The sequence below is a fragment of the Lissotriton helveticus genome, chromosome 3_1 (assembly GCF_964261635.1).
Source record: "Lissotriton helveticus chromosome 3_1, aLisHel1.1, whole genome shotgun sequence".
NCBI classification, from domain to species: Eukaryota; Metazoa; Chordata; class Amphibia; order Caudata; family Salamandridae; genus Lissotriton; species Lissotriton helveticus.
In genome coordinates, this window is record NC_136061.1 from 394,187,707 (window position 1) to 394,476,064 (window position 288,358).

The window sequence follows — 288,358 nt, forward strand, 5'->3', positions numbered from 1 at the left end:
ATTTTCTTTTGCACATTCGCCCCATCACTTTCCGCATATTTGATAAGTATCCTTAATAGACGACTTGAGCTATCGAGATTACACTGCGTCCATTCCTGTAGCATATTCGGGTCGGGATTCTCGAAGCCAGGGGCCAGCATTATACGCAAGCCGCGTGGGATACGACCCACCTCCAAGTAGCGGGAGAGAGACTTCTGCTCCCACCACTTGGCTTGTTCTGTCCTCATGGCCTTCTCCAGCTGTTTAAATAAATCCCGTATTTTGCTGCCCCCTACTTTGGTTTGTGGTATGCAGCCTGGGAGTTGAGCATCACTTATTGGTGAGCCGTCGAACATGCCGACTACTGCCTCCTCTCTGTTCCTGACCACGTCTGTGGCGTACATTGTGATGCACTGGTTTTATTTCCAAACCTACAGCACCCGGTCTGCCGAGCCCCCTTGCCCAACGTGGCACCGCTCGTCAGAACCGGCCTTACTTCAGCACCGGCGCGTTGTTTTTTGCAATCACTCCTTGAAGCCGGTTGTCCCTCCTGGTGTACACTCAATCACAGCCGTGAGAGCGTTTTACCTTCGGTCTCCGACTCCGGGTGGATGTTGCTTGCCGGGGGTTGAAGCGGCTGCTCCTACCGGAGCTGTAGATGCTTCCGGGTCACCAGTCGCTTTGCTTCCTTCCGCTTCCCCCTGTCGCTGGAGGGGTCCGTTAATAGACCTAGAAGCTCACCGGTGTACATTACAGGAACTCCGTTTTTTCTGACAGCTTGCTGCAAAATAACGAACCGGACCCAGTTAGGTAAATTTGCTTGCTTTATTCAGTCAAGTGCATCACTCCGTCCGCTACGACTCGTTTCGGGCCCTGAAGCCCTTGATCACATGCCATGGTCAGCCAATCCTTGTGTATTTAACGTGCATACAGGTGTCATCTGACCACTGGGCCTGTAGAGATAAACAACAGACTTCAGCCTAATCCTGTGTCACATCGGCTTCATGATGTTTTCTTACATAATGTAAACAGTTTTCAAATAATGCAAATGTACAACATTATCTCCATTCTTTCTCACCCTCTGACACCCTACCATTAAAATGAAGTTATAACATACAGCATTCTAATTTTCAGTGCAAATTATCTCATTGTGTGCAAATCTCGCAAATAAAATAAATAAATATCAATAAAACCAACACTTTTTATCATACAATAATTGTAAACAAATCATGTTCTGATAATACAAAAAGCAAGATATGTGCAAAATTCGCATCGAGATTTGCGCAAAAAACCCAAATGTTTTTAGGGGGATATGGAGAGAGTGGTGGGTGGGGAGTAAATTAATATATATATATATATATATATATATATATATATATATATATATATATATATATATATATATATATATATATATATATATATATATATATATATATATATATATATATATTTCAAACACACAGAGTTTCCCATTTAGGAGAGCCACATCAGCAGGTAGGTTCAATTCTGTTTTATTCAAGAAGCTGCAGCAGAGCGGGTGAACAAACGCCATAGTTCATAGCGGCCTGACGCGTTTCATGCTATCAAAGCATTTCTTCAGAGGCACAAAGTCCATTACCAGCGTGCAGCGTCAGCACTCATTTGTATTCCTACCACCTGCCCCAGTGGGCGTCGGCTCTCGCTGAGCCCGATGGTCCTTGTAGTGCTGTTGGTATTGCTCCAGTGAGTTGCTGGCATGCTGTAACAATTGAGACAAAAATTAAATCCACAGTGGGTCTGGAGAGAGTTCATAGCACGCTGTGTTGCACCATACTACTTCAAGACAACAACCTCGCTGCCAAATGTGCCGTCAGTCGGGTGACTGCAGCACTTACCACAGACTGTATGGCAGGGCTTCTCCCACGACCGGGACCGGCCGTTTTAAATTTCAAACACACAGAGTTTCCCATTTAGGAGAGCCACATCAGCAGGTAGGTTCAATTCTGTTTTATTCAAGAAGCAGCAGCAGAGCGGGTGAACAAACGCCATAGTTCATAGCGGCCTGACGCGTTTCATGCTATCAAAGCATTTCTTCAGAGGCACAAAGTCCATTACCAGCGTGCAGCGTCAGCACTCATTTGTATTCCTACCACCTGCCCCAGTGGGCGTCGGCTCTCGCTGAGCCCGATGGTCCTTGTAGTGCTGTTGGTATTGCTCCAGTGAGTTGCTGGCATGCTGTAACAATTGAGACAAAAATTAAATCCACAGTGGGTCTGGAGAGAGTTCATAGCACGCTGTGTTGCACCATACTACTTCAAGACAACAACCTCGCTGCCAAATGTGCCTTCAGTCGGGTGACTGCAGCACTTACCACAGACTGTATGGCAGGGCTTCTCCCACGACCGGGACCGGCCGTTTTAAATTTCAAACACACAGAGTTTCCCATTTAGGAGAGCCACATCAGCAGGTAGGTTCAATTCTGTTTTATTCAAGAAGCTGCAGCAGAGCGGGTGAACAAACGCCATAGTTCATAGCGGCCTGACGCGTTTCATGCTATCAAAGCATTTCTTCAGAGGCACAAAGTCCATTACCAGCGTGCAGCGTCAGCACTCATTTGTATTCCTACCACCTGCCCCAGTGGGCGTCGGCTCTCGCTGAGCCCGATGGTCCTTGTAGTGCTGTTGGTATTGCTCCAGTGAGTTGCTGGCATGCTGTAACAATTGAGACAAAAATTAAATCCACAGTGGGTCTGGAGAGAGTTCATAGCACGCTGTGTTGCACCATACTACTTCAAGACAACAACCTCGCTGCCAAATGTGCCGTCAGTCGGGTGACTGCAGCACTTACCACAGACTGTATGGCAGGGCTTCTCCCACGACCGGGACCGGCCGTTTTAAATTTCAAACACACAGAGTTTCCCATTTAGGAGAGCCACATCAGCAGGTAGGTTCAATTCTGTTTTATTCAAGAAGCTGCAGCAGAGCGGGTGAACAAACGCCATAGTTCATAGCGGCCTGACGCGTTTCATGCTATCAAAGCATTTCTTCAGAGGCACAAAGTCCATTACCAGCGTGCAGCGTCAGCACTCATTTGTATTCCTACCACCTGCCCCGGTCGTGGGAGAAGCCCTGCCATACAGTCTGTGGTAAGTGCTGCAGTCACCCGACTGACGGCACATTTGGCAGCGAGGTTGTTGTCTTGAAGTAGTATGGTGCAACACAGCGTGCTATGAACTCTCTCCAGACCCACTGTGGATTTATTTTTTGTCTCAATTGTTACAGCATGCCAGCAACTCACTGGAGCAATACCAACAGCACTACAAGGACCATCGGGCTCAGCGAGAGCCGACGCCCACTGGGGCAGGTGGTAGGAATTCAAATGAGTGCTGACGCTGCACGCTGGTAATGGACTTTGTGCCTCTGAAGAAATGCTTTGATAGCATGAAACGCGTCAGGCCGCTATGAACTATGGCGTTTGTTCACCCGCTCTGCTGCAGCTTCTTGAATAAAACAGAATTGAACCTACCTGCTGATGTGGCTCTCCTAAATGGGAAACTCTGTGTGTTTGAAATTTAAAACGGCCGGTCCCGGTCGTGGGAGAAGCCCTGCCATACAGTCTGTGGTAAGTGCTGCAGTCACCCGACTGACGGCACATTTGGCAGCGAGGTTGTTGTCTTGAAGTAGTATGGTGCAACACAGCGTGCTATGAACTCTCTCCAGACCCACTGTGGATTTATTTTTTGTCTCAATTGTTACAGCATGCCAGCAACTCACTGGAGCAATACCAACAGCACTACAAGGACCATCGGGCTCAGCGAGAGCCGACGCCCACTGGGGCAGGTGGTAGGAATTCAAATGAGTGCTGACGCTGCACGCTGGTAATGGACTTTGTGCCTCTGAAGAAATGCTTTGATAGCATGAAACGCGTCAGGCCGCTATGAACTATGGCGTTTGTTCACCCGCTCTGCTGCAGCTTCTTGAATAAAACAGAATTGAACCTACCTGCTGATGTGGCTCTCCTAAATGGGAAACTCTGTGTGTTTGAAATTTAAAACGGCCGGTCCCGGTCGTGGGAGAAGCCCTGCCATACAGTCTGTGGTAAGTGCTGCAGTCACCCGACTGACGGCACATTTGGCAGCGAGGTTGTTGTCTTGAAGTAGTATGGTGCAACACAGCGTGCTATGAACTCTCTCCAGACCCACTGTGGATTTATTTTTTGTCTCAATTGTTACAGCATGCCAGCAACTCACTGGAGCAATACCAACAGCACTACAAGGACCATCGGGCTCACAGAGAGCCGACGCCCACTGGGGCAGGTGGTAGGAATTCAAATGAGTGCTGACGCTGCACGCTGGTAATGGACTTTGTGCCTCTGAAGAAATGCTTTGATAGCATGAAACGCGTCAGGCCGCTAAGAACTATGGCGTTTGTTCACCCGCTCTGCTGCAGCTTCTTGAATAAAACAGAATTGAACCTACCTGCTGATGTGGCTCTCCTAAATGGGAAACTCTGTGTGTTTGAAATTTAAAACGGCCGGTCCCGGTCGTGGGAGAAGCCCTGCCATACAGTCTGTGGTAAGTGCTGCAGTCACCCGACTGACGGCACATTTGGCAGCGAGGTTGTTGTCTTGAAGTAGTATGGTGCAACACAGAGTGCTATGAACTCTCTCCAGACCCACTGTGGATTTATTTTTTGTCTCAATTGTTACAGCATGCCAGCAACTCACTGGAGCAATACCAACAGCACTACAAGGACCATCGGGCTCAGCGAGAGCCGACGCCCACTGGGGCAGGTGGTAGGAATTCAAATGAGTGCTGACGCTGCACGCTGGTAATGGACTTTGTGCCTCTGAAGAAATGCTTTGATAGCATGAAACGCGTCAGGCCGCTATGAACTATGGCGTTTGTTCACCCGCTCTGCTGCAGCTTCTTGAATAAAACAGAATTGAACCTACCTGCTGATGTGGCTCTCCTAAATGGGAAACTCTGTGTGTTTGAAATTTAAAACGGCCGGTCCCGGTCGTGGGAGAAGCCCTGCCATACAGTCTGTGGTAAGTGCTGCAGTCACCCGACTGACGGCACATTTGGCAGCGAGGTTGTTGTCTTGAAGTAGTATGGTGCAACACAGCGTGCTATGAACTCTCTCCAGACCCACTGTGGATTTATTTTTTGTCTCAATTGTTACAGCATGCCAGCAACTCACTGGAGCAATACCAACAGCACTACAAGGACCATCGGGCTCAGCGAGAGCCGACGCCCACTGGGGCAGGTGGTAGGAATTCAAATGAGTGCTGACGCTGCACGCTGGTAATGGACTTTGTGCCTCTGAAGAAATGCTTTGATAGCATGAAACGCGTCAGGCCGCTATGAACTATGGCGTTTGTTCACCCGCTCTGCTGCAGCTTCTTGAATAAAGCAGAATTGAACCTACCTGCTGATGTGGCTCTCCTAAATGGAAAACTCTGTGTGTTTGAAATTTAAAATGGCCGGTCCCGGTCGTGGGAGAAGCCCTGCCATACAGTCTGTGGTAAGTGCTGCAGTCACCCGACTGACGGCACATTTGGCAGCGAGGTTGTTGTCTTGAAGTAGTATGGTGCAACACAGCGTGCTATGAACTCTCTCCAGACCCACTGTGGATTTATTTTTTGTCTCAATTGTTACAGCATGCCAGCAACTCACTGGAGCAATACCAACAGCACTACAAGGACCATCGGGCTCAGCGAGAGCCGACGCCCACTGGGGCAGGTGGTAGGAATTCAAATGAGTGCTGACGCTGCACGCTGGTAATGGACTTTGTGCCTCTGAAGAAATGCTTTGATAGCATGAAACGCGTCAGGCCGCTATGAACTATGGCGTTTGTTCACCCGCTCTGCTGCAGCTTCTTGAATAAAACAGAGTTGAACCTACCTGCTGATGTGGCTCTCCTAAATGGGAAACTCTGTGTGTTTGAAATTTAAAACGGCCGGTCCTGGTCGTGGGAGAAGCCCTGCCATACAGTCTGTGGTAAGTGCTGCAGTCACCCGACTGACGGCACATTTGGCAGCGAGGTTGTTGTCTTGAAGTAGTATGGTGCAACACAGCGTGCTATGAACTCTCTCCAGACCCACTGTGGATTTATTTTTTGTCTCAATTGTTACAGCATGCCAGCAACTCACTGGAGCAATACCAACAGCACTACAAGGACCATCGGGCTCAGCGAGAGCCGACGCCCACTGGGGCAGGTGGTAGGAATTCAAATGAGTGCTGACGCTGCACGCTGGTAATGGACTTTGTGCCTCTGAAGAAATGCTTTGATAGCATGAAACGCGTCAGGCCGCTATGAACTATGGCGTTTGTTCACCCGCTCTGCTGCAGCTTCTTGAATAAAACAGAATTGAACCTACCTGCTGATGTGGCTCTCCTAAATGGGAAACTCTGTGTGTTTGAAATTTAAAACGGCCGGTCCCGGTCGTGGGAGAAGCCCTGCCAAACAGTCTGTGGTAAGTGCTGCAGTCACCCGACTGACGGCACATTTGGCAGCGAGGTTGTTGTCTTGAAGTAGTATGGTGCAACACAGCGTGCTATGAACTCTCTCCAGACCCACTGTGGATTTATTTTTTGTCTCAATTGTTACAGCATGCCAGCAACTCACTGGAGCAATACCAACAGCACTACAAGGACCATCGGGCTCAGCGAGAGCCGACGCCCACTGGGGCAGGTGGTAGGAATTCAAATGAGTGCTGACGCTGCACGCTGGTAATGGACTTTGTGCCTCTGAAGAAATGCTTTGATAGCATGAAACGCGTCAGGCCGCTATGAACTATGGCGTTTGTTCACCCGCTCTGCTGCAGCTTCTTGAATAAAACAGAATTGAACCTACCTGCTGATATGGCTCTCCTAAATGGGAAACTCTGTGTGTTTGAAATTTAAAACGGCCGGTCCCGGTCGTGGGAGAAGCCCTGCCATACAGTCTGTGGTAAGTGCTGCAGTCACCCGACTGACGGCACATTTGGCAGCGAGGTTGTTGTCTTGAAGTAGTATGGTGCAACACAGCGTGCTATGAACTCTCTCCAGAACCACTGTGGATTTATTTTTTGTCTCAATTGTTACAGCATGCCAGCAACTCACTGGAGCAATACCAACAGCACTACAAAGACCATCGGGCTCAGCGAGAGCCGACGCCCACTGGGGCAGGTGGTAGGAATTCAAATGAGTGCTGACGCTGCACGCTGGTAATGGACTTTGTGCCTCTGAAGAAATGCTTTGATAGCATGAAACGCGTCAGGCCGCTATGAACTATGGCGTTTGTTCACCCGCTCTGCTGCAGCTTCTTGAATAAAACAGAATTGAACCTACCTGCTGATGTGGCTCTCCTAAATGGGAAACTCTGTGTGTTTGAAATTTAAAACGGCCGGTCCCGGTCATGGGAGAAGCCCTGCCATACAGTCTGTGGTAAGTGCTGCAGTCACCCGACTGACGGCACATTTGGCAGCGAGGTTGTTGTCTTGAAGTAGTATGGTGCAACACAGCGTGCTATGAACTCTCTCCAGACCCACTGTGGATTTATTTTTTGTCTCAATTGTTACAGCATGCCAGCAACTCACTGGAGCAATACCAACAGCACTACAAGGAACATCGGGCTCAGCGAGAGCCGACGCCCACTGGGGCAGGTGGTAGGAATTCAAATGAGTGCTGACGCTGCACGCTGGTAATGGACTTTGTGCCTCTGAAGAAATGCTTTGATAGCATGAAACGCGTCAGGCCGCTATGAACTATGGCGTTTGTTCACCCGCTCTGCTGCAGCTTCTTGAATAAAACAGAATTGAACCTACCTGCTGATGTGGCTCTCCTAAATGGGAAACTCTGTGTGTTTGAAATTTAAAACGGCCGGTCCCGGTCGTTGGAGAAGCCCTGCCATACAGTCTGTGGTAAGTGCTGCAGTCACCCGACTGACGGCACATTTGGCAGCGAGGTTGTTGTCTTGAAGTAGTATGGTGCAACACAGCGTGCTATGAACTCTCTCCAGACCCACTGTGGATTTATTTTTTGTCTCAATTGTTACAGCATGCCAGCAACTCACTGGAGCAATACCAACAGCACTACAAGGACCATCGGGCTCAGCGAGAGCCGACGCCCACTGGGGCAGGTGGTAGGAATTCAAATGAGTGCTGACGCTGCACGCTGGTAATGGACTTTGTGCCTCTGAAGAAATGCTTTGATAGCATGAAACGCGTCAGGCCGCTATGAACTATGGCGTTTGTTCACCCGCTCTGCTGCAGCTTCTTGAATAAAACAGAATTGAACCTACCTGCTGATATGGCTCTCCTAAATGGGAAACTCTGTGTGTTTGAAATTTAAAACGGCCGGTCCCGGTCGTGGGAGAAGCCCTGCCATACAGTCTGTGGTAAGTGCTGCAGTCACCCGACTGACGGCACATTTGGCAGCGAGGTTGTTGTCTTGAAGTAGTATGGTGCAACACAGCGTGCTATGAACTCTCTCCAGAACCACTGTGGATTTATTTTTTGTCTCAATTGTTACAGCATGCCAGCAACTCACTGGAGCAATACCAACAGCACTACAAGGACCATCGGGCTCAGCGAGAGCCGACGCCCACTGGGGCAGGTGGTAGGAATTCAAATGAGTGCTGACGCTGCACGCTGGTAATGGACTTTGTGCCTCTGAAGAAATGCTTTGATAGCATGAAACGTGTCAGGCCGCTATGAACTATGGCGTTTGTTCACCCGCTCTGCTGCAGCTTCTTGAATAAAACAGAATTGAACCTACCTGCTGATGTGGCTCTCCTAAATGGGAAACTCTGTGTGTTTGAAATTTAAAACGGCCGGTCCCGGTCATGGGAGAAGCCCTGCCATACAGTCTGTGGTAAGTGCTGCAGTCACCCGACTGACGGCACATTTGGCAGCGAGGTTGTTGTCTTGAAGTAGTATGGTGCAACACAGCGTGCTATGAACTCTCTCCAGACCCACTGTGGATTTATTTTTTGTCTCAATTGTTACAGCATGCCAGCAACTCACTGGAGCAATACCAACAGCACTACAAGGACCATCGGGCTCAGCGAGAGCCGACGCCCACTGGGGCAGGTGGTAGGAATTCAAATGAGTGCTGACGCTGCACGCTGGTAATGGACTTTGTGCCTCTGAAGAAATGCTTTGATAGCATGAAACGCGTCAGGCCGCTATGAACTATGGCGTTTGTTCACCCGCTCCGCTGCAGCTTCTTGAATAAAACAGAATTGAACCTACCTGCTGATGTGGCTCTCCTAAATGGGAAACTCTGTGTGTTTGAAATTTAAAACGGCCGGTCCCGGTCGTTGGAGAAGCCCTGCCATACAGTCTGTGGTAAGTGCTGCAGTCACCCGACTGACGGCACATTTGGCAGCGAGGTTGTTGTCTTGAAGTAGTATGGTGCAACACAGCGTGCTATGAACTCTCTCCAGACCCACTGTGGATTTATTTTTTGTCTCAATTGTTACAGCATGCCAGCAACTCACTGGAGCAATACCAACAGCACTACAAGGACCATCGGGCTCAGCGAGAGCCGACGCCCACTGGGGCAGGTGGTAGGAATTCAAATGAGTGCTGACGCTGCACGCTGGTAATGGACTTTGTGCCTCTGAAGAAATGCTTTGATAGCATGAAACGCGTCAGGCCGCTATGAACTATGGAGTTTGTTCACCCGCTCTGCTGCAGCTTCTTGAATAAAACAGAATTGAACCTACCTGCTGATGTGGCTCTCCTAAATGGGAAACTCTGTGTGTTTGAAATATATATATATATCAATACTGCCGTGGCGTGCTAAGAAATAAAGTAACTCACTGCATCTGGGTCTTCCGTTTTTCCTTTGGTGTGATGGCTCTGGACTACGGGCGTCGTCTGGAGGATAACGAATATGCAATATATATATATATATATATATATCCCAGTGGCAGTCACCATTGGGAAGTTAGAGTTCGGTCCGCATTCACACAGAAAATGACTTTTTTGTTTTGCTCATAACTTTGATGCCATTTGACAAATCCTCATGAACCTTTACAAAAACTGCTACTTTTTCCCCAATTTGTACATGGAGAGTTTTGGCGTAATCTGCCAAGTGGGGGTTGAGAATAAAGTGGGGTCGAGAAAAAAGTGGGGTCCCAAAACGCAAAATCCACATGCATTTTCCATGGACTTTTTTTAAAGCACTACCGCAAAAACGACTGAAAGGAATTACACCAAATTTGGCATAAAACTAGACTGTGGTCCCGAAAGTGTGCTTTTTGTAATTTGGTGTAAAACCATTCAGTAATTTTTAAATATTGAGTAAAAAACATATTTGTAAATCTGGAAGGTTGGGTTCAAGATACTCTCACAAAAGTCCTTCGAACCCAATTTTAAAAAATAGAGCTTTCAAATTGACCCAGGGTGTTTTTTTTAATCCTTGTGTCAACTTACTAGCAAGGTTCTGATCGGCTGCCAGCAACATGAAGAAAAATGTTGTTGCCAGCCATTAGAGGACCTAGGAACTTAAACCCTTGCCCTAAAATACAAAAAATTAACATAAGGGAGCAGGGTAGGGATACTTTGCCCCCCTAGGTCTTGAGACCAATTTTTTTTAAGTGGCCATTTTTGCTGCAGTCCCATGGGACTCCTGCTGGTTTGATGAAAACGAAGAAAATGGCTGACTGACATTTTGGGTCAATTAATTGGGGACCCCATCCCAGGGGGTGCGTTCCTTAATTAAGGGAAGGGGGCACGCTGCCACTGTCCCCAAGCCAATGGCAGGTCTTGGGATCCCTGTGGGTCCCCCTCCCTGAGCCCCAATAGGCCCCAAGGACCACATCCTCGGAGGCCAAACTCAACGTTAAAGGGAAAGAGGCTGTGCACAGCCACTCCCTGAGCATGTTATGGCCCGAGGGACCCCATTCCCCAAGACCGGCTCAATTCCTGTGCCCTGGGGAGCCCTGACTTCAAATATTACACCACTCATGACATGTTAAAATAACATCATCACTGACATCCCTAATGGCATCTCAAATGACATCACTAATCAAATCACTGAAAGGGCAGAAGGCATGGCACTCATGATGCTGCTCTGCCTTCTTGGCTCTTGGTTAGATCCTCTCCACTGGTTGCTGCAGCACAGATATTTTTGTCACTCAAAGCGCCAGCAGTGTAGGTGCAATTGGGATTTCACACACTTACACTACACTACACCTGCACCAGTCAGTCTACCTGCAGGCCACATTGGGCAGTTGTTTTTAGCAACCACCTCGAGAGTCTACATGAGGGTGACCGAGTGCAATAAATTGACTCAAAAATGGCATTGTTGATATGGGAGGGTGAGTACCCACATGACAAACTGACATTTTGGCCTGACCTGCACTCCAAAAATCCCTGGACCAGACGTAGCATCATTTGTTTCTGACTTACAGGAGAGTGAAGCAAATGTCATAATTCGAGAATGAAGCGAAGCTTCGTTCCCCCAAATAAAACTCACATTTTTAATTTTATAAGTCCAAAATATTGGCACCCGCAACTCCTTTTTTTTCATGCACTGTTGGTAAAATTACTCACACAGAATTGTGCGTGATCAAGCCCCAAGTAGGAACGCTGATCAGTGCTCGCACAACGCGTGAGGCCTTCAGCATCACACATTATTACGTACTTTGGGGTAAGATAAATGTCAGCTGTGGCCTAAAAATCATAATCACCTAAAGTTCTGCTCCGAATGATGTGGTCTATGTAAAAAAAATGAGCAGCCTAACTGACATGAAACGGTGGGTCTATGTTTGACATCTTCTAATTAAATATAACCATCTGGTACAGAAAGTAAAGCTGACATAAAAACTCAACGAGCTATTTATTTTGCATATATATAGCATGATTAACCAGCAATAATATATTAGACAAGTTAAATGCAGAATCCACAGCTCTTGAGAAGCAAATATATCCAAGCAGACAGAACAACTACCTCCTCCCTGTCCCGGGGCAGTCCTCCCACCTGTACCAAGGAAGCACCTCCTCAGGTCAATGAATCTGGACTATAGCAGCACCTTACTGGTCTCCTCGGACCCGTCTTCTCGTCTCTCCGCATATTGCATAGCTCGCAACCTGTCAATGCTCTTTATGACTGAATTGTTCATTTGGGTGCAAAATTTTAGACCTGGTGCCTAATTTAGAGTTTGGCGGATGGGATACTCTGCTACCCAACTGGACTTGCCCAGAACTATCTTCCCATCTTCAGTACTCTTCACACAGCAGAGTGTTGCAGAACAAAGTTGAACTTACTACAGTTTTGATAACAGACCCCATATGTGACTACCCAAGAATGGGTCTGAATACTGATTTTTGGTTACGAGGTAACAGCCATAAGACACTTCTACTTTACACTGGAGAAAGAAAAGTTCTATTTCAGAGACTGCACAATTCTTTGTGAAAACGTTCCGGAAGAACCTAAGACCTGGTTGTTCAACCAATAGCACCGGGCAGCGCGATCCTGCAGCATGATCCCACATCGCCTCGAGACCCATCACGGGTGAAGCAGCCGTGCTTTATTAATCCTGATTGATAGATTGATTCCCAAGATGGGTATGTCAATGAAATAGATTTGGTGATCTGGTGGAATGTGCAAACACAAGGAGATGATGGACGGTGTGCTTTAACTTTTCAGACACTCACCACCAGTCACAGATCTGGGTTGAATCCATCACCGTTCTTTAGCTCACTTTGCCACCCCAGTTCCCACCCAGCTCTAAGCCAATTAGTCTTGACCCTGTTCTTCATAGGAACAGTTCAGCCCAACTGGCAACCCACATTTTCCCTCGATGGGAAACAAGCATCCTGGGACTGGTTTCAGGGTAACACCCTTAACCAGCCAGGCTAGCTTGAATCCAGAGGCAAAGTGGTCAAGGGACCCACGTCTGGGCATACACTGCCAATTTAGGGTGAACAAAGCAAACACAAAGATATAATGGGTGGAGCGCTGACATTTTTCAGACACTCACCCCTAGTCACAGATCTGGGTTGAATCCATCATCATCCTTTAGCTACCTTTGCCACCCCAGTTCAGACCCAGCCATATGGAAACCAGTCCTGACCCTGGTCCTCATGAAAACAGTCCAACCCGAACTGCCAAGCCCGTTTTTTCCTGGACTGGAAACAAGCATCCTGGGACTGGTTTCGAGTTAACACCCCTCATCAGCCAGGCTAGTTTGAATCCAGTGGCAAAGTGAGCAAGGGACCCACGTCTGGGCATACCCTGCCAATTTAGGATTAACAAAGCAAACACAAGGAGATGATGGACAGAGCACTGAAACTTTTCACTCACCCCCATCATTCTTTAGCTCATTTTGCCACCTCAGTTTAGACCTGGCCATATGCAAATCAGTCTTGACCCTGTTCCTCATAGGAACAGTCCAGCCCGAACTGCCAAGCCAGATCTTCCCTGGACTGGAAACAAGCATCCTGGGATCGATTTCGGGGTCTGCTGGAATGTGGCCAATTGTTTGCTAAAAAAAGTAAATTTACAGAATAGAATGGCTCTGGACTTTGTAATGGCTGTAAAGTGTGGAATCTATCCCACAGTAGGAAGTGAATCCTGAGTTTCTCTCCCCGTTAACTCCTTGGAGATCCACATGCAGATCATTAGCATTTCAAATATGGCTAAAGGCTTACCTACAGTCAGGGCCACTGGATTATGTGATTGTATGGCTACTGAGTTTGTGCATGATTATAGATTTGCCACATAATCCACCATCTGCTGTATAATCTGCAGATTTAACAAAACAAATATTCCTAGCTCAAACTGTTCAAACGTTACTAGAAGCGCAGTGATACCTGTTGCTGAACAGTGGAAGGCCCTTTGCCCAGCTTGACTGGTTACCTTTCTGTTGCTTATTGCTATATTTGAGTGTTAAACTGGAACGAATGAGGTGCAACCAAGACCAGAAAAATGTTAACATGTGTAAAAATGACAAACTAATGATCTAATACTATCATAAAATGTGCTGCATTACCCTGCATAATTTGCCTTTTATTGACGAATAATTTACTCAACTCTGCTGTATAATTTGGTCGTCCCCTGCTGCATTATTCCAGCGGCCCTGCCTACAGCTGAAAAACAAATTTAAATGCCAAAACCGCTGATCCAGATTACAATGTGTACTTGGGGCTGGGGCTTGAAGATTTTGTAATTAGATTCGCCATTATTTTTTAACTTTTCTTCTCATCTGTCCAGTTTGGGGAGACATTGCCTCAATAAAGAGTTTCACTAGAGGCAAGGGAACTTCCGTTACTTTCAAATTACCACCTTCTGATGAAGAAGTTTGATGTGATTATATTCAGGATAGAGAGGACGATGTTTCTTCTAATGGATATTGAATTATGTCTTGGATTGTGCTTTAGAAAATGCAATGGAACAGCCATGTTTTCTCCCTTATGATAAACCCTGTTAACTGGATAGGTCAGTTTCTGATCCGAGATATGAAGGACCCCGGGTACGCTACACAAAGTTTGAAAATTATACCACTTCTGTACAAAATCTGTTTTAACATTCCTACTTTTAGAGGCCCTCTGCTCCCGCTGCAATGCTGAAACCCATGAAAAAGGGACACATTCTTAAAAGTCTCTGTATTAGGGTATAAGCAGGATTTTAAGTGGGCCGGGTCTCACGGGGTCCGAGCACTGGCAGTTTTTTAAGGAGGCCTCGAAACGGGTCTCTATCTGGCTCTGTTTTGTGCCTTGGCATAGGCGGTCCTGTTTTTTCGAGCGTTATAGGGGAAGGGAAATTCTTTAATGAGAGTCATTTTCTCTCTGGATTTCCCTTCTCTTTTTGAAACTCAGGAGCAGCAACATTGTCGTGGTGTTACCAGGGCTTTAAGTGGAAGCGTTTTCAATATTAATAAAAGACATAGTTGCTGCTCATTTATCCTATGCAACTAACAACCATTGACAAAGCCAATAGTCCTGACTTGTAGGTATGATGTTACTTGTTGTATCATATATCTGGATGCAATGACAGAAACAGCAAAATACCAGTCGAGCGGCACACTATGCTAAGCACAAATTTCTAGCTTATGTGTTTTTAAGCCACACCCTTATTTACATTGGCCACGCCCCCTTGAGAGACCCCCACCCCCGTTTTTTCATCCTATTTAAAACCCTGGGTATAAGCGTGTGCTTCTCCTCGGCTGGGGGATCTTGGTTCCTATCCAGGTGCTGGGAGATACCCAACGTTCCTGTGTTGACAGTTCCTTTGTTTTAAAATCACATTTTCAGACTTAACCGAAACATGAAGCGGACGTTTTCTCACTATCTGAGAACCAGTGAAGCTGTTTGTGTTTGTTAAATTGTTACACATTTGCTTTTTGTCTCTCTTACACTTTGTCGCTATGCATCTGTGACAATCATGAAAACTTCAGTTCATAAATTGGTACTTATGCATTGTGCTCAACGATTCTTGTCAGTTCCCATTGGCTCTGGGCCCTTTTCTGGGCCAGGAGGCCATTGTGTGGGTGTGTGCATATGGCCATGTCTGAACTGGGGTGGTGTGGAGTGCAAAAAAACGATGGATTTGGGCCCAGATCTGTACTGGGGTGAATGTATGACATTGTTCTGCATTCTGTCCATCAACTGTTGTTTTGCAATTGTGTGGGTGTGTGGCACAGACAGTTTGGCCACTGATCATGACAAAACCCTATCCCCAGCTGCAGACGGTGGGGACAGAGCTTCCTTGTCCATCCCGCAGGCTTGGACTGGCCTACTGTGAAATCAGGCAGTGACAGAAGGGCTGGTGTGACAGGTCGCTTTTTTTTCTTCGATTTCGCTGATACTACCACAAACATTGCCTGCAGTAAACACAAAATCCATGCACCCTCGCAAACCTTGCAAAACACCCATACATCGTCTTTACAAGTTCAAAACTGCATCGATTTTCAGAACGTGGGCCTCTTTTTTCCAGCTATCTGATCTGCCAACGGTGCCCACTTTTGTTCTGGTGCCAGAGCATAATTCCACATCAAGCCCTTACACGTTGTAGGTGTTGCCCCCTCCCCTCCATACAGCCTTTGGACTCTGACAAAGCCCTCAAACCCCTTTGTTGAAATTGTCTGGCCCTAGCCAAACCCATGACCCCGCTTCCCTCGCCGTTGAGCTGTGACGCACACCGAGAGAAGGCGCACTGTACGTGATTTAAACGTCACCTCACGTCGCAATGAAGCAAGACTCAGGAGGAGGAGGGCGGGAACTTAGGGTGATTGAAGTCATTCAAAGAACAGGTGGGTGAGCCTGAGGATAGGTCAAACTAACACAGGCCCCCGCAGCCCCCGCGGTGCGGGAGGCTACCCAAATACCCTTACTCTGGAGGGGGCCCCCATCCACTTCCGAAGCCTTGTCAAAAAGGCTGTAGGAAAAAACATGGTAGCTGCAGCGTGGCTGAAGCCTGCCGAACAGGATGGGATGTCCCAGCACAGTGACAAACTTTCAAAATCAATTGTTGGCAGAGGAGGCCCCAGGGAAAACGAGCCTCCATGTCTCTTTATATCAGTGAAGAAGGAAACACCTGCAGAGCCCAGGGTGAAAGAGGGGAAAGACACACGGAAGGAGAAAGGCAAACGAGAAATAGCAGACACTTAAAAGGCACAGGTGAGAGGGAGAAAGAGAGAGAAGGGGAGAATTAGTGTGAGGTAATAAAGAACAGGTTACAGAGAGAGATGGATACGTGGGAGAGGTGAGAAAAAGGCAGATGAGAGAAGAGACAGGTGTGAGACAGAAATAGGCGAGAGACAGCTGCCAGAGAATTAGAATAGAGAGTTGATAAAGAAGCAGGCAGGTACAGGGTAGATAGAGAAGAGACAGGTGAAACACCATGGTGAGTGATAGAGGGGAGGCCACTGGCGTAACAAAGACCCCCCTGGAGGCCCCAAGCTCCAGGGGGGCCCCAGCACAGTACACTTACTGGGCCTGACTCTGGGACCAGTTAGTTTGATGCGGTCGTACACCGTGCATGCATGATGGCACTATGCACTCTGGGGCTCGGTTCGCACGGCCGCAGCCTCTGCATGTGTTCACATTTGGTGCTTGCTGCGTCGCTGACTTTGTGGTCTGCAGGATAGGGGAAGGGTGCGTTAGTCATGCGCCGTGTAAACTGCACGTGCAATGGCGCCAGCGGTCTGCGCCTGCCACCGAAACTGCAAGGTTGGGTGAGTACTGCTACATCCAGTTGAAAAGGCACTATATATATATCACCCTTTGTGCAATGCTACACCCACTGAATGTGCAGGTATATGCAAGTGTACTTTGAAGAGGGCGGTTTATTATTACACTGTATGGGCATGCATGTGCTAGCTATGTGTATAGGTCACAGTGTGATTTTGTACTTCTGAGAGGAGTCAGTTTTCACTTTGCGAGCATGCTCTTCCGGGTGCGGCGAGAGGACCCTCTGGCATCTAATCCTGGTACCTAGTGCTGAGCGATGGTGAGTGACACCCTTTATGGACAGTGGAAAACTCAATGAGCTGCATTGGCTCTAGAGCCCCTCATATCTTGCTGTATTACACAGACCCAAGACAGAGGACCCTCCAAGGCCATCCTTAGAACCGAGCATTCCTCGTGAATAAAGACACAAGTAAGCGTCGTGTCAAAAGAGTGCATCCTCCAGCTAGGGCTCCCTGGTTAAAAGTTCACACTGGGCCACTGTATTTGGTATTGAAGTAAATGCCAAACCGATAAAAAAACAATGCTTCTGGTGAGTTAAACGATCGCACATGACGTCCACAGTAATGTGCAGGGCACCGATTGGAATCTTAACGAGGCCAATTTGATGACCATCATTCTAAGGTTGGTCGTTTGATGAATACTAATCCTTGTTTTGAACAGAGCTTAGAAACGTCAGGAGGGAATTTGAAATCCGTAAATATAAAATATGGTATTAGTGCTGTAACATTCCATCCATATTCATTCAAATGTATGTTTACCCTCTCTTTTCAGGGTTTATGCATATTTATTTTGTGCTCTGACAAAGTTAAAGTTGCAACTTCTATATTTCTACATGCTTGTTAACGTGCACACATACGCGTGCAAGTGGGTGACTGTCGGGTTGTTGCAATACTCTAAAATAAAAACATTCAGTTTGTTGCATAGACACATGCACAAATAAACATCTATTTAAAGAAATCTCATCCCTTTTTAAGTTACTGTTGCTTCTAGCCTGCCTAGACATTGCTCTGATAGTCTTTTTTCAAAAATGAAAGATCACTCAAAAGAAGTCATAGTTTTGGCATATTTTTAGTTCCTCAAAGAAAATCTAGGTAAGGAAACACTTTGTTTCCCATTTGTATTTCTATGTAAACATCAGTAAAAGAGGAAAAGTGGGAACGTTAGCTATAGTTACTAAATGTAATGTTAACCAGTGTATTGACTTCAGAAGAATGAAGGGTAGAGTTAGCCCTGCTGGGGTTTGAATTCATAGTTTGCAGGTCATGCCAGTGTAACTAGTGGGATAGTACTGTGATCGCCTACTAGGTTGCTACTCTATTGGAAGTTTTCTCTGGCTAATGCTCCAGACTTTGGCCTCTGTACTCACAAAATATGACGTAAAACAGTACAGAAAATGTCTACTGTCATCCAACGACGTGTAGCCAGGTAAACGACTACTTGCATTTGCGTAGCAAGAATGCCTGGGGCCCTGGTGCAAGCAAGGAAAATGTCACACTTGACTGCTGTTTTGGTAGTAAATACAGCAATAATCAGGGTTCAATGGACCCCTAAATACACTGAGCCTGGTGCCACTGCTCCTGCTGCACAAATGGTAGCTATGCCCCTGGCTACTTGGTGAGGAACTACAAAGTATACTCACTGTGCAAGCAGCACCCAGGGGCCAGGGACAGCAGCCACTGAGCATGCTCACTCTGTGCAGCAGAAAGGGAGAGCTGCAGCCTTGGAGGGGAGCTGCTGGGTGCATTCAGTGTGTGAGCAGCTCCCCAGCAGCAGTTGAGAGGAGCTGCTGGCACCACCCCGTAGAGAGGAGAGATGCAATAGGATAATGACTTAATGGCACTAACTGGGCACGATGACCTGACTGCAAGATGGCCACCTACCAAACTCTTGCAAATCCTGGTGGGAGAATTTGCACCCTTTTTTTGGAGTGCTCCCGTGCTTGTCTCTTCAGACTGGACTGCTCTTACTGTGACTCTACACATTGAAAAATCACAAGTGGGTGCTCAGTGCATGTGTTTGTGTGTGTAATTGCATGCAAGTCACTGTATTGAATTTATCAGCCACAGGCATGCAGTTTGTCAGTTCCCTGTATTATGGAGCTGCAGAAAAGCCAGGCCTGATTCTCTTTGCAAGAACTCTCAGAGGCCTGTAGCCTGAAGTTCAAGGAAGAGGTCAACATTTCCTTCCTAAATGAATATGTGTGGTGGGCTGCACACAGTAGAGCTTTAAAGACCAAGCCGAGGAATATGGTTCAGGCCTGCTTTCTTTCTTTCTGGACTTAGGATAATGGGCCACCAAACCAGTTTGGGTGCGACCAGCATTATTTCTATGGGGGTGGGGGGAGAATATAAATGAGCTTCACAAGGATTATCACATTTTCTCTTAACTTTTGCAATATTTTAAAGCTTCGAACTGACCACTCTCTTTATAGTGCTTTAGCTATAAGTAAGAACTGCATAGTAAATGGTGAGTGGCTCAGTGGAGGATATGAGTATGAACATCTCCATCACCCTTCAAGGTTTGCTATATCTGAGCATGTTTGAGGTGGAAGCTGCGGGTTTACACTGGCATACTTCAAAGGATGAAGTCTACTGCCAGCCACATTCGGGACAAGACCTGGACATAGACCCGCACTAGAAGAAAACAGTAAAGGTCGTGTGTGCTTTCATCCATCAGAGTCTAAACTTCTGAGGGCTGTCCAGAGACAGAGCAGAGCTGGAAGTGCAGACACATCGGGAATACAGACATCCCACAAACGTATATTATGCAGAACATGAAAGCAAAGGCAAGGGCGTGACAAGCATGTCCTTCAGGAGACCCCCATCCACTCCGAGGCCAATTAATATCTGTATGATATGGGAGACTCAGGTGGCCGGGCCCTCATTACATTCTGCAGGGGGGCACCATTTTGCGTTACGCCACTGTTGCAAGTATGCACTTACCGGTGTATGACCAGGTTGGGCAGTCTCCGGTTTGTGAACATACACGTGACGGGTGAAGAAATATAGGCTTGGGAGCCGAGGGATGGTTTATGACTACATTCGTGTACTCAGATACACAGGCGTAGAGGTGGTGCGCGAGCACACATACCAGGACTAGGGGGCATATGTATGAAAATCCCTGTTTGCGATTCTCAAATAGCGATTTTTTGAGAATCGCTATTGGAGAATTGCAGAACGAGATGTATGTAAAAAAAATCACAATTGTTTTGAGATTTCTTAGTATTCCTTAATTGCGATTAGCAAATTGCGAAATCGCAATTAAGGAATATTTTCCCATTCATTTCTATGGGACAGAGCCCATAGGAATGAATGGGAAGTAATTCTCAATTTGCGATTCGCAATTAGAGAACCGCAAATTGAGAATAATTTCAAGGGTGCAACGGTGTCATAAGGACACTCTGATGCACCCCTGAAATGAGCATGTGTGCGCATATGGCGCACATACAGGCCCTAAGGGCATGTATTTGGCCACATGGCACCTTTATAAATGCCAAAAAGTGCATTTGTGAAATAAATTGCAAATTACCACCAACTTGAAGTTTGTGGTAATTTGCGATTTCTTAAGGAGAAATCGCAAATCGTGAGTGCTTGTTACATAGCATTAAAGGAATCGCAATAAATTAAGGAATCACAAATTTTGCGATTCTTTAATTTTGCGGTGCGATTTTCCTAATACATCCAGTTTCGCGAATTTTTAGTCTCAAACGCTGCTTTTTGGCGATTCGCAACGTTTGCGACTAAAAATTCCGTTCATACATATGCCCCTAGGTAAGGCACTGTCGCCTATGTACATATAGGCTCACATTACCCAGAGATACTAGTTGCGTCTGCACACGTGCACCGATTACAGGGATCACGCTCCAACACGTGCCGGTCCTGCCCGCCTCGCATACAGGTGCACACATAAGGGGGCTGCGCGCGCGCGTCTTCGGCGCATCCCTTCGTCTTGACATTTCCTAGCTCGCCTCGCAGAGCAGCCGCTTTCCCCGCACAGAGACAGATGCCGGCCCCCCACAAAATCTGTTCCCTGTGGTCGCGGCATTACTCATCCCCGGAGCGAGCGAAGACTGCCTGCGAGCGGCCCGAGCGCATCCTGCCTGCCCCCCGCTCCCCACGCTGCCTGCGTGCCCCCTCCCAGGCCTCCAGGAGAGGAGGGGGGCTGCGTCCTCGGGATGGATCAGTCATGGTTCGTGTTTGTTTGGACCGCAGCCCGGTGTGCTCCCCCACGCACAACTCAGCCGTGACGCGGACAGCCCTGAAGTTTCCAATGTTTTACTTTGATAAACTCATTGATGTTACGTACAGTGCCGCGAAACCGCGACAACTGCTCTATAATAAACAATATTATTCCCATCATTATACATGCAACACGCAGTGACGCGTTTTTCCTTCTGCTGATTTGTTTTTCTTAAATTAACAGTGATCAGCAGAAAGGAGACATTTGTGGCAACAATTTTATTTTTGCATGTGGCAAGTCTTTACAGGAAAGATATCTTTCGGTATATTTCTGCGTATTCTGCGCTACAGCATTTTTTTTTTAATTTGACTTGCATTACACTGATTCTAATGTCTTTTTTGCAACAAATTACTGAATGCTTTTAAGAGTGTTTAGTTTCACACTAGCATCTGCTTTTATTGTTCATGTCTGCAACATTGCTGTTTAATATGAAAGTGAACGACATTAATGATTTAAGTGACTTGGAAAGGGTGTTGTTGTGACAAGGACATCGTAAGGAATAAAGTACCCTCTTCCGTACGTTCAAAGTATATTGCAAGACATCTTGGAATCTACCTCCTTATGCAGGCCTCGTTATTGCATCTAGGCACAGAAATCCTTGTGATGTGCAATATCCTTGTAACGCACGGCAGGGGATACTTTATCCTATACAAAGTGCAGCTTTGAAGGCACACTGTTTGCTGGTGTTAAAGGCAGGTAGGTCGCTGTGTAAAATTACAACTGCTATTTCAGCAACGAAAAGGGTATTAGCTCTTTCTTCAGAATTATTTCCCTCCTGAGAAAACACGGTAACCAGCTTTTAAGGAGACATTTTTGGCAGTATATTTATTGATGGTACGGCGCAGTTTTATCACAGGAACCCTGGAATCTAGCTGCTTGTTTGACGTTGCCACAGGTTATGAATTAAATCCACTTTGACAGACACATAATAAGAAGTACAACCCATGTACCATCCAGTGTGACTCAGTTTCCTGCACGTCCGAGCTGGTGTCTGAAAGGGAATGATGATGTCATAGAATTTAGGATGCTAAGGGCCTAACACATAAATAAAGAAGATGTCCTATCCTTAAGCACTCCTGTCTAATCATTGAAGAACGTTCCTCAGGACATAACAACACACCTTTTACTAGGTGATAAGGATATTGCAAGTCACCACAGCATTTACTATATCATGCATTAAAATGTATTATAACACTATATCTTTACAATACGTGAGAGCCCCGCAAGCCCTGTATAAAAGCCTGTCTGTAATGTCCTTATTACAGGAGGCATGTGATGCACCCTGCTGCCTGTAATAAAGAAATGACTAGCTGCTCAGCTGAATTACCGTATTACAGTTCTGACGTCACAACGCATTCTGCCAGAACCACCAGTCAGGGAAACAGCAATTACAGATCATAATTAAAACTGCAGTTTCAAAAACGAAAACAGAACATGGCTGTCATCTGCTCTGATGAACGGTGACAATCAGAAAGGAAGTACTTATGGTGACATGTTGATTTTTCCATGTTTTAAGTTATTATAGGGAAGACAGAATCTCTTTGCCTGTTTGCACACATTCAGAGCTACTTTTAAAATTTGACTTGCATTAAACCGATTCTAATAATTTTTTTGCAACAAATATCTAATGCTTTTGGTGTGTTTTCTTTTGCTTTAGAGTTTCTAATTTTATTCTATGTGTTTCGAAACATTCTAATTCTTTCACCTGGAAGTTTAACACACAACGCTTTTAAGCATTCTGTGGGAAGGGTGATGGTGTGGCCAGATATTATAAGGAATAGAGTACCCCCAGCCATACATTATAAGGATATTGCAAGCCACTCTGGCTTTCACTGACCTAATAATGGAACTCAGTCTTCGGTCTCATTCCTGTATATGGTCACAGAACTCTTATGTGACATGCAACATCTTTGTATTGTATGGCAGGAATTACTTCATTGCATTTAGTATGCCAATATTTTCCTTGTGCCTCTTTATTTTCTCAGAACTCCCCCTTGACCGTCAGTGTCCTTGTGATGCAAAGGAAGCTTTATCCAATGTAGTGATATTATTTTGCATCTCACTCTGTGCTTGCCTGGCACTTAGGGAGCTTCCTGTGTACCTGAGCAGTAGTTGGCTCCTGGGAGATCTACCTTGCAGTATGCTACATTAACATCACCTACAGTGGCCTTCTTCCATCCCTGCTCTGTGCTGTGCTCTGGATGTCTATTGTGCAGTGCTCCCTCAACAGTTGACCTGCATTGTGCTCCCTCTATGCCTGCTCTACATTACACTTACTGAGGGCCAGACGCACTTTACGCGTCAGAAATCTTAGTCTTTCTATACCTTGCCAGCAATCAGTTCCTTCTATGCTTTCCTTGCAATGTGCTCAATGATACTGTGCCACAGAACCTATAGCAAAGATGCAAAGTGTTCCTTGCATCATGGACATGTAGTGTGCTTCCTGAATGTTCGCTGCCAGCTTATACTCCAGGGTCTGGGTTGGTGTGTGGCTCTGGAACTGGACAGTGTTGGTGTGTGTCAATACTGTCTTTACCCCTACTCCTTCAATATTGTTGCTTATAAAGGTTATCAAAGACCCCCTAGTTTCCTCGACTCTCCATTGGTAGCTGTGGTCAAGGGAGTGGTGTGAAAAGTGCTCTCAGATGCAACACAACATACTTTACCGCTCTCATTAAACCTCACTGTCCGGTCAGATGCATCACTTTGACGATTAATTTGTTCTTTATGAACAAGAAAGACAGACCAATTAAAAATAGCAAATAACAGAAGTTCCCAGCCAGAAAGGTTGCTGAGTTATGATCCCAAATATGTGTTACAAATTAGAGTGAAGCACAACAAAAAGACCAATGACTTCCTGTTCTTCATTGCTGTACTATGACACCAATGTTTGTGTACCGGGGCATTCTTCAATGCCCTTGGATCCTGGGGTCTCTATGAGGCCAGTAGCTTACGGTTAGGGCTACCAGGGAATCTGTCAGGGCCAAAATACTGGGCAGCGGGGACAAGGACGTTTTTAGGTCAAGATCTCTTGTGTCCACCAATGTTGTGCTATTAACACCTATGCAAGTCCCTGGCTCAGGCATTTCTTGTATCCTTACTTTCTACCCAGAGTAGTTCAAACTCAAACTTACTATTCAGCTGAACGAAGACAGAAGGAGTCTGTGGTGCTGAGTGCCTCACTCCTAGCTTTAGTAAAAGTTCTCACCTTTGTGCCAGAGAGTAATCTCATTCTCCATCCCATGTCCATCACTCTTAAGGGAGTTTCCACAATCCGTGGAGCAGGGTGAGTAGTCAGTCTTGAATTGGTAACTTGCTCCTCATGCTGGGCCAATTCTGGTTCTTCAGGCAACTCTTCAGCAGGCGGACGGACCCTTGAGTCAGAAGTTTGTCTCAGCTAGGGTGGTGCAAAGTATGTGGGCATCATGCAGCCCGTAATGCCTTGGTGTCACCACAACTGATGCTGAAAGTCATAGTTTGAGGTGTTGCTCTTTGAGGTACAGGACCACTGCCCTTTTCTTTCAATCTGACTCCAGGTTTAACCCCAATGGGCCAACACGTGTTCTGTGGTGTAAGCTAGCTCACTCTACGTGAGGAGCAATAAAAAACGGAGGGCAGAGGGGTGTGAAAAAGAGGAAGAGGAAGGGGGGCCTCTCTAGTGAAAAGTTGTACCTAACTCAACCATGAATGTGGGGGAGAGACACTTTTTGTTTTAATTAACCTCACACACACTAGTGGTGTCATGCTTCATCATTGGGTCACCCCGACTCCTAAAAGTCGGGGTGGGCTCAACCACAGTGTTGGGAGCTCTTTAGATAAATGAAGATCAAGGGGGTTAAAGATTAAAAAACCTCAGGCAGACCCCTGGTTTCCCTTTATTTTTGGATCTGGTCCATTGGGGTACTTTTTTGTGACAGTTATACTACCCAGGGAGGACGTACTCAGATGAGACACCTCTCAAACCCTTGAGGTACGGGATACTTCCCAATACCTTGTTTTGCTGATATCCAGGTTTAACCCATCTCCTTGCAGTCAGCATTGAGGCCTAAACACCAGGTATTTCTTGGCCTTCCGCTTTCCCTTTTTTCTTGAGGGTTTCAGGTGAGGGCTGGCCTGGTGGCATTTAATACTGGCTTGTGGAGGATGTGACCTATCCACCCCCAGCATCATTTAGGATTTCTTCATGAGCAGGGAGTTGGAAAGTCTGCTGCCATAGGTTGTTGTTGCTGATGGTGTCTGGCTAGTGGTTTGAAGGATTTTCCTCAAACAGGTGTTGATGAAGAGCTGGACTTTGTCTGTGGTGGTCACTGCTGTCCTCCAAGTTTCTGCTCCATACAGAAGGTCCGATGTTATGTTGGTGTTAAAAAACCTGATCTTGGTTTGCATTGTTGGTCCTTGGAGCTCTAGATCTACTTTAGCTAAATGAAGTCAGTTCTTGCTTTGCAGAATGTTGCCTTGACGTTGGCGTCTGTGCCACCCTGCGTGTCTATGAAACTGCCCAGGTAGGTAAAGGCTTCAACCTCGTCCAGTGCATTGCCTGCAAGAGGAACTACAGTTGTGCTGGTTATTTTAGCCTTGAGGATCTTGGTTTTTCCCCTGTAGATGTTAAAGCCAAGTTGTACTAAAGTGGCTGCCACCTTTTTGGTCTTCTCATGCATATGCAGATGGATATGGCAGAGTAGAGCCAAGTTGTCTGCACAGTCCTGGACATTGAGCTGTGCCCAAGGTGTCCACTGCATCACACTTCTTCTCCTTGCTGTGGATGTCTTCATGAGCCAGCAGGAATAGAACAGGCAAGAGCAAACAACCCTGGTGGACTCCGGTCCTCAGTTCAAAGTCTTCCGTGAGATGTACTCCATGGACTGTCTTGCAGGTCATTCCCTTGTAGGGGTTCCTAATGATTCCTATGATTTTATCTGCACACCGTAGTTGCAGAGGAGTTTCCAAAGGGTCTCTCTGTCCATGCTGTCGAATGCCTTCTCATAGTCGATGAAGTTGACAGAGAGGGGGAGTTGCATTCCATCGACTGCTCAATGATGATGTGCAGGGTTGAAATCTGGTCTGTGTAGGATCTATCTTTGTGGAAGCTGGCTTGCTGGTCTCGCAACTGAGTGTTGACTTGTTCCTTCGTTCAGTTCAGGATGTCCCTGTTGTACACTTTGCTTGGGGTTGATAGAAGAGTTATCCTTCAGTAGTTTACACAGGTCACCTTTCTTGGGGATCTTGATCAGATATCCCTCCTTCCAGTCTGACGGCTCCTTTTCTTCTTTCCAGATACTTCCAAACATGGGGTAGGGCATGCATGTCTACTGATGTTTCAATGTTTGCCTTTAGTGCCTCCTCAGGAGTGCTGTCAGGTCCTGCTGCCTTCCCATTTCTCGGATATTTGATGCCTTGCCGTATTTCTTCCTTGGTTGGTCTGCTGCAGTCAATTGGCAAGTCCTTGTCAGCTGGCTGTATGTCTTGTGGCAGCTGCGGCTCGGCTAATTCAGCAGTTCTTCAAAGTGCTCCACCCCTCTTCGTTGTTGGCCTATGTTGTCCATGATTATCTTGCCAGCTTTGTCTTTAACCCGTCTTCTGGCTTGCAGTATCTGCTGGAGAGATTCCTTGTACGGTTGTAGAGTTCTTTCAAATTTCCATAGCTTGCAGCTTAGTGGGCTTCTATGGCAAGACCGTAGATGAATGTTTGCTTATCTGCCAAGCTTCTCTTTGCTTCCGTATTGGTTTGGTGCATTTGCCTTAAGCTTTTGGTTTATTTGCTCTTGTCTAGCTGGTGTTGACTGCAGCTTTGTTTTACTCTCCCGCTTGGATTTTGCAGAGCGTCTCGGTGGAGATCCATTCTTTATGCTGGTGTTTCTTGGGGCCCAGTACCTCCTGGCAGGTCAATGTCTCAGTTCCTTTGATCTTCTTCCACTGGGTTTCTACTGGGTCTCTGTCATTCTCTGGTTCTAGCAGGGCTTAAAACTAGTTACTGAGGGTGAGTGAGTATTCACTCAGTTTTATGCATTTTTGAGGAGGGTTGTTTGGCTTGTCAGTTCCATCCATGCTTTCTTCAGCTTTACCCTGACTATGACAATGTGATGGTCTGATGCCATGTCTCCGCCTCTCATCATTATCACATCCTGCAGGGACCTTCGGAACATCTTGCCAGTACAGACATGATTGATCTGATTCCCTGTTGAATAGTCTGGTGATACCCACATTGCCCTGTGCATTCTTTTTTGTGGGAATACACTACCACCTATCACCAGACTTTTCAGGGCCCAGAGATCTGCGAGCCTTTCACCATTTAGTATCAGGAAAGGGTTAGTTCAATCTCACCACACTGAAGTGGTGTAGGAAAAGGTGGGGCCAGGGCGTGATTATGTGAGTTTTTACCAGGGGTCGGTAGATCTCACCTTCAGGCGTACATAAAAAGACACAGCCTTTACCAAAATCCAAACTGGACAAGGCATGTTTTTTGAGTAGGGGGGGGGGGGCTGTTTGGCACCATTTCGAATGTTTTAACCCGATTTGTACTAATTCAAGCCTGCATGATCCCAAGTGAACTTTCAGAAATGGGGGACACTGAAAAACATGGGGATACTTCCAAACATGGGGTAGAGCATGCGTGTCTACTGATGTTTCAATGTTTGCCTTTACTGCCTCCTCAGGAGTGCTGTCAGGTCCTCCTGACTTCCCATTTCTCAGATATTTGATGGCTTGCTGTATTTCTTCCTTGGTTGGTCTGCTGCAGTCAATTGGCAAGTCCTTGTCAGCTCGCTGTATGTTTGGGGAAGGCTGCGGCTCGGCAAATTCAGCAGTTCTTCAAAGTGCTCCACCCCTCTTCGTTTTTGGCCTTTGTTGTCCATGATTATCTTGCCAGCTTTGTCTTTAACAGGTCTTCTGGCTTACAGTATTTGCTGGAGAGATTCCTTGTAAGGTTGTAGAGTTCTTTCAAATTTCCATAGCTTGCAGCTTCGTGGGCTTCTGTGGCAAGACCGTAGATTAATCGTTGCTTGTCTGCTGCCAAGCTTCTCTTTGCTTCTGTATTGGTTTGGTGTGTTTGCCTTAAGCTTTTGCTTTATTTGCTCTTGTCTAGCTGGTGTTGACTGCAGCATTGTTTTACTCTCCCACTTGGAGTTTGCAGAGCGTCTCGGTGGAGATCCATTCTTTATGCTGGTGTTTCTTGGGGCCCAGTACCTCCTGGCAGGTCAATGTCTCTGTTCCTTTGATCTTCTTCCACTGGGTTTCTACTGGGTCTCTGTCATCCTCTGGTTCTAGCAGGGCTTGAAACTAGTTACTGGGGGTGAGTGAGTATTCACTCAGCTTTTATGCATTTTTGAGGAGGGTTGTTTGGCTTGTCAGTTCCATCCATGCTTGCTCCAGCTTTAGTCTGGCCATGACAAGGTGATGGTCTGATGCCATGTCTCCGCCTCTCATCATACTCACATCCTGCAGGGACCTTCAGAACATCTTGTATATGCAGACATGGTTGATCTGATTCCCTTTTGAGTAGTCTGGTGACACCCACTTTGCCCTGTGCATTCTTTTGTGTGGTAATACACTACCACCTATCACCAGACTTTTCAAGGCCCAGAGATCTGCGAGCCTTTCACCATTCTGAAGTGGTGTAGGAAAAGGTGGGGCTAGGGGGTGATTACATGAGTTTTTACCAGGGGTCGGTAGATCTCACCTCCAGGCGTACATAAAAAGACACAGCCTTTACCAAAATCCAAACTGGACAAGGCATATTTTTGGGGAAGGGTGGGCTGTTTGGCATTATTTTGAATGTTTTAACCCAATTTGTACTAATTCAAGCCTGCATGATCCCAAGTGCACTTTCAGAAATGGGGGTCACTGAAAAATACTTGGAATGTGGCTAGCCTGAGGACTCAAGAAATCATAAGATCATCCTGTGCAAATAGAGTCCAAGTGAGAGGTAGAGGTAGGCAGAGAGAATGAGAGATGATGAAATACAGAAATAGGCAGGTGTGAAATAGAAACTTCATTTTTTCCAGGTGTCCCCTAGGAGAATTGAGTCCCTTGGCAATTGCCAACTTATCTATGCCTTAAACTGTATCTGGGTGAGTCATCACATTCTGCAGGTGGGGGCATCATTTTGAGTTAAATTACTGAAGAAAGCAGAGAAAAGATGTGAAATTGAAAAAAGGAAAGTGGGGTGTGTGTAAAACGAAAGACGTGTAAAAGGTTTGAGAAGGTTGGAGTCAGGTACGGGGCTAGGCATGGGAAGTGTGGGCTGCTGCCCAGGGCACCGCACTCAATCCTCCAACATGGGGCCAGCACCAGTGCAACACAACTAGACCTAGGTGGCACACTGGTCCTCTTGTGACCCTTGATGATTCATTTGAAAGAAAGGTGTCTTGTTGCAATTCAGCCCTCGGGAGGGGCGCCCCGTTCCCTGGGATTCCCAGCCATGGTGTAGCACAGCGAGGCCCTGGCAAGGGAGCCCCTTCATGGTCCCAGTTGTAAGGAGTCACATTCTGCAGGTTTACCCTGCAGTCAGGCCTCCTGCACTACTGCCCAATCAGATAGTCCTGCCAAGTATCACGCATCAGGTGTTAGACTAAAGCATTTCAGTGTGGTACTCCGCATTACCGCCGAGCTCTTTGCTGGGGCCGGTTTTCGGCCGATTTTGGTACAGGGCCGATTTTGCACCTATGCTGCAAAAACGGCCCCCAGGGGCCCAAAACCGTCCCCCACCTGTGCGGCGCACTGGGGGATTGCCCGGTGCCCGCTATGGCCAGTCCGGCCCTGAAGTCACCTAAAGAGATGCAAACAGCCCTGGGTGTGTCATATTGTGTACACATTAGAGGAGCCTCGCACATTCCCTTATGCCAGGCACGAAAAACCCTACAACAATCCTTGGTTGGAGTGCGTGACGAAAAACCCTACAACCATCCTTGGTTGGAGTGCGTGACGAAAAACCCTACAACCATCCTTGGTTGGAGTGCGTGATGTGTGGGCAAAGTCAGTTGTCTGAGCAGGGAGAGGGCAGGAGATGTGGAGAGAGAGGTGCATGGAAGAAGTAGGCGAGAATCCTCCGGAAGGCATAAGCAGCAAGGCTTAGCTTCGGCCCCGTTGTCATGATATTCCTCTTACTGTGGTGCAATTAGTTCCGCCGTGACAGAGAGACACACACAGCGTGCCCTGGCACAGCCTGCCTGCCCTGCAGGCGCCGGGTCACTCTTGGTTCATCTCCCCGGGCACCCCAGTCGCTGCCAGTCTCAGCGTGCCGCGGTGACAGCAGGCAGCGTGCCACGCTTCTCACGGAGGGGCCTGAGGCTCTCGGCTGGTGGAGAGGCCTCATTTGACGTGGCATGCATTATACACAGGTAGTGCCCGCGGCCTCATCAAGCTGAAGGCCCGGAGCGTAGCATAGGTTGGTATAGACGTGAGAGGAGGGCACACTCTTGCGAGGGTGGCAGTTTACCATCTGATCTAGACGAATTGATCCATCTATTCCTGCCCCCCATAAGTGTTCTTTGTCACTGCAGCGTCCCTCATCTTGGGTGCATTTTTAGGCACTGATGTACCTGTTTGTTTTATGTAAGAAAGAACTTTTGAAGGCGAGTTAGTGTGAATGATATGAATTTGGTCTGAATCTAGTATGGTACGGTGTGTGCGGGACTGTGTATTTTTCTATGAATTGTCTTTGAAATTGTACGTTAGACAAATACATGTTATGTCTTTTTTATGGTAAAAGGAAAAAACTTTTTTATAAAAATGAATCAGAAAAAATAATTGATAAATAAAAGAACCTAAAGGTTTCCTTGTGTGTCTGGCTCCTATCCTAATGTGTCACACTCTTTATAAAGTGTTGGATCCTCGTGAAGGACCTGTGTATATTAACTGGGCAGGGTTCGTGTTTCTTTTTTGTTGCCGGCACACTCTTCGCTTATGCGGGTGACGTCACGTGCCAGTAGACCCGATTCAGACGGGAGACTCCGGATTTTCAAAGTGCAAAATGGATTTATTTAAACTGCCACCCGCATGAAAGTGCCTCTGCGTCAGTAGGGGAAAATCCATTCTCCCAATTTATTTTTCAAATTCTCCCACTTACCTGTTGTAAAATGTTGGCATGTATGTAGGGGGTGTGTGGTTTAGGCTGCTTGAGGGGGTCGTTAGGCCCAAACCAGTGCTCTTGTGAGCTGCCATGCGAACTAACAAGCATTTGCAATGCAATAGGTCTCGCATTATTTAACTTTGAGCTATTATTATTGTAAATGGCAATGTTTTTTGCTTTATGCTATAGTTTTCTTATGTACATAAAAAGCTACATATAAAGTATTTGTTGTTAAAATTATTTATGCAGTATTTAAAGGCAAGCATTACCGCCTTCGGGTAAAGTCCGTGCTATATAAAAATGCATAAATACATGAATAAAGAAATACCGCCTTCGGGTAAAGTCCGCGCTATATAAAAATGCATAAATACATAAAAAAATAAATACCGCCTTCGGGTAAAGTCTGCGCTATATAAAAATGCATAATTAAATAAATAAATACATACCGCAAAACATCCTCGTTACTCTGCCGGCCTGCGACCAGGAAGTCAGGCAGGCCGGCGCGACACCCGGAAACAGGAAGTAGGAGGGCGGGAGCCTACCCCGCCTCCCACGGAAGAGCCGCGATTGGAGCCGTGTTGGGAGCAGGGAGCACCGGAGCAGGCAGGAGCCTACCCTGCGCCCCGGTGCCGAAGGAGAAAGGAAGAGTCCTGCTGCCGGGCCTTGCAGCTGAGGAGAGGAAGCCGGTGAGTGCGTTGCTGAGCGGCGGGCGGGCGGAGGGAGAGGAGCATGTAGGCGCGGGGGGGAGGCGGGCTGTGTATGTGTGTGTATGTGTGTGCGTGCGTGTGTGTATGTGTCTTGGAGTGCGTGTGTGTGACTGTGAGGGAGGGGGTGTGTGTGTGAGCGAGTGTCTGTCTGCGACGTGTGTGTGTGTGTGTGTGTGTGTTATGCGCGGTAGGCTGGGAGGGCGGCGCATGCGCAGTAGGATGGGAGGGCGGCGCAGGACGGAACGTGCGCGTTCACGCAGCCAAATCCGACTGCTAAAAATAGTGCCAGTTTTGTGTCCCTCATTCCCCGGCATCCGACGGCTATAGAGTCTCTGTCCCTGTTCCAGGGCGAGACCTAAAAATGCAAGAGGTGAAAAATACAAGGCCTCTATTTCTCAATCTTTTACAAAGAGTGAATGAGAGGGTCGGAGGTACCTTGTAATAAGCAGGCAAAAAAAGAGTCTGTTTCATAAGTGTACTGGCATTAACCTTTGGGAGGTGTATAGTTAAAACAGCGAGCACATAGCGCCTATGAAAGGTACTGGCGCTAAACAAGCTTATAGTCCCCCAAAGCTTACTTATAATAATAGGAGTTCGAAAAGACACCGTTGAGTGGGGCCCTATGGGTTGATACCAGGTGTAGCACTACAATGAGTTAGTTATGAAAAATGACACATACATTTCTAAAAATGTATACAAAGCATACAAAATCCCATTGGTGTGCACAATGAAGGAGTGTGAATTGAAGTCCTTGGCAGAAATGGGTACAGAAGTTCCAGAAAGATATGTAAGCGGATTCTGGGCAGTAGTAATCAAGGTATTCTAAAAGGCAATCAATGTTGTGGAATTGAGAGCCTGCACTAGAACTTTTTTGTCTCCATAGGCAAAAATTCCTCAGTGCATGTGTGTGCGTGCGCGCGCGTGCGCACTGACACGACCCTCCTCCCCAGCTTTCCTTCTTCAAGAGCAACTTTGATCCCATAAACGAATCTGCACCAAATTTGGTAGTCGCTGGGCTTATCCAGTTTAGGCCTGCCCGGCAAATTTTCATGCACTTTGTGCAGGGAAAAAAGTTAAGGTAGCAGGCAGGAGGTGAAAAAAAGATGTATTTTAGCCCTCATAGGAACTACTGCTTGCTCCTACTGCAAAAACCACTATAGGGATTTACACCCAAGTTGCCATGAAAGCAGACCTTAATTAAGAAAGCGGTCTTTTGTTAGTTTTCTGGAAATCCGACCAGCAGTTTTTGAGAAATAAGCGTTTGAAAAAGGTGCCCGTTGGGCTTAAAAGGTTTAACACTTGTAAATATCTGCTGATTAAAGTTGCGATCAGTGATTCGTGATTTTTGTCAGTTGAGGCAGGTTCTGATTATCAAAAAGAAGAACACAATCGCATTTGATTTTTTTTCTCACAAATGTGGTTTGCTGGTGAAAGACTGTAGATTATTGCTTCACCACCGTGAACATCAGCAATCAATCTCAAAGGCCAACTTTCTTGTGGGAAATAAATTCACAATAAAGGGGAAGCACCACTGTCAGAATCCAGGGCAGGGAAGCGGGGCTCGTAGGCTTGGATAACGTGAGCAACAGACCAGTAAAAAATATAGAAAGCTGCACATGATTTTCAACTCAAATACGTTTACAACCACGAGGCTTGGCGTTGTAGGTAGTGGATGTGTCTGCCAATTTGAAAACAAATTGTGACTTTGATTTGAAACTTTCACAAAGTCTTAAAAAACATAAAAATACAAAATGGAGGTGAAGCAGTACGAGAGAAAGACAGAGGCAGAGGAAAAATGGCAGCGATGGGGAGGGCCAAAGGCCGTCCACACTGTGGGGTACAGTGCAGCAGGAACACGGCTCTCGAGGGGAGCTGGATGAAGGCCTTCGAGCAAAGACAACGTATAGTAAATGTGGGGTGCCCATGGCGGATTGAGAGCAGGGTCTGGCCACCGGGCAGACCATGCTGCTAAACCCCTCTGTGCTTGGCCAAAGGCCATTCACAGTGAGTATTAGCCATCTGCAGAGGTTTGGGCTCTGGACTAGGCTGTAGGCCAGGCCCTGCAAGAAACCCCCGCTGTGCATGGGACTTAGGCATAACGTGTAATATAAACAAGCATTGGCATAGCCAATAGGTCTCACTTTTGGGACCTTATAAGTATTTAGTTATGCAGCACAATATCCTTGGTGCAACAACATCAACTGTTGCTTGGATAAACACTTATAAGGTCCCAAAGGCGAGACCTATTGTCTATGCCAATGCTTGTTGGCTATACTGTGTGTTTGACTGAGTTTACAGGCAGCGATTATTGCCATTAATAGATGTTTGACTGCATTTCCTCCTTGTAGTGATTGGTATAGAGATATAGCTCTTATGGATTGTTTTTGCTCTGATGGGATTGATCTAGGTGGTTATTGTACCACTGCCTTTGTTAAATATTGTGTAGATATACAGAGTCAGACAGACAGACAGAGTTCGACAGAGTCAGACAGACAGAGTTAGACAGAGTCAGACAGACAGACAGTGTCAGACAGTGTCAGACAGAGACAGACAGTGTCAGACAGACAGTGTCAGACAGACATACAGAGTTAGACAGAGTCAGACCGACAGAGTTAGACAGAGTCAGACAGACAGACAGTGTCAGACAGACAGACAGAGACAGATAGTGTCAGACAGACAGTGTCAGACAGACAGACAGAGTCAGACAGTGTCAGACAGACAGAGTCAGACAGATAGAGTCAGACAGATAGACAGAGTCAGACAGATAGACAGAGTCAGACAGATAGACAGACAGAGGCATACAGACAGAGAGTCAGACAGATAGACAGACAGATAGACAGACAGAGGCATACAGACAGAGTCAGACAGAGTCAGTCAGACAGACAGAGTCAGTCAGACAGACAGAGTCAGTCAGACAGAGTGACAGGCAGAGTCAGTCAGACAAAGTGACAGGGAGAGTCAGTCAGACAGAGTGACAGAGTCAGACAGAGTGACAGAGCCAGTCAGACAGAGTGACAGAGTCAGTCAGACAGAGTGACAGTCAGTCAGAGTGACAGAGTCAGTCAGACAGAGTGACAGAGTCAGTCAGACAGAGTGACAGTCAGTCAGAGTGACAGAGTCAGTCAGACAGAGTGACAGTCAGTCAGAGTGACAGAGTCAGTCAGACAGAGTGACAGAGTCAGTCAGACAGAGTGACAGTGTCAGTCAGACAAAGTGACAGAGTCAGTCAGACAGAGTGACAAACAGAGTCCGTCAGACAGAGTGACAGACAGAGTCAGTCAGACAGAGTGACAGACAGAGTCAGTCAGACAGAGTGACAAACAGAGTCAGTCAGACATAGTGACAGACAGAGTCAGTCAGACAGTCACAGAGTCAGTCAGACAAAGTGACAGAGTCAGTCAGTCAGACAGATTGACAGACAGAGTCAGTCAGAGTGACAGACAGTCAGTCAGACAGAGTCAGACAGAGACAGAGTCAGACAGACAGAGTCGGACAGACAGAGTCAGTCAGACAGAGTCAGACAGACAGAGTCAGTCAGACAGAGTCAGACAGACAGAGTCAGACAGATAGACAGAGTCAGACAGAGTCAGACAGACATACAGAGTCGGACAGAGACAACAGACATGAATGGAGTCAGACAGAGACAGACAGACATAGACAGAGTCAGACAGACAAAGTCAGACATACAGTGTCAAACAGACAGTGTCAGACAGAGTCAGACAGACTGTGTCAGATAGACAGACAGTGTCAGACAGACAGACAGAGTCAGACAGATAGACAGAGTCAGACAGAGACAGAGTCAGACAGACAGACAGAGTCAGACAGAGTCAGACAGATAGGCAGAGTCAGACAGATAGACAGAGACAGACAGAGTCAGACAGATAGACAGACAGAGTCATAGAGACAGACAGACAGAGTCAGACAGACAGAGTCAGACAGATACAGACAGAGTCATACAAACAGACAGAGACAGACAGAGTCAGACAGACAGAGTCAGGCAGACATTCATGTTCCCTCTACAAAGTGTGCTCACCACTCATCCTGCTCCTGTGTCACAGCAGCCCTCCGTGCAAAGCTGTGGCATTAGGACAAAATAAAATTATAATAACCTCGACTTATTATCATTTAATTTTTCCTTTATTTCACTACTGTACAGGAGTGGAGAAACGCCCCTTCACCTTAGCGGAGGAGCCACCACTGGATTTAAGTGTGATATGAAGAGCTATAAATAAAAATACATAATATTATTTACTGCTGCTGTCTACATAACAGTCCAAAAGAATAGTTCATGTGAAGAAAACTGACACACCATGGCTCCAAGCGGCCTTTATATGCTTCACTGAGCATGCATTTTAATAGCTACAACACAACAAATATTTAACAATACATTAGCAGAGTCCTTTACTTTATAGCAGCAACTGATGCACAGTGCAGAACAATTGGGAAGCTTGGGCTGTTAGGTATATGCACATAGAAATAACCTGTCAGTGATTTTGACAGTCAGTATATTTCTCTCTATACTTATCTCTCTAACACTATCTAGTAGCAAAATGCAATTAGTAGGGTAAGGTAACCTACTTACATGGCTGGTATACAGAGTGCTTAAAGCAAGTAATGTTTATGAAACATGCGGACTGGTCAAACACCCGCTGTGTTTTTCCCTTGCTGGCTACTGACCGAAGTATGTTACCCGATTATCAGAAAAGTAGTCAATGGCAGCAAAAAGATATTAGGATTTTCCAATCTGAATCAGAATATCTGGTTGTCACTGCAGACCAAGTATTACTCAATATTTAAATGCAAGGACAAAAGGAATACTGCACGCGTGGCAGAAATATCACTGCATCTTAACACATCTGTACAACTGGAAAATCAGAATTCCATTAAATGAGTGTCTCAGCCACTAGTTCAAGCCTGAATTTGAGGTGGACCTGCACTTATTTTTCCCACTTAAAGAGCTGAATACAAAATAGTGTAATAGCCAATAGTCAGTTCTCTTAAAATGAGAAGTAGTTATGGTTTGTTATTGCAGGTCATGCAAAATCACTAGACCCAAAGAACTCTTGGCTACCTTTCAACAAACGGTTCCAGGGTTCTTATAGAGTCACCGAGTCATGTGCTGATTTAAAATACAAAAAATAAAGCTCCGGATGGCCGTGGTAACTTTTAGATGTTCTTAAGACTCTAGAAAGTTGGACTGGATGCCTTAAAGGCGGTGGCAAGTGTCCACATACAAGGCTTGGCGTACTCAGTGAGCAGGCAGGCTTGGTCTGAAATACCTGGTGCACAGATGTGTCATCAGGGAACAACGGAGTGCCTGCTTGCAATAACAAAACCGCCCTGAACCAGTGAGTCGAGCAGGTGAGTCAGGAAGGTGCGGGGCTCGGGTTGCGCAGGCGTGGTAGCACCGCAGGCAAACCAGCTCTGAGCGAAACCCCGGGCCCGTCTGCAACGGGGGCCTAGTGTGTCAGAAGTAAAACAAAACTGAGGAAAGTAACATAAACCCATGCAGAATCAAGGCTCTCATAGTAAAGAGGCGAGGAGTTTGGCTGAGGCCTTATGCAAACGTACGTAGTGCCCGAGTTGTGAGATGTGTGTCACCTCTAGGGAAGCACTCGAGTTCCTGCTTCCAGGATTAAACACAAGGACGAGAGCGTCTGGCTGAGCCGAGACTGCCGCCAGGCTGAAGAGATGGTGACAGGATTCATGCGCCCGGGAACATGACGCAGGTCTGTGAATGGGAAATCAATCTGTGAGCACTGCGTGGTTCCCGTCTGGGCAAGTCTTCAGCAGTAACGCAGTAAGGACTCCAATCATGGGCCAACGCGACAAGCGGCGGGGGAGGGGCGGAGGACAGGGAGGGGGGATTGCGAGCAAACCCGCATGAGTCCCAGCAATTAAAAAAAAAAAGCTGACGAGAAGGGCGGGGGGCCAAAGGAGGAGGTAATGTAAGCAGAGGTTACGTGAAAAGCGGGGCGATAAGGGAGGGGGAAGTGCAAGCAAAGGAGCCTCAATAAAGCTAACGAGAAGGGAGGGGTAATGCTAACAAAGGAGCCTGATTAAAGCTCACGAGAAGTGTGGGGGAAAAGGGAGGGGGTTATGCGAGCAAACGAACCATCAGAAAAACCCATATGGCAGCTGTGCTCGTACACGCCATCGTGAACGCAAGCATTAGGCCAGCAAAATCCTGTGGGTAGCAGCACTTTCAAAAACCCACTTACTAAATGTCTCGCAGAGTAGCGCATGTGCTGGCTCAGGCGAGACCTAAATTTAATGACATCAACACAGTTAAACCATGCCATAACTTACATTGCCTGCCATTTACAAAATATCTGTTGGTTACTGGCACTAGAAAAACAGGGCCTGACTGGGAACCCAAAGCAGCCCTGGCAAATTTTATCAGACCAGTCCCTGTACAGTGCATAGTGAGTGCAGCAAATGTATCTGACCACTACAAGGAGGGGTTTGTAGGATTTCTCCCCCCAAAAGATTTTGGCAAAAATTACGCATTCTACAGTAAATTTGTTTATTATATATTCAATTGCATTAGTACAAATCTGACACTACTCTGACTGGCCCCGCTGTACGTATTCCTAACATGCAATATTGAAATCTTATATTTCAAACTGTATTATGTTTTGAGATGATCAAAAGACATAAATCCTAATGGCTAGAGCTGCAGACTTTGGATCTGGGGAGTCTGGTTTGAATTACGGCCTCGGCTTAACATCGTGTTATTCTGGGTAAATTACTTAATCTCTCTCTGCCTGAAAAAAATTAATAAAATATGTACAGTCTGCCAAGTTTGAGCTATATAAAAATTGCAAAAACCAAAAGTTGATGCCTAGGATATTTAAAACATCCATGTAATGGGTGTGAGGTGTTATAATTTTATTATAGTTATGAAGCAGCCTCCTTACTGCTTAAATTCAAACACTACCTAAAAGTAACAAATACAATGAATGCTATCACACATACAAATGCGGAAAAAGAACTCTAATGTAATTTTCACTTTTGTAAATTACATGCATTTCTTTCACAAATCAAGAGCTAATTAAATTTAGAAGCACCAAAAGCGAAAACATTTTAAACAAATAGGAAGTTACCTAGTTTCATGCATTTTAAATGTGTACTTTTCTCTGGCACAAAGTTAAAATGTTCTACTTGTATTTCTTAAATAATTTTTTTTGTGTTAAGCATGAAAGATGGCAACCAGTCTGTGATGATAGGCTTTCCTTGGAATAAAGCCCACCCATGCTGCCAGACACATCCCAGACCCCATCTTAATATGTTTCAACAACATTCTGATTAACACCCCCAAGACCTATCATCCATCACCCATCAACCCCACAGTGGGTCAAGCATGCCGATACTGGAACAGTCTAACAGAAGATGACTAGGTGATCACCCTACACGAGAGCAAAGGAGAACCCACAGACATCCTGGCATGGAACATCAAGAGTTTCAACAAGTGGATCTCCAACTGAGTCGACACTCTGGTCCCCATGAAATGAAGCTACACAGCAAAAACCAGAACACAAAGCAGCTTGCACACAGAAGACCACAAAATGATCAAGCAGCACAGCAAACAACTGGAATGGAAATGGAGTACCAGCCGTAGTCAATTGGAAAAAGAAACCTTCACAACTACCCAGAAGAGGTACCAACAGCTACTCTAAGATACCAAGAAGAAGGACTTAGTCAAACGAATAAACACCAGCTCCAACAGCAGTAAACAAATATTCAAAATCATCAAAATTTCACCACAGTTCTCACCAGAAACATCAACCCTTCACAAGATCTATACAACAACCTCTCAAACGACTTTTGCAGGAAAATCACAACCATATACAGCAACTTCCCTCCACCCCGGACCCACAGTTCTCTCCAGAAGTCTGGACTGGTCCCAGGATGCTTGTTTCCGGTCCAGGGAGGACCTGGCCTGGTATTTCGGGCTGGACTATTCCCATGGGGAACAGCGCCGAGACTGATTTGCATATGGCTGTGTCAAAAATTGAATGGCATGGTCAGCAAAAAAATGATGGATTTAAGTTTAGATCTCTGTACTGTGGGTGAATATTTGACATTGTTCAGCATTCCATCCATCAATTGTTCTTTTGCAATTGTCAACCCGAGTGGGACGGGAATGCCCAGATGTGGTCCAGTGCTCACCAGGCCACTGAAGTCAAGCTATCCTGGCTGATGAGGGGTGATACCCTGAAACCAGTCCCAGGATGCTTGTTTCAGTCCAGGGACGGCCTGGCCTGGCTTTTTGGACAGGAATGTTCCCAGGGGGAGCGGCCGAAAGACTCATTTGCATATGGCTGGATCCAAATTGGAATGGAGTGGTGAGCAACAAAACAATGGATTTAGCCCCAGATCTATGTACTGGAGGTAAATGTTTGATATTGTTCAGCATTCCATCCATCAATTGTTCTTTTTGCATTTGTCACCCGGAGTGGAAAGAGTATGCCCAGACATGGGTCCCGTGCTCACCATACCACTGAAGTCAAGCTAGCCTGGTTGATGAGGGATGATACTCTGAAACAGGTCCCAGGATGCTTGTTTCTGGTCCGGGGACGACCTGGCCTGGTGTTTCAGGGGTAGTGTCAAGACTGGTTTGTATATGGCTGGGTCCAAACTGGAATGGCGTGGTGAGCAAAAAAACCAATGGGTTTGGGCCCAGATCTCTGTACTGGGGGTGAATGTTTGACATCAGTTCGTGCTCACCGTGCCACTGGAGACAAGCTAGCCTGGCTGATGAGGGGTGATACCCCAAAACCGGTTCTAGGATGCTTGTTTCAAGTCCAGGGAGGACCTGGCCTGGCATTTCAGGCTTGACTGTTCACATGGGGAGCAGGATCAAGACTGATTTACATATAGCTGGTTCCAAACTGGAATGGTGTGATGAGCAAAAAAATATGTATTTAGGATTATATCTCTTTACTGGGGATGAATATTTGCTCATGTTCAGCATTCCATCCACCAATTGTTCATTTTGCCTCTCCAGCAGTCTACCAGTGATGAAAGAAGTCAGCACAATCACAACATGCAGCACCATTAGCACAGCGGGAACCACAACAATCATGAAGACCATTTACTCCGGGACCTCGGCAGACCTCCACCATGCCTTTGATGAGGAGTAATTTCCATAACTGAGGCCATCGCCTCTATCCTCAACACCTCCATCAGTTACAGCCACATTCCTGGAACCATGGAAACACGTAGTCTTCAATGCCCTCCTAAAGAAACGCTTACCTAACCTGACCAAACCAGGATATAGGCTGGTAGACCATGAATTTTGGGGCAGACATGTGGTCCCCGCTGCAAAGTGTTAACCTGGTTCTGGGGCAGACTCACTCCCTTTGTCCATGAGTTGTCTCTGACCAGGAACATGCATATTCTCTACCCTTAGCTGAGCATTCCTCTCATCCTCAATGCTAGAGGATCCTTCATCAAATGCTTAAGCCTGGGGAGTAAACCATGGATTACATCATTGTCGGTCGGGCGCTGTCAGTGGCTACATTGATGGCGCTGTCAGTGGCTACATTGATGGCGCTGTCAGTGGTTACAGGGATGGCACTGTCAGTGGCTACTGGGATGTCCTGGATCCAGCCTTGTACAATTATCCATGAGTGCTTTTAGGGGGAGAGGCCGTGTCTCAACGCATAGGACAACATCTGTCTAAACTAGCTAAGTTAGGTAAGAAGAAGATGGAACAATGGTGACTATAAGACGGCCAATGTCCTCTCTGAAGATGGTGGGCAGGTACAGTTAGCATCAACAACATTGGAAGAAAACAATAATTAATGTCCGTCAATGTTATCAAATCACAAAGGAAAAACATAAAAAATAAAAAAACTCCATGCAGGGACCCATAGAAATCACCCTCTCACTGTAATGTAGCACATTTGTCTTATTTTTTCATTTAGGCTTACAAAGCGCTGAACAAAGGCCATCTCAGACCACTGAACAGAAAAAAAAACAAGCCAATGAGAAGATCTGACAACATGAGAGATGGGGGTTTTAGAGGATACAAATGATGAACCAGGAATCTGACACTTCAATGACAATATTGAACTTGATTGAAATGCAGTTTTCGGAATTTCATAGTTTAATTGAGTTTTTATTATAAATGATAAAGCGAGTGCTGTAGTGATCCTGTGCATGACAAGAGATGGAGCAGGTCGACTACGAGGAAAACATCAGAAAAGTAAACAAGTCTAATCATTAAGGTGGGTTGGTGCCACACCAACATGGAGGCTAATGTTGGCCAAGTCAAGTCAGCACATGGGAGAGATTGAGGGAGCTGGTGCGCCTCTTACAGAATCCTACATACCGGCTGGAGCACAGGAAGACTCAGGAACCTGAGGACCTGCGACAAGGCCAGACAACGCTGGGTTCAAGAGCACTGCAACTGTGCAGAGATGCCAGTTGCTCCTGCTAAAGTCCTTGTACATTCGTTCTTGTACTCTGGGACAGACATTTCCCCCTCACGAATCTAAGAATTGCTCATTCGATTCTTGCAATTATTTTCTCGATTCAAATGTTATTTTGAGGCACATGACTAACTCTGTGTTTCATTGTGTTCTTCTCTTCTGCTGAAGCTCACTTCCTCACAATGGAATTCTGGTTGAAACTGTTCGACGAGTGTCTTCTTTCAGTGGATGTCTCCAGGTGCCCTTTTTAATCAGGAAGATAGGACTCAAGAAAAGTAGAAGGACCTCTCTCTATAGCTCAGCGACCACTCCACTGCAGTTTGAGGTGCACTTTGAGAAGGAGGTGGACAGCAGATCTGCCCAACAATACCTCTACCTTAAACTGGAAAAGCCAAAACTAATGCGATAGCCACACCGAGGGAGAAATAAACATTCCTAATAGAATGTGCAGCCCTATTCCCAGCAAAAGCTGGAGTGGAGAAATATTATCTGTTTCTATCAAGTTTACTTGGTTGATTTCAATACTTATCGAGGGCTCTCTTACCCAGATGTCCTGGTGCTGAAGTCACTGACAGGTCTGCGTTGGGTCACCAGAGTAATCTGACTAAGAGAAAAGTTTACACTTATATCTGAAAGTTTATGTGATTAGCGTCTGAATGATGATTCAAAGGGTGGCTGCGTGATGGTGAAGGAGCCCCTAGTCTGTAGAGTGACAAGGTTACGTTTTAATAGATCTATGCATCACTAGTGCCAGACGCCCAAGGCCAGAGCTTCATTTGAAGAAAAAAAAGATAAGTGCAGCGGCCCAAAGTTTTTCATAGGACTTCCCACACTGCTGAATGCTGAATCCAAACTGCCCAATGGCGGCTGGTAGGGAACGGGGGTGGCGGGACAGAAGGGGGGGTTGAAAAATACAAAATATACGGGAAAAAACGTACCTTTTCCGCATTCTCTCGTCATCGTCTCTTCTCTTCTCTTCCTGCCTCCGAATCCTGAAGAAGCAGGAAGCACGCAGTCTCCCTTAAGCCAATCACAACGCTGATGTTAACAGCAGCATTGTGATTGATCTGAGCACCATAGTTGGCGCTCAGATGGAGACCGGGAGCCTGTGCATGTTCTCCTTCCAGGCTGTGTATTACATTAACATGCAAAGTGCGCATGACATTTTGGCCAGGCCGAGACGGGTGGCCAAATTGTCATGCGCACTTACTGTGAACTTCTCCTCCATCCTGGGCCACCAGCCCATCCCTGTACCTAAGAAAAATATAAGAAAGAAAATAATAATAACGTTGTTATTATGATTTTATTTTTCTCTTTTTCACCGCTCCTCCGCCTTAGCGGAGGAGCTGCCCCTGAAACTGCCCCGTCTTCATTTTAAGTCATGTCTTTTTCTTCCACCACCCTACACTTCCTGTCTCTTTATCGAACTCTTGTAGATGTTTTTTCATCACAACTTTATTATTCCTTTGTCACTCTTTTCCTATTTTTCTGTTCATCATCGTTCTTCCTTTTCTGCGTCTCACTCTGTCTCTCTCTCTCGCTCTGGGTCAAAGTCTGATGATGAATAATACGTGCTTGCCCCCAAAAATGATTGACTGTGCCCACCACCTGCAACTATTGGCACAAATTAAGCACTGCCCAAGATTGAACCTCCTAAACCAAATCGATCAGATTTTTCCCAAATCACTGAATATTCACTAAGCAATCAAATAATTGAAAGTGCCCTAGATTTTTAATGTAACTTTTTTATCAGCAGTCAATAGCCTTCGGGGAACGACATCTAGTAAGAATTTAAAGAAAGTAAACATGAACAGACACAATATTCTCATTTATATGTATTACTTTTACTGATGCATGAGTTAGATTTATGGGTACACATTGCAGAACAACCTGGAGGAAGGGAACAGAGGCCTAGGCTGCTCCACAGCAGTGTGTTACCTTGGGTAGAAAAGGAAGCGGCATGGGCTGAGGGCTGGTTGGGAGGGGGCAGAATGAGTCTTAGCCGGTGGGAGGAATTGTATGGCTTACGCTGTTGGAAGGAAGCGAGCAGCCCAGGTTTTTAGAGGAAGGGTGGGTGGTCCAGGAAGGGATCGAGATGTGTATCTAAGCCTGACACACTTCCCATGCATACATAGAACCAGACCAGGATGATTGGCATTTTCTCATATAACTCCTAGAGTGTGGAACGACCTCCCACCCCACGTCAGAACCTCCGCCTCTCTTCGTGAATTCCGCAAGAAGCTCAAGACTTGGCTTTTCAATTAATGAACCCACCATAGGCAGAGTTAGGCACACACACCCGCTCAGCGACAGGATACCCTTGCAGGTACTTCACAAGTACACATAACATAACACAACACATAACATAATTTAAGGACTAGACGTTTAAAACAGGTGAGCAGCCAAGCTTGTCCAAGTAAGACCTGCTACCAAGTGGGAAACTATGGTATGTGGCCTCGGCTGACAGAGCTGTGTGTTGAAATACTCCAGAGGAGTGTGCTGCCTAGGGTGACATACTTTGCAGCCTGGGCAGGGTAATGGAGACATGCAGCCTTGCTCTGGTAAGTGATGCGTGCTTCCCATGCTTGCAATAAAGGGTGTGCGAACTGAACGGAAGTGTGATGCAGCCTAGGTTTGTGGCGGGTAACTTGGCATCAAGGGGAGGGTCATATGGCCCAAGCACGTGGGAAAGGGGTTGTAAGGCCTATGATGGTGGGCTGTGAGATCCAAGGTGTTGTAGGCCAGCTGATGGAAGGATGGAGGAATTTGCTCATCAGCTGGGACTTCTGGGAATGTTTTCCTCAATCTAAGACAATTATGAGCTGTGACAGTCAGGGGAGAAATTGTAATTACACCAGAGTAATTAGAGTAATTTTGGTAATTTTGCATTTCCTTTGTGATACAAAATGACTGAGAATTATGCAATTATCTCCTGCTTACATACTTTTGAGTAATGTAGGGGAAAATGCCTACCACAAGAGCACAGGAATAGAGCACAATGGGTTGCGGACTGCTTCCGTTCATGCTCGATTGCATTTAGCGCTATTTTCATATTGCAAAATGCATCTGTGGGTGCATTTGGATGCCAGGGTGCATTTTGTGTCACTAAAATAGCTCATAAATGCAGGATTACATTCCTCGTGTAATTCCACATGATCTTGTGTAATTTTGCTGTAGTTTCACGTAAGTACGTTAGAACAAATTATACAGGTTACGCCCACCCCAACCCCAACCCCAACCCCTGACCTTTTGGCCTGCTACTGTGCCCTTAATGGCACCCAGTTGTCCTCAGACTTATAAATATGTACTACCACTACTGGCAACCCTAGGCTGTTAGACATAAGAATAATACAAAATGTGTTTCCCATTTCACCAGAAATAAGCTACCTGGTGTGAAACATTGAATTAATAGTGGTTTGTAAGATTTCTGTCTAGAGATAAGAAGTCTCCCCGGGATCATGGATTGTCACCTACCCCTACCTGGGCAATCCTATAACCAGCCCTTTTATTAAATTCTTCAGAGGTTCCCCTCTGGTGTCAAAGCCTTCATGCAAGAGGGATCATCTTGTGAGAGTTGAAGACACCCTTGTGGAACTGATGACTTTAAACATCTCCTAATAGGACACATAATGTTTCTCTTCTAAAAAATGACACAAGCAATGGCCTGGTGGATTCGTGGCTTTGCAGGTCAGCTCTTGCCTAAAAGTATGGGTTTCTCACTATTTGTTGGTGCTAGGATCTCAGCGCCATTCAAAACTCTCAGTTGCTGGCCTGCTGTAAACTTTTCCAGTGAGAGAGACCTCTGATCAGCACGGGCACCCAGCTGCTTTACTTACCCGAGGCAGACCTGTGAGGAACTGACTTACTGTCCTCAAATTCCATTGCTAGTGACCCTAAGTGGTATATTCTGAGAAGTATCAAAAATAGTAACAATAAAGTCAGAGAGTGGAGGGTCCAAGGGACTGGATTTCAAGACCTGCAAGGAGGGTGTCACTTGCTTACAACATTATATAACACAAGAACTCCTTGGGTCTAAATCAGTGTTGTGTGTTTGAAGTGACTGATTATGTTGAAGTATCAGCTCTCACTAAGGGAGAGAAATCCCTTTAGGACGATTACCCTCACTCACCAAAGGTGACATGCTTCATCATTTGGGAATCTCCTCTCAGTGGAAAACCCTAGTTCCACTGAGGGCTACAACCCCCTCACTGTGAGGGAGGAGCTCAGGGATGTTTTGAAGTAGAAGCTGCTACACTCTCTGGGATCCTAAAGTCCTGCGGTGAATGAGGTAAAGTGCAAAAATCGCAGCGCATAGTAAAAAAAAAATTTGATTTAAAACTACCTAGTGAATAGCAATTAGATCTAATTTTTTTGGCTTGCTCCCACTGGTAGGAATAAAAAGCAGTGCAACAGCAGTATGGAAATTAGACTGTTGATTGTGACCGTGTGTCAACAATCAGCAGTCTAATTTTACCTCATTACCTCATTCACCACGTCACTTTAGGATCCCAGAGAGTGTAGCAGCTTCTACTTCAAAACATCCCTGAGCTCCTCCCTCACAGCGAGGGGGTTGTAGCCCTCAGTGGAACTAGGTTTTTGCACTGAGAGGAGATTCCCAAATGATGAAGCATGTCACCTTTGGTGAGTGAGGGTAATCGTACTAAAGGGATTTCTCTCCCTTAGTGAGAGCTGTCACTTCAAACACACATCACTAATTCATACCCAAGGAGTTCTTGTGTTATATAAAGTATCAAAAATACCCTGTATGGCCACCGCTCATGGACACATCATGTACACTCTTGAGATGAGCATTTAACCGAAGGAGGGACCAACAGTAAAGTTTTATGCCAAAAGTGGCGTAAGATCATTTGCTTGTCCTCAAGACCTAACGACTATTAGCCTTGTTTGTGGTCAAAGAAGAATCCTGTTGGGTCCCTATTTATAATGTCCAATAACCAATGAGAAGAACAAAGGTGCGACAAAAGTAGGTCATTTTCATTCACCTGCACAGTCGTACCCGGTGAACCTCAGGCAAGTCTCATATTCATTCCTTGTACCCCAATTCATAATAAATTCTACGTTTACGAGTAAATCGTAAAGTGCATGTAGCTGGATAATAGTGCATTTGAGTGATTGATTGCTTCTCTGTCTTTTATATTTTTTGATTTTAACATATATATGTCTTGAAGAGGGTAGTTTGAACCAATCTAATGTCGACTGAAGCGCTGCGTCAACAGATTTTTTAAAACATATTTTTACATAGCAGTGTAACGAAATGAGTTATGCATTTGAGCATTGTGTTAATGTATGTGATTTTTGATCAATATGTTTTTAACATAAATATGTGGTTTACATAATGTTTTAATAAATGTTAATCCCTGTAAGGGATAGTAAGACTGAGACTGTGTTTTAAAAAAAAATCAGTTTGCTTTTTAATTTTGATGCATTCTACCCCAAATATGTACCCCCTTACATTTCGAACAGCTGTGTCTAAAGGAAAGATAAAGATACAAACAAGTACAAAAGGGAAATCAACTCAGTTTCCCTGTCCCTTTTGGTTAAAGGGGTGACTCTCCCATCTGTTTGGAGTGAAATGTACTATTCCCACTCCAATCCGTGTAACAGTAGGGAAAGTGTTGGACTTCAGAGGGATAAAATGTACTATTCCCACTCCAGTCTATGCAATAGTAGGGAAAGTATTTGACTTCAGATACATTACATATAGGAAACATAACGCCATTTGCCTCTTTGATGCGTCGGACGCCCCCCCGCTGTCCGATGTCACGGTGCGCGTGGGCGGAGGACGGCCAGGAGCCGTCCGTTCCTCGCATGCGTGGAATTCTTCTCCACCGTGGGGGAATTCCAGCCTCGTCGAAGCGGTTATTGTAGTAAAAAATATAAAAATCTCTATATAACCTTTATTAATTGACAAATAAAAAGATATATAAAAAACAATTAATTAATTAACATAATTATTAACTAATGTAATATTGAAATATCAATTAAAACACATTGGCCATTATTTATTACTTTATTAACTTACCCCACTGTACCCACACAAACCTAGCAGCCCACAATTAAAATATAACTAAATTCAATAAATGTAGCATAATTAATAACACATTAGATAATAATTAACAATTAAACATTTACTAGTTAGTTAAGTATTTATTAATTAATACCTATGTATTAATTAATGTGTTAATTAATAACAAACACTCCACCCAATACCCCTAAAAACCCACCAACCCACACCTAACAAATGACTTAAAAAATATAATTATTACAACATTTACATAATGAATTCATTAAATAATTAATAATACATTAATTAGACCTAATTAACTTTCCACCCTTCGCACCTACAAACCCAGCAACCCACTACATCACTATAATTACGATTATAATTAAATTACAAATTATAAATCACTTAACATTACAACCTATTTTAAAAAATATTCTTAGCAATTACACAAACAATCATAACCCAAAAAATGAATATATAAACTAACACATGAAAAGAAGATTAAAAGCCAATCTTTTTTACAAATATGTTGACAATTATATTTACAGCAACGATATTCTTGAAAACAATATTACATACTTAAAAAATTGATACTCTTGACAACGATATTTCTGCATCACAATATTGTTTGTTGTGTCACAATATTTTTTGACAATATTTCTGCTGCTGAAATTTCCAGCTCGTAATTTTCTCCAAACGCCCCTGTCGGAGGTTCTGGAGATATTACGGTCAGAGGTTCCTGGGTTTTTTGTATCTTGGGATTTGCCACGGATTTTCAGATTTCCTTGCTTGCTCTGAAATCCTGGCCTAGGACATTTCCCACCATCGTTGCCCCCCTGGTGGTAGCATGACACCACAGGGGGCTCATGGACTACCATCAATTGGATGATTGGCTGATACAAGGATCTGAATTAAAAAGGTGAGTTGGCAACCACAGACTGAGTCTGCAATTTTCTATAAGACATTCTTATGAATCCTTGTACAGTCCTTATCCCATCACAGGATCAGTGGGATTTTATGACTCGGGAGGATGAAGTCATCCTATTGGCCATGAGGACCACCAAGTTGGGAAATCGAATGACATCTCTCATCCAGAGGAATGCGATGTCAACCACAGATTACCATCAGGTAAAGGGGAGCATTGTGAGTAGACTAACGAATGCTTCAGGCCAACAAGTCTAAAACCGGTGCGTCTCTCTGCTTTCACAGTGCAAGTCCAGACCACTGGATGTGAGGATTACAGTGGGCGGATTCACTGCCATTCGCATGGCAGCTTCAAGTGCCGCATGCCTTCCCCTCTTTCTAAGGGAGTTCCTGCCTCCTGTATCAGATCCAAAGAGACGGGAATCAACAATTGGGCCAGTAACCTTCTGGGTTCCAAATAGGCTGGCTTAGCGCTACTTCACCCATTGCAGTGGATGGCGCCCTATGTTGCCTATGCTCTGGCTACTCCATTGCTGCCACGCTGGCAGCTAGGGTTGCTGGTGTGGAAGGTGAAAGCCAGGACTTTACTTTTGTTAAGTCGAGGTAGTTAGTTTATACATACCACAGTGTTTGGTACTCCCACCGGTCTTGTATTCCCATAGTGAGATGCATTGGTTCTGGGCTGCCCTACATGAGGTGTCCTGTAAAGGGCCTGAGGTTTGTTGCCCCTATCCAGCCGCTGTGTCAATGAATTCAGTGGGAAATCAGCAGAGATATTTTGGGGTTCCCTATAGTGAGGTAGTCCCAGAATGGCAGGTTATCAACATTTTGTCACTAAAGTTAGAAGAATAACTTGTTTTTGTATAGTACTATACCGGGTTCGTAGCACTGTATTGTATTTCAGCAACAAACGTTCACCTAGCATGTGTCATTTCCTATACTTAGTAAGTGCTTTTATGTTAATGGAACTGTTGACATTTACAATATTTGCTTTTTACAATTGGGCAACTTTACGTGCTAGTGATTAGGTAAAGTGCTTCTTTGTCAAGTGTAAAATATTTTCTGTCTGACTTCTCTCCATTATCGTGGGTAACTTATTGATATGTAAAGTAACTGCCATTTTTCAGGGAAGTGGAATTCTGGAAAGAAAATGTAACCAATCTCTTAATGAAATTGTTTCATGAATCACTCACATTGAATGCTAAGTGATTTATTAGTTCTCACACTCACACAAACATCGGCCTACACATAAAAAATGGCCAATTCACAGCCGAGATGCTATGACCTGTCTACAGTGCCATTTTTTAGGTTAGCTTAACATTACGGTTTCCTGAGCGACTATTGTTACCAACTATTTAAAATATACAGATGAGCCTATTATGATTGTCAGTTTCAATTCCGACCACCTGGTCACAATATAGGCGGTCAGAAATTAAACCGGCGGGTCATTCCAGCTGGATTTTGAGGGACTCAAGGAGCCCATCTGCCAGTCGGAGGCCGGCCAGTTATCACAATGGACGGCGTTTACGCCGTTGAGATTACAATGCTTTGTGTCCCACAGGTTTTCCATGCCGGGCTTTCCGGCATGGAAAGTCTGTTGGAAAGCGAGTTTGGGGGTTCCTATCAGGGCCCCCTTCTTTTTGCAGTCTCTGGTTGAGGTACATGGATGAACACAATCTCCCATTTCCCTAAGGGAGCTTGTGCTACAGCCGGTTTATGGCCATAGCACGAGCTCCCATAGGGAAATGGGAGTATGCGACAGCACCATATGCAGTCGCATCGTAGTTTAGTGGTCGAGACCACCAACCTTAGGACAGTCGGACCCGATTCCGTTATGATGTTGGTCGGAGGCAACTCCAACCGACATCATAATCGGGCCCATAGAGTTAACTTTGACCCCCACTCAGAGAATTAATTCTCTGTTACCCAATGCTATTGGTTGTTTGCTGTATCTCTTTGCCTTCTATGATGTGCTTGAATTGCAATGCATGAGGGACTATTTTACATCCCAAAGGCTTTTTTTAAAGTTTTACTCAAGACTCAAAATGCATGCTAGCCATATTGGTTTCGCCAATGTTTTTTTGTTTATTGGTATTTCAGGCAGGTAAGACCAATTAAGTTAAAGGCCACTGTCGCATTGTCAATACGAGAATGCACCCCGATCACCTGAACTCCAAGGGTCACCAAAAATAGGCATCTCTAACAACTAGTACAGAGTGCGAGCAGCAGAAGCAAAAAATAAAAATACATTCAGAAACATGCACATGCAGAAAAACTCATGAGCTTCAGCTTCAGCAGTGCTTAATTTGTAGAAGAGAAAGCGTTTGGGCTCAATGTGCAGAAGCCCACAGTGGGAGCTACTGAATGTTGGCAGGCCGAACACCAAGGCCATAGTCTTGATTCCACCACATGCCTCTTACATGCACCACCACTCACACAAACATCGGCCTGCACATAAAAAATGGTCAATTCACAGCCGAGATGCTATGACCTGTCTACAGTGCCACTTTTAGGTTAGCTTAACAATACAGTTTCCTGAGCGTCTATTGTTACCAATTATATTCACCTGAAGCTCATGTGTTTTACTGCATGTGCATGTTTCTGAATCAATTCTGACCGCCTATTTTGTGACCAGGCAGTTGGAATTGAAACTGACGATCGTAATAGGCTCCTCTGTATATTTAAAATAATTGGTAACAATAGTCGCTCAGGAAACTGTATTGTTAAGCTAACCTAAAAGTGGCACTGTAGACAGGTAATAGCATCTCGGCTGTGAATTGACCATGTGCAGGCCGATGTTTTTTATTACCAGTCGTCTAACGTGTAATCTAATTATTGGCCAAGCTATAGTTTTCATAGTTTGTCTAATTTTTTTGACGTACTCTCCTACATACTTTTCCCACGCAAACTGGAAACAGTTTCTCACATTTGCTTTTTGGAGCTGAGTATGGATGTGCCATTTTCTCGCAGGTTAACTTTAAGCTTCTTTCCTGGCAAATGTGAAAGTGGATTGAGCAGGGTATCTTTTTTTAAACCATCTTAAAAAGGTGCTGAAGGTTCCAAGTTGCAATATTTAAATAGCGCTTGCTACCCCTGACGAGGCGTTGGTGTGAAATCCCACATGCAGAAAACGTCAAGAACTATCGGTAGCAAACATAATGCTTGTGAGAATTATGTTTAGGTTTGCAAAAGAAATACTTTGCAAATTCTCACACCTTTCATGACAAGACTGCAGGAGCACTGAGGTGTAGAACGAGAAATGGTCTCAGCATAGTATCCTACGCCGACGACGTCCAGCTCATCCTCTCCCTCACAAAGAATCCCAAAGACACCAGACTCTGCTTCCAGCAAATAATGAAGGACGTCGCAGCCTGGATGAACAACAACTGCCTGAAACTCAACTTGGAGAAGACAGAAGTCCTTGTCCTCGGGCCCTCCTCCACCACCTTTTGGCCTTCGGTCCTCAGAAACCCACCCACTCCATCAGATCACGCCGAAATCTTGGCATCATCCTAGACTCCTCACTCACCGTGACCTGCCGTCGCGTCCACGTGCTTCAACTCCCCCCGCATCCTTCGCAAGACCTTCAAGTAGATCACCCCAAATGCAGGAAGACCGTCGCCCACGCACTCATAACCAGCAGACTTGATTATGGTAGCGCCCTCTATGCCGGAATCAGCAGATCCCTGCTACACAGGCTCCAAACCATCCAGAACACTGCAGCCAGGCTCGTCCTCAGAACACCACAACATGAGCACATGACCCAGCACCTGCGAAACCTACACTGGCTCCCCGTCGAGAAGAGAGTTACCTTCGAGCTACTCACTCATGCCTACAAATCCCTCCATAACATGGGACCGAAATACCTCAATGAGAGAGTCTCCTTCCACGTACCCTGAAGGAACCTCGGCTCTGCCGACCTCGCCCTGGCAGTGACCCCACACATCCGCAGAACCAGAGCAGGCGGAAGAGCCTTCTCCTACGTCGCTGCAAACACCTGGACCGAGCTCCCAGTCAACATCAGGTGCTCCCCCACCCTGCACGCCTTCAAACGGAGCCTCAAGACCTGGCTCTTCGACTGATTCGGAGCTGCACCCCCCCAGCACCTTGAGTCCCTCACGGGAGAGTAGCGCGCTTTACAAACTCCTGATTGATTGATGGATTGAGTAGCGTGTTACTAATTCCGAGATATCCACATTTATCGGCGCACTTGATTCTGGCCCTGGGTGCTGTTTTGAAAGTAGCCCTTTGTTTAGGGATTGGCCGCGCTCCATCTAGGTAAACTCATCTATGAGTGTCTCTTACTGTCCCTGGTCTAATTTCTTTGCAACAGGAAGAGAAGAAGGAGAGACGTACAGAGTAGGGAAAAGGGCAGGTGGTGAGGGAGCCAGAAACATCACAGCAGGGACTCTGGAGCTAGGAACTGGGAACAGACTGGCAGAGGCAGCTATATAAACAGGAAAGGTCAAAGGTCCTTTGCTTGGATCAAATCAATATAAGGGAGATAGAAGCAGAGATTCATTCAGCTTCCAGTATTAATAATTGGTCCACTGCACCTAGTGAGGGGTCGACATGTTTCGGCCTTAAGTTTACTCTTATGAATCAGGTGGCCTTCGTCAGGACCGTAGAGTGTAAGGTGGTCTTCAAATTTTGGATCACCTTTATTACAGAGGGGGTGAACACATTCGCTTACCCTTCTTCGTGAGTGAGCGCAATGGCTCACGGTTTACATTGTCATAGGTGCAGTCTTTACCTATGACTTATTAAGGAGGCTTCAGTCCTCCTAGGATGCGAGGGAAGTTGGCAATCCTTACTTGAGGCCAACCTCATCAGACAGTGCTGCGGTTTCCCCTGATCCCGAATTGACTATTCGGGATCAGGAATGTGCTCACCCCGTCTGTAATAAAGGTGTTCTAAAGTTTGAAGACCACCTTACTCTTCACGGTCCTGAAGAAAGCCACCTGACTCATAAGAGCAGGCCGAAACATGTCGACCCCTCACTAGGTGCAGTGGACCAATTACCAATTCACTTAGGCACTTCTTTTTCTTTTAATAATATCCCTGTCTGACCTAATAAAGTTTCCTTATACAGGATAGGAGACATTCTTAATCACTAATCAGACTTCACGACTGCGAACCACACAGACAGTCTCCTTCTTGGTGGAGGTTGGTAAATCACTTAGAGAACTGAACACTCAAGTGATTACGACGCGATGATGACACTATCCACCTGACCACACGAGCTGAGAAAACATATACTGCACACTGTGTTAGTGTGGTCGAGGGACTCCGTTACAGCACATGTGAGACTCTGGTTCTTCACCACTAGTGATTCAATCCCCTATGATTATTCGCTCTTTTCTTAGTTTACCACGTCTCTCCTCTTACTGAGCCCAAGATGGTTTATCATCTCCTGCCACCTATGTCCCCACTAAACCCCAAAGCTCAGGATCACTGTCCATTCACGCTGCAGAGGGGATGGTAGCACCCACTGACTCTATGCACCACCAGGAGTTGCACAATAAAGCACACTGCGGAGGAAGAGCCTTCTCTGTCTTGGGGCCCAGACTCTGAAAAGTCCACGACCCACATGCGATAGACCAGTGACAGCATTATTTCAAAGGAAGCTACAGATGGGTGTTTTCCCAACCCCTTTAGTATGTTGTCTTTCCGTTCTTTTGCAGTGCTCGTGTTTCCTGTTGTCTCTGCTCTAGCGCCCTGATGCCCTTGGGTGAGGGTCTGTGCTTTATAAATACACAAAAGGCAATAAAATGGTATATAATGGACAAGGAGGGAAATGGGGCAGGCAGAGATGGTAAAGGGACAGCAGTGAATGGCAGGTGGTACTGATGGGCGCAGTTGTGAGGGGAATTTGGGGGCACTGAGGGTTGCACGTCAGTATATCATAACAAATGTATAGCCTGACATAAATATTGTGATCTGAATATCCTCAGTAGAGTTCCGATTATTAAATCAGCTGAGGTTAGATTTCTATTATTTTTTGTATTAACTCTAATTAGGCAAAATTGTTGTAAATAATATGTAGGACACCATTTTTTTGCCAGGCGTTATTTAATCCATGATTTTGTGATGCCATATCAGACTGAGGAGGTAGAAAGGAGGAAAGCATAGGGAAGAGTGATAGCGTGTGATGGAGGAGAACAGGAGAAAGGAGCATAGATTAGTGAAAGGGAGATGGTGAGCAGTGCTTAATTTGTAAACAATAAGTGCCGGGGCCCTCGTCAGTAGGCCACCGCAGTTTGCGCCACTCATTTCCACAGTATTTAAACAACTACTAACCATCACACTCCTACAAGTGTGACAATTCAGACAGTCTGAGGCCGCCAAAGCTTTAAGGATGGCTTTGGCGGCTGGTATTAGTTGTTTTTAATGAACATTGAATGAACAAGCAACTGGTTTTTTGCTCATCTTTGAATTGCACAAACAGCTCCACCATGTAGCAGGTGTCATAAGTGCAGGTTCTGGCAAATAGGTGCCTGCAATTAAGTGCCGATGCCAAGCAACAGAAACCACTGGCTCAAATTAAGCACTGATGGTGAGCAATGAGAAGCACAGAGGAGGACTGCAAGACAGTGAAATTAAATGGAGGGTGGCCACCTCACTCCTCATCATCACTGACAGTGTATGCAATCCTTGGCTTCCCTATGACAGTCAATTGCATTTTGAGAAGTGTAGTTTGTCTGTGTTTACTTTATTGAGCTAATTAGACTAACACCTGAAACACTAATTTATAGGTCGAAAGAAGAGGGCTAGAAAAGTATACATGATACAACGGACTGAAGTGGCCACTGTATGTTGTCCCCCAAGCTAGGAAAAGGATTCCAGAACTGGAAGCAATGTGACTAAAGTGGCCCAGACCTGAGGACAATATTCTAGGTGTGGGTCTGTGACTTCCACAAGTGGATACAATACAGGGGAGGTGACCTCAGACCTGACCAGAAAACTTAGGTTGGGGACATTAGAGCTGGACACAATAGAGTAGAGGCTTCTTAAACCAGACACAACATGCCAATGAAACCTTCAGAAACTAAACAGCACATCAGATGAACCCCACGAAAATAGACACAATAACTCAGGAGAAAGTTTGAGGCCTGGATACAGCACTTCTAAAGTAGCACCATGGTCCTGGGGATTGCTTGCTTGCATGTACAATGAGATGTCCTTCCCATCATCCCTTCCGAGGACACCTGTTGAGTGATCCTGGGCCCACCTACTGAGTTTGATACACACAAACACACAACCCACCTTCTGTAAAGGGTAGAAACGCAAGAATTTAGCCGGGATTGTGACTCATCTGAGTGCAAAACATTAGTACATTATCGGAAAATGAGTATACCTTCACAAGATGTCTATCTCCAGTGACCGCCGCAGGTGGCACAAGGGCTAGCTACGCCACGGCGGAGCACAGATGTCCATAAGGGTAAGCCGCCATGGACCACATGTGCCCAGAACAGAGAAGCTCCCACATAGACATGGGGCCAGATTCACTAGGTATAGTCCCTAGGGTTGGCTAGAGGGTGTCATATATTGCTTTGGTTTGAAGACAATTATAAATGTCCTACTTATTTTACATAGGCTGAATCCAGCACAAGCCCTCTTCATCCATGCGGCTGTTCACATTTTACTTTTGCTCAATACGCCACAAGGCCTAGGTAGTGGGTCAGACCACTTCCTCCATTAGCTCTCCTGCACTGTGAGATCTGGCATTTTCCTTGATCACATATGCGCATCCACCTACAAAAAAGTGAACTTCAGTGCTTGGGTTGGTCAGCCAATATTTTACTTTACTTTGCCTATGCTTTTTTTCTTTCCATTTTTTATCCTTTTTATGCATTTAGTAATCCTTTAAATTATGCCTTCGGGTTACATTTATTCAGAACCAATAAGGATCATATTGTTTTCTAATGTGCATTAAAACAAACAAGAGGTACTATTCCCATTCTAACCGCTATACTGGTATTTTAAATCATATGCAACGGATATTTTATGCATTTCAAATTAATCTTGCAAACACATGGCATCCGCGTTTAGTAAGTGACAATTTTAAAATTCTTTACATTTAAAAAAAGTATTTTTGCCATATATGGTTACAAAAAATGGATAAAAACGGACCATATTGCGAAGGCCTCGCCTGTTGGCTTGCCAATTCTTGTAACCGGTTGATGACCTTTACGTCATTGTGCAGTGAGAGATATTTTGTAAATTATGCCCTGGAAGTGGACCTCAGGGGATTGAAACCTGATTTTCTTTCAGTTACAAGAAAAGAGTAACTAAGGGACAACTTCTGCCTATCTCAAACTTTCGTTAGTAACCACCACTATTGGCATCAGAGGCCCATATAGCAGAGAGACGAGTTTTTCTTGGCTTTCTGAACTGAGGGGACAGAATTATAATTGCGAAATCTAATACTAGCGTCCCCTCTTTTGACCCTATCAGATTATCTCCAAACGGAAAGTGGCGAGTGTAAAAAGAACGATTATGCGTTTGTGCGCCCCCCTGTGGCCATGGAGAGTTCTGGCCCTACAGTAAATCCTACCTGACCGCCCAGTTTGTGAAAAGTCAGACCACAGACTGTCTTTGTTTGAAACGGCTCTAAGGAGACCCCGGTAAACCCACCAGGAAAATGGGAATTTCAATAACAGACACATTTAACAGTTTTCCATGCCAGGGCGAACCTTGATAAGATGATCAAGGACGTGGTTCCAGTCACCGTCTCCAAATAACAAATATTATAACGCATTCACTGATGTTTTCAGAACAAATCCGGAGGAATTGAAACATTGACCAGTGCAGACATTGTGTCATTTTTGATTCCACGTCCTGTACTACAATTTCAGATTCATATACTACGAAACTCAAAACCTGTACTCAATATACACAATATGACGACATTAACAGGTTTTCTTTCAGAAATCAAAATGAAATCTAAACATCTTTCTCAATAATTTCCAAAAGATTCCAATGATGCATCTATTATCAATATTGTTCCTCCGTTTGTTATAATCATTTTTTTAGAGAAACCCATGATGTTTTGCTTTCTGAAATCATGATGGGGTTGTTCCGGTATTTTATTGTGTAATTAGAGCTTGAATTTTGTAATATCCTAATATAGAATTGTTATAACGGATCAGGAATTACTACATGGCTCAGTGTCTGCACTGGCCATGTGGTATGTTATTGGATTTGTTGATGGACGGAGTGTTGAACATTGCAAGCACTCACCCCCAGTCAACTGATCTGGGTTTAATCCATCGTCATTCTTTAGCTCACTCCACCATCCCAGTTCAGACATGGCCATATGCAAATTAATATGACCCTGTTGGTCATATTATCTCATGGGATCAGTCCAGCCCAAACTGTCAAGCCATGCCTTTCCTGGACCGGAAACAAGCATCCTGGGACCGGTTTCGGGATCATAACCCTCATCAGCCAGGTTATCTTGAATCCAGTGGCAAAGTGAGCAAGGGACCCATGTCTGGACATACCCTGCCAACTTAGGGCGAACGTAGCAAAACCAAAGGAGATGATGGACATTGCAAGCACTCACCCCAAGTGAACTGATCTGGGTTTAATCCATTATCATTTTGTAGCTCACTCCGCCACCCCAGTTCAGACATGGCCATATGCAAATCAGTATGACCCAGTGCCTCATGGAAGCAGTCCGGCCTGACCTGCCAAGCCATGTCTTCCAAGGACCGGAAACAAGCATCCTGGGACCGGTTTCGGGATCATAACCCTCATCAGCCAGGTTATCTTGAATCCAGTGGCAAAGTTAGCAAGGGACCCATGTCTGGGCATACCCTGCCAACTTAGGGCGAACTTAGCAAACCAATTATTTGCGCCAACTGGGATAGATGGGAAATCGGCACATCACTTATCATTCCGGAGTGCGTGTCTGCCCAAATAGGAAAGATTATGTTAGATATTCTTGTATGCTGTAACTTCATGAATAAAACGTTGACCGGAATACATTAAAGGATCCTCGTTTCTCACTCCTCATCCATATTTCTCATCCCTGCTTCTCATCCATCATCCATACGAGCATGTTCGATAATGGATGCTGTACAATAAGTCGGTCTTATTAACACATCCACCACTTTCTTCTGAAACTGGGCAACCGGAGTTAAATGGAGCCAAATTTTCAGCTCTTTCTCCACTATTTCCGCACCTTGCTTGAAGAACATACACAAATATTCTTGTTCTGTTTCAATTATGTGATGTAGTGCTAGCTTAGCTCCAATCTGCAGTGGAGCACTTTACGGAGAACGCCGTGTTATTTCAGGCTGAGCATCTGAAACACAAGGTGTTTTACTTGGTACATTATTGTGTCTCCAGGGGCCAATTGAAGCCAGATTACAGGCACCAGTATGCGGTGGGTGTGGGGAAGGGAACGTGTAATTGGAACAGTAACAGACAGCACAGCTATTTTTACATCACAAATATTTACACATTATGCAAAATTACAGTGTTTCTCATGTATTTACAGTTTCAGGTATATTACGATAAAAGTCCTAATTTACAGGGCGTTTTCTCGTTCGAAGGTGGAATGCACTCATGGAATTCAGGGGTAAGTCACTCCTACTTTCCTATTCGCAGAAAAACTGTGTGAATTGAGTCCAAAGTCATTAAACCGAAAGCACATTATTTTTGATGCAGTGCAGAAGTCTGGCCTGCCAATCCTGCTCTAGGATTAAATATAGGTAACTAAGGCGGACATTTAGGCCCTGGAAGTTGACCCGCAGTCTGCCTGTGGCGTGGGGGACCGTCCACATTGTTTAGAGATTCCCCCCTATCTGGCACAGATTTGTGCCTTCTTCACAGCACTGAAGGTTGGCAGAGTTTTGCCGAGTGGGCGCTGTGTTTCAGACACCAGCTCAGCAACGTTTTTGGCATTGAAAAAACAAATTCCCAGAGTGGGATTTTGTGTTCTTATTACAGGCCAAATAGCCCCGAGGCCCAGGAAATGCGCTCTCTGTACATGGGGCCACTCTACATTTCACTTGTCCGTGGTGCCATGTCCCGCATGGCACGCGTGGGCAGGGGAAATGAGCGATCAACAACAGAGCAGGGCGACTGTCACCCTGCCCTGAATCTGCCACCATGGATGACGATTCACCAAAATGCCAAAGGTAGCGGAAATGACATCACATGAACCTTTGACCTCTGATTACATCACAGGCAGACTGCCTCATCAGAAGTTTGCACAGGTGGGGCAGAGTAGACTCCACGCGTGTAAAGACAACGCTTCCCCCAACTCTAAATGGAGTAGGCCACTAAGACTTGGCCGGGGCAGGAGTGTCACTGAATGACGGCCCTGCTCCTATTCACCTAATCCACTGCACCAGGGGTGTCCAACCAAGGGTCACGAGGGCTGGATCACTGTCAGATTTTCAGGAAATTACTGAATACGTAATTTGAACTTCTTTTATATTAATTGCATATAAATGTATTATATGTGGATATTCTGAAGATGCGTCTTGGGACCACCCTACGCAGACGCTCCTGAATTATACTGTGTTCATTTCCTAGTTTATAAACTGCCTGTGTGTGGTTTCTTTTGAGTATAATTAATATTGGGTATTGAGTATAAAAGGATTTAGCATGCGCACAGCAAGCACTTTGCAAAATTTGAGACTTTTTGGACTGCAAACCCCAAAGTCCCTTTAGGAAAAAAAGAACATTGTGAATGCAGGGACTGAGGTCTGCTGCCCCTTCAGGCCTCTTCCCTGTGCTACTTTCAGTAGGATCCGCAAACCGCCTCTTTGGTATTAATTGGGCTATATTCTGGGAATACAACCAAATAATCATTTTGCTCTGTGATGCATTACTAAAGTAAACATTCAAAAGAAAACTAAAGATGTAATAAAACGAAATATTAGAAAGGAATACAATTGTAATCAGTTCATACATTTATTGTCGAGGGATATCCTAATATTAAGTAAAGTCCAAAAAGTTTTTAAAAGCTCATTTGGGCGTAAGAATGTTAGTGAACCTACCAGGAAAATAAAAACCCCAACTGGGACTGTTAGATGCTAAGTTTGGGAGATAAAGTTACGATTAGGAGATTGAAAATGGTCATCGTATAACCGCTCCAGCGGTCTCAAAGGGCACAGAGAACATGCACACGTACACCAGTGTCCACTTGTGCGAGGTACTCAGCGTTGGAAAAAGCTAGATAGGTGGAAGGCCTGCAGGGCAGCACCTTGAAGCTTTACTCTGATGGCTACTTGACCCTCTGGAGGGTAAGATTACTACTGGTAACCAGTTCCCGCATCAGTCCTAATCAGGCACTCTGCCCTGGATGGATGCTACTCTGATTCAGGTACAATCTCAAACGTGTTGGCATCCCAACCCCTCGGTATTTGATCACGAGGTCTTCGCCAGATAAGACTGGGCAATCATATTACTGGTAAGTTGCACACACTCCAATTATGTGCATCACGGAACATGGGAAACGCATGTAATTTGTGCGTAATCCCCATTCTGATTTCTGGAATGTGGAAAGGTGTGGTAATTGTGCAGCGACTAATTGCCACAACCCGGTGTATCTCAAAAGGCCAGTGCACAATTATAGGCCCTGAAGTATCAACACATTTCCTCATAGACACAGAATGGGTAAAGCCCTTTGGTGCATCATGGCCTTCATCTACCCTGTACCAGACCAGATAGTAGTATGATGAGAGCCTGTTCCTTCACCGTGCTCTAAGGCACCTTGAAGAAAGCTTCCAGACTCTAGAACGGCTGACATGTCACGTCATCAGGAAGCCACACCCACTGAGGGACCCGTTCCATTACCAGGATCTAGAACCGGCTGAAGGACAACTTCTCAATCAGATTCAAGTACAGGCCAAGGAAACTGAGGGACCATCTGATTTCCAGATGTTGGAAAAATTCTCAAGTGGACGCTAAGGGAGAGACTCAGGGGCCCATTTCAATGCCGGCATCTAGTACTGACTGAAGGACCCATCTCATCACCAGGCTCTGGAATGGGCTCTTTATCTTATTCGAAAAAGAACTAAAGGAAGGGAACATCAAATGATCAGATTCTAAAATAGACCCAAGAAACAATCTAATGGCTAGAGTTCAAGGGAACAAAAATCTCGAAACAAGGTCTGGGCGTGAGTGGACCATTGTACAGATACACAGACACTTCGCATCACCAGACTGCAGTGCAAATGGACAGAAAAGGACTTAACACATAAGTGCGGGTGTGATTCGTAGGTGTCCAATGCTAGGGTTGCTGAATACCAAGGCTGCCTAGTCGTGATTCCTCCTCATGTGTCTTTTTCACACCCTGCTACACTTCTTTTCTCTTTGTGTCACTCTTGCAGGCTATTGTTCATCCCTGATTTCTAACTTTGGCAATATTTTCCCATCTCTCTCTTCCTTCCAAATCATCCCTTTTCTCTATTTCTCCCTCTCTTTTGCTCTGGGACAAAATCGAATGATTAAAAAAAAAATCCTGCCCCCCAAAAGGAGCGGGGGATCCCACTGTCGGTAACCACCGGCACAAATTATGCACTGGGAGGGTCTCATCTTATTACGAGGCTCTTTGCAGACTGAATAGCTACTACCAAGAGTCAGTGTAGGCCGAGGGATCCATCTCTCTTCCGTGATTTGTAACAGAATGAGTAAACAAATGTCATTACTGGGTTTCAGTGTAGAATGAGAGCCCCATCTCATATCCAAGATTCCATGTCCGACTGAGTAACCCAACTCATTCCCAAGATTCAGAGTGGATCGAGGGGCCACTACCCTTCCAAACTGTAATGTAAAGTGAGGGAAACTCTCTCTGAATGGCCTCAGTGTGCCCAGCACTGACCCAGATCGAGAGAGTCCTACAGAAATGGCGGAAAGCATTAAAAGAGCGAAAAGAACCTGCGGAAAATGAGAAAAGTGAATGATTGCTCTCCGTCCTCCCACGGTCCCTCCTCTCCATGTTACAGACACACACATCTTGGCTCAACAACTCGGTTTGTCGTGAAAAGTGAGATATGACTCTTTGGTTTGGCACCGAGACATGGATCACATTAGCTCCTGAACAGGATTGCTCAGGAGGATTGGCACAAGATTTCAGAGCCGCGCATTCCTAGAACTGGGTGGGCTCAGTGGTGGCACGGACATGCAGAGGATGCCACCTGCAGCGATGGAGGATGTTGGGGAGAGGACCCTGCTTTGTTCTGGGGCGCGTGTGCCCAGGACCACATTTCCACAGAGGGTTTTTGCTGCTTTTTAATTTTCATCTCAGCGCACACAACAGTCATACGTGTGCGTTGAGAGTCCCTTGTGACATGGAATGAGATGGAGTGGGGTCTGTGGTCTGGAGGGGCACTCTTAAGGGGCCCCCTGTTTCCGAGTGTGACTGCTGTCAGCTTGCCAGGCTGTAGTAGACTGACAGTGTTGGCAGTCATAGATGCTAGTGGTGGGGCAGACCTTTTTTCCTATCCCCTGCCAGGGAGAGATGCCTACTAGCCTTTCTGTGTTTTAAATTAGTCTATCTGTCCCTTGCAACGGGTCCGGCTCTCCATGTGTGCAGAATATGGCTGATTTGCATGGATGTATTATTATTCATGTCCAGCAGAGTGTGCCTGAAGCAGGCATGCTTCCTCTGACCGTGGAAACCCAGGAATCCAGCTTGATTTGTTGAATTAAAGTGGTACATAAAATGAGGCTCGAGAGAGCCCCAGAAGCAATATGATTTTCAGGGCTGCTCCAAAGCATACCTGAGGTCCTTGCAGTGGTACAGATGTTAGGGTATGGAGGAGAGGAGACAGAGGCTCCTTTTCAAGTGTGGGTAAACTGACCTGCCCTTTCTTGCTCCACAGTTCCCTACAGATGTCAGCCCCAACAGCAGTCATCAAATGTGGAAGCCTCTCCTTCTTTTGTGCCTTTGTTTTGGGTCTCTCCTGATAGGGGGACTCCAATTCTGCCCCACCATCCTGCTAACACTCAGAGACAAAGTTTGTGTCTGAACCAGTCTGGGGGGAATATGCGAAAATCAGAAACTGCCTGAAACTGGTCCCTCAGTGGACTTGTGGATTACATAAGCAAGTGTAGTATGGGGCAGAAACTCCCCGCGGTATGCTCAGATGTCTCTACCAGAATCTCTAAACCCACGGCAGCGGTGCCCAAGGATCTCGTTTGTGCTCCAGAGTTGGGGTATTGGCTGCTTACTCTCCTTGCCTGGTTCGTGACTAGATATCAGACCTGGAAGAATCCCAAACAAACATTACCCACTAATTAGTCCCAGAAGACAGAGGTCTAACTTGCATCGTGCAACCTTCGATACCTGTCCTAGAGGAGCAGCCCAGACCACGTCACTCCCTCTGTAATTGTCATCGGGTACTAGTGTATAAACCGAAGTGCCTTCTGATAATTATGTACAGTTTTGTGTTATGCCCTGATTTAAAAAGTATTTTTTCTTTTTTAACTGAAAGCACTGATTGGATCATGGTTTATTCTGTTTTATTCAATGTTTCTAACCCAAAACTACCTCCCTGAGTAAGCCTTGGGCAGTTTGAATTTGCTCCCCTGGAGGTCAGGTGCTCAAGAGGTGCACTTAGTGCTCAAAGTTGTGTTCAACAGGAGAGGAGAGCCCCGGGACAGGAGTATTCAAAGGCTCTGATTGTTGTAATCTAAATCCAGCAACCCATATCTGCCCTGGGATTTCCGAAAAAAGTTTACCCAGAAGGGCTCTTGGTACTAGCACTGAGACGCAGGGCCTTTCATCTCTGGGGTGGGATGGGTTCAGGGGAGAAGTGTGGCTCAATGGTTAGAGCGGCAGACCCTGATGCAGAGGTCTAGCCCGGGACCAGGGTTCAATTCCCCGCCTCGGCGGGTCTTGGGCTCAAAATTCCACGGACCTGATAATTCTCGCCTCGGTGCTTATTCCAATCATGGAGTCCCACTCTGCAACTCTGGGCAATAGCTTGCTTAATCTCCACAACGGCCCCCACAACGCTAAGGATGCCTGGCCTCCACCTTGGGGGTACCCAGGAGTGGACACCTCACAGGGAAAGCCAGGATGGGTTCCACAGCGGTATTCTTACAAGCGCCTTGAGACCCTTGCGGTGAGTAGTGCGCTATACAAGTATCAATTTACATTTACAGGGGTCAGCAGAAGAATACAGAGCTTCAGAAGCCATGGGCCGGTGGGCCAGGGCGTTTGCAGGAGTACAAGAGCCATTCACCATCTCTAGAGCTTAATGCACTAGAAAGGGTTGGCACAGAGGCCCAGACCTTTCACCTCTGGGGATATAGGGCCTCATGGGAACATAGCCTGAGACTCGGTGAATAGAAGGTCTATTGTGGTTGGCAATGAGTCTTGAGCTTCAGAATGGCATTGGCCAAGAGGCTGGCATAGGTAGGAATGGATCAGGAAGTTAGCAGGACCGCTCCCTTCTAGAGGTCTTGTCATGGGGATATAGGCACTGTCACCTCTCGGGCTGCCTGTGTTCAGGAGATTGACAGAGAACCTTTCACCGCTGGGAAAGCATGGGCTCATGTATTGGCGCGCGAATACAGAGCCTGTTGCCTCTCATCCTAGATAGACTGAGACATTGGCACTGGGCTCTACAGGTATCACAGCAGGGGATGGATGGGAGCAGGAGACTGGCACAGAGGCATTTGCCTCTGCGGCTGGTTGATGCTTACATTGGCACTAGGATACAGAGCGTGTCACCTCTGTGACTGGGTGAACTCCGGCATTGACAGAGGTATACAGAGACCATCACCTTAGGGGCTTGATGGGCTCAGACAATTGCACTGGGATTCAGAGGGTATCATCTCGGATACTGGATGGACTTCCACACTGGCACAGGGATGCAGGGCTTGTCACCACTGATGGGAGGTGACCGCACACATTGGCACAGGGATGCAGGGCTTGTCACCACTGATGGGAGGTGACCGCACACATTGGCACAGGGATGCAGGGCTTGTCACCTCTGATAGAGGGTGACCGCACACATTGGCACAGAGATACAGGGCTTGTCACCACTATGGAAGCTGACCGCACACATTGGCACAGAGATACAGGGCTTGTCACCACTATGGAAGGTGACCTCACACATTGGCATGGGGATACAGGGCTCGCCATCACTGATGGAGCATGACCTCACAGATTGGCCCAGGGATATAGGGCTTGTCACGCTAATGATGGGTGGTCTCACACACTGGCACAGTGATACAGAGCTTGTCACCACCGATGGTGTGTGGTCTCACACATTGGCAAGGGATACACAGCTTGTCACCACTGATGGACGGTGACCTCACACACTGGCACAGGGATACATGGCTTGTCACCGCTGATAGTGGATTATCTCACACATTGGCACAGGGATGCAAGGCTTGTCATCGCAGATGGTGGGTGGTCTCACACATCGGCATAGGGATGCAGTGCTTGTCACTGCTAATGATGGTTGGTTTCACACAATGGTACAGGGATACAGGTCTTGTCATTGCTGATGGTGGATGGTCTCACACATTGGCATTGGGATGGACACAGGGCTTATTGCCACTGATGGTGGGTGGTCTCACACACTGGCACACTCATACAGAGCTTGTCACCACTGATAGAGGGTTGTCTCACACATTGGCACAGGGATGCAGGGATTATAACAGCTGATGATGGGTGGTCTCACACTGGCACAGTGATCCAGGGATTGTCACTGCTGATGATGGGCGGTCTCACAAACTGGCACTGTGATGCAGGGCTTGTCACAGCTGATGATGGGTGGTCTCACACTGGCACAGTGATACAGGGCTTGTCCCGCTGATTGTGAGTGGCCTCAAAAACTGGCACAGGTATATGTGGCTTGTCACCGCTGATGGTGGGTGGTCTCACACTGGCACAGTGATACAGGGCTTGTCACCGCTGATAGAGGGTTGTCTCACACATTGGCACGGGGATGCAGGGATTATAACAGCCGATGATGGGTGGTCTCACATATTGGTACAGTGATACAGGGCTTGTCTCAGCTGATGACGGGTGGTATCACACTGGCACAGGGATGCAGGGCTTGTCCCGCTGATTGTGAGTGGCCTCACACACTGGCAGAGGTATATGTGGCTTGTCACCGCTGATGGTGGGGGGTCTCACACATTGGCACAGGGATGCAGGGATTATAACAGCTGATGATGGGTGGCCTCACACACTGGCACAGTGATGCAGGGATTATAACAGCCGATGATGGGTGGTCTCACATATTGGCACAGTGATACAGGGATTGTCACAGCTGATGATGGGTGGTCTCACAAACTGGCACTGTGATGCAGGGCTTGTCACAGCTGATGATGGGTGATCTCACACTGGCACTGTGATACAGGGCTTGTCTCAGCTGATGACGGGTGGTCTCACACACGGGCACACTCATACAGAGCTTGTCCCGCTGATTGTGAGTGGCCTCAAAAACTGGCACAAGTATATGTGGCGTGTCACCGCTGATGATGGGTGGTCTCACACATTGGCACAGGGATGCAGGGATTATAACAGCTGATGATGGGTGGTCTCACAAACTGGCACTGTGATACAGGGCTTGTCTCAGCTGATGATGGGTGGTCTCACACTGGCACAGTGATGCAGGGCTTGTCACCGCTGATGATAGGTGGTCTCACACTGGCACAGTGATACAGGGATTGTCACAGCTGATGATGGGTGTTCTCACACATTGGCACAGGGATGCAGGGATTATAACAGCCGATGATGGGTGGTCTCACATATTGGTACAGTGATACAGGGTTTGTTAACGTTGATGGTCTCACACATTGCACAGCGATACAGAGTTTGTCACTATTAATGGTGGGTGAACTCACTCACTGGCATAGGAATAAAGAACTTGTCACAGCTGATGATGGGTGGTCTCACAAACTGGCACTGTGATACAGGGCTTGTCTCAGCTGATGATGGGTGGTCTCACACTGGCACAGTGATACAGGGATTGTCACAGCTGATGGTGGGTGGTCTCACACACTGGCACACTCATACAGAGCTTGTCCCGCTGATTGTGAGTGGCCTCAAAAACTGGCACAGGTGTATGTGGCTTGTCACCGCTGATGGTGGGTGGTCTCACACATTGGCACAGGGATGCAGGGCTTGTCACTGCTGATGGTGGGTGGTCTCACACATTGGCACAGGGATGCAGGGCTTGTCACTGCTGATGGTGGGTGGTCTCACACTGGCACAGTGATACAGGGATTGTCACCGCTGATGGTGGGTGGTCTCACAAACTGGCACTGTGATGCAGGGCTTGTCTCAGCTGATGATGGGTGGTCTCACACTGGCACTGTGATGCAGGGCTTGTCACAGCTGATGATGAGTGGTCTCACAAACTGGCACTGCGATGCAGGGCTTGTCTCAGCTGATGATGGGTGATCTCACACTGGCACAGTGATACAGGGATTGTCACAGCTGATGGTGGGTGGTCTCACACACTGGCACACTCATACAGAGCTTGTCCCGCTGATTGTGAGTGGCCTCAAAAACTGGCACAAGTATATGTGGCTTGTCACCGCTGATGATGGGTGGTCTCACACATTGGCACAGGGATGCAGGGATTATAACAGCTGATGATGGGTGTTCTCACACTGGCACTGTGATACAGGGATTGTCACAGCTGATGGTGGGTGGTCTCACACACTGGCACACTCATACAGAGCTTGTCCCGCTGATTGTGAGTGGCCTCAAAAACTGGCACAAGTATATGTGGCTTGTCACCGCTGATGGTGGGTGGTCTCACACATTGGCACAGGGATGCAGGGCTTGTCACTGCTGATGGTGGGTGGTCTCACACATTGGCACAGGGATGCAGGGCTTGTCACTGCTGATGGTGGGTGGTCTCACACTGGCACAGTGATACAGGGATTGTCACCGCTGATGGTGGGTGGTCTCACAAACTGGCACTGTGATGCAGGGCTTGTCTCAGCTGATGATGGGTGGTCTCACACTGGCACTGTGATGCAGGGCTTGTCACAGCTGATGATGGGTGGTCTCACAAACTGGCACTGCGATGCAGGGCTTGTCTCAGCTGATGATGGGTGATCTCACACTGGCACAGTGATACAGGGATTGTCACAGCTGATGGTGGGTGGTCTCACACACTGGCACACTCATACAGAGCTTGTCCCGCTGATTGTGAGGGGCCTCAAAAACTGGCACAAGTATATGTGGCTTGTCACCGCTGATGATGGGTGGTCTCACACATTGGCACAGGGATGCAGGGATTATAACAGCTGATGATGGGTGTTCTCACACTGGCACTGTGATACAGGGCTTGTCACAGCTGATGATGGGTGGTCTCACAAACTGGCACTGTGATGCAGGGCTTGTCACAGCTGATGATGGGTGGTCTCACACTGGCACAGTGATACAGGGCTTGTCCCGCTGATTGTGAGTGGCCTCAAAAACTGGCACAGGTATATATGGCTTGTCACCGCTGATGGTGGGTGGTCTCACACATTGGCACAGGGATGCAGGGCTTGTCACTGCTGATGGTGGGTGGTCTCACACATTGGCACAGGGATGCAGGGCTTGTCACTGCTGATGGTGGGTGGTCTCACAAACTGGCACTGTGATACAGGGCTTGTCTCAGCTGATGACGGGTGGTCTCACACACTGGCACAGGGATACATGGCTTGTCCCGCTGATTGTGAGTGGCCTCACAAACTGTCACAATGATATGTGGCTTGTCACCGCTGATGGTGGGTGGTCTCACACATTGGCACAAGGATGCAGGGATTGTCCCTGCTGGTGGTGGGTGGTCTCACACACTGACACAATCAATGTCGTCCCTGTGTATGGGTTGTCTCTGACTTTGGCACCCATGGACATGGATGTGATTATGGGGTTAACAAAGAGACACAGAGCTCGCTACTCCTGTGGCTGGGTTGGTTCAGGTCTTGGCACTTGGAATCAGAGCTTGTCTCGTCTGGGGCTGGATGAACTCATTGCATTGGTTCAGGTCTTGGACATAAAGCCTCTGATGTCGTAGTTTGGGTTTCCACTGATGTCAAGCCAGTCACCTCTAGGATTAGATGCCTCAGTGTCTCCAGGGTTTAGTGATAACCCTGTGACTAGTTGTGCTCCTTGAACTGGAACAAAGACAAAGGACCTTTCACCTCGGTGCCTGGACTCGCCTTTGTGAAGACCTCGATATGCCCAGGCCTAACCTTAGACTGGCAGGGTTGTTGGATTGGCACATGGAGAGCCTTTCCTGAGGGTTGCAGAGGAATGAAAAATTTCCTAGCTAACGTAACGGAAAGTTTCAATTCTATTAAGGACTAGGAGGCAAGGATTATGCAGTCCTTTCTTCTCTTTATTACAATAGCAGATTCAAAGAAAAAAACAATCACAAACTTTTCTGGAACTACAGCTCCCATGAGCACATGGGGCACAGTGTCCATAGTAACCGCCAGCCAATGATGATGGTGTCCGTCGTATAACTGTCCGTGACGTCCCTTCCGCTTCCTCTTCTTCTCTGTGAGGAAAACCCCCAGGGACGTTCATCAATCCTTCTGGTCTTGTCCTAAACCAACACAGGACAAAACGTTATCTTATTCCTCTTCCATGAAAGGAAGCATATAAAGGCAGTACACAGCACTTCCATGAAACCAAACGTCATTGAAACTATTTCAAGGAGAACTTAACACATCTGAATATAATAATACAAATGTAATCCATCATATCTCCTATAACAGCAGAACCCATCGAAATCAACAGTAAGTCGCTACTTACCGAAGTACGAAGATCACGGGTGGGTCGAGACCAGCAAGTCTCGGGAGGGATAATCCTCGCCTCCTAATCCTTAATAAAATTGAAACTTTCCGTTACGTTAGCTAGGAAATTTTTCATTCTATGTCAGGACGGAGGCGAGGATTATGCAGGTTTAAAGCCTATCCACCACCAGCTCTGCCGCGCCATAGATGGGTTTGAAGTAAAACTTCTTGAATGTGGACTCAGAGGACCAATCCGCCGCAGCGGGATCCTCTTCCACCTTAGGCCCTTGTCTAGAGGCTGTGGCCAGATGGATGCAATCCTCATTCCTTAAACTGAATGGGGAGAAAACAGATATAATGCTGTTGGGCAACTCTTCTCCTTCTGCCCTAGCCTCCATCTGGCCTACATCTCTGGGCCCGCCCCCACCTCCCAAACCCCAGATTAAGAGCCTGGGAGTTTGGCTGGATAAGGCACTTGATTTCTCAGTACAGGCCACAAAAACTGCTTCCACCTGCATTGGAATGATGAAGATGCTCCGCAAGGTGCTACCCCTGCTCCCATTCCAGGCCAGGAGGATCATGGTCCAGGCCCTGATCCTCTCTCGCCTGGACTATGGGAAGGCCCTGTACGTGGGAGCCCCAGTAGCTGTGACCCATAGACTCCAGGTCACACAGAACTGTGCTGCCCGCCTACTTTACAATATCCCCCGTTGGCAGTCAGCCAGGAAAGCTCTGAAGGAGCTTCATTGGCTCCCCATAACAGCCAGAGTTCAGTTCAAGGCCATGTGTATTACGCACAAATCCTTCCACCGCACCGGCCCTGCAATTCTTCACACCATAGCCACCCCTTATGCTCCCTCCAGAGCCTTACGTTCCAGCTCCCTGAAATTTATAACTACCACTAAAATTAACAAAGCTCGCTGGGGCGGCCGCTCATTCTCCCATACTGCTGCTGGGTACTGGAACTCCCTTCCCCTCTCCCTTCGAGAAATCAATAACCATCTTTCATTTAGGAAGGCTTTAAAAACTCACCTGTTTGCAAAGACGTGTTGATCCCCGTGAGCCTGCACCAGAATTCAGCTTGAAGCGCTACGAGGCCTCCGGGTAGACACGCGCTATACAAGTGCAATTTCCATTCCATTCCATTCCATTCCATAATGTCCTCCAGTCGACCGCCCACCTGCACGGCCTTAGAGGCCATTGCCCCTCTCGTGGAGTGAGCTCCAAATCTGGTGACATCCACCCCCGCCTCCGTCATGATCCAACGGACCCACCTGCGATGGATGGAACTGAAACGGCCCTAAAAGGTTTCTGCAGAGCAATAAGGAGCTGACGCTCCCCAGGGGGGCGATATTCTGCCGTCATGTCCTCATATGCCTTGAGGCATCGCACCACACACAGCTTGGGTTGGTCTGGAAACGTAGGGTATGATACCGACCTGATATTGGTCTTGGTCCTCCTAGCAACCGTGAAAGTGATATACAGTGCCCTCACGTCCGAGACGCGTTTGCACGAAACCAGGCACAGCTGGATCGCCAGCTTAGTCGACAATTCTTTCCAGGTGAGTTACTGATTATCCCGCCAGGAGCCGAGGAACCGCAGTACAATGTTGACATCCCAGAGGAACTCATACCTGGGTGCCGAGGGCTTAGAAAGTCTGACACCTCTCATCAGTTTGCAGATCCAAGGGTGCTCTCCCGCCGGCTTACCGTCAATGTGGGCACCTCCCGCCGAAATGGCGGACCTGAAAGAATTAATAGACCGAGAGGCCAACCCAGAGTGAGCCAACTCGGCCAGGAAATTTAGGATGTGGCTAACGTCTGCCCCCACGGGATCGGCGTGTCTTCCCAGACACCAATGACGCCACCGTTGCCAAGCCGAGCGGTACCTCTTGACAGTTCCTGGAGCCCAAGCTCTACGGATGAGGTTCTCAGCGTCCACCGAAAGGCGTCCGTCTTGCCAACGTCCTTTGAAATCCTCCATGCCATGAGGTGCAATGTCTCCTGAAGCACCAGAGGGTGAGGCTCTCCTAGAGGGCCCGAGAGCAATGAAGGGAACAAGGGCAGCCGAATCGGGCAGTCCCAAGACAGTTCCAATGGAGGAGGAAACCACGCCTGGGCCCGCCAGAAGGGGGTCACTAAGATCAGGGACGCTTGTTGTCGACGCACTTGAGCCGCCACTCGTGGAATCATGAGAAAAGGTGGAAACGCATACGCCTGCTCCAGTGTCCAGTTCTGCAAGAACGCATCAACCGCCGTTGCCTCCGGGTCCGGCCTCCAGCTCACGAACCTCGGGAGTTGACCGTTGAGGTGTGACGCGAAAAGGTCCACCGAGCACGGCCCCCACCTGTCCATCAAAGCCTGGAAGACCGCCTGGTGCAGTCACCAGTCGCTGAAGTCGTGGAAGTTCCTGGAATGCCAATCCGCAATCGAATTCTGTGTGCCCGGAAGGTACTCCGCCGACACCGAAATCCGCCTCTCCAGGCAATAATGCCAGAAATCCTTTGCCAGGTCCGCCAAGGCCCGAGACCGAGGCCCGCCCAGGCGATTGATATATTGCACCGCTGACACATTGTTCATGCGCAGCAGGATGCAGCACGACACCTGGTACTGAGTCAGAGACTTCACCGCGAAGGAACCCGCTAGGAGTTCCAAGCAGTTGATGTGAAGCTGGAGCTCCTCCTCCGACCAGCGGCCCCCATCGTTATCTCGCCGCAGCGCGCTCCCTAGCCCGACCTGCTGGCGTCCGATTCGATGATCAGGTCCGGACTGGAACCAAAGATCGCTCTTCCGTTCCATGCACTCATGTGTTCGATTCAACAACGTAATTCCGTTCTCGTCTCTTCCGTGAGGGAGATGAGCTCGGAGTACGTGAGCCCCTTCCTGAGATGCTGCGCCTTCAGCCGTTGAAGGGCTCTGTAGTGTAGTGGGCCCGGGAAAATCGCCTAAATCGAGGATGAAAGGAGGCCCACGATTCGAGCTAGCTGTCGAAGGGAGATTCTGTCCTTCCGAAGGACCTGGGAGAGCTCCTTGCGAATTTTGTTCACCTTCTGTTGAGGAAGGCTGAGGGAGGCCGACTCCGAGTCGATGAGGAACCCCAAAAAAGTGATCTGCCTCGACGGATGGAGGACAGATTTCTGGGCATTCACTACAAACCCCAGCTCCTTGAGCAGCGCAATAGTCATGCTCAAGTTGGAGCGTAGCCGGTCCTGCGACTGATCCAGAATCAGTATATCGTCGAGATATATTATCAATCTTACGCCCCTCTCGTGCAGTGTTTCCTCCACCGGCCGCAGGAGCTTCGTAAAACACAATGGGGCCGAAGAGAGACCGAAGGGCAGTGCTTGAAACTCGAAAACCTCCCCATCCCATAGGAATTGGAGAAAACGCCGGTGAGGCGGGAAGATGGGGACCGTGAGGTAAGCGTCCTTCAAGTCCAGACGCACCATCCAATCCCCCCCTGAGGAGAATATCGCGCAGGAGATGAATCCCCTCCATTTTGAAATGGCGGTAAACCAGCCATTTGTTGAAGTTCCGCAGGTTTATGACTGGGCGAAACCCTTTGTCCTTTTTCTGGACTAAAAAGATGTTGCTCAAGAACCCCGACGGGTGGAGATGAGTCCTGCGGATTGCTCCCTTCCTGAGGAGTTCTGCCACTTCGTTGTCGATCAGAACCCTGTCTTCGGTGGAAAAAAACAGTGGGCAAGGGCGCGCACCCTGACGGGTAGAACCGTAAAACTCTATCCGGAAACCCCGGACTGTTTGGAGAACCCACGGGTCTGAAGTGATCTTGCACCAGTTGTGGAGATGGTCCCATAGCCTCCCCCCCAGGACGGATGGGGAAAGAAGGGTAACACTCACCGGATGGACCTCCTGGTGCATTGCTCTGCCACGGAAGCCTCTGCCGTGCCCTTTGCCGGCGCCTCTACTGGGGTAGAAATTTCCCTGTCGGCCGTCGTTCCAGCCGTTGTTACGACGCTGCTGGTTCTTGTTATTAGGGCCTTGTTGGTACTGGTGGCCGGAAGAGCGCCCCCATCCTCTTCCGGCCCCAGCACAAACCCGTCTGGGAAAAATCTTTTTGATTGACGTCTGAGCTTTATCCAAAGCGGAGAAAATAGTGAAAAACTTGTTTAACTCCTTTATAAAGGGTTCGCCAAACAACTTGCCCTGTGCAATAGGCCCTGCTTCTGAAGTGGCCAGGTCCCCAAGCTTGGGATCTATCTTAATGAGGAGCGCCAGGATGCCCGTAGGGTTGCAGCGCGCTTTAGAAATGACATAAATAATAAAAGGAGTGACCTCCTCTGCTCAGCAGCCAATGCACAGTTCGCATTACCCAAGAAGGATAGGGCTCGCTGTGCCCAACCTGCCACGACCTCCGTGGACATCGCCGTCCCCGACTCCTTGGCCCTTTCGGCCAACTGGATGATCTGGGTCACGGGGCCCACGGTGTCCAGGAGCTTATCCTGACAGTTGCGCCATAAACGATCTATGCCCTTCTTAGGATCCTTCATGAACTTCGCAAAGAACGCGCAGAGCTTCTCATCAATGTCCGGGGTGACAGCCACCCTGCCCTCCAATTTCGGGCGAGGGCATTCACCCCGCATGCGGGTCCTAACCTCCCTGTCCAGGGGTTGGCGAACTTTACCCACGACATACGCCGCCACTTTGGGGTGAGGGATCCATTCCGATGATCTAGGGTGGTAAATCCTCGTCGGGTCAAACATGTCAGAGGTCTTGTTGTCACCCTCCTGGGACCCCGATGAGTGAGATGCCGGGCGCCAAGGTCGCCCCGAGTACTCCTCCTCATCCTCCGAGGAGGCCTCCTCATCAGTAACACCCTCTCCCTCCACGGGGAAACCATCCTCCTGGTCCGTTTCCGGGGCGACCTCGTCGCCATCCTCTCCGGGGTAGAACCCCTCCCGGCAGGGTACGTGTTTTAACGTCCGCGCACTCTTACGGAAGGAGTCCCTAAATCAGTCAAACTCCTCCAGGTGCCCCGCGTGACGTTTTGCAGATTTCTTGCCCCCACCCTGCGTGCCTTTGGGTCTGCGCTCAACGGGCACTGCGTTACCAAACACCCCGGGGATGCTCTGGGCAAGTGCGTCCACTCTCTCCCGCAGGGGCGCCAGTACCGAGTCTAGAGCCTGAGAAAGCGCGCGACCCACCGCCGACGGCAAGGGTTGGGAGATGCATAACTCTTCCGCCTCCTGAACGGGGGGTTTACTTGCTCCGAAGACTGCATAATAGGAGGGTGAGTGCACCAAACGCCTTTATCCTAAAATACAAAAGGGCAGCCCCCTCGCCGGTGCTCTCGCGGCTTATCTGCCAGAAAGAAGGTGCAGTACCTGTTTCCGCCACTAGATGGCGTCGCGCAGCAACGCGCGGTAAAAATCACCGCAGATGGTGTCAGGCGAGGGTTGGTGAGGCAGGAACGTATATCGCCTCAGCGCGCCGCAAGATGAGGAGGAGACTGCGAGCGCAGCTTCTCCCCAAATGACGGCGCCCCACAGAGCCGGGAAAATGCGAGGACGCGCCTCACACGGTCCGCGATGGAAGCGTCAGTAACGGTGCAAGCAGCGCCTGGCGCGTGTCACTCTGCCGACTCAACAGTGCTAGCAAGCACACTTCGAGAAACAAGCAGTAATGCACAGGCACAAATTGCTTAAACAAATCGCTTAACAATAAAGTACCACAGAACGTCAGAAAGATATGAAAGTGACTTATCTGACGAGCAGAGAAGAAAGAGGAAGCGGAAGGGACGTCACGGCCAGTTATACGACGGACACCATCATCATTGGCTGGCGGTTACTATGGACACTGTGCCCCATGTGCTCATGGGAGCTGTAGTTCCAGAAAAGTTTGTTATTGGTTTTTTCTTTGAATCTGCTATTGTAATAAAGAGAAGAAAGGACTGCATAATCCTCGCCTCCGTCCTATTATACATATACATCCTGCAGCAACCAGGACATGCCAGCCCAATGAATATGGTCACAGAGGCTCAAAGCCTTTGACTTGTGTTCTTATGGGCTCAGGGTAATGCCACAGAATTGTAGCCACTCTAGCCTCCATTTCTCTATGGTTCTGTTACTGATTCTGGAATGCAGAGCATTTTAACCCCTATTATGCCCTTTCTGAAACAGTCTTGGTCACAGTGATAGGATATCATCTCAAAACAATAGGTATGATGATGTTAAATCATTGCAGGGTTTAACTTTCTATTTGGCTAAAATAAACGTCGTATTTCAAAAACTAGCAGGGCGGCCATCTTCCTTAGCGCTTTACATGAGGATGAACGATGGAAGGCTCTTAAACGACCCTCCGGTTCCTGGCGCCAGGCAGGGGGTGCCTCGTAGTCTCGAGTGGGGTTCTCCATATGCCCTGCACTGCCCTGAGTGCTGAGGGTAGACACGGGCTCTATGGCTACTTTGACTCACCACGGGTAGTACTGGTCGAGCAATGAAGGCTTGTAAAGAGGTGCTTAGAAGGCTGCTACCATACACGATCATCTACTGAACACACACCCGTCTTCTGAGGAGAGGGCAGTGTTGGTAACCAGGCAAACGTCTAAGCATGTCGGTACCGCGCTTTGGATTCACTACTTACAACTCAAAACTGAGATACTCTCACCCTACTGACCGCACACCTCAGAGATCTAATCAAGCTAGCCATGGGAGTCTCTGGAAAGCACATCCAAGGCGCTACCATGTCACGCTAACGGCAAATTGTGCACTATAAAAATGCGAATTAATAACAGACATTAAAAAAGTAGATAAGTATGTATGTCCAATTGGACTTATTAACAACACACAGTGAAAAATATCGCTGAGCGCGCTCAGCGCTATTTTTAGTAACGCCTGCTATCGCTGGATTGAAACGCTGAGATAACGCGGCATTATCAACGTTTATCTCCACAGCGTTAAACAATCCGGTGATAGCGGCAGAATAAGGGGACATCGCTGGAATTCAAGCGATACAAATGCGGCGATAAGGGAAGCCTTGTAAATAGGGAGATGTGGATTTAGGCTTAGAATCCACCTCCCTTTATCAATATAGCTAAATCTGAAAATTTGCAGATGTTAGCTAATGGCGATAACCGTGGTTAGCGCTGCTTTTTCATCGCTATGGGTTTCCTGTGCCATCTTGTTAATAGAGAAAAGAGCTGTAAGCGATATTTCCCCTGTTGTTTTTTGAAGAAACGCCTACTTTGCATCTCATTGGAGATGCAAAGCGAAGCGTCCTTACAAAGGCTGCTAACATGCGCTAATGCATGTTAGCACTGCCTTGTAAATAGGGCGAAACCATTATCTCCGCTTTTTTGGCTTTTAAAGCCAAAAAGGCGGAGATAAGGCCCTTGATAATATGCCCCTTAGTTTCAAAAGGAAATGTATTGTTGAGCATGCAGACATGTTTCTAATAACGGCGGGCGGCCGTGACCTTGAGAAATAATCCCGGCGCCAATTGTAAAGGATGCATTCAGGTTTCTTTATAGTTGAAGTGCAAATGCGCACACAGATCGGCACCATGGACAGCTGACCCGTCTGGCTTCAGGGAGGGGGCACGCAGGAGGCTCGAGGGCACACGACGGCGGGAGCACACGTGCTTCATTGGTAGATTAGGGCGCGCGCCAAGACGGCTGACCAACCCCGCATTCCTGGACAGTCAGGTGTGCATTGGGTATGGGGAGGCGGACCGCCAAGGGGACAGACTTCCCCAGGGTGCTCCCAAGCTGCCAGGGCTGCACTCGATATAGGTGCCCGCATGCTCGGCAGGCAGACCCACCCCTCCTCCCTGCCGTGGTATCTTGGGACGTTCCAGGGGGTGAGCATGCCAGCAAGCCCTCGCCCCCATGCGAGGTGCAGAGGGGCTACTGTGAAATGTCCTGTGGTCAGATGCCGCCCCTCCCCACACACACTTAACGGTCCGACTCCTTTAGGAGTTCTCGGTGGGATGGTGGGGCGCTATAAGGATCAAACATGTAGCTCTCGGTTTTCTGGACTCGCGGAGCAGGCAGCCTGGCAGACGCAGTCTCTGTAAACCATGAGGGATGCCACGACCAGCTGCTCCTGCCGGGGTAGGAACCGGGCCCCACACCGGGCCTCCCTCTCGGAGGTCTTGGAACCAAAGAGCTGCTGAAATGTGCTGACCCGAGGTCACTACCTATGAGGAGCTTGGAGATGAGAAGGGTCACAGGTCAAACCACTGCCACACATTGTTCAACTTCCAGGGTCCTGTGCATGCAGGAGCACGCGCATCTCATTAAAACATGTCTGTGTTTACCTGACCGGGAAGTTTTCTGTATTTTTAACTGGATTTCCAACTTATTAAGGGATATGATAAAGGGATGCTCGCTTTCCAGATTCAGCAAGTTTTCAACTGATCACGTCGTGAAAGTTCCAGGGAGATTTCTCATTAGCTCGGCTCTCCACCTGTGAAGACATTGCTTCTTGGGACTGACCAATCGCTCCCCTCGGTGGGCTGGCCCGCCTACTCTGAGGTCACACCAAGGTGGGGTGAGAAGAACAGGGACATTACTGGCTGGAGCATCTCTGGGGCATTAGACTCAGAAAGAGACCTGTGCCCCTGTCACCGGTAGAGTCTCTTAATCTAAGGGACTTGGTAACCCCATGTTGAGTGCGTCATCTTCTGCAGTGTCTTTTGTTTGAATGTTTTTAAAACTGTGCATTAGGTCCTTGGTTTGGTACATTTTAATGTTTTTAGGAATGCATTGCCTAAGGATAAGTTGGCATCCTCTCACCATGCTGTTGTGTTACGAATTTTACATTTCTTTTTGTTTTGTTTTGTGGAATTCCCTCCACATCATTTAAAAAATAGCTACGTGTTTCATAACACATAGATGAATTTTGTGTGCTGTGCTTATGTAATTTCCTATTTTAGATGCTCGTGAGGGGTAGTTTGTGGCGTAGATCACCAGCCTCATTCAACAGAGGTGTTCTTCTGGAAAGGTTGTGGTTGTTTTTTGGGTGATCTAAGTCTTTACAAAAGAAGGCTACATAAATGGGTTTTACAGTTTTAGATAAAACAAATTGCTGAAGATGTTTTGCTTCCCAGAACTAAAAGCAATTTAGAAAACAAATTTTCTGTTTTATGAAGACTATGAATACTTGATTACTGGCTAAAGAAGTGAAGATGTGTTATCATTAGGCCTGGGTGGAATTTCAGTTACGCCAAAGTAATCCGAGTAATTTTGGTAATTCTTTGACTCGGAATTACCGATAATAAGTAACGCAACAAAGCCCACTCACCTAATTAAGAGTAATTTTGGGGAAAAAATCCTACTGCAAAAGCACATTTAGTGAGTGTGAATGGCTCGCTAAATATGTTGTGTAGCATTTAGTGCTATTTTCTTATCAGAAAATACATACTTGGGTCAATTTTGGAGATACAAGGGTGGATTTTATGTTAAGAAACTAGTGCTAAGTGCTGGGAGTAAATTGGGGTAAAATCTTACCCCAAGTGAACATTTAGCAAGCGGCTGTTTGTGCTCACTCTTTATGTTCTGTTGCATTTAGCCTATTTATTAGCATAAAATGCACCCTTGCACCCAATTTAGATGTGATGGGGCATTCTTGCATTAAGAAAATAACACTAAATGCAGAATTACTCTTCTCGTGTAATTCCACGTAATCACACTGAATGTTTAGGTACATCTGCGAGATTATGCCAGACAGAATTACATGAGTTACGCTCACCCTAGTTATCATTTGGAGTGTCAATGGTATGCATAACTGTGTTCTAGGAAGCAGTGGCGTAACGAAACTTGAGGGGACCTCCTGCAAAGTACATAGAGAGGGCCCCATGCTCGGACCCCGTCGGGAGCTCTCAACTGCCGTCTGTGCACTGTGCTGGAAGGGCCCCCCCGGAGCTTGCCCCCCACCCCAAGGGGGATACGGGGGCTATTATTATTTAACTGCTAGGGAGCTGTACTGTACTGAAGATCAACAAAAGGATCAATTCCTTTGGCCAGTCCGGTGTACTATGTTACCAGTTTGCCTCGAGTCTTTCCAATGGACGGCCTCCATCAACTCAATTCCAGCTATGTCTGGCACCGCAGTCTTTCTCGCGATGATAGATCAAAGCTGAAACCAATTCTCTAACACAACCAGGGCTGGGGTGTAATATAAACTCATACTTTAATATGATAAAGATTTCCACGGTTCCCCCAGCACCTCACTACTATTCTTAAACACAGGGGGCACACGCTGCTTTTCCATTTGATCATTCTGCATACCAAAGAACCTTTCTAAGAATACCAGCCATATCGGTATTCTTATTTTATGAATGATGCCACTTCCAAAGGATCTTCTGATCACTCATAAATAAATAAAAAAACACAACATCATTGATTGTATCAAATGTTTCAGGATCTTGCTATTAACCTTGGTCTTACAGAAGGCAACGCCAACTTCAATACTGACAAAATAATCATTGACCTATAGTTTTCGAGCTTTAGGCGCATCTCATACATTTGTGAGCTAGTTGTGTCTCTTTCATCTTGTGTGCCTATTTTGATGTGATGTGCGGTTGTGCAGACCTTAAGGGCCTCATTCCGAATTTTATGCTAATTTCTTTTACAAAAGAGCTTTGTATATCATATAATGTATGTTGATTTAGTACTTTGCAGTAATATTCATTATCTAAAGCCATATGTATGGGTCTTAGTACTATGAAGCAGTTGAGTAAGCGGACTGTCTTCTGGTGAAGAAACCCACAAAAGAACATTTCTTTTACCCAAAATACCCCCCTTTTCAGGGCAAGCTGGTCATTCCTTCTAAAAAATCTATTTTGTTGTGAAGCTTGCAGTAAGAGCACTGAGTCCTACTGTTGACTTGGATCTGGCCTTTGTTCTGCCCACAGCAGCATGCCAAGCTCTACTAACGGGTATTGTCCTAAGGCAAAGGGTCTGTTAATATCTCCACAGAAGTGTCAGCGTATTCTCCTCCGTATTCAACCATGGTGCACTTATTTGTAGGGTTCTACGCCAGCTCTCTGGAAGTGTGAGATAGTTGTATAGTATTTTGATCACTTTCAAGCACAGCATTTCAGAAAATGTTTGCTCCTAATATGTTGCAATGAGTCCCCTCCAAAGTTAAATCACCTTTATGCCACCTTCCTGTTGAAGGCTGGGTGAAAGTCCAGCCAATCAGAGTCAAGGGCGCCTATTTTGAATCATGAATCCAGAAGTCATCTCTATGTATCCCCAGGACACAAGCATTGGTTACCTCTGTGTCTCGCACATCGGTCCATTCAACGTAAGGAGTGGGATAGTGGTAAGGGTCGGGGCTTATCTGAAGAGTTAAAGGATACTTGGGAGGCGGGAAATACCTTATGCAATCCAGAACTCCAGAAAGCAGCGTCAGCCAGAAGGCGCAGTCATTACACATTGCTTGGGGCAGCTCTAACCCCACTGAATTGGACTACGAACATATTGCAACTCCTTGTGTGATAACACAGCACACTGAGATGCTTTCTAGCCCTGTGCAGGCGCCTTGGATGATTTATGGGCTTTCCTTGCATTTTATAACACAGAGTGTCCATGTTATTAATAAACCACAAACCCATCCTTGAATTTTAGAGGAGGATTCTCTCTCACAATATTTTTTCTTATGAGAAAACTCTTCTGCAGCAGATTTTTTGCTGAATTTTGAATCACTGGCAAAGTTGTGTAGGGGTGACAGGCGTTAGAAACACTGCAGGTGCATAGTGCAATATCACCGTGCAGCTGGAAGCAAGAAATATGGAAAATAAAGGTGATCCCATTTGTGTTTCTTGAAGTTTCCCAGCTTCTAAAACTTAAAAATGCCATAAAAAACGAACGACAAAAGCAAAGCCTGTTCCAGGTGAGAAACTGTCTGTTCGCTCTTTAGTGAATAATCATGAGGATGATGATGGTGGGCATGGTGATGATGATAATGGTGGGGATGGTGATTATGATGATGGTGGGGATGGTGATTATGATGTGGGGATGGTGATTATGATGATGGTGGGAATGGTGATGGTGGGGATGGTGATTATGACGTGGGGATGGTGATTATAATGATGGTGGGGATGGTGATGGTGGGGATGGTGATTATGGTGTGGGGATGGTGATTATGATGATGGTGGGGATGGTGATGATGATAACTTTAAGCGATGCGCATGGGATTCTCGCACTGCTGGAGATGACAAGAATGAATGAATGAATGGAGAACGGTGGATCCCATTGTGACACTTGTTCGAAGACAGCCCCCATGGAGCATCCTGGTGGGGAAGGGGGGCTGCGTGGGGGTTTCTCCGAACTGAGGCCTTCCATGGGGAGGAGGTCGTGGCCCACGGGGTTGACCTGCCACATGCCCACATCCACATTTGTGTGGAGGGTACATGGTTGCCTGTCGTTCTAGGGAGGAACCTGTGCTCTTCCAGGAGACTGCAGTGTTATGTGTGGCGGAGAGAGAGCTAGAGAGCGCGTGTCTGAGTGCGTGTGCCCGCGCATGCAAAGTTAGCCCATATTGCTCATCAGACGCTTTTCTTGTTTTGATTTATTGTGACATGTGGAGGATACAGGATTGACTAGCTCCATTTCACCGGCAAATCTGCTTCTAGTTTCAGGAAATTCGGTTATCGATCGCGAGCATTGGAAGGACGTGTTCAATGTGTGCGCGAGTGAAGCCGATGAGCACCGGGGGTCATGTGTCTGCATGGGCCGGGCGGGGGCTCTTCGGGTGTTACCGGGAGCAGAGAAGGGGGCTGCGGCGAGGACGAACATCAGCGCATCCGATACTGCAGCCTGACATTAGAAACAGCATTGTATTTCAAGTGTATACTCTGTACTGAAAGGCTCAGGGTGTGAGTGAAGGTCTCATGGTCTAATATGGTAAACGTGAGCTGTAGATGCAGTGAAATCTGGTAAAGGCGAGCTGCAGGTCCAGTGTTAGTCTAAAGTGGTAACAGTGAGCTGTAGGCCCAGTGCTAGTTTAATCTGGACGGGTGAGCTGTAGGCCCAGTGCTAGTTTAATCTGGTAAGGGCGAGCTGCAGGTCCAGTGTTAGTCTAAAGTGGTAACAGTGAGCTGTAGGCCCAGTGCTAGTTTAATCTGGTATGGGTGAGCTGTAGGTCCAGTGCTAGTTTAATCTGGTAAGGGCGAGCTGTAGGTCCAGTGCTCGTCTACTGTGGCAATAGTGAGCTGTAGGTCCAGTGCTAGTTTCATCTTGTAAGGGCGAGCTGTAGGTCCAGTGCTACTTTAATCTGGTATGGGCGAGCTGTAGGTCCAGTGTTAGTCTAAAGTGGTAACAGTGAGCTGTAGGCCCAGTGCTAGTTTAATCTGGACGGGTGAGCTGTAGGCCCAGTGCTAGTTTAATCTGGTGAGGGCGAGCTGCAGGTCCAGTGTTAGTCTAAAGTGGTAACAGTGAGCTGTAGGCCCAGTGCTAGTTTAATCTGGTGCGGGTGAGCTGTAGGTCCAGTGCTAGTTTAATCTGGTAAGGGCGAGCTGTAGGTCCAGTGCTCGTCTACTGTGGCAATAGTGAGCTGTAGGTCCAGTGCTAGTTTCATCTTGTAAGGGCGAGCTGTAGGTCCAGTGCTAGTTTAATCTGATACAGGCGAGCTGTAGGTCCAGTGTTAGTCTAAAGTGCTAACAGTGAGCTGTAGGCCCAGTGCTAGTTTAATCTGGTACGGGTGAGCTGTAGGTCCAGTGCTAGTTTAATCTGGTAAAGGCGAGCTGTAGGTCCAGTGCTAGTTTAATCTGGTAAAGGCGAGCTGTAGGTCCAGTGCTAGTCTACTGTGGCAATAGTGAGCTGTAGGTCCAGTGCTAGTTTAATCTGGTAAGGGCTAGCTGTTGGTCCAGTGCTAGTTTAACCTGGTACGGGTGAGCTGTAGGTCCAGTGCTAGTTTAATCTGGTAAAGGCGAGCTGTAGGTCCAGTGCTAGTCTACTGTGGCAATAGTGAGCTGTAGGTCCAGTGCTAGTTTAATCTGGTAAGGGCGAGTTGTAGGTCCAGTGCTAGTTAATCTGGTAAGGGCGTGCTGTTGGTCCAGTGCTAGTTTAATCTGGTACGGGTGAGCTGTAGGTCCAGTGCTAGTTTAATCTGGTAAGGGCGAGCTGTAGGTCCAGTGCTAGTCTACTGTGGCAATAGTGAGCTGTAGGTTCAGTGCTAGTTTCATCTTGTAAGGGCGAGCTGTAGGTCCAGTGCTAGTTTAATCTGGTATGGGCGAGCTGTAGGTCCAGTGTTAGTCTAAAGTGCTAACAGTGAGCTGTAGGTCCAGTGCTAGTTTAATCTGGTACGGGTGAGCTGTAGGTCCAGTGCTAGTTTAATCTGGTAAAGGCGAGCTGTAGGTCCAGTGCTAGTTTAATCTGGTAAGGGGGAGCTGTTGGTCTAGTGCTAGTTTAATCTGGTAAGGGCGAGCTGTAGGTCTAGTGCTAGTCTACTGTTGCAAAAGTAAGCTGTAGGCCCAGTGCTAGCTTAATCTGGTACGGGTGAGCTGTAGGTCCAGTGCTAGTTTAATCTGGTAAGGGCGAGCTCTAGGTCCAGTGTTAGTCTAAAGTGGTAACAGTGATCTGAAGGTCCAGTGCTAGTTTAAGCTGGTACGGGTGAACTGTAGGTCCAGTGCTAGTTTAATCTGGTGAGGGCGAGCTGTAGGTCCAGTGTTAGTCTAAAGTGGTAACAGTGAGCTGTAGGTCCAATGCTAGTTTAACCTGGAATGGGTGAGCTGTAGGTCCAGTGATAGTTTAATCTGGTAAGGGCGAGCTGTAGGTCCAGTGTTAGTCTAAAATGCTAACAGTGAGCTGTAGGTCCAGAGCTAGTTTAATCTGGAATGGGTGAGCTGTAGGTCCAGTGCTAGTTTAATCTGGTACAAGTGAGCTGTAGGGCCAGTGCTAGTTTAATCTGGCAGGGGCGAGCTGTAGGTCCAGTGTTAGTCTAAAGTGGTAAAAGTCAGCTGTAGGTCCTGTGATAGTTTAATCTGGTAAGGGCGAGCTGTAGGTCAAGCGACATTCTATTCTGGTATGGGCAAAATGGAGGGGAAGTGCCAGTTTAATTTGGTCCGAATGGGCAGTAGATCTACTGGTAGTATAATCTGGTATTGGTGAGCTGAAGGTCCAGTAATACTCTAATCTGGAATGGGTAAACTGTAGGTCCAGTGCTACTCTAATCTGGATGAACTGTAGGCCCAGAGCCACTCTAAGTGTGAGCTGTAGGTCCAGTGCTGCTCTAATCTGGATGAATTGTGGATCTAGCGCTACTCTAATCTGGTATCAATGAGCTGTAGGTTCAGTGCTACTCTAATCTGGGTGACCTGTGTGTCCAGTGCTACTTTAATCTGGTGTAGGTGAGCTGTAGATGCAGTGCTACTCTAATCTGGCATGGGTGGGTTATAGGTTAAGTGCTACCCTTATATGGGTGAGCAGTAGGTCCAATGCTACTCAAATTAGGTATGGATGAGATATAGGCCCAGTGGTACTCTAATCTGGGTGACCTGTGTGTTCAGTGCTACTTTAATCTAGTGTAGGTGAGCTGTAGATCCAGTGCTACTCTAATCTGGTATGGGTGAGTTATAGGTTAAGTGCTACCCTTATATGGGTGAGCAGTAGGTCCAATGCTACTCAAATTAGGTATGGATGAGATATAGGCCCAGTGGTACTCTAATCTGGGTGAGCTGTAAATCCAGTGCTATTCTAAGTGTGAGCTGTAGGTCCAGTGCCGGTCTAATCTGGTATGGGTGAGTTATAAATCCAGTGATACCCTAATATGGGTGAGCAGTAGGCTCTAATCTGGTATGAATGAGCTGTTCATCAAGTGCTACTCTAATATGGTATGAATGAGCTATTCATCAAGTGCTACTCTAATATGGTATGAATGAGCTATTCATCAAGTGCTACTCTAATATGGTATGAACGAGCTTTTCATCAAGTGCTACTCTAATATGGTATGAATGAGCTATTCATCAAGTGCTACTCTAATCTGGGTGAGCAGTAGGTCCAGTGCTACTCTAATCTGGGTGAGCAGTAGGTCCAGTGCTACTCTAATCTGGTATGACTGAGCTAGTTATCAAGTGCTACTCTAATCTGGTATGCATGAGGTATTCATCAAGTGCTACTCTAATCTGGGTGAGCTGTAGGTCCAGTGCTAGTCTAGTCTGGTATGGATGAGCTATAGGTCCAGTTCTAATCCCAGTTGATAAGTACTGGGCTCCTGGAGACAGTGTTTTGAAGAGGGAGTCCTTAATGCTCTATGAGAACCTCGCTGTTTCCTGTTCTGACGCTGTAGTGCACCATTGCCGCTGCTCAGAGGTCAGAGTTCGGAGTTCTAGTCTCGCGGCCCTCCGCAGCTCTACATGGCGTAACTTCCAGCCGCCGTTTAGACATCTCGGCCAATGGTTTTCATCCTCCCACTCTCGGGGGACCCAGCGGCTTTAGCTGCGGCTGAGGGTGTGGCTGCGGTGCAAACCGGACCAGACTGGAATGAACCAGACCGGGCTTGGCAGGTGAGGTGGCCGTGCCGCAGTGAGAGCAGCTACAGCGTCACTACTGCAGTATGGAAGCGACATGGGGGGGGCAATTCGGTTCAACTCAGCCTGACTCACCGACAAATGCAAAAAGAACAATTGATGGACAGAATGCAGAACAATGTTATACATTCACCCCGGTACAGAGATCTGGGCCTAAATCCATCGTTTCTTTGCTCACCATGCCATTCCAGTTTGGACCCAACCATATGCAAATCAGTCTTGACCCTGTGCCTAATGGGAACAGTCCACCGGCAAGGCACTCTAAAGGGGGTAAAAGGTTTTGGGACTTGGGCAACTGATCTTTGGGGTCACTACACGGATACCCTTTACATCTGCCCTAAGTCATCCAATCAACCATAGAGTCACTGCTACCTTTCGGCACAGCGCGCTTGTGCCCTTCCCCTGTACTGGGTTGGGGAATACTGCGATGGGGAGGTATGGCGGCCCTGGTGGAGCTGCTTCAAGGCTGGGAGAGCCCCTGCAAGGACAGGGCTAAACAGAGAGCTCTTGTGCAGCTCAGAAGGCTGGGGACAGGGCAGGCATTGGGCTTAGGTCCTTTTGATCATGGTGCAGAGGCGGCCAGCAGTAGGTTGGTGCGGATTGCACCATGGCGAACGTCCATTCACCCGTCCAGCGCGCTCTCTGACCGCTGACCTGACACCTGCAATACATGGGCAGGAGGAGTAAGAGTGAACAGTGCTATCAATCTTAAACGTATAAAGGATTTGGGTAACCCAATCAACCCTTGTAGGCTTGGGCAATGAATCGTACAGGGTAAAGATTGTCTACAAGGGACTTTGTTTATAATTATGATTCCCGTTATTTATTGTTTAATCTCGTGGAGTTTTGTCATCAATGATCTAACTCACTGTGTGTCCATAGGACTACTGCATTAGAGTAAAGGAGGAAGAAGCACACGGAAAATTCTATTTCTTATGAAAATATTTTATATTTTATATTTCATAAATTCATTCAAGGGGATACAATAAGTGAAAATATCTTAAGCAAAAAAGGTCATGAAAGGTTGTAAAAACAAAATAGACAAATCAATTCATAACACAACATTAACTCCTATAAATCAGAGGGGAGCAACTTAAAACCATCTATGTACAATTGTTACTCTTCAAGAAATTATTTTCTTTGGGAGATGATGATCAAGTCGACGTTTCGGTCTTTCTGGCAGTTGTCTATAAGACCATCTTCAGGACAGTTATATTTTGCAAATATTCAGAGGAAACCCCTTTCAAAGTTAAGGTTTGGGCAGAGCTGCTTACCTGTCATAGATTTGAGGGATCAAAATGGACCGCAGACTCTGTCTGTCATTTATATATATGGATTCTTGAATGATCCAAATCACGCGATCCAACGTCAATGAAGGGAAATCGCGGTTGATGATTCTGTATAAATTTATGGCTTCTGACAGCACAGTAAACTTTCCAGCAGTCCTCAAAGGTTTGTGGACTGCTGGAAAGTTTACTGTGCTGTCAGAAGCCGTAAATTTATACAGAAGAATCAACCGCGATTTCCCTTCATTGACGTTGGATCGCGTGATTTGGATCATTCAATAATCCATATAAATAAATGACAGACAGAGTCTGCGGTCCATTTTGATCCCTCAAATCTATGACAAGTTAGCAGCTCTGCCCATACCTTAACTTTGAAAGGGGTTTCCTCTGAATATTTGCAAAATATAACTGTCCTGAAGATTGTCTTATAGACAACTGCCAGAAAGACCGAAACGTCGACTTGATCATCATCTCCCAAAGAAAATAATTTCTTGAAGATTAACAATTGTACATGGTTGGTTTTAAGTTGCTCTCCTCTGATTTATAGGCGTTGATGTTGTGTTATGAATTGATTTGTCTATTTTGTTTTTACAACCTTTCATGACCTTTTTTGCTTAAGATATTTTCACTTATTGTATCCCCTTGAATGAATTTATGAAATATAAAATATAAAATATTTTTATAAGAAATAGGATTTTCCGTGTGCTTCTTCCTCCTTTACTCTAATGCAGTAGTCCTATGGACACACAGTGAGTTAGATCATTGATGACAAAACTCCACGAGATTAAACAATAAATAACGTGAATCATAATTATAAACAAAGTCCCTTGTAGACAATCAATCTTAAACAGCACGCCATTTACTAAAAAATCAGCACAAGCTTAAGCACTGAGAAGCGCCCATGCCACGAAAAACATCTGAACAACTGCTGGACCCACAGGTGGAGCTTATGCAGCAACGAGGAAACCCATTTCAAACTTGCAAATTACGCCAGAAACCGGAAACTTTCTGTGCTAGCTGGAAACTTTCACACCGAATATTTAAGAACTGCAAGTGCTCCCTGAAAAAGAGAAAGGTGCAAAAGGTATGGAGGAAAAGAAAACAAAGAGAACTAAGCGTCATAGTGAGGGTAGCCAAATCTGCCATAATAATCAAAGTAACTGAGCAGAAGCAAAAAGGGGCACATAGAAACATGCCTGGCCAACCTAACACGCAGGTACAAAGCATGCAGGAGCACGACCGGCCCCAGGAGGGCATCGCCAGCAATGTTGGGTTCCACGGATACAGCTGAGACATCAGAACTGAGATCGGTATCTGCAGAACCCAAAAACCCAATGTATAAGTATTTTACGAGAACAAGGGCTGGCACAGGAGAAAACATGGGTTTTTCCATGCTGCTGACAGAAGGACCAGAAGCAAAGCCCCCACAACACCATATTACAGACAGCGTAGATAGCTCCAGCCTAGATGCACCAACCATCATGGAAACTGCAGCACTGGCAGACACTGCATTAGAAAGAAGCAAACACACAGACAACACTAGCTGTGAAACCTTAAAATCTGAATCTCTCATTTTCTGATTCAGCTATGCTTCATTCATACTCACCTTTGACCTGTTTTTCAGCCTGACTCTGTCCCTGACACCACCTGCATACATATTAGGTCACAAAGCTAAAGTTGAGACATTGTAGGCTGCGTAAACATGCAAAGTCAGCACAAAAGAATAGCAGATGTCTGCACTGTGGGTTTCGTGTGTGTTTTAAACAATGGTAAAGCCTTAGTTAAAGTTTGTTCAGATAAACCTATCTTGTTATGCAGCCTCCAGATGCAACAGTTACACAAGACACCAAGGTTGTTGATTGTTACCGATTGTCTCATCTGTGTCTTCTTTCCAGAGCCTTATTTACCTCTGGGCTTTCCTTGTCTTTGGTTTTCACTATATAAACCCATGTAACTATAGTTCAGTGTGCTCTGTCCTCGGTATCTTGACGGTACAGGTCGGATAGAGACCCATTCATGAATGAATAAACTACCCAAGACTTGATTTTGCTCCAGTGTCGTATCCTCCTTACTTGATAAAGAACCCGTGGCGAAGAGGTGATCCCTGCACCAGCAGGTTATAGATTAATCTGCTCCTCATAGCAACCGAAATATGTCTGGGGCAGAGGCAGACGCTGAGATCTCTTAAAAAATGAACAATGGCGAGAAGGCGTAACTGGCAGACACGGCAGAGACAGTGGCCTCAGAGGTCAGAGAGATCTCTTCAACAATGAACAGTAGTGAAGCCAGCATAAAGGTGGACACACTGGCACAGGCTCAGGGTCATGGCACTCACATCACTGCTGCACACTCACAGAGGGAAGGAGACACTTCTGCAGTCCCACAACCTAGGCAACAAATCATAGTAGAAGCAATGATCCATCTCCCAGGCAACCACCAGTGCGACATGCTATACAACCCGGTAACCAAGAGGACCAAACACATCTGTTCAACACCGCTGGATAAACAGAGGACAGGGCAATGGCAACAAACTGCTGAATTAAGTCTGGCCGACATGGGCTGTGAAGACAATCACATGAAAACAGAAACTAGGGCGGCCCAAGACGAACACACATGGAGGATCATCCGCCGAGTTATAGCTCGGCAAGTGGGGAGTGCCCCAAACCCATCATAAACACCATAAACTCCTCCTTACAAGCGGCAATAAAAGCTCTGACCTGGCAATCGCACTAGCTGGAAATTCAAGCGGCGAAGCTGACACACATGCTCGCCCAGAGCGTGCTGTCGATTGACAAGAAGATAGATTCACTCAATCTGAAAACAGATCATTAAGCAAACAAAAATAAGGATAGCACTGTGACAGCTAGCACTATGAGTGAGGCCATAATTGAGAAACTAACCACATTTCCAGATTTATTAACAACCTTAATAAACCATTGCAAACTCATCTACAAAAGCAACTCACAGAGTGAAAAAAAACCCAGCAACCAGTGTTAGCGGCTACGAAGGAGAAAGAGCAGCCAGACAATGGAAGTGCACAACTAGAACTTCAATTGCAAGAAACCAGTGGGGAGAGATTGAGCAACACTAGTACGAGGTCACAACACACCAAATCTTTGACTTCATCATGCTTTCATGAGGAAGAAATTGAACATGGTCAGCCATCAGTAGAGGCCATCAATAACAGTAGCTCTAGAGAAGGCGGCATTAGCAAGAGGTCACAACATACCAAAACTTGTGCGCTTTTAACCAAGGAAATTACAGACAGCTGCCCAAGGTGCGGAAAGGAAGCTTACGACACATCAACGGATTGGGTGCGGAAAGGGAGCTTGCGGCACATCAAGAAAAGCTGGTGGAAGGAAGCTTGCAGCACATCAAGAACAGCCAGAGAGGAGGAAGCTTGATTCTAGTCTTTGAAGGTGAGAGCAAATCCCCTCTAAGCTCCTCCCTTGCGCTGTGGGAGCCTGTACAAGCAGTAGCTGGGAATAGAGGCCAGTGAAACAGGCCCCCACCTTTCTTTTTGTGATCTCTAGGGGTATCAGGGTGAACTGGCACTCTGCCCAGCCACTACCCTCCTACAGCTAGCCAGTGACTACTGGACTAGTGGGACTCCAGTAAACTGTGCCAAGACATCAGGCACCTGTGGTCAAACCCCTGACACCACTAGAGGGGCTTTCTAACTCACGACAGGAGGGCACTTCTGTTGCTTTGGGTGGGGGGTTATGGGGCCGATCAAGAACATTTGACTTCACATCATATGCTGAAACTATATCCTTTCAATCCAAAGACTGGTATCAAGGCTCTAGTGAATGAGAGCAGCCCTGTGTAACATGGTCTGTAATATGCAATGCTTACTGTGTGTTTTCATGTTAACTGTGTTTTTATAGTGCTTGGCGTCTAGGTGTTATATTACTGTTTGGGGTCAGAACTCTGTCCCAGAGGGTTGTAGAGACTTCTGGTTTTCACTGTTTATCCTAGTTTTATGTGTAGTATAATTCTCTTGTGTGTATTAAAGTACTTTTCTTTTATAAAAAGTAAAGCACTGACTGGACATTGAGTTTATCAGCTGGTGGTACGGTTTACACTGTATTCTGAATGTCTAACCCCACCTCACCTCCTTGAGTAAGCCTTGGACTGCTCTGTCTCGCTACTCTGAGAGAGTCAAGTGCTGGAGAGGAGTACTTGGTTATCCAGTTTTGGGTCCACTGGTACTGAGGCCCCAGGACACCAGTGAGGGAACACTCCAGTTGATGCGGTTTTAGCGCAGTTACCCCTGGGTGCCCAGGAAGCCGGGTCTAACACCTGCACACAAGAAAAATGTATTTGGAAGACAAATAGATGGCCTAGAAATATATATATATATATATATATATATATATATATATATATATATATATATATATATATATATATATATATATATATATATATATTGAATCTGCAAATAAAAGTCAAAGAGTGGATCAACAACTCTCGAATGTACAGGTAGCATGAATTGACTTGCACTGGACAAAAGAACTACTCCAATCTTGCTTATAAATCTGTACGTTACTCGCCAAAGAGATGTGAAATCTGCCAATGCCAAAAACATCACTGAACAGATCAAAGCATTCATATATGAGCATCTGGGCCAGGAGTGAACAGTGGCTGGAGACTTCAACACCCGCGTCCCTGGCCAATCTGAGGCTACCCAGGGTGATCACTTATGAATCATACTACAAGCTTGCCTCAGAGAATTTGAGTTGGTATCTGTTGATATAGTAGGGACCGAGGGATGCAAACCAACCCACACTGCCAATGAAATATCAACCTTAGATGATATCTTCCCAGGTAAGGACCTATTAAAAAGACATATAAGTTACAAGGTCCAAAAAGAAGTGAAAGTGATCACCACCCCATTGCCATAGATTCAATATGGGTGCAATGATACACAAGCATTACAAACTAGCCGGTTGCTTGCTCGAAACCAACGATGGCCTGTTAACAAAAGAATCAAATGGGTGCAGCACGCACGGAGAAGTACTCAAGCTGGAAAACAGAATATGCACGCCAGACTTGGAGAAATGAAGCAAACCTGGTGGAAAAGTGGCCCTCATTGCTAGAGAAATCCCACAGAGCACTAACGCTTAAAAAATACAGAAAGCGGCTAGTAGCATCCACATGAGGATGGTTGCTCCCCCTCTCCTGAGACCAGGGAGTTTCTGGAGAGCAAATGCAAGTGCTGACATGTAGAATTGCAACACAGAAAGGAGAAGACCACCCACACGGAAAGCAATATGAAAGAGGCCTGGAAACAGCATTAAAAAATAGCCTTGAACCTTAAACAACGACATACAAGGGAACAATGGAAATGCATATATGCTTTGTTACCGCCCATTAAGACTAGGGAATTCTGGGGATATGTAAACAGTCTCTAAAATACAACAACCATCAAGGAGAACGCGTTACCGGCCAATATATGGGGGGTGCATGTACAAAACCTATATGTAGATCCAGATAAGACAAGGGCCGTCAACGCGATCTTGTTGGACAACACCCTCGAAAGCCAGGAAGACAGTCAAATGACAGTCACTAACCCAGATTCACTGAAGGTTTTGAAGAGCATTTGGAGAGATGGGGCTCCTGGACCAAACGGCTTCCCCAGGGGCATTTAAAAAAAATCGAATCTTTAGGGCTCCTTTGATGCCTAATCTGTTCAACAAATGATAGGTACTCCATTCAACCCCCAGACAGGAGAAAATGCCAGTATTCTGTTGTAGCTCGTGTTGATATCCTGTCTGTTGAACACTGGTTGTATCTCCGAAGCAGGCTGTGTTGATGGTGTTATGGTGTAAGTGTTATGTTGACGTCAGGAAGGGAGGGGGGGGGGGGTAACTCGCGTGCAGAGGAAGCACCGTGCGTCTGCTGTGTCTCGAGGTGGCCGGGAGGGTTTCTCTTCATTGAGGAGTGAGTAAGGAGTGTTAATGAGACGGGGGCGAGGTGATATGAATGGAGGAGTGATCGTGTGGTGGGAGGGAGAGTGAAGATAGTTAGTCGGCTCTGGTAGTAGAAGAGGGGTGACACTGGGCTGAGCAGTGATGGTGACACGAGGTGCGTTACTTGGTTTCGTCAGTAGACCTAACTTCCGTGAAGGCACGAGCTGGCCCGAGGTTAAAGAGCGCAGTGCTGTGCTCCGAGCTGTGCAAAGACTAAACTGGCGCGAGGTTAAAGAGCGCTGTACTCCGAGCTGTGCAAAGACTGGCCCGAGGTTAAAGAGCGATGTGCTGTGCTCCGAGCTGTGTAAAGACTGGCCCGAGGTTAAAGAGAGCTGTGCTGTGCTCCGAGCTGAGCAAAGACTGGACTGGCGCGAGGTTAAAGAGCGCTGTACTCCGAGCTGTGCAAAAACTGGCCCGAGGTTAAAGAGCGCTGTGCTGTGCTCCGAGCTGTGCAAAGACTGGACTGGCGCGAGGTTAAAGAGCGCTGTACTTCGAGCTGTGCAAAAACTGGCCCGAGGTTAAAGAGCGCTGTGCTGTGCTCCGAGCTGTGTAAAGACTGGCCCGAGGTTAAAGAGAGCTGTACTGTGCTCCGAGCTGTGAAAAGACTGTCCAGAGGTTAAAGAGAGCTGTACTGTGCTCCGAGCTGTGAAAAGACTGGCACGAGGTTAAAGAGCGCTGTGCTGTGCTCCGAGCTGTGTAAAGACTGGCCCGAGGTTAAAGAGAGCTGTGCTGTGCTCCGAGCTGTGAAAAGACTGTCCAGAGGTTAAAGAGAGCTGTGCTGTGCTCCGAGCTGTGTAAAGAGTGGCCCGAGCTTAAAGAGCGCTGTACTGTGCTCCGAGCTGTGAAAAGACTGGCACGAGGTTAAAGAGCGCTGTGCTGTGCTCCGAGCTGTGTAAAGACTGGCCCGAGGTTAAAGAGAGCTGTGCTGTGCTCCGAGCTGTGAAAAGACTGTCCAGAGGTTAAAGAGAGCTGTGCTGTGCTCCGAGCTGTGTAAAGAGTGGCCCGAGGTTAAAGAGCGCAGTGCTGTGCTCCGAGCTGTGTAAAGAGTGGCCCGAGGTTAAAGAGCGCTGTGCTGTGCTCCGAGCTGTGTAAAGACTGGCCCGAGGTTAAAGAGAGCTCTGCTGTGCTCCGAGCTGTGAAAAGACTGGCCAGAGGTTAAAGAGCGCTGTGCTGTGCTCCGAGCTGTGTAAAGAGTGGCCCGAGGTTAAAGAGCGCTGTGCTCCGAGCTGTGCAAAGACTGACCCGAGGTTAAAGAGCGCTGTGCTCTGAGCTGTGCAAAGACTGGCCCGAGGTTAAAGAGCGCTGTGCTCCGAGCTGTGCAAAGACTGGCCCGAGGTTAAAGAGCGCTGTGCTCCGAGCTGTGTAAAGACTGGCTCGAGGTTAAAGAGCGCTATGCTCCGAGCTGTGCAAAGACTGGCCCGAGGTTAAAGAGCGCTGTGCTCCGAGCTGTGCAAAGACTGGCCCGAGGTTAAAGAGCGCTGTGCTCCGAGCTGTGCAAAGACTGGCCCGAGGTTAAAGAGAGCTGTGCTGTGCTCCGAGCTGTGTAAAGACTGGCCCAAGGTTAAAGAGCGCTGTGCTCCGAGCTGTGCAAAGACTGGCCCGAGGTTAAAGAGCGCTGTGCTGTGCTCCGAGCTGTGTAAAGAGTGGCCCGAGGTTAAAGAGCGCAGTGCTGTGCTCCGAGCTGTGTAAAGAGTGGCCCGAGGTTAAAGAGCGCTGTGCTGTGCTCCGAGCGGTGTAAAGACTGGCCCAAGGTTAAAGAGCGATGTGCTCCGAGCTGTGCAAAGACTGGCCCGAGGTTAAAGAGCGCTGTGCTGTGCTCTGAGCTGTGTAAAGAGTGGCTCGAAGTTAAAGAGCACAGTGCTGTGCTCCGAGCTGTGTAAAGATGGCCCGAGGTTAAAGAGCGCTGTGCTGTGCTCCGAGCTGTGTAAAGAGTGGCCCGAGGTTAAAGAGCGCAGTGCTGTGCTCCGAGCTGTGTAAAGAGTGGCCCGAGGTTAAAGAGCGCTGTGCTGTGCTCCGAGCTATGCAAAGACTAGCCAGAGGTTAAAGAGCGCTGTGCTGTGCTCCGAGCTGTCTAAAGACTGGCCCAAGGTTAAAGAGCACAGTGCTGTGCTCCGAGCTGTGTAAAGAGTGGCCCGAGGTTAAAGAGCACAGTGCTGTGCTCCGAGCTGTGTAAAGACTGGCCCGAGGTTAAAGAGTGCTGTGCTCCGAGCTGTGCAAAGACTGGCCGAGGTAAAGAGCGCTGTGCTGTGCTCCGAGCTGTGTAAAGAGTGGCCTGAGGTTAAAGGGCACAGTGCTGTGCTCTGAGCTGCGCACAGACTGGACTGGCCTTAGGTTAGGTGCTTAGGTGCACTGAGCTGTGTAAAGACTGTCCCGAGGTTAAAGAGTGCTGTGCTCCGAGCTGTGTAAAGACTGGCCGAGATGCAGTGCTCCAAGCTGTGTAAAGACTGGCCCAAGGTTAAAGAGCAATGTGCTCCGAGCTGTGTAAAGACTGGCTCGAGGTTAAAGAGCGCTGTGCTCCGAGATGTGTAAAGACTGGCCGAGGTGCTGTGCTCTGAGCTGTGTAAAGACTGGCTGAGGTGCAGTGCTCTGAGCTGTGTAAAGACTGGACCGAGGTTAAAGAGCGCTGTGCTCCGAGCTGTGTAAAGACTGGCTGAGGTGCAGTGCTCTGAGCTGTGTAAAGACTGGACCGAGGTTAAAGAGCGTGACTGAATAAAGAACAAGGCACGTACCCCGCCAATTGATCTAGTGGTCCCGAAACTGGGATCCCAATATATGTGGGGTGATAATTCTAGGAGTTGGCACTGCACAGGTCAAAATTTGCACAATTCAAATATATGCAAGAGAGGATTTTTAGCAAAGATATATGTATTTTTATTTTTTTATATGTACACTTTTAGAATTGATGTAGAAAAAAATATTTTTTAACATACATAAATAACACATAATATTGCACAACATACATAGGAGATTGGGAAGAGATAAAAGTGACAAAGATGCATTTTCACTTTGAGACCTACCCAGCAACAATTCACACTTCAATCATACTTTCATTCTATCAGATTCTCAACAAAATAATCCTACCTAAAGTTCTATCATTCCACTTACATTCTTCCATACATTCCCATCGTTCTGTTGTATGTCACACATGGATGGTAGATATGTGGCATAGAACAGAATATTATTCCAGACAAATAATCTTAGTACGGCCCCTAATTAATATAACACAGTATGCCGTATTTCTGGAGACATGAGCCGACGCGCGTTTCGGTGACAAGCCAGGAAGGCCACACCTTCGTCAGGGCTGGGAGTTGTTGACTGGGAGGGGAGAGAGAAATATGATCTATTACAAGTTTTCAGTTGGAAATATTCTGGGGGCTCAAACCCAAGGCTGATGCTACAGAACAGGACCTGAAGTAGTATTCACAAGGTTCTCCAACGCAAAGACGCATTCCTTGTATTCTCAGGGAACCAGGGATCTCCTGAGTCTTTAAATTTGTATACCAAAAGGTAGGCTCCACTACGCAGGGGTTGGCAGCGGGCAGGTGACTAAAGGGCCGCTGTGTTTTCGAAGTTTTGGTGGTATCAAGCAGACATCCCGTAAATGATAGAAGACTTAAGAACGGTGAGTCTGGAAGGTATAGGTCCACCAAGGCTACTGGTATATATAGGACAGCGGATTGCACGAGGAAGTACCATTAGATGTAAATATAGACGGCCGCTACGTTTCTCCGATTTGGGAACGGTGCGTTGCTGCCGAGGGTGCCACCTAATGTAGTGGACGCGCAGTCCATAAATGGGGTTCCGTCAATCAGCCAATTCGACCGTTCCTCACGGGCGACAAGACTCACGAGGTTAAAGAGCACTGTGCTCCGAGCTGTGTAAAGACTGGCTCGAGGTTAAAGAGCGCTGTGCTCCGAGCTGTGCAAAGACTGGCCCGAGGTTAAAGAGTGCTGTGCTCCAAGCTGTGTAAAGACTGGCCGAGGTGCTGTGCTCTGAGCTGTGTAAAGACTGTTCCGAGGATAAAGAGTGCTGTGCTCCGAGCTGTGTAAAGACTGGCCGAGGTGCTCTGCTCTGAGCTGTGTAAAGACTGTCCCGAGGTTTAAGAGTGCTGTGCTCCGAGCTGTGTAAAGACTGGACTGGCCTGAGGTTAAAGAGCGCTGTGCTCCGAGCTGTGCAAAGAGTGGCCCAAGGTTAAAGAGCACAGTGCTCCGAGCTGTGCAAAGACTGGCCCGAGGTTAAAGAGCGCAGTGCTCCGAGCTGTGCAAAGACTGGCCCGAGGTTAAAGAGTGCTGTGCTCCGAGCTGTGTAAAGACTGGCTCGAGGTTAAAGAGCGCTGTGCTCCGAGCTGTGTAAAGACTGGCCCGAGGTTAAAGAGCGCAGTGCTCCGAGCTGTGCAAAGACTGGCCCGAGGTTAAAGAGCGCAGTGCTCCCAGCTGTGCAAAGACTGGCCCGAGGTTAAAGAGCGCTGTGCTCCGAGCTGTGCAAAGACTGGCCCAAGGTTAAAGAGCGCAGTGCTCCGAGCTGTGCAAAGACTGGCCCGAGGTTAAAGAGCGCAGTGCTCCGAGCTGTGCAAAGACTGGCCCGAGTTTAAAGAGCGCAGTGCTCCGAGCTGTGCAAAGACTGGCCTGAGGTTAAAGAACGCAGTGCTCCGAGCTGTGCAAAGACTGGGCCGAGGTTTAAGAGCGCAGTGCTCCGAGCTTTGTAAAGACTGGCCCGAGGTTAAAAAGTGCTGTGCTCCGAGCTGTGCAAAGACTGGCCCGAGGTTAAAGAGCGCCGTGCTCCGAACTGTGCAAAGACTGGTCCAAGGTTAAAGAGCGCTGTGCTCCGAACTTAAAGAGCGCAGTGCTCCGAGCTGTGCAAAGACTGGCCCGAGGTTAAAGAGCGCAGTGCTCCGAGCTGTGCAAAGACTGGCCCGAGGTTAAAGAGCGCAGTGCTCCGAGCTGTGCAAAGACTGGCCCGAGGTTAAAGAGCGCTGTGCTCCGAGCTTAAAGAGCGCAGTGCTCCGAGCTCTGTAAAGACTGGCCCGAGGTTAAAGAATGCAGTGCTCCGAGCTGTGCAAAGACTGGCCCGAGGTTAAAGAAGGCTGTGCTCCGAGCTGTGCAAAGACTGGCCCGAGGTTAAAGAGCGCTGTGCTCCGAGCTGTGCAAAGACTGGCCCGAGGTTAAAGAGCGCTGTGCTCCGAGCTGTGCAAAGACTAGCCCGAGGTTAAAGAGCGCTGTGCTCCGAGCTGTGTAAAGACTGGCTCGAGGTTAAAGAGTGCTGTGCTCTGAGCTGTGTAAAGACTGGCCAGAGGTTAAAGAGCGCAGTGCTCCGAGCTGTGCAAAGACTGGCCCGAGGTTAAAGAGCGCTGTGCTGTGCTCCGAGCTGTGCAAAGACTGGCCAGAGGATAAAGAGCGCTGTGCTCCGAGCTGTGTAAAGACTGGCCTGAGGTTAAAGAGCGCTGGGCTCCGAGCTGTGCAAAGAGTGTCCCGAGGTTAAAGAGCACTGTGCTCCGAGCTGTGTAAAGACTGGCCCGAGGTTAAAGAGCACTGTGCTCTGAGCTGTGCAAAGACTGGACTGGCCCGAGGTTAAAGAGCGCAGTGCTCTGAGCTGTGTAAAGACTGGCCCGAGGTTAAAGAGCGCTGTGCTCCGAGCTGTGCAAAGACTGGCCTGAGATTAAAGAAAGCTGGGCTCCGAGCTGTGCAAAGACTGGCCCGAGGTTAAAGAGCGCTGTTCTCCGAGCTGTGCAAAGACTGGCCAGAGGTTAAAGAGTGCTGTGCTCCGAGCTGTGTAAAGACTGGCCAGAGGTTAAAGAGCGCAGTGCTCCGAGCTGTGCAAAGACTGGCCTGAGATTAAAGAGCACTGGGCTCCGAGCTGTGCAAAGACAGGCCCGAGGTTAAAGAACGCCGTTCTCCGAGCTTTGCAAAGACTGGCCCGAGGTTAAAGATCGCAGTGCTCCGAGCTGTGCAAAGACTGGCCCGAGGTTAAAAAGCGCAGTGCTCCGAGCTGTGCAAAGACTGGCCCGAGGTTAAAGAGCGCTGTACTCCGAGCTGTGTAAAGACTGGCCCGAGGTGCTGTGCTCTGAGCTGTGCAAAGACTGGCCCGAGGTGCTGTGCTCTGAGCTGTGCAAAGACTGGCCTGACATTAGAGTAAACCTGAGCTCCAAACGTTGTAAAGTCTGGGCTGACATTAGAGTAAACCTGAGCTCCAAACGTTGTAAAGTCTGGGCTGACATTAGAGAGCCCTGTGCTCAAGACTGGCCTGAGGTTAGAGTAAAAATCCCTGTGCTCCAGGCAGGGGCGGATCCTCCACTAGGGCGCAGGAGCGTCGCCCCACTGCTTTCTCCAGTGTGAGAAGCAGAAACATAACCTGGTAATAACTTTCCGTTATTACCATTTTATGTTTGGTTGTGGGCGAGCAAGTGGATGGGGTGCTCTGCGAGTAGCCACGGTAAGGGAGGTGTGGCGTGCCCACTCCTGAGGGCGCAATGACTGTTTGGTCGGCCCTCTGGGGCCGCCCAAACCAATCATGCACACTCTACCCCCCGTAAGCCTCAAGGCAGCGTCCCCACCAATCACCACGCTGCCATTGCAGCGTGGTGATTGGCTATGGGGAGGTAGCCTGGTTGCCTGCTTCCTGTTCCTGCCGGCCACGACTGGCTCCAGACTTTGTACAGACTGGCCAGAGGTTAGAGTAAAGAGCTCTGCGCTCCAAGTTTTTATAAGACCGGCCTGATGTTAGATTAAAGAGCCCAGATCTCCAGGCTTTGACCAGACTGGCCTGACGTTAAAGAGCTGTGTGCTCCAGGGTTTGTGAAGCCTTCACAGAAGCTAACATTTTCCTCACTCATTCACAGGACTGAAGCTGGTGAATAGACATGGCTGGGTGCTGTAATACTATGGTGTGACAACAGGTGGAGAAGTGTCAGTAAGAGGGATGCAATAACAGGAGATGATTTCATGTTATGTTATGTTATGTTATGTTATGTTACGTCTATTTATTGTGCGCACAGATACTCCAGCCAAGGAGCGTCCTGGCGCAAAGACAAGGTAGCCCGTAACACAACGAGAGGCTAAAAACAGAAACTAAGAAACAGCTAAAACAAGAAGGTTTTTATAGCCTTCCGAAAGGTCAGAAGGTCCTCCAGCAAGCGAATTTCGACAGGCAGGGAGTTCCATGCTGACGCAGCCATTACCCTAAACGAGCGGCCTCCCATGCGGCTAAGCCTGAATCTGGGAACCACCGCAAGGGCTAGACCTTGAGAGCGGAGGCAACGGGCAGGGACATAAAAAGACAGACAACTCGACAGGATTTCCGGGCCTGTACATCTCAAGATTTTAAAAGCAAGGCACAAGACCTTAAAGAGGATGCGCTTCCTAACCGGGAGCCAGTGTAGGGAGCGAAGGACACCTGTCACTGAGCAGAATCTGGGTAAACCAACAATCGCCCTCGCCGCAGCATTCTGAACCCGTTGTAAACGGGTTAGTTCAGCCTGGTTGGCCCCAGCCAGGAGAGAGCTGGCATAATCCAGGCGAGAGATGATAGTGGCCTGGATCACCAGCTGCCTGGTCGGGGCATCAAAGAACTTGAGAACAGGTCTCAAGCCCCCCAGGAGACCGAAACAGCAGGCCGCAGTTCTTTTAGTATGGCCTATAAAGGAGAGGCCCGCATCCAGCCATACCCCCAGATTTTTCACTTCCGATACCGGGATCGGAGTAGGACCCAACTCTGGGGGCCACCAGTGGTCACCCCACAGCTCCACTCCCTTCCCGACGACCATCACCTCTGTTTTAGTGGCGTTTAGCTGAAGGCAGTTGCCTGTCAGCCAACTAGCCACCGCCTTCAGTCCAGACTGAAACCTGGGGGCCTCGGTTTCCGCATCCCCGCTGAGAGTAACCGCCAGCTGAGTGTCGTCGGCATATGAGACCAAAGTAAGGCCCCACTGCCTAGCGACATCAGCCAGCGGTCTCACGTATAGATTGAACAACGTGGGACTCAGCGAGGACCCTTGCGGAACCCCCATGGCCAGTGGTTGGTAGTTGGACTTGAAGGGAGGGATGGCAACACAGAAGGAGCGGTCGTCTAAAAAGGAGCGGAACCATTGCAACACCTGACCGCCAATACCAGTCTCCTCGAGTCGACGCAGGAGGATGCTGTGGTCTACCGTATCAAAGGCGGCGCTAAGATCTAACAAAATAAGCGCCGCCGTTTGACCAGCATCCAACCTTGCCCGGAGATGTTCCACCATCACAAGTAACGCAGTTTCCGTACTGTGCCCAGCACGGAATCCGTTTTGTGTGGGGTCGAGGGCATTGGTCCGAGTCAGATGTTCAGACAGGGCCAAGTTGACGTGGGCTTCAGTGATCTTGGCTGGCCAGGGTAGCAGCGAGATGGGGCGATAGCTTTCAGGCTTAGAGGGGTCCAGGGTGGGCTTTTTAATAATCGGGGACACCACGGCTTGTTTCCACTTAGATGGTACAGTTCCCGTTTCCAAGGAGAGATTGACAAGGGAGCATACAACTGTACGCCCCATAAAAGCTTGGTCTCGAAAGAGAGCAGGCCTTACTGGGTCAGATGGAGACCCAGATTTAACTTGCAACGCAAGTTTGTCAAAACCATCCAAGGTAAGGGGGGGGAAAACAAGCAGTGTGGTCTGGTGGTGAACCCCATTAATACTTTCCGCAGTGGACCCTATGCTAGGGAATGTCCTATATATAGCTTGGACCTTCCCCAAAAAGTAAGATGCAAGGGATTCACAATGGGAAAGGGAGCTTACGGTCGTAGTGGTAGTCCGCTTCGCCGTAAGTTGTTTTACGGCCTTGAAAATAGCTTTTGACGGATTTGGGCTGTTCCGGAATTCGGTGGCATAGAAGGCCGCACGAGCTCGGCAGATAGCTCGATGGTAGAGCTTAACGGACCTGGTATATGCAGCTTTTAAATCAGCCCCATAGGTTTTCCTCCAGGCCCTCTCTGCTCGTCTACAGGCACCCTTTAGGGCCCGGAGGGTGCCATCGTACCAGGGGCTCGACTCGCTCATAATATAGCCTCAGAGCCCGACGTAGCAGTCTCTCCCGCCATTAAAGGCACGCTCTAGCATTAAAGGTCCGAGCTGAAGGCGAGGGCCTTTAACAAGTGCGCGGGTCTTTAACGGTCGGTAGAGCCCGCTTTGGAAGGCTCTAAGTGTAGTGATGACAATACGCAGGTAAGTGTAAATAACAGAAGTTTATTGGAGGTACGGGGGAAGAGCACAGGTAAAGGCCCTCCCAACAGGACAACTCCACCAACTTACTCCACTTAGGATTCTAAACTAGAATTAGCTGTGTTGCATCCCATGTCACATTCCATAGAACTTATGCACAAAACCTTAGGATACAACACACCTTCTCTCTTTCCACAAGCACTAACAGACACTGTTTTCCTAATACAGGAATTAGATAACAAAAGACCTAGTAAATGTAGAAATGTAGCATTAACAGAATATAAATAAGCATAACCCATAAATAACTAAATCTCTAAGTAAGACAATAATAACATAGGATACATAAAACAAAAGCACAAAAAATACAGAGTAAGAAACATCACTCCACTACAAAATCTTCCACCTTCTTAGGGACAGTGACCTCTCCCCCTGATTTTGTTACCTTGATAGCACTGTGGTTACTTGGTACCTCTGTGGGTAGACCTTCTCCTTCCCTTGCATTACTACAGTTAAAGCTGCATGAGTGTCTCAAGTTCTTATCAGTACTAGAATAGTCGGAAGAAGAGGAAGGTATGGTCGCAGTGGCGGTATCCTCATCATCAAACAACCACTGCTTGGAAGAGCCCACCATTTTGTTATTCCAAGATAAAATACTATTACATTTGAAAGGTTTGCTAAGATGCCAAACCTTCCTGTCACTCATTTTCACAGAGCATCAGTACATTTCCAGAAAATTGGCTGTCTCCCTTCTGTGTTCTGTTACTTAGTTTAACCACTACCCAATCACCTACCCCAAGGGAAATGCGCTTTACCTTCTTTCTCTTGTCATAATATTCTTTATATGTCCTTTGAGCCTTCTCCAAATTACTTTTGACCATCACAGGTGACCACTTGCTTTGAATTTCACCAGATATCCAAATGGAGTTGTCTTTTGTAAATGGTTCTCTACCTCTCAGAATTTTAAAAGGGCTATAACCAGTAATAGTGGGGGTAATTCTGTAGTCCCATGTTAATTTGTCTAATTCCACTTTCCAGTTTTTGCCTGCATTGATGTCACCTTGGACACTACCCATGATAACCCTGTTGAATCTCTCAAAAGCACCAATGTAGGTCGGTGGTGAACAGGAGTTTTCTTCACTTCAATCCCATTTCTTAATACAAATTTACAAAATGTATCTGCAGTAATTCAATTCAATTCAGAATCTTTATTCGATTGTAGGTTTTACAATCATAAAAGTACAATTTATAAGCACACAAATTAAAAAAAAATAATAACGTTACAAACAATTCAGTTCAAATGGCAGATAAAAGACACAGTATACAGTACAATATATCAGACAATATGAGCATGGGCAATGTATCTGCAGTAAATTGTGGACCATGTTCACTTAAGAGTGACTTGGCAATCCCTTCCCCTACAAAGTTTTTTTCCTAAAATGTAACCACACTAGCCGTATTTACATTCTCCAGTACTTCTAGTTCAGGCCATTTTGAGTATAAATCAAAGAGCACTATGATATTTCTAGAAGTATTATTCTTATCCAAAATGGGTCCTAAAATGTCAATGGCTGGTTGCTTCAGGGCTCAATCACAATAGAAGTAAGCTGCAACAATTCACGCCAGCTGTGCGGGTCACCATGGAGATTGTATGTAGAAATTAACAGCTCGGGCAAGAAGCGAATAAATATGTGTATAGTAGCAAAATAATTGTAGAACAATAGTGGAACATATAACATGCAAGGTGTGTGTGTCACAATATTGATTATCCGTCTGGATAGCAATGCTGTTGGCACGCCAATATATGTAGTAGTGGGTGAACGCACAGTGCACGTATCACCGAAATAATGCTTCGCAGATGACTACTGTGCAAATGCGTGACAACGTGAAGCAAGCCAGTGTAGGTGAATGCGCGGTGTGCGTATCACGGAAATAATGATTCCCCAAAGATCACTGCGCAGATGCGTGACGACGTGAGGCAACCAAAGTTTGGAAAAAATAGGCGAACGCGCAGTGTGCATCTCACCAAAGGGAAGCTTCCAAGATGGCGGCTGTGCTGATGAATGATGATGTCTGATTGACTTCTGGGGTCGATGCAAGACTCGTCCAGGTAGGCCACGTGGAAAAATGCGCGAGGCTTCCCATGCCACTGTGAACGTTGCTCGAGTGTAGGGTGCTGTGAATGTGCAGGAATGCGTTGGGCAGAGCTCCACCTGGGGTATCCATACGTCGGCCCGAAGATTTGCCGTTTGCGCGCCGCTGTGCTCTCCCACTTGTCACCCACCAGAATCCTAAAGCATTCAGGAGGCAAAAATCAAGGCAATACCACTGCAAATAGAACGTGTGCTGGTCGTGACCGCCACCGTTTGTCCAAACACCAGGAAGCAGATTGGTGGATGCAGGAACAGCGTAACACGGGTTGTTTAACCCCTTCACTGCGGCGGCTATTCCGCCGCAGTGCTAAGGGGGCAGGGCGGAAATGCGGCGGGCGCATGCTGGTGACGGAACAGCTCCGTCACCAGCATCAGTTGTGCTGTGCTTGTGACGGAGCGGTTCCATCATGGCCCGCCCCGCTCAATAGAACGCTCAGCGCAGGCGCGGACTTCGCGCCGCGCATGAGCGGCGAGCGGGCCATGACGGAACCGCTCCGTCATCAGCACAGCGCACCCGCAGCTGATGACGGAGCGGTTCCGTCATCAGCATGCAAAGGGTTAAGCAGCGGGTCCCTGTCCAATCGTCACCAAAATACAGTGATGATGGTATGCAGGTAAGTGCAAATAACAGAAGTTTATTGGAGGTACGGGGACAGAGCACAGGTAAACGTCCTCCCAACAGTACAACACCACCAACTGACACCACTTAAGATTAGAAATAGGACTTAGAAACAGCTGTGTGGCATCCCATGTCACAATGCATAGAACACTATGCAAAATCTATCAATCAATACATTTGTAGAGTGCACTACTTACCTATGAGGGTCTCACGGCGCCGGGGGGGGGACGGACGGTGGTGAAGGGGAGGTGGGGTGCTGCTACTGCTCGAATAGCCAGGTCTTGAGGAGTCTCCTGAAGGCCAGCAGGTCCTGGGTCTGTCGTAGGCGGATGGGGAGGGTGTTCCAGGTTTTAGCGGCGAGGTGGGAGAACGATCTGCCACCGGCGGTCGCTCGGCGGATGCTGGGGACGGTGGCGAGGGCGAGGTCAGCGGAGTGAAGCTGGCGGTTTGGGGAGTAGAAGGTGAGTCATTCGTTGAGGTATGCTGGTCCGGAGTTGTTAAGAGGTTTGTGAGCGTGAGTGAGGAGCTTGAAGGTGATCCTCTTGTTGACGGGGAGCCAGTGCTGGTCTTTCAAGTGGGCTGAGATGTGGCTGGGATGTTGAGGATGAGGCATGCAGAGGCATTCTGTATACGTTGTAACCGTTTCTGGAGTTTGGCTGAAGTTCCTGCGTAGAGAGCTTTGCCGTAGTCCAGCCTGCTGCTGACGAGGGCCTGGGTGACCGTCCTTCTGGTACCAGTGGGGATCCATCTGTAGATCTTGCGGAGCATACGGAGGGTGTTAAAGCAGGAGAAGGAGACGACGTTCACTTGCTGGGTCATTGACAACGCGGAGTCTAGGATGACTCCCAGGTTGCGTGCTTGGATAGTGGGCGTTGGTGCAACTCCCAGTGCGGTCGGCTACCATGAGTTGTCCCAGGCGGAGGGGGTGGATCCGATGAGGAGGACCTCCGTCTTGTCCGAGTTCAGTTTCAGGCAGCTGTTCGTCATCCATTCGGCGATGGCCTTCATTCCTTCTTAGAGGTTGGATTTGGCGGTGGTGGGGGCCTTGGTGAGGGAGAGGATCAGCTGGGTGTCATCGGCGTATGAGACAATGTTGAGGTTGTGTGATCTGGCGATGTTGGCAAGCGGTGTCATGTAGATGTTGAAGGGTGTTGGGCTGAGGGACGCTCCTTGGGGTAGGCCTCAGATGATCTTGGTGTCTTCAGAGCGGAAATGGGGGAGGCGGACACTCTGGGTTCAGCCGGTGAGGAAGGAGGTGGTCGAGTCCAGTGCTTTGTCGTGGATCCCTGCGTTGTGGAGGCGTGTGCGGAGGGTGTGGTGGCAGACAGTGTCAAAGGCGGCCGAGAGGTCCAAGAGGATGAGGGCCGCAGTTTCTCCGATGTCCATCATTGCCCTGATGTTGTCGGTGGCCATGATTAGCGCTGTTTCGGTGACGTGGTTGCTGCAAAATCCGGATTGGGATGGGTCCAGGATGTTGTTCTTTTCGAGGAAGGAGGTCAGTTGCCTGTTGATGATCTTCTCAATGACTTTCGCCGGGAACGAGAGGAGGGAGATGGGCCGGAAGTTCTTGAGGTCAGCTTTGGGTTTCTTGAGTAGGGCGTTGATCTCGGCGTGCTTCCAGCTTTCCGGGAAGGTCGCGGTCTTGAAGGAGCTGTGGATGTTCTTGCTTTGTTGAAGATGTGGTGTGGGCAGGGGTCAGATGGAGAACCGGAGTGGATGGGGTTCATGATTTTGATGGTGTCTTCGTCGTCGACGTGGGTCCAGGAGAGCAGGGGGTGGGGCGGTGACTCTGAGGTGACTGAGGTCTCTGTGTCTGTCGGGGGGTCCTGGTTGCTGAAGGTGTCGTGGATGTGTGCGATCTTGCGGTGGAAGAAGGTGGCTAGGGAGTCACAGAGGTCTTGTGATGGCGGGGATGTCGTTAGAGTTGGAGCTAGGGTTGGAGAGTTCCTTCACGATGTTGAAGAGCTCTTTGCTATTGTGTGCATTGTTGTCGATGCGTTCTTTGAAGGAGGGCCTTTTGGCGGTTCGGATGAGTTGATGGCGCTCTTGTAGGCTGTGTTGCTGTCTGGTGTCTGTTTGTGGTGCCATTTCTTCTTGAGCTTGCGGCAGGCCTGTTTGGATGCTTGGAGGTCGGCAGTGAACCAGATGGCTTTTCTGTCGGTGCGTCTGTTCGAGGGTTTCTTGATCGGGGCAAGAGTGTTGGCGCAGTCATCGATCCATTGCCTGAGGTTAAGGGTGGCGGTGCCTGTGTTGGTAGTGTCCGTTAGTGGGTTTTGGGCAAGGGTGGTGACTAGCTGGGCTTCGATGACTTTGCTCCAGTTGCGGTGGGGGGCCTGTTGTGTGCAGTGGTGCGTGGTAGGCTTCTAGAAGGAGAATTGGACGCAGCGCCGGTCAGTCCAGTGGTGTCCGGTGGTGTGGCTATGGGTGACGTGGCTGTTGGCTGAGAAGATGAGGTCGAGCGTGTGTCCGGCGGAGTGGCTGGGAGTCGTGATGAGCTGTTTGAGTCCGAGGTTGGCGAGGTTGTCAAACAGGGTGGTGGAGTTGCTGTTATTGTTCTCGAGGTGGAAGTTCAGGTCTCCGAGGAGGATGTAGTCCATGGACGCATGGGTGTGCGCGCTGACGAAGTAAGCGATGGAGTCGCTGAACTGCGGTCAGGGCCTGGAGGTCTGTAGATGAGGGTTCCTCTGAGGGTGGTGTTGGGGTCGGTGTGGATCTGAAAGTGCATGTGTTCTGCTGTGATAAGTGTGTCATCAGTGCTGGTCGAGATTCTGAGGGTGTTTCTGTGGACAATGGGGATTCCTCCTCCTGTTCTGTTGGTGTGGTCCCTGCGGGTGATCTTGTAGCAGTCCGGGATGGCTATGGCGATGTCGGGTGCCGAGGAGGGGTTCATCCAGGTCTCTGTCATGAAGGCGACGTCTGGAGAGGTGGAGTCGAGGTCCCAGAGTTTGATGGCGTGTTTGCGGGCAGAGCGGGTGTTGAGCAGAAGGCATCAGAGGCTGTTGCGACCTACCCCGGTGGGTGTGGTGGTGGTTTGTAGGCTGGTGTAGTTGCAGTTCCGGCAGGAGAAGAGTCCATGGGTACGCTTCGGCGTGGCCCGGACACAGGTGTGTAATCAGCCGTTGTTGAGTGTGTGTAGGGTGCTGGCGTCATAGTGGCGTCGGGTGTCGTGGCGTTCGCAGGGGCCAGGGGTTCTGGCGCTGGGTGCGATCCAAGCACGGACGGGCGCAGATGGGCTTGCCTTCGGCCCACCAGCAGCGCGCGCGCGCGGCCGCACAGTGGCTACCATAAGCAAGGGAGGTGGGAGGGAGGAGCAGCTGGGAGGTGGGAGCGGATGAATGGGCGAGCGGGGGGCAGGGCCGCAGGGGACGCAGCGGCGGGAAAACGAGAGGTTAGAACGGCAAAGGATACAGAAGGCAAAAGGGCACAATAAAAGTTTTAAAAAAAAGGAATAAGGCGGAATAAAACCAAATACAACACAAGAGCAGAATGCACAGTCACAGGAGGGCAGAAAAACGGGAGGTTAGAGCGGGCGGAGGATACAGAAGGCAAGAGGGCACAATAGCAGTACAAGAGCAAAAAGGAGGAATAAAACCAATAACTATACAATACAAGAGCAAAACCTACAGCCTATCACTGGCCACCAGGGATGAGGCGCAGGTGGTAGCCTGCGGGTGGAGGAGGGCCTCGAACTTCCGGCAGCTTCTGTGCGGCATGGGGAGCGACCTGCCTGGAAAAGGGTCAAGGACCTGCCTGGAAAAGGGTTGCACAAAACCCTAGGATACCACACAAAGGCTGTTAGAATACTCTGCCCCTAGAGGGCAGAATATTCTAATTAGTAAAACAAAGGCCTCACAGAGCCCGGGGAGGTTGACATCCCCTTGGGCTCGTGAGGCCTTTGTTCACAGCAAGACCTGGGAATAAACATTGGACTGTTGATGCGCTGGGCTTCTACCAGCCATTGGAAATGAAGAGCACTCCATAGTCTTCAATGGAGCACTCAACATTCCATTGTTTTAATAGAGTTCAATAATAGTGGAGTTTGTTGATGGAATGGATGTGGTATTCAGGGGATGCTGCTGACAGTCATGGAGAGGTGTGCTAACTGCAGATGATATGACCATATGGAGCGGGAGAGTGGGAAATGATAGACGGACTGTAATAGAGGGGTGCTCCTTGGAGTGGAGTAGAAGGATGTACTATAGCCTTATAGCCCGCTGCGGGCTATACCGGCTATTAAAGGCCCGCTCTCACGTTAAAGGCCCAAGTCGAAGGCGAGGGACTTTAGCAAGGGACGAGACTTTAATATCCGGTATAGCCCTACTACAAAAGGATATAAGGCTGTTAGAACATTCTGCCACCAGAGGACAGAATGTTCTAACAAATAAAACAAAGGCTTCTCAAAGCTCGAGGGGATTTAAATCCCCTCGAGCTCCGAGAGGCTTTTGTAAAACATAGGAATGTTGCTCTGTGGGCCTTTACCACCCGTAGAAGCAGGGAGCACTCCATTGTCTACAATGGAGCTCCCAATATTCCAATGTTCTAATAAAGGGGTATGTAAAAATCCGTTTTTTGCATTGTTCCTGTTCTTTTTCAAGGCTAGACACTTCTGATATTCTGACTCTGTGCAATGACAAACCCCTGTCTGGTTTCTCAGTTCCTGTGTGTTCTTTGTGTTGCATGAGTTGATTTTATTCCCTTTCTTAGCCACAGGCACACAGTCTGCCTCTACCTTCCAGGAGAGAGCTGCAGATGTGCTGCTTTCCCTTTGCAGGACTTCACAGATATCTGCAGTGGAGAGAAGGGGGTGGGCACTTTCCCAGAAGTCCCCCTAGGAGAGAAGAGGGAATTTTCCTTCAGCCTGTCCTCCACTGAAGCCTTAGATCAGAGGTTACAAACCAGCTTAGGTGAGACCAGCTTGGTATTCAGTCGGAGGAAATGGCCTGCATGGAAGCAGGGCAGTTTTTGGACCTACATTGTAGGTGTGTTGAAATACAATAGGGTACTTCTCCCCACCTCTGCTAAGTGATATATCTGTTGGTGTTTCAGAGAGAAGGGTTGGATGGGATTGGACTGGAGGTAGGAGTGCTGCTGCCTGTCATTTGCTTGAGGGCCTTGAAGCACACAGACCCTCTGAAGTGGAGAGTGAAGGTTTGTGGGTCCGATAGTTACTGAGAGCAGACTAGACCACAGCTGGAAGTCTGAGGACACAGAAAGCACCGCACAGGTTTGTGTGGTGCAGGACTTGGGAGCTGATCCTATCTTCTTGTACTGTTGGGGAGTGTGACCCACCCTGACCAAGATGTGTGTGTTTTGTTCTACAAAATGTTCAGTGTCAGAACTAATCCCCAGTTTGGGTCAACCTAACAACCACCAAAGAACACTCAAGGACGCAGACCAGTTGGCCATTTGTAGCTGGTCTGGAACTGAACTTGGTAGAGATTTCTTTTGGGACTGGAAAGCGAGTGATATGGCTACATTACGCTCACTGTGAACTGGTATCCAGAAATACCCCTCTGCAGCGGACTTTGGAGTCAACCCCAAGGAGTGGGCTTAGGGCTTAAAATGAGAGGAAGGTAGGGTTGTGTCTGCAGGCTTAGGCAGACTCAGAAAGAATATAGAAAGACTGTCTTGGAGACACAAACCAGAGACACCCATGAAGGAACCTTGTGATGTTTGGAAGCTGTGAACTGGGCCTGCCTGCTAAAGACAACTTACTCTTATCCAGCCCCTCCAGCCTGACTGAAGGCTAGATATCAGTGCTGGGTCTAGGGTGGGGCCCTCCAGTGTGACTGCACTGGGTGCTAACTTCAGGTGGGGGCGCTAGCAATTTTCAGGCAACAACTCCGGTGAATAATGTTCTTCCTAGCGAGAGATGGAGGTTTGTCTAGTGGACGTTTTGACTCATGGTAAGGTAGCGCAGAGGGTTAATATGCCTGCTGCAAAGAACACGTACCATTCAGATCATGAAGTGCATATAATGTCATTGGGTCAGTGTATTGTTGTTTTTATCTGAGAGATCATTTGCTACTTGCAGTTTATAAGTTATCATTCTAGCACACAACGGTGAGCTATATAACTGTCACGAAAGAGCTGCATGCAAACTGCAAGGTATAGATTAGAGCATTATGCTTTCCCCCCAGTCTTTTGTTATCCTGATGTTGGAAAAAGGGTTGATTTGGATAGAAATCAATTCTGATTATTAACCCTTTCCGTGCTCTTGTCGGCCAACGGCCGACCAGAGCACTCCCTCCCTGGTGCTGCGACCGACCGTTGGCCGACGCAGCCCCGCCCACCCTTTAGAACACCTGCACCGCGGCGGAATTGCCGCTGCGGTTAAGGCGTTAAAGAGAACCCCCAATCATGTGTTACGTTTTAAACTCTTACTTAGTGTTTCTCCAGACCAAGAACTCTTAAACTAGCCCGCCTACCAGTATGGATGACATGTGACTACTACACCTTGTAGTCCTCCGTCAAGTAACATTTAATATACAGTGATTTACACACCTATGATTGATTGTCTCTGTGTATTGTGTGTGATGTAAAGTACCCTGAACTGCTATGAGTGGCGGTGGTGCTGTAAAACGAATTAAATGCATCTGAGAGAGAGCAGTTGTGGAGACTTGAGGGGCACTGTTAAAGGGTGGTAGTGTGGGAATCCCTGGCGGAGGTGGCCATGGGGGGGGGGAGGGAGGGGGCGCCAACAAACATTGTCGCACTGGGCGCCACTAGTGCTACAGCCGGCCCTGCTGGATAAAACCTGGAGCGGGAGTAGTGTTGTTTGACTAGAGGGAAAAGAAACCTCTAGTGGCCACTTGTGAGTACTGCGCATGTACATTTATTGACTATCCATGCAGAGTGGAGGAAACATATGGAATGGAACTGTCACTTAAACAATCTATAACTTTTCAGCGACTGATCCATTTTTTATGGCTTTAGCCTTATTTTAATCATAAAGTATGTTTGATTTTCCTGAATTGGTCTGGAAACTTTAGTGATTGGTGTCTTCATGTAGGTGTTGTGCTGGTATTGTTAACCCTTGACACACATTCTCTTAAGTTGCCTGCCATCTCTCAGTGCTTAATGTGAGTGTTCTTTAGAGTGAAATAGAGATGTGATAATAGCGTTTTCTTCTGAGAGTTGAAGAAAGAGATATGATAATGGGGTGCTTCTTGGATTGGAGCAGAGGGATGTGATAATGGGGTGCCCGGTGGATTGGTGAGGAGGGTGTGATACTGGAGTGCTCCTTGGAATGAATGAGAGAGGGACTGGATAAAGGAAGTGATCCTTGGAGTGGATGAGAGGGGTGTGATAATGGGGTGCTGCTGGGAATGGATGAGAGGGGTGTGATAATGGGGTGCTGCTGGGAATGGATGAGAGGGGTGTGATAATGGGGTGCTGCTGGGAATGGATGAGAGGGGTGTGATAATAGGGTGCTCCTTGGGTTGGTGGGGAAGGTGTGATAACGGGGTGCTCCTTGGAATGAATGAGGGAGGGGTGTGATAATGGGGTGCTCTTTGGATTTGATGAGAGAGGGGTGTGATAATGGGGTGCTGCTTGGAATGGATGAGAGGGGTGTGATAATGGGGTGCTCTTTGGATTTGATGAGAGAGGGGTGTGATAATGGGGTGCTCTTTGGATTTGATGAGAGAGGGGTGTGATAATGGGGTGCTGCTTGGAATGGATGAGAGGGGTGTGATAATGGGGTGCTCTTTGGATTTGATGAGAGAGGGGTGTGATAATGGGGTGCTCTTTGGATTTGATGAGAGAGGGGTGTGATAATGGGGTGCTCTTTGGATTTGATGAGAGAGGGGTGTGATAATGGGGTGCTGCTTGGAATGGATGAGAGGGGTGTGATAATGGGGTGCTCTTTGGATTTGATGAGAGAGGGGTGTGATAATGGGGTGCTCTTTGGATTTGATGAGAGAGGGGTGTGATAATGGGGTGCTGCTAGAAATGGATGAGAGGGTGTGATATTGGGGTGCTCCTTTGATTGGTGGGGAAGGTGTGATAACGGGGTGCTCCTTATAATGAACGAGAGGGGGACTGGATAAAGGAAGCGGTCCTTGGAGTGGATGAGAGAGATGTGATAATGTTTGCTGCTCAGAGTGGAAGAGAGCGATATTTAAAGGGGGTGCTCCTATGAGTGGGGGAGAGGGGTGTGGTATGGGGGTGCTGCACGGAGCGCAGGAGAGGTGTGTGATAACGGGGTGCTCCTCTGGGCGGTAGGAATAGAGATGACCCCAGCAGAGACCGAGGAGCTGAAGCATTGGAGCAGAAAAGAGGCTCCGAGATGGAATCCGAGCACCCGCCAGGGGGGCGCTCATTGGCTGTTCCCGTTCCGTCCACAGCTCCTCGGCCCCCGCCGCCCCCACCTGCCCGAGGACGGCTCTACTCGCAGGGGTGGACTCACTGCGACCAGGGTTGTTAATGTGCAGGTTGCCCGGCCATTGACTTGGGGAGACAGACAGGGGGACAGGAAGCGTGAGAGCGCCCGGATCACTCGGTGGATGCACTTGTGGTGGAGGGCAGAGCCCCTGAGACGGGAAGGGCAGAGTCTCTGGAAGGACGAGGGGGAGTAGAGGGGGCCATGCGGGGTACGTGGGGGAAGGAAGGGCAGAGTGCGGGATCAGTCACTAGGGGAGGCCATTGTGGGTTAGGGTAGAACTACCGAGGCAACAAGTGTACAGTCACGGAGACATGAGGGTTCTGTCTGTAGGGGCGGCCATTGGAGGTAGGGGCAGAACCACTGAGGTGGGAGGGGTAGTATCATTGGAGTCACGAAGGCGCAGTTACTAAGGGCAGTCATTGAGGGTGTGAGGGCAGAATCGCCGAGGCAGGAAAAGCAGAGTGATGGGAGGTATGAGGGAGATGTCACTAGGGCGGTCGTGGGGGGTATGAGGGCAGAACCACCGAGGGAGGGAGGGCAGTGTCACTGGAGTCTCGAGGGCGCAGTTACTAGGAGTGGTCATTGAAGGTAGGAAAGGAGGTAGAATCGGAGAGGCGGGAAGGGCAGAGTCACTGCAGGGACGAGGGAGCAGTAGGGGCGGTTATTGGGGATAAGCGGGGGCACAACCCTCGGGGCAATAAAGGAGAGAGTCACTGGGAGCATGCGGGAGCAGTCACTAGGGGAGGTCACAGGAGGGAGAACCACTGAGCAGGATCGTAACATTACTGGAGGCGGAGGGAGCAATCTAGAGGCTGTCACTGGGGGCAATAGGGCAGATCCACCGGGGCAAGAAGGGCTGGGTCACCGGAGGCATGAGGGCGCAATCACCAGAGGCGGTCACTGGGGGCAAAGGGGCAGATCCACCGGGGTAAGAAGGGCTGGGTCACAGGAGGCATGAGGGCGCAATCACTAGAGGCGGTCACTGGGGGCAATAGAGCAGATCCACCGGGGCAAGAAGGGCTGGGTCACCGGAGGCATGCATGAGGGCGCAATCACCAGAGGCTGTCACTGGGGGCAATGGGGCAGATCCACCGGGGCAAGAAGGGCTGGGTCACCGGAGGCATGCATGAGGGCGCAATCACCAGAGGCTGTCACTGGGGGCAGTAGGGCAGATCCACCGGGGCAAGAAGGGCTGGGTCACCGGAGGCATGAGGGCGCAATCACCAGAGGCGGTCACTGGGGGCAATAGGGCAGATCCACCGGGGCAAGAAGGGCTGGGTCACCGGAGGCATGAGGGCGCAATCACCAGAGGCGGTCACTGGGGGCAATGGGGCAGATCCACCGGGGCAAGAAGGGCTGGGTCCCCGGAGGCATGAGGGCGCAATCACCAGAGGCTGTCACTGGGGGCAGTAGGGCAGATCCACCGGGGTAAGAAGGTCAGAGTCGCATGAGTAGTCAGTAGGGCCCGCCATTGAGGGCAACGGTAGAGGAAGCGCCCCCGCAGCCGGTGGTACAGACCTCCCGTGGGACTGGCACGCGGATCACCCGCTCTGGTGCTTTGGGTGGGGCAGGCCCTCGAGGCTGAGGGCAGAGGCGCCGAGGCAGGCGGCGCACGCGCTGGTGGCACGCTCATGGGACACGTGCAGTGGCTGCACACACCGGTGCTACGGGGTACATTGACATTGGGGCAGTGGGCACTGAGACTGAGGGGTCGGGCACTAGCTCAGAGGCACAGTCACCGGGGCACGAAGGGAAAGGGGCACAGACACCGGGGCACGAGTGTGCACGGGGTGGGGACAGGGAGACAGACACCCGGCAGGGGTAGGTTGTGTGTTGTGGCAGGTCACAGCAGGCAGGGGTGGGTAGCGTGTTTTTAACAAGGCCACGTGCACCCGGGGCAGGAGTGGGCAGGGACACAAAACCCGAGGACAGTAGTGGTCAGGGGGGTGGGGTTACAGACATGAGTAGAGATCTTGGTAGTGTTGTACACGAGGACAGGACCGGGCATGGAGTTAGGGGCACGTGCATGGGGCAGGGTCTGAGGTTAAGGGCAGGGGCACATGCAAGGGGCAGGAGCCGCCAGGGGCACAGGCAGGGGTGGGCATGATCACAGAGAAGAGGACAAGAGTGGACTTGAACTCAGACACGAGGACACTAACGGGCAGGGACACAGACACTAGGACAGGAACGGACAGGATCACAGACACGAGGGCAAGGATGACCAGGGTGTTAGGGACAAAGACATGGGGATGGTGGGTATGAGGTTAAGGGTAGGGGAACAGAAACGAGGACAAAAGAGGTTAGGAGCACAGACAGGAGCGGGTAGGATCACAGAAAAGAGGGCAGGAGTGGACAGGATCACAGAAACGAGGACATGCGTGAGCAGGAGCTCAGACACGAGGACGCTAGCCGGCAGGGGCACTGACTCGAGGCCAGGAGCGGGCAGGAACACCGACACCAGGACAAGAATGGTCTGGGGTAGGGTACAGCCATGGGGAGGGTGGATTTGGGGTTAAGGGTAGGGGCACTGACGCTAGGACAGGAGTGGACAGGGGCACAGACACGAGGACAGTGGCTGGCAGGAACACACACGAGGCCGGAGTGGACAGGATCACAGATACGAACGAGGACTGGGGTGATCAGAGTGTTAGGTGCACGGACACGAGGACAGGAGCGGGCAGTGTCACAGCCAGAAGTGGGCAGGAGCGGGCAGAAGCACGGGTAAGGGGACAGGAGTGGGCATAGGCACAAGGACAGGAGCAGGAAGGATCACACACCAGAGGGCAGTAGCAGGCAGGGGCACAGCCAGAAGTGGGCAGTGGCACAGCCAGGAGGACAGGAGCGGGCAGAAGCACGGGTGCGGTGCCGAGAGTGGGCACAGGGCAGGACAGGAGTGGACAGTGTCACAGCCAGGAGGACAGGAGCGGGCAGAAGCACGGGCACGGGGCCGAGAGTGGGCACAGGGTAGGACAGGAGTCGACAGTGAGCTGGGCGGCGGGGCGGGAGCTGCCCCTTGCCCAGGGCGCCCGCCCTGCCCTCCTCAGCAGCAGAGCCGCCTCCTGAAGCTCCCACCGAGCAGCAGCAGCAGCAGCAGAAACACCCCGTAAGAGGCGGCGGCGCAGCCGAGCCGCGGAGCGCGCCGAGTGCAGCTGCTCTGGGAATAGCAGGGTATTTTTGAACTCTGCGAGCAAAAGAAGGCTTTCATAAATTTTATATGCGAGGCGGTTTATGAGTGAGGGAGAGAGAGGGGAGCACAGAGAGAGCTGGAGAGAGGCAGAGACACACCGGGCTGGAGACAGGGACAGAGGGGCGCGATCACACCGGGCCAGAGGCGACAGAGGCAGGGGGCAAGAAAGAAGTGAAAGGTACTCTCGGGCAGAGGGGGCGAGAAGAGGGCGAATGAGGGGTCCAGAGACAGAGAGACAGAGTCAAAGGGGAGAGCGAGAAGGAGCGAGAGCGCACAGAGCGGGGAAGAAAGAGACAGAGGGGCAGTGACACACCCAGGTGAAGAGTAGGGGCAGGCAGGTGACGATGAAGGCGGGTCAGAGGGAGGCGGAGGGGACAAGAGGTAGAGACAGGTGAGGGAGCACCGGGGGGCACGGAAACACGAGCAGCAAAAGAGGAGAGACAGGCGCCGGGGAACGAGACAGAGGGGAAACAGACAAGAGCGAGAAGCAGGGATGTAGCAATACACCTTGGCACCGGACAGAGAGCGGGGCAGAAAGGGGAGTCGTGTGGGGGCAATAAAAGCCGGGATGAAAGAGACAGAGGGGGGAGGGACAAGGGGAAAAATCTAGACAGGTAGATAGAGAGAAAGAAAGAGACGACAGGAGTCTGAAACAGAGAGAGAGAGAGAGAGAGAGACTGGCCCAGAGGTCGGGGCATACAGCCAGACACAGGGAGGGAGCGAGGCAGCGACAAGGGTACCGGAGAAGCCAAAGATGCCCCGAGCTTCTGACAGAGAGAGACAGGCGCCGAAAGAAAGAGACAGGCAAGGTAGGAACAGAGGATAGAAGAGTTGTAGGGTGAACGAGAGATAGACGCATAGTTCCTAATGTAGCGGGAGGCAGAAGGGAACGAGACAGGTGGAATGTGGCAGGTACTGAGGAAGAGACGGGCAGGTGAGATGTGAGACTGCTGAAGACAAGGAGCTGAAGTCGGATAACTAGAGACCGAGGCGGAGAGAGGGACACAGGGAGGAGGGACAGACAGCTCGGGAGGGCGAGCCCGGCAGCGGCTGGGGAGGGACACTCAAGCAGAGGGGAGCGAGCAGTCCTACCTGCCCGAGAGTGCCCGCCTCGGAGCCCGGCAGAGAGGGGCTCCATGCCTCCCCAGACACTTTATACCCCAGCCTCAGGGGGGTGGGGAGGTGTGAGTTGCACTCTGCCAAAAAGGGGGGCGTATTCCCCCCTAAAAAGGCTGGGAGACAGACAACGAGGCAGAGTGGAGAGCGTGTGACAGAGGCAGGGAGGGGGTGAGAGTGGCAGTGAGTCGGGGGAGAGAGGGGACAGAGAGTGCGCCCAGCCCGGCTCCGGCTGCAGGAAGCGGGCAGAGCGCAGCCTCCTCCTTCAAGGCTCGCCTGAGGCCCCATCCCCGCCAAGGACAGCGGCGTGCTCCGGGGGGAAGAGAGGAGCAATCCCGGGACCTGCTGCCCTGCTTCCCCTGGGACCAACCAGCTGCACCTACCTTTCAGGGGACCGCCTGCTGCTTCTACACTCATAAGACCAGCCTGCTGCTTCTGCCCTCCCGGGACCAGACTTCTGCTCCTGCCCTCCACGGACTAGCCTCCTGGGACCAGCCCGCTGCTTCTACCCTCTTGGGACCACCCATCTGCCTCTACAAGTCTGGAGCATCTACCTTCCTAGGACCAGCCTGCTGCTTCTGCCCTCCTGGGACCATCCACCTGTCTCTCCTGGGACCAGCCTGCAGCTTCTACCTTCCTGGGATCAGCCTGCTTCCTCCTGGGACCAGCCTGCTAATTCTACCCTCTTGGGACCACCCATCTGATTTTACAAGTCTGGACCATCTACCTTCCTAGGACCAACCTGCTGCTTCTGCCCTCCTGGGACCATCCACATGTCTCTCCTTGGACTAGCTTGCAGCTTTTAACTCATCTGGCCAGTCCACTGCTTCTACCCTCTTGGGACATCCTTCTGCCCTTTTACCCTCCTGGGACCATTCTTCTGCCTCTCCTAGGATAAGCCTTCTGCTTCTACCCTCCCAGGACCGACCTGCTGCTTCTACCCCCCTGGAAACAATCTGCGGCTCCTACACCTCCAGAGAGCACCTTCTGTTCTACCTCTCGCGAGGGCACCCTGCTGCCCATCATCTGCGCTTCTGCCACCCACCGGGACAGCGCGGCCTCTCCTGGACCCTGCCCTCCCCTCCGCTGCCTGCTTCTCACAGGAACCTCCGGCCTCGGACCACCTCCCGTCCCCTGGGACACCGCGCGCTCCCGGCTCTTTGGGGATCACGGGGCCTCCCGGCAGTCTCTTCCGAGGCTGTCCGGGCTCGCCTGTCTCTTGTTTCCGGAGTATCTCCTTGGTTACATGACTCGTTCGACTCTTTCAAGCAGCATTGACAGAGAATAACTTCTGGCTGAAGATTGTCTCTCGCTGGGTGAGGACTCACTCTGGCCGAGGGCTGTCTGTGGCTCAGGCCTTCCTCTGGCTGGGACTCGCTCGGGCCGAGCACTGTCCGTAGCCGATGACTGCTCCTGGCGGATGACTGACCCTGGTCTCAGACTGTCTCTGGAAAAGCGGACTGCCCGGATAGCGCCCACCCTCGGATAGCGCCCACCCCCGGATAGCGCCTGCCTTCGGATTCACCCCGGGCGCTCTTGTCTGCTCTCTGGATTTTGGAATATTCCGCCCATCTCCACCAGCACCGAGACTCCACGATGCTGCGAAAAGGTAAGACATATCCTGGGTAAGGGGGCATGCTTTGCTGCCCTGTTTCAGACTTGCCACCCAGTGCTAGGCCTATGCCAGGAGGCGCCCCCTCCTTTTGCTCCCAGAATGTGCCGTCCCATGCACGAGCCCTGACGTGTCACCGGTAGTTTGTGCCCTGGCTGTGCCGTCTCCTCTTTGTGCCCAGGTTGTCTGTTCTATTTGTGCTGCTACACTGTGAGATTTCACTCCATGGGGTCAGGTCAACTTATGCCCTCTCCCATTTGGTGCTTGAAGGATGACCGCCCCCTCACTGTCCCGCCAGGATGTGCCCAGTGCCCTTCATGCTTGTGCCCAGCTTGAAGTACCAGGTGTGTTCACCTTTTATGCACCTCCTGTTAGTTTCCAGGGAGAGATGTGCCCATCATATCTGTGCCCAAGGTCTATCATTACACTCGTGCTTGGTGTGTGCCCTCTTTACTGTGTGCCCAGGGAGTATCTGTTCCTCGCTGTTGTACTCGGGACCTGCCCCTCCTCGTCATGCCCAGAGAGTACCTCTCATGCTTGCGGTCAGTCCCTGTCCCCACAGGGCTCAGGGAGTGCATTCTCTTGTCTGCGCGAGAGATGCGCTCTCTCCTCCATATGCCCCGAATGTGTACTTGTTTCTCTTTGTGTTTAAGATGTGTATTTTCCTGCCCGTACACAGAAAACGTACTTTTCATCCCCAGAATGTGCCCTTGCTTCTCTGTGCCCCTTCTTTTTGTTGTTTCATAATGTGCCCTCTTCTGTTTGAGAGCGGTATGTACAAATTTCTCCTTGTGCCCAGCCTATGTCTTCTTCCCTTTTTACCTTGGATGTGCCTTGTCTCTTTGTGCCCATGACGTGCGTTCTCTCTCTATGCCAACGACGTGCCCTCTCCTGTTTGCTGGCAGGATGCATTCTTAAATACCAGAGACCAACATTAGCCCTTTCCAATCTGCTCTCAACTTGTGCCTACACAAGCGGTGCCCCGGTTATCACTGCGGCTATTTCTTCCCAGGATGTGCCCTCCTCTCTTTGTTCCCATGCTGGGCCCTCTCTTGTTTGAGCATAAGATGCGTCCTTTATTCTCTGTGTCAAATATAGGACCTTTCCCTTTGCCAAGCATTGCCCCAAACTTTTTTTTTGCTCACAACAGCCCTCCACACTTTATATCCACGGTGTGAATTGCTCGATTTGTGCCAAAGCTGTGGCATATTTTCTTTATGCACAGGCTGCGTCCTCTCATCCTTGTGCCCCCACATGTCCACTGCTGTGGGCCTCCAGGGTGACCCATTCACCGTTATGCCAGCTATACGCGCTCTCATCTTTGTGTCTATGGTGTATTTTCAATTTGAGCAAATGATATATTTCCTCATTGTGCCCTGGGTGTTGTTTCTCCTTATGCTCGGGATTAAAATTCAATCCCTTGCTACCCGAGTGTAATTTCTTTCTGAGTGGCTTGTGTCAGTATTTTGAGAGGAAGGAGTGAGCAACGTTAAGTGAGCCATGAGGGGCGCACCGTGGAGTATAAGTGACTACAGGGGTTCCTGAGCCCTTCCTCGGGCACAAATTACCCACAGTTAGGGAACCTAGGAAGGAATTGGATGACTAAAGTCAGCCCAAGTCGAAAGTGGCATTAACAGGGTCGCTTGCCTTTGTGTTCTGTCCTGACGAATGCCACAGACTTAATTGAGCCACAAGGCAGAAACATGTTGACGGCCCTCCTTTACTATAAAGTGCAGGTTCGCTTTTTATCAAACAGGGTTTTTGAAGAGCAAAGGGGAGTCCAATGATGGAACATGATACCTGGTGGTGTGTGAGGATATCCACTCACAATTGTTTGTGTGTCCAGGGCTGGCGCTAGGCATGGGCAGCGTGGCCAGCTGCCCGGGGCCTCGCACTCAGCCCACCAGCATGGGGCCCAAACCGATCGTGTGCCCTGTTGTTTCCCTGTCTCCTTGCAATTAGGGTCTATGGGAGGGGTCCCCACCCTGGGCCTCTCAGGGATGGTGTCTGGAGGCATAGGAGAGGGAGACGCTTCCCCTTGTCCCAATTGCAAGAAGACCCATTCAGAGACACTGCGGGACAGTATTATTTTAGCACCACCACAGTGTTAACTCATAGCCTACAAGCAATTCTTACACCTATCAGGCTGGAGGTGTGAGACTTGCTTGTGGGGTGAAAGTTAAAACTGTGGGGGAGGTAAAATCATGTACAATCGGCCTTCCGCGGTGTCTCTGAATAGTTTCCTTGCAAGGGGTCACCTAAGTAAATTAAAGGGGCCTCGCGCATTGACTTTTGGCCCAGGGCCTTGCAAATCATAGAACCGGCCCTGTGTGTGTCCATAGATAGGCTTGAGGTGGACATTCACTGTTATATGAATAGTTGAACAGTTTTTGGGTTGGCTTTCTAGTGTTTGACATATGTGGTTGGAGGCCAGTTCACCCGATGCCCCATCCCCTCCAATTCCCTATCTTGGCAAAGTCCGTGGTTTATTGTTGATCCCTCTGGCTTGACCCATGTGATACTGACTTATCCTGGTGCTAGCCCCCATGGGTGGCCTAATGGACTTGTGCTAGGAGCCGTGGCCAACTTTCCAGTCTCTCGTTAGTCCCCATTTAGGCTCCCTTACCTCTAGTATGTCCCCATTGATTAAACCCCTTGTCATGGTTACTCCGCGAGCCATGCATGCCTCCATTGTCTACCCTGTTATCTCACCGCTCTCCTCTGGATAAGAGCCAGTAAGATACCTGCCACTAATTGGGTGAGGTGAGACCCTGCCACCATTTATTGCCCTGGATGATGGATACACGCGCTGCTATGTACATTTCACTCAAGTCATGTAATGCTGGATAATGCTGGTTAGTTCTGGGTTACACTGGCTAGTCATGAGGAATGTTGGATAAAAGGTAGTGCTGGCATTAGGGTGATGTTGGGCAATGTTATTGGTTCATCAAGTTGGGTGATGTTGCAGCATGGTGGGTATAGTTGGATGATATTGCATGACTAGTGCGGCTACATTTCCAGTGATAGTTGGTAGCGCTGGGTGATGTTGGGGGTGTTGGCTAATGCTAGATGGGGGTGAATAAAGTTGGGCTGAATAAAGTTGGATGACGTTAGATAGTGCTGAGTGATGTTAAATGCTGGGTTGAGGTTGAGATGTGCTTGCTGAAGCTGGGCTTTGCCGATGAAGTTGGGAAAATTTGGTTGTTCGAGATATTGAGATATTAAGCAGTATTGGGAGTTGCTGGGTATTGTTCATATGGATGAGTGTTGCAAAGTACTGGGAGATGTTGGGTGATATTAGGGAACATTGGTATTGCCTATGAAGTTGATGGAGTTGGTTAATGTGTAGATCTTGGTGCTGTTAATTGATCTTGGGTGATGTTGATCACTGGTGAGTAATGCTATGCATCGCTCGTAAAGTTTTGATATTGGTTGTGCTCTGTGATGGTGGTTGATGGTGCGTATTGGGGAGTGTTGGGTGATAATGCACAATACAAACAAACATGGGCGTTGGGTAGTGCTGGGTGATGTTGGTTGATGGAGTTGTTTGCTGATATTGAGCAGTGTTGGGAGATGCTGGGCTCTGCTCTTACAGATGAGTGTTGAACAGCACTGGGAGACCATGGGTGATGTTCAGAAGCATTGGCAGAGGCTGAGCATTGCCTATGAAGATGATGAAGTTGGGTAATGTGTAGATCTTGGTGCTATTCATGGATCTTGGGTGATGTAGAGCACTGTTGAGTAATGCGATGTATTTCTCATAAAGCCTTGAGGTCCGTTGTGCTGGATGATGTTGGCTAATGCTGGGTAGTGCCGGGTGATGTTGGTTGATGGAGTTGTTGGCTGATATTGAGCAGTGTTGGGAGATGCTGGGCTCTGCTCATAAAGATGAGTGTTGGACAGCACTGGGAGATGATGGGTGATGCTGGTTGATGGAGTTGTTGGCTGATATTGAGCAGTGTTGGGAGATGCTGGGCTCTACTCATAAAGATGAGTGTTGGACAGCACTGGGAGATGATGGGTGATGCTGATTGATGGAGTTGTTGGCTGATATTGAGCAGTGTTGGGAGATGCTGGGCTCTGCTCATAAAGATGAGTGTTGGACAGCACTGGGAGATGATGGGTGATGCTGATTGATGGAGTTGTTGGCTGATATTGAGCAGTGTTGGGAGATGATGGGTTCTGCTCATAAAGATGAGTGTTGAGCAGCACTGGGAGATGATGGGTGATGTTGGTTGATGGAGTTGTTGGCTGATATTGAGCAGAGTTGGGAGATGCTGGGCTCTACTCATAAAGACGAGTGTTGGACAGCACTGGGAGATGATGGGTGATGTTGGTTGATGGAGTTGTTGGCTGATATTGAGCAGTGTTGGGAGATGTTGGGCTCTGCTCATAAAGATGAGTGTTGGACAGCACAGGGAGATGATGGGTGATGCTGGTTGATGGAGTTGTTGGCTGATATTGAGCAGTGTTGGGAGCTGCTGGGCTCTACTCATAAAGATGAGTGTTGAGCAGCACTGGGAGATGATGGGTGATGTTGGTTGATGGAGTTGTTGGCTGATATTGAGCAGTGTTGGGAGATGATGGGTTCTGCTCATAAAGATGAGTGTTGAGCAGCACTGGGAGATGATGGGTGATGTTGGTTGATGGAGTTGTTGGCTGATATTGAGCAGTGTTGGGAGATGATGGGTTCTGCTCATAAAGATGAGTGTTGAGCAGCACTGGGAGGTGATGGGTGATGTTGGTTGATGGAGTTGTTGGCTGATATTGAGCAGTGTTGGGAGATGATGGGTTCTGCTCATAAAGATGAGTGTTGAGCAGCACTGGGAGATGATGGGTGATGTTGGTTGATGGAGTTGTTGGCTGATATTGAGCAGAGTTGGGAGATGCTGGGCTCTACTCATAAAGACGAGTGTTGGACAGCACTGGGAGATGATGGGTGATGTTGGTTGATGGAGTTGTTGGCTGATATTGAGCAGTGTTGGGAGATGTTGGGCTCTGCTCATAAAGATGAGTGTTGGACAGCACAGGGAGATGATGGGTGATGCTGGTTGATGGAGTTGTTGGCTGATATTGAGCAGTGTTGGGAGCTGCTGGGCTCTACTCATAAAGATGAGTGTTTAGCAGCACTGGGAGATGATGGGTGATGTTGGTTGATGGAGTTGTTGGCTGATATTGAGCAGTGTTGGGAGCTGCTGGGCTCTACTCATAAAGATGAGTGTTGGACAGCACAGGGAGATGATGGGTGATGCTGGTTGATGGAGTTGTTGGCTGATATTGAGCAGTGTTGGGAGCTGCTGGGCTCTACTCATAAAGATGAGTGTTGGACAGCACTGGGAGATGATGGGTGATGTTGGTTGATGGAGTTGTTGGCTGATATTGAGCAGTGTTGGGAGCTGCTGGGCTCTACTCATAAAGATGAGTGTGGACAGCACTGGGAGATGATGGGTGATGTTGGTTGATGGAGTTGTTGGCTGATATTGAGCAGTGTTGGGAGATGTTGGGCTCTGCTCTTACAGATGAGTGTTGGACAGCACTGGGAGATGATAGGTGATGTTGATCAGCTTAAGCTGATGTTAGGCATTGCTCTTAAAGTTGGGTAATGTTGTCTGATGCAAGGAGAGGCACTGCAGGGTAATGCTTTTAAAGTTTGGTAAAAGGGCAGTTGCAAGTTTTGAAATGTCTTTGCTTCCTTGCCTGGTGCTGTTGGCCTCTCTGCATCACTATCGATTCCAATAACAACACTTGGCATGGTGCACGTTGTGTGCCGGGTGCAAGGTTAGCTCTGTGCGTGGGTTGTGCAGCCCTCAGGTGAAAACAACAAGGACCCCCTGGGTAGTATATAGACTCCTAGGGCAGGGTAACAACTGGTGTGAAAAAAATCCTAGGACATCTAAGAGGACAGTGTGAACAATCAGGTTAGATCAGTGGTCAAGAAGGAATAATTGAAAGATTAACAATGTTTATATAAAATATATATTTTTAATCAGTATTCTTAAAAATCATATTGTGTATGACCAAAAGGTCAAACCAATTGATAAGGGTAAAAGATGCTTCAATTACATACAGTTTTAATAAACATATAACATAAAACTCATATTCAATACAATGAAATTTATACACAAAAATACATGTAATAAATCAAATAATAAAAAAGAGCATAAAAACTCGACGCGCGTTTCGGCAGTGAACCGCCTTCTTCAGGAGACACAGAATAAGTCAACATTGAATGCTCTATCCATGCAGTAACAATGATGGAAGGTGAAATCCTCTGCAATTTTTGATAAGACTAGTGTGGATTAAGGATGGAAGTAGTCCTGATCTCCACAGTGATATTCTATAAGTAGAGAATGGTGCTAGGGATAAGCGATGTCTTGGACAGAGGCAGCAAGCTCATTCCTGTTCCAAATGTTGCTTTATCTAACTTCCAAGCACACTCTCATGGCTGAGTATTTCCAGATGGAGCAGACGATGTATATAGCGAAAAGGTAGATTGTTCTAAAAACGTTGATAGCAGTATTGCTTTGAAATATAAGCGATGTAAATGGTATCAATCTCGGTGCATATCGCCACTAGTCTTATCAAAAATTGCAGAGGATTTCACCTTCCATCATTGTTACTGCATGGATAGAGCATTCAATGTTGACTTATTCTGTGTCTCCTGAAGAAGGCGGTTCACTGCCGAAACGCGCGTCGAGTTTTTATGCTCTTTTTTATTATTTGATTTATTACATGTATTTTTGTGTATAAATTTCATTGTATTGAATATGAGTTTTATGTTATATGTTTATTAAAACTGTATGTAATTGAAGCATCTTTTACCCTTATCAATTGGTTTGACCTTTTGGTCATACACAATATGATTTTTAAGAATACTGATTAAAAATATATATTTTATATAAACATTGTTAATCTTTCAATTATTCCTTCTTGACCACTGATCTAACCTGATTGTTCACACTGTCCTCTTAGATGTCCTAGGATTTTTTTCACACCGGTTGTGCAGCCCTCATCACCCCATACATGAGATTGTTCAGTATTTATTGCCACTGGATCTGGGCCTGTGCAGTATTCATCACCTAGTGACTTTGACTGTGCAGAATGTATTACCTAGGTTTATAGTATTAATAGTCCGCATTCTGCGCTTGCGGCTATTCACTATGGAGGTGCCCGGGGCCATGCAGCATTCACTGCTCCAGTGCCAGGTATTGTGCAGTACATCTCGTCTCAATGACCAGGGTGTAGTATTCATTAAATCAGATTCTGGGGTTGTGACATTGTCATTTCCCTGTGCCTGAGGCAGTGAAGCCTTCATTATTTCAATCTGAAGTATTGTGCATCACTTCTCCTTTCAGTGCCTGGGAGGGTATAGAAATACATACTCCATATGCTGGGATTGTGATGCATTGATCATGGATGTGTCCGTGGCTGAGCAGCTTCCCTGCTGCAGTGTAAGGTACTGCACAGTACTCCTTGTCTCAATGACTGAGGCATAGTAACAAATACTCCATGTCCTGGGATTGTCATGTATTGATCGTGGATGTGCCTGTGGCTGAGCAGCATTCACTGCTGCAGTGTAAGGTACTGCACAGTACTCCTTGTCTCAATGACTGAGGCATAGTAATAAATACTCCATATTCAGGGATTGTGATCTATTGATCATGTATGTGCCTGTAGCTGAGCAGCATTCACTGCTGCAGTGTAAGGTACTGCACAGTACTCCTTGTCTCAATGACTAGGGCATAGTAATAAATACTCCATATTCAGGGATTGTGATCTATTGATCATGTATGTGCCTGTAGCTGAGCAGCATTCACTGCTGCAGTGTAAGGTACTGCACAGTACTCCTTGTCTCAATGACTAGGGCATAGTAACAAATACTCCATGTCCTGGGATTGTGAGGTTTTGATCGTGGATGTGCCCGTGGCTGAGCAGCATTCAATGCTGCAGTATAAGGTACTGCACAGTACTCCTTCTCTCAGTGACTAGGGTATAGTAACAAATACTCCATGTCCTGGGATTGTGAGGTTTTGATCGTGGATGTGCCCGTGGCTGAGCAGCATTCAATGCTGCAGTGTAAGGTACTGCACAGTACTCCTTGTCTCAATGACTAGGGCATAGTAATAAATACTTCATGTCCTGGGATTGTGATGCATTGATCGTGGATGTGCCCGTGGCTGAGCAGCATTCACTGCTGCAGTGTAAGGTACTGCACAGTACTCCTTGTCTCAATGACTAGGGCATAGTAATAAATACTCCATATTCAGGGATTGTGATCTATTGATCATGTATGTGCCTGTAGCTGAGCAGCATTCACTGCTGCAGTGTAAGGTACTGCACAGTACTCCTTGTCTCAATGACTAGGGCATAGTAACAAATACTCCATGTCCTGGGATTGTGAGGTTTTGATCGTGGATGTGCCCGTGGCTGAGCAGCATTCAATGCTGCAGTATAAGGTACTGCACAGTACTCCTTCTCTCAGTGACTAGGGTATAGTAACAAATACTCCATGTCCTGGGATTGTGAGGTTTTGATCGTGGATGTGCCCGTGGCTGAGCAGCATTCAATGCTGCAGTGTAAGGTACTGCACAGTACTCCTTGTCTCAATGACTGAGGCATAGTAATAAATACTCCATATTCAGGGATTGTGATGTATTGATCATGGATGTGCCTGTAGCTGAGCAGCATTCACTGCTGCAGTGTAAGGTACTGCACAGTACTCCTTGTCTCAATGACTGAGGCATAGTAATAAATACTCCATGTCCTGGGATTGTGAGGTTTTGATCGTGGATGTGCCCGTGGCTGAGCAGCATTCAATGCTGCAGTATAAGGTACTGCACAGTACTCCTTCTCTCAGTGACTAGGGTATAGTAACAAATACTCCATGTCCTGGGATTGTGAGGTTTTGATCGTGGATGTGCCCGTGGCTGAGCAGCATTCAATGCTGCAGTGTAAGGTACTGCACAGTACTCCTTGTCTCAATGACTGAGGCATAGTAATAAATACTCCATATTCAGGGATTGTGATGTATTGATCATGGATGTGCCTGTAGCTGAGCAGCATTCACTGCTGCAGTGTAAGGTACTGCACAGTACTCCTTGTCTCAATGACTGAGGCATAGTAATAAATACTCCATGTCCTGGGATTGTGAGGTTTTGATCGTGGATGTGCCCGTGGCTGAGCAGCAGTGACTAGGGTATAGTAACAAATACTCCGGGCTCTGAGATTGTAACAATTCATTATAAGTTCCCCTGGATTCTGCAGTAGAGGCTGCACCATCGCCTGGCAGTGCACAGTATTTACCCCCAGCTCGTAAATTGCTCTGTTCTGCTGCTGGTAAAGCACTGAATGCAGCCCTGAAGCTGCCCCAAAGCCCTGGGGAGGGGACGGGGAGGAGGGCTGTGAGAGAAGACACTCGAGCAGGAATAACTGACTGTGAGACTGAGCCGTGTTTATGCCTCAGTGCAGCTGAGGGCTGTGAAGTTGTTGCTACCCTAGCGTTTCAGATTGTACAATGTGAATCCCCAGGGGGGTTGGAATAGGCACTGGTGCTTACACTGAGCTCCTGGTGGTATTATTTTTACATATGTGCCTCTGATTGTGTAGTATTCACTGCACCAGTGCCTAGGTTTGTCCATCATTAATTCCCACATACCCTGCAGTTATGCAGTATTTCCTACTTCCTGTGCCAGGGACTATGCATTGCTCCACTCCCAGTGCATGCCGCTGTACAGTGCTCTGGTGCAGGGACTTGGATTGTGCAGTGTTCTTATCCGAGTGTGTAGTATTGTGTGTTGTATCTCTTTTGGCATGCACGGTGTAAATCTTCAGCACCAGGCACTATATTCGTCTTTGTAACACTCAACTTGAGGGGATGGACTGCCTCAGTGGCAGGGATTGTGCAGCATCTCTAAGGGCGTGCATAGGACCGTGCACTAATGCTTACGTGCAGTGCCAGGGATTGTGCAGTGTATTTTTACCTCAGTGTCAGGGATTGTGGAGTGAAGGGATGGCACTGTAGAGGTTACATGCAGTGCCAGGGATTGTGCAGTAAACTTACTCTCAGTGCATCCACCTATACAGTATTCCTTACCTCAGTGTCTGTGGTTGTGCAGTATTTATTACTTCAAGCTCCTGGATTCCACTGAGAGTAGCGGTGGGTGAAATAGCACATTTTCTGTTCATTTGTACGTGCATTTGAGCAGTCGTTTGTGTGAAAACTGCTCACTGCATTTACCTTCAGTTTCCCTCTTCACATGGTTCACGCTGCTCTTGCAGCTCACATGGCTGCAGCAAACATCAGTTTCACAGTTCAGGTGGGAACATGTTTTCTCGAACCGGTCACACTAGCAGCAAATGCGTAAGCGAAACCAAAATGTATGTGAGATACGCAATCACTGGTGGCCCCCTGCTTTAGGTTTTTTGTGTTTTGTCAGAACTATTTAGTCTTGTCTTTAACTAGATGTACTATGTTAGACGCTGGGTTCAGCAAATAGGAATTTCGATTATACTTTCCTGTAGCGACCCCTAGGTTTTCTTGTTGTTCATTTGTTTTTTCAGAGGGGTATAACCTAGGCTGGTCTATAAATATCCCTCAGGCCCTCCACTAACGTAGTGTTATTTGTATTAGATACGCAAACCCCCATAATCGAGATTTAGGGGACATTATACTTGTATAAAATATCTTAGGGGCATAATTACGAGCCACTTCCAGCACCAGCGCATTTTGTGATGCTACAATGGCGCAAATCATAAAACCTTATCTGTGAGGCCACACAAGTCCACTATGCGTGGCTTTGAATGGCCTCGGAGATATGGAGTAAGGCAGGCAGCGCAATTTACAGCATTGGCTTACTCTGCGCTCAGAATGCCTTCCATGGGCATCACAGTGGGGTTTCCCACGCAACACCCATGGATTTTAACGCATCCTCAGATTTACAAGACCATGTAAACCTGGGAAAACGCAAAAACCATACGCCTCCTGAGGTGGGAGTAATAAGGAGAAATAACTTTATTTCTCCTCGTTTTTCCATCTTTCTATGTGTGCTGCATTATGCAGCACACATAGAAAGAGGAAAGGCCTCTTAGGATTGTTTCTGGGCAGGAAGGTGCACCTTCCTGCACAAAAAACAATCCTGCTGACAAAACAGGTATTCTTGCACCATGTGCAAGTGTGCCTGCATTGGCACTAGACTGCAGAAACAACGCCAGCGCAGGGGGAAAGGCCAGGAATGCACGGTATTGCATAAATACGGTGCATTCCGGTCCTTTCACTTTGGCATATGGCAGCGCAGCATGCTGACTTGCTGCGCTGCCCTATGCCAAAGCCCCATAAATAGGGGCCTCAGGGCCTACTAATGTCATGACCTTTGCACCTTGGACTGGGATGTATTCAATACCTCAGGCCCTTTACTCTCAATGTTCATGACCTCAGTATCTGGGATGGCGCAGCATTCATTACATTCGGAGACATATTTATGAGAGGTTTGAGCTGCTGTTACGTCATGTTTAGTGACGCAACAGTGGTGCAAACCTTTCAAACCATATCTTTGCGGCCACGCAAAGCTAATTTGCATGGCTTTGAATAGTCTCATAGGTATGGAGTAAGGCAAGGCAGTACACATCACTACATTGCTATACTCTGTATTTGGGAGGCAATTCATGGGCATTGCAATGCGTGTTCCCATGCAAAACCAATGGATTTTGATGCATCTCCACATTTACAAAAGCCTGTAAACCGGGGTATATGCCAAAACCTTATGGCTCCCCAGGGGAGGCACAACGAGGAGAAATATGTTTATTTCTCCTTGTTTTCCCTCTTTTGATGTGTGCTGCATTCTGCAGCACTCATTGAAAGAGGAACACGCCTCCCAGGATTGCTTTTGTGCAGGAAGGGACCCTTTCCTGCACAAAAACAATCCTGACTACAACACAGACACCCTTGCGCAAGTGGGAAAGGATAGAAATGCACCATATTGCATAGAAACAGCGTTTTCCTGCCCTTTCCATGTAGGGCAGCGCAGAAAGGTGATTGCTCTGCTGCCCTGTGCCAGAGGCCCTTAAAACTGGACCCACGTGCCCAGGATGCTACAGGATAGCTTGCATCCTGTGCCTGGAACATTTGTGTAGTCCTATACTCAGCTCCTACGAGTGAAGCCTGCTGACAGAGTACCTTAGATGAGTCAGTATTCACCACCCTTCATGCTGTGATCTCATAGCTTTCCTCACTACAGACCAGGGAATAAAGCGACATTGGGTACTCAGATGGTAGGATTGTGCCCTCTTTGCCTCGGGATGTGGAGTACTTAGTACAGTCAGAGGCTGTGACTGTGCCCTAAGCCTCAGTTCAGTCCCTGAGAAGGCACAGGATTCTTTCCCACAGTGCACGCAGTTGTGTAATATTCCACACCTCACTGCTTGGGATCTTGGAGTATTTCTACCCCATGTGTGGGCTTCATTCAACATGTTTCAGTATCAGTGACTGGGTCTTCATCACCTGCTGCTTTGAAGTGATGCTTACATCCGATTAAATGTCAGTGCAATCATTCTATTCTTATTATCCTGGATTGTACAGTTTTCAACACAATCCATACATCCGATTGTGCCACAGGTCACAGTTCAGTCGCTGTTTTTGTGCATTATTCATTCTATCGGTGTGTACATTTGTTCAGTATTCAATACCTCGCTGCCTGGGTTTGTGTAGTGCAGTTAACATAATGCCTCTGTCTGTGAAGTATTCCTACCCACAGTGTGTGGTTATGAAGTATTCCTTACCTTTTATAGTATTTTTTTTTATCTTCGTCGCTTATTATTGTACAGAAACTACATTTCCCTGTGCTGTGGGGTTGTGCAAATTTCATTACCCCAGCACATGCCACTGGACAGCCTTTACCACCCTCAGATCCTGGATTCCTGCACTGTTCTGACCCTCTGTGCCCGAGGTGGTGCAGTATGAATTGCATTAGTTCATCAATTGCACGGTATTCATTGCAGCTACTACGTGAACGCGGAAGTATTCCTTAATTTGCTACCTTGGTGTGTATTCCATGTTACTCTCATTACCCACGCTTTGTGGTACTCGTTATATAAGATGTGGGAAAACCACATCACTAATTCATCACAGGAATGCAGCAGTTGTGGAGCACTCTTCAGAGCTGGGATTTTGCAGCACTGTTAGTGCATGTGCCTAGAACTGTGCAGTATTTGCTTCTTTAGTGCTCTGGGCTATTCAATATTAATCACCTCAGGGCCTGGGAGCTCGTAATATTAATTGACTTAAATACGTGGCATTGTGCAGTATTACATGTCTCATTGCCTCCAATGGGACTGTATTCCCTCCCCTAGGCCCTGTGCAGTATGACGTGTCTCATTGCCTCCAATGGTACTGTATTCCTTTCACTAGGCCCTGTGCAGTATTACGTGTCTCATTGCCTCCGATGGTACTGTATTCCTTTCCCTAGGCCCTGTGCAGTATGACGTGTCTCATTGCCACCAATGGGACTGTATTCCTTCCTCTAGGCCCTGTGCAGTATTACGTGTCTCATTGCCTCCAATGGGGCTGTATTCACTCCCCTAGGCCCTGTGCAGTATGACGTGTCTCATTGCCTCCAATGGGACTGTATTCCTTCCTCTAGGCCCTGTGCAGTATGACGTGTCTCATTGCCTCCAATGGGACTGTATTCACTCCCCTAGGCCCTGTGCAGTATGACGTGTCTCATTGCCTCCAATGGGACTGTATTCCTTCCTCTAGGCCCTGTGCAGTATGACGTGTCTCATTGCCTCCAATGGGACTGTATTCCTTCCTCTAGGCCCTCTGCAGTATTACGTGTCTCATTGCCTCCAATGGGACTGTATTCCCTCCCCTAGGCCCTGTGCAGTATTACGTGTCTCATTGCCTCCAATGGGACTGTATTCCCTACCCTAGGGCCTGTGAAGTATTACGTGTCTCATTGCCTCCAATGGGACTGTATTCCTTCCTCTAGGCCCTGTGCAGTATTACGTGTCTCATTGCCTCCTATGGGACTGTATTCCTTCCTCTAGGCCCTGTGCAGTATTACGTGTCTCATTGCCTCCAATGGGACTGGATTCCCTCCCCTAGGCCGTGTGCAGTATTACGTGTCTCATTGCCTCCAATGGTACTGTTTTTCTTCCTCTAGGCCATGTGCAGTATTACGTGTCTCATCACCTCCAATGGGACTGTACTCCTTCCTCTAGGCCCTGTGCAGTATTACGTGTCTCATCGCCTCCAATGGGACTGTATTCCTTCCTCTAGGCCCTGTGCAGTATTACATGTCTCATCACCTCCAATGGGACTGTATTCCCTCCCCTAGGCCCTGTGCAGTATTACGTGTCTCATTGCCTCCAATGGGACTGTATTCCTTCCTCTAGGCCCTGTGCAGTATTACGTGTCTCATTGCCTCCAATGGGACTGTATTCCATCCTCTAGGCCCTGTGCAGTATTACGTGTCTCATTGCCTCCAATGGGACTGTATTCCCTCCCCTAGGCCCTGTGAAGTATTACGTGTCTCATTTCCTCCAATGGGACTGTATTCCTTCCTCTAGGCCCTGTGCAGTATTACTTGTCTTATTGCCTCCAATGGGACTGTATTCCCTCCTCTAGGCCCTGTGCAGTATTACGTGTCTCATTGCCTCCAATGGGACTGTATTCCTACTTCTAGGCCCTGTGCAGTATTACGTGTCTCATTGCCTCCAATGGGACTGTATTCCCTCCCCTAGGCCCTGTGCAGTATTACGTGTCTCATTGCCTCCAATGGGACTGTATTCCTTCCTCTAGGCCCTGTGCAGTATTACGTGTCTCATTGCCTCCAATTGGACTGTATTTCCTCCCCTAGGCCCTGTGCATTATTACGTGTCTCATTGCCTCCAATGGGACTGTATTCCCTCCCCTAGGCCCTGTGCAGTATTACGCTTCTCATTGCCACCAATGGGACTGTATTCCTTCCCCTAGGCCCTGTGCAGTATTACGTGTCTCATTGCCTCCAATGGGACTGTATTCCTTCCCCTAGGCCCTGTGCAGTATTACGTGTCTCATTGCCTCCAATGGGACTGTATTCCTTCCTCTAGGCCCTGTGCAGTATTACGCTTCTCATTGCCTCCAATGGGACTGTATTCCCTACCCTAGGGCCTGTGAAGTATTACGTGTCTCATTGCCTCCAATGGTACTGTATTCCTTCCTCTAGGCCCTGTGCAGTATTACGTGTCTCATTGGCTCCAATGGGACTGTATTCCCTCCCCTAGGCCCTGTGCAGTATTACGTGTCTCATTGCCTCCAATGGGACTGTATTCCTTCCCCTAGGCCCTGTGCAGTATTACGTGTCTCATTGCCTCCAATGGGACTGTATTCCTTCCCCTAGGCCCTGTGCAGTATTACGTGTCTCATTGCCTCCAATGGGACTGTATTCCTTCCCCTAGGCCCTGTGCAGTATGACGTGTCTCCTTGCCTCCAATGGTACTGTATTCCTTCCCCTAGGCCCTGTGCAGTATGACGTGTCTCCTTGCCTCCAATGGTACTGTATTCCTTCCCCTAGGCCCTGTGATTTTGCAGTATGCATTGCCTTCACGCGCAGGGTCGTGCAGAACTAAAAACGTTACGTTTCTCGAATGCACATTGTTCAATACATTTGATACCTGGATTGTGGGGTGCTCATGAATCTGGTGCCTTTGACTGGACCCCATACTCTCAGAAGCTGTGGTTTGCAGTATTTGTACCATCACTGCCTCGATGGTGAAGCATTAATCTCATTAAGGTTTTGGATTGTGCAATATTAGTTTCTCCTAATACTTGGCCTGTACAGTGTTTAAAATGGAAAACATTTTTAACTGGCCTGGGATTTGAGGAATTCATTACTCTGAATATCTGGGATTGTGCAGTATTAATTTGCCTAAAACTTGTGATTGTGTAATGTTCATTGGACGAACACTTGAGATTGTGCAGTATTCATTTACCCAATACCTGGGATTGATCAGTATTCATCTGCCTAACATCAGGGATTGTGCGGTATTCATGTGTCAAAAAAAATCTGGTATTGTGCAGTATTCATTTGCCTAACATCAGGGATTGTGCGGTATTCATGTGTCAAAAATCTGGTATTGTGCAGTATTCATTTGCCTAACATCAGGGATTGTGCGTGTGCGGTATTCATGTGTCAAAAATCTGGTATTGTGCAGTATTCATTTGACTAACACCTTGGATTCTGCAGTGTTCATTTGCATTACAACTGGGACTGTGCAGTATTCATGTGCATAACACCTGGGACTGTGCAGTATTAATTTGCCTAACACCTGGTATTCTTCAGTATTCATTTGCCTATCGCATGTGATTCTGCACAATTAATTTCCCTAACGTCTGGCATTGTGCAGTATTACTTTTCCTGTCACTTGTGTTGGTTACTTCAGTGTCCATCATTGTGCAGCAATCACTCCTGTGCCTGCCTCCATGTGTGCAGTATTTATTAGTTCAATGCATGAGATAGCGAATTATATTCTTCTTCTCACTAGAGCATGGATCCCACATCATTCACGGACCACAGTACCCGAGAAGAGCAAAATGTTTATCCCCAGTGCATTATTCAGCCCTTCAATTCCTGTGAATATTATTTCTTTGAATCGCGCACTATCCTTAGCTCTAGTACCTTTATTGTGCAGTTTTCATCATTGCAGTACGAGGAGGCTGCGCTAATCCTCTGTCTTAATGAAAGGGATTTAGAAGCATTTATTTTCTGACGATTTGAGATTGTGCAGTATTTTTTTTGCACAAAACTACAGGGTAGAGTAGGGCCCAAGGGGAATTATTATTATAGACCTAGTATTTTTTTTGCCCTCGGTTCTTTGGATGACTCAGCATTCTTACATTCAATGTCTGGTATTCTGCAGTATCTGGAGGGTTTGCTCAGCATTAGTTATTCCCATGTCCTGAGATTTGCAGTATTTTTTTTGCCCTCGGTTCTTTGGATGACTCAGCATTCTCACATTCAATGCCTGTTATTCTGCAGTATCTGCAGGGTTTGCTCAGGATTAGTTATTCCCATGTCCTGAGATTTGCAGTATTTTTTCACCTCGGTGCTTTGGATGACTCAGCATTCTCACTTTCAATGCCTAGTATTCTGCAGTATCTGCAGGGTTTGCTTAGCATTAGTTATTGCCATGTCCTGAGATTTGCAGTATTTTTTCACCTCTATGCTTTGGATGACTCAGTATTCTCACCTTCAGTGCCTGTTATTTTGCAATCTTTGATCAGCATTAAATATTCCCATGTCCTGAGATTTGCAGTATTTTTTCACCTCGGTGCTTTGGACGACTCAGCATTCTCACATTCAATGCCTAGTATTCGGCAGTATCTGCAGGGTTTGTCCAGCATTAGTTATTCCCATGATCTGAGATTTGCAGTATTTTGTGTGCCCTCAGTGCGTTGGATGACTCAGCATTCTCACATTCAATGCCTGGTATTCTGCAGCATCTGCAGGGTTTGTTAAGCATTAGTTATACCCCTGTCCTGAGATTTGTAGTATTTTTTCACCTCTGTGATTTGGACGACTCAGCATTCTCACATTCAATGCCTAGTATTCGGCAGTATCTGCAGGGTTTGTCCAGCATTAGTTATTCCCATGATCTGAGATTTGCAGTATTTTGTGTGCCCTCAGTGCGTTGGATGACTCAGCATTCTCACATTCAATGCCTGGTATTCTGCAGTATCTGCAGGGTTTGTTCAGCATTAGTTATTCATGTGACCTGAGATTTGTAGTATTTTGTCCCCTCAGTGTGTTGGATGACTCAGTATTCTCACATTCAATGCCTGGTATTCTGCATTTTCTGCAGGGTTGTTCAGCATCAGTTATTCCTGTGACCTGAGATTTGCATTATTTTCTGCCCTCTTTGCTTTCGATGACTCAGTTTCCTCACATTCAATGCCTGGTATTCTGCAGTATCTGTAGGGTTTGCTCAGCATTAGTTATTCCCATGTACTGAGGTTTGCAGTATTTTTGCCCTCGGTGCTTTGGATGACTCAGTTTTCTCACATTCAATGCCTGGTATTCTACATTATCTGCAGGGTTTGCTCAGCATTAGTTATTCCCATGACCTGAGATTTACAGTATTTTTGCACTCAGTGCGTTGGATGACTCAGCATTCTTACATTCAATGCCTGGTATTCTGCAGTATCTGCAGGGTTTGATTAGCATTAGTTATTCCCGTGACCTGAGATTTGCAGTATTTTTGCGCTCAGTGCGTTGGATGACTCAGCATTCTTACATTCAATGCCTGGTATTCTGCAGTATCTGCAGGGTTTGATTAGCATTAGTTATTCCCGTGACCTGAGATTTGCAGTATTTTTTGCCCTCGGTGCTTTGGATGAGTCAGTATACTCACATTCAATGCCTGGTATTCTGCAGTTTCTGCAGGGTTTGCTCAGCATTAGTTATTCCTGTGACCTGAGATTTACAGTATTTTTGCCCTCGGTGCTTTGGATGACTCAGTATTCTCACATTCGATGTCTGGTTTTCTGCAGTATCTGCAGGGTTGGCTTAGCATTAGTTATCCCTGTGACCTGAGATTTGCAGTATTTTTTGCCCTCGGTGCTTTGGATGACTCAGTATTCTCACATTCAATGTCTGGTATTCTGCAGTATCTGCAGGGTTTGCTTAGCATTAGTTATTCCCATGACCTGCGGTTGTGGGATGTATGACGTTACAACGCATACTTTTACAACGCCTACCTTTACAACGCGGTTTTTACATCGCATACCATTACAACGCATAGTGCTTTTAGGCGCTGGATAGTGATTTATTTAATTTACTATTCCAACTCCAGTCCCCGTGGATAGTAGGGAAGGTGTTGGATAGTATATTAAATACATTCCCTATCCTAGAGCGCCCCCGCGCTATGCGTTGTAATGGTTTGCGTTGTAAAAGTTGCATCGTAATGGTAGTGCGTTGTAAAAGTTTCGTTGTAAAGGATGTTTCCCGCGGTTGTGCAACATTCATTGAGCAAGTTTTTAATATCCAAATTCCCCGATTAGTGAAGTATTAACAATTTCCCCAGTATCTGTGTTGTGCAGTATTTGTGACAGGAGTACTTGGGATCACACAGGATTTATACTCTTCATGACATGATTTTGGGGGTTTAATCACAATAGGATCATGTACTATGCATTATTTAAGTTTATCATTGTCATTCCATGAATCACCCCTAAATCCTGGATTATGCAGTATTCATTTCCATCACTATCCGCATTCTGCAACGTTACTCACAGTAACTGCACTTTGTCATTTCCTTTCCTTTAGTACTTGGGGTTGTGCAGGATTGACGGAACTAGTGCCCGGCGGTGTACCATATGTCTTACCTCAGTTGTGCTTTACGCATTACCAAAGTGTCCTGGTCTGTGAAGCAGTCATTACCTGTTTGCTTTGTGTTGATAATTATTAATGACTATAATTGCTTGTTCATGTTTCATTCACTAATTTCAGTAACTGATGATATGGCATTTATGATTGCCTGAATGCCTAGGGCTGTATGCTATTCCTTACTACAGAAGGTTGAACTGCAAAGTATTAATCACCTGCTTGCCTTGTGTTGATAGTTAATTACTATAGTTGTTCATTTATTAATCGTTCATTATTAGCTAATCTCAGTACATTGATTCTGCAGGCTTGTTACCTAAGTACCTGGGTTGTGCAGTATTCATCAGCACAGTGCCTATGACTGTGAAGTACTAATCTCCTGATTGCCTATTGCTGATCATGATTAATTCCCGTATTTGCTCGCTTATGCATAATTCATAATTCTCTCCTTTCACTGCATCAATTGTATAGTAGTATTACCCCAGTGCCTGTATTGTGCAGTGTCTTCCCTACACTGCCAAGAACTGTAACATATTTATTACCTGATTGTCTTGATCATTATTAATTTATTTCTTAATTTCAGCATTATGCATCATTCATTATTCACTAATCTCGGTTTTTCCAATATACTTCATCAGTTCAGTACCTACGGTTGTGTAGTTTTCATTCTAAAGTGCCTGGGATTGGTAATTTATGATTACTCAATCGTCTTGTTTTTGTTTATCATTATTAATCCTCCTAAATGCTCGACTATGGGGTTGATTATGATGCCGTTTGATTCAGGTTTGCCGAATCCGATTCGGAACCCTTCTTTCTGACCGAATCGTACACAGCTCCTAACGACCGATTACAATGCCCATAAACTGGTAGGGCTATCCAAATCGGTTCCAAAAGGCATTCAGCCAGGTCGCGTCTTTTGGATCTGAATTGTACAGCTCTTCGGACTCGGTTTCCGAATGAGCCATTACGATGACCAATTCGGACAGCCATTCCAACTCGATTGCTACAGAACAAATTGGCTGCTGATATTTCTGTCTTTGGTGGCCCGTAGCAGGCCACCCTTCACCCAGGGCCCGTGGTGGTACCCAAGGGACCCCCTATCCAACCATGTACAGTGTGGCTGTAGACAGTTACTTCGAAACTCTACGTTGTTAAAAGTGACTGATCTAAATTTTTAGTTGATATTGCTTATCCTTAACACGTGCTCTCTGAAGTAGCCTTTTATCCTGGTCCTGTGCTACTAAGGGGTAAATGAGGCTGTCTTAGTAGAGTTTGGCAGCTTAGGTAGCTTTGCACGGTGGTGGGGTAATTTACTCCACTAAGCAACCCTGGGGCATATTTACAAGGAGTTAACGCCACCTGAACATCACTTTTTCTGATGGTCTGGTGGCGATATCCCCTTTTCCTTATTTACAAGTTGGTGATAACACAGCCTTGTAAATAATGCCCCTATTTATGCAGAACTTGGCGTGAAACTGGCGTGCAATGGGTGTTGAGGTGGGCATTCCGCTTTTGGCTGCTGCCCCATATTTACACGGCATGGGGCAGCACCCAAAATACCACCAGGGACTACTTGGTCATAACCAAGCGATACGAGGAGACATGTTTCATTTCTCCTCGTTGTTTGCTCTTTCGATATGGGCTGCATTCTGCAGCACACATAAATAGAGCAAATCACCTGTAAAGGTTGTTTATGCACAGGTAGATGTCCCTTCTTGCATATAAACAATTGTCCCTGCAGAGCAGGCACACAAGCAAAACGGCACTAGGGTGCCTGCGCTGGTGCTAGGCAGCTTTCTTAGCGCCAGCGCTAGAGGCAATGCAGGGTGTGCCACATTCTTGTGAATACGGCACATCCCTGCATTTTGAAACTGTCAGAGGGCAGCGTTACCAAATTTGGCAAAACACCGCGATCCAGCTGTTTCTTGTAAATATGCCCCCCAGTATGCTACACCTTGGATACAATGAATTGTGCATTTTCCTCACGTTCAGTGGCTGGTTGTGTAGCCTTAACTACCTATATTTGCCCTGGACAGGACAGCATGTTGTACCGTAAGTGTGTGGGATTGTGACTTAACATCACCTCAGAACTTGGGGTTGTGCTGCTTTTCCGGCCTCAAGTTCGCAACATATATTTTCTATTGTAAATTGGGTCTAGGATTTTGTAGTAATCTGAGATTTACAGAATTTCTCATTCGCAGTAATGTGGAGTGTAATATTATTTTCCTCAGTGAATTAGGTTGGCCAATATTCAATAAACGTGCTGCCTGGGAAGGTGCAGGATTCTTTAGCTCAGTGTCTGCTGTTCTGGGTGAGTTCATTCTTTTGCTTCTGGAACTTTGCAAGTTCGGTGACCTCGGTGTGTGGAATTGGACGCATCAAATACTTTCCATATTTGGCATCGTGCTTTATTCATTCCATCCAGTTCCTGTCCACCATGTGTTGTGTTCTGCAGCCTCAGAGCCGAGACCAGGCAGTATTCTTACAATCTGTGGCTAGGATTGTGCCACATTTTTTCCCGCTTGGCCTCAGTATTAATACAGCTCAGCATTTGTGACTATGAATTGTGTTTTACCCTCTTTGCCTGGAATGATGACATTCCATTCCACCATAGCCAGGGATTTTCATTTGTAGTCCACTCAGTGTCTTGAATTGTGCAATTTTCATTACATTTCTTTTTGGGCCAAAAAAGACTGCTTATGGTTGGCCCATGTTTATAATGGCACAGATGTACTAAAAATGACGGTATGGAATGCATCCAGGGAAATTAGCAGTGTTTTTCTATTGTTTTAAGTATATCTGTCCACCACTTATTTTGTTACCGAAGCGAGCTGCCGAAGTGGCGCGGGACGCCCAGATGTTTCTTCTGAACTAACATTGCTAAAGGACCTCAAACTGCCCCTCACAGTTGAGACACAATAAATCCGAAACATGTCAACAATGGCATGTTTTCTTGTTCAGAGGGGGCACTTTGGGCTCGACAATTTGTAGTTGCTGATTTGCATATCGTTGATCTCTCTCCGTAGTTGCACAGATGAGCTAAAGATTGATGGAATGGAATTAGCATTGAATAATGAGATTTTCTGCCTTCAATACACCCTGCCTCTCAGATTGTACATTATTCATTACTCTTAGGACCTGGTATTGTGCTGTACTCGTTCTCCTAAAAGCCAGTAATTGTGCGATCTCCAACTTGCCTGTAATTGTTATTTTGCATTAATCATCCTGTGCAATGGCTAGAAATGTGCAGTATTATGTACACGAAGCACCTGGGACTTGTAGTATTCAGTCTGCTCATTGCCTTGCAAATTGAAATATTCTTGCCTCCAGTGGCCGGGTTTCCGCCGTGTTCTTTCCAGCAGTGCCTGAGATTGTGCTCCATAACTATGTAGTTGCCCGACACTGTGCAGCATTCCTACTCCAGATCATTGGATTGTGCAGTTGTCATCCCTCCTGCTTCAGATCACTTGGCACTATCTCACAGTGCCCGGGTGTGCGCTGTACTCTTAGTTGCAGCGGCAGGCCAGGCCTAAGGCTTAACTCACTGAAGCTTGACCCACCCAAGACTGGTTCTACTGGTTGACGGTGTCACTGCTGAGACATCTCTGAGCCTTAGAGCACCATTAGTAGTAGAGCTGAAGCTAAGAGTCTTGTCAAACTGAACATAATGTGACACAAGAACTCAGCACCTAAACTCACTCCTACGAATGATCTTCAAAAGATAAAGTGCCATTGGGCCTGAGTCAGAAATGTCAAACCTCAGCGCAAAAGCACCTTTATTTACTCGTGCCAACACGCGTTTCCTATTCACAAAACTGGAATGTGCATCGGTAAATAGGTTTAATCAAATGGGAAAATAGACCCTTGCGATATTATTACACATGTCAACAAATCTGCTCATAAAGGCGGGCTTGGACCATTCCAGGGTAGATATGCCTGGAGAAGTAGGTGAACACCTACAAACTTGTGAGTTTGGCACATCCCCAACTTGGATATGGGGGATACGACCACATTTTGTTGGGGTGCAGGAAAGGCATTTGTTCTTCTGGCCAACATATTTTCGCTTTAGAGAAACAAAATAATAAAACTCTTTGAACATTCCATAATAGTCAGAAGTGTATTCTAAATGTAGTTTAGCCTTCATAAATACATTTATAAAATGTTGTGAATTGTCCCTATTATATTCAATTTCTTGAGCACACTCATTCATTGCAAAAATAAAATGATGCCTCTACCTGGATAAAGAAAATACCTAGAAAAAGCTGGACAATAAACAAATTAAAGGAAAGGTTGAAATGTCTTAAGATAGATAACAATCATATGAATTGTTTGCTAAAACTGAGTTAAAAGGTAAATAATGCTAAGAACGACTATAAAAAGTCCCTTTTGGATAAAACCCCCCAAACTGGTTTCTGGTGGTTTGGTTCTTTGGTAGGTCTGGAGGACAAGGGGAGCGAGTAACCTGTGGCAGGCACTTCAGTTCCTTCCGCTGGCACTCGAGGACTGCATCAGGGCGCTTTCCAGGACATTTGAGACCACGTGTTTTAACTTGACTCAATGTCAAGAGAAGAACAGAAGACAGTGAGAATACGATACAAACGAAGGGTTCTGTAATAGGTAAGTATTCTGGAAAACCTTGGATGTGGCTCACCAGGTGTGAGAGGAGGTGTCTTTGTAACTAGGCCTCAGACAAACCTGCAAACTTGCCCGGGAACCACAGATGGGTGGCATACCACCCTACCGGACGCTAGAATCATAGCTGCCAAACTCAAGAGGGGAAATCCGAAGCCAAGTCAAGAACAGGTTCCGAGTTTTGAAAAGCAAATCACAGGAGATAACTGGAAGAGAAACAAAAACTATAGTCAAGTTGAATACCAAGGTCAGTCCAAGGCAAACTCATGGGTCAGTGCAAGGGATGGGGGAAGGAAAACCTGGGAACCAAAAAAGGGGGAAAAAACAAAGATGAAGGAACAGCCTCAGAAATGTATTATATGTCAAGCAAGAAGAGCTGAAACAACCAGTGTGCCAGACACGACCTTCAATGTCCATTACCTTCTTATGGCGCTTTGCCCTCTCTGGCCTGGAGGTCAACTACCGGTACTCTAGTGGCTGGTGCAGACCTGACCCTGGAAGCTAATGCCCGCCATCACTGTAGCCTCCAGGGCCAGTTCTCCATCGCCCCCATGAGATAGAGTTCCTGACTCTTAAGGGGTATCTTACCCCTAACAGTGACCGAGGGCTGCAGACCAGGAGAGGCTTTTCCTTGTTTCTGAAAGGCGGGCGGTGTCCATGCCTGCCTAAAATGGGCTCTCTATTAGTGGGTATGAGATCCCTTTCAAAGACAATGCCTCTACAGAACAGAACTAACCTGAAACAGGCATAGGGTCAGACAATAAAGTACTAAACATACCCTACCCCTGACTGGGTTCAAGAGGAGAATGAACATTTAAAATGGCAGTGTTCCCCAAAAAATTGTACAACAAATTAGAATGATGTATTCAGCAACAGTTAAAAATATAATCACTGATTATTATTGGCAGATAAAGCCCGAGTCGGTTCTGTGCATGCACCCATTATTAGGCTTGGGCCGCAGTGCTAACTGTGTATGTGCCACGAATTAAGGATCTGGACGCAGGGTAGGGGCCACTGATATCTACACTCACTGTATTTGATTTAATAGCTTTTTACAATAAAGGTCTATGATTTAGTTTCAGTATTTTTATGTGCGATCGATTTGGTGTAATTCATGCGTTTACTTTGGGGAGTAACTGCAAGAACCAAACAAATATATCACATTCTGTTTCACAACATTTCCTCATGTGATCCTCTTTTAAAAAAAACAAAAACACATTGTAAGGTGGTCACACGCTTGGTCTTTTTTGGAGTCTCAGTCTTTTTGGTGCAATGGCACTTTATGATGCTACAAAACAATATCGCTTAATGATGCTACTTGACAATAGCGCCTTATGGTGCTACATGACAGGAAGAAGGTGAAGGCATTGCTTATCCTTACACTGCAATGAGCCTCCTGTGTTGACCTATGCTGTAAGTTGGCCTGACCATGTCATATGCAGATGCAGTGTTGACCAGCTTGGAGAAGGCGCTGACGCTGTTGCAGACCCCTTTTCATGCCATTAATGCGACTGACTAGTAGTGTCTGGATAGTGTGGTGAACCTGGACCAGTTGGGCTACGCAGGCTTTTGGCTGTGGGAATGAGTTCTGCTTCTTCATTGGCTTTGTCTATGGTGACTGCTTCCGCCTGTCCCTTTCATGGGGCTGGTGCCTGGCCTGAGCTGGTGTCCCTGGCGGGCCTGGGCTAGTAGGGTTTGTATTTGGCGGTGCTGAACAGTTTTTCCCCAAGGCAGGCTCATTCTCTCTGGATTCTGTCCTGCGTTGCTTCTGTGGCTTGGTCACCTCTGAGAGACCGCAGGACTTTTACTACCTCACGAACTTGTCACTTCCTGAACCCTGAGCTCCCCCTTCAGGTGCCCTTTATTCTGAAGGGCTCAGGCCGACCTTCATGGGTCCCTGAGGCAGGGCTGTCCCCTGTCCTGCCAGCCCCTGCTTCGAGCCAAGACACCGCCTGAGGTTACTACCAGACAGTTTGCTGAGAGCCGCTCTGTCCAGTTGACAGTGTGGCCGCTGCTCACTGCGGTTGCCCCACTCTGCACCCACCACTGTACCTGCTCTGGGTGTGTCAGAGTGGCTTCTACTGCTGCTGCCTGAGGTACATCAGTTACGTGTGTGCGAGGGAAGCTTGCACAGGACATATCCACATGATACCGGTTTCTTGTGTGAGGGTTTTGCACTGATGCTACCTTCAGTGTTATTCGTTTATGGATGTGAGGGAAGCTTGCACTACTGTTGCACATGAATGCACCAGCTCTGTGTCATTGAAACTTGTACTGCTGTTGCACAGGGATGTACCGGCTCTGTGTCATTGAAGCTTGTACTGCTGTTGCACAGGGATGTACCGGCTCTGTGTCATTGAAGCTTGTACTGCTGTTGCACAGGGATGTACCGGCTCTGTGTCATTGAAGCTTGTACTGCTGTTGCACAGAGATGTACCGGCTCTGTGTCATTGAAGCTTGTACTGCTGTTGCACAGGGATGTACCGGCTCTGTGTCATTGAAGCTTGTACTGCTGTTGCACAGGGATGTACCGGCTCTGTGTCATTGAAGCTTGTACTGCTGTTGCACAGGGATGTACCGGCTCTGTGTCATTGAAGCTTGTACTGCTGTTGCACAGGGATGTACCGGCTCTGTGTCATTGAAGCTTGTACTGCTGTTGCACAGGGATGTACCGGCTCTGTGTCATTGAAGCTTGTACTGCTGTTGCACAGGGATGTACGGCTCTGTGTCATTGAAACTTGCACTACTGTTGCACAAAAATGCACCAGCTCTGTGTGGAGGAAGCTTGCGCTACTGCTGCCAGCTGTATACCTGTTCCATGCGTGCATGTAGCTTGCACTCTGCTATCTGTGTTGTACCTCTTTTGTGTGCGCGAGGGAAGCTTGCACTGAATAAACCCACATTATACCTGCTCTTTGTATGAGGTGTCTTGCACTGATGCCACCTCTGATGTTATTAGCTTGTGGATGTGAGGGAAGCGTGCACTGCTGTTGCACAAGAAAGTACCGGCTCTGTGTCATGGAAGCTTGCACTACTGCTGCCAGATCTATACCTGTTCAGTGTGTATATGAAGCTTCCACTGCTGCTATCTATGCTGTACCGGTTATGTGTGTGCGAGGGAAGCTTGTGCAGGATCTACACACATGACACCTGTTCTTTGTCTGACGTGCCTTGCACTGATGCTACCTCCGATGTTATTAGTTTGTGGATGTGAGGGAAGCGTGTACTGCTGTTGCTCAGAAATGCACCAGCTCTGTGTGAAGCAAGCTTGCTCTACTGCTGTCAGCACTATACCTGTTCCCTGCATGTATAATGTACCGGCTCTGTGTCATGCAAGCTTGCACTACTGCTGCCAGCATTATACCTGTTTCATGCGTGTATACGCTTGCACTTATGCGGTCTGTGCTGTACCTGTTCTGTGTGTGCGAGGGAAGCGTGTGTAAGATATACCCACATTATACCTGCTCTTTGTGTGAGGTGTTTTGCACTGATGCCACCTCTGATGTTATGAGTTTGTGGATGTGAGGGAAGCGTGTACTGCTGTCGCACAAGAATGTACTGGCTCTGTGTCATGGAAGCTTGCACTACTGCTGCCAGCTCTAAACCCGTTCTGTGTGAGTGAGAAGCTTCCTCTGCAGCTCTCTGCCCTGTACATGATCTGTGAGCGCAGGGAACCTTGCTTTAGTTATGGCCAGGGGGTTCCAGGTCTGCGTCTTGCTGAAACTTGAGAATATGTGTCCCTATTAAAACGTCAAATAATTGGCATTGCCAATGTTATGTCATCTGATGCTGGCAAAGGGTGCAACTGCCAATGGTGTGCCACTGCAGTGCTAGTATTTCATCTGCTGAAGGCTGGGGTCAGCATGGATGCCCAGAGGTGAGGATTACAGAGTGGATGTTTGTGGTTTGTCTTCTGCTGTGAGGGAGGTCTTGAGACAGGTCTGTGGCTGCTGTAGATTTGGCATCGATCAGGTGTGTGCCGGTGTCACCCACCGAGTGTTTTGTTTTATTCCCATCGAGTTCCTTGGTGGGCTGCGGGACCAGTTGTCTGCTGTAGCTTCTTAGCGGTGGTTGTCTAGTTGTTCTAGCACCTAGAAGGGGCAGTGAGGGTAGGGATGAGAGTTTCCTGAGTAGTGTCTTGCATGTTAGTACTGCATAGACCATAAGCTGCTTCTGTGTGCAGGGTGGGTCGGTGGTGGCGATAAGAAGTTGTTTAGCAGCGTGCTTTGTTTTGTTAACTGTTCCTATTAGAAGCTCAGGGTTGGGAGTTTCTTTTGCCCCGCCCCTTCCCACATGCTCTGCCTGCCATTGGTTAGTATCCTTCAAAGCCGCCTTCTTATTGCCTGGCCGGGCCATCAGCTCCCGGCAGGAGCTATCAGTGACAGCAGATGTCAATGTTGGGAGCCAGGCGCTGAAAGAAGCCCAAAACAAGCAGCTTTTTTTCCGGATAAACAAAACAAAAAACGCAACAAGTGCCTGAGCAAAACGGTAAGCGCCAGTGGGCCACAAGAAGCCAATGTCATATATAACAGGCACTTGGCAACCGTGAGTGCCCCAGAGCATGACGGGAAGCTCCCCCCAGCCCTCATGCTTAGTGAAAGCTTGTGAATGACATTATGAGAGATGGCTAGAACGCGCCAACCGAGAAAGTGATGTCTGAATCTCATGGGTAAGAGAGTTCTGTGATATTAAACATTTTTCTTGTCGCCCTTCTTACCCACAATTTCCCAAACTATGCGAGCGTTACCTCGCCAGACAGACATGATTTACCTATCCTAACCCAACAGAAAACAAAGAAACTATTTATTTAAAAAAATATACAGTCCATTGCCATGCACCCTTTCCTATTCACCATAAATATGGAACAGGTCCTGGAACACCAAGCTCAACCAATCAATCGAGTTTCTTGTAAAGCACGACTGCTCACTTGTTAGCGTCTCAAGGCGCTGAGTGTGTGTCCTGCAGTTCAGTCGAATTGATTGATTGATAGTATTCTAGCTTTCTGTATCTTGGATTGTACAATAGTCTGGCACTGGTTGCCTGGGATTATACAGTATCCTTACCCTCAATGTCTATATTCCTGATTTCTCTGCCTGGGATTGTACACTACTCTTGGCCTAAGTGCCTGGGATTGGGCGGTATTCTAACCATCGGTGCATGAAACTGTGAAATTTCCTCATCCTTGGTGCCTGGAATTGAACCGAATTTTTACTCCCTGGGTCTGGGTCTCGACAGTATTCTTACCCTTGTGTATGGAACTGTACAGTACTCTTACACTGGTTGCTTGACTGGTACAGTGTCTTTACCCATGGCGTCTGGGATTGGACATTATTCCTACCTTCAGTTTGTGAAATTGTACAGTATTCTTACCTGTGGTGCCTGGGGTTGTACAGTATTCTTATCCTTGGTACCTGGGATTGTGTGGAACTCTATACTCTTTGTCCCTGAGGTTGTAAAGTATTCTATATTCTTGGGCAGTAGGATTGTACAGTATGCTTACCCCTGGTGCCTGGACAGTATAGTAGTATTGCCCTTGGTGGCAAGGATTGTATAGTATTCTATATTATTGGTCCCTGTGATTGAACAGTATTCTTACCCTTGGTGCCTGGGATTGTATAGTATACTATACTCTCGGACCCAATGATTGTACATTATTCTTACCCTTGGTGCCTGGGACTATACAGTATCCTTACCCTTGGTCCCTGGGGTTCTACAGTATTCTTACCCTTGGTGCCTATGATTGTACAGTATTCTTACCTTTGGTCCCTGGGATTTTCTGGTATTCTTTCCCTTGGAGCCTGGGATTGTACAGTATTCCTACCCTTGGTCAGGTTTGCACAGTATTCTTACCCTTGGTGCCTGGGATTCTACAGTATTCTTACCCTAGGTGCCTGGGATTGTACAGTATTCTTACCCATGGTGCCTGGGGTTCTACAGTATTCTTACCCTTGGTGCCTGGGATTCTACAGTATTCTTACCCTTGGTGCCTGGGATTGTATAGTATACTATACTCTCGGTCCCTATGATTGTACATTATTCTTACCCTTGGTGCCTGGGACTATACAGTATTCTTACCCTTGGCGCATGGGATTGCACAGTATTCTTACCCTCGGTGCCTATGATTGTGCAGTATTCTTACCCTTGGTATCTGGGATTGTATAGTATTCTTTCCCTTGGTCCCTGGGATTGTACAGTATTCTTACCCTCGGTGCCTGGGATTTTACAGTATTGTTACCCTTGGTGCCTGGGACTGTACAGTATTCTTTCCCTTGGAGACTGGGATTGTATAATATTCTATGCTCTCAGTCCCTGTGATTGTATAGTATTCTTTACTCTAGGTCCCTGTGATTGCACAGTTGTTATACCCTTGGTTTCTAGGTTCGTGCAGTATTCTATACTCTCAGTGCCTGGGACTGTACTGTATTCTTGCCTTTGGGGTCTTGGTTTTTACAGAATTCTATACTCTCAGTCCCTGGGATTTTACAATATTCTTTCCCTTGGTGCCTGGGTTTGTACAGTATTCTATGTAAGGGGCCTTTGACTGTACAGCATTCTTACCCTCAGTACAGAGACATATCAACAAAGCATTAGGGGAATATTTGGAGTCCAACAAATTGCTCCAGGTCTCCCAAACAGGGTTTCGCCCACAACATGGCACTGAGACTGCTCTTTTAGCGGTCACGGAGGCAGCCAGAGCCATAATGGACCAAGGTGGTAAAACAGCTATCATACTCCTGGACCTCAGTGCCGCGTTCGACACTGTGAACCACGCCACATTATTACATCGTTTGAGTGGCTTGGGAGTGTCGGGCGCGGCCCTGATGTGGCTGACCTCCTTTTTAGAGGAACGCTTTTTCCAGGTATTTGAAGGCGAGGTGGCATCATCAAAACATCCACTCAGCTGTGGGGTTCCTCAGGGCTCCTCCCTGAGCCCCACGCTGTTCAATGTCTATATGCAGCCTCTGGAGAAGATCGTTCTCCCCTTTGGTGTGCGGATTGTCACCTACGCAGACGACACTCAACTCGTGGTCTCTTTGGACCACGAGGGGGGTTCGTCGAACACTTTGGGTCCATGTCTAGAGGCTGTAGCTGTGTGGATGCATCTCTCCCACCTCAAGCTCAATGGGGAGAAGACCGAGATCATGGTGCTTGGTAATTCCTCTCCAACCTCCTTTCTGGATGACTGGCCTCTGTGTCTCGGTATTCCCACTCCTCCTAAAGAGCAGATAAAGAGTCTGGGAGTCTGGCTTGACAGAGCGCTAGACTTCTCGTCCCAAGCTACTATCACTGCCTCTGTATGCGTGGGGCTAATGAAAATGCTCCGGAAAGTGCTCCCTCTGCTCCCATTCCAGGCGAGGAGGGTCATGGTCCAGGCCCTGATTCTCTCCCGCCTGGACTACGGAAATGTTTTATATCTTGGGGCCCCGGCAACAGTGACAAAAAAACTTCAAGTCACTCAAAACTGTGCCGCACGCCTACTGTTTAATATCCCTCGTTGGCAGTCGGCGAGAACTGCCCTAAAGGAGCTTCATTGGCTTCCAGTGGCCTCAAGAACATTATTCAAGGCCATGTGCATTCTGCACAAATCCCTTCATCAAACTGGCCCGGCAGTACTGTACCCTTTAATACCGCCTTATGTGCCGCTCAGAACCCTACGTTCAGCTTCACTGCATCTGGCAACCAAAGTAAAAATCAAGAGAGCCCGATGGGGTGGCCGCTCTTTCACTTACTCAGCGGCGAAGGCATGGAATTCCTTGCCTTTGTCCCTCAGGAAAAACAACAACCTGATGTCATTTAGGAGAGAACTGAAAACCCATCTGTTTTCAAAAGCGCATTAATCCTTCCCTGCAGTCGCACACAGAATTCAGTCTCAAGCGCTGCGAGGCCTTCGGGTGGTTATGCGCTATATAAATGGAATTTTCAATTCAATTCAATTTCAATTTCAGTACCTGGGAGTGTACAGTATTCTTACCCTTTTCAGGATTGCACAGTATTCTTACCCATGGTCAGGATTGTACAGTATTCTTACCCTTGGTCAGGATTGCACAGTATTCTTACCCATGGTCAGGATTGTACAGTATTCTTACCCTTGGTGCCAGGGATGCTACAGTATTCTTACCCTTGGTGCCTGGGGTTCTACAGTATTCTTATCCTTGGTGCCTATGATTGTACAGTATTCTTACCCTTGGTGCCTGGGATTGTACAGTATTCTTACCCTTGGTCCCTGGGATCGTACAGTATTCTTACCCTTGGTGCCTGGGGTTCTACAGTATTCTTACCCTTGGTGCCTATGATTGTACAGTATTGTTACCCTTGGTGCCTGGGGTTCTACAGTATTGTTACCCTTGGTGCCTGGGGTTCTACAGTATTCTTACCCTTGGTCCCTGGGATTGTACAGTATTCTTACCCTTGGTGCCTGGGGTTCTACAGTATTCTTACCTTTGGTGCCTGGGATTGTACAGTATTCTTACCCTTGGTCTCTGGGATTGTACAGTATGTTTGCCTTTGGTGCCTGAGATGCTACAGTATTCTTACCCTTGGTCCCTGGGATTCTACAGTATTCTTACCCTTGGTGCCAAGGGTTCTACAGTATTCTTACCTTTGGTGCCTGGGATTGTACAGTATTCTTACCCTTGGTCCCTGGGATTGTACAGTATTCTTACCTTTGGTGCCTGGGATTGTACAGTATTCTTACCCTTGGTCAGGATTGTACAGTATTCTTACCCTTGGTCCCTGGGATTGTACAGTATTCTTACCTTTGGTGCCTGGGATTGTACAGTATTCTTACCCTTGGTCCCTGGGATTGTACAGTATTCTTACCCTTGGTGCCAGGGATGATACAGTATTCTTACTCTTGGTGCCTGGGACTGTACAGTATTCTTACCCTTGGTCCCTGGGATTGTACAGTATTCTTACCCTTGGTGCCTGGGACTGTACAGTATTCTTGCCCTTGGTGCCTATGATTGTACAGTATTCTTACCCTTGGTCCCTGGGATTGTACAGTATTCGAACCCTTGGTGCCTGGGATGCTACAGTATTCTTACCTTTGGTGCCTGGGATTCCACAGTATTCTTACCTTTGGTGCCTGGGATTGTACAGTATTCTTACCCTTGGTCCCTGGGATTGTACAGTATTCTTACCCTTGGTGCCAGGGATGCTACAGTATTCTTACTCTTGGTGCCTGGGACTGTACAGTATTCTTACCCTTGGTCCCTGGGATTGTACAGTATTCTTACCCTTGGTGCCTGGGACTGTACAGTATTCTTGCCCTTGGTGCCTATGATTGTACAGTATTCTTACCCTTGGTGCCTGGGACTGTACAGTATTCTTGCCCTTGGTGCCTATGATTGTACAGTATTCTTACCCTTGGTCCCTGGGATTGTACAGTATTCGAACCCTTGGTGCCTGGGATGCTACAGTATTCTTACCTTTGGTGCCTGGGATTCCACAGTATTCTTACCTTTGGTGCCTGGGATTGTACAGTATTCTTACCCTTGGTCCCTGGGATTGTACAGTATTCTTACCCTTGGTGCCAGGGATGCTACAGTATTCTTACTCTTGGTGCCTGGGACTGTACAGTATTCTTACCCTTGGTGCCTGGGATGCTACAGTATTCTTACCTTTGGTGCCTGGGATTCTACAGTATTCTTACCCTTGGTGCCTGGGACTGTACAGTATTCTTGCCCTTGGTCCCTGGGATTGTACAGTATTCGAACCCTTGGTGCCTGGGATGCTACAGTATTCTGTACTGCTGGTCAGGGGTCGCACATCGGTCTTTCCTTCGGCCCCTATCCTGCTGTCCTTTCCGGTTCCTCTACCCAGTCTTTCTTCCTCTCCCTCTCTCTCCACCTGCCTCTCTCCCCTCCCCCTGCGCTCCCTTGAGGTTTTGGTGTTCCCGTGCCTGCAGAATCTGGGTTGAATACATTAGCGATGTTTTTCTTTCTCGCAATAAAACTTTCACAGGCTGTGTGACGCATCCGTCGAGGAGTCTGACTGTGCTCTAATGCTCCGCTCTGCACTCTGGGTAATGCATTGGGAGGTCTGTGTATGCTCCCAGGGCTTCAACTCAGTAATTAGAGTCAGGTTAGAGCGTAGGGATGACGTTTGAGGATGGCGTATGCATAGTAGGATGGAGTTTGGGGTTGGGAGCCAGGTTTTGCATGAGGTTTAACTGGCATTGGGATTTGGAGATGGAAGTGAGGCGTGGGTTGGGCATTGCAGATCTGAGCTTGGTGTTGAGGCTCAGAATTAGGTTTGGAATAGAAGGAGGTTGAATTGGGCTTCTGCGTTGCAGATTCGGCGTTCAGGGTTGGGATCGCGTTCGGTTAATGAGATCTATGAGTATGGTTTCGTCTGAATGTTGGGTTGAGAAATGCAACTGAAGAGCATGAGGGTATGGTAGTCTCATCCAGTTTCTTTCAACTGAGAAAGATAAGGAACATATCCCATCTCTTAACTCATTCTGCCTTGATTCAGGCAATTACTGCGTTAATACTATTGCGGCTTGATTTTTCAAATAGCCTGTATCTTGGTCTTCCAGTAGGTCAGTTGAAGAGACTAAAATATCTTCAAAATCAGGCAGCCAGGCTTATCTGTAAGCAACCTAAATGGCAATCCATTAGATCAGGATTAGAAAAACTTCACTGGCTGCCAGTAGCTCAGAGAGTCACTTTCAAAGCTGGTTGTATCATTTTTAAAGTTTTGCAGGGTAAGGGCCCGAAATTCATTAGGAATTTGGTTGGCAAATATATCCCTTCACGAAATCTTCGCTCGGCCCACCAAGAATTGCTAATGATTCCCTTATACAGGAAAAAGCGTCAGGGCGGTAGTAGTTTCCATTTTCTTGCCTCCTCTTTATGGAACTCCTTACCATTATCGCTGAGACTGATTGACGATCTTCTTTCCTTCAGACAGGCTTTTAAAACCTTGCTTTTTAGACAAGTTTATTTTAGTATAAACTGATGTGCAACCCACCTTTGCTCAAAGTACCTAGATGCTATGTTGTGTTCCAAAAAATTTCAATAGCGCCATGAAGCCTACGGGCGTACCATCGCTGTATAAATAAAAATTTAACATAACATAACATAACATAACATGGTTGGTTCAAGGTGTAGGATTTGGGGTTGTGTTGTATTATCGGATTTTACACAGTGTAGCGTCTACAGCATCCAACGACACATTGGTGTTTTCAGGGTGAGAGAAATATATTGAAGAGTTGGGCCAAAGTTCAAGGCGCTCCCATGGGGATTTTTTTCGAGTAGTCAGGGCAAAGGAGCTGGGTACACAGATGTGTTATGTAGGTTCCTTCCCCCCCATCCATTTGAATGATTCTCTTTGGTGCCGCATTGACCAGCTATGAGTTATAGGATACAGACATGAGTAAACGTACTGAGACATGGTCTAATGTCCGAGGAGGTACCTCCTGGACCGCTGACGTTTGGGTGGAAGCACACTGGAAGCAAAGGTACTAAACTTTCTTGAGAGGTAGTTATGGAACAATGGTAGTTATGGATCAGTGGTAGTTATGGATCAGTGGATCAGTGGTAGTTATGGACCAGTAGTAGTTATGGATTAGTTGTAGTTTTGGAGCAGTGGTAGTTATGGATTAGTGGTAGTTATGGGCCAGTGGTAGTTACGGATCAGTGGTAGTTATGGATCAGTGGTAGTTTTAGATCCGTGAATCAATGGTAGGTATGGACTACTGGTAGTTATGGACCAGTAGTAGTTACGGATTAGTGGTAGTTTTGGACCAGTGGTAGTTAGGGATCAGTGGTAGTTATGGATCAGTGGTAGTTATGGATCAGTGGTAGTTTTGGATCAGTGGATCAATGGTAGTTATAGACCAGTGGTAGTTACGGATTAGCAGTAGTTTTGGACCAGTAGCAGTTACGGATCAGCGGTAGTTATGGATCATATGGATCAGTGGTAGTTATGGATCAGTGGTAGTTATGGATCAGCGGTAGTTATGGATCAGCGGTAGTTATAGATCAGTGGTAGTTATGGATCAGTGGTAGTTACGGAACAGTGGTAGTTATGGATCAGTGGTAGTTATGGATCAGCGGTAGTTATGGATCAGTGGTAATTACGGATCAGCGGTACTTATGGATCAGTGGTAGTTATGGAACAGTGGTAGTTATCGACCAGTGATAGTTATCAACCAGTGGTAGTTATGGACCAGTGGTAGTTATAGACTAGTGGTAGTTACGGATCAGTGATAGGTATGGATCAGTGATAGTTACGGATCAGTGGTAGTTATGGATCAGAGGTAGTTATGGATCAGCGGTAGTTATGGATCAGTGGTAGTTATGGACAAGTGGCAGTTATAGACTAGTGGTAGTTATTGATCAGTGGTAGTTATGGATCAGTGGTAGTTAAGGACCAGTGGTAGTTATAGACTAGTGGTAGTTACGGATCAGTAGTAGTTAGGGAACAGTGGTAGTTACGGAACAATGGTAGTTATAGACTAGTGGTAGTTACGGATCAGTGGTAGTTATGGATCAGTGGTAGTTATGGAACAGTGGTAGTTATTGACCAGTGGTAGTTACAGACCAGTGGTAGTTATGGATCAGTGGTAGGTATGGATCAGTAGTAGTTACGGATCAGTTGTAGTTATGGAACAGTGGTAGTTACGGATCAGCAGTAGTTATGGATCAGTGGTAGGTATGGATCAGTGGTAGTTACGGATCAGCTGTAGTTATGGATCAGCGGTAGTTATAGATCAGTGGTAGTTATGGACCAGTGGTAGTTATAGACTAGTGGTAGTTATGGATCAGTGGTAGTTATGGATCCGCTGTAGTTATGGATCAGTGGTAGTTATGGACCAGTGGTAGTTATGAACCAGTGGTAGTTATGGACTTGTGGTAGTTACGGATCAGTGGTAGGTATGGATCAGTGGTAGTTACGGATCAGTGGTAGTTATGGATCAGCGGTAGTTATGGATCAGTGGTAGTTATGGACAAGTGGCAGTTATAGACTAGTGGTAGTTATGGATCTGTGGTAGTAATGAATCAGTAGTTATGGACCAGTGGTAGTTATAGACTAGTGGTAGTTACGGGTCAGTAGTAGTTAGGGAACAGTGGTAGTTACAGAACAGTGGTAGTTACGGATCAGTGGTAGTTATGGAACAGTGGTAGTTATCGACCAGTGGTAGTTATAGACCAATGATAGTTATGGATCAGTGGTAGGTACGGATCAGTAGTAGTTACGGATCAGTGGTAGTTAAGGAACAGTGGTAGTTACGGATCAGCGGTAGTTATGGATCAGTGGTAGTTATGGATCAGCAGTGGTTATGGATCAGCGGTAGTTATGGATCAGTGGTAGTTATGAATCAGTGGTAGTTATGGATCAGTGGTAGTTATGGATCAGCGGTAGTTATGGATCAGCGGTAATTAAGGAACAGTGGTAGATACGGATCAGCGGTAGTTAAGGAACAGTGGTAGTTACGGATCAGCGGTAGTTATAGATCAGTGGTAGTTATAGATCAGCGGTAGTTATGGATCAGCGGTAGTTATGGATCATCGGTAGTTATGGATCAGTGGTAGTTATGGATCAGCGGTAGTTATGGATCAGCGGTAATTACGGATCAGTGGTAATTACGGATCCGCGGTAGTTATGGATCAGTGGTAGTTATGGATCAGTGGTAGTTATGGATCAGCTGTAGTTACGGATCAGCAGTAGTTATGGGTCAGTGGTAGTTACGGATTAGTGGTAGTTTTGGACCAGTGGCAGTTACGGATCAGTTGTAGTTATGGACCATCGGTAGTTATGGATCAGTGGTAGTTACGGGTCAGTGGTAGTTTACTGTTCGTTTTACCCTCAGGTAAGTAATGATGTATTTTTGCACGACCCTTATTGTCATGTAGGTTTCATGTAGGCACTATGGTTAGGATAAAGACAGGTTTTGGTTTAAGATGCTGTTTTAAAATTGAGGGTCAGAGTTATGATTCAGACGTTTGGATTGGATGTTTAAGGTTAGATGTTAAAGTTTATGGTTGATGGTTTCGGTCAGAGTTAGGATCATGGTTTCTGTCTTACGTTTGGGTTACCAGAGGTCTGCGTGCTCGCGGCTGGCGCTCCCCAGTTTCCTGAGTCTATGCTGATGCCTGGGTATGGGGTGGTCTGGTTCAGTGGGCTGTGACGCCACAGATCACGTGGCTAGACTTGCACTTCCGTAAACATCACCGGCAACATGATTGACACGAGCCGCCTTACTGAAGGGACACGGCCTCGGCCTCCACAGAGGGCTTGTCTGGGGCGAGCCCAGCGGAGGCCGCACCCAGGCGCAGCTGAGTCCCCGGTACGGCCTTACGTTAGAAGATGCTGTCGCTGTGTCTGGAAGTCCTGGTGCACCGAGGGCCAGAACAGGCCTTTCCGCCCATCTGGCCCTCCCAGGAGCCTTTTGGGAGCGCGAGCGCCGTCATCAATATTTCATAGAGATGGATTTTTGTTTGGGAACACTTGGTGAGATATTTCATAAATTGCAGCCCTCCCTCGCACACTGGAACCCGACGAAACCCCTGCTGCTCGGGTGTTAACTCTTGATGCCCTCGTGCCTGGCGTATCCCTGACAAGCGTGGGTCACGAGCCAGGGGTCCCCGTGCCCACATCAAGGGAGCGTTCCGTCTCAGCCCCACCTCACCCCACGCGCCGAACGTCCGACCCGCGAGAAAGGCAGCGAAGAAAACAGCTGCTGATGTAACTCCCCCGGGGGAGGCCGAGCCCTGCAATCTACCGAGCATCGCAACAGCACGTTATTGCAGGTGAGAGAAACAGTTGTTTTCGTGTTGAAGGAAAAACACTGCGTGGTTTTTAATGGAAGAGAATATGGGGCAGCGAGGGGAGGGGCGCCCGGACGCCCTCCCTCTGTGGAGGCGGCTGGTCCTCTCGCCTGCACACACTCCGAGGCTCCACAGAGAGTCGCACAGGGCCTTTCCTGTTTCCTGGCCCTTTCACACTACACCCATACCCTTCTCCCAACACGGACAAATCCCACGCTCCTGTAGGTGGCCAATAGCTGCGTGCTAGAATAAAAGGTGCGCTTCTTTAATGTGGGCGAGTCCTGACACGTGAAAAGTCTACGGTCAGCAGGTGTTTCTCGGGCCAGCATAGGTCAGATTGGCGCATACACCACTTTCAAACTAGTAGCAATTCTGCTGCACACACCACTTTAAGTTCCAACTGTCACATGTCAACCCTTAACACCCACCAGATCTAACTTAACAGAGCTAATGGCACACCCATAATGCCACGTGGTCAACAGTCGCGGCACCTGACAGCATTTGCCAGAATGACCCACACACGCACACACCGCATGTACGCAAACACACACTCCTGCCCGCGGTAAAAACGCGCATAAGCAATGGATAAAGCCCTCCCGGCCTTAACCTTTAAACGGCAAGATTATAACTTTACCTCGGCGATGAAGGCACAGACCCCTGGAGAGACGCTGGCCGAACACAATGTCTGTGATCATCATAACAAGCTGGGTCAGGCTCTCGTCCCTGGTGGTAGCCCAGGGACCATGTGGAGAGTTGCCCGAATGCCTAAAGCGCCTCAAGGCTTTACTTAAGGTAAAATGTGCACTATGAAAACGTTGAGAACGTAGCTTCCTGCTCTGACTGTATCCGTCCGCAGAAACTCAGTAATGAAGGCGTTCCGCCGACAGGGGGCGCCACAGATGCCATCTTCCAGGTTTAGCCCGTCGCAGCTGAGGAGTCCTGACCTCCATTCACCTCCTTCTGCTGCTCTACCCCGGCCCCGCCCCCAACCAGTGTCCCCTTATGAGGTGCTTTAAAACATCTCACTTGTTCTCTAAATCATAGCGCCTCCCGAAACCTGGATTCTGGTGCTTGCGGTTTTTCCCTGAAGCATATTACTCGACAGAAAAGCTAAAAAGCCCACCCGTGGTCTATCTGTTCACCCTTACCTGAGCTCCATCCAGAGGTGGGGCGGTTGGTTCAAGGAGATGGGGAAGAAACACCACACTCCACCCATTTCTCCCTGGTCCCTGTCGACTCTCCCGCAACTTCTAAAATTGCTAGGTGGTGCAAGGGTGGTGAAGGGGCGGGGGCTTAATCTCGTTTGCTGGCACCGTGGGTTCAGTTCCACACACGTGAATCGTATACATCCAGAGAGCGTCGAGGGCTGCATGGCAGCTGTTGTTCAAGAGGGGCCAATTGCCTGGTTACCATCGGCCCTGGTGCAAGCCGTGAAAATGAGCCCTTTGACTGCTGCTGGTGGTTGCAAAATATAGCAGGGCCAGCTGAGGGGCCCTTCCCGTGAAAGCTGGTACGAGGCCCCTTCCACTCAAGCGCTCTAGCCGGTGCGCGCCCTTCCGCCCCCCTCAGGAATATTTAAACTCAAGCAGTGTCGCCCCCTAGTCAATAGCCGACTGTATATAAAACCTCGCTGGAAAGGGCAGGGCTGGATTTTTGTTGGATGTTCAGCAGGCTCCCTGGAGGAAAGAAAGCACGAATCCCCACGAGATGTCTCCGTGGGACAGACCTCTTTCCTGAATTTTGTGCTCATTACGCCCAGAAGTCCCATTTGCCTGTGGCTTGATCCGGCAGAAGACCCTGGTATCTGTGCCACATCGAGCATAGCTGCAAGGCGCTGAACATGCCCGCTGCCCTCTCTCATCCTGTGGCGATGGGCCTCCCCGTGCCAACTTCTGTGGTGGGAGGGGCATCCCCTGCGGGACCAGGGTCCCCTATGAGAGATCACCCCGCATCCCCCAGTGAATCCCTGCTCTGTTTCTGTACTCTGCAGCTTGTACGGTCGCTTGTTACCTAGAACACTGCTCGGAGCAGGACCACCGACAGTGCCTGACCGGCTGCCGCAGCAAGACCTGATCAGCACCACGGACAGCGCCTGACCGGCTGCCGCAGCAAGACCTGTTCAGCACCAGAGACAGCGCCTGACCGGCTGCCCCAGCAAGACCTGTTCAGCACCACCGAAAGCGCCTGACCGGCTGCCGCAGCAAGACCTGTTCAGCACCACGGACAGCGCCTGACCGGCTGCCGCAGCAAGACCTGTTCAGCACCAGAGACAGCGCCTGACCGGCTGCCGCAGCAAGACCTGTTCAGCACCGGAGACAGCGCCCGACCGGCTGCCCCAGCAAGACCTGTTCAGCACCAGGGACAGCGCCTGACCGGCTGCCGCAGCAAGACCTGTTCAGCACCAGGGACAGCGCCTGACCGGCTGCCGCAGCAAGACCTGTTCAGCACCAGGGACAGCGCCTGACCGGCTGCCGGAGCAAGACGTGTTCAGCACCATGGATAGCGCCTGACCGGCTGCCGCAGCAAGAGCTGTTCAGCACCACCGACAGCGCCTGACCTGACCGGCTGCCGCAGCAAGACCTGTTCAGCACCAGGGACAGCGCCAGACCGGCTGCCGCAGCAAGACCTGTTCAGCACCAGGGACAGCGCCTGACCGGCTGCCGCAGCAAGACCTGTTCAGGACCACGGACAGCGCCTGACCGGCTGCCGTAGCAAGACCTGTTCAGCACCAGGGACAGAGCACTTATGGTATCCGAGCACTGCTGAGCACGGACAGAGCACTGCTAGGATTCGTGCACTGCTTACTACGGGCAGAGCACGGCTAGCATGCTCACACGGCTCATTGCGGACACTTGACACCAAGGACAGATCACGGCTGACATCCGTACACTGATCCTCGCTGACAGAGCACGGACTGGATCCGTTCACTAGCCAGCAGGGCATAGCACATCTGGGATCCGTGCACTGCTGACTACAGACACCCGTGCACTGCCCACCGTGGACAGAGCACCGCCAGAAGCCATGCACTGGTCGCTACGGACAAAGCACGTCTGGGATACGTGCACCGCTAATGCTGCCCGACTACAGATCACTGCCAGCGCAATGGGAGTAACCTTCCTTGCATTGCTGTGAGGAACGAGTGCAGGCCGCGTCTGCCCGTGCCTCTTTGCCTCCAGGCTTGTTTGTGAGGGGATGTATATATTCGACGCTTTCCAGATCTACCTGTAGGCAGATAGAGAAATTCATTCAGTGTCAGTTCTAAGCAAACAATACACTGATCTACCTGAAAGCAAACGGTCCGCACACTGCTAGTCGTATGTGCACGTCATTCTGCTCTCCCTGAAAGTAGGCAGAGTCCTCACATTTTCAGTTCCACGTGTACTGTGCAAAAAGAAAAATTGATGGACAGAATACATAACAATGTCAAACATTCACCCCAGTACAGAGGTATGGGCCTAAATGCATCGTTTTTTTGCACACCATGCCTTTCCAGGGTGGACCCAACCATATGTAAATCAGTCTTGACCACTGGATTCAAGATAGCCTGGCTGATGAAGGGTAATAACCAGAAACCGGTTCCAGGATGTTTGTTTCCGGGCCAAGGAGGACCTGGCTTGGCAGTTCAGTCTGGACTGTTCCCATGAGGCCCAGGGTCAAGATTGATTTGCATATGATATGGCCGAGGCTAAACTAGGGTGGCATGGTGAGCAAAATAACGATGAATTTAACCCAGATCTCTTGACTAGGGGTGAATGTATTATTTATTCAGCATTCTGTTCATCATCTGTTTGCGTAGCACTGTTCCATGTGTACGTCATTCTGCCCTGCTTGTTAGTAGGCTATAGATAGTCCATATATTGCCAGTTGGCTGTGTACTTAATTCTGCTACCCATGAAAGTGGGCAGAGTCCACACGTTTCCAGGCTTACATTCCTTAGACCTCCCAGAAGGCAATTCCAGAAAAGGGTCGTCGAGCCTCGAGGCGAGAGCAAAAGTGGGCAAAGGTGGGGTGCCTGCAACTAATGGATTCCGAGCAGAGGTGTTACTCCCAGAGCCTTGACGCGCGGCCGGCTCCGGAGCCCGCTAGCGGCCACCGCCCTCGTTGTCTGTACATTTATCACACTTTAGATTAAAACCGAGAATTGAGGAGCAGCACTGGACCGTGAAGTCTCACAGGAGTGGTGGTAAAAAGCATCTTATGTGAGCTGCACCGATGGAGGATGATTCGCTTTCTCATGCCTGCCGACCACAGCGCTCTGGCAGGCGGGCCTATGCTGCAGGCGCCATTTTAAGGTATTACAGTGCGATCTTCCAGAAAAGGACGTACCTGGGCTACAACCCCCATCAATGTCCACAAATGATACATTTGAGTCGGTGGTTACCGGTGGGGGTAACCAGTACTTATTTTTGGGGACTGGCACTTTTTTTCCAAATCAGGGGTAAAGCACACAGTTGGGTAGCCAGAGGACGAGAAAGATGGCAAATCCGTCCCACAGGGAGAAAGCAGGCACTTGCATGAGGAAGAGGTGTGGCGTAGCGGCCAGGGCAACTGACGCTGGACACTGGGGATCACGGTTCGATCCCCGGCTACGGGGGCAGGGGAATGCCCAGCAAGCACTATGTGACTCTGGGCAATAGCTCGCTTAATCTTCCCGACGGCCCCCAGCGCCTTGACACCTTCGGGTAATTGTTTGCACTTTACAAATACTGGACATTTACATTTACATTTAGTTAGCGTCTGGTAGTGGATTAAAGCGGCATACGGTGGATTTAGGACTAACAGCTTTAGTGCACCAACCTTTCATTGCACCCCTCAGCATTCCTCTGCCCCACTGAACAAGGTGCTTAATTTGGCAACCAGGATCTTTTTCAACTTGTCCAGACACATGCAAGCCACTCCTTTTGTCATAAAGCTGGGTGAATCTAAGCTAAAACATGTCCCTCTACTCGCTATTGATAATTGTGTTCACAGTGGCTCATGGCATATCTCCAGGCCCGGACTGGCTGTTGTAGGCACCGGGCAATCCCCCGGTCGGCCGCATGGGTGGGGGCCGGTTTTGGGCCCCAGGGGGCCGTTTTTGTTACAGGGACGTTTTTTGCAGCACAGCTGCAAAAACGGCCCTGTAACAAAATCAGCCGAAAACCGGCCCTGGCAAAGAGTGCGGTCGCAACCCCAGGGTAGAGGGGGGGCCGGCTGAGCACTTTGCCAGGGCCGATTTCGGTTCCCAGTCCGGCCCTGCATATCTCCATACTATCTCATTAATGTCAAACTTTCCTACACACCTTTCAGAAATCAGCGTTCCGTGCACCAAAACTGTATGGTTACAAGAAACCCACTGTATGCAGCCCACAGATTCCAGTCTCTTTATCTGCTAGGCCCCGATCACTGAACTGCCCAGTTCCTGGATGTTGCTGCAGTGACTGTGGCTAGAAGGAGATTAGTTCTTAGTATAACTGTTCAAACCTTAAAATAACTTTCTAGGCCAGGGGTTGGCATCTCCTTTCACCCCAATGTTATTGCATGTTTTCTCCATTGTTCTGTGGCTGGGCCTGCACCCAGATCAACCAAACGCTTCTCGAAGGAAATCCATTGATAGGCCCAGACCCTTTTCTTCATGGTGAGTACTCCCAACTGGTTAAGCCTCTCCTTATTCCACCAATCTTTCATCTTGTTAGTTAATATGTTGGCTCATCTTTAACATTTCCAAAATCCATCACATCTTGTTTCAAAGCTGCCAAGGTAGAGCCTTGTGACCAGGGCCATGTCCAGTTGTAAATAGAGCGTTCGAGCCCCACTTCCATGCCCTTTTCCTTGCAGAAGAGGAGTGCAACATTAGTGCATGAGGGGTGGACCTCCCAAACTGTTTGTCATGCCCAAGTAAGAAGAATATGGACTATGGTCTGTCAAGTGTCACAATTTTTTACTTCTTAGTCTTGTGTTTTAAGTACCACACAAGGTCTACGTCCAAATTCACACATGAACTTTGCGTCATAAAGACAGCACACCCAATGTGTGTTGCAATGTGCTTTTGCGATGCAAATTACAATACACTACAAACATTTGAGAGCCACCAGCAGAAGCTGGCATCAAAGGGGCATCTCTGCCCTCCTTGAAACTAACAAGGGGAAGTGCGAAGCATAAAATGGTTACCGTCCTCATAGGCGGATGTAACACATTTGCAAAGTGTAAACTGTCAATTTCTGACAGCGTACACTGCACGTGCATACTCTGTTGGTATCAGGAACACAGGCAGTGACTGATTCCACTTGTATTGGGATCCCTGTCCCTTTGAGGATCTACTCTGCTTACATTCATTAAGTGCTTTAGTAGAAAAAGATAATCTAAGTAAAGGTGTTCAGCCTCCAAAGAGAAGAGATACATTATGTAAAATTAAACTGCAAATGTGAGCTCTCAGGAGGTCAAGTGAGCTGCTGCAATCCACAGAAGGGGCTGATGAAACTTCATATGATCCCCGGAAGCTTGTCTCCTTCCCAGTATAAGAATTGGCTTGGTAGTTTGGTTTGCCCTGTTCCCATCATGCACTGGGACAGGAACAGACTAATTTGCATATAGCCAGGTTCTGAGCTGGGATGGTGCAATGAGCTAAAAAACAGGTGATGGATCAATGCCATGATCTCTTGACTTGGTAAGAGTATTCTGCATCATTCAGAAACTCTGTCCATCACCACCCCCTTTTTCCAAAATCGATTTTATCCACACTATGTGTGGGAGGGTATACTCAGACGTGAGTCCCTTGCTCATTGCACCATCAGGATTCAAGCAAGCCGGGCCGACGAAGGCTGTGATGCCAGAAACCGGTCCCCGGAAGCTTGTCTCCTTCCCAGTATAAGAATTGGCTTGGTAGTTTGGTTTGCCCTGTTCCCATCATGCACTGGGACAGGAACAGACTAATTTGCATATAGCCAGGTTCTGAGCTGGGATGGTGCAATGAGCTAAAAAACAGGTGATGGATCAATACCATGATCTCTTGACTTGGTAAGAGTATTCTGCATCATTCAGAAACTCTGTCCATCACCACCCCCTTTTTCCAAAATCGATTTTATCCACACTATATGTGGGAGGGTATACTCAGACGTGAGTCCCTTGCTCATTGCACCATCAGGATTCAAGCAAGCCGGGCCGACGAAGGCTGTGATGCCAGAAACCGGTCCCCGGAAGCTTGTCTCCTTCCCAGTATAAGAATTGGCTTGGTAGTTTGGTTTGCCCTGTTCCCATCATGCACTGGGACAGGAACAGACTAATTTGCATATAGCCAGGTTCTGAGCTGGGATGGTGCAATGAGCTAAAAAACAGGTGATGGATCAATACCATGATCTCTTGACTTGGTAAGAGTATTCTGCATCATTCAGAAACTCTGTCCATCACCACCCCCTTTTTCCAAAATCGAAACTTCATATGATTGCAGCCCATTGAAAGAGCTGTCCCTGAAGTGGGAAACATCCTTTACAATGCAACTTTTACCACGCAGTGCCTTTATGACGCAACTTTAACAACGCAAACCATTACAACGCATTGCACTGGGGAGCGCTCTAGGATAGGGAATAGATTTAATTTACTATCCAACACCTTCCCTAGTGTCCACGGGGACTGGAGTTGGAATAGTAAATTAAACTATTCACTATCCAGCACCCCAAAGCGCTATGCGTTGTAAAGGCATGCGTTGTAAAAACCGCGTTGTAAAGGCCTGTGTGGTAAAGGCATGCGTTGTAATGTCATACATCCGCCTGAAGCAGCTGTAGGGGAACTGTCTTTTCCTAGTAGACCTTCAAAAGAAGGGACATATATCCTTGAGCTGTTATTTCTTTATAAACTAGAAGCGTGCAAAGGTGCAAAGCCCGTTAAATGCAACTTTGCTAAAAAAAAAAAAAACACCGAATGAGCATTGGAAATGACCAAGCTCTCAGAATTAAACAATAGGGATGTCATCAATGGCTCATTGTTGCAGCATCCTCTAGGCTGCCTAAGAGCTGCCTCAGGGAATAAGCATTCTTAACATTTCTGGAATAAATGCATTTTCTGGGCCCTGTGTCGGCTATCCAGTCATTGGAGAGTTATTTCATGCCTTCAAATGTCGTGCCCCTTGAGCAGTCAATGAACGGCCACCCCTGAAAGCTTTCTTCCAGCACAGGACCACCAGGGCTGGCACAGCTCTAGCTCTGAGGCTGTGCACTGGACTACAATCTGCACGTTTCTTTTCAAGTACACCAAACCTTTCATATGAATCACCCTGTGGGCAAGTGCAAGAGGTTTAAATGTGACACTCACAACGCATTGCAATCACCCACACAACACTCTGGACTCACGTGCACCCACCTCAACACCCACTTACTCACTAAAACCACCACAGTGATCTGGGACCTGCTGCACGACAACGTGCCAAACCTACTTTTTCTCATGGAAACCTGGCTGAGCCCTACATCCGCACTTGACATAGCCACCCCCACAGCCCCACCTACAAGATTCCAAAGCAAGCCAGACTTCGCTAGCCCACAAGTGGAATCACCATCATCCACAAGAACACCATCAGCTACACTATGGACATGTCATACTCCAACATTGAATACGTCATTCAAGCTCCATGTCAAAGTCAGCTTCAACCTAAGTGGCATTATCATCAACAGACCACTGGGACCGTTCACCAACATCAGCCACACCATCACAGACTTTGTCGCTCCACTCACCCTTGACACTGACAATTACATCCTAAACGGAGACTTGAACTTCCACCTATAGACCTCGCTGACCCCAACTCAAAAGCACTCATGAAAGTCCTTGGAAGTCTTGGCCTCACCCAACAAGTAAAGAGACCTACCCACAACACTGCACTCCTCCTGGACTCTATGTTCATCACCTTCGACAACATCCGAGTTGACGAGCCCACACCAGTTTCCTGGACAGACCGCACCCTCATCAAATTCAGCAACACCGCCAGACCAGCATGCCAAAACTGGAACAGCATAAGTGACAAGGACCAGAACACCGCTTTCAACACGTACCGATCTGAACATAGCAACAGCCTCCCCAAAGCCATCAAGAATCACAACAATTGAATCACCTGCTGCACCACATCCCTGGCCCACCTCAAACAGCAATACAGCAGGATCTAGACCCCAGGCAGGTTGGTACACAGAGGAACTCAGACTGATGAAATGCAACTGCAATCAACTACAGCGCAAATGTAGAATGAGCCAGGGCAGTGCAGACAGGAGCACATTCAAATCAACCCTGAGACACTACCAACAAATTATCCAAACCACCATATGCACTGCTCTGGGGACCGCATATGTTGAAAGCACCAACAGAAGCAAATGAATCTTCACCATTGTGAAGGATTTCACCTCACCATCAGCTGCCTCCAACTCAATCACCCCCTCACAGGACCTCTTCAACAATATCTCTCAATTCTTCAGCAACAAATTCACTGTCATTTACAGCAAATTCAACCGAAAACTAGACCCAACGGACCTCAGCAAATGCCTGCCAATCTTACTCAAAGAACTGATGCTAATCACTTGGCCTGTCATTCCCCTAGAAGAAACAGCCAACACTATAAAGTCCAGAAATTCAGGGATTCATCGGACCCCTGACCCCACTGCACCCACTCCAGAGGACCTTAACCCATCAGCAGCATGCTCACACCCATGTTTGGAAACACGCTATTGTCCTCTCATAGCTGAAGAAGCCCTTCATGGGTACTTTAACACTTGCTAACTGCAGAACAATCTCTCCCCTACCATTCCTGGACAAGGTCTTAAAGAAAATCACTGAATACCTCAAGGACCACAAACTCATGGACATCAGTCTGATTCCAGACCCGATCACATCACAGAAAATGCCTTCTTTGTCACCATGGATGACATCCACATAACTCGGGACAGAGGAGACATGATGACGCTCATCCTGCTGCACCGCTCTGCAGTGTTTGACCCGGTCTCCCACCCCATTCTCATCCAATGCCTGCATGACATTGGAATCCAAGGACACGCACTACGATGGATCTGCTCCTTCCTGATTGGAAGGACGCAGTCAGTCAGCCAGGCACCATACACCTTGTATGCCTGCAACCTGCAGAGTTCCACAAGGATCATCCAAGAGCCAGACTCTCTTCAACACATACATGATCCCTTAGCCAACATTGTTCATCCTCACATAATTAATATCTTCTCTTATACCAATGACATGCAGCTCCTTCTCTCCCTCACGGACAAGATGTCCACACCCAACTACAAGGATCAAGTTCAAATGCCTGCATGACTAAAATCGCCCACTGGATGAAGACCAACTGTCTGAAGCTCAACACCAACAAGACAAATATTGTGATCTTCAGGAAGAGCACTTCACTGAGGGACTCAACCTGATGGCCAACAGAGCAAGGACCGACACCCACCACCCACACCAAGAACCCTCAGGATAATCATCAACATCAAACTCAACATGACCAACCAAGTCAATGCTGCCACTGCCTCATGCTTCCATACCCTGAAGAAGCTGAAGACGATTTTCATAAGGTTCAAATCAGTACCCAGAAAACCATCGCACAGACCCTTGTCACAAGTAAGCTGGACTACAGGAGCACCCTGTATGTCGGGATCAATAAAAACTCACCAGAAGACTGCAGACCATTCAGAACTCGGCGGCGAGAATCACTCGCAACGTCCTCTGCCACATTCCCATCACACAACATCTGAAGGCGCTCACTTACACAAACATTCACAATTTATATTCCACACCCCCACTTTCAAGGCACTACATTACACTGGCCCAGCATACATCAACAACCGCATCTGCTCTCACAAACCTTCCAGATACCTCACTCATCCGGACTCCTACTTGCACACAACCCATGCAGGACGAACTTCTCCTACATTGCTCCTAAAGCATGGCACGACCGGCCAGTGCACATAAGAGCCTCCTCCTCACTCCTTGAACTCTAAGACGCTGAAGATGTGGCTTCTTGAATAGTCCTACTAGGCCCAAAGGTTTGGCCAGACTCACATCTGCACAGTTGCAGTATACCCTCCCAAGTGATAGTGCACTCTACACAGCTGCATAACATAACATAACTGGCAGATTACCACTTCACTCGTGCCATGAACTCGGAGGCACGGTCCCTTGCTTTTCATCTGCCGATCTCTCCGACTGCACAAGTCTGGACCCTCTCTGCTCTCGAGACGAAACATGCTGGCAGCTGACTGAGGTGGAATTACAAAAGTCGAACCCACTGAGGGCCATGGCCTTAGGCAATGGAGGCCTGGCTTGGAATGTTAAAAATGGCAGGATGTTGGACTCATGAAAAAAGTTATAAGGTTCTTTAAGCTAAATACAATTAAAAACCACTATTTATTGTTCCAAATAGCACTTACAGCTGTGTTGCTCAGGACCATAAACTTTCAACATTATATCAGGTTGGATAACCCAGTGCAGTAAGCAGCTAAGCCAACTGTGAACATAAGGAATGGCATAAATAAACCTGCAGAGCTACTCAAGACTGCCAGCACTCCAAAAACCACAAACCGCACCGCGGCCTCCCACACCTCTTCATCCACCACATTGCTAAGCACTGTGTTCCAGAACATAATAACAACACTTTGGTGGTCTTCATGCACAACATAGATCAAAAACAAAGCCAACATCATCCCAACCACACCCTACACCAGTAAGTGCTATATAAATGTTGTAGTTCACAGTGGCAGCTGTTCCAGGTAATCAGTGGGGCTGGGAGGGGAGACGTGGGGGGGAGGGATAAAAAAAATATCACTTACCTGCCGACCGGCAGGCTGCCACCTCTCCTCTGTCATCTCTCGTCCTCTTCCTGGCTTCTTCAGTGGAAACAGCAAAAAATGTACATAAAAATACATGCGTCCAGTCCAAATCGCTGTAACAAATGTCATTTTTCGTTCCCTCACCCAAAGTAAGCATAACCCAACTTACTAAACCTGAAAACACCCCAAATGCCAGCCCTAGCTGTTCCCCAACTCTGAGCCTAATGCTCACCACACTCCTTTCTACCATCCTTTACTAGTAACTGTGTTACTTAACTCTTCCTCAGTTGCTTACCAGTTGCACAAATGGCACCAATAAAAAACAGAAGGAAGTTGTCATGTATTTATTTTCACAATTGCAACCTAAAAATGAAAACATGTGTAGGCATTTTTCCTTATTACATTTTCATTAATGTGAATTTCTGCATATCATATCCCCCATAACTGCACACTCCCTAGCAGTCATCTGCAAGCTTCTAGCAGAAAAGCGCTGCTGACTTCCTAGGCTGAGGAAAAATTCTGAACTTTGCAAGATGGCGGCCAGAGCCCAAGACTCCGCCTCTGGACGAACAGTCTAGAACCTTTTCTGAAAGTTTTTATCTTGTGCAGCTCGAAGAAGCAAGTGCCAGATCGGCTTTGTTAAGTGACTAGCTAATTAATAATTTAAAATCTTGTAGCTGTCTTTCATTAGAATTTATCCGTACATCAACCACAAAATCAGTCAAACACACTCATTTATAAGTTAATGCAAGCCTGAATTATTAAACGCGCAGCTAGATTAAGGCTCTCAAACCGCAGAACGCTTCCATTCGCCGGCATCCTGCAGCCAGATGGTCGGGGCCGAGCAGCGTGAAAGTGCCGCTCTGGGGAGGAAGGAGGTCTGTGAGTGTGCGACGGCGTGCGTGCGTGCGTGTCCGTGTCCGTGTGTGTAATAAACACGCAGGTGTGTGCGTATCTGTGTGTCACCGCGCCTGTATGTGCGTTTAATAAACATTGCAGGGTTATTTTTACATGTGCGCCGCGCATATGGGCAGTGTGCACTTATCTATGTGTGTGCCCGTCAGTAGGAAACATGCAGTTGTGTGTTTGGGTTTGAAAGTGTGTGGATGAGGGTGCATGCGAAATTGCATTGCTGTGTCTGTGTGTAATAAACACGTAGGTGTGTGTTTGTGTGTATGTATGTGTTTCTATGCCTGTATTTTTTCTGTGTTTATAATCACACATAGGATTTGCATGGGTGTACGTGTGCGTGTGTGCGCGTGTGTGTGCAGTAAGGATGCAATAGCGTTTTTAAGTGTGCATGTTGAGTATGTGTGCAATATACAAGAAGAGGAGTTTTTGTGTGAGTTTGTAGGCAACTATGTGTACATCGGCGTCTGTGTTCGGTATACCACGCAGGGTGGGTTGGGTTTTCTAGTGTGTATGGGACCGGGAATTTTTGGGGCGACCGCCTATATCTGCCAAGTGGCCCCATGGCATGCATGAAACCATCAGATGCTCATGCCAACTACTTATTACATAGAGGCATTTGAATGTGTTTTCTATTATACAGGGGGGCTGAAACGTCATAGCACGCAAAGTAACACGTTAAAGGCCAAAGATGGCTTAAGATGACGCACAAACATGGAGTACAGGAGGGGTGTGTTCCTGTGTGCCACACTGCCACACCCATTGGCATTCATCCGCAAAAGTCCATCTGCTAGCACCCACCCGGTTTCATTTGCACCATATCTAAATAGTGCCCCCTCCATCGCATTATGCAAGCAGGCCTGGCGTAGGAGATCAGGCCCGTCTCAAAATGGCGGCATGGCGGTACCCCTCCGACTCCCACCCCCATTGACCCGTCTGTATCCGATTCCGGGTGAAGCGTTGTCTGTCGGAATGCATCTATTAATATCTCATTGATCTGATTCTAGAGTGGCACACCTCCAAGCCTTTGATGACAGGCTTGCGCATGTCAACAATGCGTCACACACAGTCAACGCAACGAGGCTCTCTCACCCCTGACCCTCCTAGCTGTGAATGCACCCAAAGCAAGAGAAACACTTGGGGGCAGATTTACAAGCCCCTTGCAATAACTTTACGCCGCCATCACTTCTTTGACGCAGCAGCGTCGTAAACAATGAAGTGGCATATTTACAATGTGACGCGTCTGATTGCGCTGGTGCCTGTATCTGTGGCCCTCTGACTGCACTGGTGCCTGTATATGTGGCCCTCTAACTGCGCTGGTGCCTGTATCTGTGGCCCTCTTACCACGCTGGTGCCTGTATCTGTGGCTTTCCGACTGAGCTGATGCCTGTATCCGTAGCTTTCCGACTGCTGGTGCCTGTATCTGTGGCCCTCTAACTGCGCTGGTGCCTTATTCTGTGGCTCTCTGACTGTGCTGGTGCTTGTATATGTGACCCTCTGACTGCATTGATGCCTGCAGCTGTGGCTCTCTGACTGTGCTGGTGCCTGTATCTGTGGCCCTCTTACCACGCTGGTGCCTGTATCTGCGGCCCTCTGACTGCGCGGGTGCCTGTATCTGTGGCCCTCTAAGTGCACTGGTGCCTGTATCTGTGACCCTCTAACTGCCCTGGTGCCTGTCTCTGAGGCTCCCTGACTGCGCTGGTGCCTGTATCTGTTGCTCTCTGACTGCGCTGGTGCCTGTATCTGAGGCTCTCTGACTGCATTGATGCCTGTAGCTGTGGCTCTCTGACTGCGCTGGTGCCTGTATCTGTGGCTCTCTGAGCTGGTGCCTGTATCTCCGGCCCTCCAATTGCACTTGTGCCTGTATCTGAGGCTCTCTGACTGCGCTGGTGCCTGTATCTGAGGCTCTCTGACTGCGCTGGTGCCTGTATCTGTGTCCCTCCGATTGCGCTGCCCTGGTGCCTGTATCTGTGGCTCTCTAACTGCATTGATGCCTGTATCTGTGGCTCTCTGTCTGCGCTGGTGCCTGTATCTGTGGCTCTCTGTCTGCATTGATGCCTGTGTCTGAGGCTCTCTGACTGCGCTGGTGCCTGTATCTGAGGCTCTCTGACTGCGCGGGTGCCTGTATCTGAGGCTCTCTGACTGCGCTGGTGCCCGTATCTGAGGCTCACTGACTGCGCTGGTGCCTGTATCTGTGGCCCTCCGATTGCGCTGCCCTTGTGCCCGTATCTGTGTCCCTCCGATTGCGCTGCCCTGGTGCCTGTATCTGTGGCTCTCTGACTGCTCTGGTGCCTGTATCTGTGTCCCTCCGATTGCGCTGCCCTGGTGCCTGTATCTGTGGCTCTCTGACTGCGCTGGGGCCTGTATCTGTGACCCTCTAACTGCGCTGGTGCCTGTATCTGAGGCTCTCTGACTGCGCTGGTGCCTTTAGCTGTAGCTCTCTGACTGCTCTGGTGCCTGTATCTGTGGCTCCACTCCTGGAGGGCAACCCTCATATGAAAACAGACAGCGGGTGGCATTCCCTAGGATAATAAATTCTCTTTTTAAATGGGATTTTAGAGACACAGATACACATAAATCTATTGTATTGCAGTGGCTGGAAAAATGGATCATTTACTCAGCCAGAAAACAATTTCAACAACTCAAATAAAAGTATAGGTGTTTCTTACAGAGTCTTGTGGATGCTGAAAACAAGTCATCTCGCGAGGGGACCATATGATGGATGTGAGCTGTCAATGACAGCTCAAGGACACATGGTGACACTGGGGAAAGTATGATTGCCTCTTTAGTGTCTATTTAAAAGTAAGGCTCGGGCTGGCAGTCAGGCCGGCGCAGACTATCAATATAACTACTTACATTAAAAATATATATGACTACAGTAGCAGATTTTAGCAGGCCTGGGCGGGTCTAAGGGCAGGGACTCCCTCCTGGGGCTAGTCTGCTGCTCTGGAAGAAAGGGTGGCTTTGGAAATAAAATGGCAGGTTCTTGAGGATCAGTCACAGGAGAGGCTCCCGGCAGACGAAAAGGGTGGGCTACACACAAGGCCAGTGGATGTCTTACACCAACAGACTCCTCATCATTCAGAAATGTGTTATATACAGCCACATTCATCAAAGTAAAATCGGCTCGCAAAGGGCCAGATTCTGAGAATCTGGCCCTTTGCGAGCGCTATTTTTGCATTTGGGATTCATCATCCCAAAAGCAAAAATCGCTAATGAAGAACTCGCTACATTGCGATGAATTGCATTTAAGAAATTTCAATTTGCAATTCCTTAAATGCAATTCATGAACCATTAGAAAATTGCGAATTCGCAATCTGGGGCTGCTATTTACCGCGAAGTATAACTACGTGGTAAATAGCGAAAACTTAGAAAAATACACTTTAGTGCATTTTTCTAAGTTGTATGTTACACACACGCATGTCCTTTGGACATGTGTGTGCGCAACACCAGTGTACATGACCATTTCAAGGGTGCTACAGGGTGTCCTTTGGACACCCTGGCACCCTTGAAATCGCTTCATTATTTGCGATTCGCTAATTGCGAATCGCAAATAAGGAAGCAGTAGAAATCGCAATAAATATTGCGATTTCTACATGAATCCCGTTTTGCGAGTCTTTAATAGCGATTCCTTAATAATCGCTATTAAGGACTCGCAAAAGAGGAGCATGATGAATCTGGGGGTTAGTCTTTTGGGCCTGGTCCATGCCAGTAATTCTCTAGTTCCTATTTCTGAGAAGGATTCCTCTGCCTTTCTCCATTAGTTCATGCTTTGCATTCATTGACCTGCATGTCCAGGTTCTATGTTTCTGGGTTCCAAAGTGAATCAAGGGATCCATCTGATACCTGGTCTGGGTGTTTAGTAACAAAAAAGAGCACTATTCAATGGGGGAACATCTACAGACATTCCACAAGTGAAAAAATGTGGGTGCAACAAAGGCTGAGTCTTTCAGTGAACGTTTCTTAAAGTCTAACCTGTCCCTTTCTTTCTCAAGTCTTCCTGCTGGTTAATCTGAAACTGGTGTAAACTAAGACATGTTAGGAAAAACACATTCAATTCTGACTTATTCTTGTTCTGACCGGTTGAAATATCAGCCCAGTTTCTCTCCTGTATTTTCATCTTCAATCCTTGTCCAGCACCTGCCCATGACTGGCCTCCTTGTAAAGCTGTTCTCTGAGTGATTACTGTGGTTTATCTGATGAATGAGCTTTCGTTATCAGTAGCTTTCTTCTTAATTGTCTGGCACGTGCCTTTGTAGGGCTCCGCAGCGATGGAGTGAGGGTAGAATGTTTCACCTGATCTTCCTACAAAGCCATCGATTGTGCATTCTTCTAAGGCATTGAGCGTTTTTTTGTTTTTTTTCAGGGCTAAAACTGTGATTGCACTTTCTATTATGTCGTTGAGTGTGTTTCTGCTACGACATTGGTTGAACTACATGGTCTGTGCTTCGACATTGTGTATGTTTTCTGCAAAAGACATGAATTGAACTTTCTGTAAGACATTGTGTGTGCTTTGTGCCAGGGCATTATTTGAGTTTTCTGCTAGAAAATGAGTTGTACGTTCTGCTAAGATTTCGTGTGTGTTTTCTTCTAAGGCATTGGGCGGATTATTTTGTTTTTTTGCGTTGCTAAAATAGTGATTGCACTTTCTGCTAATGCATGGTGTGTCCTTTCTGTTATAACAGTGGATGCACTTTCAGCGTCATCATCATGTATGCTTAGACACTGTACATGTATTCTGCTATGACATTGATTGCGCTTTCTGCGAAGACATTGATTGCGCTTGCTGCGAAGACCTTGTGTGTGTTTTTTTCCAAGGCATTCAGTTTTTTTCTGCTCGGACATTGGTTGTAGTTTCTGCTAATCCATTGTGTGAACCTTCTACTAAGACGTTGCTGATGTTTTGTGATAGGTCATTGATTGCACTTTATACTCAATCATTGCTTGTGCTGTTCACCCCAATCAATAATCGGTGACTGTATTTTACGTATTGCGGTCCTTGTTTCCTAAGGACAAAGTCTATTCTTCTATGACAAATGATTTCTGCAGCCTTTCCATTGTTGCTATTAGGACCTTCCATTTCCATTTGTTCTGTGCCACTACATCCCAGCTGTCACCAGCACGTGCGTTCTCAAGAGGACTATGTGCGATCATAGAGTTTCATCATGATTCACACGTGTGCATCCAAGTAAAGGGATCGACGGATCATTTTTGATCAATGCAGTAGTAATATTTCCATCAGCTCCTCAGCTTTGTACAGCTTCACCACTTCTTAATTATGGGTGGGCATAGTTCCCGAAGTAGCGCTACGCGAAGCTACGCGAAGTACACTTTGCACTACGCGAACTTCACGTAGCACTACGCGAGCTGCGTAGTAGCATGTTCGCACTGTGCAGGATGCGTTTTCAATGATTGCACAGTGCGGACAAGCATCCGGCACTGTGCAAGCATTGAAAACGGCATCTTGCACAGTGCGAGCTGTAGTTTTCTGCTGCTCGAGTAGATTATTACTTGAGCGGCAGCTTTCTCAACGCGAACAGGTAGTTTCTCATTGAGAGCGGTCGCGAGCATGCGCAACCACTCACAATGAGAAACCTGACCTCCTCGCGTTGAGAATCTCGCCGGGATGTCATTTTGCTTGCTTGCGGTCGCGAACATGATGTTCAGGACCGCGAACAAGCAAAAAATGACCGCTGCACTACGCTATGCTGCACTACGCATGTTCGCACTGTGCTAGGTGCAGCTCGCGTAGTGCGAAGTTGCAAAAACTTCGCAAACTCCGTGAGCGTAGCATAGTGCTTCGCCCATGGTTATTCTTAATAGTGTCTCCCTACTGCTTATATTCCCCCCTGCAGCCGTGCCGGCATGAGGTACCATCTGCGTAACTTCTTATACGGCCATTTACGTAGTCTGGTACGAATCGATGAGGAAGCAACCTGTGATCGCGCTTCTCTCCACGCGCTGGTGTCAGTTTCTTGTTCATTTTTTTTTTTAACCAGGATTTCATTTATAGAAGCTGCTCAGGGATTCACTTTCTATCTGATTGCCCAGGTGTATTGAACGACAAGTGCAGCTGCTATTGGTCTCCCTTTGCAAGGATGCATTTGAATTAGTAGTTTCCTACCTGCACATAGCAGAACCCCTCATGGTTACCGGGGGTATATTTTGTGTAGTCAGTATTTACACCGTGAATCTTGTCACCTTCATGTATGTCGTCTATTCTGGTGTTTACATTGTTGGCCCTGATCCAAAGATTTGCCCTAGGTGTGCCAAATAGAATTTGCGATAAGGCGTGCCTATCCAAGCCCCCTACATCTGTTAGACTCTTTCCTTAAAGTCCTCTCAGGGATAGTGCTGCAATACATTCCGGAGAGAATTTGCTGCTGGTTTGTTGGAGTATGGCCACCAAACAGGTTTTTGTCTTCTTGCTTTTCATAAAATGGTCAGGAAATATGACAGAGAAAAACTTTAAAATCCAAAAAGTCTTAAGATAAAAAGAGCTTTGTATTATTTAATACCTTGGAAATTGAATAGAAATATCTTTTACTTTCTTTAGAATAATAAAAAAGAACATATTAATTTAATCCGGGAGAGACCAAAGTTGGTCTAAGAGTGTTGGTTCCACGCTATGTTTTCCGACTGCCCAGTGATTATTTTAATGATTCCAATTTAGATTCATTGTAAAGTCATCCTCTGTGGATATTCTAAAATCTGGCTTAGATCCAACCTCGTGGGTCAGTTTTGATCATTGTTGATTTAATCGAAGCACAGAATCCTAAAGGGAAAAGTTTTGTCTTGATCCCCCATCATAAATCAACAATGTCTTGATGCCCCATCATAAATCAATAGGAATGTGCAGTGAAGAACCAGGAAAACATGATCCACCACAGCTCAGAGTCGAAGAGTCTCCTGCTCAACTCTATCCTAATAAGACATTGCGTTCTATGGATTCCTGATACTCAAAAAAGACAATGGTGGTTGGTCGACATAAAGGATCCTGATGTTCAGCCCAAAGAGACACAAAAAGATAAGTTGAATATGGAATCATCCCATGTATGAAGATGACTTATCCCCTTCACGTCGCATCATTCACAAGGACTCTTTTGTTTACCTGAATCTGTATGCTTTACGCCAGAAAGTCGAACTGAGGTATACAAAAAATGATGGTTGAATTAATCTCTGTCACTGGCAGTTACTCGGGCCGCATCCCAGTTCTTCATTATTTTGCACACCATGCCACTGCAGTTTGAACCCAGACATAAGCAAACAAACTTGACCCTATTCCAATAGGAATAATCCAGCCTGAACAGTCCGGCTAAGTCTTCCCTGAACCAGAACACAAGCAACACAAGACCGGTTTCACCCCGATCTGGGCTTTTCCTTCTGGTGCAGATTGGCTCCAATGGCAAAGTAAGCATGGAATTAACATCTGGGTGTACTCATCACACTTATGGCATTGAACTGAAGTATACAAAAAAGCACACGTCTCAGTCGCATCTGAGGTTGCATAGTGGGCAAAAAAATGATTGATTGAGATGTGGCCCAAGTAATTACCAGTGTCTGAGATTGATACAAGCATTTCACCCATTCCTTATTTGATTATTTTAGTGTTATTCCCGAAAGTGGCATAAGATATAAGGAAATTATGAAGTATTGTTTATGTATTGTAGAGATTGGATATGTGTTATTCTATTCAATATTTCAGATTCTTGAATTGTACATAAAGGAAACAGTAAAACAATTATATATATATATATATATATATATATATATATATATATATATATATATATATATATATATATACACATATACATATACATATAAAAAAGAATCAAGGGGAAAAGACTACAGGTTGAGCTACGATAGGCAGTCACACCAAAAAGGATGGCTAGTTGGCTGCAAGCAATATGTTCAGGATATCTACTTAAAATATATTTATATACAGTGAATTAACTGAGAATGCCTCAGTGACCTCCCTACAAGCCACAGATAAATGCAGTGTGCATGAGGCTGAATTTTGGAAAGGCAGACTTATCCTTTGAATTGTCAAAGGTGTGTAAATTGATTACCATAAATTGAGTTAATAGAACATCTGCTGTTTACAGCACGTAGGAACAGCAGCAGCCATATTATGTACTGGGTGCACTGTTCATGTTTCCGCTACTGCACACCTTTAAATAGCTGCGCCAGGCATCACGTTTTTGTAGTGCACTGTCAGTGCGCCTCCTGACTACTTCTTTACGCCAATGTCCATAATACGGCGTGGGTGCAAAGGCAAAGAGATCCCCTCATTTGCATGGGGGCGTGAATGCTCTCTCGAGATAGAGCTGTTGCTACATGTGCGCCAGTAGTATCGGTATATAACAGAATGGGCCGGAAAAGTGTCTGCGGCCTGTTAAGCAATACCAAAGTGCCCTGGGGACGCACGCGCCAATTGTGCCACCAGGGCACTTTATGTACTAGGGCTTGTGATGTGCAATATTTAGCCCTTTATAAACAACACAAATTATTATTGTGTGAATCTAATTGGATCTATTTTAAGTAATTGAGGGTTACTCTGAATTCTTGCCCGGACTTGGACTTATGCTGGACACCCCCACAGGAACAGGGCTCGTTTCACAACATTTTGCACACCCAGGCTCAACGAAGGTGATAGAAAAATCACTTCACTCATGTGAGCTCCAACCCTTACTCACAGAGCTATGGTACCAAAGAATACTCTTTGCTGGTGGTGGCACCTTACCTAATCTCAGTCTAAAATGTCCAACTTACCAGCAGGGGCGTGGCTACCATTGGTGCAGCAAGTGCAGTGGACCCCGGGTCCAGAGCCCTTAAGGGCTGATTGAACCCAGGTAATTGCTGTATTTCACTTCTCCAACAAAGGGACGATTTTCCTTGCTTGCATGAAGGCCCATGGCACCCCTGCTACGCTACTGCTACCCTGGGCTCTGCAATAGGGGTGGGCTGGACTTGTGTAGTTTCACTCTGGAAACCTGAGGAATTACCTAAAAACTCCACGAGATTCAGCGGAGTTCCGCAAACGACTGAATTTTGCCATGTCTCACACTGATTTTTAGCACTGGGAGCTTGTGTCCCTAATGGGTGAGTAGTTGCACTTTCCCAACCCTTGATTGATTGATTGTTCTGCGCTGTAAAATCAGCATGAATGGCACCACGCAGCGCGCCAGAGGGAGCTGCTTCTTTCTGCCGCTCGAGTTTTTCTACTCGAGCTGCAGCTTTCTCAATGCAAACAGTAGCGGCCTGCCGCGACTGCCCCCGTTGAGAAATCATGCCGGGAGGCGTTCTACGAATTGAAAAGCATGCAAGGGGGTGCAAGTGGTGGTGGAGTTTTGCCAGACCTCCATGTTCCAAGCGGGCCGCAGAGTTGGAAAAACAATGCAAACTCCACTGGCGGAGCAGATTTTTTGGCCCTCCCTCACCTCTGCATCCTTTCCCTTCCAAGACATCCGACATCATTTTTCATCAAAGCATTCCGAATTTAGCACACCGCGCGCCTGAGCCCTGAAAACCGGCAGCAGGCCGTTCGTCAGCTAACAATCCATCGATTATTGAACTTTTTGCAGACACTTCCCGGGCTCTGTGCTTTATAGTTTTTTTTATTCTCCACTCCTCGCCCGGGATGCGTATTTTGAAGTACAGGCGCTTTGGGCGCCAATTAATGGCGGATTGCGCGCTCGGCGAGCCTCCCGTCACAGGGACGCGCACCTGTTGCAGCCGAGCCTGTGATATCAGATAACGCAGCGCGCCTTTTACATCCACACACCCCTGCCAAGCAGCCATTTATTGTTAAACGTGTCACAAAAAAGTGCAGGCAGGCAATTACACGGCAGCCATTGTACAAGGGGCGCACTCATAAAGGGTTTAATATGAAAACATGGCGCGCCATTGGGCCCTCGGCAGAGATCTGATGAAACGGCCCGCGCAGCTGAAAGGCTGCCAGCCTTTTTGGGGAGGAAGTGACTGTGGAGCGGAGCCACGGATCCGTATCGGCTCATCGCTCAGATGCCGGGGAAGATTGCGCCCTCGCTGCATCTTCAGAGGAGGACGCGCTCCGATCCTGTGATGAGGGGGATGGAGCAGGGGGCCTGTCAGGCTGATTTCACCAGGCTGAGTCCCCAACACTGGCATGTGAGCTGGTAGGCGCACGAGCCCCAGGGGTGCCCTTGCCTCTCAGGGCAGGAGCAGGCAGGGCCCGGTCCTGGGCCTGTCTTTCCATACGTCTCTCACCATAGCTTTGAAACTGTTGTGTATGATGATGCCAGAGTAGGACAATTTAGCACTTTCAACAGGAGTATTACACGTTTAATGGGAGCGTATTTGCACTTCTTTCAAAGGTTGCAGCACTTGAAGAGGCACAGTGCAAACACTCCTCAGAATGGCCGATACACAATTATTGCATGCTTGCTTGCACTTCTTTCAAAGGTTGCAGCACTTGAAGAAGTAGAGTGCAAACACTTCTCAAAATGGCCGAAACACAATTAATGGATGCATGTTTGCATTTCTTTCAAAGGTTGCAGCACTTGAAGAGGTACAGTGCAAACACTTCTCAGAATGACCAATACACAATTAATGGATGCTTGTTTGCACTTCTTTCAAAGGTTGCAGCACTTGAAGAGGTAGAGTGCAAACACTTCTCAGAATGGCTGATATACAATTAATGGATGCTTGCTTGCACTTCTTTCAAAGGTTGCAGCACTTGAAGAAGTAGAGTGCAAACACTTCTCAAAATGGCCGAAACACAATTAATGGATGCATGTTTGCATTTCTTTCAAAGGTTGCAGCACTTGAAGAGGTACAGTACAAACACTTCTCAGAATGACCAATACACAATTAATGGATGCTTGTTTGCACTTCTTTCCAAGGTTGCAGCACTTGAAGAGGTAGAGTGCAAACACTTCTCAGAATGGCCGATACACAATTAATGGATGCTTGTTTGCACTTCTTTCTAAGGCTACAATGTTTTTAATGGGCGATCACCACACTCTCAGCAGGACTGTTATATTTTTATGGCAGCTTACTTGCCTTTTTCTTCGAAAGGCTGAAGTACTTTTAGTGGGAGAACACCTGCACTTCTAAGCCAGTGAACGTTTAATTAGAAGAGAGCTGCACTTCTTTGAAAGGCTGTAGCACTTTTAATGGGGTCAGTTAACTTTTAAGAAAGAACAGCAGGGTGTTTTACATATTAATGAGAGTATATTTCCTCTTCTTTGAAAGGCTGCAATACTTTTAATGCTAGAGTACCAGCACTTTTTAGCAGGGCTGATATGCTTTCAATGACAGCATAGTCACACTTCTTTAAAAGGCAGCAGTACTTTTAATGATAGAGTACCAGCCAGAGCTTACTTTGAGCCGGTGATTGCGATGGGGGCCACCAGCACTTATTTTTGGGGACCGACACTTATTTTTTGTCATCAGTCATCCACTATTAGCAAGAGAGGGAAATACACACAGATCGGAAAGATGGAAGGAGAGAAAGGTGGCAAAAAAGGTGGCAAAACTCTCACAAAGGAAGACAGCAGGAACCTGCAAGAGTGAGATGAAGGAGAAGAGAGTGTCTGGTAGTGACACAGTCTGTTATTTGCCATAATTGGTTTGGCACATGAATTTGCCTATCCTAAGTGCATGCACCCATCTATGAATATGACAGTGTATTCCCTCACTGGCTTCATACTATGTGGACCTCTCTTTTATTGATGATTTTTTTGATCTTGCTTGTTTAGTCTTTGTAATGTGACTTTCCTGCCTGCATCATTTGCTGTATGTTTGTATCTGTATATGATTATATATTTTCCAACTTGTGCCTGTTCCTCAGATTGTTCGTCTCTATATGATATTGTGTATGTTCAGGGTTGTACTGGAGCCCTGTATGACACTGTGTCTATTCTACGTGTGAGTGTTCGACAAGTTCGATTCCCTGATAGTGCCTGTTTCTGTATCATATTGTGCTTGTTGCTGCTTGTGCCTGCATCTATCTGTCTCTGTGGCCATTTCTACTCTTGCTTGTTTGTGCTCCTTCAGCTCATCTTTCTGTGTGTGATTGTGGCTAGCCCTGTGTATTCCTTTTGCTGTACGTCTGTTTCTATATATGATTATGTTTACCTGTGCCAGGCCATGCACGTTTTTCCTACCCATGCCTGTTGTACATGCCCCCTTGTTATTTTTCTTTCGTTATGCAATTGTGCCCTAGTTGCTACGTGTTCATGTATTGTTACTATTTAACACATTACTGCTCCTGCTCACGCCTCTCTCTATGTGTCTAGTGCTCCAAGTACCTGTGTTTATATTGATTAAATATTAATATTAGACTGGGTCTATGTCTATGTGTGCATACTAGGCCTGGGTGTAATTTGAATTATGCTGGCATAATTGGAGTAATTGTCAGCATTACTATTTTATGTGGAATTACTGATGATAACATAATTGCGCCTGCTCATGTAATCAAGAGTAATTTTGGGTAAAACAATCCTATCATGAAAGCACATTTAGGGACCACGAGGAGCCGCTCACACTCGCTATTTGTGTTCTGCTGCATTTAGCGCTAGTTCTTAACTAAGAATGCATCCTTCATGTTGGGCATGATGCTAAGAAAAAGATGCTAGATCCTGGGAGTAAGTTGGAGGATAAAATTCTACTTGAACAGCACATTTAGCACTATTTCTTTGCACCAAATCCCTTCTTGTGCTTATTATGGATGCAGCAGGGGCAGTGTTTCTGTATAAAAATAGCGCTAAAAGGGGGTAAACTGGGTGAAAATCCTACCCAAAGAGCATATTTAGCTAGAATAAGCGGCTGTGCGTGCTTGCTATTTGTCATCTGTTGCATTTAGTGCTATTTCTTGGTGCAAGAATGCAATCTCACACTCATTTTGGAAGGAAGCAGACATGTTTGCGCCAAAAATAGTATATTTAAGCGTAATCTTGCAGAATTCTTTGGTAATTCTGCATGATCACAGTACACCGAATTACGCGAATTACGCCCACCCTAGTGCATACCTTTATATGCACCTGTCCGGTGCCTTCTCTACTTGTTACTGTGCCTGTTCCTCTTGCCTGCTTCTGAAGCAGTGACACAACCCTGGAGAGGGGACAGAACCCCCCAGAACACATCTGTTCCTTGAAAACACACGTGCAGCCTTTGGAAATGAAGCAGCAAACAGTGTGACGAACAGATCTGAAGGAAGGTATCATGTCTCATACCCACAGTGTTGACATAAAGGATGTGCAAAGGGCAAGGGGATTAGATATTTCCCCCATACCGGCTCCTGCTCTCCTTGTCATGCGATAAGGAGGCCAGTGTATATTTTAAAAGATTGTTCGCTTCGTTCGGTAGCGCTGTTTAGCAGTTGCCAAGCAAGATAAACAGCATTAGGAAGCACAGAGCTGGTCGCTTCCTGCCTGAGAGGCTAATTCAATTCAACACAAAGCATTAAAACCACCTTTGCATCAATCTTACCCTCAAAAACTGTAGCAGCCTCTCTAGGAAAGAGGCCAGGCCTCAGACAAGGGCGGGCATTCTTGTTCTGCATTCTGCTCATGCCTGTGGCCTGTGCACCCCTCACCGCGATGCCCAACATTGCAAAATGTGGCGAAAACACCAGTTTTAGAAAGAGGAGTCCCTTCCAGGGCTCCATCTTAGCCAGGAACAAAGCAGTGGGGCTGGTAACACTGGTCGAATGTTGATGGAGTTTTAAGGACGTCATAGTGGGGTTTAGGGGTTCGCTTCTAGTACTTTCTTTTTGGGAGAAATTGTTTTAAATGGTAATTTTTAAAACGTATTGGGCCAGTTACATTGGACAAAACCTGAGATGTTTTGTTTTTAATGAATGATTTTCAAATGATTTGGGGGTTCTAGGCTCTGGTAACATTTAGACCATTAGGATGAAATTTGTGTTTCTGAATGATCAATGGCCAGTAACAATGATTAGGATGTGGTCTTCTTTAAAGACCCTCTAGAGACCCCCACCTTTTCCCATCTCGGGCAACCTCCTACCTACACCCTCCTTCCCTCTCCTTTCATGTTTTGCAGACTCCCCTCATCCCTTCTACCTTCTTTTGCTTCCCTCTGCACCTTTATTTTCTTTCTCTTCTCTGCTTTGACTGGAAGTTATCTTGTTGTGTGGGGCACCCCCACTGGGTTGTGTTTCTCCATCCAGTCAGTCCCCTGTGCTTCTTTCCTCTATTCCTTCCCCTTGGTTTTGTCTCCCATTTTGTGTCCTGTGCCTCCCTTCCTTGGACCCTATATCTTCTTTCCACCAGGTCATGTGTCGACTTCCACATAGCGTTGTTTTCTCCTCCTTTCCGCCTCTTTCTCCTGGGGAAACATCCTTTACAATGAAACTTTTCCACGCAGTACCTTTACAACGCAGGTATTACAACGCAAGTCATTACAACGACTTGCGCTGGAGGGCACTGTAGGATAGGGAATAGTTTAATTTACTATCCAAAACCTTCCCTACTATCCACGGGGACTGGAGTTGGAATAGTAAATAAACTATTCCACTATCCAACGCCCCCCAACGCAAGTCGTTGTAACGACTTGCGTTGTAAAACCTGCGTTGTAAAGGCATGCGTGGAAAAAGCATGCATTGTAACGACATACATCCTTCTCCTGAGACCTGCAGTGTCCTCTATTGGGCCTGGAGCTTTCCTCTCTGTGCCTTGTGTTTTCCTAGTTGGATTCCTGTGTTTTCCTTATATTTCTCCTTACCCTGGCTCTGGGTCTCCATTGTATGGGTCATGTGTCTTCTTCCCATGTTTCTTGCGCCTCCCTTCCACCATCTATGTGTCTTCCTCTGTTTGGTCTTCTATCTCACTCTCCAGGGCCTGGGACTACTTTTTTTGGTTCCTGTGTCCTCCCACCCAATAACCCCCTCCGGCATCTCTTCCTCGGGGCTATGGGTCTCCTTTCCTTGGGCCCTGTTTCACCCTCTCTTGTGTCACCACACCCGGGTTCTGTGTCCTCCACCCACCACATCATATGGCGGTGTTCCTTGATGTCCTGTGTCCTTCCTTTGGGTCTGTGTCTTCCTCCCATCTGCTCTGTGTTTGGCTCTCCAGGCGTCGCCCCAACCCTGCGTCTTGTGTCTCTCTCCCACCACGTCCTTGTGTGTCCTCCCTCGATGGTCTGGGTCTCCTTCCCTTGGGTCTTGTATCTCCCTCCCTTGTGCTCTGTGCTTCCTTCTCCAGGGTCCCCCCCTCAGGCGGCCTGTGTCTCTCTCCTACCTCGTCTAGGGTATCCTTCCTCGATGCCCTGTGTCTTTTTCCCTTGGACCTTGTATCTCCCTCCCTTGTGCTCTGTGTTTCAGGGGACTTGTGTCTCTCTCCCACCACGTCCTAGGATGTCCTTACTCGATGCCTAGGCTGTCTCTCTCCCTTAGGCCCCATGTTCCTCTCTCGTGCCAGCCCACCCTCCAGCTCCAGTGTCCTCAACCCATCATGCCCTAGTGTCATTCCTCGATGCCCCCCGGACTTCTCCTGGCACTTTGGGTCATACTCACTGGGTTACTCTAATGGACTTCTTTACTTTTTTTTTCTTTTGTCCTGGCCGCCATTTTGCTGCTGCTCTCGGACGCTTTTTTCTCCTGACCCTGGCCCACCATCTTGTCCGTTCCCTCGGCCTTTACCCTTCTCCCTCGTTTCCCCCTTAACGATCCTCAAATGTTTCTGATTTGCCTTTTCTCCATACCCCTGTATCCCTCCCACCCGCCATACTCCCACCCAAATCTACTATTTGTATATATATGTATATAGAGATAACTCTAATCACTAGTATATGCTGTAGACCATTGTACTCTCTACCATTCCTATGTGACGCTTAGAGTTTATCCATTTGTATTGCTTCCTTGAGTGACTCTCTTTCTTGTGTGACTTTACAACTTGTACATTTGCAATGTTTTCTGCTTATATCTTTTATGTAACGCACTTAATCCTAAGTCTTTATGTATTGAAACTGGTTCTTATGTAAAGCGCTCTGACACCTTCGGGTAAAGTTCGCACTATATAAAATCGCATTAAATAAAATAAATAAAAAATAAATAAATGCCCTGTGTCTCCCTCTCGCGGGTCCATCTCCCTCCCGCCAGGCCCTGGCTGCCCTTCCTCGGGACCCTGTGTCTTTCTCTCCTGAACACTATGATTGCAACGTCTCCCTCCCGCCAGGACTGTGCCCTCCCCCACCTTTCCCGCCCAAAGTCCAGGTCCCTCCCTGCCTGGTGCTGCCGCCGCGTTCTATCCGCCCCCCCCTCCTCTTGGCCTCAGCTGGAAGACGCCTCCATCATAATCTCTCGCCGTCACTCCAGCCTGACATTTTATGTCTTTTTGTCATAGATATGATTATCTCTAATTGAAAGTGAAATTCTATCATTTCAAAGGCATTCCCACGCACGTCAAGGAGCTTGTTGGGTCAGGCCACCTCTCGCTTTAAATGCCTGCTAGATCATAGAAGCAATTTATATCAAGGCCCGGGCGGCGTGTAATGCACACCCGGCCCGGCAGCGTGGAGGCGCGCATCAGAGCGGCTGGAAACCCGAGCTGAGGCGCTGAGGCACCGGCGCCCTCCGGCCTCACCCCGAGCTGAGGCGCGGGACGCAGGCCCCAGAGTACCTCGCTGTGCCCCAACTTCAGCACTGCACCCTCCCCGCCCCCACACACCCCTCCAGCCCGCACATATGCAGCTCTTCAAGCGACGCTTCACCCACTCGACCACCGAGGCCTCTGCTTCAATTGCTGCTTTAAAAGGGCACCTTCGGAGCGCATTTCTCTTTTCAGCGCCTCCCGATGCACCCGGTTCAGATCGCAGTCCAGCGGGACCGACACGGCGGAGAGATTTACGGTCTAAGGCCAGTATTTGTGTTGGCTGGAATCAGTCGCACCGTTGTACAAACAGTGAAGTGAGCATTTCATCATCATCACTGAAAGCACTGCCCTGAAAATGTTTTGTGCCAGTAGAGGCCAGTATCTATTTATCATCCGACCTTCTGTCTGTCCCTCGCCACTATCTATCTATTTACCTACCTACCTACCTACCTACCTACCTATACCCATCCATCCATCCATCCATCCACCCACCCACCCACCCACCCATCCATCCACCCACCCACCCACCCATCCATCCAACCAACCATCCATCCATCCATCCATCCATCCATCTATCCATCCATCTATCCATCCATCCATCCGTTTCGCTCTCTCTTTCTCTGTCGCTCCCTTTCTCAGTTTCATTCCCTCTCCCTCCCTCACACACATCCTGTTCTCACCACACATCTTCCCCCAGCCTGTAACATCTGCACACGCTTCTGAATCGCAGACACACATGATCATCTGACTGACCACCAGTGTCTCACATAATCTACACTCGACGGCATAAAGAATCAATGCTCCTGTATATTTACTCGACATCCCATGCAGTGCACATAAATCCATCACATATGGATGCAACAGAACATCAGTTCGACGTCTGCGTGGACATTCCCAGACTGCAGCCGTCCCTGATGGGAAATCGCTTTAATTGACCTCATGGTTGAAAGCTGCAGACCGAATGTGGAAATCTGACATCACAGTCATGCATCTGAAAGCATGTGTGGGCCGCACTTATTTTACACCCAGTGGCCCTTGGTTGATTTCACACAGCAACCCACCAGCACACAGATGGATACACACATCTGCAATCGCCCCAGCAATGCAACTTTGGATCACAAAAAACAGAAACAGCAAACACTTCACAATAGCTGTAAAGCCCTCAACAGAGCACAGAGAAACAACACTATAAAGGTGACATCATACAACCTTTAATACGGCCATCACACGTTATAAATTGCCTTATTAAAGCTGACTGCAGGTCTTTGTAGTTAATTGTTGTATAATGATTATGGATATAATTTGGCAGTGAGTAAATTACTGTTACAGGTGTGATAAACGTGAGGGAGTGGAGCCAAGAGGAGAAAAGGGTGCGACATTAGTATTTGCAGTATATTACTTTAGTTGCTCGATTGTGTGAAATTGGACCGGAAAGCGGAAGGGGTGAGGATTTATGCGCCATTAATTTGCCGCTAATCTTTATCCCCAGATTTCTTCTATCTTCACTCCGGTACTGTGGCTTGTTTGGCCTCGATCCCACCTCGTGTTTGGTGGTGGGCGCAGGCGGATTGGATTACACCCGTTTGGTCACACACATCAGTGTTCTAAAAGGTCATTTGAGAAGGACCTCTGTGAAAGGTTTCAGTTTGTGGCCCCTCTTAAATTTAATCTCTGACTGTGATTCAAGTTAATAGAAACATAAAATGTTCCAGCAAGGCTGTAATGCTCTGCTTTTGTATTCATTACAGAAAAGAGCCAGTGAGTGCATGCCATGGCAGATTATTTCCGTATTTAGGACGAATTAGCTTCATTATGGCTTTTAGTGCAAAATCACCAATTCTGAAAGTCATTTAAGCATTTAAAATGGCCGCCCAATAGGGTCACTTCTACCACTCTTAATGCAGAAGAAGAGAGGGGAGTACATGCAAGGGATAAACAGAAAGTAGAGGACGAAATGTGCAATTTCTGATTGTAAGGAGGCGAGACAGCTCCTTGCAGTAAAAGCTAGAGCCCATCAGAGAGACTGAAGTGCAGCGCTGTGCTCAGGCACTGAGGAATCATTAGCGGACTTGTAGAAGGGAATAAGATACACAGAGACATGCTAAGTGGTTCATTTAAAGATGCCCCAAGGGCAGTGGAAGGCTGAGGCCAAAGGCTGCCTGACATCAGCCACCCAGAAGATTTTTAATGGGCCATTATGATGAACTGCAGGGACACGCAGCCCTTCCATCCTATAATGGGTGGCCCCGAGCGAGGGGAGGCTGTCAAGGCCAACCCTTGCGCCCGACCCAGAGCACGGCCATTGGCTGAGTGCGTGTGGTCAGTATCACTGTTTGTGTTATGTGCATCAGACCTCTGTCCAACCACTGAAGAGACATGACGGCAAAACAGTAAAACAATCTGGACTGAAATAGAAACAGGAACAGGCACCATATTGGAGGTGGGTTTCAAGCCACTGTAGCAAGCCACACCACGAGGAGCAAGGCCATGGCCGGACCCACTTCCACTGGTCAATTTGGTTAGCAGTTGGCGCACTTTTGAAGTAGGTCCCTATTGTAGTTAGAGTTTTACTCAACGATAGAATTATATTAAATTATTAACATTAGATAAAAACAAGCTGTGTCTGTATCTTATTATATTAGCTCGGAGAGAAATTTGTAAATGTTGGATTAAACCCTTACCCCCAACTTTTTTAGAATGGATACATTCTATTAAATACGTAATTAAATTAGACACAGCTGAAATGACAAATAAAATTAAATAAAAGAAAGAGTTCTGGCTACCATGCAAGGTCTGGATGGATAATTTATGAAAATTAAGATAAATATGTCCAATGATTAAGCCTCTACATAGAAATACTATGCTGCTCGGGTCAGTACCGATGGTCAACCAGTTAGTAGAATGGGACAGACCGAAATCGAACGGTTCTGTGTAAAGCGCTTCCATTTAGACCAGAGCTCTCATGGCGGTGCCAACCAGTTGGGGGGCCACAGAGGATCTCCGACCTAACTCTGGATTTATCTAATGGCGAATGAGGACTAAAAAAAAAAAGAATAAAAAAAAAGAAAGCAGAGGAAAGAGTAGAAGGGCATGGCCGACAATCCCTTAAAATCTATGAAGCTAAAAGCAGATATTACTGAATGAGAATTTACTTACCTGCAGCTTCTGATGCGCTTTTAATCTAGGCAATTATTGAACCGCATCAATATGAACTAATAAAAGAAGACAACACTGTGTAATTGTCTAACATGTAAATAACCCTGGCAATTTTTGCATTCTCTTTCGTCTAATTCTTTTGAACTTTTTTTGTGCGTGCCTGTAATTGTTGATGGCTATAAGTTTCAATAGAGATGTTCGCATTTCACTTAAGTCTATTCACTTATATAATGACTTCACGTTTATTAAGGGCATTCTTCTGGCACCAATGGTGGGTGACGGTGATCATATGTAAGAAAAGCTTGAGACTTCAATTTTATTTATTTAATATTTACAGCCCTGAAGAAGCAGAGGCATAATTTGCAATTCAACGAAACATATGTTGGCTGGCTGTCTAAGTTGTATCACTGCTGTTTGAATTGGATGTACAGACACATTCTCTTTGGCTTGATTTGATGAATCGGATTAAAGTGGACTAACAATATAATAATCCACATTTGTAAAGCGCACAATCACCCGTAAGGGTCTCTAGGCGCTGGGGGCCATCGGGAAGATTAAGCAAGCTATTGCCCAGAGTCACATGGTGCTGGGCTAACCTGCCGCCGGAGCCGGGGATTGAACCCTGATCCCCAGATTCCAGCGTCAGTCGCCCTGGCCGCGGAGCCACACCTCTCCCTATATATATACGGCCCTTGGATTGGACGTCTGACTCTGTTTTGAACTTTGAGTGCTCGTGACTTTGGTTTACTGTGACTGACCCCCTTTTCGGAGGTATATGGGGCTGTTTTGGTATCCGACCCTTTTTCTAGAGCATTATCAATGTATGATACATGTTTCTAACTGTTGTCCCTAATAACTTGAAGAGTGCCCTGATCTTTGGCCAGGATAACGGTTCCCTTTGGTTTGCTTTTTTATCATGTTATACCTTTTCTAAGTGGACTGCTGGAAGCAGAAAATGTAAATACATTTCTCAACCCTTTATATTAGCTGCTAGGGTCCAGGGCCCTGATTTAGTTTACATTTTTGGGAATATTAGCTGCAAAAGATTACCCTACTTGCTTATTCCTAAAGTCATTAGTTACACAAGGTTATCCAAGTTGTAATGTGTTTTATGGGACTTTCTTTTGTTTCTTTATGCTATTCATAAGAGAACAAATCACTTCCCAGGTGTCACTCACACGGTAGGATATCATTTTCTGTATATCAGTTATGTGAGACTACATCACTTTCCTGTGTCAACTACAAGGGGTTATTTTAGCACTGATGTATTTGTTGCAAGCCTGTCTGATAGGTGCTAAACATGACTTCAATTATTGCATGTTGGTTAATTGAGATTATCGAAACCAGGGTTCTCCAAAATTAGTCCTGGAGGGCTGAATCCATGCCAGATTTTTAGCATATCGCCATTCAGATAGATGTACTTATCTTAAAAATCTGGCATAAATCTGTCACTCCAAGACCGACTTTCGGGAACCCTGATCTAAAATATATATCAAATACTGTGTATCGGCCACAAGAGAATATCTCAATTCTGGTGTTAGTTATTTGAGATCCTACCAATTAGTATGCACTAGTCACAAAAGATTATCAACATTAAGTTGGGTTACGTATGAGAGATTATCTCAATTATTTTTCTTTCTTAAAAGCACATTGTATTGGGTTTTTTATTTTATAAACCAGTATAACAACAGTTGCCACAAATACACCTGAAACATTCAGTTGTGAGCAAAACAAAAAAGATGATGGATGGGATGCTGCACATTGTCAAACATTCACCCCCAGTCACAGACTTGGGTTAAATCCATTATTTTGTTGCTCACTATGCCACTTCTTTTGGACCCAGTGGTATGCAAATCAGCCATGACTCTGCTTCCCATGGGAACAGTCCAGCCCAAATTACCAGGCCAGGTCCTCCCTGGGCAGGAAAACAAGCATCCTGGGACTGGTTTTGGGGTATCACCCCTCATCAGCCAGGCTAGCTAAAATCCAGTATATAGCGAGCACGGGACCCATGTCTGGACGTACTCTTCCCACTTAGGGCAACTTTAGCAACATAAAAAGATGATGGATGGAATGCCGAACATTGTCAAGCATTCGCCCCAGTCACAGATCTGGGTTACATCCATCAATTTTTGCTCACTTGCCACCCCAGTTTAGACTCAGCCATCTGCAAATCAGTCTTCACCCTGCTCCCAATGGGAACACTCCAGCCTGAACTGCCATGCCAGGTCCTCCCTGGACCGGAAAACAACCATCCTGGGCAGGTTTCTCGGTAACACCTCTCATCAGCCAGGCTAGATTAATCCAGTGGCACAGCGAGCGCGGGACCCACATTTGGGCATCATCTTACCACTTAGGGCAACTATTGCAACACAAAAAAGATAATGGACGAAATGCTGAAAATGCTGAACATTGTCTAACATTGTCTAACATTCACCCCAGTCGCATATCTGGGTTAAATCCATAATTTTTTGCTCACCACGCCACCCTAGTTTGACCCATGCATATGCAAATAAAGCCTTGACCAAGCTCCCCATGGGAACAGTCGAGCCCGTACTGCCGTTCAGCCATGATACATTCCCCTTTCTTCACCTCCCGCCTCAGATGAAGACAATTTATAGATTAATGTCAGATAGGTAGTTCAAGTTCCTTTGGAGATCATAGTGAGCATTCCACAACCTCACACTGTTGCACATTTTTCGGGGCAGCCTCTCCTCTAATATGCCACATTTTCAGCCATCATCCACCAGTCTATTTCCTGTATCCTTTCTTCGATTAATGGTAGTAATCCCACCCCCATTGTATGGACACATTTTGCGACACAACTGCTAAACCCAGATACAGCCACAGGTGAAGGTATTTGGGCATCGTCTCCTCTTCCCATATGTGGAGGAGAAACTCTTTGGCAGTTATTTGTGTCAGAAGTCCTGTTACTTGTGCCAAAGCTTTCTCTATTGCCTCCCAGTAACTCTAGAATTTCGGGCAGCCTCACAGAATATGAAAGAGAGAATGGTTTTGGCCACAGTCTCTGGCATAGCTTTTTGAGGAGCTTTTCCCCATTTTGTATAGGTGGGTCCCCAAATAGTATGCTTTATGTAGCATACGGAATTGTACCAGGCGCAATCCATCTCTGATTGCGATCTCACACAGTGCCCATGGTGCCTCCTTTTATTTCCCATCTTCCAGAGACCTCACGCTATTTCACAATTTGCTTTTAATTTCTGATGGACATCAGGGGAGTTGTTCAGTATTGTGTTGTAGACCAGGGACACTGCTTATTTTGTGAGGGGATCAAGTAGAAGCCTATCTTCTAAAGGAGCAGATTCCCCCAGTTGTGTGCCTTGTGGGATATGAGAGTGCAGGGAATGTCTGAACTGAAGGTGTCTATAGTGTTCTGGGGCCGCTAGTTGTTACATGATACAAAGGGTTTCATTGGAGATCCTCTTGTCGTGTACCCTTTGGTACCCCAGCTTTAAAACTCCTTTTGAGTCCCATTTGGTGAAGCCTTCCAGATTGCCCAGTGATCTTAGTGCATCCCTGTCCCAGAGCTGGCTGTTCTCTGTAAGAATGTCCTTCCAACCCCAAAATGCAGCTGCTTCTCTCCATACGCAGACCACCCCATCAGTGTGGAATGGCAATTTCCCCGGGAGGCGCCCCTGAAGAGTAGCGCCGGATACTCCCTCACGCCCATTGCGTGTCTGTCGGCTATCTCAATTCTTACCAGTAAATTATCGAAGATTACCTTCACCCCTTTGTGTTGGTTAAATTAGTTTATCTTAACCCCTTCACTACGGCCGCGATTTTTCCGCTGTGCGGTAAACAAAAGAACAGGGCGGGGCCGTGACAAACCCCAGCCGTCATCCGCACACGCCCACCGCGGGGCGTGACGGTTAGGGTTCGTCACCAGCATGGGAGGGGTTAATTGTGTTGGTCGTTTTTTATTTACATGTGCTGCTTGTAGGAAAGTATATCACTTCCCATGTGATAGCTACATAATCAATTCCTGTGAATTTGTTAGGAGAATCTATCACAAATCTCATGGATTGGATGCAAGAGTTTATCTCAATTAATTTACTGTAGTTAAAAGAAATGATCTAATACCTGTTACATTAGTTATGATATATTCACCATTCCTATTCATTAGTTTTAAAAGGCTATATCTATGTATTGAGTTAGACGCATGAGATTATCTTAGTAGTGGTGTAGTAGTTACGCAAGGTTAATAAAGTTTTCTTTTATTAGTCCCAAGAGATTATGTTAATTTCAGTGCACTAGTTACAAGGTTGTAGCACAATTCTCTTGTGAGAGCTATAGAAAAGCTCTAAAGATTACTTACACAATAATGACATGGGGCTATATAAACGCTACGAGGGTCATTATAGGGCATTATTTGACCTCCCATGTGTCAACTGAGGATTTTTCCCATTTCCAAAATATGTATTACAGGAAAATGTTTCTATGGGAACATTATCATACCTCCTCCATCCTCTGCATTTTATTTGATCTATTTTTCGTCTTTGGGCAGCATCACGTTTAAGCTGGAGGAGCTACTTAGTGTCTCATGATTTGACTTAGCATACAGAACAGGTTTATATTTCACACAAATTGTGCTCAAAATGCTGACTATTTGACAGTCTGCCCCTCCATTCTTTTATGTAGGGTTCACTGTGCCAAAGGAACACGATGCAAGATGCACTGTTTTCAAGGGCACACAATGACTGGTTAAATGAGAGATTTTGCTTGTTATTTCTTTGTGGTTTTGCAAGGGCAGAGAACCATCTGTGCCTCATCTGGGAGAAAATCTACGACTAGTGATATACTTTGATTTATTTTTAGTAACTGCCATGTGAAGAATTGTTGACTTGGTTTCACTAAGTGAATTTTTAAATTGGTCCTTACTTAGAATGTCAATGCACTTTGTGCCTGTCAGAGAATACAGAAAACACATAAAAATAGAGAAACAAATACATAACTTTACTTCCTCGTGCCCTCTCTAAACCTGTGAGCCCCTGCATGTTTGACCAGGGGCTTCACAGGAGAACTATTCTGACCCTGAACATTCTAATATATCATGTTGGATTCTGTGCGCCTGACTAATTCACTCTCTATAGCAAGTGCATAAACAGGACGGGCTGTTGATATGTTTATATACAACCAGCCAAGGACTCACTCTCTAGAGAGTGAAACATTATGCCCTGGACATTATGGAACTCTCTGTAAGGAAGGCTGCAGCTCCTTCGGTACTGGTGCCCAGAACCCTTGGCTATGCTGAGACCATGTTCTGATCTGCTAATCTCACACCCTCTTCTGCAGGACCCTGGCACGTGGGCATTCGGGTGCACACCTTTCTGAAGTTTCCGGGTTTGTGAAGCATTAAAGCACCCACTTTATGCAGGCTCCTGGGTCACCTGGGTGCACCCACCCACCCATTCCTCCAGGTTCCTTGTATGTGGGTGTATTAATGGTTCATTCTTCTATGTTAGGATGAGCCCCCCCCCATACTATACCCTCCCATGATTAGATTAGGAGACACTTCCGGATATTACACCAGTGGTCCAGTTTGTGTCAATGGTGCGACCTGAAGATGACATTTTGTAGGATGTCTTCTCTTTAATACCTTGTGGTGCTGCCACATGTTTTGACACCTGATTCTGCACATGCTAAACCCAAGAAATTCACCATCTGAAAACGTTTCTACAGAGACTAAAACTGTTATTAGGGAGTTCAGGGGGTGCCCTGGCTCTAGGTATTGATGGTTTTATTCTGTGACTGAGGTTTGATGTGGGATTGTTGAGTGGCAGAAGACCATCAATCCAGGCTTGGCTGCTTTTTGACTGTGAGATACAATTTTGAATTCGTTTGTGATTGTGTTCATTTTCCTGCATCCAGTATTTGCTCCATCTTTCCCTCACCCCTGCCTGGTCCCACATAGTCATGGATTACGTGTTAATTTACAGCGGAAATCCCTGCTTGTTCAGTTTTGATTACAGCTTTAAGTACTTTCACGTTTTCATCATTTTTTTAAAGCGATGAACTATGGTACATTTTGTATTATTCTTTCTATTGATTAGTCCGAGGTTCAAAACCATGCTTGACCCCGACATCCGAATGTGCGCACCAGGGTGATTATATGAAGTTATGGTTTCTCTACTTGAGATGTGCCTGAACCTGGTGCTAGGTTTGGGCTTGGCTGATTTGAGACTTCAAAGTCCCACACAAGCCCCTGCTCTTAGAGAAGGAGGGACAATCTCAGATCATTGCCCAGACACCACCTGAGCTGGCATTTGAGAGCGGATACTCACTCTGATATAGGACACTCCCTAAGCCTACCACATTCAGTGCAGGAGATTAGCTTATTTACATTGCACTTCTTAGAGCATGGTTTATTTTTAATGGTCTGTCAATTATGGGAGATTATGCTAGCTATCTAGTGTTAAGTACTGGCTGCTGTCTCTGGTCCAGCGTGTTCATTATAGGATATTGCCTCAGCTTCGGTATGTTAGCTGTAAGAAGATTATCTCTGCCCCCTTGTGCTATTGATGGTGGTAATGGAATGGAATTGTCCATGTGTGAGCTGCTGATGGTTTTTCCCGTATCCATTGTGTAGGGTATAGGAGATTATCCCGCATTTGTGTGTTGCAGGGGGTTTTCACAGTTCTGAAATGTTGTGTACATTAGCTCATATCAAGTTACTTGTGTTCTAAACAGGAATTTACCGTAGCTCCCATAGGCAAGCAGTCTGCATTTAGTATAAGCTAAATATGTTAGTTAAGACAGATTGGCTGCATTCTGTTGCCAAAGGGTAGGGGATTCTTGCACTTAATTATTTGTAATTTTCATGGGGGTAATTTAAATTACTGAGTACAACTGAACAGCCAAGCTGGCTTGGTGAATTCTTTCAATCACTTTCCTTTGTTCAGATAACCACAGCCAACACGTTTCGCCCCATTGCGGTGCACAGACCTGAGCTTTTTCCAGGCCTATGCTTATGTCCGGGGTAGTTATTTTTATGAGAAGAATAAAAAATGGGTTCCCCTAGTTCTGTTTCTCACAAATTAAGAGTTTGGTTGGAAGGCTGTCTTGTCTAAAGAGCGTGGTGCTGTCAGATAGCTCACAGCATTAGAACCCTTGATTTTTTCCTGCAGGTGTTTTGTATGTCCTCTGTTTTAATGCGGTCTAAAAGGTCATTCCCACTTGGGGATGCCAAGGTGCACACCAATAACATTGATTCAAGGCAAATAATAGAACTGCTTGTGAAGGCTCCTTCTTTTACTGACTTTAAGTCGATTCTGATGTGTTCCTTAGTACAAATTAACTCTGTTACTATGGGTCACTTACTGGATATTACCGCATAGTAACTAAATTCCAGTGTTTTACCTGAAACATATTATCTTACATTTGGGGGATATTATTGATGCAGTTTCTCTCAATGGCAGTGCTCGTTTACCAGCTTATCGCCGCTCCAATGTCTTGTCTCCATTGGGAGCAGGTGAGAGTGTGGTGTTATGAAGCCACACATCGATCCACGAGGACATAGGGATTCTAAAATAGACTTACAAGGTGTGATCAGGAAGTTGATTGGGTTCAAAGTTCACTGTAGAGGTGGAAAAATGTTATTGACTAAGAAGAGGGGAAATCATTTGGGATGCAGGAACGAGAACGTGTGTGCTATTCCATTAGATTCCATTTCAGTGGAGTCATTTATATTAATGGAGAGATTTTCAGAAAGAGTTGAAAAGTTTGCACATTTTGTTTTCAGAAAGGCAGGCGCACGAAATTGTTTTTTAAGATTCCAGTGGCCTTCTTTGTGCCCTGAAACCAAAGAGAGGATGCAAGTATGGGTGATGGATATTACTCTCCAGCCTCCCCACAACCTATGCTCATGCAATGACTAGCCAGGTTCAGTTTTGCTCCTCCATTCTCTAACTAAAGGCAAGAGTGCTGTTGTGAAAAAAACACAACATTCCCTAAAGCCTTAAAACTACTTAACAAGAGGCACTAAGAGGCAGCAAAAGCTGATGCTAGCCCTGGTATAGAAGTCCATTTTGATAAACCCACTTTGTACCCCGAAAGCTATCACGTCTTCCGCGGTGTTTAACAAACGATTCCTATCTACCCAGATACTGTGATTCAAGCTAGTGATCCACACACACGTCCAATCTTTAGTGACCAGAACCACTGTGGCCAGCATGCTAATGCCTCAGAAATAGGTTTACCAAGAAGAGTGAAAATGTCAATTGAGGTTAGACTTGGTAAGGCATTTGAGGCACAAAATTTGGATTTAGATGACGCTGTATTGAGACACCTCATCTGTTCGAGAAGAACCAGGTCATCTTATTTCTTAGAATGGTGGAGGACTTCTCTAAGCGTGTGAAAGCCTTTGGGACAGGTTTACTAATAGGCAGGTTGCAAATAATGTAGGGTGACCAGATGTCCCGATTTCCCCGTACAGTCCCGGTTTTCAGTGGACTGTCCCGGTGTCCCGACACTTCCCTGCATTTTAAAAAACATGTCCCGTTTTTTGGGACAAAGGTCAGGTAATTCAACAAAGCAGAACTGCAAGGTGTGATCTCCTTTCACAGGTGCCTTTGAAGACTGAAAAAATGGAGCACAACTTTATCTGTTTCGGCCAGTCAGCACAGGAGGAGGTCGGCTGCGCGCTCCCAGCAGAGGGGAGGTGGGGAGGAGGGCAGGGGGTTAAGCGTGGAGGTCCTGCCATAGAGAATATTAAACCTAGTCTCGAATGTGTGTGTATATATATATATATATATATGTGATCAAGGGACGGATCTCCCGAAACGCGTTATGGCAGCGCTGGCTGAATAAAGGAATGCACGCAAAATACCGGGTCCACGCTCGTTTGTTCATGTGGGAATTGGTAAAAAGCGAGGTTTAAGGGTCGTGAATGAAGCCCGCCGCTGTGGCGGATCGGTGCAGGCATCACCCGGTGTTTGCACAACAACGGGAGACAAGCTGATGCCTTGCAGGGGGTGTCAGCCTGACGCTCCATTTTCATCTATAAAGCAAGGGGGGCACCCTACCAGCATCTCACATCAACCCACTGGGGATTTTACTATAATTTTTCACTTACTGAGGACATTGCAGTGCACCCACGAGGGGAAAGGAACTTACACTACGCATCCCAGAAGCCAACAGGTATGGCCACGCCCACTGGGGCGGATGCGTTTAACATAAAGGTGTGCAAATCCGATGGCGCTTGCAGTTTCCTCTGAACATTCGCCGCTGATGAAGGGATTCATTTCCTGAAACGCGTCTGGCGTCATTGAACTTTGGGTGTGGGCTCTGGTTCGGGGGCCTTCCAGCAAGATGAAATAAAGAGACGAGCATATTCAGCAAACTCCTGTGGTGGCTTCATTCGAATTGGGTTTCCTGTTGTGTAGTGAATATATATATATATATATATATATATGTATATATATATATATGTATATATATATATATATATATATATATATATATATATATATATATATACATATATATATATATGAATGTGCCCATTTACAAGTCTACTGTATTACCGTATAAATATATAGGCACATATTTACAAGGGTACGCAAAAACTGGGACAGGCCAGACATAGAATTAAGACTTAAAGCTTTAGTCCTATTTTTATTTCTGGCCTGTACCGGTTTTTGGTTCTCAAAATCTGGTCACCCTAAAATAGTGGGTCTAAATACGTACCAATGTTTTTCAACCTGCCTGTCAGTTTGCGATGTGACCTACATACTGATAGATCACATTGATAGATCACATTGCAAAATATCCAGTCAAAGGGGGCCACAGAATGACCTGCATAATGAATATGAATTAGACAGTTTGCTACTTGCCACCCCTTGTAATTGGCTACAAATATGAAACCAGTGGCTTGCAAGGGAGAGCAGAGCACCATCTCTTCATATGCATACAAATGTTTATTTTAAGCAGCCTATGTTCCAGCGGTGGCTTCTACTGTTGGGCGGAGGACTCCCCAACCAAAATAAAAAGGTAATAAAAATTACTTTATTACCATTTTATTCTTCCTCTGACAGCCCGAGCTGGTTGTGAGGGCGGGGCCATTGCTGCCGACTGGCAGCAGGGGAGGAGGAGTGCTGCGCGAGTTGAAAGTGCGCTTGACACTTTGATCGACTGTCTTGCGATGACCAGCCTGACATGCACACTTTAAACCTCTCCAACCTAAGCTGTCTTAGACAGCTGGGTAGAGAAAAAGCACAGGCTTCCAATGCCTTTGGGAGCACTGAGATGGTCTGCTCCATCCAATCCTGGCCCTTCTCTCATGCTGCTTTACAGCATAAAATCAACACTGGTTAGGGGATTTGTCTGGGGCCCACGCTGGACAACAGGAAGTACACCGGGACCGCAGGACGAGCAGCAAGGATGGTGAATGCTTCATATGACTTTCTTCAATGTAAACTAAATCACCAACGTGCATCACATTAACGTTTTAAAGTTATAATGCATGTCAGCAATTTAGTTAATGTTTATTCAATGCCAAGGTTTAATTTTCCCCGAGTCGGCACAGCACGTATTTAACACATTTGCTCGCACCATCACTTTCAGTTAATAACAGCCGCCACTGCTGTGTTTTTTAAAAGTACAGGTGCTGATTTCAAGAAGAGTTTTCTACTTGGGAATGAATACCTTGGGGACAGCAGGCAGTGGACCATTGCCTTCTCCCCGCAAGTCCGCCCTACACAATTCAAAAGGAGAAACAAGTCCAACAGGCACAGCTTCTCCTTTGTGAATGAGTGACCTTCATCCAGGTGTTGATAATGTTTTAATGATTTGCAATCCCAATTGCGCTTATAAGCCATTAATACGTATCGCTTGCAATCACAAACAGCAGGGGATGCTCCCAGCAGGACTCCTCTTCATTGCGATTCAGTATGAGATGCAAAAGCCCTTGTGTGTTTCGGACAGGCTTTTCAGAAGCACATAAAGCTTTTAGTACATTGTAAAAAAAACATTTTACTGTTGCAAACCCTGCAGTTTTGTGAATTGTAGTATGTGAGACCACAACGTGGTTTTGAATATCTGGCTCTTTGGGCGAAAGGTGGAAGTTTTGAGCACAACCAGGAGGAAAGGGCCATAGTTTGAGAGGTCAAGTGGGTGCATGGAAACATTTGAGCTGATGAACTGAGACATTTGTCAGGCCTGTCTCTGAGATGATTTGCCATCAAGCGGCACGTGGGTTTGACTCTGGATGCGAACACAGATGGGTTAGGCGCTATACTAATGCAAGTGGTGACTAATAAAGAACATGTCATAGATTTTGCCCCTCGTGCTCTGATTTCAGTGCTGACATGCAGGATTGGTCTGTTGTTGGACATTTAAGCTCTATATGTTTTCTCAAAAGTGGTTCCGTTTGTGGTGTTTTGGGACAGTAATTCTCTGGTACATATTTGCCCTGTAGGGGTACAGACAGATGAACTCCCTGAGCCCTGTGAATACTATCGTTCATAGCTGAGGAGTAAGGCTACATATTTCCTGGCCAGGATATCTTTCCAATGCTGGGGAATTCGTTTTGTGTATACATGCAGTTATAGGGAAAGAGGAATTTTAAGGGGTTTGTGGTGAACACATAGTTTTGGAAAGAAAGTGGTTTTTGGATGGTTGGGGACTAAGTGTGGCTGATTTGGGAGAAAAAAAATCTCATTTGTAAAATAAATTAACTTTGGGGCAAGGAAGATTTAGAAAGGGGCAAACAGTTTCCCCAGAGGGAACCCTACAGAAGATTCTTAAAGTAGCTCATGAGAGGTACTTGTTGCAGGGAACTACTCATGCCAGCTTGTACTAGGCACACTGATGACTACAAATGGATGCACAGGTAGAGGAGCCAATGACAAGGAGAGCAGGGTCGCTGAGTGAGATAAGGACAGTGATAAGGTGAGAACCATGTCATCACTGGAAGAAGTAAAGGTTGGACAACGTTGGACCTATCATGTTGTCCAGGCTTTGTTTTCTGTTTGAAATTTCTACACCCAGTGTGTGGTACAAAAATCTGTCAGTGTGTTGACAGCTAAGTCTGTCATTAAGTTTCTAAAGGTGATGTTCATGCATAAAAGAATTGCAAAGGCACCAATGACAGGTAATTCCGTAGAGATGAAGTAGGGTTTGATTGAGGTAATGAGAAGCCTAATGCATGCTGCTGTCTTAGCTCCCCGTCAACATCTTCATGTGAATTGAGAAAAAGAACACACTCTGACTCTTGAATATCCATGCACATTCTTTTATTGTGCCTCCTTTTCATTGATATTAGAAGCAGTTCATCTTCAGTTGGTAAAATAGTAGTTATTTTCAAAGAACGTCATAAGTTGATTTACAATTCGTCATCAACATGTTGTGAGTTAGATTTGTATTGTTCGTAAATGAAAAAGCACCGCTAGAAAATTAATTGTCCAATAATTCGTTGGAGAGTAATAACTCGTTAGGCCACATGCATGCAGACGTTGAATCACAAATGCTGTTGGAAAGATATGTGGAATTCAGTGTTCCTTTATTAGTCCATACAAACACCAGCCAAGTTAGTTGGATCGCGCTGGATCGCGCTGGACGCTGGTGATTCGGGAAGACAGCTCTGTTCGGTGGTTTATTGACCACACGGGTAAATACCGTCTTGTGACATTATTACTGAAATTGAAACTCGAGCCAAAGGGAAATATTCAAAATTGAAGATAAAAATTCTACACATATCAAAAAAGGCTAATACCTGCCATGGTACGAGACATATAAGTTTTTCCTAATGGATATTGATATATAAGAATGGATTGAAAATAGCCAGGAAATTATTACCTAAGAGGATTTCGAATTAATATCACCTTGCGTCTAGGAAGCAATATAGCCCTGAAGAAGTTCCGGTCACGGAACGAAACGCGTTGGCTGGTGTTTGTATGGACTAATAAAGGAACACTGAATTCCACATATCTTTCCAACAGCATTTGTGATTCAGCGTCTGCATGCATGTGGCCTAACGAGTTATTACTCTCCAACGAATTATTGGACAATTAATTTTCTAGCGGTGCTTTTTCATTTACGAACAATACAGATTACTTCTAATCCCTTTTGGATATGCCCTTGGGGACAGGGGGCATTTGAAAATTGCACGCCAGTACTTTTTGCTTGTATATTTTATTGGAGATATTGGGGTTGGTGCTTGGAATCAGAGTGGTCCACTGTCTGCAGTTTTGCTTACCAATGTTGTGAGTTAGACTGCCAACACGTGTTTTGTGAAATAATTTCGCTTCTTCAGGGCTGTTGATAATCAGGAACATCACTATAAGCAACAATAAATATCCAAATATAACTTATTATTAAAACAGAACACACCAGATGATAGTGGTCATCACTAATCGTGTCATTGTACTTGTCCATATGTACTACTATCCTACTATTGTACCAGTTGTAGTATCTGGTTTAGTATATTTTTGTTTAGGTGTGTCCTGTTTTAAGATGGTAGGAAGTTGTCTCATATGTGCACTACTCCCTGGCCCTATTTCCTGTAAGTATTCTCAGTGTGCCGTTCTCTGCTACACTGCACCCTCTGTGGTCAGGGTTCTCGGCTGGCTGCTGGTATTAAAGGTGGACGAGAGCCAGTTGGTGCTGTTGACTGTGGAGGGCTGTCTTGGTGGGGTCCCTACATTCACTACTAATAAAGCGGCTTCACGACACCACTGCCTTGTAACGTTATTACACATTTCTTTCTATTGGACCTTCATCTATTTTCCAGAGGGTGGACAGCCTTTATATATGGCTGAAAAGACCCCTCAGATACTGGAGTCCTTTAGGGTCCTCCTGCTGACTTTCCTGATTCGACTCAAACTGAAGTTTACACCCAAATTATCTGCACTAATTTTAACAGAAAAAGCTTTGCGAATTTTGTTTGGGGTGATACAGCATCATGCATGGTTTTGCAACTTGTAATTAAGATTAAAATCATCCAGTATTTCTGTGGTTACTGTATTTTGAGGTGCAGGACTCTGAATGGAGAAGTAATTCAGCCTTGGAAAATAACCCAACCCCCCTCCCCCTCCCACTTTGGTATTGGTTTTACCAGGTTGTGGTATTCATGTCCCTAAATATAGGGACACTCTTAATAATGCCCTAAAATGGCTATTATCAATCTATCAGAAAAAAAAACTGAGGTTGTACATATACTTTCAAGTATCTAGTATTTCCCTGGAGAAGTTCTTTAGTGATTACAGGAGACTATTGTTGTTTTCTAGGCGTCTTACACATCATTATATGGGAGATGCTGAGGGCTGTAGAGCAACATCTTCAATCCAAATAGAATCCACTCTTCCTATTGTAGCAGCAACTTAGATCCTCACGATGAGAACAATAGGATGGGCCTTCAGTGCCCTCACCAACCGCGCCCGCTCGTCATCCACGATAAACTCTTTCATGCTGACTGAAGTGGGTATTGAGTCTGTAAATGCAAGACGTGGACATTTAAGATGTAAGATGTTCTATCAGATAGATTAAAGCTACACGGTGTTAGTTTGTGGTTAAGTTAAAGATGTTTCGTTAAAACACTAGTTGAAGAAGTAACTTTGACCACTGTGGGGGGGACCTGCAATAATACACGAAGTCAGTGCAGAACCTAGGTCTCATGTTGGAAGAGAAGCTGCAGTTATTGGGAGAGAAGCTGTGGTTCTCACAAAAGACTATAATTAATGGTTAATATGTTAATGCCTGTAAAGCTGCAGACAAGCAGGTGAACCAAGCTCTGGAGATCTTGATGTTACTGGAAGTAGTTGACACATTTCTAGAGTAATAAACTTTCCGGGGCCTGGCGAGCCAGCACGTGCCCATAGCTTGTTGTGAAATACTGCTAAAAGTGTTTACGCTGCTGGAAGTGGTTGGTTATTTTTCCCGATTTCTTGCTCAATAATCTGTATATGTAAAAGACCTGAGCATGAAGCAAACATTCCTCAAAATGGCATGGGTAATAGTTCTGCAAGTGATCTGTCTCATTGTTCTATTCATTTTTAGTTGCCCATAGGCATCCCCCATACATGTATGGCCCTGGGTACGAGTGGCCTAAATCCAACAGCGACAGAAACCCCTCCTTGCACAGAGTTCAGAATTATAAGCTATGTGGACTTTATTTACCTGGTGTGATGACGTTGTTATATTTCCCCTCCTATATAAATTGCCAGCTCTCAAGTAAAGTCACTTATTGCGCTGTATAGATTTTCCCTTGTTTCTCCCCCCCTCTTCTGTTGGCATTTCCCTACAGTCAGGCCAGAGTGTGCCTTAGAATGCTTGGTCTGGAAATATTTATTTATTTGAAAAGTTTTATATAGCGCTGGCTAGACCCGGAGGTATCAGAGCGCTTTACATGAGAAAGGACAATTGTTTCAAAGCAAAGTTACATCAGTTACTGGAGCGTAGTTACATGAGATACATGAGTTACAGGAGCAATTCCACGTCCTCCGCTATGTGTGACTCCCTTATCGCTGAGGACTCTCCCCGAGGGGTCTCCGAGACTCCAGGGCATACATGCTGGATCCCTCCCCAACTAGGGGAGAAGGAGTGCTTTGGCAAGGGGCATATTCATCAGTGTAGAGAGGCTTGAAGGTGAACGTTGGAGAGCTGTGAGAGGCAGGAGCTGCGTTGGATGGTGGACAGAGGAGATCGAATACATACTGGAACTTACCTGCGTGAAGTCTCATCTTTACAACAGCTGTCCAACTCCCAAATTCAAACTTTTACAGACCGCACCTGCTGGAATATAAAGTGATAAATCTCCTGGTAATTACTGTCAAATATATAAAACTAAAGGGCACACCCAGGAATCCCCAGGAACTGGAGAAATTAACGTATTTAACTTGAAAGACTGGATCTAAAATATTTAATCCGTTAACTTTGTCCCTTTGTGAACATATCTTAATCATTTACAGCCCTTCTAGCCTTTCTAAGAGTTATACGATGTCATATTTTTTTTTTATAAGTGGTTGGGTTCTGTGATGCTATCTTATGTTATCTTCTATTATCTTACATTAACAGTATGTGCATAGTGCATGCTACCATTACCAAAGCACCCCAGCCCTTCTTAACCCAGGTTATTTTTTCGTATTGGTCTCGGGTGTTTAATAATTAGCAGAGCATGGTTGGTAGTGTATGCTTAGCAGAGATTTGTTATGTGTCTAGGTGAGCAATGATTTACCTTGGTAAATAACCTTATGTAACGGACAAAGATGCTTCCTTATTTGTATACTAGTTAAAGGAAGTTATGCATTTCTCTGTGATAGGTATAAGTGGTAATCACTTCCGTGTCTATTGAAAATTATCTCTTTTCCATGTTACTTTTAAAATATAGTGTACTGGGTAGGTGATGAGTTATCACTGACCCTTCCTGCACAGCGGGTGCTAACCATTTAGGTTGGCTACTATTTTTATGTCTTTTTTGTATATTTATACCTTTCAAAATGAAACATGTAAAACATGATTTTTTGGCAATGTCATAAATATTTCTTCATTTATTTGCACTCTACATGTCTATACATTTTTTTTGACATGCGGTCATTCTTAATGTCCTTCGACATTGAACATAAACAAAAATATTTTTTTTAAACAAATACAATTTTCATACAATATTTTGTTTTGATGCTGTCGTTAATCCCAATGCATTTCGAGATCTATGGATCTCTTCTTCAGGGGAACTGAAATATGAGAAAACATATGTATATATCAAGTTCATGAAACAAATAAATAAATAGGATCGATACAAATTTAGAAACAGTAACTATTCAAGCCAAATACTTCATTGATTGAGTAAATCTGAGTCAAGCATATAGGCATTAATCAGTCCACTTAGTTAGCAATGAGAATGAAGTTTGTGCTACGGTATTGCACTCAGAAAGATACCACTGATACCAATATGTAATGTAATGTAATGTAATGTAAAGGACACTTCTATAGCGCTGATTTCACTCCAAGGAGTATCTTGGCGCTCTATCCAGCCTAGATGAAGGGGCTGGAGGGAAAGAAATGACCTAAGTATTGACAATTAGAGAAAAAGTATTCACGATTGATTGGAAATTTAATAGCTTACCAGCAGAAAAAGGACAGACATGCTTTCAACGCTAGGTGGGGTAATACTAGACCCTTAGGTATGAACGGCGCAGAGCTAGGGACAAGAAACATGAAAGTAACCAGTATTGGTATTTGAAAGACGCCACATAACGTATGTTGCTCGAGGCAACTATCAGCAATTTCATGAGTTTTAACAACGTGTAAAATAAAACATACCTGAGGCTATGCGGTAGAAATATGACTTAGTGTCATCCAATTTCAATCAAGTTCCTGAAACGGAAATGTAAACACCAGTTGCTGTACTAAGTTTAAAGATTATAGGCTGAAGACCTATGGAGAGCCGACAAAATACCAACAATACCTGTAGTGCTGAGCGCTGATCCTAAACGTTAGTAACCAACTGCAACAACGCTGTGTCCTGAAATAAACCAGGACATGCTGTTAAACACACGTCTACCTAATATAATACTGCGATGTCTGCAAATCGCTCAGAACAGAATTGTTTACCTTAGCGGGTAAATCACGGCTGTAACTCGTTGCTTCAGGGGTACTCGAGACGCCGAAACTACTGCGCCGGTGATGTTTATAGAGGAAAGGTGAAAGAAGGACTAGTTGCAGACACTCGATTTCGTGTCAGCCATGTTTGCAACTTTTAAAATATAGTCACTAGTCTTATGTTGATCACAGGATATTACATCCCTTTCTGTGTTGGTTAGAGGAAGTACTGACTTCGTACACCTGAGTTACAGGATATTATTATATCTTCCCTGAGTCACCTACGTAGTCTTTATGCCTTTGCTAGTTTGGTGTGTTTATCCTTTTCTATATAAATTATAGCATACTGAGATGTTATGTCTTTGTTGTATCAGCTACGGCATCTTCTCCCTCTCTCTGTGACAGGTCCATATGGTTCTCTCTCAGTGGCGCCCCCGGGGGCGATGGGGGGATTGGGCCCAGGCCTCAGTTCTATTTGTTCTGCTTTCACTTTGTATCCCACCACAGCTGTTGAATGTACCAGAAGGCAACACAGAAAAATCAGACTTTGCACTGTGCAACAGACAATAATTTATCCAACCACCTTTCATTGCAAAGCAATGTAGTTTGCTTAAAATGTTTAAAATTCAGGATTACACAGAGATGTAAACAGAGTACAGACCCTGTACCATGGTTTGGATATTCCAAACTATGTTTATAGGGCTGCCTGATGCTTGGCACACAGTAAACCGAGTCTCTTAATGTTTAAACGATGTGTAGACTCGGACACGCATGTTTAAACCATCTGCCCCTGATATGGAGCACTGCTTATAATGTTTCTTTCTACAGCTTAAATCCGGATTGATTGCCATCTCACAAACCATCTCTCAATATATTTCCAAAACCCTTCATGTACAATTGACCTTGACTTACACCCTCTTGCTTCCCCTTTCTTCAGAGTGACCCTCCTCTTACCTTCCATCCTCTGCATGCTTTCTATAGCTGAGTATCGCCTCTTCTCAAACCCGTGCCTGTCTGCCTTAATCTCTCTCATTGTAATTCTGAGAATGGCCAATACCTCATTCCATAAATCACAAACTCTCCTTTTTAAAACCTGATCCCTGTAACCTTGGGTTCCGGAGAAGCGTGCTAGGTGCTGTAAAGTCCTTGAATGCCTCGACTGGGGTAGAAACCACTATATGAATAAAATTACAATATATATCTCTGTGTTAGTCATGGGGCATTACTGCCCTTTCAGTGCTGGTTACAGTAGCTAGTCTTTTCACAGGGGTTAGTCACTGGATGTTATGTCTCTCCTCTATCAGTCGCAGCCGGCTATCTCTCGCATTAGGTTGCTTCTAGTAGGCTGTCGCTGTTCCTTTGTAGGTATCTTGTGTGATACACCCCCCACCCCCAGGGTTAGGGCTAGGATAATATCTATTCCTGCGTCAGATATAGAAGGCAAGCCCGACTCTTTGTTGGATATCAGAGGTTATCTCTACTGCTGCGTGTTACTTACAGGGGTTCAATCTTTCTGTCTATGTTTTCTCTGTTCAATTCAATACCCGCAAAATCTGAGAACCTGATTTTTAAGATTACCATGGTATCACATTATAATTTCAAAGGAATTAACAAAAGCTCTGGAAAGCCTGCGCCGCGTGTGCCTCAGCGAGAGCCTCACATCTCCTGCAATCGGCTTTTTAATAATTGAGGACAATATACACACATCTCTCTCTCTCTGTTTTCCTCGTGTCCTCTACTTGTCAGCTTCCAGCCTCAGACTCTGATCACAGCATCTTTTAAGCAAAGAATCCCCTTAGGTTAAAATTATGTAAAACTCTTCTCTGCTACACCAGGCATCCCGCTCCTGTGCTAGAGAACCCTCCTCTTTAAGTATAAATACCCTAGTATAATAGAAGAAACCCATTTCTACACCAGACACCCCTTCCCTGTACCAGAAAACCCCGCTCTTTAAGTATAAAACCCTAGTATGCTAGAAGAACCCCTCTTCTACACCAGGCACCCCTCCCCTGTGCCAGAGAACCCCACCCTTTAAGTATAGATACCCTAGTATGCTAGGAGAACCTCTCATGTACACCAGGCATCCCGCTCCTGTGCTAGAGAACCCTCCTCTTTAAGTATAAATACCCTAGTATAATAGAAGAAACCCATTTCTACACCAGACACCCCTTCCCTGTACCAGAGAACCCCGCTCTTTAAGTATAAATACGCTAGTATGCTAGAAGAACCTCTCTTCTACACCAGGCACCCCTCCCCTGTGCCAGAGAACCCCACCCTTTAAGTATAGATACCCTAGTATGCTAGAGGAACCTCTCTTCTACACCAGGCACCCCTCCCCTGTGCCAGAGAACCCCACCCTTTAAGTATAGATACCCTAGTATGCTAGAAGAACCTCTCTTCTACACCAGGCACCCCTCCCCTGTGCCAGAGAACCCCGCCCTTTAAGTATAGATACCCTAGTATGCTAGAAGAAATTCTCTTATACACCAGGCACCCCTCTCCTGTGCAGAGAACCCCCCCCTTTAAGTATAGATACCCTAGTATTGTAGAAGAACCCCTCTTCTACACCAGGCACCCCTCCCCTGTGCCAGAGAACCCCGCTCTTTAAGTATAAATACCATAGTATGCTAGAAGAACCTCTCTTCTACACCAGGCACCCCTCCCCTGTGCCAGAGAACCCCACTCTTTAAGTATAGATACCCTAGTATGCTAGAAGAACCACTCTTCTACACCAGGCACCCCTCCCAAGTGCCAGAGAACCCCACTCTTTAAGTATAGATACCCTAGTATGCTAGAAGAACCACTCTTCTACACCAGGCACCCCTCCCCTGTGCCAGAGAACCCCACCCTTTAAGTATAAATACCCTAGTATGCTAGAAGAACCCCTCTTCTACACCAGGCACCCCTCCCCTGTGCCAGAGAACCCCACCCTTTAAGTATAGATACCCTAGTATGCTAGAAGAACCCCTCTTTAACACCAGGCACCCCTCCCCTGTGCCAGAGAACCCCGCTCTTTAAGTATAAATACCCTAGTATGCTAGAAGAAGCTCTCTTCTACACCAGGCACCCCTCCCCTGTGCCAGAGAACCCCGCTCTTTAAGTATAAATACCCTAGTATGCTAGAAGAACCTCTCTTCTACACCAGGCACCCCTCCCCTGTGCCAGAGAACCCCGCCCTTTAAGTATAGATACCCTAGTATGCTAGAAGAACCTCTCTTCTACACCAGGCACCCCTCCCCTGTGCCAGAGAACCCCACCCTTTAAGTATAGATACCCTAGTATGCTAGAGGAACCTATCTTCTACACCAGACACCCCTCCCCTGTGCCAGAGAACCCCGCCCTTTAAGTATAGATACCCTAGTATGCTAGAAGAAACTCTCTTCTACACCAGGCACCCCTCTCCTGTGCAGAGAACCCCATCCTTTAAGTATAGATACCCTGGTATGCTAGAAGAACCCCTCTTCTACACCAGGCACCCCTCCCCTGTGCCAGAGAACCCCGCTCTTTAAGTATAAATACCATAGTATGCTAGAAGAACCTCTCTTCTACACCAGGCACCCCTCCCCTGTGCCAGAGAACCCCACCCTTTAAGTATAGATACCATAGTATGCTAGAAGAACCTCTCTTCTACACCAGGCACCCCTCCCCTGTGTCAGAGAACCCCACCCTTTAAGTATAGATACCCTAGTATGCTAGAAGAACCACTCTTCTACACCAGGTACCCCTCCCCTGTGCCAGAGAACCCCACCCTTTAAGTATAGATACCCTAGTATGCTAGAAGAACCTCTCTTCTACACCAGGCACCCCTCTCCTGTGCAGAGAACCCCACCATTTAAGTATAGATACCCTAGTATGCTAGAAGAACCCCTCTTCTACACCAAGCACCCCTCCCCTGTGCCAGAGAACCCCGCTCTTTAAGTATAAATACCCTAGTATGCTAGAAGAACCTCTCTTCTACACCAGGCACCTCTCCCCTGTGCCAGAGAACCCCACCCTTTAAGTAGAGATACCCTAGTATGCTAGACGAACCCCTCTTCAACACCAGGCACCCCTCCCCTGTGCCAGAGAACCCCGCTCTTTAAGTATAAATACCCTAGTATGCTAGAAGAACCTCTCTTCTACACCAGGCACCCCTCCCCTGTGCCAGAGAACCCCACCCTTTAAGTATAGATACCCTAGTATGCTAGAAGAACCCCTCTTCTACACCAAGCACCCCTCCCCTGTGCCAGAGAACCCCGCTCTTTAAGTATAAATACCCTAGTATGCTAGAAGAACCTCTCTTCTACACCAGGCACCCCTCCCCTGTGCCAGAGAACCCCACCCTTTAAGTATAGATACCCTAGTATGCTAGAAGAACCTCTCTTCTACACCAGGCACCCCTCCCCTGTGCCAGAGAACCCCGCTCTTTAAGTATAAATACCCTAGTATGCTAGAAGAACCTCTCTTCTACACCAGGCACCCCTCCCCTGTGCCAGAGAACCCCACCCTTTAAGTATAGATACCCTAGTATGCTAGAAGAACCTCTCTTCTACACCAGGCACCCCTCCCCTGTGCCAGAGAACCCCACCCTTTAAGTATAGATACCCTAGTATGCTAGAAGAACCTCTCTTCTACACCAGGCACCCCTCCCCTGTGCCAGAGAACCCCACCCTTTAAGTATAGATACCCTAGTATGCTAGAGGAACCTCTCTTCTACACCAGGCACCCCTCCCCTGTGCCAGAGAACCCCACCCTTTAAGTATAGATACCCTAGTATGCTAGAAGAACCTCTCTTCTACACCAGGCACCCCTCTCCTGTGCAGAGAACCCCACCCTTTAAGTATAGATACCCTAGTATGCTAGAAGAACCCCTCTTCTACACCAGGCACCCCTCCCCTGTGCCAGAGAACCCCACCCTTTAAGTATAGATACCCTAGTATGCTAGAAGAACCCCTCTTCTACACCAGGCACCCCTCCCCTGTGCCAGAGAACCCCACCCTTTAAGTATAGATACCCTAGTATGCTAGAAGAACCCCTCTTCTACACCAGGCACCCCTCCCCTGTGCCAGAGAACCCCACCCTTTAAGTATAGATACCCTAGTATGCTAGAAGAACCCCTCTTCTACACCAGGCACCCCTCCCCTGTGCCAGAGAACCCCACCCTTTAAGTATAGATACCCTAGTATGCTAGAAGAATCCCTCTTCTACACCAGGCACCCCTCCCCTGTGCCAGAGAACCCCACCCTTTAAGTATAGATACCCTAGTATGCTAGAAGAACCTCTCTTCTACACCAGGCACCCCTCCCCTGTGCCAGAGAACCCCACCCTTTAAGTATAGATACCCTAGTATGCTAGAAGAACCCCTCTTCTACACCAGGCACCCCTCTCCTGTGCCAGAGAACCCCCTACTGTGAAAGGGATACCTCACACTGAATCAGAAGGAACCCTTGCATCATTCTCCTGCCAGAGAACTCCTCTCCTCTAACATTGATACCGTAGTCTGCACTAGAAAAATCCCTCTTTCACACCCCTCTGCTGTGCCAGAGAACCCCACTCCTCAAGCATGGACTCCCAAGCCTGTATACTCAAAGAACCCCTCTTCTCATCAGGCAGTTCTCCTTTGTGCAAGAAAACTTGTCTCTTGTGACAGAAACATCATAACCTGTACCAGCAGAAGCCATCTTCTGCACTCCTCTCCTGTGCCAGAGATCCCCGATCCTGAGGCAGAAAGGCCATACTCTGTACCAGAACAACCCCTCTTCTACAATACATACGGTCTCCCATGCCGCAAAACCCATTGCTGGGAGAAAGGATATTCATCTTCTACACCAGACACCCCTCTCCTGTGTCAGAGAACCTCTCTCCTGTACCAGAGATGCCCATATTCACCAGAGAGTCTCATCTCCTGTGCAAGAGATATCCCTTCCCAGCACCACACACTCATCGCGTCCAGAGATACCTTTCTTCTGTGTCCGTAAAACACCTCCTCCTTGTCGGAAACACCTCCTCCACGCGGACACTCTTCTTCTGCGCCTCGGACATGCCTACACCTCTCGTTTACCAAGGATATGCTCGTCCTGTGCCATAGAAGTGTCTACCCTACACACAATACACCTCTCCTTGGTCATGGATATGCCTGCCCTGTGCCATAACTATGTCTACGCTACACAAGATTCACCTTTCCTTTGCCTGGGATACACCTCTCCGGTGCCATAGATATGCCTGCCCTATTCAAGACCCACCTCTCCTGTGCCAGGGATACTCCTCCCGTGCAGTGGTGGACTGCGCACTAAAAGCAGCCCTTGAAAGTGAGCTACTACCATTCCCAAATTGTACCAAGTCTGTGAGAGGGGTGAGTTCAACCAACTCCAGGAGCACTTTTTTTGGGAAGGGACACAATAAATATGTATTCAAAAAAATTGTGTTCAGCCTTCTTGGGGTTCCCCTGTGTCCCATTTAGTAAGTCAAGCCCTGCCTCCTGTGTCACCAGTACTACCCTATTTGGGGGCAGATTTATGTTAACTGGCGCATCCCCAGGGATGCGCCAGTTAACATGCGCCACAGTGCGCCACAGCTCCGCCACCCATGGTGCGCCGCATTTATGATGCGGCGCACCATGGGGCAAAAACGGCACAGATGCGTGACGCATCTGTGCCGTAAAGGTGACGCATTGCTGGAGTTGCGTCGCAAGCGCGACGCAGCTCCAGCAAGGCTCGGGGGTGCCCCATCTCCACAATGCTGCGTCAAGACCTACGCCTGCTTCAAGCAGGCGCAGGCTTTTGACGCAGCATTGGCCTGAAAGTGACTGAGTGAAATCTTATAGATTTCACTCAGCCACTTTTGCGAGGCGCACCTGCCCCGGAACGCCCACCCTGCGCCGGAACGCCCACAAGCGGCGCAGGGCTTTACAACGTGACGCATCTGCCTAGATGCGCCACGTTGTAAATCGTTCGTAGGGATGCGCCACGTTACGCCGCCTTGCGTGACGCAACAGCGGCGTAAACGTGGCGCAAGTGCCTCATAAATCTGCCCCATAGTATACACCTCTCCTTTGCCAGCTATGCCCCTCTCCTATACCAGACGCTCATCTATGGGCAGGAGAAATGCCTCCACAGTCTGTGCCAGAGATACCTCTGTCCTATTCCCACTCAAACTGACTGCCCACCAAGTGTGCCACTATGATGACACATGGTTTGGTTCAGGGCAAGCCTCCCCGGCGTGTTAGTCCCCTTTCTGTCAGTCCACACAAGTTCATTCTAATAGCACATATATTCGGTGGTTGGTCAGTTTGAGTGGACCACCCTTCTTATGCTGATTTAACCCCTTGCATGCTCGTGACGGAACCATTCCGTCACGAGCCACGGTGGGGCTGTGCTGGTGACGGAATGGTTCCGTCACGGCCCGGCCGCCGCGCAGGCGCGGTGCTGATTTTGCTCCTGCGCTGAGGGTTCTATTAGGCGGGCGAGGCCATGACGGAACCATTCCGTCACAAGCACAGCACCACCGCGGCTCGTGACGGAGTGGTTCCGTCATTAGCATGGCGGCGCCGCGCGGCCCCCCTCCTCCTTAGTGCCACGGCGGAATTACCGCCGCAGCCAAGGGGTTAATGTTCATATTGTGATTCACTCCGGCTGCTTTTGTAATTACCTTTCTTTTGAAACTATTTTGATGAGTGAGTTACTATTAAGACTGAATGCTCTGTGCTATTTCCATTTATCTGGACGTGGAGTTTATGAATGGTGTGTTCAATTAGAGCTGTGGGGATCTAAATATATTAAGCAAGGCTTTATACCCTGAGGGTCTCAGATATTTTTGGCAAAATGAGACCGAAACACTGACGCTGGTTTTTGATATCTTCAAAAAAGTGTCCCACCCCATCTCAAACAAATTTCTGCAGAAGGACACCTATGTCGTGATATAACACCTTTACTTATCACACCTTTTTCAAAGTATTGTATTTGTTAAATTCAGTTATGTTTTTTTCTTATTTGTATTAGCTTTTTGTTCCTGTTGTGCTGTATATAATACCTATAATTGTATGAATTAAAATAAAATTCACTTACTTTTGCACATTTTCTTACCTATGCTGTCATTAAATATTTTATATAAATGAACACAGCGGGACACACACTCGACCTCTTCTTCACCAGAGGAAACAGCGTCTCCCACAGTCACATCACAGAACTCCTCTGGACAGATCACAACTGCATCCACTTCTCCTTAAAAAAAAACACTGTACACAAGCATGCTCAACACCTCACCTGCAGAATCTGGAACAAAGTCACTAAAGACCAGCTCACCTCCACCCTGATCAGCACCTGATCACGTCAGACACAAATATCGCAGCACGGAACCTCGACTGCTGGATCACGAACTGTGCTGACACACTCGCTCCCCTCAAGAAAACCACACTGAAGACACATCAAGAAAGCAAGCTGGTTCACCCCTGCACTCCAAGAATCCAGACTTTCCTGCAGATGACTCAAAAAGACATAGAGGAACAACAAAACCTGGGAAACCCACGCGACCTACAAAGCAGCCACCACTGCACCTCACCAACTCATTAAATCAACAAAGAAGAAATCCCTCCAAGACAGAATCCTCACCAACACATACAACACCAAAGAGTTCTTCTCCATCATCAAGGAATTTGCATAATCTTTCTGCAAAGCAACAGACTTTCCACCCTCCCAAGATCTCAGCAACAGACTCAGCACCTTCTTCCACCAGAAGATTAAGATGATCTACGACAACATCGACAACCGACCACCTCACTGCTCCGGATCCCCCCTAATGCGAAATCGTCCAACAGACCCTGCTCAAACGAATCCTACTGATGACTGAAGATAGCCTGAAGACCATGAAAACCATCCACTCCAGAGCACCATCAAATGCCTGCCTGCTGCACATCCTCCACAGAGTCGCCTCTGCCATCGTACCCGCACTACATTGGATGATCAACTGCTCCTTCGAGACCGCCACCTTTGCCAATGACTGGAAACATGCCGAAGTCAACTCCCTCCTGAACAAACCTTCTGTAGACCCGACGGACCACAAGAACTTCAGGCCCATCTCCCTGCTTCCCTTTACAGCCGAGGTCACCGAAAAGGCCATCAACACCTGTCGTGTAGTTCCTAGGACCCCCCAGGACCTGCACGTTTTGGATGACCTAAACTGAGGGCTTGGTGTGTAGACAGACTCTGGACACCCTCCCCCCGGAGGAGTCAGCCGTTAGACCAGCTAGCTCTACAGTGCCACTACCACCCCCCTGTAGTATAAAGTGTGATAAGTAGTTTTTGGCAACCACTGAACATGACAACCCTGATTCCTCAGGTATTGTGGAAACAATACAGTATCTTTTGTTCAGTCACTCATGCTTACTTTTCTCAGAATACATAGAATGACGATTAGAATGGTTTCAATAATTATTTATTGGTCAAGCGTCAGTCTAGTATGAAACATATTAGCTGCGACAATCAAACAGCAGGAGCAGACAAATGTAATCGCTAATATTAATATCATGAAAAGTAGATACATTTCTACCATAGTGCTAATAAGATGAATAAAAGCATATTACATAAAACAATAGTGTTGGCGTACTCCTACGATGCGTAGCCTACCTAACTGTACCTAGCCTAGGTATGTGGGTGAAGCCTGTGTATGTAATGTCAGCATAGATCCTAGTGGACCCAAGAAACCCCCAGGGAAGTGCTAACCCCTCATCTGATGGTTCTGAATGAAGGACCCTGTCTCTGCGTCGAGGATGGCACCCGCAAGGGATGTCAGATCTCTGCTTGTCGAAGGATCAGCTGGCAGAGCCTGGACTCAGCATGGAAGAAATTATCCTCTGTCTAGTAAGGGGGAGTGAGAGTCTATTATACTAAAGTGGTCACTCCGGGGGTTTTCTAGAATCAATATGTTTTGAAATAATGTGTGAATCCCCTGCTCATCCTTTTCTAAACAAACACGATCATGCACAGCTGAATGAAAAAAGTGGTGACCCTTATACAGAATAAATCTGCCGTGCCTGGGGACATGTTTGTGTACGTCAGGTACAGGGATTAAGATATGGTACCAAGAGCCTGAATTCGGAGATCCAGAAGTAAGCTACTAGGTAAAAGGTCACCTATGTAAGACCGTATGTCATGTGGATGGGACACAATGTATGTAATTGGTATGTACATGATGGGACTAACCTAAAGGACATGACATACCCAGCTAGCAAACTTCATCAAAGCCAATAACATCCTGGATATCTCCCAATCCTGATTCCGAAACAACCACAGCACCGAAACCGCCCTACTAGCTGCCACCTACGACATCTGCTCCCTCCTCGACCAAGGCAAAATGACAGACGTCATCCTCTTGGACCTCTCGGCAGCATTCAACACCGTCTCCCATGCACCCTAGCCACCATCCTCCACGACGCTGGCTTCTGCTCAAAGCCCTCGACTGGATATGTTCCTTCCACACCGGCAGAACTCAGAGGGTTAGACTCCCTCCCTACCTCTCGGAACTGACAGAGACCAACTGTGAAGTGCCCCAGGGCTCCTCCCTCAGCCCCACCCTCTTCAAAGTATACATGGCCCCTCGCAACCATTGTCAGAAACCACAGGCTGAAAATCATCTCTTACACGACAATAACCAGCTGATCCTCTCCTTCACCAATAAACCCAACCTCACCAAACACAACTTCCGAGAAGGGATGAAAGCCATTGCCACCTGGATGAAGAACGGCTGCCTGAAACTCAACTCAGAAAAGACAGAAGTCCTCATCCTTGGGTCCACCTCCTCTGCATGGAACGACTCCTGGTGGCCCTCTGCCCTCAGAAATAAACCTCCACCCCGACAGACCATGCTCGAAACCTCGACATTATATTAGACTCATCGCTCAGAATGAACCGCTAGATCAACGCTGTATCCCCGACCAGCTTCAACACCCTCCACATGCTCTGAAAGACTTTCAAGTGGATCTCAACTAAATCCAGAAACATTGCCGCGCACGCCCTCATCAGGAGCAGACTGGACTAGGGCAACTCTCTCTATGCTGGAATCAATAAGAAATTCATTCGCAAACTCAAGACTGTCCCGAATGCCGCAGCCAGACTGATCCTCAGTCGCAGTTACATCACCCAGCACCTGAGCAATCTCTCCTGGCTTTTAGTTGAAAGAAGAATATTCTTCAAACTCCTAAACCACAAATACAATGTCCTTCACAACACCGCACCTCATACCTGAGCAGTCTCCTCTACTTTCACACACCTAAAAGATACCTGGGATCAGCCCAGCTCTCTCTGGCCACCATCCCTCGTATCAACAAGACTAGAACGGGAGGAAAGTCCTACGCCTACCTCGCAGCCAAAGCCTGGTACACCATGCCCATCCACCTCTGGCAATCTCCCACATTGCCCCAGTTCAGGAAGGACCTCAAGATCTGGCTCTTCGGATGGTATTCCTTAATTGCGATTCTCAATTAGAGAATCGCAATTAAGGAATTTTAAGAAATCGCTATTTTTTTAGCAATTTCTTGATGCATTGCAGTTTGCAATTCCTTAATTGCGATTCCTTATTTTTCGCAATTAAGGAATCGCAAAAAGCAATATTGATGCATGTGCCCCTAAATGCCAACTCTGACTCAATTCATGCTTCTCTCTTTGCTAGACTGCTTCACCGTACTCATATTGCAGTGGACTAAATGCCAGCTCCGTCTCAATTTATGCTCGTCTCAGTGTTAGACTGCTTTTCCGTACTCATGTGTCAATGGACTTCCTGCAAGCACCGCTACAATTCATGCTTGTCTCGGTGTTAGACTGTTTCACCGTACTCATATGGCAATGGACTTCATGCCACCACTGACTCAATTTCTCTTGGTGTTAGGCATCTCCGCTGCAGTCATCTGACATTGGACCTCACCGCAGCCACCACTCAGTTCGTGCCTGTGGTAGACTACTTCTCCGTACTCATCTGCAGTTAGACTCAACTTCAGCGTCCCCTCGGAGACCTGCTTCCTTCAGTGTGAGATTGCTCTCCAGTACTAACATGGCATAATCCCTCACCCAATCACCCCCAACATGCTTATCTCAGTGTTAAAGCTCTAGTTTGTGCCCACCTGGAGTTAAACTTCACCCCAGATCCCCCTCAAGCTTCCTTGTATCAGATAACTCACACACACTCACCTGTAGTCTAACTACACTCTAGTCCCCCCCCCCAATTCATGCTTCCCTCAGCGTTGGAATGCTTCACGTAGTCATCTTGCATTTGAATTCATCCCAGCCTACATTCAGTCCTTGGCTTCCTCAGTGTTAGACTGTCCCACCATATTAATCTGGAATTAGAACTCAACCCACTCAAGGCAGGCTCCCCTCAGTCTTACACTGCTCCTGCGTACTCAGCTGGAGTTACGTTCCACCACAGACCCACTTAAACCAGACTTCCTTCGGTGTTCGACTTCTCCTCCGTACTCACCCAGATAGAAACCACTCCAGCTTCCCCCTCAAAACACGGTTCTCTTGTGCAGACAGCTCTTATATACTCACCTATAGTTAGTCTGTATGTCCCCCTAAAGACATGTTTCAAACGATGTAAGACTGGTCCGCATACTCACTAGAGTTAGACTCCACCCTATCCTATCCCTCTCGACTTGTTGCCTTTAGTGTTAGACTGTTCCACCATACTTACCGGGTGTTAAGTTTCCACTCGATACCCCAAGGCATGCTCACCTCAGTGCTTAGCTGCTCTCTAGTACCCACTTGGAGTCTGACTCCACCCCATCCTCCCCCTGAAGACGTGCTTCTTTCGGTGCTAGACAGCGTACCCGTACTCACTTGGAATGACACCCCACCACACATCCCACAGAGAAGCTTCCCTCAGTGATAGACTGATCCCTGTACTCACCTTAAGTTAGACTCCGCCCCATGCACGCACTCAAGACAGGCTTCCTTTGGCTTTAGTCTTCTTTCTGTTACCTCCATGGAGTTATATTTATTCTCTACCTCACCAGGCTTTGCTAGATGTTAGACGTCCCCTTCATAGTCTAGCATAGTTCAACACCTGCATTCCCACACATGCTTGTCTTGGTGCTAGATTGGCCCACCTGTGTTAGACCGCTCCGCCAGGTAGCAGCGCTAGACTTCCCCCTCTCCTCAAGGACACTGCACTCTTACTGTACTGAACGTATCCACCCCAAAACATGTTTCTCATGGTATTAAACTTTTCCCAATATTCTTGTGTGCTACACTGTCTCTTCGCCATGATATACTTCTGAGAGGGCAACACTATACTCTAACACAGCCAGACCGTCCCCCGTCCCCTATACATGTTTCTTGGGTTTGTGCTACTTCATGTAGTCTTGTGTTGCTAGACTTCTGCCTCTCCCAGACACAGGCTTCCCATAGGTTTCCACTGCTCTACCTTGCTTTACTATCTTGCTCTTCTTGTCTAGGACTGGACAAGAGTAGGTCGCTCAAGTGCCGCCCGAGAGTGCACGAGCAACAGACGACTCCTCCCAGTAGCCACAGTGCCACTCTGCACAGACTTACATGTGAAAGGTGGTGTGAGTCTACTTTAGAGAGTCACAGCGGGGGTATACAGCTCAAAAGGGGGGAAACACCTCCTTTGGTAATCAATGTAGGTCTTGATTTAATATATAGACTGCATTGGTTAAATCAGTATGGCACCAGACTCCTCCTAATATCAGGAGGGTGAAAAAGCTGAGTAGGCTACAGGTCCTGAGGCAGAATATCCACAAAGAAGGAAATCCAAACAACCTGAGGAAAAATGAACAATAAAAGCTTTGAGGCTATGCGAGATAACAGATGAAAGAGGAAATGCCCAAAGGAATAATCCAATCCTGTGAGAAAAATCAGAGGCAAAAATGTATAGTATATTCAGTGAGTAAAGAGTGCAACAACAAAATTAATGAACATATATGTTGGGAATCATTTTCCCTTTTCAAGTGCTTCCTTTTATCTGGCTAGACAGGAACTGGCCTGATAGGAAGAAAGGCTGACACATCTTGGATTTGGAAGTTCCAATAACTGCTGTTGGGCCAGTAATGACGGCTGCATATTTTACAGGCCTGCCCTGTGTGACCCTACTGTATGTGAAACTGGCATCCTGACTTTTTTCCTGGTCCAAGCTAGTATGCTCGTTCATTGTGTGTGCAGAGGCCTAGGCCTGTCCATGGGAACGCCAATATCCAGTATCTGTTCTGTGACCAAGGGCGCCCTCTTTTGATGATGTGGGTCTACTGTCCATGTCCTGGGTTTAGAAAGTGATGGCACCAATTTGTGGAAGTATTACTAGTCTTGAACAGAACTTTTTTTCTGTTACACTCATGTGAAAGGCCCACTTGACTATAATGCCCAGTCCCTTGCACTGACGTCCATGTGTGCGATTGAGAGTATGATTGTGGGACCAGTGGGGCCAGTTGTGGATGCCCCTGATCAGGAAAGCAGAGGATGGAGGACAGCCACAGCTACCATAGACAGTGGAAGTGTATTGCTTGCATTCCTGTGTGAGGAGGGCGGGGCACTGACGTGAGGGATGACCTATGAGGTTTTGTTAGTAAGGGATTGCTGATTAGATTTGAGAACTGCCATTTGGTGGATGGTATGTGAGAAAGAGTGAATACTTAGATTCTGTTTTCAAAGATAATTAAGCCTCTTGGCAAGAGCTCTCCTATTGTCTTTCCCTGATTGCTTATTCAAGAAGGCTGAAGACAGCCAGTTGCGTAGTCTTGATAATTCATTTTGCCCATGTTTTGGTTACTCCTGCTTGAAGTCAGCATCAACACTAACTGCTGTGAGAGCTGTCAGCTTGCACAAAGGATATATCTACACTACAGGCAGATTATGCATTTTGAGAGGAAACCATCTCACCCTGTTCCTGGACCCTAGACAGTAGTTCCACATCTCAGGTATAGAAAAGGAGGAGAAAATGGGACCCAAACCACCTCACTTTGTAACAGTTTTAGGTTATCTTGCTGATCAAGCAGGGGAGTGCTGCTCAGAGTACTTGAAGAGCTGCTGTGATCCAGGGCTGGTGTGTACATGGCAACCAACCTCCTAGAGATGTTGTCTCTGCATCTTGCTCGAGAAGCTGAGTGTCTGCCTAGCACCTAGAAGCTTACCTGCCTGCCTGTTAAGAGAGTGAAGGAAAGTACTTGGCCCTGCAGAAAGAGAGACAGTCTAGGAGCAGAAAGCCAACCGTGTTCGAAGGTGTTTGAGAACATCGGCCTAACTGCAGTGCACTGGCGGGGATGAATGCTGCTGCCCCTCACCATGCAACATGCCAGAAAGGATCGCCGCCATCACTGAAGCGGAGGCTTATGCCCGCGACCTGAAGACTGTGACTCGTGCTACCACTGCTCACCGTAAACATGCCAGAGGGTCGCCATCATCGCTGGAGCGGGGAGCTTACTCTCTGCCCGCAGGTGGCAACTGCCCCCGACACTGCACCCGACAACCAGTCCAACCACCCTGTGCAGCCACGCGGCACCAGAGAAGAGTACGGCCTCCACCTGCAGCCCTGCATCACCTCCGCGGACACCGATGGTACCAAACTGAGAAACTCACCGACCAGAACTGCCACAGCTGCATCCTCTGGCACAGTCCACATGGGTCTGAACATAAGAGACTGAAACCATATCTTGAGTTGTCAAGACCTGTCTGCCTAAGAGGCATAGCAATACCAACGTGAATGATTTCTTGCTTATGATCACACAAACTGGCCAATGCATTGATACTGCATTGGGATCCCTTAGTGGGCTCTCACCTGTGCTACTACTGCCTAAAACCAGCCATTCCCTTGGGATATTCTATACCGGGGGGCGCTTACAGGTCAGGTGAAGGGTACACCACAGAGTTTGAGCCCTCTAGCAATTACCCATAGTGGTAAGTGCTCATTTCTGTATTTGCACAGTTAATGGATTACTTAATGTAGTATTTCATTTTGCTGTGACATTAAAGCACTTTTTTTAAGACACGCACTACACTGGAAAATGAATTACTGTGGCTGTTGGTTGATATATTGTGGCTGTTGGTTGGTCGTTGAATCCCTAATATGGTCACACTCTTCCTTTTACTGGGAACACCTCGCATCTATAATCCCTTGAATAGGAATCCCAAGTTTGACATTCGATTCCCTTCTTTATTCAGCTGTATATGGCCATAAAAGACAGAAACAATACAGAGCAATTAAATGGATATAAAACAAATAACTCCATCAACATCGACATACTTTACAAGATAAATAATCTAATAACCATAAAGCATAACAGCAAATACTCAACAAAATAAAACTAGAGCACATAAGTCCTTTAAAACAATGTGCCTAGCCGCATATAAAGTGCATGGTGCATCTAAAACTATGAACTAATCAAGTACAGTAAATATCTTAAATCAGAACAAAACATTTTAAAACAGGCTGTACTATTCGTCCATGGATTTCCTAGCTGAAACAGATGTTTTAAGGAACGAACACACCCTGACACAGATAATTAGAGTATCTAATGATTGCAATTTGTGCAAGGCCTGTTCACAGCTTTGTTACCCCGAGGATTTTAAAAGCAGTTTCAAAAAGAGTCTCCTGGCATAACTAAAATAATTACAAAAAAGGATGTACTGCATTAGTGATTGTGAGGACACCCCATCACAGGGACATGCCCTGGTTTGATATTCCGCGTGCCATGATGTTTTCTGGAAGCCCATTGCTGCCTGCACTCCACGCCATCCACGACCTATATGAGCCCCCTGCAGGTCCCGTGGGGGCGGGGGCACTGGAGCCACTGTGACAATCAAAATGCCCTGCTTTCAAAATGGCGGAGAGTGCAGCAACACGCTGACCAGTATCGCGTCAGAGACTACCTCATCTCCTAAAACTGGACAAGATCTGACCTCTCGCTTGGTTCTAGGAACGAACATGGCGCTTCTTTATCTTACTTTCAAGTGTTAGACTGCGCCAATATGCTACGTGCAGGAGTCCACATTCCCTCTACAAGAACGCTATGCTCTGCACATTGTCTCATGGTGGCATCAGGTGTCACCTACTAATAAGGCCTCAGCCAGGTAGTGATGGCCTGGAGTTGAAGAAAGGAACAGGGCAGCCGGGACAAAAAGAATCCTGGTGACTACAGGATTTGCCCCATGTCAGGGCAATGGGAGAGATGAACAGAAGAGGCGGTGAGTCGAGACGCGCCAACGGAGAGCACTGTGCAGAGAGCAGGAAGCTGAGAAGGACACACAGGGATGTATGACATTACAACGCATGCTTTTACCACGCATGCCTTTACAACGCGGTTTTTACAAGGCATGCCATTACAACACATAGCGCTTTGGGGTGCTGGATAGTGAATAGTTTAATTTACTATTCCAACTCCAGTCCCCGTGGATAGTAGGGAAGGTGTTGGATAGTAAATTACATCTATTCCCTATCCTAGAGCGCCCCCCAGCGTAATGCGTTGTAATGGTTTGCGTTGTAAAAGTTGCGTCGTAAAGGCACTGCGTGGTAAACGTTGCGTTGTAAAGGATGTTTCCCGACACACAGAGAAGGGTTATGTTAGATCCAAAGCCCCGTCCTATGGCTAGGATAGCTTCATGGAAGTCTCAGTAAAAGACTCTGGGGGGCAGATTTACAAGCCCCGTACGCCACATTTGCACTGCAGTTGCGTCACTTTTGTGACGCAGCGGTAGCGTAAAGCCAGCGCCATGCCTGCGGGGTATTTACAACGGGATGCATCTAGGGAGATGCGTCACGTTGTAAAGCCCTGCGCCACATGTGGGTGTTCTGGCACAGGGGGGGAGGGGCGGGGGGTTCAGGCATAGGAACGCCTCCTAAAAGTGGCTGAGTGAAATCTACAAGATTTCTCTCAGTCACTTTTACGGCTATGCTGCGTCAAAACGGCGTAAGCAGTGACGCAGCATGTTAGGCATAGGGGTACCCCGAGCCTTGGTGGAGCTGCGGCGCGCTTGCGATGCGACTCCAGCAATGCGTCACCTTTACGGCAGCAGATGCGTCACCCATTTTTCTATTCTTGCCCCATGGTGCGCGCACTTACAATGCGGCGCATCCATGGTGGCGCAAGAGGTGTCTGCCGTGACGCACAATAACTGGCGCATCCCTGCTGATATGCAGGGATGCGCCAGTTGTTGTAAATCTGCCCCTACGTACGGCTATACACTGTGCTCACAGAGTGGGACGGTTTCCCCCCCCCCATAAAGTTTTGAAGTAATGTTGAGTTTCTTTTTTTTGAAGTAATGTTGAGTTTCTTTTTTCACTTGCTGCAAGGTTTTACGATTCTCCTTTGCTCTCAACTGTGAAAAGTCTTTTCTCTGTGCAGCAATACTCGTGCCATGCTAATATGACTCATTCAAGTCATTATGTTATGCAGATTTTTAGAGCGCATTATCACCCGGGAGGGTATTCCGGCACAAAACAGGTGTGAGTCAAGGCACACCGAGGGCCTAGTGGAACTACTCGTAAAGCCAGGTCTTCAGCTTCTTGTGGAATATAAAAAGTAACGAAGAGGCTCTTAAGTGTTGCTGCAGGTTATTTCGCACTTTAGGAGCAATGTAGGAGAAGATTTGATTACTGGATCTAAATTTCATTATGCGTGCGATTTGTGCGGGTAGGACTGTGAACAGGTGGAGGTGTCTTGAAGGTTTGTTGAGGTATGCGAGGCAATGTTGTGTGAAGACTTCAAAGTGTGGGTGAGGAGTTTGAATTGTGCTCCTTTGTGAATGGGGAGCCAGTGAAACTCTTTCAGCTATGGTGTGTGATGTGAGTGCGGCATGGGAGGTTGAGAGTGATTCTGGCTGCCAAGTTTTGAATGGTCTGCAGTCGTCTGGTAGGCTTTTTGCTGATTGTGACCAGGGAGTGTGTGGTGGTTTTCCGGATGCTAATTGGGAGCAAATTTGAAAATATTCCTCAGCATCTTTAGGGTATGGAAGCATGACGCAAGGACAACATTGATTTGGGTGGTCATGTCGAGTTTACTGTCGATGATGATCCTGAGGTTCTTGGCATGGGTGATGGTCCAAGCTCTGTTGGCCACCAGTTGGAGTCTCACAGTGACATGCTCTTCCCGAAGACCACAATTTCGGTCTTGTCTGTGTTTAGTTTCAGATATTTGGTCTCCATCCAGGGGGCGATTTCAGTCATGCAGGCATTGAAGTTGATCCAGGTACTATGCGTCTTGTCTGTAAGGGAGAGAATGAGCTGAATGTCTTTGGCGTAGGAGAGGACGTTGATATCTTGAGACCAGGTGATGCTTGCTTCGCAGATGAGGTCCTGGGCGACTAAGGTGTATGGTGTCAGGCTGACTGACTGGTTCCTTCCATATATGAGAGAGGTTTTTGTACAATGCACATCCTGAAATGAATTATTTCAAGATGTTCTCTGTGAAAATTATAGAAAAGGAAGAAGAGGGAAGAGACCTTATTTTCCAGAGCCACATAGTTTGGTCAATCTGAGCAGCTGTGATAGACACCAGAGTCTATGGGTCAGGGTTGTTTAACTAATATAACATATAGTCCAGTCAATAAGAAGCAGATCCTTTAGAGTGTGTGTCCTTGAATTTCAATGTTGTGTAGGGATTGGAAGAGGATAGGAGACTGTGTCAGATGCTGCGGAGAGGTCCAGGAGGATGAGGGCTGCTGTGCCTCCTCTGTCCAGGGTCATACAGACGTCATCTGTGGCAGCGAGGAGGGCAGTTTCTAGACCTAGGTTGTGTCAGAAACCAGACTGAGTGGTGTTAAGGCTTTGGCGGTCATTGAGATATTTAGTGAGGTGTCTGTTGAGGATTTTCTCTAAGACATTAGCTGGAAATGGTAGCAAGGATATCAGTCTGTATTTGGTGAGCGTTACAGGGTTCTCAGAGGGTTTCTTCAGCAATAGGAGGACAATTGTGTGTTTCCAGGCTTCTGGGAAGGTTGTGGAACAGGTGGAGGCATTCGGAATGGGTGTGAGCATGGTGTGATTGGTTTTAGTCCTTTGGTGTAGGCATGGTGGGGAAGGCAGGGGTCCGATAGGACTCTTGAGTGGATGGACTTCATGTTGGTGCCAGTTTCTTCTGGCGTGATGAAGACCATGTGGTTAGAATTGGTTCTTTGGATAAGATCAGGAGGCATTTGGCGAGGCCTGCCGGGTCCAGTTGTGGACTGAAGTTACTGTAAATGGCTGTAATTTTGTTGCTGAAGAATTGAGACAGATTGTTGCAGAGGTCCTGCGAGGGAGCGGTTGAGTTGCAGGTGGCCGATGGTAAGGTGAAATCCTTCACAGTGGCAGAGATTTATTTGCTTCTGTTAGTGCTGACATCAATATAGTCCACCAGAGCGGTGCATTTGATGATCTGAATCATTAGGTGGTAGCGTCTCGGGCGGATTTGAACGTGCTCGTGTCTGAATTGTCCTAGTTCATTCTAAAATTGTTGCAGTGGCATTTCATCAGTCTGAGTTACTGTGTGTGCCTACTGGCCTGGTGCCTTGATGTTGATGCATTGCTGTGTTTGAGGGGGACGAGAGAATTGACGTAGGAGGTGATCCCATTGTTGAAGTTCTTGATTGCTTTGGGGAGGCTGTTGTCGTGGGCGGGTAGGTGGGTGTTGAGAGTGGTGTTCCAGCCCTTATTAGGGATATTGTTCCAGTTTTAGTGGGCAGGCCTGGTAGTGGTGCGTGTGCTTTGGATCAGGATGGAGGTGCTGACCTTGAAGAGGTCAGGGTCTGTCCAAGGAACTGGTGTGAGCTTGTTGACTCAGATGTTGCCAAAGTTGGCAAAAATATGGTTGTGGAGGTCTCCGGCAATGTGGGTAGGTCCCTTTACTCATTGGCTGAGGCCCACACTTCCAAGGCCTTCAGACTAGCGCTCTTGAGTTGGGGTGGTGATAGTCTTCCAGGTAGAAGTTCGGGTCTCCGAGTAGGACGTAATTGCTAACATCAAGGGCGAGTGATGAGGCGAAGTCCGTGATGGTGTTGCTGAAGTTGGTGCACAGTCCCGGTGGTATGTAGAAGAGAGTACCCCTTAGGTTGAAGTTGGCTGTGATGTGGAGTTTGAACAATAGCTGCTCCATGTTGGAGGGTGACATTTCCGTGAATGTGGGGGAGCTGATGGTGCTCTTCTGGATGATTGTGATTCCGCCCCCGGGCTTGTGAAGTCTGTCTTGTCTCGCAATCATGTTGCCATAGGGGTATCTGTGGCAATGTCAGGTGCCAATGCAATGTTCAGCCACGTTTCAGTAATGTCAAGGGCTTGCACAAACAGTAGGTCGGAGCATAAGTCAAACACAAACTTTGATTACTGTATCGCGCCTATTCCATGTACGCCCCATAATTCCATGCAGGAAAATGCATTCATTTTCTCAGAAAATTTACATTTTGCTGAGTTGTTCTATACATAATGGCATTGGGGAGCAGATCACTAAGGCCCCTGATCCCAATGTAAGGATTTCCTCATCCATCACAACGAACTGGGACTAACCACTCCAGTGCTAATTGCTTATTCTGTGCTCCCGCCCTCCTCCTCCGCCAGCCTTTAACTAGCTGAGAGCAGGTGAAATCTCTGCGTGGGAAACTGGCTGAAAATGGGGAATTATCACAATAATTGATTACTTGATGCAAAGGCCACGATTTGCACCTGCAGGTCCTTCATCGAAAACTTTGCAATCTATGTGAATTTATGACTTTTTACATAGTCAGAGACCTTCAAAAAGGTTGCAAACAAAACAATATTTTGCACTCCAGTGGTGTATTCTACGTATGATTTATCAGAAAGTGCGAGTTCCTTTCTTAGGTATATTTGAGGACGAACCCTTGATATCATCTTACTAGTGTAGTGCCTTCTAGGTCACTGGTATGCTTAGGGACTACTGAATTTTGGAAAACCAGATGCAGGCGTGCCCTGTAACTACAACTAGATTTGAAATGCCAGGTGGTCGTTAAGGGCGGGGATGGGCCAATGCCAGGGTGAACTGAGAGGGACACAGCAGAGAGTGTGTGTGGAGCAAGGGTATGCCATCACTAACAGAGAATGGCAATGACATGCTGAGCAAGGCCTAATAACAGGATAGGCCAACGACAGGAAGACGGAAGAGAAGCGCAGAGTGAAGGGGGGGACATAGGTGTAAAAAGAGGCCAATGATGGTAGAATGGGCAAAGGCAAGAAAGCCGCGGTACATAAAGACGAGCAGAGTGAGGAAAAGACGACACCCTAATGATAAAGCTACCAAATGACTGGGAGAGAAAGAAGAGACACAGAAGAGACGCCTGCAGAGACACAGAGAGGGCAAAGTGACAAGAGAGAGAAACATGTGCAGAGACATGCGGTAGGGAGGGTGACACCTAACGAGAGAGACGGGCTTCTGCAGGGAGTTTCGAGAGAGCCACACAAGAGACAGTGCGCAGAGACAAGCGGCGCGAGGGAAAGGTTACCCCTGACGACGCGCATGCGGCACGAGGGGCCCAGGGGACGCGCGCTCTCTGGAGCTGTCAGCAGACATGAAAGGCCCGCGCGAGCCGCCTCCCGCGCGCGCCAGCCGCGAGGAGGCCGCTTATGACAGAACAATGAGATTCGGCGCGAAAACAAACAGATTATTTTGTCAGCAAGGTTATTGCAGGAGGAAGCGGAGAGGCTGGCGCGAGGGCTCCTCGGTGACACCGATCCCCGCCAAGGGCCCACCCAGAGCCAGAGGCCCTGGAGAGGATGGGCATTGCAAGGCGGGGCGCTCGCGCTCCTGTAGGCAGAGAGCTGGAGGTGCACGCAAACAAGCCCAGGCGCACGCACACGCAGTACACACAGCGCCCTCAAGAGAATAGCAGGCAGGCCGACTCCAAAGCAACAGACACTCTGGGCAGGTGCACGTACGAGGGCTCCTATGCACGCACCGTATGCCCCCCCCCCCCCCTCTCCACCCGCCTCACCCTCCTCTGCCTGTGGCAAAAAACATAGTTGTCTTTTCGTTGAGAAACTTTCAAATGTATAACAAAGTACAAAATGACACCTATGGGATGACGATTGCATTGAAAACTCGATGGATCGATCCTTCTGTCTGTCAATGTCTTCCCTTTTCACCCCGCCCGCCCCCCACGCTGAGTCCTGGTGAAATCTGCAGCCCCGCACCCCCCTGCCTCAGGTGAATGTTGGCTCCGCCCCTTCCCAGACCGCCGAATCCCATTCCCCGTTTCTGACAAGTGATAAAGCGGGCTCCGCGCCTCCTCTGCCACCGAATGTCTGTACGTGACTAAAAATAGAGCCGGCTCAGCCCCATCACCCTGCCACCTTAGTGGGAAGCATCTACCTGTCTGGCGGTCATTTATCTGCATTACTGTGGCACCATCGCCCTTTCTGGAATAGCTGGCCTCTTCCTAAAGGGTTGCAATTTCCATCAATTGGTTGTGTGTGTTCTGTTTGGTTGTGTGGTTAGTAGTGATTTGTTACATGTCAATTTTAGGAAAGATTTGTAATTGTTAATGTGAAAGTGAAATGTGTTTGAGCCAGATAAATACCTTTGTAGTGGGTGATCTGCATGGATGGGTTTTCCAAAGGATTTTGACTGCTTTTGATGTCTCTTGGATGGTTATTTGTCTATTGACAGACTTATGCAGACTGCTTTCTAGACAGTATTAGCAGTGGGTGTATAACTGTGATGGAATGTATGCATGTGAGTGTCGAACATTTGAATTAATTTTATCTGAATAGTTCTAAGGTGTATGATGGTGTGTTGAGTTGAAGGCTGCTGCACTGAGACGACTATGCCAACTATACAGCTTTCGTGCTACTCTAGGCTCATGAGGGTGCCAGGGCTCTCTGCCTGAGGTGCTCTGTCTACTCTAGGAAGTCCAAAGCATAGGTTTAATTAGAAAGATTTCGTGTTGTAGGTATTGTAGTAAGACCACTAATATCCAATTGTGACATTCTGCTCAGTTCATGTCATGCGATCTGTTTTATGTGTACTGCGTGGTACACAAAAGATGCCAGTTCAAGCTCCTGACACATTCATACAAGGTTTTACACAACTGCGGACCCGCCTAGTTAAACCACCGCATGAACTTCCATCAGCCCACCAGACACCTCAGTGTTTGCGTCCCTTTCTCTAACCCTCACCCCCCCCCACCCCATCTCCTACCTAGCAGTAAAGACATGGAGCAAGCTATCCTTTTATCTACGGACCTTTCCATCTCTTTCAGAGTTTCAAACGTCACCGAAGACCTAGCTATTTGGCTAATCAACTGGACCTTGCCAGTGCCTGGATACCCTCACGAGTGACGAGTAGCGCTCTACAAATCCAGTGATTGATTTATTGGTGTGTCTGGAATTTAATCAAAATAGTGATCGTTGATCGTTCGCTGAACCTGATCTGTGTTGCGTGCCTGTGAAGTGTTATGTCAAGTAAAGCCTATTGATAGTTGGGTTGTCCTCTGGGATAGAAGCAGGGCAAAAAGAACACACCAGCGCAGGTTTCAGAATCATTAGGGATAACTCATAATGAGGCAAAGTATGCAAATTAAAACAACGCAGGCTTCAGGAAAAAACAGTGCATACCTCAGAATGTGGTTATTTAGCCTGATAATACATGGAGTGCATGAGACATGAGAAGTAATGTAAGAAACTTTCATTCTTTAATGTGTTATACACATGTGTGAGGTGTTTGGGCTAAAGTAGCGTTCTACTTGGATAGCCATGTTTGTTTAGCATAGTTTGTGAGAGGGATTCTCTGCATACTCTGGGCCCATTTTAGAGTTTGGCTGAGAGGGTACTCCATTGCAACGGTGACGCAGTACCCACTCCGTCAAACTGAAGGTCTGCCCACCATATTCAGTCAGGAGAAAACTCCCATAGGGAGAAAGTCATTGCTTTTTTTATTTTCAAAACAAAATCCCACTTTCTTTTTTTACTAAAAAAAAATTGTAAGATTATCGTACAGCTCCTTCATGTTGATGGAGCCATTTGTCAAACTTATAATGCATTCACAGGAACTGCAGTGAAGGCATTTCCTGCCAATGTTAGAGATGTCGTGACATCTCAAAATTTGGCAGGCACGGACTTCGTCAGGGCAACGGATTACATTACTCCGTCGCCCTGACAAAGTGAAATCAAGGTGTGGGCCAAGAATTCCGCACCACCGGCGGAGTTCGTGGAGTTTTGCCCACTCTGTGTGGAGTTCCGAAAAACTCAGTAAATAGATGAGGTGCTGAGTTTTTTCTCTCAAGCGGCTCGCCAACGTTAAGTTGGTAAGTGCTTGTGAGAAAAAATTGTGTGTTAGACCTCCTCCCGGCGAGATTTCTCAATGTGGGCGGTGTAGACCGCTCGCGTTTAAAAATCTAACGCTCACTTTGAGGTAGCTGCTGCTCGAGTAGAAAGTCACTTGGGAGGCAAAAAGTAGCAGCACCCTCTGGAGTGACACGTAGTGCAATTCACGCTGATTTTTACAGCACAGGACAAACTCTTTGCACTAAAATCCGTGCAAGTACTGGGACCTACCAGACTCGGCCGCTTGCGAAAGTCCTCGGAGCACGGCATAGTTTTGCCGGCACTTAGCAGAGTTCTGCTGAGTGAAACTCCGTGAACTCCACCCAGGCCTAGTTAAATCCTATCTGCCAAAGTCAAAATCAGGCCCTCCATTCCTACTGGACATGCTGTGAAGTAGGCAGTGTTTAGCAACTATATGGCTTTGTTGCCATGTTGTGTGCGCAATGGTGACATGGTCTTGTATAACATGTTCTGTTGATGTGCCAGAGATGGTCTGCATATTAAGATCTGATTAAGTGTTGAGTTTTCCTATAGGAGAAAAACATATAGAGGAAATCCAAGCCCTAGAGTTATAGATCCTTTCACATATAGTTAGAATTTATAAACACTCTGTAACTAAATTGTACCTTTTTCTCGAGATGGGAGGGAAGATTATGGCGGTTGTTGTATTTTCAATGGAAGTCTTGTCCTTTGCTGCTAGGTCTGTGAATTCTCCTTCTGATGCGAAACCCCTATGTTGAAGACCATGTCATGTTTCCATCAGCTGTGACGGAGAGGGTGATGGTCCTTAGAGTGACCGTCACTGGGGGCCTCAGTAGACCAGAAGACAAGTGCCTGGAGGGTTTTATTTATAGTCCTGGGGGCTGGGAGGGATGGACTCTTGGGAAGATGAGCCATACTGTTGGCAAAGGGCATGAGAGGCAAGTGAGGCTCTCCATTAGAAACCAGGGCACCGGTAGCCTCTGTAGGGTATCACCTTATCACATCAGCCTAAGCAGCAGAAAGGAAGACCCAATCCATCAGACACTCTTGAATGGATGCCACAGGACGCATATAGAACAGTGAAATCCATGTAAGAGTTACGTCTTTATCCACCCCATCACATACGCCGGTCTCGATCAGGTCTAAATTCCGGCATCTCCATCCTCTGCGGATGCTATCATCGAATAATGTGTATCGCCACCATACAAGAGTTTGACATGGACCACAAGACCCAAAGTTGCCTATGGGAATCTAATTCTTCCCCACTGCACTGCTCAAACCCACCACCTCAAGATGGCCTCTTCTCTCATTTTTAAGAGTTACCCAGTTGCAACAGAGTGTACCATAACAGTTCCTATTTGACTTTGTACCAAATCCACTCACCATCAACCCCCACCACCAGGAAATAGTACAAGAGGCGAACCGTGAATCACAGTATGTAGAAACCAGGGTATGTAGCCTGAAGCTTGAACCTTCTTCCAAACTTCCCTTTCTGTGTCCAGATTTAAAAAAAAGGCCATGCATCCACTGGCATCAAGACAGAAACGCTGCTAAAAGATTCATTTGCATGATTAGTGTTGTCTTGGGTGGTCCAGTTGACCTGCATGAAGATCAAGAGTGTTTTCTCAAATTCTCACAATAAACCAATTTCACACCACATTCAGGTAGAGCATATTTTCCTAACAGAGCACCTGGTTGGTGTTGAAGGAGCCTCCAACATAGCTCGTTATAAGAAGGACCACTGGAATTATGCAACAAGGGATGGCCAGATTAAGTAAATTATGCAGCATGAAAAGCCAAATTATGAGGCATAATGCGGCACATTTCGTGATAGTATTTCTTCATTATTTTGACATTTTTACACTCGTTAACACTGACTGGGTGTTGTTTGAACTTATTAGTATCAGTTTAATCCCCCAACTATAGCAATAAGCAACAGAAAGGTGACCTGTCGCTGCATTCTCAGTAACTTTTGAACCGCTTGAGCTAGAAACAAAATGTGTTGTGTTAAAATCTGCAGATTATGCAGCAGATGATGGATTATGGGGCAAATGCGGCAAATCTATTATTATGTGAAAAAAGACCCGACCGCACGGTTGCATAACTCCACCTGCCCTGGTTATAAGCAGACAACAAACAGGAGCGAAAGCAAAAATCTACCCCCCAACCGGACACAGCAGCGCCTCTGCTGGAGCATCCACGAAGCACATTTTGCACGCAGTCCCTCTCAACGCTCGTGGAGCCGTGGCGTTCTCAGGGAGGGACGCCATTCTTCCCGCCCTACTTTAGGAATGAAAACAACCTGCACCGGTTTACTTATTTATGCATCTGTGTATTCATTTATTTATTAAAGAGTTTCTTCCCTATCACATCGGGCTCGTCTCTGGCTTTGACAAGGCTCTCACGCATCTCAAGCTCCTGCTGTGCGCCTCTGCAGGGGTTTAGGTCTGGCTGGAGGGAGTGCTGGTTGGCACATACTGTCTAATGATACTTACGGTTGGTCTACACGTCGACTGCTCTAAACACATGATACTAGTGGTGCAGTGTTGTCAGGATGTCTCTAATTCAGTGCTTCAGTATCACAGGACAGTGCCACAGAGGGACTCTCCTGTGGTGTGATAGGCCTACAAATGACCATCAAGTCCATGTTGGATTGGACGAGACAGAGCAGATAGAACACAGCAGGGTTTGCACCCCGCTGCAGACACAGAGCACAAAAAACGTTAACTTGTAATAGGGGCCTTTGATTAAATGCACAAATAAGAAAGTGTTAACAGTCTGAGTCCGCACACACTAAGGATAGTACACAAATAGTGAAGCACTAACTTTGTGAGGGGGTTTCTACCAATACTAATAATATTACACAGCAGTGCAGTGTTAACAACCTAAGGGAGTATCTACTAATACTAAGAACATTACACAAACAGTGCAGTGTTAACAACCTGAGGGAGTATCTACTAAAACTAAGAATATTACACAGCAGTGCAGTGTTAACAACCTGAGGGAGTATCTACTAATACTAAGAACATTACACAAACAGTGCAGTCTTAACAACCTGAGGGAGTATCTACTAATACTAGGAACATTACACAAACAGTGCAGTGTTAACAACCTGAGGGAATATCTACTAATACTAAGAACATTACACAAACAGTGCAGTCTTAACAACCTGAGGGAGTATCTACTAATACTAAGAATATTACACAGCAGTGCAGTGTTGACAACCTAAGGGAGTATCTACTAATACTAAGAACATTACACAAACAGTGCAGTCTTAACAACCTGAGGGAGTATCTACTAATACTAAGAACATTACACAAACAGTGCAGTCTTAACAACCCGAGGGAGTATCTACTAATACTAAGAACATTACACAAACTGTGCAGTCTTAACAACCTGAGGGAGTATCTACTAATACTAAGAACATTACACAAACCGTGCAGTCTTAACAACCTGAGGGAGTATCTACTAATACTAAGAACATTACACAAACAGTGCAGTCTTAACAACCTAAGGGAGTATCTACTAATACTAAGAACATTACACAAACAGTGCAGTGTTAACAACCTAAGGGAGTGTCTACTAATACTAAGAACATTACACAAACAGTGCAGTCTTAACAACCTGAGGGAGTATCTACTAATACTAAGAACATTACACAAACAGTGTAGTCTTAACAACCTGAGGCAGTATCTACTAAAACTAAGAACATTACACAAACAATGCAGTCTTAACAACCTGAGGGAGTATCTACTAAAACTAAGAACATTACACAAACAGTGCAGTCTTAAAAACCCGAGGGAGTATCTACTAATAGTAAGAACATTACACAAACAGTGCAGTCTTAACAATCTGAGGGAGTATCTACTAATACTAAGAACAGTACACAAACAGTGCAGTCTTAACAACCTGAGGGAGTATCTACTAATACTAAGACCATTACACAAACAGTGCAGTCTTAACAACCTGAGGGAGTATCTACTAATACTAAGAACATTACACAAACAGTGCAGTCTTAACAACCTGAGGGAGTATTTACTAATACTAAGAACATTACACAAACAGTGCAGTCTTAACAACCTACGGGGGTATCTACTAATACTAAGAACATTACACAAACAGTGCAGTCTTAACAACCTGAGGGAGTATCTACTAATACTAAAAACATTACACAAACAATGCAGTCTTAACAACCTGGGAGAGTATCTACTAATACTAAGAACATTACACAAACAGTGCAGTCTTAACAACCTGAGGGAGTATCTACTAATACTAAGAACATTACACAAACAGTGCAGTCTTAAAAACCTGAGGGAGTATCTACTAATACAAAGAACATTACACAAACAGTGCAGTGTTAACAACCTGGGGGAGTATCTACTAATACTAAGAACATTACACAAACAGTGGTGTTAACAACCTAAGGGAGTATCTACTAATACTAAGAACATTACACAAACGGTGCTGTGTTAGCTATCTAATGGAGTATCTACAAATACTAAGAACATTACACAAACAGTGCTGTGTTAAATATGGAAAGGAGTATCTACAAATACTAAGAATAATACACAAACTGTGCTGTGCTAGCTACCTTAAGGATTATCTACAAATACTAAGAATATTGCACAAACTGTGCTGTACTAGCTACCTTAAGGAGTATCTACAAATACTAAGATTATTGCACAAACAGTGCGTGTTAACTACCGAAGAGAGTATCTAAAAAATCCTAAGAATATTGCACAAACAATGCAGTGTTAACTACCTAAGGGAGTATCTACAAATACTAAGAATATTACACAAAAACTGCAGTGGTAACTATGTAAGGGGGTATCTACAAATGCTAAGAATATTATACCAATAGGGTGCTGTTAACTATGTAAGGGGTACTTACAAATTGTAAGAATTCTTACAAATAGTACTTTTTTAGCTTTGTATGAGAATATTCATGAACACTATGATATACAAATAGTGCAGTGTTAACAGTCATGGCGGAATCTTTTGTTGCATTTGGGATTTTGCCGTAATGAATCCAATTGGGCAGTTACATTTTGTTTTAGGTTTGGGCAGTACAGAATTTATATATATATGGACATGGTGAAAACACTACAATAAAAGAATAAAAGAGCACTTATGAAAAGTGAATTCTGTGCCTGGCTATATCTATTGTTGCAACTAAGGGATCGGAATTGATATATCTATAGATGTACATATATCTATATCTATATCTATATAGATCTATATATATCTATATAGATATATATATCTATATAGATATAGATATATATATCTATATAGATATATATATAGATATAGATATATATATAGATATAGATATATATCTATATTTATATATATCTCCACACTCCTTCCAAATCAAGGAAATGACGACGCCGTGTCCCTAAAGTAGTTTTTAGATTATTTTAATCGGCAAAGTCGCTTAAAATAATCTAAAAACTACTTTCGGGACACAGCGTCGTCATTTCCTTGATTTGGAAGGAGTGTGGTGTTCATGTGACGGACCGGGCTTGCGAGGTCCGAGTCGACAACGTGGCAGCTGTCTGCAAGCAGTGGAAAGAAATGTATATATATCTATCTATATATATGGATAGATATATACAAATAGATATAGAGATATATGTGTGTGTATTGTTTTATAAATAGGTGCATGTGCTAAAGGTCTTTTCCAGTTCCTCTCGTGGTCACCCAGGTTCTTCTTCTGAATGTTAATTTCATTGTTGAACGAGTCAGCAGTGTTTTTGGCTGGAGGACGATTGTAAAATATTCTGGACATTTCATCATTGTACTATTTGATTGGTCTGTGACGTCAGTAGTAGGATGTATATCCACCAAGAGAAAGTGGATCGACAAGTCTGATCATCAATGTTTTTTACTTCTATGACAGTGGCAAGTAGCTTTTCATTTGCAGCTCGGCCTGACAGTGATGTGTCAAGAATGTCAAATAATATGATCTGTCCAATCAACGTGGATGATGTATGAAGTTTGACTTGACCAGATTTGAAGATCCCTAACTCAAGGTTAGTCACATCTGGTTAGGTCATTCTTCTTAAGGAACAACTTGAGATTATAGTTGTCGGCGACTCTCTTTTTTCGAGGGAAATTGTTATCTCTGGGAAAGATGTGCTTAGAAGCTTATAGTAGTTGAACTGTTATAACATTCAAGAATTCCCCCAGAAAAAGAATGTATTAACCAAAGTGATGATGTACGTACCCTAGTTGTCGAGGGTGTGATGATACCAACATCAGAGGTAAGTGATTGGAAGTTCTTGGCAGAGAGGGTATCTACCAGCGTCCAGGACACAGAATAATGATTATATATAAATAATAGTAACCCGCCCTCCCCTTCTTTATTAACTCGTTCAAGGTAGAATATCTTGCAACTGGGTATCAATATAAGGCTGAGGAGAGGCCTACAAGAGTGTGAGCCATGTAAGTGCAAGCAACTGAATGCTGTTGAATAAATAAAACGAAAGCTGACTGTGGAGCTACAGAATGTACACCTGCAGTTAATACTGGCACCTTTGGTGGGTTGTGCATTATATATTTATGAATCTGTGAAAGCAGATTTAGGCGTGCATGACATTTTTGTTGCACCAGTGCAATCTTGCATAATTCACAAATTTCTTATTATGCGAATTCTCCAAAATAATCTAATTTCCCATAACAAGAATCTTTGCATGATTGCTGCCCACAGTAGATTGGCTCAAGTAGGAAATGTCTCCCCACATTTTCTCTCCTTGAGAAAACCCGATTCTCCTCGAGCCAGTCTCCTGCTGGTACGTCTCATGACTTTTTAGTTTAGGGTACAACCTAGCAGAGAAAAATTGCCGGAAATACCGACAATGTATTTAGCATGATACATGTCATTTCGTGAAAGTTAAACAGAAAAAAACTGCACATTTTGCATACGCCTTTGATTGAGACAGATGAAGTATTTCCAGCAGGGCTGGTATACTTCCATTCCATAACACAAACACGTTTCAGCAATGGTGTTACACTGTAAACGAGTCAGTTCTTTGACTCCCCCCTTGGGTCGCTGGACCTTTAATTGGACTGTGCAATCATTTATTAGCGAGACGGTTACACCAGGACTTCACAGCAAGGTATCTATACCTTTTCTGCGTGCAGTTTTATATAGCGGGAACTCGACCCGAATACGTTTGAGCCCTTTATATGAGCACTAGTTACATTACACAAGGACACATTTATTTTTAGTAGGCACTGGCAGATTAAGTGATTTGCCCAGAATCACAGAATGTTGAGCTGAGGCCCAGGCTCGAACCTGGTTCCCTAGTTCCAAAGCCACAACTCTGGCCGTTACGCCACATCCTCTCCCCTAACTTTTATTCAGTTAACAGAGTTCCTATACGTTAATACATCCGTGCAGGCGCTGCTTTGCAGGCTGAGCCCGTGCACACAAAGTGTAACCCGAAAACAGGGCTCCCTCCAGACAGCCCATCACTGCCTGCCAAGGACCCTCCACCCTCCTCTGGCTACAGGTGGGAGGGGTCAGGAGCACAGGCCGCGCGGCTGACCTACATTCAGACAGCTTCAGTGAAGCCACAGAGGGGGAGAGCAGGGGAGGACTGCCAGAGAGAGACCAGGGAAGAGAGAAAGCAGCCGGGACAGAGAAGAGATGAAAGGCGGCGCGTGGCGGGGGTTCAAGCAGAAATATAGAAGACGGAGGGGGCAGCAAGGCAAGAAAGACACAAAGGATGGGTGGGAAGACGTGGAAAAGGCAACGTGAAGGAATGACAGGAATAGAAAGAGATAGGAAATGAGGAGTTTTTTCCTAGTCACTTGCAGTCCCTTTATCAGGCGTTTCCAACCCCAAAACCAAGCCGCCAGGTGTTTGTAAATGTGTCAATTCTTAGAGGAGAAGTCAAAAGTCAGAAGGTCTTTAATTCCTTACGGAAGGACATATGATCTGAGATGGACGAGATATGTGGGGGAAGCTTGTTCCAAAGATGGGGGGCGAAATAAGAAAAAGATCGACCACCCTGTCTCGCGGTGTGTATTCTAAGAGGGGTTAAAAGACATTTAGAACTAGATCTCAAAGTTCTGGTAGGCTGGTATTTACGCAGCTTTTTGCCTAGGTACCCTGGGCCAGTGTGATAGAGATTTTTATGTATAAGGCAGAGTCCTAAATTTGCCTCTCAGCCTGATTGGAAGCCAATGGAGAGATTTCAAATTGGCACAGGAAGATGATCTCATAGGTAGATCCAGAATAAGTCTGGCAGCAGTGTTTTGGAGGGTTTGTAATTTGGCATAGAGATCGTTGTTAATAGAAGCCAGTAGGGCGTAGCCCTAGTCCACTCGACTCATAATTAGGCCCTGAATCAGTGGCTTGTGCGATTGGATTGGTAGCTACTTGAAGATCTTGCGCAATTTGCATAAGATGCCATAGCAGGTGCCCACTACACGGTTTACATGAGCTTTCATCAACAGTTTATTGTCGATAGTGATCCCCAAATTGCATATAGTTGGTTTAGGATATGGACAGACGCCCAGTGTCTGGGGCCACCAGCCACTAGACCAATGATCTTCAGCCCTGCCAAATAGAATTATCTCAGTTTTACTGTTCTTCAGTTGCAGTTTGTTTTGACCCATCCAGCTGTCGATGTGGGTCATACATTTCTCGAACCGAAGGATAGTGTCCGAAGGGTTAGGGCAGAAGGTTATCAGCAATTGGGTATCATCGGCATATGATACCGTTTCAAAGCCATAGGATCTAATTATCTTGGCCAATGGAGTAACATACAGATTGAAGAGCATGGGACTCAAAATGGATCCCTGCGGTACTCCAAAGCATACTGATCTGCTGCATGCTGCGATGGGACCAAGGTGCACCGTGGTAGAACGATCTTTTAAATAGTTGTTAAACCAGTCCAAGGCCTTCCCCTGGAACCCCATCTCCCAGAGCCGTTGTAACAAAATGGGAGATGGTGTCAAAAGCGACTGATAGATCCAACAGCACCAGAATAGCTGATTCCTTCTTATCTTGGGCAAGCCTAATGTTGTCGATCATTTCGACTACCGCTGTTTCGGTGCTGTGCGCCGCACGGAACCCCGATTGAGAGGGAACGAGAAGACTATGCCCTTCTAGATAGCAAGTAAGTTGTCTATTTACTAAGGCTTCAGAAACTTTCCCAAAATAGGGCAACAACGAGATGGGACGATAGTTGGCTAGTTCACTAGCATCTGATGTAGGCTTCTTCAAAATGGGCCTCACTAGGGCTTTTTTCCATCTGACCAGGATGATAGCTTGGTCCCAATGACCAATGAAATGTAACCTTGTGAGATAGAGACAGACCACCTCAAATCTGATCAAGAATCAGAGGTACCAGAATTCGGGAGGCCTGGGGGAAATTGAACCTCAGCGCCCCTCCTCCATCAACCACCGCTGCCTAAAAACAACCATCAGACACCCTCACCTTCCACCCAGCCGAGACCCTCATGCGCGCATTAGTGGGTGCGCAAACTCCTTCCCTCAGGGATCTCCATGGCAGCCCATGCCAGGCTTCTCAAACTCCTTCCCTCAGGGATCTCCATGGCAAGCCCATGCCAGGCTTCTCAAGCTCCTTCCCTCAGGGAGCTCCATGGCAGGCCCATGCCAGGCTTCTCAAACTCCTTCCCTCAGGGATCTCCATGGCAAGCCCATGCCAGGCTTCTCAAGCTCCTTCCCTCAGGGAGCTCCATGGCAGGCCCATTCCAGGATTCTCAAACTCCCTCCCTAAGGGAGCTCCATGGCAGGCCCATGCCAGGCTTCTCAAACTCCTCCCCTCTGGGATCTCCTTGGCAGGCCCATGCCAGGCTGAGAGGACAACCACACATTCCCTTACATGTAAATGATCATATGCCACTTTGCCTTATGTGACTTTCCCGAGGATCTGCTATGGATCCAGCCATCCCGGGTCTACACTAGAGTCCAGCACATGCCCTAAGCCTACCCGACCGGTCATCGATAAACAGCAGCTCCCAGATCCCTATGTCACTGTTGTGCGCTGCCTCACTACCCAACGGAGCCTTCACCCGATGGCTTGTGTCTCCAGGCACCTAGTTCTAACTTGCACTGAGGTCCCGTGCACTCCAGTACACTCTGAGATGCTCAAATGTTTGGCATGCTGACTGCAGGGTCCTGAAATCAGACCAGCACTGCCACAAGGACATGAACATCCAGGACTATCCCTTCACGAGCCCGGCTCGCCCACCAGAGGTTAGAACAATGCAGGTGAGCTGATGAAAGCATCTGGGCAGGGTGCTAGGACAACCAATCAGGGAGGAAAGTAGAGTTGTATTTCTGATACCAATTGGTTTATGAATAACTACTGATTTGTTCCCTTGTAAAACTGCCACATGTACAGGCCCATGTATACATCAGAGCAGCACTGCCGAGGCACGCGAACAACCCTAACCAGGAAGATCAGCTTCCAAGATTTTGGGCACACGAACAGAACAAGCATTTTGGGCCTTATTTATGAAAGCCTTGCGCCACCGGTGCGTCACTTTTTCCCATGTTAAAAGTGACGCACCGGCGGCACAAGGCCTTCATAAATAAGGCCCTTTGATTTTAATACCCTCCTTATCACCAAGGAAAAAGGACCGCTTTGGGGCCTTTTCTTCTGATCTGACCAGCCTCGTGATGGCATGGTAAGGCATCAGCATTTAATTAAATGATCGAAGCATATGCCCTATAAATTAGCTTTTTTCTAACTTGAGTAAAGATATTAGTGTGGGGGTTATAACACCACTGCATCACCCCTTTGTAGAGCGTTTTAGAGTAATAATGAAGATAATAAAGAGTGCACAGCTACCTCGAAGTAAAATGCAAGCAGTTATTCCCTTTGCTTATAGAGCCAGGTTTTTAGCGCCTTTCTGAAATCCTGCTCCGAGTTCAGCATGCCTAGTAGGGTGGCAAGTCATTCTTCAGCTGGGAAGTGCCCACCGAGAAAGACCTACCCCCCTGCCTAGCTTTGGGAAGCTGGGGACAGCAAGGTAGCGTCGGAGGTTGGATCTTAGAGTAACACGGAGCTGGACTCGCATGCATTCCTGCAAGGATATTAGTGGCCTAGAAGACCAACTACCCAACTCAGAAGGACCCTCTCCAGATGCAGTCTTAGTTACATAAACTGGTTGTTGAAACAGGTTGAAAAAGTGGAAGACAAGAGAGGCCGGGCTGGGCATCCACCGTGTCAGCAGAAAGATCCGGAGACACCAGATTCTGCAACCATTGTGACAGGGGATAAGTCTGGTCCTGTGGCCGCCCGGAGCCACCCTGAAGCTGAGAGGTACCTGTCTCTGCAGGCAGAGTGGCAGGGAGAGGAGTGGAGGCAAGAAGTCTCTGTAACTTGTGTGACAGGAGAGTGTGTGACACAGTGTGACTGTGCTCTGCAGCCATGGTTCGAGGCTAGAGGCCTAAATATAAGAGGCACACCGGCCATTGTGACCCGGAAAAGTTTGCAGGGACCAGGCCGTACATCAAAGAGACAAAGAGAAACTCAGAGACAGTGGGTTCCGCAATGCAGTCAAAGCGATGGGGCTCAAAGACACAGGGCTCTGCATCCCAAGTGCAGGGAGAACAGCCAGAGTGAAAAGGGGAGGAGCAGAGAGCAGCCTCTGCAGCTAGAGTGAAAAGGGGTGGAGCAGAGAGCAGCCTCTGCAGCCAGAGTGAAAGGGGAGGAGCAGAGAGCAGCCTCTGCAGCCAGAGTGAAAAGGGGAGGAGCAGAGAGCAGCCTCTGCAGCCAGAGTGAAAGGGGAGGAGCAGAGAGCAGCCTCTGCAGCCAGAGTGAAAAGGGGAGGAGCAGAGAGCAGCCTCTGCAGCCAGAGTGAAAAGGGGTGGAGCAGAGAGCAGCCTCTGCAGCTAGAGTGAAAAGGGGTGGAGCAGAGAGCAGCCTCTGCAGCCAGAGTGAAAGGGGAGGAGCAGAGAGCAGCCTCTGCAGCCAGAGTGAAAAGGGGAGGAGCAGAGAGCAGCCTCTGCAGCCAGAGTGAAAGGGGAGGAGCAGAGAGCAGCCTCTGCAGCCAGAGTGAAAAGGGGAGGAGCAGAGAGCAGCCTCTGCAGCCAGAGTGAAAGGAAGAGGAGCAGAGAAGCAGCCTCTGCAGCCAGAGTGAAAGGAAGAGGAGCAGAGAGCAGCCTCTGCAGCCAGAGTGAAAGGAAGAGGAGCAGAGAAGCAGCCTCTGCAGCCAGAGTGAAAGGGGAGGAGCAGAGAGCAGCCTCTGCAGCCAGAGTGAAAAGGGGAGGAGCAGAGAGCAGCCTCTGCAGCTAGAGTGAAAGGAAGAGGAGCAGAGAGCAGCCTCTGCAGCCAGAGTGAAAGGAAGAGGAGCAGAGAGCAGCCTCTGCAGCCAGAGTGAAAAGGGAGGAGCAAAGAGCAGACTCTGCAGCCAGAGTGAAAAGGGGTGGAGCAGAGAGCAGCCTCTGCAGCCAGAGTGAAAAGGGGAGGAGCAGAGAGGCAGCCAGCGGAGGAACAGAGAGGCAACCTCTGCAGCCAGAGTGAAAAGGGGTGGAGCAGAGAGCAGCCTCTGCAGCCAGAGTGAAAGGGGAGGAGCACAGAGCAGCCTCTGCAGCCAGAGTGAAAGGGGAGGAGCACAGAGCAGCCTCTGCAGCCAGAGTGAAAAGGGGTGGAGCAGAGAGCAGACTCTGCAGCCAGAGTGAAAAGGGAGGAGCAAAGAGCAGACTCTGCACCCAGAGTGAAAAGGGGAGGAGCAGAGAGGCAGCCAGCGGAGGAACAGAGAGGCAACCTCTGCAGCCAGAGTGAAAAGGGAGGAGCAAAGAGCAGACTCTGTAGCCAGAGTGAAAAGGGGTGGAGCAGAGAGCAGCCTCTGCAGCCAGAGTGAAAAGGGGAGGAGCAGAGAGCAGCCTCTGCAGCTAGAGTGAAAAGGGAGGAGCAAAGAGCAGACTCTGTAGCCAGAGTGAAAAGGGGTGGAGCAGAGAGCAGCCTCTGCAGCCAGAGTGAAAGGGGAGGAGCAGAGAGCAGCCTCTGCAGCCAGAGTGAAAAGGGGTGGAGCAGAGAGCAGACTCTGCAGCCAGAGTGAAAGGGGAGGAGCAAAGAGCAGACTCTGCACCCAGAGTGAAAAGGGGAGGAGCAGAGAGCAGCCTCTGCAGCCAGAGTGAAAAGGGGAGGAGCAGAGAGCAGCCTCTGCAGCCAGAGTGAAAGGAAGAGGAGCAAAGAGCAGCCTCTGCAGCCAGAGTGAAAAGGGAGGAGCAAAGAGCAGACTCTGCACCCAGAGTGAAAAGGGGAGGAGCAGAGAGCAGCCTCTGCATCCAGAGTGAAAAGGGGAGGAGCAGAGAGGCAGCCAGCGGAGGAACAGAGAGGCAACCTCTGCAGCCAGAGTGAAAAGGGAGGAGAAGAGAGCAGCTTCTGCAGCCAATGGGGGCAGGGAGAAGCTCAGAGTGACTCGTCTCTGCAGCCAATAGGAGAGGGAGAAGCTCAGAGTGACTATGCTCTGCAGTCAGTAAGACAGGAAGAGGCGCAGAGGGGCCTGGAACAGCAGGGAGTAACAAGGAAATGAAAGAAACCTAGAAGCATCTCCCCCTGCAGTCACCAGGATACCGAGATGTGAGAGACGCGCCCTTTCTTCATATTTCAAAGAAGATAAACAATGTGCTGACAAAAAGTGCAGAATAGATCGTGAGGCAGCAGTACATTGTGATGGGATTAGACACAAGGTATGTGTCACCCTGAAGAAAAACATTGTGACACCTTAATTGCGCTGACAGAAATATTTATACTAACGGAAATATTTAATTGCACACTTTCTAACAACGCAGGCTGCATTTTCAGGCTGCATTAAGCACTAAAAAGAACACGATCTCGCGTCATTGGCATCACTTCTCTTGTGTCGCGTTAACTGTATTCGCATAGCATCCGTCGGCCTTCGTGTGGCCTTGTTGCACCGTGGGACTGCCACCCTCGCCACTCTGACAGGCTGCCCCGTGCCACCGAAGGGGGCCACCTATGAGGGCGGCCACCCTTAGTGCCACAGGATGGCACAGACCCCCGAGGGGGAGGGGAGTGAGTAAGGGGTTGACTGGAAGTCAGCCGGGGGGAGGGGGTTAGACCTTCTCCCCAATATTGACAACACCCCCGCGGTTAACACCACAGGGGGGTTTATGGCTCATCAGGTGGGCAGGTCGCGAGGGGTGGCCTGACCCTGGATCACCCGTAAGATAACCCAATGTGTTGGCATAATGTTTATGCAAATAAAGCTGCAACAACTTTCTCCAACAAAAACATGGTGTGGTGTCTGTTATTTGGGAAATTGTTGTGAGCGGTTTGGGGTATGGGCCGATATTGGCACTATGACAGGATGACCCTTAGTGCCACAGGATGGCACATACCCCAAAGAGCGATCTAGTGTTCGGGACTTGGAGGGTCCCCAGTGATGTCACTTCCGGCAGGGGAGGGGTCAGGGCCGAAGGTATATGGCCCGGGGTCGCAGGCCTGGTGCCCTCTTTGACCCCTGACCGGCCGCGGGGACAGACCCTCTTCCCCCTTGACTCGGATGAGCGGTGCTGCCCGGACGCTGTTTTCCCTCCCTACCGCTAACCCGGCTATCGGGCAGCAAGGGGGGAGGGTAGTTATCTAATACTATTTTGCTTTGTGTTGCAGGCGGAGTTACAGGGCGATCCAACGCTGGAAGGTACAGAGGGGTACCCTCTACAGGAGCACAGTAAGGGTGCAAGAGCCAATTATCCCCAGGGAGATCCTCGGTGGGATCCTGGAGGAGTGACGGCGCCCCGTTAGTCCTTCGGGCGGTTGTGGACCTGAGCAACCGGGGGTTGCCTGCAACGCTCAGCCTCCCGAGGGGGAGGGGTGTGAGTAAGGGGTGGACTGGAGGTCTGCCGGGGGGAGGGATCTTAGACCTTCCCCCCAATATTGACAACGCCTCGCGGTTAACACCACAGGGGGGTTTATGGCTCATCAGGTGGGCAGGTCGCGACGGGCGGCCTGACCCTGGATCGCCCGTGAGATAACCCAACGTGTTGGCATAATGTTTATGCAAATAAAGCTGCAACAACTTTCTCCAACAAAAACATTGTGTGGTGTCTGTTATTTGGGAAATTGTTGTGAGCGGTTTGGGGTATGGGCCGATATTGGCACTATGAGGTGACCACCGCAGGCGACAGGCCTGGTCCCTGCAGTACTGTGTTCTGTGCATCTCAGGGCTGGATGCAAGGTCTTGTCCAATAAGCTGAGGGTGTGACGTCAGTGCCTAGGAGGCGGGGCTGGATAAGGGCTTCCCTGATTGGTTCAGCATCTCTTGGAGTGGTAACCTGTCGTTGGCCAACACTGGGCTCGCCTTCCGTGGCCTGGCTGGCTGCAGAACGTGTTTGAGCTGTCTTGTCGGGGTCCGTCTGTGGCGTATCTTGGCGGCAAGGCTGTTTTACCCATCTCTGTGGTACATCTATGCGGTGGTACTTTTGCTCTGTGAAGTCAACATTTAACTGCTCCTTTCTGCATGCTTATGAGCTGATTTATAGTATGATGGTACAGTGAGCAAAAGAATGATGGATTTAATCCAGTTCTCTTGATTGGGGTGAATGTTTGATTTTTTCCAATTCCGTCCATCATTTGGGTGTCTTTTGGTGGTAATGTCATGCACAAAAAAGATGCAGGACACAAGTTTGCTGTGCTTTTGCGGCCAATTTTCCGATGGGCAGTAAAAATGAGGAATACACACATCGTTTTTTTTTAGTTTGACTCATTCTTAGCACCAACTCAGAACTTTTGGTAACAGCTGTCGGAAAACCCAACGAGGGCTAGCAAAGCTTCACTCCTGATCAGCACCAGATGACAAACACCTGCCGAGCATCACTTGAGGCTATTAGTTGTGAGTGAAGGCCACCCGGGCCCCTGCTAGGGGACCTCTGTGCACACCTAGGCAGCCTGGCACTGAGCTCTTACTTCAGCCCAGGCTACCAAGCCAGAGTGAAAGGCCCTGAACAGTCAAGCTCCCCAGCCCGTTCGCCACTTTGGTGCTTTGTTCATGTGGGCTGGCCGGTGCGGGCCCAGTGAATGTGTGGTCAGCGGTGCAGTGTTCGGGGAAGGATCCAAATCTGGTTTTCGTTGAAATGACTACCGCTGGTCCAAAATCCCACTGCCCTTTTATGAAAGATTCTGCAGAAGAGTTAGCTCTGGCTGCTGCTGACACAGATCCCTTGATGGCTATTAGGGTTAAGCACATCTCCTGCTTGAGGAGCGATGTGGATAATCCTCTGGGCTATGACTCCAGGAAGACTGCAGAAGGTGTCAGATAAATTCAGTAAGCTTCGCAGCATCCGTGGACAGCAGCTTTTGAGCATCCTGGAAAGAACCAATATAGACAACAACCCGCTCTAGTTTCACCTTTCGGACGCCATGTTGGATTGTATGTATCCTATCCATGGGCTTCTGATTGGTTTTAATGACTTGACACTGCGGGCTCCGTTTGGTATACACATTATAGTTTTGTACGGAATATGGCTTTTCATTTCATCGTACCAGGGGTGGATAATTTAGATTTACCATTCAGTGATGCCAGAGCTAGGGTTGCTACTGCCATGGATGGGAGTCTACTCCATGGGCCAGACATCATTATTTATAATAACCTTTCTAGTCAGCAGTGCCTTTTCATGTATTCTGGCTCTCTGTCTGCCCCTTTCCTGTTTTCCCCTCTCTCTCTGTCTCACTCACTGTATCTATATGTATATTTATGCTGTGCCAGTTAAAATATATAGCATCCAATAAAACATGTTATTGGAAACAAGTGTACTAATAACAGGAGATTCACGTTCATTTATTACCACACTGAAAATGTCATACTGCATATTATTATGGCAGTACAGGCAGGAAAAGCATATTTCAATCTTTTCAGAAGAAAACTACTGGCCCCATGTTCACCCGTTCTTGTGCTCTAGCTCTGGATTCATATCCTTGTTTATAATGTCTACAAGTGGAGTAATAAAAAATAGCATGCAATAAACCTAATTTGCGGAAGTGCTCAGTGGAATATGCTATTGAGTATCATTGTTGAGGGATGGAGGAAGGCAGAGGCATCATGGGCTACTCGAGGATTAATCTGTCGTAAACTATGGTCCTTTCCCACACTCTTAGCGTACAAGAATTGGTAAATTACACAGGTGTTAACATTTAGCAGTGAAACAATCACATCGCCATAATTGTGTTTTTTTCTGTGTATATAGTATATATATATATATATATATTCCCTTCGTCTCTCCTCACCACAAGTCTTCATGGACGGAGTCACGGCACTGCAACAGGTCAGTTTTAAAGATATTTTATTCACACACCATGTGAAAATTAAAGTGCATCAATTAACGGTCTACGCGTTTCGGCTACTCCTAGCCTTCTACTGGACCATATATATATACTACTATAATAAAGGAAGAACTTTCAGCCTTTGAGGCGGGTAAACTTGGGAACCACAGCGCCAATCCACACACCCAATACACCGTTGGAATCGTCAGGGTGTCTAGATGGTTATAGGCTATATAAATAAAATTAAAAAAAACGTTATTTAAAAAATTTAAAGTAAAAAAAAAGTAGTCCCTCTGAAGTAGCGCCGGCCGCGACGTGCGTGCTCACGTCAGGAGCGCGGGGAGGAGCGGCGTCCAGGAGCGCGACGAGGAGTGGCGGACATGGCGCAGGGGAGGAGCGGTGACGTGAGGAGCAGCGTACAGGCCAGCGGCGGTGCGAGCAGCGGACAGGCGGGAGGAGCGGCAGCTCAGGTAAGGGGACCCATTTCGGGGCAGGCAGGGGTCGGGGCAGGCGGGGGACAGGCCGTGCAGGGGCCCGCGCTGCTGCACAATGTCGGGGCGGGCGTCGGGGAAGCCTGTTGCACCCGGACAAGGTCGGGACGGGCTGCTAGTATGTATGTGTATATATATATATATATATATATATATATATATATATATATATATATATATATATATATTTATTATTTATTTAGACGCTCCAGAAAGAGCTTGCTGTCGCGTGTCAGGCACCCACTACCGAGTGCGCTGGTGTTACGGCAAGCACTTGGAGCGTTGCAATATATATATATATATATATCAAGCATAAACAATCCTTCGTTCAAAGAGATTACGCCGAGCCCCAATTTGTTTTTTCAGTGTACTTTATTTCATAAAGTTGTGGCAAACAACTCCTGATGCGTTTCGAAACCCGAAGGTTCCTTGGTCACGGGTCAGTGTGATGTTTACTTTAGTCACAGGATATAGTGCACAAAAGTGTAAATAATATAAAGAAAGGACTACATCGCTGCCACATTTGTATAGTTAGCATTAACGCCATTATGAAATGGTGTAAGTAGACTGGATTTACAAGTTTTAGTTCTATTTTCAAACAATTCCATGTGGAGTAAATAACTGTTTATAACAGAAATATATACAAAATGTAGGAATCATAATTAGTATATACAAATAAACGCTTTTCATCAAAATTAAGACATATTTTGCACTTAACAGAAAATTACTTGCATAATTACAAACCAATTCTACCCAAGTGATTAAAGAGACATGAAATTCACATCTCTACATTGTCCACTGAATCAATTCTGCCCATGTGGGCTAATTATCAACAAAATTAATCGTATTCTCCAGTTCATTCTTTGAACACCAAATCAAGTGGTTTAATCTGCACTTCTCTCAAAACATAGCAAAAGCTCCATCTCCTATAAGAAATAAACCAAATATATACATTAATAAAAATATTTTAAAACCATGCTATAAACATCTCTTCACGAGAGGCAACGCGACATTTACATTATTTCATATTTACATTTCAAAAATATCTTAAAGGTCAGGTCAAAGTTCTGCTTGCATCTCAGCCGAGATGCACTGATAGTTCCTCATCTTTATTAATGCCCCCTGGGTGCACAGTTTCATATTTTATTATCAATCGTGATTCTAATCTGCGCAGATCTCGAATTCTATTCTCTCCTCGTTCAGAGACCGGGATTCTATTCAGGGCACAATATTTTAATAGTCTAGTATCTTTATTGTGGCATTCCTTAAAATGCCTAGCAATAGGAAACTGTCTATCCTCATTTGTTATAGCTTGCATGTGTTCTAAGATGCGTAGCTTAACTTGGTTGATGGTACTGCCGATATATACTAATTCGCAAGGGAATATTAGGGCATAGACACAATAATCAGATTTGCAGTTCAAATGTTTTGTAATGTTGAATGGCTTCAGAGATTTAGATAATGTTACCTGTTTGCAGTTGGAACTATATTTACAAGCTTTACATGAAGCACATCTATAAAATCCTTGAATACTAGATCTCAAATCATTGTCAGATATTAGCGTGTTTTTATATAGTACATCCTTAAGTGCTGGACATCGTCGGAAAGCAACACTTGGATAACTCTCAATGTGTTTTTCAAGCGTCTCATCCATTCTTAATACATTCCAAAACAAAATTTACTTAGACATTTCCTGACATCACTTGCTTGAAGGTTGTAATGAATCTTATTGATTCAGTCTCCATCTCTGTCTCATCTTTTTTTGCTAGCAAATCTACTCTTTTTATTTGTTTAACTTTTTCACATGCATTTCTGATAACCTTTTGAGAGTAGCCTCTTTCTTTAAACCTAATCCTCATGGTATTCATTTCTTCTGCAAAGGCTGTTTCGGAGCTACAATTACGTCTAGCCCGTAACAGTTCCCCATAGGGGATACTATTAATCAGACTCAAGGGATGACAGCTTGAAGCATGTAAAATGCTATTTCCAGCGGTAGTTTTGCGAAATAGCTTGCTTTTTAAGCGATTCTCATTTACCTCAACAACTACATCTAAAAACTCATTAGAGTTTTTATCCATCATACAGGTAAATTTCAAATTGAGGCTATTTTCATTCAGGGAATCCACAAATGTCGCTGCTTCTACTTAGTCTCCTTTCCAAATGCAAAATATATCGTCGATATACCTGGCCCAGAGGACGACTTGATCGTTAAATGCACTGATGTTTTTCACCACCTGCTCCTCCCACCAGCCTAGGTATAAACCCGCATAGCTGGGGGCGAAGCAGGTCCCCATCGACGTCCCCCGGGCCTGACAGTATATCACGTGATCAAAAATGAAAAAGTTATTTTTGAGACAAGTTGACATCATTTCGAGCAACATCTCTGTGTGCAGCAAAAAACATACAGATCCCGTCCTTCAGATAGTATCTACAGGCTTCTAGGCCTAATTCATGCGGTATACAGGTGTAGAAGCTGTTTACATCAAGTGTAAGTAGTAACATATCATGTTCCCAATTTACACCATCGATCAATTTTAAAAAAATGCCCACTGTCCTTCACATAAGATGGTAAGTTTTGCACAAACGGTCTTAAAAAATGGTCAATATATTTTGAAGTATTTTCAAACATACTGCCCATTGAAGAAACAATAGGACGTCCCGGTGGGATTTCCTTATTTTTGTGAATTTTGGGTAATAAATACATAGCTGCCAATTTCGGAAATTTGCAGTACAAGTACTTATATTCATCACCCTTAATTAAGTTTTTATATTTCCATTCGTCTCATAGAGTTGTCTATTGCTTTTAGTATAGCTTTCTACATCATTCAATTGCCTTTTGCCTTCTTCTAGATACATAGTACGAGGCCACACCACTACGTTTCCCCCTTTGTTTTTGCAGCGATGTAGTCCTTTCTTTATATTATTTACACTTTTGTGCACTATATCATGTGACTAAAGTAAACATCACACTGGCCCGTGACCACGGAACCTTCGGGTTTCGAAATGCATCAGGAGTTGTTTGCCACAACTTTATGAAATAATGTACGCTGAAAAACCAAATTGGGGCTCGTTGCAATCTCTTTGAACAAATGATTGTTGGTGCTTGATTAAAGAGGGTCGCGACCTCGCCGGCAGCCCGCCACCATCCAGAGGCAGAGGTCAGAAGCGGAAATTGGTTTGAAATATATATATATATATTGCTTGGCCTTTGTTACGGTCACTTGGAAGGGCTGGTGGTTAGGTCTTGCCTGCGACATCGCTTGCTTTGAGACCTGGATTTTAGGATAAAGAAGCTTTTAATGGTCTTCACAGGGGTTTGTGCCTTGGAGCATATCCTGAATGGTATAACCAGCTCAAATGTCCTCATAAAGGGTTGGTTAATAATTTAAATCCTGGCCTTTTGCCATAAACCATTCACATTGCGTTGGAATCTGCCCTCCATCTCATAAAACATTACTATCGCCTTCACCGCCTCATGCCTTGGAGCCTGGCCTTTATCGCATAGAGCACTCCAATTGCCATGTGTGCTTTACAGCATACACACTGCCATTGCCATAACAGGGTTTTACCTTGACATCTGGCTTTTATGGCCCAATATGCTTACATGTCGTTCATGGGGTCCATTCCCCAAAGCCTGGTCTCTACAGCAGCAGAAGCCCCCCTTGTCTTCACAGGGTTCATGCACTGAAACCTGGCTTTTCTAAAATACACTGCTCACTTGCCCTTAGCTGCAGTCTGTGTTTTGGACCCTGGTCAATCGGGACAGGGGGCATAAGGAGCTGGTATGACCCTCATAGAGGGTTAATGCCTGAACACCTGGACTTTACTAACCTGGAAAACTCATAGGGTTTTCAACATTGGTTTCAGTCTGCACTTTATCTCAGATAACTCCTACATTGCCTTCAGAGTGGGTTCATACCTTGAAACAAAGCCTGTATCTCATTGACCTCTCACATGACTTTCAAAGCGGGTTCATACCTTGAAACAAGGCCTGCATCTCATTGACCTCTCACGTGGCTTTCAAAGTGGGTTCATACCTTGAAACAAAGCCTGTATATCATTGACCTCTCACGTAGCCTTCAGAGTGGGTTCATACCTTGAAACAAGGCCTGCATCTCATTGACCTCTCACATGGTCTTCAAAGCGGGTTCATACCTTGAAACAAGGCCTGCATCTCATTGACCTCTCACATTGCCTTCAGAGCGGGTTCATACCTTGAAACATGGCCTGCATCTTATTGACCTCTCACGTGGTCTTCAAAGTGGGTTCATACCTTGAAACAAGGCTTGCATCTCATTGACCTCTCACATTGCCTTCAGAGCGGGTTTATACCTTGAAACAAGGCCTGTATCTCATTGACCTCTCACGTGGCCTTCAAAGCGGGTTCATACCTTGAAACAAGGCCTGCATCTCATTGACCTCTCATGTGGTCTTCAAAGCGGGTTCATACCTTGAAACAAGGCCTGCATCTCATTGACCTCTCATGTGGCCTTCAAAGCGGGTTCATACCTTGAAACAAGGCCTGCATCTCATTGACCTCTCACACTGCCTTCAGAGCGGGTTCATACCTTGAAACAAGGCCTGCATCTCATTGACCTCTCATGTGGTCTTCAAAGTGGGTTCATACCTTGAAACAAGGCTTGCATCTCATTGACCTCTCACATTGCCTTCAGAGCGGGTTTATACCTTGAAACAAGGCCTGTATCTCATTGACCTCTCACATGGTCTTCAAAGCGGGTTCATACCTTGAAACAAGGCTTGCATCTCATTGACCTCTCACATTGCCTTCAGAGCGGGTTTATACCTTGAAACAAGGCCTGTATCTCATTGACCTCTCACGTGGCCTTCAAAGCGGGTTCATACCTTGAAACAAGGCCTGCATCTCATTGACCTCTCACACTGCCTTCAGAGCGGGTTCATACCTTGAAACAAGGCCTGCATCTCATTGACCTCTCATGTGGTCTTCAAAGTGGGTTCATACCTTGAAACAAGGCCTGCATCTCATTGACCTCTCATGTGGTCTTCAAAGCGGGTTCATACCTTGAAACAAGGCCTGCATCTCATTGACCTCTCATGTGGTCTTTAAAGTGGGTTCATACCTTGAAACAAGGCCTGCATCTTATTGACCTCTCACATGGTCTTCAAAGCGGGTTCATACCTTGAAACAAAGCCTGCATCTCATTGACCTCTCACATGGCTTTCAAAGCGAGTTCATACCTTGAAACAAGGCCTGTATGTCATTGACCTCTCACATGATCTTCAAAATGGGTTCATACCTTGAAACAAGGCCTGCATCTCACTGACCTCTCACATTGCCTTTAGAGCGGGTTCATACATTGAAACAAGGCCTCTATCTCATTGACCTCTCACATTGTCTTCAGAGCAGGTTCATACCTTGAATCAAGGCCTGTATCTCATTGACCTCTAACGTGGCCTTCAAAGCGGGTTCATACCTTGAAACAAGGCCTGCATCTCATTGACATCTCACGTTGTCTTCAAAGCGGGTTCATACCTTGAAACAAAGCCTGTATATCATTGACCTCTCACGAAGCCTTCAGAGTGGGTTCATACCTTGAAACAACGCTTGCTTCTCATTGACCTCTCACATTGCCTTCAGAGCGGGTTCATACCTTGAAACAAGGCCTGTATCTCATTGACCTCTCATGTGGTCTTCAAAGTGGGTTCATACCTTGAAACAAGGCCTGCATCTCATTGACCTCTCATGTGGTCTTCAAAGCGGGTTCATACCTTGAAACAAAGCCTGCATCTCATTGACCTCTCACATGGCTTTCAAAGCGAGTTCATACCTTGAAACAAGGCCTGTATGTCATTGACCTCTCACATGATCTTCAAAATGGGTTCATACCTTGAAACAAGGCCTGCATCTCACTGACCTCTCACATTGCCTTCAGAGCGGGTTCATACCTTGAAACAAGGCCTGCATCTCACTGACCTCTCACATTGCCTTCAAAGCGGGTTCATACCTTGAATCAAGGCCTGTATCTCATTGACCTCTCATGTGGCCTTCAGAGCGGGTTCATACCTTGGAAAAAGGCCTGCATCTCATTGACCTCTCACGTGGTCTTCAAAGCGGGTTCATACCTTGAAACAAGGCCTGCATCTCATTGACCTCTCACATGGCTTTCAAAGCGGGTTCATACCTTGAAGCCTGTATCTCAATGACCTCTCACATGGCTTTCAAAGCGGGTTCATACCTTGAAACAAGGCCTGTATCTCATTGACCACTCACATGGTCTTCAACGCGGTTTCATACCTTGAAACAAGGCCTGCCTCTCATTGACCTCTCACATGGTCTTCAAAGCGGGTTCATACCTTGAAACAAGGCCTGCCACTCATTGACCTCTCACATGGCTTTCAAAGCGGGTTCAGACCTTGAAAAAGGCCTGCATCTCATTGACCTCTCACATGGTCTTCAAAGCGGGTTCATACCTTGAAACAAGGCCTGCCACTCATTGACCTCTCACATGGCTTTCAAAGCGGGTTCATACCTTGAAACAAGGCCTGCCACTCATTGACCTCTCACATGGCTTTCAAAGCGGGTTCATACCTTGAAGCCTGTATCTCAATGACCTCTCACATGGCTTTCAACGCGGTTTCATACCTTGAAACAAGGCCTGCCACTCATTGACCTCTCACATGGCTTTCAAAGCGGGTTCATACCTTGAAGCCTGTATCTCAATGACCTCTCACATGGCTTTCAACGCGGGTTCATACCTTGAAACAAGGCCTGCCTCTCATTGACCTCTCACATTGCCTTCAGAGCAGGATCATACCTTGAAACAAGGCCTGCATCTCATTGACCTCTCACATGGCTTTCAAAGCGGGTTCATACCTTGAAGCCTGTATCTCATTGACCTCTCACATGACTTTCAACGCGGTTTCATACCTTGAAACAAGGCCTGTATCTCATTGACCACTCACATGGTCTTCAACGCGGTTTCATACCTTGAAACAAGGCCTGCATCTCATTGACCTCTCACATTGCCTTCAGAGCAGGATCATACCTTGAAACAAGGCCTGCATCTCATTGACCTCTCACATGGTCTTCAAAGCGGGTTCATACCTTGAAGCCTGTATCTCATTGACCTCTCACATGGTCTTCACCACAGGTTAGTGCCTCGAAGCACGGCCTTCATCTCATAGAAGACTCCTGTCATCTTTACTGCGTTGATACCTCATCTTCACCTCATGTAACACTCGCATGGACGTCACATCCGCTTCACGCTTCTAAGCCTGGCCTTTGCCTCTCAAAGACTCCAGTTGCCTTCACAGGGTTGAGCCTTAAAACCTTTTCGACCATTTCTTCAGACTCTCCCCCTTGCCTCTTCTTTTAGGCATTTCATGGCTCGCATGAACATTTTCTGATGTTTGAACAAGATTCCCAAAAGCTGGGGCTCAACAATCTTTCCCATCAGCTCTTGGTAGGTTTGCTCTTTTGCCTCTCTCCTGCATAAGAGGGCTTGTCATAGTGTTGTTCATTTTGACCGTTCTTATTGTCTCTCTATGCTTTTCAGATGTAATGTCATTCACCTCCCTACAGTAATATGCTGTGACCCCTGATGACCCGGCAAGGCTCATCCCTCCCCTACCCTTTACTCCACACATAACACTTTTACTTTCTGTTTCTGTCAAAGCATACAGCACCCCTTAGGCCAGAGCGGCAAAGAAGGTGCCGGGCCACCAAAAGCTTCCTACCCCTAATTGAGGGCAACGTTTCTCTATTTTTCCGACTCCTTCTCTTTCTCACTCTCTCCTGCTGTCCGTTTTTCGTTTTCTCTCCCCTCTCTAGCCAGAACAGCCTCCGCTCTCCCTGGCTTTATGGACAGAGCAGTCTCTTTGCTCCCCCTGTCTCTGTAGACAACGCAGTCTTTGCCCCGCCCCTTTCAGCGTCGAGGCATCTGCGCTTTCTAGAGAGAACAGACTGACTGATCTCTCTTGGCGGAATGCTCTCTTTGTCTTTCTCACCAGGGCAGTCAGCCTCTGTGCTCTGCAGCGGCGTCTCGCTGCGCTCGCGGTCTCTCTCTTGCACTGTCTCGTCCTGTTTGTTTTCAGTTGCAGACAGAATGAGGCTACTCATGAAGCACCGGGTGTCAGAGGCTTTAAATAACCCAATTATGTCACTGCTGGAACTGAAACTGAGAAAAGGAGATAAATACCTGCGAGGACTCCAGGGGTGCAGGGGACAGGTGCACAGACAACAGGAGCAAGAGAAGCGCAGACCCAGACACCCAGAGAAACACAAACACACACCGGCACAGACACGGAGAGAGAGGACAGACAAACACAGATACGGACAGGGAGAGGCCACACGAACACAGACAACAGGAGCAAGAGAAGCGCAGACCCAGACACCCAGTGAAACACACACCGGCACAGCGAGAAGCCAGACGAACACAGACGCGGACCGGGAGAGGCCACACGAACACAGACAACAGGAGCAAGCAAAGCGCAGACCCAGACACCCAGAGAAACACAAACACACACCGGCACAGAGAGAGGCCAGAGAAACACAGACAACAGGAGCAAGAGAAGCGCAGACCCACACACCCAGAGAAACACACACCGGCACAGAGAGAGGCCAGACAAACACAGATAACAGGAGCAAGAGAAGCGCAGACCCGGACACCCAGAGAAACACAAACACACACCGGCACAGAGAGAGGCCACACGAACACAGACAACAGGAGCAAGCAAAGCGCAGACCCAGACACCCAGAGAAACACAAACACACACCGGCACAGAGAGAGGCCAGACAAACACAGACGCGGACCGGGAGAGGCCACACGAACACAGACAACAGGAGCAAGAGAAGCGCAGACCCAGACACCCAGAGAAACACAAACACACACCGGCACAGAGAGAGGCCACACGAACACAGACAACAGGAGCAAGCAAAGCGCAGACCCAGACACCCAGAGAAACAAGCACACACCGGCACAGAGAGAGGCCAGAGAAACACAGACAACAGGAGCAAGAGAAGCGCAGACCCAGACACCCAGAGAAACACAAACACACACCGGCACAGACACAGAGAGAGAGGACAGACAAACACAAACACGGACAGAGAGAGGCCACACGAACACAGGCAACAGGAGCAAGAGAAGCGCAGACCCAGACACCCAGAGAAACACAAACACAAACACACACCGGCACAGAGAGAGGTCACACGAACACAGACAACAGGAGCAAGCAAAGCGCAGACCCAGACACCCAGAGAAACACAAACACACACCGGCACAGAGAGAGGCCAGAGAAACACAGACAACAGGAGCAAGAGAAGCGCAGACCCACACACCCAGAAAAACACAAACACACACCGGCACAGAGAGAGGCCAGACAAACACAGACAACAGGAGCAAGAGAAGCGCAGACCCACACACCCAGAGAAACACAAACACACACCGGCACAGAGAGAGGCCAGACAAACACAGACAACAGGAGCAAGAGAAGCGCAGACCCAGACACCCAGAGAAACACAAACACACACCGGCACAGACACGGAGAGAGAGGACAGACAAACACAAACACGGACAGAGAGAGACCAGACAAACACAAACACGGGCAGAGAGAGGCCACACGAACACAGACACACAGACAACAGAAGCAAGAGAAGCGCAGACCCAGACACACAGAGATGCACAAACACACACCGGCACAGACACGGAGAGAGAGGCCACACGAACACAGACAACAGAAGCAAGAGAAGCGCAGACCCAGACACCCAGAGAAACACAAACACACACCGGCACAGACACGGACAGACAAACACAAACACGGACAGAGAGAGGCCACGCGAACACAGACAACAGGAGCAAGAGAAGCGCAGACCCAGACACCCAGAGAAACACAAGCACACACCGGCACAGAGAGAGGCCACACAAACACAGACAACAGGAGCAAGCGAAGCGCAGACCCAGACACCCAGAGAAACACAAACACACACCGGCACAGAGAGAGGCCAGACAAACACAGACAACAGGAGCAAGAGAAGCGCAGACCCAGACACCCAGAGAAACACAAACACACACGGAGAGAGAGGACAGACAAACACAGATACGGACAGGGAGAAGCCACACGAACACAGACAACGGACAGAGAGAGGCCACACGAACACAGGCAACAGGAGCAAGAGAAGCGCAGACCCAGACACCCAGAGAAACACAAACACAAACACACACCGGCACAGAGAGAGGTCACACGAACACAGACAACAGGAGCAAGCAAAGCGCAGACCCAGACACCCAGAGAAACACAAACACACACCGGCACAGAGAGAGGCCAGAGAAACACAGACAACAGGAGCAAGAGAAGCGCAGACCCACACACCCAGAAAAACACAAACACACACCGGCACAGAGAGAGGCCAGACAAACACAGACAACAGGAGCAAGAGAAGCGCAGACCCACACACCCAGAGAAACACAAACACACACCGGCACAGAGAGAGGCCAGACAAACACAGACAACAGGAGCAAGAGAAGCGCAGACCCAGACACCCAGAGAAACACAAACACACACCGGCACAGACACGGAGAGAGAGGACAGACAAACACAAACACGGACAGAGAGAGACCAGACAAACACAAACACGGGCAGAGAGAGGCCACACGAACACAGACACACAGACAACAGAAGCAAGAGAAGCGCAGACCCAGACACACAGAGATGCACAAACACACACCGGCACAGACACGGAGAGAGAGGCCACACGAACACAGACAACAGAAGCAAGAGAAGCGCAGACCCAGACACCCAGAGAAACACAAACACACACCGGCACAGACACGGACAGACAAACACAAACACGGACAGAGAGAGGCCACGCGAACACAGACAACAGGAGCAAGAGAAGCGCAGACCCAGACACCCAGAGAAACACAAGCACACACCGGCACAGAGAGAGGCCACACAAACACAGACAACAGGAGCAAGCGAAGCGCAGACCCAGACACCCAGAGAAACACAAACACACACCGGCACAGAGAGAGGCCAGACAAACACAGACAACAGGAGCAAGAGAAGCGCAGACCCAGACACCCAGAGAAACACAAACACACACGGAGAGAGAGGACAGACAAACACAGATACGGACAGGGAGAAGCCACACGAACACAGACAACGGACAGAGAGAGGCCAGACGAACACAGGCAACAGGAGCAAGAGAAGCGTAAACCCAGACACCCAGAGAAACACAAACACACACCGGCACAGGCACGGAGAGAGAGGACAGACAAACAGAGACACTGACAGAGAGAGGCCACACGAACACAGACAACGGGAGCAAGAGAAGCGCAGACCCAGACACCCAGAGAAACACAAACACACACCGGCACAGACACGGAGAGAGAGAGGCCAGACAAACACAGACACGGACAGGGAGAGGCCACACGAACACAGACAACAGGAGCAAGAGAAGCGCAGACCCAGACACCAGGAGAAACACAAGCACACACCGGCACAGAGAGAGGCCACACAAACACAGACAACAGGAGCAAGAGAAGCGCAGACCCAGACACCCAGAGAAACACAAACACACACACCGGCACGGAGAGAGAGAGGACAGACAAACACAAACACGGACAGGGTGAGGCCACACGAACACAGGCAATAGGAGCAAGAGAAGCGCAGACCCAGACACCCAGAGAAACACAAACACACACACACACTGGCACGGAGAGAGAGAGGACAGACAAACACAAACACGGACAGGGTGAGGCCACACGAACACAGGCAACAGGAGCAAGAGAAGCGCAGACCCAGAGAAACACAAACACACACCGGCACAGAGAGAGGCCAGACAAACACAGACAACAGGAGCAAGCGAAGCGCAGACCCAGACACCCAGAGAAACACAAACACACACCGGCACAGACACGGAGGGAGAGGCCAGACAAACACAGACACGGACAGGGAGAGGCTACACGAACACAGGCAACATGAGCAAGAGAAGCGCAGACCCAGACACCCAGAGAAACACAAACACACACACACACCGGCACGGAGAGAGAGAGGACAGACAAACACGGACAGGGTGAGGCCACACGAACACAGGCAACAGGAGCAAGAGAAGCGCAGACCCAGACACCCAGAGAAACACAAACACAAACACACACCGGCACGGAGAGAGAGAGGACAGACAAACACAAACACGGACAGGGTGAGGCCACACGAACACAGGCAACAGGAGCAAGAGAAGCACAGACCCAGACACCCAGAGAAACACAAACACACACCGGCACAGAGAGAGGCCAGACAAACACAGACAACAGGAGCAAGCGAAGCGCAGACCCAGACACCCAGAGAAACACAAACACACACCTGCACAGACACGGAGAGAGAGGCCAGACAAACACAGACACGGACAGGGAGAGGCCACACGAACACAGGCAACATGAGCAAGAGAAGCGCAGACCCAGACACCCAGAGAAACACAAACACACACCGGCACAGAGAGAGGCCAGACAAACACAGACAACAGGAGCAAGAGAAGCGCAGACCCAGACACCCAGAGAAACACAAACACACACCGGCACAGAGAGAGGCCACACGAACACAAACACGGACAGAGAGAGGCCACACGAACACAGACAACAGGAGCAAGAGAAGCGGAGACCCAGACACCCAGAGAAACACAAAGACACACCGGCACAGAGCCAAACATACACAGACAACAGGAGCAAGAGAAGCGCAGACCCAGACACCCAGAGAAACACAAACACACACCAGCACAGAGAGAGGCCACACGAACACAGACAACAGGAGCAAGCGTAGCGCAGACCCAGACACCCAGAGAAACACAAACACACACCGGCACAGACACGGAGAGAGAGGCCAGACAAACACAGACAACAGGAGAAAGAGAAGCGTAGACCCAGACACCCAGAGAAACACAAACACACACCGGCACAGAGAGAGGCCACATGAACACAAACAACAGGAGCAAGAGAAGCGCAGACCCAGACACCCAGAGAAACACAAACACACACCGGCACAGACACGGAGAGAGAGGACAGACAAACACAGACACGGACAGGGAGAGGCCACACGAACACAGACAACAGGAGCAAGAGAAGCGCAGACCCAGACACTCAAAGAAACACAAACACACACCGGCACAGAGAGAGGCCAGACAAACACAGACAACAGGAGCAAGAAAGCGCAGACCCAGACACCCAGAGAAACACAAACACACACCGGCACAGACACGGAGAGAGAGGCCAGACAAACACAGACCACAGGAGCAAGAGAAGCGCAGGCCCAGACACCCAGAGAAAACAAACACACACAGGCACAGACACGGAGAGAGAGGCCACACGAACACAGACAACAGGAGCAAGTGAAGTGCAGACCCAGACACCCAGAGAAATACAAACACACACCGGCACAGAGAGAGGCCAGTCAAACACAGACAACAGGAGCAAGCGAAGCGCAGACCCAGACACCCAGAGAAACACAAACACACACACACACCGGCACAGAGAGAGGACAGACAAACACAAACACAGACAGAGAGAGGCCACACGAACACAGACACACAGACAACAGGAGCAAGAGAAGCGCAGACCCAGACACCCAGAGAAACACAAACACACAACGGCACATACACGGAGAGAGAGGCCAGACAAACACAGACACGGACAGGGAGAGGTTACACGAACACAGACAACAGGAGCAAGAGAAGCGCAGACCCAGGCACCCAGAGAAACACAAACACACACCGGCACAGAGAGACGCCAGACAATCACAGACAACAGGAGCAAGAGAAGCACAGACCCAGACACCCAGAGGAACCCAAACACACACCTGCACAGAGAGAGGCCACACGAACACAGACAACAGGAGTAAGCGAAGCGCAGACCCAGACACCCAGAGAAACACAAACACACACCGGTACAGAGAGAGGTCAGACAAACACAGACAACAGGAGCAAGCGAAGCGCAGACCCAGACACCCAGAGAAACACAAACACACACACCGGCACAGGGAGATGCCACACGAACACAGACAACAGGAGCAAGCGAAGCGCAGACCCAGACACCCAGAGAAACACAAACACAAACACACACCGACACAGAGAGAGGCCACACGAACACAGACAACAGGATCAAGCGAAGCGCAGACCCAGACACCCAGAGAAACACAAACACAAACACACACACCGGCACAGAGAGAGGCCACACGAACACAGAACACAGGAGCAAGCGAAGCACAGACCCAGACACCCAGAGAAACACAAACACAAACACACACCGGCACAGAGAGAGGCCACGCGAACACAGACAACAGGAGCAAGCGAAGCGCAGACCCAGACACCCAGAGAAACACAAACACACACCAGTACAGAGAGAGGTCAGACAAACACAGACAACAGGAGCAAGAGAAGCGCAGACCCAGACACCCAGAGAAACACAAACACACACTGGCACAGAGAGAGGCCACACGAACACAGACAACAGGAGCAAGCGAAGCGCAGACCCAGACACCCAGAGAAACACAAACACACACCGGCACAGAGAGAGGCCACACGAACACAGACAACAGGAGCAAGCGAAGCGCAGACCCAGACACCCAGAGAAACACAAACACACACACTGGCACAGAGAGAGGCCACACGAACACAGACAACAGGAGCAAGCGAAGCGCAGACCCAGACACCCAGAGAAACACAAACACAAACACACACCGGCACAGAGAGAGGCCACATGAACACAGACAACAGGAGCAAGCGAAGCGCAGACCCAGACACCCAGAGAAACACAAACACACACCGGCACAGAGAGAGGCCGCACGAACACAGACAACAGGAGCAAGCTAAGCGCAGACCCAGACACCCAGAAAAACACAAACACACATCAGCACAGAGAGAGGCCACACGAACACAGACAACAGGAGCAAGCGAAGCGCAGACCCAGACACCCAGAGAAACACAAACACACACCGGCACAGAGAGAGGCCAGACAAACACAGACAAGGACAGAGAGAGGCCACACAAACACAGACAACAGGAGCAAAAGAAGCGCAGACCCAGACACCGAGAGAAACACAAACACACACCGGCACAGACACAGAGAGAGAGGACAGACAAACACAAACACGGACAGAGAGAGGCTAGACAAACACAAACACGGACAGAGAGAGGCCACACGAACACAGACACACAGACAACAGGAGCAAGAGAAGGGCAGACACTCAGAGAAACACAAACACACACCGGCACAGAGAGAGGCCAGACAAACACAGACACGGACAGAGAGAGGCCACACGAACACAGACAACAGGAGCAAGAGAAGCGTAGACCCAGACACCGAGAGAAACACAAACACACACCGGCACAGACACGGAGAGAGAGGACAGACACACATAAACACGGACAGAGAGAGGCTAGACAAACACGGACAGAGAGAGGCCCCACGAACATAGACACACAGACAACAGGAGCAAGAGAAGGGCAGACACCCAGAGAAACACAATCACACACCGGCACAGAGAGAGGCCAGACATACACAGACAACAGGAGCAAGAGAAGGGCAGACACCCAGAGATACACAAACACACATCGGCACAGAGAGAGGCCAGACAAACACAGACAACAGGAGCAAGAGAAGGGCAGACACCCAGAGAAACACAAACACACACCGGCACAGAGAGAGGCCAGACAAACACAGACAACAGAAGCAAGAGAAGGGCAGACACCCAGAGAAACACAAACACATATACCGGCACAGAGAGAGGCCAGACAAACACAGACAACAGGAGCAAGAGAAGCACAGACCCAGACACCCAGAGAAACACAAACACACACCGGCACAGACACGGAGAGAGAGGACAGACAAACACAAACACGGACAGAGAGAGGCTAGACAAACACAAACATGGACAGAGAGAGGCCACACAAACACAGACATACAGACAACAGGAGCAAGAGAAGCGCAGACCCAGACACCCAGAGAAACACAAACACACACCGGCACAGACAAGGAGAGAGAGGACAGAAAAACACAAACACGGACAGAGAGAGGCCACACGAACACAGGCAACAGGAGCAAGAGAAGCGCGGACCCAGACACCCAGAGAAAAACAAACACACACCGGCACAGAGAGAGGCCAGACAAACACAGACAACAGGAGCAAGAGAAGCGCAGACCCAGACACCCAGAGAAACACAAACACACACCGGCACGGACAAGGAGAGAGAGGACAGACAAACACAAACACGGACAGAGAGAGGCTAGACAAACACAAACACGGACAGAGAGAGGCCACACAAACACAGACAACAGGAGCAAGAGAAGCGCAGACCCACACACACAGAGAAACACAAACACACACCGGCACAGAGAGAGGCCAGACAAACAGAGACAACTGGAGCAAGAGAAGCGCAGACCCAGACACCCAGAGAAACACAAACACACACCGGCAGAGAGAGAGGCCAGGCAAACACAGACAACAGGAGCAAGCGAAGCGCAGACCCAGACACCCAGAGAAACACAAACACACACCGGCACATACACGGAGAGAGAGGACAGACAAACACAAACATGGACAGAGAGAGGCCACAAGAACACAGGCAACAGGAGCAAGAGAAGCGCAGTCCCAGACACCGAGAGAAACACAAACACACACCGGCACAGACAAGGAGAGAGAGGACAGACAAACACAGACACAGACAGAGAGAGGCTAGACAAACATAAACACGGACAGAGAGAGGCCACACGAACACAGACACACAGACAACAGGAGAAAGAGAAGCGCAGACCCAGACACCCAGAGAAACACAAAAACACACCGGCACAGACAAGGAGAGAGAGGACAGACAAACACAGACACAGACAGAGAGAGGCTAGACAAACACAAACACGGACAGAGAGAGGCCACACGAACACAGACAACAGGAGCAAGAGAAGCGCAGACCCACACACACAGAGAAACACAAACACACACCGGCACAGAGAGAGGCCAGACAAACAGAGACAACTGGAGCAAGAGAAGCGCAGACCCAGACACCCAGAGAAACACAAACACACACCGGCAGAGAGAGAGGCCAGGCAAACACATACAACAGGAGCAAGCGAAGCGCAGACCCAGACACCCAGAGAAACACAAACACACACCGCCACATACACGGAAAGAGAGGACAGACAAACACAAACACGGACAGAGAGAGGCCACAAGAACACAGGCAACAGGAGCAAGAGAAGCGCAGTCCCAGACACCGAGAGAAACACAAACACACACCGGCACAGACACGGAGAGAGAGGCCAGACAAACACAAACACGGACAGAGAGAGGCTAGACAAACACAAGCACGGACAGAGAGAGGCTAGACAAACACAAACACGGACAGAGAGAGGCCACACGAACACAGGCAACAGGAGCAACAGGCAACAGGAGCAAAAGAAGCGCAGACCTAGACACCGAGAGAAACACAAACACACACCAGCACAGACACGGAGAGAGAGGACAGACAAACACAAACATGGACAGAGAGAGGACAGACAAACACAGACACGACAGAGAGAAGCCAGACAAACACAGGCAACAGGAGCAAAAGAAGCGCAGACCCAGACACCGAGAGAAACACAAACACACACCGGCAGCCCTGGCTCTGATGCCAAAGGCTGACCAGATTGCCTTATAGGAAATGAACTCCCGCCTACATGAGGACCACTTGGAGCGTGTGATTGATGCCACAAGCAAGGCCTGCAAAGATGTGTATGCTGTGTTGGATAGTGTGGTGCGGGAACACTTGCAGGAAGTTTCCATACTGTCTGCAGATTGATACTTCATTTTTTATTTCACACAGAGAGAGGCCAGACAAACACAAACACGGACAGAGAGAGGCCAGACAAACACGGACACACAGGCGTGGAGACCAGAGAAACACAGACCACAGGAGCAAGACATGTGCATACTGAGACACCCAGAGAAGCACAAACACACACCAGCACAGACTGAGACAGAGAGAGACCAGACAAACACAGACACGGACAGAGAAAGGCCAGACAAACCCGGACACACAGGCGTGGAGACCAGAGAAACACAGACCACAGGAGCAAGACAAGCGCAGACCCAGACACCCAGGGAAACACACACACACACCGGCACAGACACGGACACAGAGAGGCTAGACAAACACGGACACACAGGCATGGTGACCAGGGAAACACAGACCACAGGAGCAAGACAAGCGCATACTCAAACATCCAGAGAACTTACTCAAAATGAGTAAGTTACTCAAAATGAGTAAGTTACTCATTTTGGTATTCACAGAAGGCACTTACTCATCAATGAGTAAGTGCCTTATGTGAATACCAAAATGAGTAAGTGCCTTCTGTGAATAGCAAAATGAGTAAGTGTCTTTCGTGAATACCAAAATGGTAGTAAGTTTAGGATTTTGCCTTAAGTTAGTTGTGTGAATCGGGCCCAGAGAGAGGCCAGACAAACACAGACACACAGACATAGTGGCAAGACAAACACACACACAGGCACAGAAACCAGAGAAACACAAACAACAGGAGCAAGACAAGAGCATACTCAGACATCCAGAGAAACCCAAACTTACATCGTCACAGAGAAAGGCCAAACAAACAACAGACACACAGGCAAAGAGGCCAGAGGAACACAGACACACAGACAACAGGAGCAGGACAAGCGGAGACTCAGACACCCAGAGAAACACAAACACACACCGACACAAGCATATGCACAAACATCCAGAGAAACACAAACATACACCGGCGCAGACATACGGGACAGAGAGAGGCTGGACAAACACAGACACACAGGCAAGAAAGCAACACAAGTGCAGACACAGACACCCAGAGAAACAGAAACACATCAGCACAGACATGGATGTAGAGAGGCCAGACAAATACATACAAACAAGTACAGAGAGGCCAGAGAAACACATACAACAGGAGCAAGACAAGTGCATACTCAGACATCCAGAGAAGCACAGACACGGTCAGAGAGAGGCCAGACAAACACAGACACACAGACACAGTGGCAAGACAAACACAGACACACAGACAATAGGAAGGATAGAAGCACTTAGTTAGACTTCCAAAGAAACACAGGCATTCACAGAAATAGAATGAGAGACCAGACAAACACAGACACACAGGAAGAGAGGCTAAGTAAACACAGAAAACAGGAGGAACACAAGTATATACGGTGACATGCAGCGAAACACAAACATACACCGGTGCAGACACGGTCTGGGAGAGGCCAGACAAATACAGAAGAGAAGCTAGACAAACACAGTCACACAAGCATAGAGACCAGAGAGAGGCCAGGCGAATATAGACACACAGACAGAGAAACTAGACAAACACAGACACACAGACAACAGGATGAATACAAGCATACACTTAGACATCCAGAGAAGCACAAACATACACCGGCACAGAAACACAGACAGAGAGAGGCCAGAAAAATACAGATAATCTAGAAGAGAGGCCAGACAAACACAAGCATAGAGGCCAGACAAACACAGACATGTAAACAACAATAGGGACACATGCACTTAGTTAGATTGCCAGAGAAATGCAAACATATACAGGCACAAAGAGAGAGAGGTCAGACGAATACAAACACACAGACAGACAGAGGTCATTCAAACACAGACACACAGGAAGAGAGGCCAGAAAAACACAGGCAAGAAGAGTTGGACATTCACAGAAATACAAACATACACAGACACAGACAGAGGTCAGACAAATACAGACACACAGACAGACAGAGGTCAGTCAAACACAGACACACAGGCAGAGAGGCCAGACAAACACATGCACACAGACAAAAAAACGGTACACAAGCATATGCTTAGGACCCAGAGAAACGCAAACATACACTGGTGCCAGGCGCGCAACACCCATTGGGCTCAAAGGGCTTCGCCCCCCTCCGTCATGTGTGGCAGCCCAGGCTGAGACAGCTTCCCGGGCACACACACAGCCCTGTTTAAAAGACCATTTGCTTGTTAATGATGCTTTGTTCTTGTTCACCCCTTCTTAGAGCCCCTGCATCTCCACTCTGTCAATGCTGGAAGACTTAGCCACCCCGCGACTTTTTTCTTAGCCGCCCCTCCCCCCTAAATTTGGCTATAGTTACGCCTCTGACTGGCGCAGACACTGACTGGGAGAGGTCAGACAAATACAGTCCGGCAGACAACAGTAGGAACACACACGCGTACATCCAGACAAACACAAACATAGACAGATAGAGACACAAAGAGGCCATACAAGCAAAGACATACAGGCAGGAACCAACCTGCATATTATGGACACATCAAAGGGACAAACAGGCACGCTGACGCACAGACATGCAGAGCCACAAAGAGGTCAGACATGCACAGAAACATTTGCCGGTAGTAACGTGCACACATACACATCAAAAGGATATATATCCGTACACATACAGCTATACCGCTGACCCCATTACCAATAACAAACGACACAAGGACAGTGCTGAAATCCCACCAGAAAATGAATGCCCTGTTCCCCGATTCCCGGCATTCTTTGACTGCGTGTAGCCTTTCGTACCTGTCTGAAAGCCATTCATCTTTCTGGCACAAAGCTTGAATGCCCTCAGCTTGCGCGCTCGGTGCATACCCAGGAGAGGGTGCTTTTTAGTCTGAAGCTGGCAGCAGTCGCACCTTCGGTCATTAATATTGTCTGCTTGTATATTCAGTTGCATTGTCCTTCAGGACTCTCAGCTTGGGCTCAGTCCTTTCTTCCTTTCCATGGCTGACTTTAGTTTCCACAAGCAGCTGCTGGTATTGAGAGGCTGCTGAGGCGGCCACCATGACTGCCTTTCCCTTTGCTTCATGTTTGAAGGGGGCTTTGAACCGATTGGGCTTTGCATGGGAGGTATGTGGATTGTCTGTGGGTTATATAGTAATTCCTTACCAGGCTCAATTGGCTTTCAGCTTCCACTCTCAGCCTGACTGTCCTCCAGACTCACAGAACACTGACCTGATGGAGGATGGGCACAACACCACTGGGTTGTGTATATACTCTACTAACTTGTGGCAAAGACTAGCTTTTTCTTCCTGGAGAGGAGATATACACAGAAGGTTCCTCTTCTGGATTAAATATGACTTGGTCATATCCTCTTCCAGAGTCTTTGTTGGTGAAAAAGCTAACATGAGTGGTACTACTTTGACCAATCAATGACGATTCTCCAAAACTCTAGTGATGGTAAAAGTGGCTTTATGCACTCTTTAACCCCCACGAACATTGTAGGATATCCCCATTCCCCCTTCTTTAGCACCTCAGCTGACTCCTTTTTGCTTCTCAGGGGCGAGATACAGGGCACAGATTGGAAACTCCTTTTTGAACACATGGCATGCAGAGGCATTTTCTTTTTAGGTCGAGCCAAACGGCAACGCGTATGCACTGCTCGCTCCGCGAGGCATGCTGTAGTATGCAGTGGAAGCCATGCACACTCTCCGCCCATATTTGTATTAGCTGGTGTCATTGTCGTTGGTAAATGTTGGCTTCCCATTGATTATGAGGCTTATTAGTCCCTCCTTGTTACGGCCTTGTCGCCGTTTGTTACCTCTCATGAGGACTGGATCTTTTACTTGTGGCGTTACACGGTCTCCTTCATAAGTCGGTAAGGGGGAACATCCTTTACGACGCGGATGTTACCCCGCGCTACCATTACGACGCGTCTCTTACAACGCAAGTCGTAACCATGACTTGCGGTGGAGGGCGCTCAAGGACAAGGAATAGTTAATTTACTATTCCAACACCTTCCCTACTATCCACGGGGACTGGTGTTGGAATAGTAAATTAAACTATTCCTAAGTCCGCACCCTACAGCGCAAGTCGTGGTAACGACTTGCGTTGTAAAACACGCGTTGTAATGGTACGCGTGGTAATAGCCCGCGTCGTACCATCATACATCCGTCGGTAAGCACTTTTTTCTTTAATGATCTTCTCTGTTCCACCCATAACATCTCAGCAGGCCCTCTGGTTTTACTAATTTATATATTTAAATTATAGCGCGTCCGCATTAACTATAGCGGACGCTCTTATTTATTTACTTAATAACTGCCCGCTTTCGTAATTTATTTATTTAAATCATAGCGTGTCTGCTTTAACTATAGCGGAGGCACCTATTGATCTTAATATTAGTGCAGGCCGCTTTTGTTAGGACTGAGCAAGTGGGCGGAGCGCAATGCGCAGCACTGGGGGGCACGCCAAACACGCACCACTGCTATTTCCACTCCCCCACTGAAGAAGGAAAAAAAAAATGTGCAATGTAACAGGACTCCATATACGCGTGTTCAAGCTATTGGCATTGTAATTTACAATGCCTTTGATTTATGTTTTGAAAACCAAAACATAAATAAAAGGTATTGTCATTTAAATTTGCGTAAATGTGAGACCAATTGCATTGCAAATGCTTGTTTTCTATGCTGCTGCCTTCCTGACCTTTAAGACAAGGGACTATCACGGGCTGTGCCAGGGTTACCAAAGCAGCCACTGCCAGCCTTAATTGATGTCCCTGTATGCACCCAGACTTTGTGTTCTTGAATGGCATGTCCTACAGGTTAGAGGAGATATGTGATACAAAGCTGAACTAAGTAAGATATTATTTTCATCATTTAAACTCACACATTCCTGGACTGGACAGGCCACTTTGCCATCCCTATCTCCATGCTTAGCATACTGCCAACAAATCAAAGCCAACCCAAAAGAGGAGATCAAACCTTCAGATCCTTCAAAGACTTATCAATAGACAGCCTAATGCTTGAACTTATCTCTCACCCTATCAACTCATTATGTGATGCCCTTCTAACCAACTTCAACAATGTTTTGGAAAGCTATGTGAGCATCCACACCCCAATTACAACACTCAAGCGCAAACCAAAGCCTTCAGTACCCTGGTACTCTAAAGACCATGCTGTCAATAAAGGATCTATCTGCAGACAGCAAAGAAACTGGAAGAAAAACAGACCACTTGAAATTTAATTCCCTCCACTCAACACACATACAGCTTATCGCAACAGCCAAACAGCCCTCTAGATGATATTGTGGAATCTTGTGGTGTCACTCTGATCTCTTATGCAGATGACACACTGTTGGTTATCTTGCTATTGCCAAATCAGGGTAATAACTCTGAGCAGTTAAGGAACTTTTTCTTGTCCTTGGTGGGCTGGATGGGGGACAATTGCCTCAAGCTGTACAGCGGTAAGACCAAAGTGATGGTGGTGATATTATCCCACAATTCTTGACCCCGTCCTGGTGGCCAGATGCTCTTAGCACCTTCCCCAATTAAAAGTCAATAGTAAAGAATCTTTGCATCTGGTTCGATGTTAAACAACCTTTTGAACCTCATATCAGGAAGATCTCCCTGTTGCTTTGGCCTTCTTAGGACCCATAGGAAGATACAGGAATCTTCTGCTTCCCACGAGAAAACAATGGTCCAGGCTGTTATCACTTCACACCTAGGCTATGGCAATGCTCTTTACCTGGGTGTCACACAGACCCTATTAAAATGGCTTCAGACTGTTCAGAAGTTGGCTACACGTTTGCTACTATGAATTACAAAACATCAATCTGTTTCTTGTCACATTGCCAATCTCCATTGGTTGGTAATTGGAAAGCACATTACATTCAAGGCAATTTGTTTTGCCTTTTGCACATTTGCCAATACTAATCCATTCTTTCTTATACATTACTCAAACCCCACACCTCTACATGAGCTTTGAAGGGCTCTAACTGCAGATTTGCCTGGTTACCCAGAATAGTGAAAACCAGACACGGAAGGCGATCATATTGCTTCTAAGCTTCAAAACTCTAGAATGCCCTCCTTCTCAGCTGTAACTGTCTTAGGGAAGCAGCTTTCAGAAAGCAATTGATGAGTTGGCTGTTTTATTCTCCCACGATTTGGCTCAGCTACGGTTTGTTGATAGCGCTGAGAAGCCCTTTCTGGGAAGGCATGCACTTGGTATATTTTAAACATACCAACACCATCAAACAAGCTACTAACAGAAGCAGAATGCTGATCAAGACAGTCAAGCACTGCATCAACCCCTTGCTGGACCCACCCATTCCGCACTCCGCAGAAAAGTTCAATGCCATCAACCTCTTGTTCAAAGAAAAAGTACAGAAGATCCAACAGAACAGTGAAGACAAAAAGCCCATTTCAGTTCTGACACCCACCCATTCCCATAGAATCCTGCAGTGGCCAGCCTTCAAAACCCTATCTCTCCCAGGTCTCGCTGACACACTCAACTCCCTCAAAGCCACTTCTTATGAAGATGATGTCTTTTCACCGGCCTTCGTCATAGCTCTCTATGGGGATGCTCTTTTACCTCTACTTACCATTATTAATTCCAGCCTCACCCAAGGTAGACGCTCTGAAGACAAGTCAGATCCACCAACTTCTAAAGAAACCTATACTAGACCCTGATGACCTTGTCTACTACAGGCCCATTACTCACTTATCATTCATCAGCAAGATCAGCGGTCTATGTGAACTACAACATCACAGGCCCATTACTCACTTATCATTCATCAGCAAGATCAGCGGTCTATGTGAACTACAACATCACATCACAGCTAGCCAACTCTTGCATGACTACTAGTTTGGCTTCAGATTACACTGCAGCATGGAGACCACAGCCTTAAGCATCATAGACTATGCTCTCTTGACCACAGATGAAAATGACCCTGCCTCCTGATATTAATGGACCTCACAGCTCCCTTAAAAAAATTTGACTATCCCACCCTCGTTCACACTGTGGAGTCTCGAATGGGTTTGGCCGGCAAGGTCCATCACTGGTTCTCCTCCTCCCTTTCCAAGCAACACCAATTTGTTCTCATGGGTAATACCAGATCAGAAAATATTCCTTTCACCTGTTGAGCCCCCATGGTCCATACTGTCTCCTGTCATCTTCATCCTTTACATGGAGCTGCTTACTACAGATAACAGTATAAAGATTCACCAGTATGCTGATACATAAGTGTACTTGAAAGTCTCCTCTGCTTCAGGCATCCAGTGACACAAACACTGCCTGCACATCATCCAGACCTGGATGTCCAGCGCCTACCTGAAGCTCAACCCAACTAAAAATGAATTCCTGTTATTTGCCAAGAAGACAACAATAAAACAATATACAGTGCAAACCTGTCTCAATGACATGAATCTTGACGGCTTTGAATCCAACTTTCACAGAATGCCAAAACACTTGGATTCATCTTGGACACCAACCTTACCCTCAAGGAACACATTGCCAGAAAGCAAAGATGGCCAAGTAGCATGTCTCTCTTCTACATGATGTTAAAGCATTTCTTCCAGAAACTTATCTCAGAACTGCTGTTCAACTCCTATTAGTCTCGTACTTGGATAGTGTTAATGCCCTACTCCATTCCTCCCGTATTCCACAGTGGCACCCCTTAGGCACATCCTGCGTGCCTCAGCATGTCTCATCCAAGGCTGAAGAAATATGATTGCATCCCTTATCCTGAAGACCCTCCATTGGTTCCCCTTGCCGGCCTGAACCATCTTGAAAACCAGCTACTTCATTTACAAAGCTATCACGACCAGCACCCCATGCTTATCTTGCAGACAAACTCGGAATCTCTGGTGGATTTCGGCTCCACACACAGCCAGGACACCATGAGACAGTGGACTAAGAAGCGAAAAAAGAAAAAACAAGACATGCAGGCCTTTTCCATCTATTTGCGTAGGATCTGGAACAACATCCCCGTATCCATCAGGACTGTGCTAACACATCTTGAATTTACTTGAAGGCTCTCCTCTTTAAAGAGCATTACATCACAATGCATTAATCATCTACCACCTCGCATCCTTTCCTCTTGTTAGCTTTACACGTGGATGTATGTCAGTACAACGCGATCTTTTTCATTGCGGTACTTTACAACGCGGTTTTCACAACGCAAGTTTTACAATGACTTGCGTTGGAGGGCGCTGGATTGAGGATTAATTTAATTTTCTATTCCAACTCCAGCCCACGTAACAGTAGGGAAGGTGTTGGAATAGAAAATCAAACTATTCCTTAACCAAGAGCGCCATCCAGCGCAAGTCGTAGTAATGACTTGCGTTGTAATGGCTGCGTGGGACAGATCGCACGGTGTAAACACTGCGTTGTAAAGGATGTTTCCCTTACGCGTGTATTTAGCAGTGTACAGTGCTCCATTGCCTTTTGGCTAGGTTCATGGTATAGAAATACGATATACATATACATACTTCCTCCTTCAACCTAAGGTGAGATGGGAATCCTGAATGGTCGTTTGGAATGTGGGAATTCACTCCATTCCTCTAACTGATAGTAAGCATCTTTTACCGATTTATGCTTGACCTCTTACTGATCTTCACAAAGGATCCTGAAGGTACTCCATCGCTGCCCTGGCCAACAAAATATGAATGCATTTAATTATATATAGAAGATTAAATGTCATGCAGGCACATTCGAAATATGGCTATTATATTCTGTTCTTACGCAGATATGTTAGAATAAGTATTTGTCTGTAATTATATTTTTGTGTCGAGATAATAAAACATATTGTGTATGAGATGATTTTAGGAATCTGGATATATATGCCCTCTCTTTGTACAATATAATAGAAGTGGTCCTTGTATTTGTGAGTTATCCCTTGGCCAGGAGGATTATTAGTGGACCTTTCTGCATATGTTACCACCTGGCCTTGGGTCACAGGGCATTAAAAGGTAGTCTCTCTGATGAGACTGCTGGAAGAGATAAGCTGTTCTCCTTAACAGTCTCTGCGTACCTGAGAATACAAAGTGTTCCTCTGGGCTGCTTGGATGAGTTCTCACCTTGCTTTCTCCAGGGCCCTTAAGAGGAGAAATCGGGTTAATTTCACTCTAGTGAGGCTAGAGAGATAAACCTTACCATATCATGAACTATGGAGACACACGAGGTGACACTTGCTTACCGAAGCTGGACACAAATATATAATGAAACGGTAGGATGTGAAAACAAGCATTGGCAAAGCCAATCGGTCTGGCATTGTCTACCAGCCTATGGCCTATGCGAATTTGTGTTTGGTTTTGATAAAAACAAATATATAGGCATCTCCTACGTACAATTATAATAAAACCAACAGGCCTTGGCTAATGTCAGACCTAAAAGGGTCTGTCAAAACAAATTTTGCAAAAATATAGCCTCCAAAATGCATACTACCAGATTACTTCCTCTCATAGATATTTGATTAGAGACATTTTTAACTGTGCCTAATATTAAGATCATGCATTTACTCTCAGATGTGTTAGAGTGGTTAATTAGCTGTACACTGCGATATTTGGAATGTGAGTTTGGCCCAATTTAGAATTAAATGCAGGTTGAAACTTTTATAAGGAGACATTTGTGGGCTTTCAAGTTTTTGACAGTCTACATTTTCGAATTTTCGTATTTTTTGCAGTCGGTGTTGGAGCCGATGGTTGCGCAATCTACTGAACATACCCTCTACCGGAGTTAAAAACTACTGAGAGGGAGGCCTCCCGCTTAACACTTGGAGGTCCCAATCCACGAGAAAGTCCCCGAGTAAGAAATTAAACTACTAACTACTGTCAAATATTAATTAGACCAGTAACACACATCAAGAATTACACCAAGGGAGTTCCAGAAAACTAAGCGTTCGAAATCTGGGGCTGGCAGCTGCGAGCTTAAGATCTCGAGACTCTCCCTGGTCGTGGTTTAGCAAAGATATCTTTAAAGTTAAAGCCAGGTACTGAAACTAATCATCTTCAAGTTCTAGCAGCAGAAGTAAAATGCACAAATGGAGCCAAACAAATGGCTGAAACAAGACGAGGTGGAAAAACATTTCAAGGCATCAATAACTACACATTTGTGTCCCACGTGACAACTCCTGAATTGCTTGCTTTACTATTTCCAAGGGAAATTTGTCATGTTACGTGGTTTTTGTAAAGCAAAAAATCTGCTATTTTATATGCCCTCTTGGTGTTCTATTATAAGGATCAGAGTACTTTTAAAGTCATTGAATGAGGTTTCATTTAATTATTTATGTTTTAGCTTAATTAAATTCTTGTTTTTATTAGAATGTAATTGTCTGGACACTGCCTAGCAGAGTCTACTGGGCCCGGGGGCCTTCTTACCCAAGTAAACGGAGACAGCATTATACACAGATTTGGAACCAGAGGGCAGCTGTAGACGGCAACATTTTCAGGATAAATTCAAGTAGAGGACCATGTCCTCTCTTACAGGCCTTCTCTACTGTGCCTTAGTCCCTGCCCGCTCCTAGGCCCTCTTTGTATGGGGACATCCGGGACGTCTGGTCACCCTACTTTAGGCCCCACCCATCCCCATCCCCATCCCGCGTGTCTCTCTGCCGTATAAAGGCCCTCATCTCCCCTCGCTGGCCTGCTATGCTATCTACTTATTTATTTATTTATCCATATTTATATAGCGTAGACATTACCCAAAGGTGCAAGAGAGCTTTACTGGAGACATATTTAGTTACTGGGCTGTTTCAGATGGTTTAATCTGGCCAATACAGCTAAAAGTAATTACAAAGGATGAAAGTACAGCAAGATCACCAGGGCCACTGGAATTATGCGGTTGTGCGGCTGCAGCGTATTTCACATAATCAACTGCTACATAATCTGCAGATTTTAACAACAAAAAAGTATTTCTCGCTCAAATGGTTCAAAAGCAACTAAAAACGCAGCAAGGCATATGCTGCACAGTGCGAGGCCCTTTCAAACGGTTGACTGGTCTCCATTCTGTTGCTAATCGCTATATTTGGGTCTTAAACTGGTACTAAAGAGATGCAACCAATGCCCAGACAGTGTTAACAAGTGTAAAAATGACAAAATATTGAAGCAAAATGTGCCATATTATGCTGCATAATTTGCCTTTTCCTGCTGCATAATTTATTCAGCCTTTCTGCATAATTTGGCCCTACCCTGCCGCATGATTCCAGTAGCCCCGATCATTATGTTAAACAGAATGTAAAAAAGCCGTAAAAAGGTTGAGGTAGTATACAGAGTGTAAATCAATCAATCAATCAATCATATAATTTGTAAAGCGCACTAGATACCCGCAAGGGTTTCAAGGCGCTGAGGGGTGGGGAGGAAGGGGGGGGCTGTTGCTACTAGTCGAACAGCCAGGTCTTCAGTTGTCTCCTGAAGGTTAGAAGGTCTTCAGTTTGTCGTAGGATGAGGGGGAGGATGTTCCAGGACTTGGCGGTGCGGTGGGAGAAGGATTTGCCTCCGGCTGTGGTTCTACGGATGCATGGGACGGTAGCCAGGGAGAGGTCTGTGGAGCGGAGTTTCGTGTTGGGTACGTAGAAGGAGAGTCGACTGTTGAGATAGGCTGGGCCAGTCTTGTGGAGTCCATTGTGTGCGTGGATCAGGAGCTTGAAGGAGATTCTTTTGTTGACAGGGAGCCAGTGCAGGTTCCTCGGTGGTGGGTGATGTGGTCGCGGCACGGGACATCGAGGATCAGGCGTGCAGAGGCATTCTGGATTCTTTGCAGTCTGTTGATGAGCTTGGTCGGGGCTCCGGCGTAGAGGGCGTTTCCATAGTCGAGTCTGCTGCTCACTACGGCCCAGGTGACTGTTTTCCTTGTGTCTGTCGGGATCCATCTGTAGATTTTGCGGAGCATACGGAGGGTATTGAAGCAGGAGGAGGAGACAGCGTTGACTTGTTTGGTCATTGTGAGTTTCGAGTCGAGGATGACTCCCAGGTTGCGTGCGTGATAGGTGGGTGCGGGGGTGTCCCCAGTGATGCGGGCCACCAGGTGTCGTCCCAAGCTGAGGGATTGGGCCCGAGGATGAGGATCTCTGTCTTGTCTGTGTTCAGGTTAAGGCTGCTATCCTCCATCCAGTCGGCGACGGCCTTCATTCCCTGGTGGAGGTTGGATTTGGAGGTGAGGGGGTCCTTGGTGAGGGAGAGGAACAGTTGCGTGTCGTCGGCGTAGGAGATCATGTTGAGGTTGTGATGTTGGGCGATGCGTGCGAGAGGCGCCATGTAGACGTTGAACAGCGTCGGGCTGAGTGAGGATCTCTGTGGGACGCCGCAAATGATCTCCGAGGCTTCGGATCGGAACGGGGGGAGGCGGACTCTCTGGGTTCTGCCGGAGAGGAAGGAGGAGGTCCAGTCCAGGGCCTTGTCTCGGATCCCTGCGTCGTGGAGTCGTGTGCATAGTGTGCGGTGGCAGTTGGTGTCGAAGGCGGCGGAGAGGTCCAGGTGGATGAGGGCCGCCGTCTTGCCGTTGTCCAGTAGTATCCTGATGTTGTCTGTGGCGATAGGGTATATATCATAAAAAAGGTAGTGTAGAGGTCTGTGCCAAGACAGAGCGGATTAAAGTGGTTTCTCTGTAGGCCCCTGCCGCCTCCCGGGCCCTCTCTGCTCTGTTTAGGCCCCTCGCACCTCTATCCATGGAGCCTCTCTGCTGTCGTCTCGCGGACATGCCCTGCTATGCATAGGCCCCTCCCCCAGGGCCCTCTCCACTCCTCCCCAACCCCGCGAGACCCCGGTGCACAGAGGCCCGTAGCCCCTCTTCTGTGTCTAGGCTCCCACCCCCCTCCGAGGCCCTCTCCGCAGTGATTACCGTCCTAGCGTGGAGAGCTGCCTGGAGTTATCTCCTGATGGGTTTTGCTCATTTCTTGTGGCTGCCCATGATTTATTCCCTCTGTAGTGTCTGTATATTATATTTACATAGAGAGTGTGTGTGAGAGAGATCAAGAGAGGGAAAGTGGGAGACGCTGAAGGGAAGGGAGAGGGCTGGTGAGTGGGAGCGCGAGAGGAAATGTGAGGAGGAGGGAAGAGGCGCTGGTGGAGGAGGGAAGAGAGAGGAAAGGGGGGGAGAGACGAGAGGAGAGAAAGAGGCGAGATGTGAGAGAGGGGCGCGAGGAGCGTGAGAAAGACGTAGAAATGAGGGAAGATGAACTATGGAATGAGAGCAAGGAGGCAAGATGTAAGAGAAGGGAGCTGGGAGTGTAAAAGCGTGAGAGGCGAAGATAGGGGATCTGTGGAGGGAGAGAGAAAGAAGAGACATGAAAGGAGAAAAGCCCAGTGGTGACAAAGAAAGAGAAGGCGAGATTATTATTCTGTTTCAGATTTATATAGCAAGAACTCGACCCGAAGGATTTAGAGCGCTTTACTTGAGCACCAGTTCCGTTAAACAATTTGTGTTTTTTCAGGCAGGGGGAGATTACGTGATTTGCCCAGAATCACAGGATGCTCAGCTGGCGCAGAGCCTGGAACTTGGTTTTCCAGCTCCAAAGTCGGAAGTTCTAGCTGTTAGGCCAAACCCACTTCCCAGGAATGTGAGAGGGGGAAGAGAGGAAATGAGGTGGAGATGGTGGGAGCAGGAGAGGGAAAGAGAAAGAGGCGAGAAATGACGGAGAGACTGAGGAGCCGAGGGGCGCCAGAGAAAAATGAAAAAAGTGAAGGGAGAGAAGTTGGGGAGTCAGAGCGAAAAAAGTGGTGATGATCTGTAGAGGGAAAGAGGCGAGATGTAAGAGAAGAGTAGGAGTGAGGAAAAAGCAATGCGATGTAAGGAAAGAGCCTAGAAGGCTGTTAGTATGGGCTTCGTGGCGCTCACTGTCATCCCCTTCATTGCGTGCATAGAGAAGAGTAGCAGGGCAGTGGGAACGGGCTTTGAAAAGGAAGATGCTGATGACCGAGGCAATAGGTTCACGTAGAATCTATCAGAAAGTGGTGCAAAACCGATATATATATAAAAAACATACAGAGCGCCTACTTTCTGCCAGGTACTCCCAACTCTGGCAGGTGCGGAAACTGGGGCAAGTGAGGAAGCAGGGATTACAGTTCATGTTTTCTGCTCCCAAAACTGGAACTATACCAACCGAAACATGTCAACGACAAGCATGACGCGAGGTAGAAAGAAGCGGGGCAGCAGCTTCTGCAAGCAGGGACTGTAGTCTGAAACCAGCTAGGTTTAGAAAACCTTTCGGTACCTTTCTCAATGGGACTGAAGAGGAAGAAAGTGTTGAAAGTGACAGTCACGATCCCCTTTGCTGGCTTTTAGTCTAGGATATTTTTCATTTTGATACATGTCCGAGTGTTGCAAATCCTCCACAAGACATGAAGATTCATATTGAAGTTTGTGGTTAGTTTTTATTTATTAACTATAAGGGCAGCAGAAATGCTGCATTGGCAAAGAACGTGGCAGTCTCAGGTTCCCTCTTTCCAGTTCCCATGTTGCATCCCTCCCTCTCAGGCACTCTCTCTTCTGTCCACCTGCAGTGCTTTAAAGCAGCTCAACAGTGCTAAACACTATGCCCTTCTCTAAAGCCACTCTATACCTGGGGACATATCACACAATAAAAATAAATGACCAAATAATCCAACATGGCCGTGATCCTCTCATCAGAAGGGATCAAGGCGGGTTGATCAATGCAATCTGTCTTTTTCTATAACATTGGCGACCAATCAATCAATTAGGTTTCTTGTAGAGCATGACTACTCACCCCTAGAGGTTTCAAGGTGCTGCAGTGGGAGACAGGGGTGGATCCGCCGTTCAGTCGAGGAGCCAGGTCTTGAGGTCCTTCCTGAATTGAGGCAGTGATGGTGATTGGCACAGCCATTGCAGCAAATGGATGGTCAAAAGAGAAGGTATCAGGCTGCCTTGCAACTTGCGGATGCCAAAAAGGCATTTGATTGTAAGGATTGGTGCTTCTTTATTTGATTTTAACATACAAGGGGCCTGCAAGTAGTTTTTCAGTGTATTTTATTTAAACCCCCTATGTGCATTAGTAGTAGTTAAGTGTCAGCCATTAAATTCTTTACAGAGTCTTGAAGCAAAGTAGTCTGGGGTGCTAAGGCCCACTTCACAGTTACCCCTTTAGATCTAATCACTACTCGAGCAGCACAGTGTTCCAAGGTTATCATCTGCCTCATAGTTAAAATGGGGGATTTCAAACCATCTTTGCACTATGATGAGGTAGTACCTAATACTATGAATTGGTGAAAACCCTTCATACTTTTTCGAAAATGATTCCAACAATTCTCGAAAGCTCTGGGACTCGGACTCTGGATACAATTTTGAAGTAGGAATACTTACTCCAGCGATGGAAGTAATATTTGGAGAGTGGAAATATACTTTGATTTGAAAACGTGGGCACTTTTGCTTCAACAGGTACGTTACACAAGTGAAAATAGGTATTCTTTAATAAAGAGCATCTTTAAATCAGATAAGAACATTATGTAGCTTTTATCGATCTGAACATCTCAGATGAGCAGTATCAGTGGAGGTAGGGGCGATTCCTGCGTATTGATTACCTCCTCGTCCATCTTTCTGGATGCAGTCTTACGCTTGACATACTTCTCCTTTCTGCCAGAAAAGAAAAAACAAACTTTGTTGAGGACATTGTTCATACGCTACAGATTAAAAAAACAGACAGAAGGTAGCTCATATGGAGCCCCATCTTGGAGATGAGCTGAATGCCATTAAAAGAGAACCCTGGTCATTGTTTCTGGTGAGATTAACTAGGACAAAGTCTTTGAAGACAGCGCACAAATTAGCTTCTTCACGATTCAGATAGTCGCACATTTGGGTACTATTTCACCAAATTACAGATGAAAGATTATTCAAAAATATGCAAAAAATGTGAACATTTCTTCAATTGCCAATGGATAGCAGAGCTAAAATAATGTAAGTGGACTTTTGCCAGAGCTGTTATTTCTGTATGTCGCATCGCTGGAGACACGCCTCAGTCCCCTTCTGTGAGGAGTATGGCCTCGTAGTGCCCCCCTGCTTAAAAAGGGTAATTCCACAGTGAGGGCCACTTGAAGGCCTCAACACACTAGTTGTGGAGGTTTCTCCCAGATAGAGGGCTCAATCACTTATATTCAGGGACCAGGACTTATTATTCATCATCAGACTTTGTGTCAGTGCAAGAAAGAGAAGCAGAAAAGGGTGGAAGAAGAAGGAAGAGAAAAACAGGAAAGTAGTGACAAAGGGAGAAAGCAGGGATTAAATAGAATATTCAAGTGTGAGTAGACTGACAGGAAGTGCAGGGGGGTGGAAGAAAGAGGCAGGAGGCAGAATCAAGACTAGCAGGTGGTATTATGCAACCACAGCATTGGGCAGCGCTAGCAGTGGACTCCTATAAAAAACAAACCTTGCACTTCTGCACTTTAAAAAAAAAAATTGAAACACTGTATGTCCGCTTCGGTGTATAATAGGATTGCCTTTAGCACTCTGCAAAGACGTGCCTGACTTGGTCAATCATATATTCTTTTTTTAGGGTCTTTATTTGATTTCCGTGTAAACTTCTGTGTGATTACAGTACAACCAATTCTAGCAATTACTTTTTCTTAGTTATGCATCAAATAACATTGAGTATTTTAGACAAAAAAAAATTAAACTCTTTTAGAAATAGGTTTCTTGATCTTCTCCTCGGGGAACCACCGGCAAGTGGCGGGAAGGTTGGGCAGTGTTAAGTAAATAAATAAGAGATTATAGGAAGAAAAGCAGACATCGCAGTTTTGATCACCCACAGTGTGTGCTCCACCTGTTATTCTTCACTGGTTGAAATATTGAGTATCATCGAGTTTGATAATCGTAAAAAATTTGTTTACTTAGCTATGCAGCTGATAGCATGAAAATAGTAAGTAGCAAAAAATATAAGAAGACAAGTTTTTTGGTGATATATGTATATCTACAAAAAAAAGACATTAGTCAGGATGCAGCTGCAACTTTTATGCATCAGTTTGGGAACCCTGGAATAATCAGGAAGAGGGAAAAGAAAAGACAGTTGCGAAATGGACTCCTTAATTTGCCATCAAAAATGTGTTCCTGTTTGTCAAATTAGGTAATCCTCCTGCGGCTGAGAGTTTTTTGAATGGTCAGCTGGGCAGAGTGACCATGGGCCCGGCATCAGGGCAACAATGAGAGTGAGTGGGCCTATCACAGGTGTCACCACTGAAAGGGTTTATTCAGACCCTACGGTTAACACAAAGCCCATCAAATTAATCGAGAGCATGGTGCAATTATCATTTTACTGGTAGAAAATGGAGAAAATGTGCTGATGCTTTTTCTGGAGAATTTTTTTTTTCATATGCCAATACCACATTAAAAAAAAACTGTTCACATAAACAGTACCACTGAAGTAAAATCTAAATAAGCTCATGATAAAAGTCAATACACATTTTATATCTGTTTTTTGCTCTTTGTATTCTGATCGAAATGAGCCCAAATTATCGGGGAAAGTGCCTTAAATAAGGCATGTTTTAGAACGAGAACAGTGCAGCAGAGCGATGCCTTTTTATGGTGCAAAAACGAGCATATGAATCCGCGTAATGTCTTCCTCGTGGCATGTTCAGAATATGCATTCGGCATGATCC